Source organism: Dipodomys spectabilis, unplaced genomic scaffold (assembly GCF_019054845.1).
Source record: "Dipodomys spectabilis isolate Male_0828 unplaced genomic scaffold, ASM1905484v1 ptg000246l, whole genome shotgun sequence".
Taxonomy (NCBI): Eukaryota; Metazoa; Chordata; class Mammalia; order Rodentia; family Heteromyidae; genus Dipodomys; species Dipodomys spectabilis.
In genome coordinates this window covers 379,961-668,318 of record NW_024870923.1, presented here as the reverse complement: position 1 = coordinate 668,318, position 288,358 = coordinate 379,961, and the positions used below count along the sequence as shown (strand labels likewise).

The window sequence follows — 288,358 nt, the reverse complement described above, 5'->3', positions numbered from 1 at the left end:
CTTGGAAAATATTATATTAAGAGAAGTAAGCCAGGCCCAAAGAAACATAGGTCCCATGGTTTCCCTTATTTGCAATATCTAGTATAGGTATGAGTCAAGCGGAAAAAATCAGATACTGTGATGTTTGGAAAACGAACCCTCAAATATGTATTTTAATGTTTTTGTTTCTTTCATGCATGTGTTTCTAACGCATTTATAAGATTATTTCTTTGTTGCTTTGTATGTCCCTCCCCCACAGTGTAACCCCTGCTTTCACTATATTTGATGTCAGTATAACATGTGGAGGAGACGGGGACAAACAAGTCGTTTAAGGATTCAGGTGCACCTGTTGCAACAATGAGAAGTACAAAATGTCATGTCAAAACCAGCTTTACAATGTCGGGGGGGAGAGGGGGGGTATGATTGGGTGGGGGGAGGGGGGAGGCTGGGAAGGGAGGTGAAGGGTAAACAAAGGAGGAGGCTGCAATGCTTGGTAAGAAATGTATGCATTATCCTGCCCATGTAATTGTAACCCCTCTGTACAGTATGTTCTCAAATAAAATAAAAAAAAATTAAAAAAAAAATAGAGCCAGGATATGTCTTGTGTATAAAATGCTTGTGTTAGATAAACTTTGTTCATGCATAATTTATTTTATTATTGGCCAATTATTTAATTTAATCAATAAATATATATCAAATAAGATTCCATGATAAAAATGTAAATCAGTTACTTAGCAACTGTTTGAGAAAAAATAGTCATGACTTTTAAGAAACTTAATGTCAGAGACACAGGGGGCTGCTTGCAGATCACCAGGTACCGGATTGCAGAACAGCGGATCGCCAGGAACAGAGAAACCTACCAGCCGGCAGTCTCCAGGAGGATCCCACCCCACCCATCACTCTCCACCGGAGCGGAGAGGCTCCATCCCGCCAAAGACACCCGGCACCAGCAGCGCCACAAAGGGACCTGTCCGCAGACCACCCGCCCAATCGCGATCGCAACGACCCGGCGGGGGGCCGCCCAACCCAGCCCGCAACCACCCCAACTGAACTCGGACTGCAACAACAACTGACGGACTGCAACAACAACTGACGACCTACAGGGTGAGTACCCATCAGGGGACAGGGAATCCATCAAGGGAGACCAGAGCTGGAGGGAATCCCCAGACCCTGACCTAGACTCCCTACCCCAACACCCGGACCACAGGACCCACTAAAACTGGGAACTGTTCGAGAGCCCCACCAGCCGGTGGAGCACACTCTGCTGGCCAGGCCAGAGCAAGAGCGCCCCGGGAAGGGAGCTTAAATGCTCAAGCCAGGAACAGTGCCCCTGGGTCAAGACTACCAACAGTAGAAGAAATTTGAACTGTGTCCTCCAGGCTGCATAACCAAGGTGGTATACACATTAGCACAGGCCTAACGAGCGCGCTCCAGGCTGGGGCCGGAACCAGGCCAGGGGACCGGCGCCTGAACAAAGCAAAAAGGGTCAGAAGTGGGGCTGTGGCTCAAATGGTAGGGTGCCAGCCCTGAGCTGAAGAGCTGAGGGACAGCACCCAAACCTAGAGTTCAAGCCCACAACCAGCCCAAAACAAACAAACAAAAACACATCAGGAGCCCATAGCAGACTCCAGTATTTGGGAGAGTGCATCCAGAGCATCTGATCTTCCCAAGAGCACCCGCAGGAGCAAACACAAGCAGTCTAGGCTGCTCAACCCTTCCAAAAGCGGGAATTGCTACAGCAGAGAGCTGAGAATCCTAAGTGAATAGCAGCTGGAAATAGGCTCCCAACAGAATCCAGATCAGACACAGACTCTCTCTACCAATAGAGAATCAGCAACCAAGCAAAGACAGACACACCAAAACAAGATTGAAGAGCAGTCTCCTGAACCCCCATGCGAAAATCACAGAGAAAAATCACAAGGTTTACCACTACCCAGGACAGCAAGCTCACCTCAAAAGCCAGCAGCCACGCAGGGGAGAGCCCCAGTGGGAGCAAAGCAGGAATGGAAGACAAAAACTACATCCAAGGGTTGCTGGAGGCAATGACTCAAGAAATAAAGCGAGAAATGGATCAGAAATTGAAAGAGCACAAGGATGAACTATCAAAAGATATACAGGATATCAAACAAAAATTGGATGCAAAAATAGAAGCTGCACAAACCTCAGTAAGAAGTGAGATAAACGCCAAATTAGAGGTAATGCATACTGATATCACCTCATTGAGAGGTGAGATCAGTACTCTGAGAACCAACATTGAATCCATAAAGGGATCCATTTCCACCATGCAAACCACAATAGAAGCCACGGTCAACAGAGTGAATGAAATGGAAGGTAGAGTGTCAGATACAGAAGACAGAATACACCAACTGGACCAAAAAGTGACAGATATGGAAAAATCACTCAAATTAAACCAAAGGGAAATTCAAGAGCAAGCAGATAATGCTAAAAAATTTAACCTTCGCATAATCGGAGTGGACGAAGGTGAGGAATTCCAGAGCAAGGGAATGCAACACCTATTTAACAAGATAGTCAATGAAAATTTTCCCCACCTCAAAAACGACCATCTTAACTACATCACAAAAGCTTATCGAACACCCAACAAGCAAGATCCCAGGAGAAACACTTCTAGGCACATAATAGTAACAATGATGGATCTGAATAATAAGGAAACAATCCTGCATGCAGCAAAAATGAAGAAGGAGCTATACTACAACGGGAAAAAAATTAGAATCACTGCAGATCTCTCCACACAAACAATGAATGCAAGAAAAGCCTGGGAAAGCACCATACGAGCCCTGAGAGCCAATAACTGCCAACCCAGACTGATATACCCGGCAAAGCTAGCATTCACATTCGATGGAGAACTGAAAACTTTTAATAGCAAAGAAAAACTAAATGAATACATAAACATTAAGCCAGCATTACAAAGAATTCTAAGAGGGGGGACACAACCTGAAGAAAGCAACCAGGAACTGGGACCTGCCCCAAACAGGCATTACTCAAAGTCTAACTGAGCAAGCACAGGAGGAAAGGAAAGAAGAAAAACTTAGGAAAACGGAATGGCAGGGACAACAATGCATCTCTCTATACTTTCTCTTAATATAAATGGGCTGAATTCGCCAATTAAAAGAAAACGAACTGAGGACTGGATCAGAAAACAAGACCCATCCATCTGTTGCCTTCAGGAGACCCACCTCTCAGCCAAACATATAAACAAACTCAGAGTGAAGGGGTGGAAAAGGATCTACCAATCAAATTCCCCCAATAAGAAAGCAGGTGTAGCTATCCTGATATCTGACAAAATAAACTTTTCATTAAAATCAGTACAGAAAGACAAGGACGGACATTACATATTAATAAAGGGAACAATCCAAGAGGAGGATATAACCATCATCAACTTATATGCCCCAAATATCGGTGCACCCAGATATGTTAAACAAATGCTCTCAAACTTACAGAATAAAATAGATCCCAATACGATAATACTAGGAGACTTTAACACGCCACTCTCACCAAAGGACAGGTCTACCAACCAGAGGATTGGCAAAGAAGCTACCGAATTAAGTGAGGCCATACTTCAAGCGGAATTAACTGACATCTACCGAGTATTTCACCCTAAAACAACACAGTACACATTCTTCTCAGCAGCTCATGGAACTTTCTCCAAAATAGACCATATCATAGTTCATTCAAGGAACTTAAGCAAATACAAAGGGATCGACATAATCCCCTGTATCCTATCTGACCACAGTGGAATCAAGCTAGCTCTCAATAACAAAGCATACCGCAGAAATTTCTCTAATACATGGAAATTGAACAGCACACTCCTTAACAAGGCCTGGGTAACAGAAGAGATCAGAGAAGAAATAAAGCATTTCCTAGAACTCAATGAAAATGAAAACACCTCACAAAGAAACTTGTGGGACACAGCAAAAGCAGTCCTGAGGGGCAAATTTATTGCCCTCAGTGCCCACATCAAGAGAATGGAGACAGACCAAGTAAATAATCTCATGTTGCAACTAAAACAGCTAGAAAAACAAGAAAAAATGGGACCTAAAGCTACTAGACGAAGCCAGATAACCAAATTGAGAGCAGAGATTAACCAATTAGAAAATCAGAAAACCATAACCAAAATAAACCAAACAAAAAGCTGGTTCTTTGAAAAAATAAACAAAATTGATGGCCCGTTGGCAAGATTAATTAAAAAAAGAAGAGAGGAAACCCATATTAATAGGATTAGGGATGCCACGGGAAACATCACAACACGTACCCAAGATATCCAAACAATTCTAACAGACTACTTTCAAAAGCTATACTCTCTAAAGGAAGAAAATCTGGCGGAAATGGATGCATTTTTAGAGAAATACAAGTTACCCAAACTGAGCAAAGAAGAAGTTAACCAATTAAATAAGCCAATATCCTATAATGAGATACAGGAAGCTATCAAAAGTCTTCCAACAAAAAAAAGCCCAGGACCAGATGGATTCACAGCAGAATTCTATAAGACCTTTAAAGAAGAACTAATACCCATACTCCTCAAGCTCTTCAGAGAAACAGAGAAGGAGGGAGCTATCCCAAACTCATTCTACGAAGCCAATATCACACTCATCCCCAAACCAGGCAAAGACCCAACCAAAAAGGAGAATTACAGGCCAATCTCCTTGATGAACACAGATGCAAAGATCCTTAACAAGATTCTAGCTAACAGAATCCAGAAACACATAAAAAAAATAATACACTATGATCAGGTAGGCTTCATCCCAGAGACACAGGGATGGTTTAACATACGTAAGTCAATAAATGTAATCCAGCATATCAACAGAGCCAAGGTCAAGAATCACATGATTATCGCCACAGATGCAGAAAAGGCCTTTGATAAAATTCAACATTCATTCATGCTAAAAGCTCTGGAGAAAATAGGAATAGAAGGAACATTTCTAAAAACAATAAAAGCCATTTATGACAGACCAATAGCCAATATTATACTTAATGGGGAAAAGCTACAACCAATCCTCCTAAAAACAGGAACAAGGCAAGGATGTCCACTGTCTCCACTCCTCTTCAACATAGTCCTAGAACCCTTAGCCAGGGCAATAAGGCAAGAAAAAGACATTAAAGGGATCCGCATAGGGAAAGAAGAAGTGAAACTATCCCTTTTTGCAGACGACATGATACTATACCTCCACGATCCCAAAAACTCCATCCCCAAACTTTTAGAAATCATAAGTCACTTCGGCAAAATAGCAGGATACAAAATAAACCCACAAAAATCAGTTGCCTTCCTATACACTGATAACGCACAGGAAGAGAGGGAAATAAAGGGAGCAACCCCATTCACAATAACCTCCCAAAAAATAAAATATTTAGGAATTAACCTAACCAAAGATGTAAAAGAACTATTTAATGAGAACTATAAAAAGTTAAAGAAAGAAATTGCAGAAGACACTAGGAAATGGAAAGACCTCCCATGCTCCTGGATAGGCCGACTTAATATAGTAAAGATGGTGATACTTCCAAAATTAATATACAAATTCAATGCAATTCCTATTAAAATCCCAATGACGTACATCACTGAAATACAGAAAACAGTCCAAAAATTTATATGGAACAACAAAAGACCTAGAATAGCCAAAACAATTCTAGGGGATAAAGACAATATGGGAGGGCTATCCATGCCGAACTTCAAACTCTACTACAGAGCTATAATCACAAAGACAGCATGGTACTGGCACAAAAACAGACCCGAAGACCAATGGAACAGAATAGAAGATCCAGATATAAATCCACAGGCCTACAGCCAGCTGATATTCGACAAAGGAGCCAAAGACATACAATGGAAGAAACACAGCCTCTTCAACCGCTGGTGCTGGGAAAACTGGGCAGCCACATGCAGAAAACTAAAAGTGGACCCCAGCCTATCACCATGCACCAACATCAACTCAAAATGGATTAAAGACCTTAACATTAAACCTGAATCTCTGAAACTACTGCAGGACAGAGTAGGAGAGACACTTGAACTAATAGGCACAGGAAGGAACTTCCTGAACAGAGTCCCAGGGTCACAACAAGTTGGAGAGAGACTCGACAAATGGGACTACCTTAAAATAAAAAGCTTCTGCACAGCTAAATCTATCGCAACTAAGCTAGAAAGACAACCAACTAATTGGGAAAAAATATTTACCAGCAATATATCAGACAAGGGGTTAACATCCTGTATATACAGGGAACTCAAGAAACTAATCCCTCCCAAACCTAACAAACCAATTACTAAATGGGCAAGGGAACTAAAGAGGGACTTCTCAAATGAAGAAATAAAAATGGCAAAGAAACACATGAGGAAATGTTCATCATCCCTGGTGGTGAAGGAAATGCAAATAAAGACAACCCTGAGATACCACCTTACCCCAGTCAGAATGTCCCACATCCACAAATCAGCCAACGACAAATGCTGGAGGGGATGTGGAGAAAGAGGAACCCTATTACACTGCTGGTGGGAATGTACACTTATACAACCACTTTGGAAAGCAGTCTGGAGGGTCCTTAGAAAGCTAAAGATTGACCTCCCTTACGACCCAGTCATACCACTTCTAGGCATCTACCCTGAACAACAGGAACCAATATACAAGGACACGTGCACCTCCATGTTTATTGCAGCACTGTTCGCAATAGCTAGGATATGGAAACAACCTAGGTGCCCCACGACAGATGAATGGATCCAAAAATTGTGGTATCTATACACAATGGAATATTATGCAGCCATTAGAAATGACAAAATAATGGCATTTGCAGGGAAATGGATGGAGCTAGAAGGAATCATGTTGAGCGAGGTAAGCCAAGAACGAAGAGACAAACGGTACATGGTCTCCCTCATAAGTGGATGCTAAATCCAAAAGGTTAGTGATACGACAAAACTATCAGGACTTAAGAAACAAAGAACTCCCACTCATCTGGTTGAACCACTACTAAATATCCTCATGCTGCTGATCACAAATATGGTATATAACATGTGAACACTGTTATATATTACAGACTGTGGTAGACAATTTGCTCCAGGGAAGTTAGAATGAACTTGTGACTTTGAAATTATGTAATCATTTAATCACAATCAAAAAAAAAAAAAAAAAAAGAACCTCGGGGAAGGGAGGGAGGGAGGGGATGGTAGGGGGAAAACAATGGAGGGGGTAACAATGTTCAAGAGGAAGTGTACTCATAACCTCACTCATGTAACTGTGACCCTCTGTATAGTAGCTTTACAATAAAAAAATAAAATAAAAAAATAAAAAAAAATAAAAAAAAAAAAAAAAAAAAAGAAACTTAATGTCTATTTCCCTACAAAGCACTGCTTTCAGTTTACAAATCTAGTATTTCTACTAAGTTTTGAGATCATAATTGGCATGAAAAACAACTAACTGTACATCTTATTTCTTGAATGAGTGATGTTTTAAATATTATCTTTTATTCAAATGAATACTTCGGTCTACTTTTTCAAAATAAATGCAATTTTATCTCCTTTCAGAACAAGTACTTTCCCTTCAATTAAATGTATTAATATATACAGGTATTTATACGCTAAATCTTCTATGTTTGTTATGTAGATCTACATATTCAGAATGACATGGTTTTTCTATTCACAAATGTCTAACCTGTGGGATATTTGCTTCATTAATATAAATTATCTCAGGTTGTTTGAAGGCTCCAGTAAGCAGTGTGGTCAAAAACATTTCCTGAATTCTAAATATTAAATCTAATCATTTTTAGCCTTTGATTATATCATTCATTTTCTCTTCAGAGCAATTAAACTAAAATAATTACTACTTTTTAAACATTTCACTCATATTGTAAATAATACTAACATAGTTCACACAGAGACTAATTATTTCAAACTCACCAGATTTAATGATCATAGTGTGAAGATATAAAGAGTAGAAGGTCCTTATACTCAATAATATTTATGATTAAATTAAATCAAATCATATATCTGGATTTCTAATTTGGAGGTTAATCATATGGAAACAGGAACATACTAAGAAACATGATTACTTTGAGACCATTTTCTTCTTAAAATTAGGCAGCAAAAATATCTCTAAGAAATATATTTTTAATAAAATGTTTCAACCCTTAGTTAAAGTGCATTATGCTTTCATATAAAGTTTATCTCAAAATAGAAATTCTGCAACTAATCTATGTTTTCATGAACAAAATGCTATGACTTCTAATCTTGTTACGTGATTTAATTATATCTTTGTTGTGACATGATTCCTATTTACACTTAATACTAACTTCATACAAACCATGCCCATGCACACTAACTTACATAAGATAATATTCAAACAAATTGATCTTTCTTCCTATCTCCCACAGGCAAGGGTGAGGTTTTGAAGTATATTAAATGAAATCACTCTAAAAGAGAGTCTTTATAAAATGGAAATTTGTAACGTGAGGTTGCGATCATGAGCTATTTCGACTTGGCTGAACAGGAATTCTCTTTTCTACAGCACTTTCTAACCTTTTAATCACGGAAATCCACACAATTTGAAGTTCATATGAAGGAATTACATTCCTAAAAGAAGTGGCAACCCTGCTCAAAAGTTCGGTCTCATCACTAGTTCTTTGTGTTTGCTGGCTGATCTATTTCTCTATCATATGTTTCATATTATTAAGCATATTAGTAATTCAGCTGTGAGTACATAGCAGGAGACTCCTGAAATAACTGCTATTGCTGGGTAATATTCAGGAGAGAGGAAAAAGATTACATTACTCTCCAATTCCTCCCTTTGGCCTTCAATAAACCAATTAATTGTCAAAACAATCATGTAAGATGTTAGTTTACTTTTCTCTTTTTAAGTAAGATTAAGCAAGTGTTTTTCACAGTAAAAAGTAATGACAGTAGTATCAGAACTCTGATATGAGCACCTTCTGCCTAACAAGTAATGCTCTATGGGCTGTAAATATGGAAGTCACACTTAAATTCTCTCTCTACGAACACTCACACAGACACAGACACAAACAGACAAAAACACAGACACAGACACAGACACAGACACACACACACACACACACACACACACACAAACACACACACACACAGCTGCCACCCAGACACATAAAAGAACAGTTCAATTCCTTGGTAATGATAGTTGATTGATGTTTGCTCCGTTGGTTTTTCTTTTTTTCAGGACCTTGCCTGGACCTGCACCTTTCTCTGAAATCAAGCCCCCTGCTTTTAGAATACTGTGTCTATGTATTCAGAGTATGTACCTGCCTTCTTCAGGCCAATTAATAATACCCAGAATAGAGTATCCTCAAACTTGACATTCAAGTCAAACTCCATGAATTCATACTATTATTCTGAAATACTAAAATTTATTGGATCTAGAAACCAAAAAAAACCCACTTTGTTTTATTAGTAGGAATTGACCTAGTGAAAGTAGAAGACTATTGATCAGGAACTGAGGTAAGAGGACAGGAGTATGTGGGAAAATGTAGAATACTGGATGTGTGTTAGAGATATAAAATCATTGTCTGTTGGATCATTTATTCTAAACTTAGCCTATATTGAAAGCTCAATTTACATATACAGTTTTCCAGCTATTTGTTTACCCATCACTTCTGATCACAAATACTCTTATGAATTTTTATAGTATCTTTGAATAAATCACATAGTTTGCATGTGCTTATCATCTTAATGAAAAACAGTTTGCTCCTACATCTTTCGTCTATGTGACGTACCCTTATTTTTGGTTTCTCTGTTTGCTGAGTAAATGTATTCCTGGAAACAGGATACTGACAACAAATCTGGGTTTAGTTTTCATTTTTTAAATTTGAAATATAATATAAACTTTGTTGTGACTAGTAATTTTCTAAAACTGAGTGATATTCATGAACACTAATATTTTGGTGCCTTTAAGTAAATTGGGACTTGATGTGGTATGGTAATTCTTGTGTCTAATTAACTTAACCATTAGATTATTAATGTATAAACAGGTGCATTGTACTTTTTTATTTTTATATATAAAATAGTCCCCAAGGATTTACTTTAAAGTGATAAGGGGGGGTGGTTGTCTTCATGTTCCATACTTTATATTTATTTCAGTAAAAGTACTAATAATACATGATGTATGGTGGAGCAATATAAAAGATGAGAACATATTTCTAAAGGGAATGGGTTTATTGATTAAAACAGAAAACTTTGAAATAGTCATGTTCCTTGGTTGAAACTGCATACATTTCTTATGAATGTAGCTCCACATGAGAATCAGGGATAAATTCACATTAATATTACTGAGATTTACATCACAATACAAGCAATATAGGTATTTTAAGGAATTGGTCATTCAAAGCACTAGATACCTAATGGATGAGGAATGGAATTGAAAATAGCAGAGGAAAACAATTCAACATGCATATATTATGATTTTATAATACTAATATGGAAGAAATGGAGCTTTTGCCTTTCTGAAGAAGAAAGTTTAGCCAGTAATTTCAATGTAAGACTTCAGTTGTAATGAGTCTAAAGTCTTTTTCTCCAAGATATTCAAGAGTACTATGCTCATCTTCTGAAGAGTAAGTAATTATTTTAATTAATTTGCTTAATATTAATTTACTTGTAGCAAATAGGTTAAAATGTCTCCTCTCTTTCTTTCAATGCAATAACATGCATTTCATATTATTAATGTCTCTTCATACAAGCCTGTAATCACTATTTCAAACTAACACAAACAAAAAAACAAAAATAACCTGATACAACCATCACAAATCCTAAATTATGTGAAAAAAATCAACATTTTGTAAAATATATCTGAGGAATTGTAAAAAAATGACAAAATAACAACAGAAAATTCCCCTAGCTCTCTCTAATGAAACAGAGAATTAGAGTCCTTGCACGTACTCTACTTCTAAAAAGTCACACCCAGTCAGTTCTAACTATATATAGACATACAATTCAAAAGAAGATTTTATACTGTCTTCACAATAAAAACAGAAATATATGAAAAGATGCCCAGCCAGGCAGGTGACTTTTGTGACTGTGTTGGCCAACATATTTAAAAGCACAGATGCAGTGTGGAAATAAAAGGTCCACATGGGAAAAATAGCAGGAACAGAAGTGTACATCAGAGACAGCCACATCCATACTCAGAGACAATTCAAGATACCATTGGGCAGCCCGAACTGTCACTAGAACCACAAGTATTAACATCACAACATCTCACCACAATTGATTTCTACTCCTACACTTAATGGTCTAGACAAAAACCTAATTCCACAAAAACAAATCACAACAGAAGATCCAACCAACATATGGCAAATCAACCAAGAACATAAAGAGTCACCTATTAAGATTATAGAGCCCCCAAAAGACATCCTCCAACTGAACAGAGCAAATCAGAAAAATACAAGAAAAGTGATGTCTAGATTGTATAATTCACACAGTAAATAACCAGGCATTAGTACAGACAATTAGGTACCTAGAAGATAGTTTTCAAAATACATTACAATTACTGCTGAAAATGTGATTAATGAAAAGGTACAAAACCTCTACAAGGAAATTTATTGAACAAGATGAGAACAACCAAAGATTAGCAAAATAACTCATGGAGACTACAAACAGAAAAATAAATTCTGAAAAGGCAAGGGAGTCCAAGGAAAAAATGGATGCCTAATTAAAAGATATGAGAGAAGACACAGCTCAATAAACAACCCTAAAAACCCCACCACCCAAAGAAAATAAGTAAAGAAAGTCCATACAAGACCTAAAACAAAGCTTTATAAAGAGATAGAAGCCCCAAAAAATGACCAATTATAAAACAGAAATAAAAAACAAAGTATAAAGTCTTTACAACAAGTAGATGACATAGAAGATAATCTCAGGGGTCAAAGACCAAGTAGGTATAATAGGAAAGAGGAAATAATCATTTAGAACAAATCCAAGAAATAAGAAATGATCTTGCCAGAACTTCACGATTCAGTTAGAAGATCAAATTGGGGGAGATTGGTCTCAAGAAGGAGAAGAGCAGGAAACTAAATGGATGGGAAACATATTACAGAATTCTAGCAGAGAACATTCCAAACATCCAAAGAGATAAGCACATTCAGAGAAGAGAAGCCTTTAGAACACCAAACAGAATTCTAGAAGAGAACAACCCACCACCACATCATAATCCATTAGAGGATCATTAATGATCAAGGAAATGATTCTTAAAGCTGCCATAGAGAAAAGATTGATTATTTATAAAGTATATACAGTCAGAATAAACACAGATTTCTTAGTTGATATGATAAAAAGAAGAGCCTGGCATGATATATAACAAACATTAAAGGCAAACAACTACCAACAGTGAATATGGTCCTAAGTCAAACTCTCCACCAAATCAGCGGGATAGAAGTTAATCAAATATATCCTACAGAGACAAGATCAAGAAGAACAGGAACTGGTTATATATGATGAGAACTAGGTAAATATATTAAGAGTAGATGAGTCACAGCTCCTAAGAGCTCCTGAGAGAATTCACCCAAATAGTTAAAATTAGAGAAAAATGAGATGTCATAACATAAATTAGCAAAATTGTGAATGTTATAAGAGAGTACTTTGAAAACCATATACCAATCACCTGGAGAATCCTGGAGTAATTGATGCTTTCTTATACTCGAACTGTACCAGGAAGTGATGCATAAGAAGTAATGAAAATGAAATGTCAATAAACAATTTCCCATAACAGAAAAATCTAGGACTCAATAGATTTACCATGAAATTAAGGCCTGCAAAGAACTTACAATACTCTGCTCTAACTCTTCAATGGAATAGAAAGGGAAATGGAATTATCAAACACAATCTATGAAGCTAGAATTAGACTCTTCCCCAAATCATCTAGAGACTCATCAAAGAAAGAGAACTATGAACCCAGCTTTGATAAGCATTGATGCATAACTTCTCAATGCAATTCTTACTAACCAACTTAAACAATTAACAAAAAAACATGCTATGATCAAATACTATTCATCCTAGTATACTGCTGGATTCAATATACTTGTCAATAAACATAACACACATCATCAGCAGAAGCAGGGACAAGAACCACGTGATTGTTTGTATGGATGTAGAAATAGCTTTTAACAAATTCCAATACCCTTTTATGATTGAAAGGTCTGAGAAGCTAGGAACGCATGGAACTTTCCTCAATATAATACATAGTATGTATACGACAAAGAGAAAATAAGCATGTACCTAACGATGGAGGCATGAAGACATTAAAATCAGGAATGAGAAAAGGATGTCCACTCTCTCTACTACTCTTCAATATAGTAGTGGATTTTCTAGCAAGGACAATAGGCAAGAGAAAAATATAAAAGGGATCCAAATATGAAAGGAGTAAAACTATCTCCTTTCACAGATGAAATGATACTTTATATAATGGACCCTATAGCTTCCCCCCAAAAAGTTAGTAAAAGTGATGCTAATCTTCAGCAATGTAGCAGGGTATAAAACCTACAAGAATCAGTAGTTTTCCTGTGTTACCAACAATGGGAAGATCCAGGCTGAAATCCAAAAAACAACCTCATATATATTAGCCTCAAAATCAAATCAAATCTAAGCAAAACAAAACAACAATAAAACTAGGAATTAATTAATTTAACAAAAATGTGAAGAACCTCTATTGTGAAAAATTTGAAATCCTAAAAGCGAAATTGAAGGAGATTCAAGGAAATGGAAAGTCTTTCAATGCTCCTGGTTGGAAGAATTAACATTGTGAAATCTGCAATACTGCCCCCAACAATTGGCAATGCAATACCCATCAAAATCCCTACAATATTCTTCAATGCAATAGAGAAAGCAATCCAAATTTATTATTGAATTACACAATTACAGTTGAAAGAGTAGGCTGGGAAATGAACTCATAGGCCTATAGTCATCTTACACACACACACACACACACACACACACACACACATTGGAATTCTATTCACCCATCAGAAAGGATGACTGTTCACCAGTCTTAAGGAACATCAAAGGCTTGGGAAAATTATACTAAGAGAAAGGAATGCACACTTGAGCAATATAGGTTTCATATATTCATTCATTCATGGAAGCTAGAAGGTACCTACAAATCTACAAGAGAGATTTTTCCTCCAGTTTGAATTGCCATTATCAAGAAAACTGACAATAGCAAATTCTAACGTGGATGTAGCCAAATGGGAACTCTATTACACTGTTCGTGGGAAATTAAATTTGTTCAACCATTCTGAAATGCCGTACGGACATTCTGCGAAAGACTAAACAGATCTCCCTTATGGCCCAGTAATTCCTCTCCTGGGCAGTAATCCAATAAATAAGAAACAAGCTCACATTAAAGCTACCAGTATAACCATGTTCAGAGGCAATCTGGCATCCTTGCAAAGCCAGCAATAATATTCTGCTACCACTTACAGAAATGGTCTATCCAGATGGCTTTTCAAGGTTGACGGTAAAAAATGTTTATTTCTGTGTGGGAGGACCATATAAAAAACAAAAAAAAATCACATCGTACATTATAAATACTTTAGAAACAACAGCAAGAAAATAAAAACACTTGTGTCCCTATCTTGGGGTTCCTTTAGCTTAACATCACCTTATCTATTCATATGCACATAGCTTCTGACCTTTTCTGCTTATCCACAACATATATTAATTATTGCCAATAAGGGATACCACGTGACCGATGTTTCTTTGGACTTGGATTATTTCAGTTAATATAATTTTTCCAAGTCTTTCCATTCCGTAACAAATTGGGCAATGTCATTCTTTCTGATGGACGATAGAATTCCCATACACACACACACACACACAAACACACACACACACACACACACACACACACACACACAAACTCACGTTTTCTTGATCCATTCATCTACTGAGGGCCATCGGGGTTGGTTCCATATCTTAGCTATGGGAAATAATGCTGCAATAAGCATAATTGGATTGGTAATTTTAATATGGTCTTGTTGCTGACTATTTAGGTGTATGCCCAAAAATGGGATTGCTGGGTCATACGGGAGCTCTATGTGGAATCTTTTAAGTAACCTCCATACTGCTTTCCAAGTGGGTGAGCAAGTTTACACTCCCACCAAGAATGAAGTAAGGTTCCCTTCTGGCCACATCCCCTCCAGCATCTGTTATTGTAAAAATGTGGAGCGCTTCACGAATTTGCATGTCATACTTGCACAGGGACCATGCTAATCTTCTCTGTATTGTTCCAATTTTAGTGTATGTGCTGCTGAATTGAGCACAGAATATTTTTTATATATAAAGTGGAATTGATTTTCTTAAGCTAGACAATTCAACAAAAAGTTCAAAAGAATTGTCGTGAAATTTTAGAACCATGTATTTCTTACATAAGCACACATTTAAGACTAAAGTCAAGATTGATATGTCAAAAACAAAATAATTCCAGATATTTGTTGTTCAACAGATGTGTAGGAGGAGGAATTCAATTATTCTATACAAGGCACCTATCATAATGAACACTGCAGCAAGTGTTAAGTTTTTTTTTAAAGTTTTAATGTTTTAAATATGTTTAATTTTAGTAATTTGCTTATATGCCAAAATTAAGATTGTTTGGTAGGTCATATAACTTTTCTATAAAGTATTTAAGATTTATGGTAGCAGACATATACTACTATGTACATTTCAGAGTTTATAGAAACTTTACTAATGAGAAGTTGCAAAGTCTTTGTATGAAGAAACAGCAAAGAGTTAAGACTTTGTTAACTACAGTGTTTCTGTTAAAACTTTAGGGCTTCCTTACTTTATATATTATCGAGGAACAAAAATGATTACATAAACCATATACAGATGATGAGATAAGACATAAATAGTAACCTTAGAGGGTAAATTTAAAGACTACTCATAGCCTATAAAATTCTTGTTGAACATCATAACCTTAGCCAGTTTTAAATGTACAGGAATATGAGAAAATAGTAAAATCTAATATGTAGTACACTTCAAATACTGGAAACAATGGTATTTGGTTTTTATTTTATTAATCATTAATATTTAATTATTGGTTTTCTTTATTTGTAGCATTGTTTTCCTTGTTGTAATATAATACAACTTTTTGTAAGTCATCATTAAGAGGTACTTTGAGAATGTTACTGGGATGGCCACGCCATTTTTTATAGGTGCATGTGAATTTACAAAGAGCAAAATTAAGAACAAAATATTGATTAAAATTTTCTCAAGTAGTTTGAATCAGGAGTGTTGATAAATGTCCACACATAAATCTTAGCCCTAGGCTGAAGCAGTGGTTTTACAGAGTTGAGGCAACAAAATTGGGAGACGGTTTTGTATTTAGTTTTTTGGTTTTGTTTCTGTTGGTTGTGGGGCTTGAACTCTGAGTCTGCTTGAACTCTGTGTACTGCTCCTCAGTTCTTCATATCAAGGCTATTGCTACCACTTGAGCCACAGCACCACTTCCATCTTTTCCTGCTTATGTGGTGCTGAGGAATGTGGTGTTGATGGGTTATCATTCATCAAATACCTTCAAATGTACATGTAGAGTCTAAAGATAGCAGTATGAATATACTTATACAGCTCTTGTTTATCTATTATGCACTTTCAGTATTATGATATTTCTCTCTTTCATTCTCTCTTATTTCCTCTCTTTCTCTTTCATGCTCCATGTCTGCTACTTAGAATTTCTGCTGAGTTACTATTATCCTTCAGGACCCACTGGGATTTTTGGGAACATGATAGGGACCATCAGTTACCCTTGCATTCTTTAAGAGTTATGAGTGATGTGATATTATTCTTTGCCTTTCTAAATGGCAAAACAACAGATCTAGGAATTCCTGTTCACTTTTAGTATTATTACAAATTTTCCTCATAGGAATCATTGGGACGGATAATATACTTTTAACCTGTGTCCTAAAAGATCTTTTCCTTTTACAAGCAACCTTTTTCTTTTATTATCAGTAAGTAACAAAAACAAAGCTATCCTATGGAAAGTAGGCTGAAGTTGTTCACAAGGATGAAAAAGAAGGAAGCGGGGGAAGTGAGCACAGATTCTCAGAGCAGTTTATCATGTACAGTTTGTGAGAATGACAATGTGCTGGGAAGTCTAGATTAAATCACTGAACACCTGATATATAAATATATGCACATATATTTATATATATTTATATATGCATATATGTGTGTATATGCCCTTATATATGTACACATGTATATTGCTCTACATACAAATACACACATACATATACACATGTATACATGCACACATGGAGAAAGACGCATAGATACAGCCAACAAAAGTTTCACTACTTGTTGAATATGCCCTAGACGGAATGCTTGGAACCAAATATGTTGAAGATATATTGTCTCTAAGAGTTCTTTTAGCAGTTTTCTTATCTCTTAAAAATGATAGGTTTTGACAGATTCGACTTGCAAATGCAGTACAAGTGATAGCAAATCACCCAGAAATCTCAGTAAGTACAGGTCATATGGTGCCTCCTTGATCCCTACGGAATGCTTGCTCTTGTAGACACTCTCAACAACTAAAACAGCAGGAGAATATCCTGGTAAAGAATAAAGTTATATGGCATCTTTCCTTGAGCTCTTTTCCAACAGCCAGCATCAATTCATAGTAATGAGTGAGTCTACAGAAGACTGGAGCTCAGGTCAACATTTAACCAACCCATGTGATAAGTATAAAGTGAGAAATGCTGACTGAGGTCTTGCATTACATGGCCATGAAAATAAGAAAAAGTATTTGTAATGTATTAAAATTTGAGAATAATTTGTATCCTATCAATAAATGTGTAGAATACAATTATACCAACTGACAAAAGATGCATTTTATTTGTGTGCTTTTGGACTTGGTGAGTGATTTTAGGTGTGTCTACACAAGTAGAATCAACATAATTCAAGCCAGCATTTCTTCATTTAAGATACAAGGAAAGGATACAGGTTGACCCATTGTAGCAATGAGATGTACAAGACACTACCTGGGGGGACTAAGACCACATCATGAGTTTTTCTACAATCCCCATTCTTCCACCAACCTTACTCCCCTCTCCTCTTCACTCTTCTAAGGGTTAAAATATTTAATTCATATACTAATCCACCTCATCACCAAAATTGATTTAAAGGTTTTCTGCTCTTGTTATCAATGTTGGTTGAAGGGTTGAAATTCTGTTTGTCAAAATTTGCCTTGCATTTTGTTTGGTATTGCCTACTATTCTGACATTGACCACGTGGTTTTATCATATTGGGAAAAAAATATCACTTGTCATTGGAATTCCAAAAAAACGTACGGCCGATTTTCATTTTTTAAAAACCCAAGTGCATCTTAGAAATTTAGTTTAAATGTGTGTGTGTGAAAACATGTTCAACATAATCTCATTATAAAAACTGTGTAACTAGTTATCTTCTTCTATGTCTTGATGGTGATATTTCCTATTAAATGTGCTGTTTGTTAAAAGAAAACCTTTTTTTTTTTCCAAGGGTAGTAGTAAAAGGAATGAGACCCAGCTCAGCTCCTAGCCAGTTGTGATGAAAAGCAAACCAGTAAGGAGGGAAGAATTGTCTTAAAATGTTTGTTCCACATATCTGTTTCTGTCCCCAGAAAGTTCGAGTATAGGAGATGATATGAGTATGCCTTAAAAGACAGCTTGTGAGTAAAGTTGGTAAGTAATTGTTGGCTGTGATTTAACATTAAAACTAGCATGTCATTCTCTATGTCCATCCAAAGTCATTTCTTTAATGTCTGTGTATAATTTTGTTAATAACTAACAAGGAGTTTTGACAATTCATCCAAGAGAGGCAGTCTTGCTCAGATCCTGCCTGGACCATCCTACCTCCACCATGGTACACTGGACTCCTGCCTGACTCCATCACACACAACTGATTCTTGGTAAAAGACTGATTTAGATTTACAAACACTAAGAGTCTTGTGGGACACTCTCTGTAAATATTACTCATCCTGATATGAAAAAGCCAGCTATGTTGTTATACTATTGAAACATGCATAGGCCAGGAGAGCCTCTCATACAATTTAGTTATCAGGTTTTCCAGGCATACAAGCTATACTCAAACTCTCATCCCATCTATTGAATTTTGTCATTGCAGAGTTCTGGCAAGTACTTGTTGATCAATTCTTGGCAGGGTGCACATAAACTCCACTTGTTCTCACTGATCTCCTTGTTGCTTTAATTGGAAATGATAAAAGGTTTTTGTGGCAAAGATTGCAGTTCAAAGCCAGCCCAGGCATACAAATCCCTGAGACTATATCTCCCAACTAATCATCAAAGAGCCAGAGTGGAAACTGGCTCAAAAATTAACCAGCCAAATGCTAAATGTGGCCCTGTGACTCAAAGTGGTAGAATGCTAACTCGAGCAGAATTGCTCAGGGAAAATGCTCAGGCCTTGAGTCCAAAGCCCATATCCCAGCCACAAGCACCTAGATCCCAGGACAAGGTGGAAAAGAATAAGAGGAAAAGATGTTACATCAGCCACTTTGTGCCTGCCCTTTCAAAATTAACCAGATCCAGGAGGTCAACAGAAACAAGTTGAGAAGCTTGTCCATCTAATGTCCATATATGTCTAACTTCTAAATGCACAGGAATTTACATTCTTGCCTTGGTTACCTGCTATTTATAGGAAATGATCAAGGTCTCTCACCACGCCCTTAACTACTCCAATCCAGCCCTAGTTTCTGACTGATTATAGGCTCATGATCCAAATGGAACTTTTCTGGCTTTTATTCTCTGGTTGTGTTTTCTGATGTCACTCATATCAACTAGTCCTGCCACCTTGTCAGCCTTTTGCATGATCTCAGCATTTTCAGGTTTCTCTCTAACAGGATAACAGCCCTCACTCAAACCTGGGACCAAGTCAAGGACATCCTATTACTGCTGACAACCAGAGGCTTTGCTTACACTGCTCTGGACCGAGCACAGACCTGGACCTGAAGACGCCAGCTCCAGTGACTTCTGGACACACTCATAACAGCTGAAAGTAACCAGAAAAGACCACGATGCCCCTCCACCTTTTATACTCCAGGGTTCAAAATGGTGGAAACTGCTTTGTTCTCATAACTGCATGATTCTCCTCTCTCAGCTCAATTTTTTTATGTATCCAAAGATCCTATATGAAGAACTTGCTTCTCTCCACTTGGCCCTATCATTTTATGTATCTACAGATGGAATATGAAGGATTGACCCCCACCCTGCTGTCCCAGGCTCATACACAATACAGGCAAAATCCCAGGTATGTGTGAACTCATTTTAAGTGCAGGCAGGGCAATCCATATAATCCCAGTTGTAAACATCCCATTGTGGGCCCAACTGAAAGGTCCCCGCTTTCCTTGACCTAGGGGCTTTTCATTAACCTCTACCTCCTTGCTCAGTCCTCCTATAAAAACTCAGATCCTGTTTCAGCTCCCTCACACAACCTCCAAACCCTTTTTTTTGACAATAAACAGTCCTGGCCTATTGATGATGAAGTCTGTCCTATTCCTTTTCCATTCTCCTAAATTTTCCTAACAAGGACAGGCTGTATTCTATGACCCAGAGGAGAGAAAATTACTAAGCATTCATTTACAGCCTTCTGAATATTTCTGATTCTGCACACATCAATTATCTATCCATACCTATGTCCGAGTGAGAGGATTTTAAAAGAATTAGGGTTGATTCCCATGCATTATATTAAGATATTTAGAAACAACTGAGAAACCTAAAGGTCTATACGAATTTTTGGTGGGACTGAAGGGATAGTGGAATTTGGTTCTCTATAATTTGAGCAATTTGCAAAAAGAATTGGCAAATTACAATTTACATTTGCAGCAGACTTGACACATTAATTTTTGTGCATTGAAAGGAGCACAAGCCTCAACAATATGTCAATGTTATCCTCTTATTTATCTCTGAAGGTTTATGCTCTGGTCATTTAATATTAAAACTTCAAAAAAATTAATATTTAGCAAGTCGTCAAAGGGGTTTCACTTCATCTTGTCAGTGTTGAAGAATGTGTATGTGCATTTCAATGTACAATACTTCTGGATCATTGTCAATCATTGCACTTTTCTAATTTTTATACATTTTATAGTAAAAATCGTGTACAGAGGGGTTACAGTTACATGAGTAATGTCTTTTGCATCATATTCACACATTTTATGTGAATATCGAGGGTAATTTACCTAGTATTGGAAGTTTAGGAGTGGTCTTCATTTTCTGATGATAGTAGCAGGAGTCAGTTTAATTATGCAGATTCCACTATGGAGTGAGGCCTTTAGTCTTCTAACTTTTCGATAAATTCAGAGTTACTTTTTCTTAATAATTACAAATGTTTTATTTCAGTATTTGAAACGCTGCCCCAATTATTTTAAAACTTTCACATTAAGCTAGACTGACCTTTTTTCTCCCATTTACCCCACTAGCTCAGGTTAAGTATCCTTTGTCTTTATTGTTTGAGAAGCCAAGGGAAGAGGGTAAACAGAAAGATGATTATTAGTCAGATATCTCCTTCCTCTTGTTTTTGCTATTCTTGTTGAGAGGAATACTAGATCAGGAAACAATAGTGATGCTTGACTTCACCATACAAGGGAGCATTTCTGGCATGTCAATTATTGTTTCTCAGAATCACTTAAATTGATTAATCTTTCCTTCTCTGTAACAGTAACCTAACTGTGGCACCCTTGGTGCAGAAGGAAGCACACTAACAGGTTTTTAGCTGTAAAGTGGTATTTTATATCTCAACTTACTACTACCAAAAACATAAAGCTTTGGCTATATAAATGCAAAGGCACTGACTGTACAATAATATCTTATAAACAATTCTACTCAGCTCTCCCCTCCTCTCCTATCCTCCCTTCTCCTCCCCTCACTTACTCTCCCTTCCCTTCTTCATTCCTTTTGTCTGTGTCCTCCGTATTCATCTCTAACTTCTCACTTTCTATCTTCCAGTAGCAAGTGATTTGGTTTATCAGACAACATATAAATCATTGAACAAATATTTTTTTCTCCTTTTTGTGATTATTTATTTTTAAAAGAAGTGAGTTTTAGTAGAGTACCAGTGGCTTCCACCTAGCTACTAGGTAGGTTCAAATTTGACAATTGAAATTCCAAGCTATTCCAAATGAATAAACCTAAAAGATTCTTTTCTCCACTTGTAGTAAAAGGAAGAAGTGAAGGTGTGACTCAGGTGGTACCGTCCAAACATTGAGAAGTAATGCCCAGATAGAGCTCAAAGCCAGTAGTTCAAAACCCAGTAACAACATAATGTTAAAAAAATGTGTCCTTCTATTTTGAATGGGGCTATTTCTCCAAAAATTCATACCCATGACAATTTTCAAGGTCAAAGACTTTTTTAAAGGCTCTTTCAGATCTTAACCTGATTTCTCAGCTTGATTTACTTTATAGGAAATAGAAACCATTTGTTAGGAAATGGAAAGACTTGGTAAATATTATATTAAGTGAAGTAAGCCAGGCCCAAAGAAATATAGGTCCCATGGTTTCCCTTATTTGCAATATCTAGTATATGTCTGAGTCAAGCAGAAAAGGTCAGATAAGTTGATGTTAGGGAAATGAACCCTAAGATATGTATTCAAATGTTTTATTTTTCTTTCATGCGATTGTTTCTAACGCATTTATAAGATTATCTCTTTGTTGCTTTGTATGTCCCTCCCCCACAATACAACCCCTGCTTTCACTATATTTGATGTCAGTATAACTTGTAGAGGAGATGGGGAAAAACAAGTCGCTTAAGGATTCAGGTGGACCTGTTGCAACAATGAGAAGTACAATTTGTCATGTTGAAAACGAGCTTCACAACGTTGGTGCGGGGAGGGGGGGAGGCAGGGAGGATTGGGTGGGGGGGGAGCCTGGGAAGGGATGTGAAGGGTAAATAAAGGAGGAGGCTGCAATGCTTGATAAGAAATGTACGCATCATCCTGCCCATGTAATTGTAACCCCTCTGTACAGTGTGTTCGCAAAAAAAATAAAATAAAATAATAAAAAAAGAAAGATAAAAAAAAGATTTTGTATTAGAAACATCTACTTATTTGGTATGAAACCTACCAAAATGTGATCTTGAAATCACACTCCACAAACTGGACATATACATCAATTTAGCAACTTATAGGTCTCAAACTTTTATTTGAATTCTGTATCTCATATACATTCAGCTTCCCTACAAACATGCATGCATATTCATGTCAACATACATCCCCATACTCACATGACATACTAAATGTAACACTGTAATAAAAATAATTACTGAAGAAGAACACCTTCACAAATGTAATTAAATATCATTTTTTAAATATAATGCATTATTGAAATACTGATGAAAGTGCAGCTGGGAGGATGTTTCAAATAGAGTGCCAACCTAAAAATCACGTTTCTCAATCCAAACATCATTACTTCCAGCCTTCCTTCTCCCATTAAAAAATGAACACATAATTCACCTACATGTTCCTTAATCATTGATTGAATAAAGAAATTGTAATATATATATATATATATATATATATATGCATATATACACAATGATAAATTATTTAGCCCCTCATTGTAATGAAATACCTTCATCTTCAGGAAAATAGAAATGGAATTCTTCATATTAAAGCAATAAGCCATACTGTGTAAGCAAATACTAGGTTTCTCACATGTAGACTCTAGATCCAGAAAATAAAATGAATGACCCACGTATAAAAGATGGAACTGATTGTGTTTGGAAAAAAGTTAATGAGGAGATGAAGAGAAATAGTGTGGAGTAAATATGTTCAAATACTTCATAAGTTAGTATGATCACATAATAAAATTTCAGTATAAAAATAGGATAATGAATTAATAAAAGGAATAAAATTTAATAAGCCACATTATGTGGACATATGTGTATAACACAATAAAATTACTTTGTGAAATTATTATTTCGTAATAAAAAGAAAAATTCATTCCAGTTGTTATAGATTCATATGTTAATTTCCTTTTTTGTCAGTTATTTCTCTGACAAACTAAAAGGAGAAATAGGCTTTGCTCATTTAGAAAGACAATCTTGTCCAATTAGCATTAAACTATTATAGTTAATTAATGTCAATGTGAAATTGTTCAATCAAATTAAGTGTTATATTAGAATATTTCTAATGCATTCTTCAAAATATTCTCTATAGGTATATACTTTTTGCTATTTATTGAATATGTTTTTTTTTTACTTAATTGCAATATACCATTTTATGAATGGAGTTTGGTTTATGCAACTAGGATATATTATACCTGACCAGAAAATCAATTATTCAAAGTTTTTTTTAAATCAAAAATGCTTATTGTGAAATAAAGGGCTAAATCCAAATTATGTTTATTTGAAGACAATACTAGTTTAGTCCTCACATTCCCCATTCCCTTCTTGAGAATAATACATATTGTAAGGAAATGCTTAGAATGTTTTGGAGAAATAGCTTGACTTTAAACCAGTGAGTTACTCTATGCTGCATTTTGTTTACTTTATATCCAGTATAGCTAAATTCTTACCTTATCATTTTCCTTAGGCTTTATACTCAGGTTTAATCTCTGATGGGAGACAGATAAATATATAAACATTTTTTAACAGTGATTAAATTTAGGTACAACGATACTCATGCAGATAGGCCTCATCAGTCATGAGACCATGATATCAAAATGTTAACCTATACTTACTGGTGTCATGTTATGTGATTTTGCGTATTATAAATAGTGGTTATTAGCATTTGTTTTGTAAACAACATCATTTCATGGTTTTGTAAACAACATCATTTCACTTCAGTAATGAAGTGAAACATTATACTCAACAAAATTTCAGGAGGCATCCTAAATTAGTTGCCAAGATATACATCATGTAACACAATGTTTGAAAAATGCAAGCTAAAGGAAATAATTTATGAAAAAACCAACAATTAAAATAAATACAGAATCAGTATGACTGATTTTTCTTTTACCCCAGTTGTAATATGGCTTGTATGATGACTTTTCTGATTTTAGGCTTAGTTAGGTCTTGACATTTAGTTGGAGAACCTATGTTCTTAAATGCATTCATTTGTCAGATCAAAGATGAAATGAATTCCATGCCAGAATCAACATGCATTATAATGCTATAGTTGTATACTTTGTCAAAGTTTCAAAACAGCTCGAGTAGCTTGGGTCTTTTTTGCATCTAACTAAATAGGTATGCAATTTTGTCAGTACTAGAAACATTTTGACCACCAATTATTAAAATAGTATTTTCCATAAACTACTATTCTCTTTTCATGAGATTTTTAATTTCATTTATGTAATGTGCTGAGGTTTTCCTTTAGATAACCCACATTCATTAATCTACAAACAGTGTAATTTGGAGTAGTTTAAAATTATGTACACTCAAGTACACTGCTCAGATTCTATGATTTGTATATTTTGTTCTTGTTAAATCAGTGGTATTTACTTCTCAATATTGATACTATTGGACTTATTGCATTTCTGATTTTTTTTAGTATGTCATGATTTTTGTTGTTTAATACTATAGCATTTTTCCTTTTAAATGTGTGCAGATCTTTCTTAATATACAGTTACATTTGTTTTAAACAATTTGATTCAAAAGATTTGCTATATTAGGTTCAGCCAGATGAATTTAATTACAAATTACCACAACCTTATTTCTGAGACAGCTATAATTATAGCTCTACTCAAATTAACATGTATTTGAGGTTTTGTCCTTAAAAAAAAACTGGGCCCAACATGTTTTTGTTCCTGGAGGAGTTCCATTTCTTGGATTTTTTTCCAGCTGTGGTGACTTTAACGTATGTGTACATTTTATTTCAAGAGTTTTGTGTATATATTTTGTTTCATATAACAGGAAGTACAAAAAGAATCAGTTATTTAGAACTTTCCCAAATAGAATTCTAAGAGAGACACTTGCAAGTGGGAGCAAGCAGGTCTTAGTGAAGGGGATAGCAAAATAACAGAGACATTGATTGATGTGAGTTGAATTATGCTTCCTTTTCCTTACTATTTCCAAAGGTATTACTTCAAAGTCTTTAGTGAAAGGAAAATAATTTTGTCTGTTGGAACTCAGAATTTTTGTTTTAATTGGGACACAATTGGGACACACTACACATTCATATTTTATTTTAACTCTAAAATCTTTTTTTCCCTTAGTGTAAAACCACAAATGTGAATTTATAATGCTAAAATAACACCTAGTAACTTATATGAAATGGTGCAAATTATTTTCACTTTACACTATATGCAATATAGGATGTAATAATAATAGTGTGTAAGATAGTATGTAATTGACTGTGCAAAGTCAATAATAGTGAATTTTTGTGAGATACTGAGTAATAGTAAAAATTATATTTGAATCATTTAAAAAATCCTAGTTACATCTAAAAATAACACATAGTTTTATAAACTAATGCTGAAAAAATAAAATTGTTTATTGGAAAAACCAGAAGTATCAAAGCTTGCTTTTTAAAAATTGACTTGGATCTGGGCTTTGTTGGCTCATTCCTGTAATCCTTGCTACTCTGGAGTCTGAGATCTGAGGATAGTTGTTCAAAGCCAGCCTGGGCAGAAAAGTCTGTGAGACTCTTATCTCCAACAAACCACCTAAAACCAGAAACTGCACTGTGGCTCACGTGGTACAGTGGCAGCTGTGAGCTGAAGAGGTGAGGCAGAGTGTCCAGGCCCAGAGTTCAAGGCCCACAATGGACAAAAAATTGGCATAGAGTTTTACTTTATTAATTCATGATTTTTTATGAGTGGATGTTCAGTGAAAATGTCATTGGTTTTTATATTTTGTATTGACATAAAATGAACCTAGTATTGTCTTAAATTAATCAAAAAAAAACTCTGATTCTATAACAGCATAAATTTTGTGGGTAATGGTTAAGACCAAGTTGCCTTTTTGAGAAAATATATTTATATCACCCCCCCCCCAAAAAAAAGAGGAACAAAATAAAATATATGCCAGAAACTTACTCTGTAAATCTTGATGGACTAATACTTTGTCTGTTTGTTTTAACTTATAATATAAAATTAAAGTAATACTGGATGATATGAACCCATTTACATTTCCTCATCCTTGTCATTGAAGATACTTTAAAAAGAAATTCAACAGGTGACAGTGTTTTTCATTACTTTTCCAAAGAAATGATCATTTCATCATTATAGTGTATAGCACAATATACCCAGAAAGCATTTGTTAAGGAAAAAAATCCATTTATTTGGTTTGCTTCTATAAGTTTTCCTTCAGAAAAGTTTTATGAAATAGAATGCTTTCATTCATAGTGCTTTCCAAAATATATCTCACAAATCCAACAATGCAGCACAACCTGAAACATCTGTGGATTTTTCCAGTTAGGGTGCATAGTAATCACTTTCCATACTCCTTAGGACTAGCTGTTCACAGGCTTTAATTGCTCTGTCACTTCCATGCTTTAGAACAGCAGCATTTGACAATGGCATACATATTAATTTGTTTACCACATCTGGTTTGTTTTCAGCAAGGACTGTCTTCATGGAAGATGGTAATAAATAAGTTTTGCAATTATATAGTTTAATAGGGCTCTAAGTTGTAGATATAGAACATACATTTAAGTGACTAAATATTTAAATTAAATCCAATAAAGTATATTCCTTCAATTTTCTGGGTAAAGTGTTCAACAATCTAGGTATTTTTAAAAGAAATATTGTATGTTGTTTCCTTGGTGACAACGTAATTGGAAGAGTTAAAATTTTCCTATACCATGGCCATCTTAAACGAGGTGGATCTACTTGGGTTGGCATGCAAAACTTTTGGGATAGCATTAATATTTGAATCTTGGATAGGATTTGATTGGGAATTGTGGCAGACTTTCATGGTATGGGAAGAAAAACGAAAGGACATACTAATACTTTTATTCAAACACAAAAATACACACATACAAACACACAGATACCTACATATGTAGTATAAAGACCCAGTCAGTTTGCAAAAAAATATTTTAATAGGAATTCCATAAAATATTTAGTCTGCTGGGCACTGATTAGAATTTATAGAAATATCCAGTTGCTTCCACCCCTGGACAAGTCATTATCATAGGTGAAGATGTTGACATTTGAATTTAGAATGCCCCAGAAAGACCTATATGTTAAAGACTTTCTATTTCCTAGCAGACTGTGGAGAATACCTGAATAGTTCTTATGGAGATTAAATTCTTCCGCGTGAAACCTATGAGACCATAGATACTCATATACATTCTTCTTTTATCTTTTAATCATTCTACGTCAAAAACTTTTCTCTGACATCCTCCCCACCTTGACAGTGTCTTGTCATAGGCCCCCAAAGCAATAAAACCAACTGAACATACACTGAAACCTTCAAACTTGTTAATCTGAGTAAGCTTTTCTGTTTAGTAAATGGACAGTATCACTTACTATGGTAGGTTATAAAGCTAACACAGAAGTCTAGTCTTCCTAACAATGTAGAGTATATAAAATTGTGCTTCATTCTAAAATATCTAACTCCATTTTTTAATTTATGTTTTAGTTTCTGTTGATCCCAGGGCTTAAACTCATGGCCTGGGTTGTGTTCTAGGCCAGTGCTTGACATGCAATCTAAACTGGAACTCCGTTTGCCCTGATGGTTAATTGGAGATAAGAATCTAATGAACTTTCCAACTCAAGCTGGCTTTGAACTGGGATCTGAAGATCTCAGCCTTTTAACTAGCTAAGATTACATCTTTGAACCACCAGTGCCTAGCCAGGTTGCGTATTTTGAGTAATTCCAACATTCAAGATTGTATAGATGCCCCTACTATAATATATATATTAAAAAAAACTTAACCCTGTTTTCACTGTATTTGATGTTGGTATAATTTGTGGAGGGGAAGGGAAAAACCAAATTGTTTAAAAAGAGATACATGTGAACTCATTGCAACAATGAGATGTACAAGATGTTATGTAGGAAAATGAAACTTACAACTTTGGCTCTGAGTGGGGGGGAGGGTCCAGAGGGGGAGATGGGAGGGATGGTAAGGGGAAACAAAGGAGGAGGTAACAATGTTTGATAAGAAATGTACTCATTAACTTGCTAATGCAATTGTAACCAATCTGTATGGTATTTTCACACACACACACACAAAACTTAAACCATACTAAGAATATTTGTAAAGTATATAATGAAAGAAGAATTTTCATCCTTTACAAAATCTAAGCAAAATCACTGCTAATCTATTGATATTTTACTGCAACGTTCCTGCAATCAGTTTGATATAGTTTAATACTTGTCATGCAAAGTTTCTCTATATTCTACTGGAGATTTAATTTTTCATGTATGTATGTATATATATGTATATGTATGCATATCTATCTATATATATTCCAATGTAGATCATCAGACTTGAAAATTTGTTTTGTTTTGCTGTTCAGTAGTTAACCTGGTTGGCTCATTCTGTGACAATATCTGTGCACATTCTTATCATTCCTTTATTTACCACACCATCAGCCTTCTAAAATCAGCTTCATTTCCTGAAGAAGATTACCAATCAGTCCAACCAATATACACCAAGAGGGTTTTAATAAAACAAGCTTTAAGGAAGGAAGATAACATAAAGTGACAGCTACAGAATTTATAGAGACTTGACATCTTTCACATTTCTGCCTTCCTCCTCATACTTAAGCATTGACTAACACTATAAACATACTGCATTTATACCTTAAGGAACTGAGTTTTCTTTCCAACCTGAAGTCTTGTTTTCCATGATTTTTGACATAAACTTTTGGGAGATTTTTTATTGTGATGGGATTCCAGCCAAAACAAAGCCGTGTATATAAAGAAAGTCAATAATTTCAACTCAGTGTACTAAACAAAAGAGGGAGAAAATTAAGGTTAGCTATATATGTTAAGCAGAAATATAGGCAATATCGAGATATTTTGAAATTGTACACTTTTACCAGATAAAGTGGCTCAACCCTGTAATCTTATATACTTGGGTATCAAAAATTAGAGAATTCCAGTTCCAGGCAAGCCCAGACACAAAAAGAAGTTTCAGAGACTCTAACCATTTGCTGGGTGCAAAGTTTTATGCTTGTGTTAGGAGGACCGCAGTCCAAGAAGGCCCAGGCATAATGATACTACCTCAAAATAAGCAATCCAATTATAATCTGCAGATATGGTAGTAGTAGAGATGCTGTTTCACAAGTATAAGGTTTTGGGTTCAATCCTCCAGTACCGCTAGGAATTTAAGTATGTGCCAGGATAAGAATTTGGCACGTCTAAGGTCAAGATTTCAAAATCGTTTTACAAGCTCTATTAAAACATTTACCTCTTTTGCTATTTTTTAAAGTATAACCATAATTACATGCCCCAAACAAATAATTTTCTATTAGAGATTTTCTTCTACACATTAAGTAATATGCTATGTGTTGCATACTGTCCCACTGAAATCATAATAAAGATAAAAACCTCATTGTCTTAGAAAGTGACTGCATATGAAAAAAGAATCTCAAAGGTAGCATTTAAGTTGATGTCTCTTCCAAGAGACGCACAAGGCCTTGAATATGCCAAGGAAAGAGGACTCAGAAGAAGCCAACTCTGATCTTGGAGTTCTAGTTCCACCAACTCAGAGGCAATGTATTTACAGTATTAATGGTACCCAATCTGTGGTCATTTGTTATTACAATTACTAGTAAATATGTGGAATCTCTAAGACATGAAAAGTCATTGATTCTTGGGGTCCATGACTCATCTCTATAATCCTAGTTATTAAGAAGGATGAGACTTGGGGGATAATGGTTTTCCACCTGGTAGGAAAGTTCATGAGGTTCTATGTCCAATTAACTACAAAAATTTCTGGGCTGGAGGCATGGTTCTAATGGTAGACTGACTATCGTTAGCAAACAAACTGAGATCATGAGGTATATTTAAGCCACAAACTGGGAGAAAGAAAAAGTCCTTAGAATACTATGAGAAGAAGCATTATGAATAGGAAAGCAGAAACAAAAGAAATAAACTTATTGATATAGACAAAGCTTCCCAATGTGAAATATGGCACAAACTGTAATATTTAGGTTTTTCCTTCCTATACAGTAGAAATAAATGGTATTTTTACTTGATGAAACTAAAATGTAAAACTATGCAATAAATAGTCACATTACTTTTGTGTTTCCATAATTTAACTTGTTTTGCTACAAATTTCTATAATAGTGTTGCTTTGGAAAATCAATAAATGTTGCATTTACATATAGGATTACCTACCCTTGCAAGTATTGTCTAAAATTGATGTACACTGAAATGATTGCCAAATGATATCTTTCTCAAGATTCCAAATGGTTATAATTTCAGATGACCTTCCACAAAATTCATAAGCCAAACATAAATTTTTAGCTTGTTCATGTAATCATAGGAACATAAACATATGTTTCAAAATGTTAATTACCTTTGTCTGCTGTCAATAATGTAGTATAAGTAATAGAATTAAGTATATACCATGAGAGAAATAAGATATTTACTTCTAAATACAGACTGGCAGGCACACACAAACATAAATACCACTCTGACTCAGGTTAGGTTCCTGACATTGGGTATCAGACAATGATCTAATAATCAAACTTTCCTGCCCAGACAAAAAATACATTCATAATTCCACACATACAAAAACACCAGATCGAGAGAGTTCCGGGAAGATGGCGGAGGAGAAGCTGGAATCTGAACAAGCTCTTGCATAGAAAACAGTTTCAGAGTTCCAGTGAACAGTCCCAAGCCAGAGAATCACACCAAGTGTGCCATCACAGAACAGAGAGTTAGTCAAGAGAGGGGAAGCCAAGCAGACACATCTGAGCAGCTGCCGCTGCGGCGGCAGGGTCGCAGCGGCGACCACCGCCGCGGAGGCATACCTGAGACGCAGTCCGGGACAAAGGAGCCAGACGCAGCGGACGAGCGGATTCTACTCAACACCAGCAAGAACCGACAAGGAGCAGACAACTTCATCCTGCACTTTGCAGACCAGAGACGACCCGGGATCCAAGACTCCCCGTGAGTAGAAGCCCCGCTTCCTCACTCCTTCTCTGGGAGCAGAGGAGGGAAGGCCACCCCTCCCCCCCCCAGCACCGGTGATCTCCATCTTGGATACCGACAAAGCTCGGAGGAGCGGCTAGCTCCAGCTCAGGCCTTGGAATAGAGCTAGTCATTTGGCAGTTCACGGGAACAGACTCAGTTCCATCCAGGGAGGGGTCGCCCAGCTCAGGCACCAGCCATTGGAGTGGCTCTCCTCGCTGGGTGGCCAGAGCCAGAGGCTGCCCCTCCCTCTAGCAGCCACCACAATCAATTGAAAAACAGAAACCCTGAGAATGGCTCCAGGCTGGGTGCTGTGAGGTTTTTTTTTCACAAAATAGCCCCAGGGAAAAGCTACTGTTCCTTGAAAGACCTCAACTCTACCCAGAACCTAGCCTCATCACTGCATCCCCCTCTTTTGTGATTCTCAAAGCAGATCACCCTCCCAGTAAACTAACCTGGGAGGGGGATCTCAAAATCTTGGGTAAAGCAGAGCATTTTTCTGCCTGTTCCAACAAACTGACTTAAGAAACCAATCAAGCCACAGGACCTCAAGCTGACCAGAGACTCCAACCAGACTCTGGTTACAGACAAAAGGGAGATATAGGACTCTTCCCACCCCTCCCAAAAAAAAAAAAAAAATCAAAGAACTTTTTTTTTTTTTCTTCTTCTTCTTTTCTTTTTTTCTTTTTCTTGTTTTGTTTTTTTTTCGTTTATTGTTACCTTATATATATATAAAAACATTTTTTTTTTGCTATTCTAAAACTTTTATTAATCTTTAATTTTTGCCTCTTCTGAAAAAATAATTGTTTTCCATTAATTTTTTTTTTCTCCTCTTATAATTTTTATTTTAGGAATACGTGAATGTGTGTTTTCTTTTCTTTTCTTGTCTTCTTTCTCTTTTTCATTCATTCTTAATTATCTTTTTGTTTTTGTTTTTTTTCTAGCTCTACTGAACTTCTGATCTTTTCTTCTCACTTTCCTATCCTTTCCAACTTTTCCTCTTTGTTCACCTTTATGTGACTTAACTCTTGTCCTGCACATCCTCAGATAAACCCGTAGTTAACCAGTAGACCCTATCCCCCATTGTGTACACACTTAATCCACAAACTTATTACTCAATTCAAAACCTCTGAGACTTAAATTCATTAATAACAGTACTACCTCTTTATACCTATATAATATTTTAAGCATTTTTTAAAAGTTTTTCTCATCTCCTCTATGTCCCTCCCTTTCTCTCAACATATTCATATCCCTCTATAAATAGATGGTCTTTTAATCTCTAAAATAACATTAATTTTTACGTCTCTATTTTTTTTCTGGTCTCTTTTCATTCCCCTTTCCCTTTCTTCCCTTTTCTCTCTCTCTCTACTTACATCCTACCCAACCTATTTCCTGCATTGTGGTTAGGACATAGTTAACTCTCCCTGTGCCTTCCCACACCAATCTATTCCTATTTTTTACCCACATCTCTCCCTAACCCTAATAATTTCTGGTTTTCCAAATTCTTCTCTGCGATTCAAAGTCCTTTAACATATAGTTGTTTGATGTCGAATAGATGTATCTGTTGAACTAGATTGTATCTGTAGACTATTGACTGTACAAATGCAAACTTTGGTTGATGGTTGCCTTAAGATAGTGTTCTAGCACAAAACTGGTGCTATCTTCATCTCAAATGGGCAGAGTAAGCCGGAAAAACACAAGAAAAATGGCAAATTCGGGTATCTCAATTCCCAATCCTGATAATCAGGGGTTAGAACAGATAATGAATAATCCAGAGGAGAGTTCCCAAACAGCTCTACAAACACTGGTGGCAAACATGATAAATGAAAAGTTTGACAACGTACAAAGGACTCTGTATGAGCGTGATAGGGAGAGAGAGGAGGCATCCCAGAAGTTTATACAGGAATATCATAAGCGTGAGGAAGCTACTCAAAAACTGATACAGGATTTGCGTGAACAACTTGAGAATACTCAAAGAGAAAGGGAGGAATGGCGTGAGCAGGCTGAGAACACTCAAAGAGATCTGCAGGAATCCCGCGAACGGGAGGAAGCTAATCAAAGAGTAATACAGGAATTGAGAGACCAGGTAGAGAACACACAAAGATCACTAAAGGCATTCATGGAATCCATTAACAAAGAGATGAAGGAAGTCAGGGAGACCACAAAGGGAATGCTGAAGGGAACCCAACAGAAGGAATGGGAGCCCAAAGAAACCATAACCAATCAACTAAGTGATTTGAGGACAAACACTGAACACCAAATTAAGGAAGTAAAGAAATTCATACAAGACCTAAAACAGAGCTTCAACAAAGAACTTGAAGCCATCAAAGCTGACCAACTAGAAGGAAAAGAGATAAAAAACAAAGTAGAGAGTCTTGACAGCAGGTTAGACCATGCAGAAGATCGAATCTCAGGGATTGAAGACAGCCTAGATATTATAGAGAAAGAACATACAACCATTCAAGACAAGTCCAAGAAATATGATAGATCTATCCAACACCTGGAAGACACCATCAGAAGGCCAAATCTAAGGATAATGGGTGTAGAGGAGCACCTAGAAACAGAAGTTAATGGTCTAGGAAATCTGTTTAACAGGATCCTAGCAGAGAACTTCCCAAACATGCAAAAAGATAGGCCTGTCCAGATACAAGAAGCCTTTAGAACCCCAAATAGACCAGACCAGAATAGGACATCCCACCGTCACATAATAATCCACACAGGATCAACTCAGAACAAGGAAAAGATCCTTAAAGCTGTCAGAGAGAAAAGGGTAATCACTTATAAAGGGAAACCAATTAGAATCACCTCAGATTTCTCAGCAGAGACAATCAAAGCAAGAAGAGCCTGGAATGATGTATGCCATGCCCTAAAAACAAACAACTATCAACCAAGAATACTGTACCCAGCTAAACTCTCCTTCATAACTGAAGGCCAAATAAAAACCTTCCATAGCAAAGAAAAATTGAAACAATACATCTCCACCAAACCAGCCCTACAAAAGATTCTTAAAGATGTCCTACACATAGAAAACCAACAAGACCGCAATAAAGGCCAAGAAACTGCACCCAAACTGAGAATCCAAGAACCATAGGAAGAACCCAGTTTTCGGAGCCCCCAAGAAGGTAGATAACATGGCAGGAACTCCCAAATACCTCTCAGTCCTATCTCTTAATGTTAACGGACTGAACTCTCCAATTAAGCGACATAGACTGTCTAGTTGGATTAAAAAACAAGACCCTTCTATCTGCTGCCTGCAAGAGTCACATCTTGCCCGTAAAAACAAACACATTTTCAATGTTAAAGGCTGGAACAAAATCTACCAAGCAAACGGACCGCATAAACAGGCGGGAGTTGCAATCCTAATATCAGATAAAATAGACTTCAAATTAAAATTCGTGAAAAGAGATAAAGAAGGTCGCTACATACTAATTAAAGGATCTCTCCTTCAGGAGGATATTACAATTCTAAATATCTATTCGCCAAACAATGGAGCACCCAAATTTATCAAAGAAACACTACTTTCCCTCAAATCCCATATAGATCCAAAGACATTAATTGTTGGGGATTTTAACACACCACTCTCCCCACTAGATAGATCAACTCGGCAAAAACTCAACAGAGAAACCGCAGATCTAAACAGCTGCATAGATCAACTAGACTTAACAGACATTTACCGAACATTTCACCCAGCAGCATCAGAATACACGTTTTTCTCAGCAGCACATGGAACGTTTTCTAAAATAGACCACATTTTAGGCCACAAAGCAAACTTGTCTAAATTCAGAAACATTGAAGTTATACCTTGCATTCTCTCTGACCACAAGGGAATAAAGTTAGAACTCAACACCAAAAGCCACCAAAGAAAGTCCGGTATCACATGGAGGCTGAACAACACACTGCTGAATCATGAGTGGGTCATGGAAGAGATTAGAAAGGAAATTCAAATGTTCATGCTATTCAACAAAAATGAACACACAAAATACCAGCTCCTCTGGGACACAGCAAAGGCAGTACTCAGAGGCAAGTTTATAGCTCTGAGCTCCTACATCAACAAATTGGAAAGATCTGAAACTAACAATTTAATGACACATCTACACCTCCTTGAAAAAGAGCAGCAAGATAAACCCCAATCCAGTAGACGGAAAGAAATAATCAAAATTAAATCAGAATTAAATGAATTAGAATCCAAAAAAACTATAGAAAGAATCAACAAAACAAAGAGTTGGTTCTTCGAAAAACTCAACAAAATTGACAGACCCTTAGCAAATCTTATCAGAAAAAGAAGAGAACACACCCAAATTAATAAACTCAGAGATGAGAATGGAAACATCACCACGGAAACAAGCAAGATTCAGAACATTATAAGGGAATACTTCTCAAAACTTTATGCTAATAAGTTTGAGAACTTGACAGAAATGGACCTCTTCCTAGCAAATATTGACATGCCAAAACTAAACCAAGATGAGGTAAACTATCTTAACAGGCCCATATCAAGCATTGAAATAGAAACAGCAATAAGAGACCTCCCAGCTAAGAAAAGTCCAGGACCAGATGGTTTTACAGCGGAATTTTACAAGGCCTTCAAAGCAGAGCTCACACCAATTCTCCTCCAACTCTTCAATGAAATTGAAAGAGAAAGCTCACTACCGAACACATTCTATGAAGCCATCATAACCCTCATCCCAAAACCAGGCAGGGACTCATCAAAGAAAGAGAACTATAGACCCATTTCTTTGATGAACATTGATGCAAAACTTCTCAACAAAATTTTGGCCAATCGACTTCAACAATTCATCCAAAAAATCATACACCACGATCAAACAGGTTTCATTTCAGGGATGCAAAGCTGGTTCAATATACGCAAATCAATTAATATTATTCATCACATCAACAGGAGCAAGAATAAGAACCACATGGTTATCTCAATAGACGCAGAAAAAGCATTCGACAAGATCCAACACCCCTTTATGATGAAGGTTTTGAAAAAATTAGGAATCCATGGAACATTCCTCAATACAATAAAGGCTGTATATGACAAACCTACAGCCAGCATTATACTCAATGGTGAAAAACTAAAGCCATTTCCTCTTAACTCAGGAACAAGACAAGGATGCCCACTCTCTCCACTTCTCTTCAATCTAGTATTAGAATGCCTAGCTACAGCAATAAGACAAGATGCAGACATAAAGGGGATCCAAATAGGGAAAGAAGAAATAAAACTCTCCCTCTTTGCAGATGACATGATCTTGTATTTAAAGAATCCCATAGACTCCACTCCCAAATTACTCAAGCTGATTCAAAACTTTGGCAAAGTAGCAGGTTATAAAATTAACCCCCAAAAATCAATGGCTTTTCTGTATGCCAACAATGAGAAAAGTGTGGCTGAAATTAGGAAAGCAACTCCATTTGTAATAGCCCCACAAAAAATAAAATACCTAGGAATTAACTTAACTAAAGAAGTGAAGGACCTATATGATGAAAACTTTAAAATCTTGAAAAAGGAAATCAACACAGAACTTAAAAAATGGCAAAACCTCCCATGCTCCTGGATTGGAAAGATTAACATCGTGAAAATGGCAATACTTCCCAAGGCTATCTACAAATTCAACGCAATACCTATCAAAATTCCACCCTCATTCTTCAAGGAAATAGAAGAGGCAATCCAAAAATTCATATGGAACAATAAAAGACCCCGAATAGCAAAAACGCTCCTCAACGGAAAGAACACTGCTGGAGGAATATCAGTACCAAATTTCAAACTCTACTATAAAGCCATAGTAATCAAAACAGCTTGGTATTGGCATAAGAACAGACCTCAGGACCAATGGAATAGAATTGAAAACCCAGAAATGAACCTACAGACCTATAGCCATCTAATCTTCGATAAGGGAGCTAAAACAATAGAATGGAAGACAGACAGCCTCTTCAGTAAATGGTGCTGGCAAAACTGGTTAACTACATGTAGAAAACTAAAGCTAGATCCTTATATATCACCCTGCACCAGAATCAACTCCAAATGGATCAAAGACCTTGAAGTCAAAGCAGACACTCTGAAAACATTACAGGATGGAATAGGAGAAACCCTGGGTCTCCTTGGCACAGGCCGAAATTTTCTGAATAAAGACCCGGAAACACAACAAATCAAAGAAAGGCTGGACAAATGGGATTGTATAAGGTTGCAGAGCTTCTGCAGGGCAAATGACATAGCTAGCAAGATCAATAGAAAGCCCACGGACTGGGAGAAGATCTTTACTAGCCATACAACGGACAAGGGTCTCATATCTAAAATATACTTGGAACTCAAAAAATTAAACCACCCAACAACAAATCCTCAAAGAAACAACTGCCCAATAAGTAAGTGGGCGAAAGACTTAAAGAGAAGCTTCTCTGAAGAAGAAAGAAGGATGGCCAATAGACACATGAAGAAATGTTCAACATCCCTAGCCATAAAAGAAATGCAAATCAAAACAACATTGAGATATCACCTCACTCCAGTTAGAACAGCAAAAATCAAGAACTCTAACAACAACAGATGCTGGAGGGGATGTGGACAGAAAGGAACCTTACTTCATTGTTGGTGGGAATGTAAACTTGTTCAACCACTTTGGATAGCAGTATGGAGGTTCCTCAAAAGACTCCACATAGAGCTCCCCAATGACCCAGCAATCCCACTTTTGGGTATTTACCCAAATGATCACAAACAAGGCCACACTAAAGCTACCAGCACAACTATGTTTATTGCAGCATTATTTACCATAGCTAAGACATGGAACCAACCCAGATGCCCCTCAGTAGATGAATGGATCAAGAAGATGTGGTATATATACACAATGGAATTCTATGCCTCCATCAGAAAGAATGACATTTCCCCATTTGTTAGGAAATGGAAAGGCTTGGAAAAAATTATATTAAGTGAAGTAAGCCAGGCCCAAAGAAACATAGGTCCCATGGTTTCCCTTATTTGCAATATCTAGTATAGGTATGAGTCAAGCGGAAAAAGTCAAATAAAGTGATGTTAGGAAAACGAAACCTCAAATATGTATTTTAATGTTTTTGTTTCTTTCATGCATGTGTTTCTAACGCATTTATAAGATTATCTCTTTGTTGCTTTGTATGTCCCTCCCCCACAGTGTAACCCCCGCTTTCACTGTATTTGATGTCAGTATAACATGTGGAGGAGATGAGGACAAACAAGTCTTTTAAGGATTCAGGTGGACCTGTTGCAACAATGAGAAGTACAAAATGTCATGTCAAAACCAGCTTTACAATGTCGGGGGGGGGGGGGAGGGGGGGTATGATTGGGTGGGAGGGAGGGGGGAGGCTGGGAAGGGAGGTGAAGGGTAAACAAAGGAGGAGGCTGCAATGCTTGGTAAGAAATGTATGCATTATCCTGCCCATGTAATTGTAACCCCTCTGTACAGTATGTTCTCAAATAAAATAAAATTAAATTAAAAAAAAAAAATTAAAAAAAAAAAAATATATGAAGTTAGTAACATCACATTTCCTGAACCAACCGAAGAACTATTTCCTTATACAGGAGTTTATAAAGATGAAAATAGTTCAATAAAAATAAAAATAAAAAGAGTATAATGTAAGTACAGCCCTGTCTTAGGTTTGTTAATTATTAAACATAAAAAGGCTGAATAGATGACGCATTCTATTAAACAATAGGCTAGACTTGTTTCGCACCACTTAGCTTAAACAGTTGGTGGGATAGTCATCAATTTTCATGTAATTCATCAATGCTTTGCCTTTAAAAAAAATTGATTACGTGCTTAAATAAACAAAGAATCTATGTCACAATCAAAAAAAAAAAAAAAACACCAGATCATTCAAAATAATGGGAATATTTAACAGAACCAAGCAGCTACTGAGCCATCTATTCCTTGATTTCATTCAATCATGATGATGAAATTTTCATATAAAAATTAAAAATCTTCTTGAGTCTCTGTGATTAGCAGACAAAAATGCTATCATATAATAGAAAATGTAGACAAAATTAATTGTCCCTTGGTAATCTTTTTTCTTTTTTAAATTTTATTTTATTTTATTTGAAAACATACTGTACAGAGGGGTTACAATTACATGGGCAGGATAATGCATACATTTCTTACCAAGCATTGCAGCCTCCTCCTTTGTTTACCCTTCACCTCCTTTCCCAGCCTCCCCCCTCCCCCGCACCCAATCATAACCCCCCTCTCCCCCCACACCGACATTGTAAAGCTGGTTTTGACATGACATTTTGTACTTCTCATTGTTGCAACAGGTCCACCTGAATCCTTAAACGACTTGTTTGTCCCCGTCTCCTCCACATGTTATACTGACATCAAATATAGTGAAAGCGGGGGTTACACTGTGGGGGAGGGACATACAAAGCAACAAAGAAATAATCTTATAAATGCGTTAGAAACACATGCATGAAAGAAACAAAAACATTAAAATACATATTTGAGGGTTCGTTTTCCTAACATCACATTCTCTGACTTTTTCCGCTTGACTCATACCTATACTAGATATTGCAAATAAGGGAAACCATGGGACCTATGTTTCTTTGGGCCTGGCTTACTTCACTTAATATAATTTTTTCCAAGCCTTTCCATTTCCTAACAAATGGGGAAATGTCATTCTTTCTGATGAAGGCATAGAATTCCATTGTGTATATATACCACATTTTCTTGATCCATTCATCTACTGAGGGGCATCTGGGTTGGTTCCATATCTTAGCTATGGTAAATAATGCTGCAATAAACATAGTTGTGCTGGTAGCTTTAGTGTGGTCTTTTTTGTAAACATTAGGGTAAATGCCCAAAAGTGGGATTGCTGGGTCATAGGGGAGCTCTATGTGAAGTCTTTTGAGGAACCTCCATACTGCTTTCCAAAGTGGTTGAACAAGTTTACATTCCCACCAACAATGAAGTAAGATTCCTTTCTCTCCACATCCCCTCCAGCATCTGTTGTTGTTAGAGTTCTTGATTTTTGCTGTTCTAACTGGAGTGAGGTGATATCTCAATGTTGTTTTGATTTGCATTTCTTTTATAGCTAGGGATGTTGAACATTTCTTCATGTGTCTATTGGCCATCCTTCTTTCTTCTTCAGAGAAGCTTCTCTTTAAGTCTTTCGCCCACTTACTTATTAGGCAGTTGTTTCTTTGAGGATTTGTGGTTGGGTGGTTTAATTTTTTGAGTTCCAAGTATATTTTAGATATGAGACCCTTGTTCCCTTGGTAATCTTTAATATATCTTATCAAAGACTTCTGTTTCCTTCTTAAAGAATCTCTTTCTGGCACTTTGCTCTAATTTCTAATATTAAATTATAAAGAACATGCCATATTTCTTAATTCATTTTCCCTAAACTATGGAGTTGAATCTGATTTGTTTGCTGATTCTAAATCAAATTTTCTCAACAACTTGAATTATTGTTTATGTTACTCCTAAGCCATTTGAAATATCAAATAGAATTGGAAATTCCCCTTGGCAATGATTTGTGAATGGCATTAATGGTTGTGGAGGGATGAAGGACTTGAATTATCTAGAGTGCCTGAAAAATGGCACTGTTATTCAAAGGGCTGATCTTTTAGTCAGCTCTTAAAGTGTGGTCTTCTTACTTCATCTAAGAAAATAAAAGTACGCTTTTCATCACATTCTTGCCTGCAAAGCAGTAGAATTATTTCCTTTGTACAGTTGATGTCCAGTTGCAACTATAGTGAAACCTCCAAACAACTGCACAGCTCTGTTAGCTGCTCTAGATTTTGAAATTTCCGTCCAGTAGCCCTAGTGAATTTAGCCCAGATTCATGGGATAGTCACATAATCCACAATTGCAAAGCACCACAATATACAAAGACCATGTGCAAAATGAGGTTCAACGTTTTTCTTTGTTGTTTGATTTTTTTCTTATTGGTTGTCTTTTAAGGAGCAAGAGTCTGTTTATTTCACATTATTGTTGATGTGACTTAAATTTACCAGATTTTTCAAATGAAATGAAAAATATGAAAGAGAAATATTTAGTCACAAAATACAGCTAAACACTTGCGTGATTTTTTTTATTCTAGTCCAGTTCTCAGTTATATTCAAATAATGTTGTGATGAGCCAAGCATATGTGTAAATTGACACATATCAAGCACACAGAACTCTGGAATCTTTGGGCTTTGTTTTCTATATCAAATTCACATAAAAATAAAATTATCACTTGCTTCATATCTTAAGTGATCTACTCAAAACAAGTTTTATTAATTTTATCAATAGATCTTATCATCTATGGAATTGATGCATTGCATAAGTTTTTTATTCCTTATTTCCACTAAATTAATATTATATTTATTTTACTTTTTTTACACATGAAATAATGATATTCTTTAGGATAAAACATGCCTGTTTTTCAATTTGGTTGCCAAAATGGAACTATGAGACATTCTGTAAATTTAACTTTAAGTCTGAGCCTTCAAATTTCACTAGGACTTGAAATGTGCTACTTACAATTTTCATATTAAAATAAAAAGCATTATTAAATAGGAAGCAAAATTATATTATCACACCTTAATCCCTGTATTGGCTTTATGATAAAAACAATTATATTTATACAACAAGATTTACATAACCAAACAAGCCATGAGATATGGAAACAGAAAACTCCTTTTTTGTTTTGTGTTTGTTGTTGTTTTTAGTTTGTGCTGATTCAGTCTTCTTTACCTTATGCCTGGTAAATTCACTGTTGTCTTCAAGAAGGTGAGGGGTGGGCACAGAGTTTTAGGGAAAAGAATAAAAAATTGCAGCAGTGGATTTCATTGAACACTCATGAAAGTGAACTATTTAACACATGGGTGGGGACAAGAGGGTGGGACTGGGAACAAGTGAGGGAACCGAAGACGTTTCACAAAGGAAATGTACTCATTACCTGACTCATGTAATTGTAATCCATCTATAAATCAACTTAGTAAGAACAACAGAGTAAATTTATTTTAAAAAGGCAAACAAAATGTTTTTTCTTAGAATCATAGAAGTTGGTTGAGTCTCTGAAAACAGCTACGTTGACATTCATTGGGCAAATTTGTGAGCTACTAGTAGATAAAAGTCACTTATGATTATCTGTATGGGCTTTTCAGACTCTGATTCATTTATTTCTTTAATCTAATTTGTATTATTTCTGTCTAACTGTTTTTGGTTTGGCTTGTTCCTGTTTTTCAAGGACGTAGTGATGCATCATTAGTGCTGATTCAAGATTGTTCTAATTTGTTGTTGTACATATTCAAAGATATAAATTTTCCTCTGAGTATTGCCTGTGCTGTTTTGTCCCAGATCTGGTAGTATTTTGTGTGTTCACTTCCACTGAATTTCATATATGTTGGAACTTCCCTCCGTATCTCTTCAGTGACTCACTGATTATTTAGCAATGTGTTATTCAGTCTGTGAGTTTCAGAATTTCCTGTGATGCCTTTTGATGTCGAGATCTAATTTGGTCCCATCGTGGTCTTACAGGATACAGGAATAATTTCATTTTTATTTTTGAATTTTGACAGATTTTCCTTGTGATCTAAGATGTCATCTACTTTGGAAACATTCCATGGGCTGCTGAGAGGAATATATATTGTGACATTGTCTGGTGAAATATTCTGTAGATACCTGTTAGGCATAGATTGTCAAAGCAGTTATTTAGCTTTGAAGTTTTATTGCTACGTTTTTACCTGGATGTCCTGTCCAGAGGTACGAATGATATGTCAAAGTATCCAACAATGTATTTGTATGTATGCCTATTTTTAGGATAAGTAATATTTGTCTGATGAATTTGGGAGCTCTAGGATTTAGGGCATTGATATTTAGAATTGTTATATCCCTCTGATGGAGAGATTTCTTTATCAATATTTAATGTCCTTCTTTGTCTCTTTTTACTTTCACACCACTTTTAATTTAAAGCCTATTTTATCTAATATCTGATTATGAGGTTCATTTTTATTTTATAAAGATGATGTACAGAAGGGTTACAATTACATAAGTCAGATAATAGGCACAATTCTTTTTGAACAGTGCCACCTGTTCCCTCATGTTCTCCCAGTTTTTCCATTTAACCAATCTCTCCCATAAGTTGAATAGTTCATTTACAATGTAGTATCTATTGAGTAGCAGTGCTGCATTTGTTAACCCTTTGTCCCAACATTTCTGTGTTCCCCTTTGCCTTTTCCACACTTACACATAAGACCAAACGTGCATAAATTAATAAAAAAGCAGCATCAGAACACAGAAGGAAAAAGCAAAATAATAAAAAAGAAACTCTCATTATCATTTCTTGGAGATCATTTTATATGATAATATTCATATAGCCATTGAGCCTTTGTGATCCTCTCCAAAGGGCATCCTCCTTTGATCTCACGGTATAAATGTTTAGAATCCCATATAATTTATCATGTCAAAGTGTAATGTTTTCTTTGTTACCATCCAAGTGTGTTTACTTGTAGAATTAGAGGTACATTCTAATACAACAAATTAGGGAAATCAGGCAACTTATATTTCTTTGAGTTTGTCTTTCTACACTTAATATAAGTTGGTTCCAAGCCTTTCCATTTCCTTATGAGTGATCTAATATCATTCTTTCTGGATCAATGGAATTGCATCATACTGAAGAGTTTCTTCACAGCAAAGGAAAAAGTTAACAGGATATATAGAATCAGAACAGAATGGAAGAAGATTTTTCTACCTAAGGATCAGACAAGGGTTTTCATAACTAAACCATACTTAGAGATCAAAAAGTTAAATCCAACAAAATAAACCCTCAAATAAACAAGAACCCAATTAATATATGGGATAAAGACTTAACCTCTCAGAAGAAGTAAGAATGATAAATAGACAAAACTCTCTCCATTAAAGAAATGCAAATACAAACAACAGTGAGATTCATCCTACCCCTGTTGAAATATCATGAAAAAACAATCAATCACAGATACTGATAGAGATGTGACCCAAAGGAAACTGTATTACACTGTTGGTGGGAATGTAATCTTGTTCAACCAATCTGGAAAACACCATGGAAATTGCTCACAGAACTGAATGGTGAACTACCTATGATCCAGCAATTTCACTTATGGGCATTTATCGAATAGAGCAAAAACAAGGACACACTGAAGCTACTAGCCCAATCATGTTCATTATTGTATTGTTTTCTGAAACCAACATACAGGATCAGCCCAGATGCCTCTCATTGTAAAAATAGATCAAGAATTTTATATGTATATACAAATTATATATATATATATATATAATTTTATTGATCCCAATTTACAAGTATATATGTATGTATATAATGTATGTATATATGTATATACGTATATATGTATGCATATATGTATGTATGTATATATGTATGTATGTATACATACATACATATACAAAAATATATATACATACATAATAGAATTCTGTTCATCCATCAGAAAGAATAATATTGCGCCATTCTTAAAGAAAATGAAACACTTAGAAATAATATTAAGTGAAAGAAAACAGACCCAGAGAAACTTATCTAGCATGATTTTCCTCATTTTTGGTAGATACAAGGTGCCTATAAATGTGAAAGTAAACACACTAGATGATATGGAAGGAGGAACAAAAGAATTGTCTGAAGTGTCAGAGTCCAGTGAAAATACTATAATTCTCTTAAAAGACTAAGTCAAAACCAAACAAAATAAATATCAGCAAATGTGTAATGAAAGAGAGGTCAGTAGGGCGCAATGTGAGAGGGGTAGGAATTTGACGGGGAAAGTGCAGGCAAGAATCCATTGTATACTTCCCAAAATTGAAACATACAAAGCAAAGGGTAGTGTGAAATTGGGGTGAAGATGTAGAAGCGGTAACACAATTGCAGGTTCATTGCACAATACACTGCTTTGTTAAATGCCAAGGAATTCCCTAACATAATATTGAGATACATAAGGATTGGGAGGGGTGGATGAAAATGTTGAAAGGCGTGACATTGAACAAGATGCTCTGTATCCACACACTGTTTCAGTGAATGGCAACCCCTTCATACAACTAAACATAATAAAAATATTCAAAAAATTAATTATGATAGTTGATTAGAGAGTTGAACCTCAATTCAATTCCCATTTAAAAATATTTTCAACCTGGAGACTTGGAGAATAAAATTAAAATAATAAAATTTTATGAACTTTTTTTATCAGAATTCATGAAATTTAAATATAAACTGCTTTGCTTTTTGTCAGCCTTTGGGCTGTTATAATAGAATATTTCAAAGTAAATGGTTTAAAAATATCAGGAATATATTATCCAATATCTGAGAGCTTAAACATTGATTATAAAAATGGTAATTCAAAGCAATTATTTGTCTTTTTTTGCGGGGAGGGGGGGAAGGGGTCCGGTCCTGGGGCCTGAACTCTGGGCCTGGTTGCTGTCCCTCAGCTCTTCAACTCAAGGCTAGCGATCTACCACTTGAGCCACAGCGCCACATCTGGCTTTTTCTTTTTGTTTATGTGTTGCTGAGGAATCGAACTCAGGGCCTCATGCATGCAAGGCAAGCGCTCTACCACTGATCTACCTTCCCAGCCCAATGCTTTGTCTTATGGAGGTCCACTTTCTGGTTCATTATAATCTATTTGCTGGACCTTCACATGGCAGAGTAATTATATTCGGCTTCTTTTATTAGGACCATTATTGCTGGGTCATCCTTGAAAGGTTCATTCTAAAGTCACCAATCAGAGGACTAGAATTGCAACACATGTATCTGGAAGAAGTTACATCGTCCAATACACTTTGCAACTTTTTCTTTAACTCAGTGTGGTGTATCATTTGGATATTATTTCATAGAAGATAATTACTTAAGGACAATCTTATATCATGTGAATTATGTGAATGATTCTTCTTACAATGGGAATAATTATAGTGATGGCAAAGTGAAGTATGATTGTTTAGTGGCTCTTGAATCACATGATAGGTAACCATGTAAACATAGGACAGCCTTACTAGGGCCCTTCTGATATATTTGAACAATCTCTGATGAGTTAATTGCTTTCAGAATTATTCGTTTGAGCCAACAAATACAGATCTCCTTTGATTTTAATTACAGTCCACTAATAGGACTCCCACAGACACCAAAATCAGAGGGTGCTATTTTCTCTGATGAAATACATAATAAAATTATTACAATTAATATATATGAGAACAGTGATATTAATAGTGCTATAATTACTAGTATTCACATTATATAATATATTGAAATCCTTTGGTTACCTCAATTTTTAGAATATTTATAACTAAATGTAAATTGTTTGCATATAATTATTTGATGATGTATAGAAAATGAGTAAAAGATTTGCGTACATATTTACTGCATTTGCAAACAGATTCATCTGGTTTTATCTGATTCTTCATTTGTTGGTTTCATTCATGCATGGCGAACTTGCAGAGTAATGAAAATTTCAAATTTGCACTTACTAAAAGTATAATTATATGAAGTTTATGTTGGTCTAAAGAGCAGATTTTATAAATTAAATTGCTTTTGTCCCTACCTTCCTCCCTCCCTTCCTTCATTCCTTGGTTCCTTCATTCCTTCTTTTTTTCCTTCCTTCCTTCTTTTCTTCCTTCCTTACTCCCACCTTCCCGCCATCCCTAACTCTCTCTCTCTCCTTTCTTTCTTCCTTCCTTTCTTTCTTTCTTCCTTCCTTCCTTTCTTCCTTCCTTTCTTTCTTTCTTTCTTTCTTCCTTCCTTCCTTCCTTCCTTCCTTTTTTCTTTCTTTCTTTCTTTCCTTTCTTTCATTCTTTTTCTTCCACCATTCTTCCTTCTTTCTTTTACTAACAATGTTTCTTATGCCTATAGAAAAAATACCAACTGTTGTACTCCAAAGTGTTATGAATAATTATAAATACACTATATTAATATTAATTTTAATAACCTATGTTATATCTTAGGACAAATTGTACTAAAAACGACTTCACAGAAATTGTGAGAAATGTAACAAATATTACTTTTGATATTATTTCTTCAAACTAAAATAAAAATTTAGACATAATATTGTTTGTATGTGTTATTCTTGTGATTTGAACTCAAGACCTATCCTTTAGTGAGATTTTCCCCCTCAAGGATATTGCCACATTTGAGCCAAAACTCCACTCTGGATTTGTGTGTGTGTGCGTGTGTGTTGTGATGTGTGTGTGATTAATTGAGATGCGACTCACAAACTTTCTTGACAAGGCTGGCTTTTTTATTTTTTAATTTTTTTATTGTGAAAATACTGTACGGAAAGGTTACAATTACATGAGCAAGGTAATGAGTACATTTATTATCAAGCATTGTTGCCTTCTCCTTTGTTTCTGCTTCCCAACTCTGCCCATCTCTCCCCCCACCCTCTCTGCCCCAACTCCCCAGCCAAAGTTGTAAAGTTCGTTTTTCTACATAACAACTTTTACATCTCACTGTTGCAATGGGTCGACCTGAATCCTTATTTAAACCATATGTTTTTTCTATTCCTCTCCACAAATTATACCAATATCAAACACAATGAAAGCAGGGGTTAAACCATGGGGGTGGGACATTTCTGAGACAAGCAGAAAAGGTCAGATAAGTAGATGTTAGGTGAAATGAACCCCAAGATAAGTATTCAATTTTTTTTCTTTCTTGCAATTGTTTCTAACATATTTATAAGATGATTTCTTTGTTGCCAAGGCAGGCTTTGAACCCCAGCTTCCTGAGTAGTGAGGATTACAAGCTTGAGATACCATATTCAGCACAGATATAATATATCTATGAATAAAACAAATTTATTATTTGAATTCTAGAGGCTCAATTTAACAAATTAACATTTATATATTTATTTAGCAATTAAACCTGAAATTGCTCTGTGAAAAATAGTTTTCATTTTTATGAAAAAATAGACACTCGAAGGTTTAACTGACAGAATCGTTGCACAAATTGAAATATCCTATTATTCAAAAGCAACAAATGGATCATTAATCAAATTTCTCATGTGAGCTAAGAGCAATAGGCTCTGTCAGGGTGAATGAAGCAATTTTTCATTAAATCATTATCTACTGCGGTCACATGATTTTCTCTTCTTTTAAACCTAAACTTTTTGACATAAAGTATAGATTCATACATTTTTTGAGTATATAAAAATCTTAGATACTGGTCATGTATTTCTGAGGTTTTATTACCAAGACATTTCACAGAAATGTGTTTTATGTTTTATGTCAACAGTGATTTTTAGAAATTGAATCAATCTCCATATGAGATAAAGCAAGATATTTCATGACTTATGCCATTATTCCTATAGACTTGAATATAACTTATTTTTGAATGGTAGGAAATTAATATTATACCTACTCTATAGAATAATTAAAAAATAAGTGATTGTGATAGTATTTATTATTCCTTTGACTAGAAAGAAAGAACCTCACTTTAGATGACAAAAACTTGAATGGAAATATCATAAAATTATGAATAATTCAAGTCATTATGAGTTAGATGAAATAGTCAATTTTGAAAATCACAAAATGAAATCTCTTGAAGCTTCCTTATCTGTTAAATAAAATGAATTTGCACTCAGAATAGCTCTCCAGTAATAGTATAACCACCTCCATGTCAAGTAGCTTCTCTGATTAATTCAAGTAAATATCTAGGAACAGAAGTTATCGCAATGTATAGAAATATTTACCCACCACTCAAGAAATTAAATCCTAAATCATAAAGGATAGAGATTAATAATTATCTTTCATTATGTTGCCATAAAAAGGTAAACCCTTTCATGTGGGCATAGTTGTAGAGATTTGGTTACTGAGAACTTGTGATCAAAGAGGATGTTAAAATCAAAGTCCTTTCTTCCTATTCTTTCTTTTTCTTTACGTTCCCTTCTCCTTGTTCTTTTCCTTCTCCCTCTCCATTTTCCCCTCCTCCTCTTTCTCCCTCTCCCACCCCTATTCCTTCTCTTCTTTATTTCCTGGCTTCCATGAATACACATACTCCATCACATGTTCCTGACATGGGGTAATGTGTCACCACCAACTGGAAGCAATGAGGATAAGAAATATAAACTGAGGAGTTCCGGGAAGATGGCAGTGGAGAAGCTGGAGGCAAAACAAGCTCTCACATAGAAAGCAGTTTTAGTGTTCCAATGAACAGTCTTAAGCCAGAGAATCATACAAAGTGTGTCATCACAGGACAGAGAGTTAGGCCAGAGAGGGGAAATCCAGGCAAGGAGACAGATTTGAACACTTGCCAGCAGCCACGGCTACAGTGGCAGTGGCGGCGGCGGCCATAGACGCCATACCTTCTATCTATTGCCTTCAGGAGTCGCACCTTGCCCATAAAAACAAACACATTTTCAATGTGAAAGGCTGGAACAAAATCTACCAAGCAAACAGTCCTCATAAACACGCAAGAGTTGAAATCCTAATATCAGATAAAATAGACTACAAATTAAAATTAATAAGAAGAGATAGAGAACATCATGACAAACTAATTAAGGGATCTCTCCTTCAGGAGGATATTACAATTCTAAATATCTATTCACCAAACAATTGAGAACCCAAATTTATCCAAGAAACACTACTTTCCCTCAAATCCCAGATAAATCCAAAGACATTAGTTGTTGGGTACTTTAACACAACACTTTTCACACTAGATAGATCAACTCTGTAAAAACTCAACAGAGAAACAGCAGATCTAAACAACGGCACAGATCAACTAGAATAAGCAGATATCTATCGAATATTTCACCCAACAGAATCAGAATACACATTTTTCTGAGCAGCACATGGAACATTTTTCAAAATAGACCATATTTTAGGCCACAAAGCAAACTTGTCCAAATTGAAAAACATTAGACGTATACCTTGCATTCTCTCTGACCACACGGGAGTAAAATTAGAAAGCCCCCAAAGAAAGTCCTGTAACCCATGGAGGATGAACAACACAGTGCTGAATCACGAGTAGGTCAGGGAAGAGATTAGAAAGGAAATTCAAATCTTCATGATATTCACCAAAAATGAACATACTACTCCCAGCTAGTCTGGGACACTGCCAAGACAGTACTAAGGGGCAAGTTAATAGCTCTGAGTTCCTACATCAACAAATTGGAGTGATCTGAAACCAAAAATTTGAGGCATATGAGTCTCCTTGCAAAAGAACAGCAAGACAAACCCCAATCCAGTAGATGGAAAGAAATAATTATATTTAAATCAGAATTAAATTAATTACAATGCAAAAAAAACATAGAAAGAATCAATAAAACAAACAATTGGCTCTGTGAAAAAATTAACAAAATTGACAGACCCTTAGCAAATCTTATCAGAAAAAGAAGAGAACACACTTAAATAAATAAATTCAGAGATGAGAATGGAAACGGAATACTTCTCAAAACTTTATGCTACTAAGTTTGAGAACTTGGCAGAAATGGACCTTTTCTTAGCAAATATTGACACACCGAAACTAAACCAAGATGTATTAAATCATCTTAACAGGTCCATAGAAATAGAAATAGAATTAAGAGACCTCTCATCAAAGAAAAGCCCAGGACCAGATGGTTTTACAGCGGAATTTTACAAGGCATTCAAAGTAGAGCTCACACCAATACTCCTCCAACTCTTCAATGAAATTGAAAGAGAAAGTTCACTACTGAACCCATTCTATGAAGCCATCATAACATACATCACATAACCAGGTAGATATTCAAAGTAAGAGAACTATAGACCAAATTCTTTGATGAACATTGATGCAAAATTTCTCAACAAAATTTTGGCAAATCGACTTCCACAATTCATCCAAAATATCATACACCACGATCAAACAGTATTCATTTCAGGGATGCAAATCTGGTCCAATATACGCAAATCAATTAATAGAATTCATCACATCAACAGGAGCAAGGATAAGAATCACATGGTTATCTCAATATATGCAGAAATAGCATTTGACAATATCCAACATCCTTTTATGATGAAGGTACTGGAAAAATTAGGAATCCATGGAACATTCCTCAATATAATAAAGGCTGTATATGACAAATCCACAGCCAGCATTATACTTAATGGTGAAAAACTAAAGGCATTTCCTCTTAACTCAGGAACGAGACAAGGTTGCCCACTGTCCCACTGCTCTTCAATCTAGTATTAGAATGCCTAGCTACAGCAATAAGACAAAATGCAAACATAAAGGGGATCCCAAGAGGGAAAGAATAAATAAATGTCTCCCTCTTTGCAGATGACATGAACATGTATTTAAAGAATCCCACAGACACCACTCCCAAATTACTCAAGTTGATTCAAAACTTTGGCAAAGTAGCAGGATATAAAATTAACCCTCAAAAATCAATGACTTTCAAGCAGAAAAGGTCAGATAAGGTGATGTTAGGGAAATGAACCCTAAGACATGTATTCAAATGTATTTTTCTTTCAAGCGATTGTTTCTAATGCATTTATAAGATTATTTCTTTGTTGCTTTGTATGTCCCTCCCCCACAGTATAAACCCTGTTTTCACTGTATTTGATGTCGGTAAAATTTGTGGAGGGGAAGGGGAAAAACAAGACGTTTAAATAAGGATACAGGTGGACCCGTTGCAACAATGAGAAGTACAAGTTGTTATGTCGAAAACGAATTTTACAACTTTGTTGGGGGGGGGGGGTGGGGAGGATTAGCTGGAGGGACTGCGGGGGGGGGGTGGATGGGAAGGGGAAACAAAGGAGGAGGCAACAACGCTTGATAAGAAATGTACTCATTATCTGGCCTATGTAATTGTAACCCCTCTCTACAGTATTTTCACAATAAAAAAAAATAAAAATTAAAAAAATTAATGACTTTTCTATATGCCAACAATGAGAAAAGTGTCATTGAAATTAGGAAAGCATCTCCATTCGTAATAACCTCACATAAGATAAAATACCTAGGAATTAACTTAACCAAAGAAATGAAGGACCTCTATGATGAAAACTTTAAAAACCTGAAAAAGGAAATCAAAGGGAACTTAGAAAGTGGCAAAAACTCTCATGCTCCTGGATTGGAAAGATCAAAATCGTGAAAACGGCAATACTTCCCAAGGCTATCTACATGTGCAATTGGATACCTAGCAATATTCCATCTTCATTCTTCAAGGAAATAGAAGTGGCAATCCAAAAACTCATATAGAAAAATAAAAGACCGCGAATAGCTAAAACAATCCTCAACAGTAAGAACAGTACTGGAGGAATATCAATACCAAATTTCAAACTCTACTACAAAGCCATAGTAAGCAAAATAGCTTGGTACTGGCACAAGAACAGACCTCAGGACCAATGGAATAGAATACGCAGAAATGGACCTACAGACTTATACACAGCTAATGGAGCTAAAAAAATAGAATGGAAGAAAGACAGCCTCTTCAGTATATGGTGCTGGCAAAATTGTATAACTATTTGCAGAAAATTAAAGCTAGACCTTTATATATCACCCTACACCAGAATGAACTCCAAATGGATCAAAGAACTCGGAGTGAAAGCAAACACCCTGAAAACATTACAAGATGGAACAGGAAAAACCGTAGTTCTCCTTGGCACAGGCAGAAATTTTCTTAATAGAGACCCAGAAACAAAACAAATCAAAGAAAGGTTGGACAAATGACATTGCATGAAATTGCAGAGCTTCTTTATGGCAAAGAACATAGCTAGCAAGATTAATAGAAAGCCTAAGATTGGTAGAAGATCTTCACTAGCCTCACAACAGACAAGAGTCTCATATCTAAAATATACATGGAACTCAAATTAAATCACTCAACAACAAATCTTCAAAGAAACAACAGCCCAATAGATAAGTGGGTAAAGACTTAAAGAGAAACTTCTCTGAAGAGGAAATAACAATGGCCAATAGACACATGAAGAAATGCTCAACCTCTCTAGCCATAAAAGAAATTTAAAACAAAACAAGGTTGAGGTACCATCTCACCTCAGTTAGAATGGCTATAATCAAGAACGCGAATAACAGATGCTGGAGGGGATGTGTTCAGAAGGGAACATTATTGCATTGTTGGTGGGAGTGTAAACTTGTTCAACCACCTTGGAAAGCAGTACATAGAGCTCTCCTATGATCCAGCAATCCCACTTTTGGGCATTTACCCAAATGAGCACAAACAAGGCCACACTAAAGCTATCAGCACGACTATGTTTATTGCAACATTATTTACCATAGATAAGATATGGAACTAACCCTGATGCCCCTCAGTAGATGATTGGATCAAGAAAATGTGTATATATACACAATGGAATTCTATGCCTCCATCAGAAAGAATGAAATTGCCCATTTGTTAGGAAATGGAAAGACTTGGAAAAATTATATTGTGAATTTATCCAGGCCCAAAGAAACATAGGTCCCATTGTTTCCCTTATTTGAAATAACTTCTATATGTCCGAGTCAAGCAGAAAATGTCATATAAGTTGATGTTAGGGAAATGAATCCTAAGATATGTATTCAGATTTTTTTTTCTTTCAGGTGATTGTTTCTAACACATTTATAAGATTATTTCTTTGTGGATTTGTATGTCCTTCCCCCATGGTATAAGCCCTGCTTTCCCTGTATTTGAGGTTGGTATAATTTGTGGAGGGAAAGGGATAAAACAAGTAGTTTAATTATGGATACACGTGGATCCATTGCAACAATGAGATGTACAACTTTGGTGGGGGTGCAACTTTACAACTTTGGTGGGGGTGCAGAATATTGGGTGGGGGGAGGATGCGAAGGTATTAGAAGGGGAAACAAAGGAGGAGGCTACAATGCTTGATAAGAAATGTACTCATTATCTTGTCCATGTAATTTTAACCTCTCTGTACAGTATTTTCACAATAAAAAGAAAAAAAGAGCCGGGCGCTGGTGGCTCACGCCTGTAATCCTAGCTACTCAGGAGGCTGAGATCTGAGGATCACGGTTTAAAGCCAGCCCGGGCAGGAGAGACCATGAGACTCCTATCTCCAATAAACCACCACAAAATCGGAAGTGGCGCTGTAGCTCAAGTGGTAGAGTGCTCGCCTTGAGCTGAAGAGCTGAGGGACAGCGACCAGGCCCAGAGTTCAAGCCCCACGACCGACCAAAAAAAAAAGAAAAAAGAAACATAAACTGAAATGCATAAAATCAGAAGCCAAGATTAATCTTTCCCCCTTTTAAATTAATTTTATAAAGTATTTTGTCATATTAATAGGAGACTGTCACAGTATGCTCTCATTTATTATAAGTGATAAAGTTTACTCTAAAAAAAGTGACCCACATCGCCCTAATGTAATGATTGATTAAATTAATATTATCTTAGGACAAATCTACTTTAAAATACCAGATATATTTCTATAAGAGGCGAAAAATCACCTGTATGGTTTCCTATGAAATAACCTGCAAAATACAATTTGTTCCTCAAGGAAATTGACCTATAATTGGCAGTATTGTCAGTTTCATAATTGATGTAAGAAGACTATAGTACGAATTTCAACTCAAACTAAATGATATAAAATTTACTTTGTCCCATGTATACTATCTATATCTGTTTCCCAAAATGACATGTATTTTATCATATTTTAATTGACTTTAAGTAGTTGTATGGGAGTTTCTGTTTGACAAAACAGTATATGAATAGTTCTTAGTGAGCTTTTTTTTTCTTTTTTCTCTCCTGAGGTTTGAACTCTGGGTCTGGGCACTGTCTCTGAGTGCCTTTGGATGAATGCTAGAGCCCTATCACTTGAGGCATAGTAGCACTTTCAGATTTTTCTGACATTTAATTGGAGATAAGAATTTCACAGACTGGGTTGGCTTCAATCCTCAATGCTCAGCCTCCTGATTATCCAGGATTACAGGCGTGAGCCGCCAGTGCCTGGCTTAATTCAATGCATTATTTTTGGCTAGACCTGGGGCTTGAAATCAGGGCCTTGGCAATATCCTTGAGCTTCTTTTTCCTCACGCTAGCACTCTACGACTTTTGTCATAGTGTCAATTCTAGCTTTTTTTGTTTATGTAGTACTGAGGAATCAAACCCACACATGCAAGGCAAGCAGTCTACCACTAAACCACATTCCATGTCCAATACAATGCAGCTTGATGATCTTTATCCCTCATCTTCTCAATCCTATCTCATCCCTCAATTTGCATAATTTTGTAGAATATTCACTGACTCACAATGTCATGTATAGTCACTCAGAGGATATCACAGATCATATTTTATTAATAGTCTTATTCATCAACATACTAAATTTATACATTATAGAATTCTGTGATTTTAAATTCTAAATTATCACTCAGATTCACCCACTACTATACTAAAATTTTTCCTAAGTTTAATGCAAAAGCACTCTGCAATTCTTTGATAAAGTACAATGATTCTTAGAATGATAAAGAGTTGGAGCAAGAGCATCACCTTCAGTTCTATAACATTTTATCATTATTACCCTCTCAAAATACTGCAGTATTTATTAGTAGGCACTTCCTGTCATCATTTCAACCTACCCTCCCCTTGAGCAGCTATTATTTCATATTCTACCTCTACAGATGGGCCAATTTAAAATAGCACATGTAATTAGAAAATGTAGTCTATATTACCCATTTCTCCCATGTAATATTACTATTTGCAAAGTAAGTCCATGTAAATTTTTCTCATGGATAGAGTATATTGTTTTGTAAGCATATGAATAATTTTATAACATCCTCAATGGGCATTTCAATATTTTATTGTATGTTATTGTAAAAGGTTTTGCTATGTATATTCTTGTATATGTGTCTCATTGACATATGTTAAAATCTATTATTATATAAAATTATGATTCAAAATGCTGGATCATAGAGGCAACACTGTGTGTAATATTTTAAAGATTGCCAGTATGTTTAACTGACTATATCGTTTTAAGTGTATAAGGATTCCAATTTCTAAATAATGGTTGTGCAGGGCTATCTTATTTTTTCTATTATCACTAATTTCTATATGTATGCAATGCCTAGCTATGTTATGATCTTTCCATATGTTCCTTTGTTGTTTATACATTACTATAGAGATACGTTTTTGGATTTTTTATAACTTATTCAGGATGGTTATAGTATTTCCTTGACATTAATAGGCTCTTAATATATTTCTGATTCAAGTCTATTTAAATAAATGCATATGTATGCACACTATGTGTTCATATGTATAGATTCATACTTATATTTGTATAAATACAAATACCTATATATACATATATATGTATATACAGATGTGTACATATATGTATATAGGCATATACGTATAATATTATTTTCATTTGTCTGTAAGTTATCATTTTAAATTATTTGCCAAACATGTACTTTTTTGATTTTACTTTATTTTATTTTATGGTTAAGTTGTTGTACACAGGAGCAGGGCGCCAGTGGCTCACACCTCTAATCCTACGCTGGAGGCTGGGATCTGATGATCGAGTTTCAAAGCCAGCCTGTGCAGGAAAAGTCTATGAGACTCTTATCTCCAATAAATCACCAGAAAACCAGAAATGGCTCTATGGCTCAAGTGGTAGAGCTCTAGCCTTGAGCTGGAGAGCTGAGGGAGAGCACCCAGGCCCAGAGTTCAAGGCCCAAGACCACCACAACCAACAACAACAATAAAAAGGAATACTGACTAAAAAAGCAATAGTATTAAGAAATCGTAAAGATAGACACAAGTCTAACATTTTAGTATTAGATACCAGCAGCCTTCTAGTCCAATGAGCCATGAGCCCTCAGAATGTTGACCAAATTTCGTAGTTTATTTGCACAATCAATATAAGTATGTATTTTCTCATCTATCTTTCATTTCACCACAGAATGTGTATTTATCCTTTATATCATACTTGAATACCAAAGCCTTTGGAAGATATTTATTAATTGGTGTATATTAATTGTACGAAGAAATCTTATTGAAATATTTTACACTCGCACATATTGATGAAGGGCCTGATTAACCGTTTCTCTTTCTCCATTCCTATTGCCTTTTATGTTTCAACAATTTTCTGTGAATTTCTTTGTGCTATCTTCACACATCGTCAAAATGTGTTAAAGTGTGTTCACCCACTGTCATTGAAAATTACACTATACTGAATATAAAAGCAAAAATCTAAATAAATGAAGACATACAATTTTTGTGGATTGGAGGATACATATAAATTGTCTCCTCCCCTTTTTTATCATTATTCTTGGGGCTTGAAATCTGGCCTTGGGGGCTATCCCTCTGCTATTCATTTCAAAGTGAATGCTCTACTCATTGAGCAATTGTGCCACTTCTAGTTTTCTGGTGGTTAATTGGATATAAGAGTCTTACAGACAATCATGTTCCAGCTGGCTTTGAACGGCAATGCTCAGATCTCCGCCTCCTATGCAGCTAGAATTAAAAGCAAGAGCCAAGAGTGGCCAGCTTCACAGTTTTATTTCTGTTTATGACAATTTCTAAAAACACCTGACTAGCAATCTTTGACTCACTGACAAAGAAAGATATATTTCTATGTCAAATTTTAAAGGTGTAAGTTTAAAATTGTTATATTTGTAGAGGAAAGATTATACAGCTCAATGGGTCTGTAGGGTACCAGATTAGATCCACATAAATATTATCAAGGAATATTTAATAAGGGTTAAACGAAATATTTGTGGAATGACATTCTCTTTAATAAGTGGTGACAGATTAGACAGAATTTGGGCAAATTAAAAAGTGAACATTGACTTACACATAACAATTTATTCAATATTAACTTCTAGCAGGATTAAAACGTATATAAAACAAAAAGAATGATGAAAATGAAAAGCAAAGGAAGATGTCTTGATAATTTTGGAGATGAAGTATTCTTAAATTTGGCATTAAAATTATGCAAAATGAAAACGATATATTTGCACTCAATAAAAGTATGGAAGAATTTAGTCTGTGAAAGCTCATATACATGTAGTGAATAGAAGTTGTTAGCAGATGGCTCATGTATCTCATCTAGCTACTTGGGAGGATGTGATTTTAGTATTGCTGTTTGAAGGCAGCCCACAAAATAAAGTCCCTGAGAATCTAATTCTTTTTAATCAGCAAAAAACCAGAAGTGAGGCACGACTCAAATGGTGAATTGTTAACAAATTGCAACAAATACCAGGCACCCTGAGTTCAAGCCCCAGAAACATATGTACATGTACAAAAGTAATAATAGTAATACTAATATGACGATGATGATGATGATGATAATATGATGAAGAGTACACATAGTCAAGGAAAAAATATTTGCAAATCCTGAAGAATGCCTTAAATCTAGATTCTACATAGAACTCTCAAAACCTAATGGTTAAAAGAACATCAATTAGAAACCAGCAAAATACATCTTGTGAAAAATAAGCACAAGAAAAGCATCATCAGTCATCAAATAAATGCACATTAAAACTAAAATGACATCATAAAGCATGTATGAGAATTACTTCATGTAATTCAATAATGACCATAGTAAATGCTATCAAGAAACAGAGAAACTGGATGCTGAGTGGGGTAGTGCATAGTCACAGGCACTGTGACTATTCTTTCACATGTTACCCAAGAGTCAGGTTTCAAAACAAATGACTACAATGAGATTGTGCAAAAGAGATTGCGACTTTTCTCTCTCATGAATCAAAATTCTGTCAAATGATTTCTGTCTTCCAGATATTTACACATTTCTTATGATCTTTTCTAATATTTGGTCTTCATTACTGATGTTCATAATACATTTTTGCTGTTGTCTTTTGTGTATATCTCATTTTTAGGGCTTGAACTCTGTGTTTAATGGTCTCCCTTGTATTTTTTGCTCATGCCTGATGACACTCTATCCTTGAGCCACATCCTCACTTGCTGCTTCTTGCTGCATAATTGGAGATAAGTTTTCATATTTTTGTCTGTTTGGACAGACGTTGAACTAAAATATTCAGGTCTCAGCCTCTTGAGTTCTAGGATTGTACACGTGAATGACTAACACCAATCTTTGCTTTACTGTTATTTTAATTATGTGGTAGAGGAAAGTGGAAGTGTATTTGTGTTAAGTGCAATTTTCAAATACAAGTTTGATTCAACTTGATATAATGTAACTGTTATCAATTTTAACAGTTAAATAAATGAATATTACACATTCCCACAGAAATACAATTGAAAACAAAAGGCATAATTATTTTCTTTTTTTTTTTAATTTTTTTTTGGGTCCGGTCATGGGGCCTGAACTCTGGGCCAGGGCGCTGTCCCTCAGCTCTTCAGCTCAAGGCTAGCGCTCTACCACTTGAGCCACAACACAACTTCCGGCTTTTTTATTTTTGCTTATGTGGTGCTGAGGATTCGAACCCAGGGCCTCAGGCATGCAAAGCAAGCGCTCTACCACTGAGCCATCTTCCCAGCCCGTGAGCCATCTTCCCAGCCCCATAATTATTTTCTTAAAACAAGTAATGGAACCATGAATTTCTTTCACTTTACAATTCATGTTTAATATAACTTTAACTAGCAGACTTCTATGACTAAAAGTAAATATATTAATTGTATACCACAAGAAGCAAAGTGATTACATTATGGATAGATATTTTCTCACAGCTAAAAGATAAGTTTTTGAGCATTCTCACGAAAAGGAAATGTTACATGCAGAAATTAATGGATATGATGTAGCTTGATCATTACACAACATATAAATGAATGGGATTAGCACTCAATACTTCATAAATATGTAAAAATAATTATGTAGCTAAGTGCCAGTGTCTCATACTTGTAACCTTAGCTACTAAGGAGGCTGAGAGTTGAGAATCATGGTTCAAAGCCAGCCTAGGCAAGAGAGTCCATGAGACTCTTATCAACAATGAGCCACTAAAAAACACGCAGTGGCTCAAGTGGTAGATCACTAGTCTTGAGATGAAGAGCTGAGGGACAGTGTCCAGGCCCAGATTTCAAGCCCCATGACTGACAAAAATTAAAAATAAACAGTTACAAATAAACACATATTTTGCCATAAATGTTAAAATATATATTCTAAAATTTTTTAAATCCTCAATAGATATACTAGTTTATATAAATATGGAGAAGTGTGTTCTGGATTTAGTTGTCATTGAATCAATTTTGTAACTCACACATTTCTCACTCAATTCATATTTGTATGTTTATATACTTATATACCTTAAGTATAATTAACTGATACGTGATAGGAAATTCTGTTTTAGGAATCTACCTTGGCTTTCTAACATTAACCCTTCTACCCTAAAATCGATATGCCCTCCAACCTTGTCAGAGGTTTCATCTCATTGGAGCAGAAAAGTATAAGCCAAAACCATTGTTTGGAACAACTGTAGCATTTTACATGTATTTCACTTAGTTTAAGAACCAGAACATTCAATTCATCTTAACCATGCCAGTAACAGCAAAATGTCTTCTGAGCTTTTCAGTCTCTTAAGAGATGAAAATCTTTAATTATACATCTATTTTTTCTGTCAAACATCTTATATCTTAGGAAGATTTTTGGGTAATCCTGTATTCTTGATTAGAAGACAAGAACAAAGGTAATAATGAATATAGCCAAAGAAAATTCTTGAAAACAATTAAAAAACAATCACACTCCTGTTTTCACCGATTTCAATGAGAATATAAGATAAAGTATCACGTTTTTGTTGGATTTAAAGAGCAATAATTAAACTTTTATTATCAGTGAAAAAGGGAACAGACAACTTTGTTTGAAGACAGCTTGACTTTGAGCAATCCAACATAAGCATAATGGATTTAACTTGTTTTTCTATGTATTTGCCAAAATAATTGAAAGCAACAACCAAAGGCAGGAAAACATCTAAGCCAAAGCAGTTAAGTTTTATCTATAAAATAATTTTGAGGGTTTGATTCTTTCAAAGTCATGCTTGCAAAGAGGAAAGTATATTTGCTTTGGTGTGAACAAGAAAAAATATAAAAATCCTTTATTAATGTTTATCATATCTTGACTAGGGCTTCTCATTTTGGAGAAGAGGAAAGGTATGAAAAAGTTCAAGACTGTTTATTCCCCAAGATCATTCTTATTTATCTGTTATAGCGATGGAAGCAGGCTTGGTTACTATTAGTATCATGCTTGTTTACATTTAGAAGCATTGTTTGTTTCTGGGTTATAAGCTACAAATCTTGAGTATTAATAAAGGGTCATTTCCTAAGAGAAGAAAGTTTTTGTAATCAAACCTAAAATATTAAACACAGCATAGTGGATACTATTTTCTAGCTATTTCACAATCTGTAGGTATGTCAGACTTACTGGACTTAGTATTCTTTTCCAGTTTCTTTTATACCACCTGTCCTAAATTATAATACATATTAATGGAATGAAAAAGTAATGCCATCTTAAGAAAGTCCCATTGCAACAAGATGTTATGTCGAAAAACCAACTTTACAACTTTGGCGGGGGTGGGGGGCCGGGGGGCGATTGGTGGGCAGGGATGTTAAGGAGAAACAAAGGGGGAGGCAACAATGTTTGATAAGAAATACATTCATTACCTTACTCATGTAATTGTAACCCCTCTGCAATGTATTTTCACAAAAAAACTTATTAATATTAAAAAAAGAATGTCATTTAGGACTCTGGGAATGTGGCTTCATGGAACAGTTATTGTTTAGCATGCATGAACCTGAGTTCAATTCCTCAGTACCACATAACCAGAAAAAGGTACACTGGAAGGGGTGCTTTGTCTCAAGTGGTAAAGTGCTAGCTTTGATCAAATAAAAAAAAGAGCTCAGGAACAGTTCCCTAACCCTGATTTCAAGCCCCAGGTCTGGCAAAAGAGTCATTTAGCTAGTAAATGCAAAATAAAAAAATCATAATTAGAATATAAAATTGCTCCTTCCAAATGATAACTAATAATAACTGATAACTAACAATAGTCCTTAAATCATGCATGGACTTTACCTATATTAGAATACTGTGTTGAACAAAAAAAAAACCAACAACATTTTTTTAATAGGTCATGGCAATTAATACCAGGAATGAGCTTAGATATCAAGTGAAGATTAATCCAGGAAATTCAAAGATGGCAGGCTTTTGAGTGGTCACTGCTAGTCACAATGAGAAGGGTAGTATAAGTGAGATTTGGAAATCTTTTTGGTAAGTCATGGTACCAAAAAGGCAGAGGTTCATTAATTGTTTTGCCAGAAGAGAAGGAATAACTCCAGATGGAAGGAATAAATGATAATAATAACTAAATTATACCACAAACTGTTCTAGAGAAGCATTTTTGATTATTGAACAACTAGTTATTAACTAGGCTTATTCCTCATTGCCGTTGCAATCTAATCACTTATGCCAGTTCTTAATCTTTGTGTGGTAAGTTGTATATCCTTCTATGCTGCGCTTTCATACCAAATCTCCTTTGCTTTCTAAAAATCTCAGTCTTTCTCTATTTCTCAATGAACAATTTCTGATACTAAGTCCACATATGGAGACAGCAGAGGATGCTAATGTAAGAGTCCCATAGCTCATGGGTCATAATGTAACAACATAGAAAAAGAAGACATATATATTGCTACCTCAAATTTTCTGAAAAGCTGCAATGTCATCATTTGATTCAAATTTCCATTATTTGTGTACAGTGTCATTAAGTGCACATAAATGCAAATATGAGCCGGGTGATGGTGGTTCACCCCTGTAATCTTAGCTACTCAGCAGGTTGAGACCAGACGATTGTATTTCAAACCTCGCCTGGTCAGGAAAGTCCATGAGACATTTATCTTCAATTAGACACCAGAAACCCGGAAGTGGTGCTGTAACTAAACTGGGAGAGCACTCAACTTGAGCCAAAGAGCTGAGGGACAGTGTCCAGGATCAGAGTTCAAGCCCCAATACCCACAGAAAAAGGACAAATATGACTTTAATTTTCCCTAAGAGGAATGACGAAGTCAATAGAAATCTTCACAAGCGGAGAAAATCATTCCTAAATAGTTCAGTGCACCTTTTGCTGAGTCAAGTTATGGCTTCTTTGCTGGACATATTCTCTTCTTTTAAAAATTGTCAAATATTAGCTTTATAATAAACTTCACCAAAAATTTCTTGGTTCAAAAGAGAAGTCCATACAGTTTATGTAACTTGGATTTAAAAATATCACAAAGCCAACACAAACAGGAGAGTCTGTCAAACTCTTATCTGTAATTAAACACCAAAAAAGCCAGAAGTGGAGTTGTGGCTCAAGCAGTAGAGTACTAGTTTTGAGGGCAGGTGGGCAGGAAAGACAATGTTCAGGGACAGGGTCCAGCCTCTGAGTTCAAGCCCCAGAGCCAGCACTATCTAAACAAACAAGCAAACAATAAAAAAAACCCACATATTTCTTTGGGACCATCCTTAAAGCACTGGTTTGAAAAGAGGCTCCTTTTGCTGATCATACTCACTGGATCTTGCTTTTTGGAATCCTTGTAGCTATGGAGAACTCAGGAGCAGATTAAAGAAATGGATAACTGACTCCTGCAACAAAAGAATCATGTCAGGAGTGAAATATCTATGAATAAGGCACTTTTTAAGCTCCATGTCTTTGTTTCTTTTCTGAAGAACACTTTTAAAACAACGTTATTCCCCTAACATCACCTTATCTGACCTTTTCTGCTTGACTCAGACATATACTAGTTGTTTCACATAAGGGAAACCATGGGACCTATGTTTCTTTGGGCCTGGCTTACTTCACTTAACATAATTTTTTCCAATACTTTCCATTTCCTAACAAATGCCATTCTTTCTGATGGAGGCATAGAATTCCATTGTGTATATCTACCACATTTTCTTGATGTGGGATTCTTGATCTTAGGGGAATGAACCCCAAGATAAGTATTCAAATTTTGTTTCCTTTCATGCAATTGTTTCTAACATATTTCTAAGATGCTTTCTTTGTTGCTTTGTATGTCCTTCCCCCACAGTTTAACTAGAGATACAGGTGGACCCATTGCAACAATGAGATGTACAAATTGTTATGCGGAAATATGAACTTTACAACTTTGGTGTGGGGGGGAGGATCAGGTGTGGGGAACGGAGGGAGTATGGGAAGGGATGGGAAGGGGAAACAAAGAGGAGGCAACAATGCTTGATAAGAAATGTACTCGTTATCTTGCCCATGTAATTGTAACTCCTCTATACGGTATTCTCACAATAAAAATAAGAAATAAAAGAAAAAAATAAAACAACGTTATTTCCTTTTCATCTATGCTGGCCTTCAAATGGCATAATTTTTTTCCTTTGGTAATACTCTCAACTAGAAGTTTACAGACAAGTTTTATATGAGTGAAGAACACACTTGAAAAATTCAGGGACAGAGTTTCCTTCAAGCCTTAGATTCTTTTCATGTACAGTAAAAACGAGAGCACAAATTAACTTGAACTTTGTCATTTCTCTATGTTAAATTATCAAAGACTTAGCATAGTAGAAACTATTTTCTAGCAATATCACAATCTTTGGATGTAGATTTTGTTTCCCACTGTTCCATGGGACCCATTTTTCTTAACTTCTTTTTCTCCATCTAGTGATCCTATAACATCCTATACCGTCCTGGGATTGCTGTATCTTTACTGGATTCTCTAATTTCTGTTGGAAAGTTAGGAAGGAGAGAAAATTGAGTTACTCTTTCCGTTTTACCTTATTTTTTATTACCTTAGAAACTGTAAATCAAAATAACATAAACTATCTTTATAATATTAGGAGGATACTATTATGCACTTTTGTTTCTAAAACCACTGAGATCTTCAAATCATGTTTTTAATGCTTGTATATTAGTGGAATTAGAGAACATTTTAATACTGAGACAGCATAAAATCTCAAAGAAATCTGGAGAAATCATTTCAATACTACATCTTGTTCCACGAGGACATGAAACGATTTTATATACAATATTTTATACTAGTAACTTTTTTCCAGAACTGGATGTTGTTAATATATGTGACTATCCACCAGAATAAATGTCTTCATTTATCCACATCTTGTACAGACAGCATAGTCACGCAGATGTGGGAGTTCATCAGTAGCACTTTTTAAAAATGCAAAAAATGTGGACTGGGAGCCAATATGAATATTTTTCTAACATCACCTTCCACATCCTATTTCTTCCTTCTGAGGAAACAACCTAATCAATAAAAAGGCTTAGTTTTTGGCTCTTGAACTTGAAAGTGGAAGCAGAATGTTATGGATGTCAGAGATGACTGTTCATGGTTTTTTACATAATAATGTCACATGCAACAGCCCTATGAGTCCTGCAGGACTTAGCATTGTACTTCCTTAGTGATGTGATAGGAATGTCAGCCTTACAGGACTTAGTATTTTTTTCCATTTCCATTTCTACCACCTAGCCTAAATTATAATATATAGTAATGGAATGAAAAAGTAATGCCATCTTAAGAAAGTCATTTAGGGTTCTGGGAATTTGGCTTCATGGTAGAGTGATTGCTTAGCATGCATGAAACCCTAGGTTCAATTACTCAGTACCACATAAACAGCAAAAGAAATTGTGCTGTGCTTCAAGTGGTAGAGTGCTAGCCTTAAGCAAAAAAAAATCTCAGGAAGAGTTCCCTGGCCCTGAGTTCAAGCCCCAGGACTGGCCAAAAAATTCATTTAGCTAGTAAATGTCAAATAAAGAACGTACACTGAGAATATATAATTGCTCCTTCCAACGATGACCTAACAATAGTTCTTAATTCATGTACTTTACCTATATTAGAAGATTGTTTTGAGGGAAAAAAAGCGTTTTGTTAATAGGTCATGGCAATTAAAATCAGGAATGTGCTTAGATATCAGGTGAAGATTAATCCTGGAAATTCAAAGATGGCAGGCTTTTGAGTGGTCACTGCTAATCACAATGAGAAGGGTAGTATAAGTGAGATTTGGAAAACTTTTTGGTCAGTTGTGGCACCAAAAAGGCACCAGCTAATTAATAGTTGTGATAGAAGTGAAGGAATAAATCCAGAAGGAAGAAATAAATGATAATAATTATTAAATTATACCAGAAACTCTTCTAGGGAACCATATTTGGTTATTGAAGAACTATTTATCAACTAGGCTTATTCTTCATTGCCTTTAGCATTCTAAATCACTTAGGCTAGTTCTTAATCTCTTTGTGATAAGTTGTATCTCATTCTAAGTTGTTCTTTCATATCTGATCTCCTTTGTTTTCTAAAAATCTCAGTCTTTCTCTATTTCTCTACTAACAATTATTTATACTAAATCCACTGCCACAGACATCAGAGGATGGTAAAGTAAGAGTCCAATAGCACATGAGTCATTAATGTAACAACATGGAAAAGGATGACATATTTATTGCTACCTCAAATTTTCTGAAAAGCTGCAATGTCATCATTTGATTCAAATTTCCATTATTTGTGTACAGTGTCGTTAAGTGCACATAAATGCAAATATGAGCCAGGTGATGGTGGTTCTCCCCTGTAATCTTAGCTACTCAGCAGGTTGAGACCAGACGATTGTCTCGCCTGGTCAGGAAAGTCCATGAGACATTTATCTTCAATTAGACACCAGAAACCCGGAAGTGGTGCTGTAACTAAACTGGGAGAGCACTCAACTTGAGCAAAAGAGCTGAGGGACAGTGTCCAGGATCAGAGTTCAAGCCCCAATACCCACAGAAAAAGGACAAATATGACTATAATTTTCCCCAAAAGGTATGATGAAGTCAATAGTAATCTTCACAAGCAGAAAAAAATTTCCAATATGATTCAGTGGACCTACTTTTGCTGAGTTAAGTTATGGCTTCTTTGTTGGACATATTGTCTTCTATAAAAATGTTCATATATTACCTTTATAATAAACTTCACCTTAGATTTCTTGGTTCAAAAGAGAAGTTCATACAGTTGATGTCACTTAGCTTTCTTACTATCTCAGTTCAAATCCAACCCAGGTAGGAGCATCTGTCAATTTCTTATCTCTAATTAAACACCAAAAAATCCAGAAGTGGAGTTTTGCCTCAAGCAGTAGTGTACTAGCTTTGGGGGCATGTGGGCAAGAAAGATACCTGTTCAGGGACAGGGGCCAGCCTCTGAGTTCAAGCCCCAGAAGCGGCACAAATTAAATAAACCAACAAGCAAACAAAAGAAAATGCATATATTTCTTTGGGACCATCTTTAAAACACTGGTTTGAAAAGAGGCTCCTTTTGCTGATCATACTTACTGGATCCTTCTTTTTGGAATCCTTATTGCTATGGCGAACTCAGGACCAGAATAAAGGAATGGATATCTGACTTTTGCAACAAAAGAATCATCTCAGGAGGTAAATATCCATGCATAAGACATTTAAAACTCCATGTCTTTGTGTCTTTGAAGTAGAACACTGTAAAACAATGTTATTTCTTTTTTTCTATGCTGGCCTTCAAATGGCATATTTTTTTTTTCCTTTTGTAATACTCTCAAGTAGAAGTTTACAGAAAAGTTTTATGAGTAAAGATCCCACTCGAAAAAGTCAGGGACAGTTTCCTTCAAGCCTTGGATTATTTTCTTGTACAGTAAAAATGAGAGCAAAAATCAACATGAACTTTGTCTTTTCTCTATGTTCCATTTCTCTCCTGGATTCAGTTTCTACTTCTAGTAAAAGTTCCTTAAAATGAGTGTTTTCTGGCTTCATTGAAATAGCCCAAAGACATCTTTGGACATGAGGTAACACGTGTTTCAGAGACACCTTATTAATGAGAAAATATGGAATTTACATGGCTTATAAAACATTATCCATGTGCATAGGGCCATATAAGACGATGTTAAGTGAAATGAACCCCAAAATAGGAAAACATCTTGTTTTTTCTTTCTCACTATTGTTTTTAATGTATCTAACATGTATTATGTGATTTTTTTGTTTCTCTTCTATTTTCTTTCTCAATGCTATAACCCTTTTCCACTGTATTTGATGTCAGTGACCTGCATCTTGCATATACATTTTTCTAATGTGGGGAGAGGAAGGGAAATAAAATGCTGAAAGAAGTATACGGTATGACCCGTTGTTAAAATGAGAAGAACAAGACACTATGTTGAAAATGAACTTTACATCTTGGGGATGGGAGGAGAGAATTGGAGTGGTGGGGAGAAAAGGGATGGCAGGGGAAAAACAAAAGAGGAGGTAACAATGTTCGTTAGATAATGTACTCATTAAATTACTTATGTAACTCTAACCCCTTTGTCCACCATTTTCACAATAAAAAAACGTGAGAAAAAACATTATCCTTGAGTATATTAAGTTCAAATTTCCTAAGTGTTCTGTGAAGAAGGTTCTCAGAAACATTCTTTGTCAGTGTTTGTGTTGTGCATTATTACCCAAGTGTACATAAGTTAAAAGAAGGTGAAATAATAGGAATAAGAGAAAGAGAAGTTTTGTGTTTAAGTATAATGGTTCAATACACTATAGAAGACTCTGCAAATAAGACAACTTTGAAACAATAAAGCCAAGGCCAGTATGTAGACTTATGGGAGTGATATAGAGAAAGCATTACTCCTAAGTGGAACATGAAGGATGAGGCCACTGTCTTTCTTCTACTAGCTCTAAATCATGGTAGCTAATCATTCAAATTTGTAAAAAGGAGAATGGAAGAATAATTCCAGTTCCAAGCAAGTCAGATATAAGAGCATGGACTTAACTGGAAAAAAGGCCATGTTGAGAAAGCAGGAATTATACAAGCCATGAACTGGTGGCTAAGATCACATTTCTTTTTATTTTTTTCTTTTTTTTTGTTGGTAGTGGGGCCTGAACTCTGGGCCTGGGCACTGTCCCTCTACTCCTCAGCTCAAAGCTTGTATTCTACCTCTTGAGCCACAGCACCACTTCCACTTTCCTGCTCGTTAATTAGAGATAAGTGCCTCAGAAACTTGCCTACTCATGCTGGATTTGAACTGCAATCCTCATATCTCAGCCTCCTGATTAGCTAGGATAATAGGCATGAGCCACTGGCACCCTACTTAGGATTACATTTCTAACAGTGTACACTCAGCATATGTAATGTGTATGTTCATCTATCTTTATATGAACTCAAGTTAAAAATCTGGGCTACAGCTTAGATTTATACTCACAAAAATGTATGCAGTTCAAAAGTTGATACTCCTGTTGAAATAAAAGCTAGGAATGTAAAGGAGTCTTGGAAGTTCAGTTTGTATCCAGCCTGGGCAGAACAGTCTTTGAGACACTATGTATAATTAACCAGCCAAAAGATGCATTGGAAGAATGGCTCAAGTGATGGAATACTAGTTATGAGCAAGATTGCTGAATAAGAGTTTGAGGTTTTTGCATACATATATACATATGAACATGCACATACACACATAGACACTTATATGTTCAAATACACATATGAAACAATTCTCAGATTGTGTAGAAAAATTAGAAAATAATAGGCAATATGTCCTGAGCAAGACTAGAATCAAGTGATAATTTTTAATATTAAAAAGTCCTCAAGTGAAATTTCCCCCAAAAAGCTTGAGAATATTACATAGGTGGGAACAGGGATAGTAAGAAACTCAAGTCATCATTAATGAATTATACTTCAGCAATTCTTGGCACATTCTACTTTGGGCCTTTGTCTTCTTTGCACATTCCTTTTGAGTTCATAGTTACTCGATTTCCATTTTATCTGTAAAAACTGCTAAGAAAATTGTTCAACTTCCACTTCTTCTTTGCACACGCCCAGTCTATGTATGAATGTACATTGTCCATGTTAAGCAATAGGGTAGTACTCACTCTCTGAGGAGAAAAGTTCCACAATTTAATGCTATGCCCACATTAGAGAGTGTAGAATTTAAAGCATTTTGAGACAAACAGTGATATTAGAATTGAAAGAATGTCCTTAGGGACATTTCCTTGGAGCTCATTAGTTTTCCCAGGAGAAATATCAATATCCACAAAATTTGGAGCTAATTAGTTAAGTATCTGAACTAAAACTAGATGTTGTGTTAATACAAGTCACCACTGTACTATTGTTACATCACAATCCTTCACTACTTCACAATATGTATGAGAAAATGAAAGAAAGGCATTAAACACAATATATTGTATTTTTAAGCATTTAATCCAAGTGGTGAAGGTAATGTCTGAACTCTTCCATTCAATAGAAGCTTGAAGATTATTAGAGCACTTCCTACATGTAAGACTTTGTGGCAGGTTGATTGATAGAGTTATTTCAGCATGGAGATATCCCTAAAAAGAACTACACTTAAAAAGAATATGTGGCAGTTATGATGTGTCAATGCCTTTTGAGACATTTTCTATTCTAAAGAAGAATCAATTCGAGGAGTCTTCAGTCACATCCATAAAGCTCTATGTTCAACCTAATACCTGGTGTTACTTGTCCTACATTTATAATGACTAGGTGATAAAATATACAAACATATTTAAAGGTATTTCAATAAAATCCCAACCTGATATAGATTCATTGGTCATTCATTGGAACTGTAGGATACATTAGGCTTGTTTGTGCTGTAATTCAATCTATAGTCTCTTGGTTAAACAAATCTTCAAAAATATGCGCAAGTACCTCTAAGTAAAGTTCATGACAGTTATATCTGTATAACTCTTCTAAGGTTAGGATAAAACGATTTTGTCCCAACATTTAAAAAGAACAGGATCTGTTGAATTCATGGATCCACAATTTTATGGCTTCACATTCATATCTCAAAATTTTATTAATATGACTTTCACCAAAACACTGTTCTTATTGAACTTGTCTATGTCCCTTTAGTTTTCAAATCCAGACAATATATTTCCTACAATATCTTCCTGAAAATTCTTTCCTTCCTTTACTTCTGTAAATCTGTGTTTATTACTTTTTTGTTTCTTATTTATCTCTTTCTTCCATTCTTGTCCACACTGGTGCTCACATTGCTCACACTTGTGTCAGAACTTTCCTTTTCCTCTTCCCTCCAATAATGCCCCCGATATTATTATTCTTTTTCACATTAATGGCAGTGGATATATTGATGATGTCTAAACAGACCTATCTTTGCATCTGTTTAACATAAATTTTAGAACTATCAGAGAATTTTTACCTCTAAATCCATCTTTTTCACCTGTAGTCCTTATCACAAGAATATCACTAACACAGTTGCCAGCCAGAGATGTGGAAGCACTTCAGATTTCTTCTTATCCATCTACTCTCGCCATTAGATAAGATGAATGATCAAGATGTTCTCAGTTTCTGTCACTAATATGATTTCTATGTACTGCTTTTTATGCCGATAACACCAGCCTATTTCAAATATCCATCACTGGTCACCTAGTCCTAAAACAACCATTTACAAAGTATGCTTTTTCCCCATAGTCTTTTCATATGGGTCCTCTCCATCACTAAATTACTGTCCTCGTAAGCACACAGAGTGAAGAGCTCAGACACAAATTCTAGTATCATTATTTACTCACTATATTGACTGTTGGCCTTACATTTCTCATCTATAAATGGATGTAATTTACCAGAAATACTGTTGACTTATAGAGCAGGAAAAAGGAAAAGTGAAATGTCCTTACATTTTCCACCTTAGCTTGCAAATAAGGAAAGAGTCAAATTCAGTTTGTTGGTATAAAGTTACAAATTGTTTCATGCAGAAATAAAAATAAACTTTACCTCCTGGCTCTACGGCCTGCGTCCTTTTAAGACAACTACACGCATATAAGTGCTATTATGTAAATTGCGTCATGTGTTCACAGCTCTATTGAAGATCATAGTCTTAACATATCATTGTTTTTTGAATAGTATCTATATGAGAATGTTATTTGAACTAATCACCATAAGTTGAAAATTATATCTTAGTCCATCAAAATGTGGAAATAAATTATTTGATTTATTAAAAAACAATACCACCAAGCCAAGCGCTGCTGGCTCACAGTGAAGTGCCCAGATTTCGGATGCCCCCCTCTCAGACCACAAGAGACCATGATCAATGCAATCATCAATGAGTTGTTTATTGCAAGCTCGAGCTTGGTCTTCCGCGCACTTGGTAACCAGTGATGCTAAGAGGCCCCAAGCTCAAAATTAGCACAGCTTTTATAGTATCAAACAAACAAGTGTAGGGGGTTTCCACACAAACAAGTTCACAAATTCAGGGAGTTTCCACACAAGTGAGTTCACAAGTTAGGGAGGGGGTTTAAGTCCTCCCTGATCACACTTCCCTTTTTCTGCTGGAACACCTGGGGAACTGTTCTGTTACTTAAGGTTGGGCAGGGTTGTTGGCAACCTGTGGTTTTTCTGAGAACTATTTTTCTCTTTGGCAGCACAGCTCACTTTGGGGGTTACTCTGAGGGCAGCACAGCTCAAGGGGCTTCATATTAAAATGGAGTTACTTTAGCTCTTCACACACGTGTAATCCTAGCTACTCAGGAGGCTGAGATCTGAGGATCCTTGTTGAAAGCCAGGCTGGGCAGGAAAGACCTTGACACTCCTATTTCCAATAAACCACCAGAAAACTGGAAGAGGCGCTGTATTTCAAGTGGTAGAGCGCTCCCTTTAACCTGAAAAGCTAAGAGACAGCGCCTAGGCCCAGAGTTCAAGCCCATGACCGACCAAAAAAAAAAAACAGAAAAAAAAATACTACCAAGAAAAGTGAGTATACAGGAGTATGCAGGAATAACATTAGGAATTCTACTGTCTCTACCTGTTTATGTGATTGTATTTCTTGATATTGAATCTCTCCTCTTGTTACTTATTTTTTTTTTAATTTTCATTTTTATTGTGAAAATACTGTACAGAGGTGTTACAATTACATAGGCAAGATAGTGAGTACATTTCTTATCAAGCATTGTAGCCTCCTCCTTTGTTTACCCTTCCCATCTCTTCCCATCCTCCCTCCTCCCCATCCAATCCTCCTCCCCCCCAAGTTGTAAAGTTCGTTTTCGACATGACAACTTGTACATCTCATTGTTGCAACAGGTCCACTTGTCTCCTTATTTAAACGACTTGTTTTTCCCATTCCCCTCCACAAATTATACCGACATCAAATACACTAAAAGCAGGGGTTATACTTCGGGGGAAGGACATACAAAGCAACAAAGAAATAATCTTATAATTGAGTTAGAAACAAATGCATGAAAGAAAAAAAATTAAAATACATATCTTAGGGTTCATTTTCCTAACATCACCTTTTCTGACCTTTTCTGCTTGACTCATACATATACTAGATATTGCAAATAAGGGAAATCATGGGACCTATGTTTCTTTGGGCTTGGCTTACTTCACCTAATATGTTTTGTTCCAAGTCTTTCCTTTTCCTAACAAATGGGGCAATGTCATTCTTTCTGATGGAGGCATAGAATTCCATTGTGTATATATATAACATTTTCTTTATCCATTCATCTACTGAGGGGCATCTCGGTTGGTTCCATATCTTAGCTATGGAAAATAATACTGCAATAAACACAGTTGTGCTGGCAGCTTTAGTGTGGTCTTGTTTGTAAGCATTTGGGTAAATGCCCAAAAGTGGGACTGCTGGGTCATAGGAGAGCTCTATGTGGAGTTTTGTGAGGAACCTCCATACTACTTTCCAAAGTGCACCAACAATGCAGTAAGGTTCCCTTCTGTCCACATCCCCTCCAGCATCTGTTGTTATTATAGTTCTTGATTTTTGCCATTCTAACTGGGGTGAGGTGGTATCATAATATTGTTTTGCTTTACATTTCTTTTATGGCTAGGGAGGTTGAACATGTCTTCATGTGTCTATTGGCCATCCTTCTTTCTTCTTCAGAGAAGTTTCTCTTTAAGTCATTAGCCCACTGATTTATTGGGCAGTTGTTTCTTTGAGGATTTGTTGTTGGGAGATTTAATTTTTTGAGTTCCAAGTATATTTTAGATATGAGACCCTTGTCCGTTGTATGGCAAGTGAAGATCTTCTCCCAATCCATGGGCTTTCTATTGACCTTGATAGCTATGTCTTTTGCCATGCAGAAGCTCTGCAACTTCATGCAATCCCATTTGTCCAACCTTGCTTCGATTTGTTGTGTTTCCGAGTCTCAATTGAGAAAATTTCGGCCTGCGCCAAGGAGACCTAGGGTTTCTCCTATTCCAACCTGTAAAGTTTTCAGAGTGTCTGCTTTGACTTCGAGGTATTTGATCCATTTGGAGTTGATTCTGGTGCAGGGTATATATAAGGATCTAGCTTTAGTTTTCTACATGTAGTTAACCAATTTTGCCAGCACCATTTACTGAAGAGGCTGTCTTTCTTCCATTCTATTTTTTTTGCTCCCTTATCAAAGATTAGATGGCTATAGGTCTGTAGGTTCATTTCTAGGTTTTCAATTCTACTCCATTGGTCCTGAGGTCTGTTCTTCTGCCAGTACCACGCTGTTTTGATTACTATGGCTTTATAGTAGAGTTTGAAATTTGGTATTGATATTCCTCCAGCAGTGTTCTTTCCGTTGAGTAGCGTTTTTGCTATTCAGGGTCTTTTATTGTTCCATATGAATTTTTGGATTGCCTCTTCTATTACCTTGAAGAATGGGTTTGCAACAATGATAGATGTCGCCTTGAATTTGTAGATAGCTTGGGAAGTATTGCCATTTTCACAATGTCGATCTGTCCAATTCAGGACCATGGAATTTTTTCCCCATTTTCTAAGTTCTGTTTGATTTCCTTTTTCAAGTTTTTAAAGTTTTCATCATAGAGGTCCTTCACTTCTTTGGTTAAATTAATTCCTAGGTATTTTATTTTTTGTGGGGCGATTACAAATGGAGATGCTTTCCTAATTTCAGCCACACTTTTCTCATTGTTGGCATACAGAAAAGCCATTGATTTTTGAGGTTAATTTTATACCCTGCTACTTTGCCAAAGTTTGAATCAGTTTGAGTAATTTTGGAGTGGAGTCTATGGGATTCTTTAAATGCAAGATCATGTCATCTGCAAAGAGGGAGATTTTTATTTCTTTTTTACCTATTTCAATCCTCTTTATGTATGCATTTTCTCTTATTTCTGTAGGTAGGCATTCTAATACTAAATTTAACAGAAGTGGAGAGAGTGGACATCCTTGTCTTGTTCCTGAGTTAAGAGGAAATTGCTTCAGTTTTTAACCATTAAGTATAATGCTGGCTGTAGGTTTGTCATATACAGCCTATATTGTATTGAGGAATAATCCATGGATTCCTAATTTTTCCAAAACTTTCACCATAAAGGGGTATTGGATCTTTTTTTCTGCATCTATTGAGATGACCATGTGGTTCTTATCCTTGATCCTGTTAATGTGATGAATAATATTGATTGATTTGCGTATATTGAACCAGCTTTGCATCCCTGAAATGAATCCTGTTTGATGGTGGTGTAAGATTTTTTGGATGAATTGTTGAAGTCGATTTGCCAAAATTTTGTTGAGAAATTTTGCATCAATGTTCATCAAAGAAATGGGTCTATAGTTCTCTTTCTTTGATGAGTCCCTGCCTGGTTTTGGGATGAGGGTTATGATGGCTTCATAGAATGTGTTCGGTAGTAAACTTTCTCTTTCAATTTCATTGAAGAGTTGGAGGAGTATTGGTGTGAGCTCTCCATTTAAGGCCTTGTAGAATTCCGCTGTAAAACCATCTGGTCCTGGACTTTTCTTAGATGGGAGACCTGTTATGTCTGTTTCTATTTCAATGCTTGATATGGGCCTGTTAAGATGGTTTAACTCATCTTGGTTTAGTTTTGGCATGTCAATATTTGCTAGGAAAAGGTCCATTTCTGCCAAGTTCTTAAACTTATTAGCAAAAAGTTTTGAGAGTTATTCCTTTAAAATGTTCTGAATCTTGTTTGTTTCCGTGGTGATGTTTCCATTCTCATCTCTGAGTTTATTTATTTGGGTGTGTTCTCTTCTTTTTCTGATAAGATTTGCTAAGGGTCTGTCAATTTTGTTAATTTTTTTCGAAGAACCAACTCTTTGTTGATTCTTTCTATAGTTTTTTTTGGATTCTACTTCATTTAATTCTGATTTAATTTCAATTATTTCTTCCCATATACTGGATCGTGGTTTATCTTGCTGCTCCTTTTCAAGGAGGTTCACATGTGTCATTAAATTGTTGGTTTCAGATCTCTCTAATTTGTTGATGTAGGAACTCAGAGCTATAAACATGTCTCTGAATACTGCCTTTACTGTGTCCCAGAGGGACTGGTAATTTGTGTGCTCATTTTGGTTGAATAGCATGAACATTTGAGTTTCCTTTCTAATCTCTTCCTTGACCCACTCACGATTCAGCAGTGTGTTGTTCAGCCTCCATGTGTTACCGGACTTTCTTTCCTGGCTTTTGTTGTTGAGTTCTAATTTTATTCCCTTGTGGTCTGAGAGAATGCAAGTTATAACTTCAATGTTTCTGAATTTGGACAAGTTTGCTTTGTGGCTTAAAATGTGGTCTATATTAGAAAATGTTCCATGTGTTGCTGAGAAAAACGTGTATTCTGATGCTGTTGTGTGAAATATTCGGTAGATGTCTGTTAAAAATAGTAAATCCCTGCAGTTGTTTAAATTTGCGGTTTTGCTGTTGAGTTTTTGCTGAGTTGATCTATCTAGTGGGGAGAGTGGTGTATTAAAATCCCCAACAATTAATGTCTTTGTATCTATGTGGGATTTGAGGGAAAGCAGTGTTTCTTGGATAAATTTGGGTGCGCAATTGTTTGGCGAATAGATATTTAGAATTGTAATATCTTCCTGAAGGAGAGACCCTTAATTAGTATGTAGCGACCTTCTTTATCTCTTCTCACAAATTTTAATTTGAAGTCTATTTTATCTGATATTAGGATTGCAACTCCCGCCTGTTTATTGGGGCGGTTTGCTTGGTAGATTTTGTTCCAGACTTTAACATTGAAAATGTGTTTGTTTTTTCGGGCAAGATGTGACTCCTGAAGGCAGTAGATAGAAGGATCTTGTTTTTTAATCCAACTAGACAGTCTATGTCGCTTAATTGGAGAGTTAAGTCCGTTAATGTTGATAGATAGGACGGAGAGGTATTTGGGAGTTCCTGCCATGTTATCTACCTTCTTGGGGGCTGTGAAAACTGTTTTCTTCCTATGGTTCTTGGATTCTCTGTTTTGGTGCTGTTTCTTGGCCTTTGTTGTGGTCTTGTTGGTTTTCTATGTGTAGGACATCTTTAAGAATCTTTTGTAGGGCTGGTTTGGTGGAGATGTATTGTTTCAATTTTTCTTTGCTATGGAATATTTTTATTTGGCCTTCACTTATGAAGGAGAGTTTAGCTGGGTAGAGTATTCTTGGTTGATAGTTGTTTGTTTTTAGGGCATGGCATACATCATTCCAGGCTCTTCTTGCTTTGATTGTCTCTGATGAGAAATCTGAGGTGATTCTAATTAGTTTCCCTTTATAGGTGATTAATCTTTTCTTCTTGACAGCTTTATGGATCTTTTCCTTGGTCTGAATTGATCCTGTGTGGATTATAATGTGACGGTGGGATGTCTTATTCTGGTCGGTTCTATTTGGAGTTCTAAAAGCTTCTTGTATCTGAATAGGACTATCTTTTTGCATGTTTGGGAAGTTTTCTGCTAGGATCCTGTTAAACAAATTTCCTAGACCATTAACTTCTGTTTCTAGGTGCTCCTCTACACCCATTATCCTTAGATTAGGCCTTCTGATGATGTCTTCCAAGTATTGGATAGATCTCTCATATTTCTTGGATTTGTCTTGGATGGTTGTATATTCTTTCTCTGTCTTCAACCCCCGAGATTCGATCTTCTGCCTGGTCTAACTTGCTGTCGAGACTTTCTATTTTTTTTAAAATTCTTTTTCTTCTAGTTATTCAGGTTTTATGGCTTGAAATTCTTGGTTGAAGCTTTGTTTTACATCTTGTATGAACTTCTTTACTTCCTTAAGTTGATGGTCAATGTTTATTCTCAAATCACTTAGTTGATTGGTTATGGTTTCCTTGGACTCCCATTCTTTCTGTTGGTTTCCATTCAGCATTCCCTTTGTGGTCTCCCAGACTTCCTTCAGCTCTTTGTTAATGGATTCCATGAATGCGTTTAGTGATCTTTGTGTATTCTCATCCTGCTCTCTCAATTGCTGTATTACTCTTTGATTAGCTTCCTCCCGTTCATGGGAATCCTGTAGTTCTCTTTGAGTGTTCTCAGCCTGTTCAGGCCATTCCTGCGTTTGTCTTTGAGTATTCTCAATGTACTCATGCAAATCCTCTATCAGTTTTTGAGTAGCTTCCTCACGCTTATGATATTCCTGTATAAACTTTTGGATTGCCTCCTCTCTCTCCTTATCACGCTCATACAGAGTCCTTTGTATGTTTTCAATTTCTTCACTTATCATGTTTGTGAGCATTGTTTGTAGAGCTATTTGGCGACTCTCCTCTAGATTATTCATTATCTATTCTGTCCCCTGATCATCATGAGTGGGAGTTGAGATACCCCGACTTGCCATTTTCTTTTGATTTTCCAGCTTACTCTGCCCATTTGGGATGAAATTAACACCAGTTTTGTGCTAGAACACTACCTTAAAGCAAGCATCAGCCAAAGTCTGTATTTGCACAGTCAATGTTCTGCAGATACAATCTAGTTCAACAGATACATCTATTCAACATAAAATTACTGTATATTATTGGGCTATGAACCACAAAGAAAAATTTGGTAAACCAGAAATTATTAGGTTTAGGACTAGATGTGGGTAAAAAATAGGAATAGAGTGATGAGGGAAGGCATAGGGAATGTTAACTAAGTCCTAATCTCAAAGCAGGAAGTAGGTTGGACAGGATGAAAGTAGAGAGAGAGAAAAAAAGTAGAAAGAGAAAGGGAACAAAAAGAGACCAGAAAAAATGGAAAGGTAAAAATTAAAAATATTATACAGTCATGAAAACAAACTATTCAGAGAAGAACACGAATATAATGAGAGAAGGGGAGAGATATAAAGGAGATGTGAAAAATTTAAAAATAAAAATACTTAAAATATTATAAAGGTATAAAGAGGTAGTACTGCTATTAAGGAATTTGAATCTAAGAGGCTTTGAATTGTTAACAAATTAGTGGATTTAGTGTGTACACAATGGGGGATAAGGTCTAATAATCGACTCGTGGTTTATCTGCGGATGTGCAGAACAGCAATTAAGTCACATAAAGAATGAAAGAGAAGAAAATGTGAAAAGGATAAGAAAGAAAGAAAAAAGATCAGAAGTTCAGTAGAGCTAACCAAAAACAAAACAAACAAGAAAACAAAAACAAGAAAAAAAAGGAAAGATAGAAAAACGCATATACACTTATACCCCTAAAATAAAATTCTAAGAGGAAAATAAATTACTTGAAAACAATTTTTTTCAAAAAAGGTAAAAATTGAAGATTAAAAAAAAATTTTTTATAAAAGGTACAACAAAAAAAATAGTTCTTTGATTTTTGGGGTATGGGATGGGAAAAATCCTGTGTCTCCCTTGTGTCAGTAACCAGCCTCTTGGAGTCTCTTGTCGGCTTGTGTTCCAGTGGCTTGGTTGGTTACTTAAGTCAGTTTCTTTGAACAGGCAGAAAAATGCTCTGCAATCCTCCTCCCAGATTAGTTCAATGGGAGGGAGTTCTGCTTTGAGTATCACAAAAGAAGGAGATGGATTTTTCCTCGAGTTTGGAGATGCTGTAATGAGGCTAGGTTCTGTGTAGAGTTGAGGCATTTCAGCAAACAGTAGCCTTTCCTGGGGCTTGTTTGTGAGAAACTCACAGAGCCCAGCCTGGAGCCACTCTCAGGGTTTCTCTTTACTGAATTTCAATTGATTGTCAAGGCTGCTAAAGGAAGGGGCAGCCTCTGGCTCTGCTTACCCAGTGAAGAAAGCCACTCCTGGGGTTGGTGCCCGAGCTGGGTGACTTTTCCCTGGGTGGAGCTGAGTCTGGCAGGTCATGCCCTTAAGTTCTTGTGACCTGCTAAATGACTCCTTTTATTCCAAGGCCTGAGTTGGAGCTAGCAGCTCCACTGAGCTTTGTCAGTATCCAAGAAGGAGATCTCTGGTACTGGGGGTGGGGAGGGATGGCCTTCCCTCCTCTGCTCCCTGAGAAGGAGTGAGGATGTCAGGCTTCTACTCATGCCAAGTCTTGGTTCCTGGGTCCTCTCTGGTCTGCGAACTGCAGGATGAAGATGTCTGCTCCTTGTCGGTTCTTGCTGGTGTTGAGTAGAATCTGCTCGCCCACCACGTCTGGCTCCTTCGTCCCGGACTCTGTGATTCAGGTATGGTGGCTGCAGTCACTGCCGCCACTGCGGCAGCTACCGTGGCAGCTGCTGGCAAGTGCTCAGGGCTGTCTACTTGCCTGTATTTTCTCTCTCTGGCCTAACTCTGTCCTGTGAAGGCACACTTGGTGTGATTCTCTGGCTTAGGACTGTTCACTGGAACTCTAAAACTGCTTTCTATGCGAAAACTTGTTTAGCCTCCAACTTCACCTCTGCCATCTTCCCGGAACTCTCTTGTTATTCTTATTGTATGTAATCCAAGGCCTTTTATTACTATGAATTCAGTGTGGGAATGTAGCTTTAAAGATGTCTAAAGTTTCTTCCTTTTCAATCAGAGCATATTCATTATCATGATTCGCTGTGGTCATCATCATCATCTTCATCAAAATTATTATTAGCATCAGAAGTGCTAATTATTGAAAGTCTGTTTTGTGTCTATGATTTTGTTATTTTCTTTTTATTAATAAGTTTAATGTCACCACAGTGAATGCATCCATATTAAAATTTTGAACAAATAAAGAAACAAAACCTAAACCATATCAGATAGCTTGACTATGTGCTTATAACTAATTATGGAATAGATTTTTGAAACATTGCAAATTCCTAACCAATACGAATTAACTTCCTCTCTCCCCAGCACTACACACAAATATTTCAGAGTTTCAACAGAAATTTTTCAAGTGATATACTGTAAGTATTACTACAATATCAAATGCATATCTAAAATTTCCTTGAAAGTAATAAACTCTACTTTCTATTGAGATATTAGTTATTTTATTCTAGCAAACTTTTAGAAAAAGAGACTATATATCTTTAAAATGAAAAAGGTCAAAATAGTAGCATAAAAGTTTTAGAGGGAGTCTGTCCTCTCTGTCTCTCTCTGTCTCTCTGTCTCTCTGTATATATATATATATGTATATATATATATATATATATATATATATACATATATATATATATATATATATACATATATATATATGTATATACATATATACATGTTATGTGCAGAAAGATATATTTTTAGAGATTATTTGTCAGAAATATATACATATATCTAAATTTATGTGTAGAATGATATACATCACAGTGAAAAAAATATTAAAACAATCAATTTTTTTAATTCATCAAACCAAGTGCCGGTAACTCACGCTTATAATTCAAGCTATTCTTATGCTGAGATCTTAGAATTATATTTGAAACTAGTCTAGACAGAAAATTATTTTTTAGATTCTTATCTCCAATTAACCACTAAAAACAGAAATGAGCTCTGTGCCTCCAGTTGTAGAGTGCTTTCCTTAAGCATAAAAAGGCTTAGGGACAATGCCCAGGCCTTGCAAACAACCACAACAAGAAAATGTATCACATTAATTTCACAAAAGCATCTTTTAACTGCTGTGAACATTTCTTAGAAACATGAATACATGCCCTTGGAAAATGTTAAGTTAAAATGTATACAATATTTATGTCTATGTTAAAGACATGACTATTTAGATTAAGATATTTATGTAATGATTAGGAATTAAGAATAATGATGGGTAGGCAAAATATTTGGACTGGTCTTTTATTCTATTTTATGATAGTAATAAAATGATATTTTTAATTATTATATAAAATTACTCTTGCTTGTTACTTGAATTATAATAAGTGATAAATGTTTTTAAAAGAAATTCCAATGCAAAGGAGTATCAATTTTTTGTAATTTCAAAACAATTAAGAAAATGACTGCAAGGCTGGCTCACTCTAAGACTATATTTGTTTTCTTGTTCTAGTTTTTATATGTTTGCAGAAATTCCAAAAATTCAATAGATGTTGGCATTCAGGAATCGCTTCATTGATACTAATATTGGAGCCCCTTAAGAGGAATTGTTTTATTTCATTTGTTATTTTCACAAATAAATCAAGATGATTGTGTATTTTGTTTCTTTTCACTGCTTTTGGCTCTTGTCTTGAGAATAATTTGGTTTCCTAGCAAAGTAGAGAAAAGCAACTGGATTGAGCAAGTAATGTATGGCTTTCATAAAATGCAGATGCATAGATTTGTGTCTTCAGTCATTTGCTAAAAGTTTCTTCCAGAAAAGTTTATAGATTACTTATAAGTGATGCATCATTCCTTTTCAAAATTTGTTTTTGGGGATTATTTCCAGGGTCTCACACATAATATTCAAGTGCACTGTCAATGAACTACAATTCTCTGTCCAAACATGTTTCTTACTTCTCTTTAATACATTCATAGAAGTGTAATGAATGGATCCTATACAATTCTCTTTGACCTTTTGAAGACTTGAAAACTTGCTTGCTAAAATGATTGCAGTATTATACAAATAAAATCACTATGGAGTATATCAATTTCTCCACAAATGCATTACTATATTTTCTATCATCTTTTTATATTAGGGTCATGCTAGTGAGTTTTCTTTTTCTTTTTTCTTAGATACTAAAGAGGAGCTTATTTCATATGCTCCTCCTCTTGACTATTAATTTACATATGTTCTTTAGAGAAATATCCTATTCAGGCAAAACTTTATATAGAATTAGAAGATATAAAAATGCTTAAGGTTCAGAATCATTGTAGCATTAACATTATAGCATTAACAAATATGTTTCCTCCATCTGTTGGATGTTTTAACTTTGGTTATAATGTCCTTTGAATTATGAAATATTATCACTTGATATAATCCAGTTCATTCTTGCTTTTCTTTAGCCACTAATGCCTTCCACTTCAAATTTTTAGAAACCTTTACTGATCCAATGTCATGAATTTTTACATTTATGTTTTATAAGATTTTACACCTCACATTCAGTTTGATAATCATTTTCTATTTTAAATTTTTGTATAAGGATTGAGGTAGGCCCGGTGCCTGTGGCTTATGCCTGTAATCCTAGCTACTCAGGAGTCGAAGATCTGAGTGCTGTGGTTCAAAACGAGCTGGCCAGGAAAGTCCATGAGACTCTTATCTCCAGTAAACCCCTAGAAAACCAGTAGTGGTACGGTGGCTCAAGCGGTAGGGCTCTGGCGTTGAGCTGAAGAGCCCCATGAGTGACAAAAAACAAAACAAAACAAAAAAAAAAAAAGATTGAGGCAGTAGTCTAAGATCATTCTTTAAATCTCGAGAGAAAATAGTGCCAATACACCAATTTAAGATTCTATTTTTATTTCATAAAGTCATGGGATACTTTTCAAAATCTATTCACCATAAAACTAAGAATTTATTTTTGACAAATCTGTTACATTCTTCTATGTGTCTGCTTTTATTGTAGAACTATGTTTCCTTCACTACTAAACATGCTAATAAGATTCAAAGCTAGTATGAAAGCTCAAGCTACACCATTTTATAAGGTTGTTCTGACTGACCTGTATTCCTTGAATTTACATACGATTATATTGAGCAGGGGAACCAATATTCTGCAGAGATATCTAGATATTTGATAGTCACTCATATTTTGTAACTTGTGAAAACACAAGACCTCAGATATTATATATAGAGATATGTCTTTAGAGAATACTTGAAACAACTAAAATTAATTTAAGAATGAGTTAAGATTTAGATAACGCTGTAGCATAATAAAGCTGAATGATAAAAAGTTGAGCTGTACAACAGAGGAGAATGAGAGTGGAAAGAATAATGGACCACATAGGAGCTATATATCATTGCTCTTATGTTTCAAAAAACAGAAAGACTTCAGAGAAGAGAAGGAGAAAAATAAAGTGTCCTGAGTCAAGTTTCTTTTTACCCATCTAATAGTTTGGAATAAAAGACATTGAAAATGGGAAAAAATAAAATAGAAAATAAAGCATTGTATATACCTGTTACAGTGTAAAGAAATTGTAATAAGAATATGATAATTCCCAAAGACATAAGAGAAAGAACAGGTAATCTCCAAAGGGCAAAAGAAATAAAAGAGAAAAGAAGCAAAGTAAAACCTTTATCAATAACAAACACAAGACTTTGGAAGTGGAAAGGCAGTGGAAATATTCAAAATAACAATAAAATTTGCTTGCGTGGATAGACTATGGATCACATTTTATCATATATAATTTTGAAAAAGCATACTAGGAATGAAAGTTTAAAAGTCATGATTTAAAACATTATTTGGATTATAACTAGACAGTATAGCTCAGTGGTCAAACATTGGCCTAGCATATGTGAGGCAATGGTGTGATCTTGCAAGCATTACAAAGTACACACAAAGCACACACACACAGAAACCACATTAACATGCACATACACACACCACATACACACATTTTGAATGTTGATATTATCATATTAAACAGAGGAAAGTATCACAAATAGTAAAGGTGTGTTAATATATGAAATCATTATATTGCTCGTACTATTTAAAAGTTTAGTAGAAATAAAATAGTCACAATATACTTGGATTTTACTAGATTAAGTAAATTGAAATTAATAGAAGACATGAGAATCTTTGCAAATAAGTTTTAAACAATAAATATTTTGAAACATGTGTCCTTTTACTTTGACAAAAGATTGATGTTACTGGTGTTTTAACTCAAGATTTAGAATATGATAGCGAGGTGCTCTATATAACGCTATGGATGGCTTATCTATAATCATTTCACTCTGAATAGTTTTATAATAAGGTCTTGTAGTTTCTGTCACTCTTGACTTACAAACCTATTCACACTTCCCACAATAGCTAGAAAATGGATGCCACAAATCACCATGCTGAGCTCAATTTTTTTTTTAATTCAAGTACAAATATTTCCAAAATGTGACCAGGTAATGAAGCCTTTCTTAATAAAGTATGTGCTTCTTGAAAATACAGTAAATATTTGCTACCTGGACAAATATATTCATAACTATAAGAAAATAAATTTATTTAAAACTACTAGCCATATAAAAATTAAGAAAATAATTTTTAAATAGTCACATGTTAAATATTTTAAAAGCAAAATATATGTATCCGAATAATTTATATGTGTAAAAATCATGCAAAATTAAATTAAATAATCCTACAACTCTGCAAAAAGAATTACCCTAAAGAAACAAAAGAAAACATTTAAGTTCAAATTTGAAATTTAGAAAATAAAGTGAAGTGTACTCTTTAGTTGACTTAATTAATGTAAACCCTCTGTATATCAATTTTATAATAAAAAAATCCATAAACAAAGAAAGCACAAGTACCCATTGATCAATAGCAACAGCAAAAGCATCAGTAGTTCTTGTTTTGCGTGTACAAAAAAATCAATGGAAGAGATAACAATGTTCCTTCCTTAAGAAATGTACTCATTACCGTATTTATGTAACTGTAACCCCTGTGTAATTTTTATTACAATAAATTAAATTTAAATTAAAAATAAACCAAACAATATACCAATTAAGAATTCTTAGAAGCCATTGGTTGAAAATTTTGTAAAAAAAACTGCCCTAAGTACCCAAGGAATACACTTTAATGATACTATTTAAATATTTCAACTTCAGCAGAGAAGCAAAAAGTTTAAAAACTGTTACAATGTAAAGCAATAAATCAGAATATGTTACTATTAATAATAATCATAAGATGAATTTATAGTGCTAGTCCAATATGTAAGAAATGAGGCAATTTGCCATTCGTTTGCACTTATTAAATGAGAAAGAATGTTCTATGTCTTTTTAAATTATCATAAGTTTAATGAAGAAACTATTCTGTCACATCATATGATAATCAGATAAAGCTGATATTAGAGCAAAGAACTGATTTTACTAAGTTTTTGGGGGTTATTGTATATTCTTATTTTGGTTGTGGGAAATTATGGGGATTTCAACTTGGGGTATATTGTTCTTGCTAGGCTGGCGTCTTATCTGTGGTTAATTTTAGGAGAGGGGTTCGCTTTACAAAAGAACATGCACCTGATCTGCCCTTTTAACCATCCCTTCATCAATGGCATCAGAGTTGCACACCAACTTGTCTAGCTTGCTACCTTGACTGGTCTGGATCCGCAGTCTTTCCAAACTTAGGCTCTAGATTGTGCAGGATGGTGGAAATGATCCAATGCACCCAGCTACAGACTGAGAAGTAACTTCACTAAACTTTCGGCTTGGGTTCTGTTCTAAAGCCTCCTATGTAGTTAAGAGTACACATGGGAGCCCCTGATGCCAAGCAGTAAGAGTATTTTTTTAAAGCAACTAGACATATATGACTTAGGATTGTGAATACCTCAAGAAAAGAATAAAAGAGCAGTGAAGCATAGAGGTCAGGCAGAATTTTAACTAGCTACTCAGAGGCTGAATAATTTTAGCTAGCTACTCAGAAGTCTGAGATCTGAAGACCACGGTTCAAAGCCTGTCCAATCATGAAAATACAAGCAATTATCTAAAAAACAACCCTTAAGTGTTGCAGTGGCTGAAGTGGTAGACCACTATCCTTGGGCACAGAAGTTTAGGAATAGTTCCCAGATACTATCAAGCCTCAAGAATGATGAATGCGTGCATGAGCATATTCACATGTGCGTGTGCACATTCACTCGTGCATGCACGCAGACACAAATGTGTATTTCCATGTGACATTCTTTAATTTTTTTCCTTGCTGTAATTTATTCCCCTGTATTACTTCGCAAATTAACAAAACCAGCTAAGGACCTATTTACATAAAATTCATCATGTTTCTCTAAAATCTACTCTCTTTTTGGAAGCCTGCTTTTATTTGACCCAAAAGTAAATTATTGAGGAAGTCAATTCATCACACTTAAGTCTGTATTATTAGATGATTTTTTAGGTTCTTCCTACCAATATGATTTTATGAAATCCTGCATCAAGCAATATATTTCTTTCACTAGAAGGGAATCCTCTGTCAAACAATTAATTATAGGTTTTTCTCCTCCTGGCATGCATCTATAGTTTTATTATCTTCATATATTTCATAATCTGTCAGTGTATGCCAAAGGCTGCAGTGAAAATAAAAACACCCTTCTCAGCGCTTAGCATTTGTATACCATTCATAGATATGAAGGTGTTTAAATGTACTGAAATTGCTTTGAAATAAATAATGTTCACCCTGACTATCTTGAGAAAGAAGAATCGGTTTCCCAACACTTTAGATAAGAACTTGAGGGAAAGAAACAAAAGGAAAAGTGAGGAACTCAACACATAAATTCAAATGAAACAAAACAACCCAAGAAAACACAAATTAATTCAGTACTCAAGAACCTGCAGGAAATGCAAAGAGTTAAAAATAATCAGCTATGAAAAGCTTATGAAAATCCTGACTACATGGGAGTTCACTGTTGTGAGGACAGTGGCTAAAGCCCAGACTGGACAGAAAGATCTGTACACAATGCCATGCACCTGTTTTTCTGAATTCCAGGATGAATAACATGAAGTGGACTGAGGCCAAGATCATACACAAGTAGGAAGCCAGTTTCTATCTCAAAAATAATCAGGATAATTTAGGGCTGGGCACATGACAAAGTGGTAAGAACACCCATTTAGGGAGCACAAGACACTGAATTCAAACTCTTATATTAGGGGTATTAAAGAAAAAAAGCTATGATTTTAAATACTTGGAATAATTGTAACACATGAATATTAGAGTGGAGAAAAATCCATGAGAGAGATAGAATGAACCCACGTTCCAATGCTTTCTACTTAAGTTATAATATTTATTGGTACTTCAGACAAAGCAGAGTTACCTTGCAAATGAGCATGAATGTGCATTTGGGTGATGGAAATACTCTACTTACACAGGTGTAAATTAAATAGATTTTCTTTGGTAGATTGTAGTTCTTAAATTAAGAGCCTGGGTGATGTCCTAAGCTTTTTCTCTCAAGGCTACCACTCTACTACTTTGAGCCACAGTTCCAATTCTGATTTTCTGTTGGTTATTTGGAGATAAGAGGCTCATGGACTTTCCGCCCAGAATGGCTTCAAAACATGATCGTCAGATCAAAGCCTCCCGAGTAACCAGGATTCCAGGCATGAGCCATCGATGTTTTTAATAATTTAGTAAATTGTACAGTTACAGAAGTTATAAATTATCATTGTAACCTGTGTAATGTATATGTGTATGTATGTATCAATGCATTCGGATAGAAATATTTTAACATATTTTTGTATCTACAGTATCTACAGTAGATTTATGAAATCATCCTTCATTATAAATTAAAATGGAAACAAAAGTTAATAAAGTGCAAAACAAAGGGAATCGTTACACGTTTCTTTTTGTTGAATGGAATATGAATTGTGAGAATCAGTTTGAGAAAATCATCTCTACTTTACCAAAATGGATAATTGCTATTAATTCCAATCCATCTATTTGCCTATATTGTGCATCCTCACACATGAATGTCAAAATCAAACCACACTTTTTGCCTTTGTATTTAACTCACCTGTTATAATTTAGGACATAATCAAATAAAGATTAAAATAATAGTAAGTGAGGCTATTAGTTAGAGCTTAACAAGACTTTAAATATGATAATAGCTAATTAAATTGCATATTTCTTACTTTTACTCTGTTGTTATGTCCCTCATTCCCACATTAGTAAAGTACATAGAAGGTTCTCACTAAATTATATGTACAATTATTTAAAAGGTATTGAAAGTATATGGGCACAGTGTGGTTTTAGCTTATTGAGACCTGTATGGGGTAGTGTGTTTTTGAGAACTTGCAATAAGTTGTGATGGAGATGAAGGGAAGGATGTGCTTATTCTGGAAAACAGGTTAGAGGATTGCTCCCAGAAAGATAGTGATGAATTCTTGAAAAGGTTACAGTAAAAACACTTTCACAACCATATTCACTACTGCACTATTCACCATAGCCAAGTTATGGGAACAGAAGGATGGTTGGAGAATGTGTGTCATATATATACAATTGGATTGCACCTATCAATTATGAAGATTGTTACATTATTTGCAAAGTAATAGATCTAAAAATATGTTAAGTAAACTAGGTCAGAACCAGACACACAAAGGACCCATGTTCTGTCTCATATTTGGAAGCTAGAGCTTTATACAAGTTTACACAACAACATTAACCAAAACATGCTATTTGCAGAGGAGTATTTAAAAGGTGTAATTTTTTATACAATTGAACTTTTAATCCAACAAAATGAATACCAGGAAATTATCACTTGGAAGATAGGGGAAATCAAAGGGAAAGAATAAAGAGAGTTATGGAGGAAGAGAGTGAAGACAGTATATTCAATGCAGATAGTATGAAACTAATAAAAATGAAGGTGGGGTGAGGTTTGGAAGGGTAGGGAAAAGTTATATAAAGATCCAGTATACTTAAAAAATGATTTATTGAATGGAAATTCCTTGTACAACTAGTTAAGATAATAAAAATATATTTAAAAGCAATGGAGATATCTTAAACTGCATTCTCTTAAACCATGAGTCAATATAATAGTTTCCTCCTCAGAAATTTTCTTTGCAGAGCTGGGAAGGTGGCTCAGTGGTGGAGCACTTGCCTTGCATATATGAGGCTCTGGGTTCAATTCCTCAGCCCCACATAAGCAGAAAAAAAAGCCAGAAGTGCCTCTGTGGCTCAAGTGGTAGAGCGCTAGCCTTGAGCTGAAGAGCTGAGGGACAGCGCCCCGGCCCAGAGTTCAGGCCCACGACCAGACACAAAAAGAAAAAAAAAAGAAATTTTCTTTGCAGATATTTTCCTCATAGTGACAGAAAAAAGATCAATGCAATGAATATCAATACATCACATTGCACATCATAAAGAGACACAATATAGAATCACGGTAAAAATCTTAGAATTCATCAAATGATAAAATAACAGGTAGAATGTGCCAAGTGTAATTGATTGTTTTTCCACGTACTTTAACTATGGTATCTAATTTAATCCTCACAATAATTCCATAAAGTGGAACTATTTACATTATTAATTCTCAGATGATGATACTGAAGTCTTCAGAGTTGTAATTCCTAGTACAACATTGCACACATGGTAAGTGTTATCCTGAGATCCATCTCCCACTGTATCAATTAACCTCATTCTATTTTATGAGTAAAATACCAGCACTTAGTCTACAAATTCTAGGAGAAATTCTCAGAATTATTGTGTACACTCATAACATTTCACTTTATCTTTGTTAGAAAATAGGTAATGGTAATATGAAAACTCAAAATTCATAAGCAATGCATACCTCTCTGGTGAAAGGAACTACTAAAGTATAACATTCTTGATTTCTAGATCAAAATAGTAGAAATCATATTGTATCCCTTCACTCAACACTGCACTGCCTGGGGACCCTATCACTGTTTAACAAAGTCTTACTGAAAGAATGACCTCCCCAATTCCTTATGGAAACACACTGCAGGTCTTATGGACCAATCATTTCCACATTGTAGCTCACCTAATTTGTTTACCATTAGAAGTATTTTGATTTCTTTTTATACCCAATATTTTGAGAGAAAAGTACTACTTTAAAATGCCATTAAAGCAAGACACATAAAAATCACCTTTGACCTCAGAAAAATATGTTACCTTTCATATACCCAAAATGCTGTCTGACCTATCATTAATGTTAGGAAGGAGAGGTTAAAAATCATAGACACCAAGAACTAAGCATAAATTAAGGATTCTCCAACTCGTGAATACAATTTGTTTAAAAAGACATAAAGGGCTGGGAAGGGGCTCAGTGGTAGAGTGCTTGCCTTGCATGCATGAGGCCCTGGGTTCGATTCCTCAGCACCACATAAACAAAAAGAAAAAACCTGCAAATGGTGCTGTGGCTTAAGTTGTAAAGCTCTACCCTTGAGCTGAAGAGCTGAGGGACAGCGCCTCGGCCCAGAGTTCAGGCCCCACTACCAGACCCACCTCCAAAAAATGACATCAATACTACTACATCTTTTCAAAATTTCTTATGATACTGAAGATTCAGTCATAAACTATTAACACTTGAAAATAACTCATTTTCATGGGAGTAGGACACAAAACACAAGATTAATCCAAATCATTTTCAAAGACCTTTATTTATATTACAAATTCACTCTTATAACTACAAACATTCTAAAAATAACTGAAGCACATTGACACAAAGGACATAATTTAACGGCATCAGCTACATTCAAAGGACTATGCTAATAGAAAACAAAGTTATACTAATAATTAGCTTACCCAATTCACTTACATTCTTTTATTCTATTCCTTTCAGTTTAATAAAAACTGGCTGTTCATAAAATGATGCATAAAAAGCCTATATACCCACTTACTTTTTCAGATTTTAACAATGTTTATTGCAGAAATGTCTTTAGCTCTATAGTCATGAACTGAAATAATACTAAAATATTCAAAGGGTTTTCAGAAATTGCAAGACTCATTCTGAGATGTTATTTATATTCGAAAAGATATTCAAAAAGCCTTATTTGTTAAATTTGTGAAAATTACTCCCACAAAAGAACAATTAATGAAGAAATCTTTGTATGTACAAAACAACTTCAAGTGCATCCACAATCTGGAGATGACACGTGCTTTTTTTTTTTTATCGGTCGCGGGGCTTGAACTCTAGGCCTGGGCGCTCTCCCGGGGCTCTTCAGCTCAAGGCAAGCGCCCTACCACTTGAGCTACAGCGCCACTTGACACATGCTTTTTGTTTCTTAATTTTTGAAATGTGTATCTAACAAGCATATCCACAAAATTGATTTTCAGCCAATATGATGGGATAATCAAATCTAAAAAATACGGGGTTTATTATGTTAGTGGTAACAAGCATATCCACAAAATTGATTTTCAGCGAATATGATGGGATAATCAAATCTAAAAAATACGGGGTTTATTATATTAGTGGGAATAGATACGATCTTACAAAAAACGTTATTTTCAACAGAAATCCGTAAGGAGTTTATCCACCTTGTGTTTCACAGGAATAACCAGAAAGTAATACCTGTTTGGTCAAGTCACTCAAAATCACTCCATGAGTATATCTCAAAATTATAACCAAATTAAGAGGTCAAATACATATTTTGTACTGACAGTCATCTTACAGCAATAACTTACTACCTAATTATATGTGTATCTTCTTACCTAACATATACTAAGAGCTGAAAGTGATCTCTTTTATCTAACTTAATGGTGTAAATGCTTTGATAATGATATTGTTATCATTTGACAAATAAAATGTACAGAAGGGTGGCTCAACTGAAATGACAGAAAGGAACACTGATAAATAAAAACATAACAAAACAGCTCTTTTCAGCCTCACCCTGTCCACATTGGCAAGCAACATTGCAACAGTAAAAAGCACACATATACACATACACACAGGTGTGCACATGCACACACACACATTTACATGCATGCCAAATTCAAGGTTTATTCTACCAAAAAGTTCAAATAAAATGTTACTGATTAGGACAAATGATAATTTGCCTTATTACAAAATAATATATAAGCCAGTCACCATGGTTGTTACATTTTACCTTCCACTGCACATGTGACCACTTAATTTATTTTTAGTTAATTAATTAATTAGTTTGTTGCTAATACTAGAGCTTGAACTCAGGACCTGGCTCTCTCCAAGAATTGTTATTTTTTGTTTTAGTTTTCTCAAGGCTAGCATTTTACTGCTTGTACCACAGCTCCATTTCTAGCTTTTGCTGGTTACTTTCAAATAAAAATCTAATAGGCTTTTTTTTCTTGGTCTGATTTCAAACCACAATCATCAGATTTCGTCTTTCTGATTAGCTAGGATTAAAGACATGAGCCACCAGTGTGGATCCTACTATTTCCTGTACTAATCTAATGCACATACTTAGATAGTAATCTAAAACTGAGAGCATAGAAGCAAGATGTACAATGATGATATTGTCCTGTCAGAAATTCAAGTTAGTAATGTAAATTTCTTCTTAAGAACATACACGAAAAATACTTAAGAAGAAATCTGATGATGTGTGTGTATATGTGTGTATATATGTGTGTGTGTGTGTGCTGTTGCAATATGTTCCACACATAAACACTATGCAGGGTGTCCAGCCATTCACAGTTATTGCAAGAATATGTGCCTTGACTACCAACTCATGGACAATGTCTAAGTGTCCGCTCTAGGCTTCCCTATGAAGAGGGATATACTCATCCTCATCCCTAGTATTCATATGAGTGGAATTTTTGGAAAGTAGTCTCTGCACTTTAGTAAGCTGCAAGACAAGCACTATACCATGAGGCACCTTCCCAGCCCAAGAATTAAGATTCTTGTCTCTAATTTAGTCAAAGGTACGTCTTTTATGTAGGCTACTAAAAATGTGTTTACTAATTTGAAGTAAATACATAAATTCTATTTCCATCTTTTTAAAAAATTGTTCTGTAAATTGATCAGAAGCAAGGATTTTGTGGCTAGATATGTCATTGCACATCTGTATCTTTCTTCCTCTCTCTCTTTCATGTTTCTGATAGATAATATGATTGCTCCGTAATTATCCTAATTTGTTTTGCTTTTATATTTTCGGTTGTATCATTTCACGTTCTGCCCTGCCATTTCCTAAATCAGCACCACATAAACAGAAAAATCTGGAAGTGGTGCTGTGGCTAAAGTGGTAGAGCACTTGCCTTGATTTGAAGAGCTCAAAGACAGTGTCCAGGCCCAGAGTACAGGCCCCACAACTAATTTAAAAAAAATCTAAATCCTTTATAATTCTAGTAACAGATCTGACTAAAATCAGTGGAATCACACTTTTCCTATACAATGAAGGAATGGGTCCAGGCTAGGAAAGCAACTAGAGAAGGCAGGCTGATTGTATCTGTGACAAATCTTTTTGGAAAATGGTATCGAGTATTACTTACTGGTGATCCACTTGTGCTGGAAGCATGATTCTGAACTATTGCATGCTGATTCTGAACTATTGCTTTGATCATTATATTCTCCAAGAAGAATAGTGAAATTTAATTGATAGCAAAGGACTACTAATACATTTTGACTTCTCATTAAGCATCTTCAATCATCAAAATCACCTAAAGACAATAAACAGGCCTACTTTTTTAGATGAAAACAAGTGTCTTTTAAAAAAAACAAGGAATTTAAGTAGTTATGCAAAGGACTTCTATTTTACTACTGCATTATACATTTTTTTCTAATTTGAGTACCAATAAATTATGGATCTATTAGAAAGCTCTTAAAGCTCATATGTTGAATAGTGAGTTCTCTTACACTATATCATGGTATTTCCCAAATCATTTACATAGAAGGTATTGTTTCCTATTTTCTCATTCCTAGAATAAGCTGCACATGAAGATACCACTGGCCCTCATTTTCAGTCTGAACCTTTGAATAAGGAGGAAAATCTTTCTCTGTTCTCTATAAATCCCTACTCTCCAGGTAGAATAATTTAGAATAGTAAAAATGGAAAAAGAGAAAATAAATCACGGTGAAAAAACATATACCGAAAATTCTCCGGATTTTTCTGACCAGTTCAACCAACGTGAACTATACGGGAAATTCATTGACACCTCATTTCCCACTGGTACTCAAAGTCTCTGGTTAGGAAATTCTGATGAAGAGAAGGAACAAGATGAAAAAGTGAGAAATGGTATCAATTACAAGACAAAAATAGAGAAGGATCCAAGTAAATTTCTTCTTTGGGATGCTGAAATTAATCGGCTTACTACAGTGTGGAGAGTACTTTCCAAAAAGGCCACTCATATGAATACTAGGGGTGAGGATGAGTATACCCCTCTTCATCGAGAAGCCTACAGTGGACACTTAGATATTGTCTATGAGTTGGTAGCTCAAGGCAGATAGTCATGCAATAACTGTGAATAGCTGGACACCTCTGCACAGTGCTTATATGTGGAATAATACCAGAGTGGTTTCTTTCTTACTTCATCATGATGCAGATACAAATGCCCAAACTAAAGTCCTCTTGATCACCTTGCATCTTGCTGCTGGGAATAGAAATAGCAAAGATATGCTGTATCTACTTCTGTTGAACCATTATATCAAACCAGGTCTGAAGAACAACTTGGAAGAAACTGCATTTGATATTGCAAAATGGATAAGTATGTATCACTACCTCTTTAAAGTTGTGAAAGGCTTTACAAATTGTTCTCCTAAATCGTAATGGTTTGGTTAAGTTCCTTAAATTTCAAAATGCCAGTTCATCCTTTGTGTCCGTACAAAAGTCGTAATGGTTTGGTTAAGTTTCTTAAATTTCAAAACTGCCAGTTCATCCTTCATGTCCCTACAAAATATTTTCACAATGCAAAGCAACAGCAATATCTTACTTTAAAAAATCATGATTTCCATGTTATTCTTCCAAGTGAATTGCCTGACATTGATGTCAAAATGTATTCAAGAGTTGTTTGTATACATCTATAATGTTTTCTGCAGAGTTTGTGATTTTTTTTAATCAGAAATAATTTTAACTTATCTGTGGAAATGAATAGTATAGAAACTAAAGGTATTCCTGGTGCTTGTCTGAAAAAAGTATATCTATGTTTGTATAATGTCCTTAATCTATTTCCTTCTCTCCTAGATATAATATTTTGAATTCTGCATTGTTTTATAATATATAGGTTAATTAATAAATGTGTCCATTCAAATTGCATTCCATATAGAAAAAGTTTCAGATTCCTTTTTTTCCTAGGTCTTTATAGTATTTTATTTCTTTGGGATAAGATGACAATATTATCTAATTTCAAGTTTTGTAAATGTTATGCTATGTAAAGGCCTTTCTAAGGTGAAGATTTAAACACTGATGTCAAACTAACCTTTAATTCTATGAATTATATATGTTGTTCCACTTGTATTTTATAATCAACTTTTTAATAACTGTTTTTCATTTCTTGCATCTGAAAAATGAAAAATATGGAATACTTCACAAATTTTTATATGATCCTTATGCAAGTGCCATGTTAATCTCTGTATTGTTGTCATTTGGGTAGACCTGCTGCTGAAGCATGTAGTATCCTCTAAATTTAAGTAGTTAATGATGCAATCTTTATACAGGCATATATCCTTGGTTGCCTATTTGTAACAATGAACCCTTATTGTTCCTAAAGATGTTATTGATTTTATTTCTCTAAATTTCTGTGTATAGTGGAAAAAAAACTTATATAGTGTTGGGTGGATTGCTCACATTTGTAATTTTTCTGTCAATGACTATTTTGTCTTTTTTATTTTAAATTTGATCATATTTTGAAGCCTTTATAACTAAGTCCAAAGGTGATGGCTTTTCAAGTACTTACTTATCAACTGAGTTAGCTTTGTGGAGCTAATGTATTCAAAGTATGCCTTATTAAAAGCTACTTCTAAACTTCTGCAGCTTAAAATTTCCCAAATAAGTTCTCAATGGCACAAATGTCTACCTGACCCTTTACCCTCCTTCCATGAAGGAAGAGACCAATCAGAATATCTTACCGTGACAGCATAGATTGTCTAACTGGAACAAAAGTAATCTTAGTTACAAGGGATCATAGAGAGATGAACAGTTGAGAACGAATAGAATGTATTTTATAAAAATAGGCATGAGGATGAGTATACTCCTCTTCATCAGGAAGCCTACAGTGGACACTTAGACCTTGTCCATGAGTTGGTAGCTAAAGGAAGATACTCAAAGTATTTTATTAAAATACCTTTGTTTATTATACAAAACATTTCAAAAGTAGCTAAAGCCAAGAAGGTGAAAATATTGTTCATATGCATGATTACCTAATGTCCTAGCCTGTCTACAATCCAACCAGGCAGGAACTTACACTACTGACATTCTATTAACAAATATTTCCATAGCTCCTGGACAAGTTCATATGTTTCTCCTCAATATTTGACCTTAAATTGATAAGGTTTTAATCACAGTGTTTCCTCTTGCCTCTAGGCTGTAAATCTTGAAATGGTAAAGCTTTAGATCTAACTCTACCAAAAACTGAAGTAGAGATAATGGAACAATACTTTAAAACGGAGTTGCCTTTGATACCTTAACCACAACAGAACAATGGAAAATAATTTCTTATATTATATATACTTATATTTTTTTATTTACATGTGCTGATCTTAAATTTCACAGTGAAACTTACTAGAATTAGATGATAATTTGACAACTAAATTGATATTTATTCCCATAAATAGTTTGGAATATAAATAATTAGGATTAGAATATTAGAATATAAAAAGTATCAATGCAATGTCTTCGGTATAAACTTATGATACCTTCTAAGTGTTCTTGGTCTTTTGAATTCACATGGTAAAAAAATAGTACTGTTTTCCTCTAATCTATAAAGGATTTTACTATGCTGCTCTGTTTATTGTTTTAAGTCGCTGGTCCCAAATTGTTTTTCTCCATATTTCTGAAGCATTCTTACTGATTATACCAAAATTTTGCTGATACGATGTCTAAAAGCTATTTTTCTTCTGCAGGATCCACGGGTCCTAGGATACCAGGTCCCAATTATCTGCATCATCAGATAACAAGAGCAAGACTTCTCACCTAGGCCCATGCAACATGCCAACATAAAGTAATTGAAGACCCCTCTCAATTTTCTCATTTCCTATAATATTTCAGGTCCTTAATTCCTTGGAGGATTTAGCAATAAGCTATTATGAAATGCAAGTCAACTTAAAATGAAAGATGAGGTAATAAAATATGAGAGAAAGTACTGTAATTCAAACTTTCAAATTACAGATGACAAGCCCATTTGTGTGAACAATATCACAAATGTCACAAGATTATTTCTAATACCCCTTTCCTAATGATTAATGAAAGATTTCAGCCCAGCATAAGTAGGTCAAAAAATACTTCCTGGAATGGTAGATCCATAACTGGTCTACCAAAGCTAGGAAGTCTTGACTTAGAGGTCAAATATAATTTAGAAAAACTTTAATTGAGAAGATCCTTAGTGCTTCAAAAAACTGTTACTTCAGTAAAACTTGGTTGTTTAGTATAAAAATGTCATTCTCAAACCAATGATAACCTACATTTAATCTCCTGAATGTATATTCCTTTTCAAATAAACTTTTTGAAATCACATTCACCAGAATAATACTTGACAAGTAGATGATAGTGACATTACAAGTTTTTCAATATAGGGGGCAAGTTACAATAGAATTGATTTATTTACCCAGCACTAATTCCAAACAAGTTCAACCATTCATTAAAGTGTAGAAATATTACCCTCCACACCATTGTCGTTGTTCAGTAGGTGCCTTCCCGAAATGTGTTAAACAGAACAGCATCCCATATTTCAAACCCAAAAATTAGCTAATAAAGTAAATTTCATCACATAAGAAGGTATATTATAAAAAGTCACTAATACTTACCTTATCATGTGTTGTTTTATGTTTTCCCTGTCTAACATAGTAAGAAGACTTTAAGTCTTCAATATGGGTACTCATCAGAGATGTGACAAACATAATATCTGTCTTCTATTTCTATCATATTCCTCTATAGTAGTAAATCTTAGTTTTCTTCTTTTTCCAAAACTTATAGGTAGTATAAAATATTATCCCATGTAAAATAAAATAATCACACCATTTTACAAAGCCATTTATAAAAACTGGTAGGAATAAATTCTAAGCCATTTTTAAACTTTCTTGTTGACTAAAGATTAATCTTCCAAATGGATGAGAATAAAATCATGTCTAGGTGCTTCACATCTCCAGTCTTGCAAATGAATTATGGAAATATAAGCTGACATCAGTTCATGTATATGCGGGATTGAAACTGCATGGGATGTATATAAACCTTTCAAAATATTAACAGACAGTTTAACAGAATGACTATCAGGAAATTGAAACCTGAGAGGAATAATAGTAAAGACACAGAATGAATGAAAAATGGAACAAGGGGTAAGTATATCTAGAATACTCAATATACACATGTAATAAATGAAGTGGTAAATCTGAAATAAATCTCGGAGAAGGAGTTGGTTGAGAATGATTGAAGGAGTGACTCTGATCCTGGAGCATTAGACAATTAGATGGACATATTTAATTGTAACATACTTGCACAACCTTTTGAAATTCAGTTAAAAAGCAAAACAAACAAAAAACACAAAAATCACAACCAAACAGCAATCTCTAGAGAGTATGAATATGACCTATCAAAATTTTAAGCAGTTAATGAAGGGGAGTCTTGGGAAAAGCAAACAAAGCTGTTCAAAGAGGGCAGTTTGGGGTAGGGGAGAATTTAGAACAGATTAAGTACATTGTCAAAGGTTATAAATCACCTACACTTACTGCAAATATTTTCATCTGTGAGTGCTCTTTGTCTGAACTGGACACTCCAGTCATGAGGCACACTTGATAGCTTGTGAAGATAGAATGGAAGAAACAAGATCAAGAACGCATTACTCCTCTGGAGAGAAAACATTTCTCGCTGTTTCTTCTCATCTGTCTTCATTACTCTTTTTTCATACTTTTAATAAACTCAAATGATTTTGTATTATATCTTCCCTTCTTTGTTCTGGCAAAGTAATTGTTCAAAATATTTCACTAAATTTTATTTCCCATTATTTTCTATTATACTGTTTACTTTTCCAAGTGAATCCATTAAACTTCCCCTTTGCATTTGGTTGCCACGAAAACTCAACATCTATGTTAATGAGGATAAACTGTAATGCAAAACTTTGTCTCCAAAATACCAGTCCAAGAACCTTTAATCACAAATATTTAGCTATAATTTTTTTTCTTTTTCCTTGAAAATCTTCTCGTGTCTAAAGTGCCCTCAAAAATAAATACTCTACCTTGAGAGCATTGACACCCACCCCTGAGTATTTAGACAGGGAACAGACCTAAGAAAGGAGACCTCCAGTTTCAAAGGTGAATCATTTGGGGTTGAGGAACATCAGAGAACTCTTCATTTGTTTGTTTAGCTTTACTTGATAATGTAACCCAGTTCTTGAACAGTAGTATATTAGAATAAATTTATGGCATTAAATATTAAAAATAAAACAAAAATAAATAAATACTCCACCATTTTTTGCTTCAATCACTTCTAACCTCAAAGATATATTTTGCTAACAAGATGCTTAGAAGAAAACGAAGGATACTCTACTTTAATCTTCTCTCTTAAGACTCTTCTTAGATACCATATCGAGAAAAGTGAAGTTATTCTTTGCAGAATTACTTCAATAGATTATTTTTCTCATGGTCTTGCATTTGCTCAACAAGATGTATGGAGAAGAATAGAGTTAAATCACCCATTCCTTGGATTACAGTGTCTGTTACAAAGGCAATACTTCTATGTCTTACTTCTCTGTTCTCCTCTTAGCTCTTGACTGATTTCCAATTAATCACAGCTTCTTGGCTTCAGGTCTAGTAAAGCTGAAGGACTATAAGGCCTCCAGCACTGCTATATCTTCATGGTTTTTCTTTCAAAACTCTTTTATTTGGATGTGGAATTTACTTTCATGTCTTCCACTTGTTCTGCAATACATGGAGCCCAATAGACTCTGTAAAATTACTTTAGGTAGCAAAAACATTAAAACAATCTATATCAAAAATTTTGGCCTCCCTCCACTGCAGAAGCCAATACCCTAAGCTAGGGCTTCTAAGAACGCGTTTTTTATACCTTTTCAATTTTCTCAATTCTTTTCTGATCCCAAAAGTTTTTGGCTTATGTAATAAGAGAAGTCTTCACTATCTCATGTTAATAAGGATATTATATTTTTGAGCTACTTAGAAATGTGAAATCATTGGTTTGAAGTATCCTATCAGATTTTTTTCTGTGTTTCACTGCTTCACGTGGAAAGACATTGTGGAAAGTATTACAAACAGAAAAGTGTAAACCCAATACCTTCTTTCATTGTGGAGGACACTCTCTCCCTAAATAATTTGAACCAAATTATCTTTTTCAGAAAATTACTGTTTAGTAATTAAAGAAATTCACAAATTTTCATTTCTTATTTTTTTAAAAAAACTTTGAGTTTAAATTCCACTACAACCTTGTTTTCACACAGTAAGAGTATTTTTCCTGGTTAAGGACAATTCTCAAGGGAACCTACATCATTTACAGCAAGGTTTGTGAGGTTTGTTCCTTTGGTGTGAAAAAGAGCCATCTTCATCCACATTGTTCCCTCTCAGCTAAGTCTCTATGGATTTCTTTACATGAAAGCCTATTTTCCCAGATAATTTAAAATTTTCTTATAGGCTAAGTTGTGAGAAAGTTTGAACAATTAAAATTTACCTGTCATAAATTTTTAAACTTTTTTGAAATTCCTTTATCAGAATCGCGAATTCACCAATACTAATTCCACCTTTAACATAAAAACAGTTAATATGTTTTTTCCTGATATACTGTCCATGAAACTATTATTTTTCAGTGGCTTTGTTATGCATGTATATGATCATATGAGCGGATGCTGAGCAAAATGAACTCCAAGCTATGGAAACAGAGATATTTATTTGCAGTTGTTGTTTGTAATGTACAATGTGATTTCTATTTTGGGGGGGGATTTTCCTCTATGGTTTATCCCCTGCTGTATTTGATTTTGGTACCCTGTGTATTGTGCATACATTTACCTTAATTAGGGAAGGGAAGAGGAACCACAAAATGGAGAGACAGAGGACAAAGGGCAAACCAATGCAATAGCAATACTCACAAGACAATAAGTTGGAAATGTACATTACAATTTGTGAGGCGTATTGGGGTGAAGTAACACTGTGAGAAAAATGAGAGAGGGGGTAACAAGTTTGAAAAGTTGTGTATTCACTAGCTTACAATTGCTGTAAACCCACTACACATCACTTTGACATTAAAATTAAATTTATAAAATAAGCTGCATGAAATAAAATTTCACTGTATTGGTATAGTAAATATTATTCTTTATGTAGTAACTTTTTAAAAATCAGTACTATTTGGCATCTAATTTGAATTAATTACCCATTTTTAATCAAAGGGCCATCAACTTGAATGTTATCCAACCAGACAATATTTTCACAATATACTTGCCAATATTTTGAAAAAAGAATAAATTTAGTACTTTCTCATACTAAAACAGAAAACACTTTAATTCTATGGAAACCCAGAATGTTTAAAAGTAAATAAGTTGTTAAGAGGACAGAATATATGTGTTCTTCAAAATTCCTATGACTACTAACTACTTATTTTGAAATAATGAATATTCCATACCTAAGAAATTCAAAACATTACTTGTTTGCATGTTATGAAATTGTGCAATAGAGGCATTTTCCAATGGGGTGTTACAGATAGAGAAGTGAACAGAAAAATAGCCACATTCTGGTATAGTATAAAACTATGAAACATGAGTTATAATTAATTTTTCAAGAGTAAGCAATTGTTTATCAGATTAAGCTATTATTTCTATGACCATCAATCCCAAGGTTTATGCAATAAAGTCATCCTAGACCAACAGTTTCCAACTTGTAGGGTGCACCTCAAAATTCCCTTAATTAACATCACGAATAGCTTATCTTCATTGTGAAAAAATACTACATCTTTGCTAATGTGATGCCCTCCGAGTTCTGGACAAAGCACCACAATAAACTGGGTTGCATCATTTTTCCTCCACTGGTATTCTTGTAAATATTATTTATATTTATAGTTTTTTAACTATCATAGATAAACAGAATGCTAATATCAGAAGATTACATTTCAAAGCCCACCCAGGCAGGAAGGTTCCCTAGATTCTTATCTCCAATAAACTTCTCAGCAAAAGCCAGACACAGTGGTGCTGAGGTTGAAGTGGTAGGGCAAAAGCCTTGAGCATAAACAGCCTCAGAGACAGTGTCCAGGCCCAGAGTTCAACCCCTAGGACAAACTAATAAAACAAAAACAAAAACAAACCCCAAACCTAGCATTTTTCTCATTGTATACAGAGACATGTAATTAAGGAAATTGCTTCCTATGTTACATACAAGTAGAATTAAGAAGAACTCACACAAATATTCTCTTCATACAATGTTATACCAAAGCCTCAAAAAATTGCTCTTTTCCTAAATTTATAAATTAATATCATCCATTGTTGGCAACTCTGTCTACATTATACACATTATCATTTTATACATAAACTGTTTGAAATATCTATTAACAGAGTTCTAATTATAACTGTCTTGAAAGTATATTCTAGGCAAATAGAATGCAAGAAACATGTATAAATTTGTCAATTAAACCCTCTACTTAAAAAGAATTTTGTAGTATCCTTTAGAATATGAAATTACAAACAAAACCAAAATATATATTTTAAATCTAAACTCTAATTTAGCAAGATCTATAAAGTCCTACATTAGACGAACTTTGCTATATCTCCAGGCTTAACCTTTTGTAATCCTTCATCCTTTCCTTGGAATCTAACATCATGAAGATTACTTACTTTTTCCAATTTGGGATGGGAATCATGAGCCATTTTGCATCTAGGAATTTTCTGTAATGAAGAGAGCATTTAAAAGCACAACTGAGAATTATATATGAGTTGCATTTCAATAGGAAACGACTTCTCAAAACATAATGACAAAATTAGCCCGAACTTCCAACTGCATATTCCTTTCTTGTTTGGTTTCTTTTATTAAGACAAAATTATACTACCTGGTGCAGGGAAGGTATCACTATGTAATTCCATTTCTAATCTCCTGTCAGTCTGAGTGCTAGAATTCTAAGCTTGTATCACATTGACCCGCCATAGTTTCTTGTTTTATTTAATCTAGATACAGACTAGCAATTCTGAACTTTTACAGTGATATCATCCACTAGACTGCTCAGACAGTTCATGTACTATTTTAAAAGATGTTCTGACATTTCACAGAGGATATGATCATTTTCAGATACACCTGTGGGATCTCTAATTCATTCCTCCATGGATCCGATCCCTTTCATAACGATTACTTGACTCTCTTACTATCTCTGGTCCCTATCTATGTAATATTCTTAAACTTTTTTGAAGAAACTTCACTTGAGGACTTTCTAACAATAAAATTATCACTTGATTCTAGTCTTACTGAGGACATATTATGTATTCTTTCGTAACATTTCTACATATTCTGAGAATTGCTTCATTTGTGTATTTGTGTATGTACATAATTGCCTCTGTGTTTATGTGTATGTTTGTATGTATGTATGCAAAAGCCTCAAGCTCTTTTCAGCAATCTTGCTTATGACTGGTATTCCATCACTTGAGTCATTCTTTTAATACAGCTTTTGGCTGGTTAATTATAAATAGTGTCTCAAAGACTGTTCTGCCCAGGCTGGATGCTAACCTGAGCTGAATAACAGAGGGACAGCACCCAGGACCAGAGTTCAAGTGCCAAGATCACCGCCAACAAAAAATATATAAGTAAAGGAAAGAAAAAAATGTGATCTTATCCACCAGTTCATAGCTAGTATAATCCCTACTCTCTCAAGATTGACTCTTTTTTCCAGTTAAGTCCATGCTCTTATATCTGACTTGCATTCTAAACAGAATTATTCTTCCATTCTACTTTCTACAAATTTGCATGATTAACAAGCGTGATTTAGAAAGGGAGTGGCCTCATACCTCGTGTTCCACGTAGGAGTAATGCTTTCCCTATATCACTCTCATAAATCTACATACTGGAATTGGCTTTATTGTTTCAATGTTGTCTTATTTGTAGAGTCTTCAATAGTGTAATGAACCCTATACTTAAACACAGAACTTGTCTTTCTCCTATTATTGCTATTGTTCCCTTACTGTTAACTCATCTACACTTGGGAAATAATGTGCAGCACATACACTCATAGAAAAATGATCTGAGAACCTTCTTCCCATTTAAAATTTGCCTTAATTTACAGAGCACTTACAAAGTTTGAACTCAATATACTCATGGATAATGTATTTATAAGCAATATAAATGGTATTTTCTCTTTACTAAGTTGTCTCTGAAACATGTGTTACCTCAGGTCCAAAGGTGTCCTTGTGTTATTTCAGTGAAACCAGAAAACTTTCATTATACCTCAAACAGCACCATCGATTGTTCCTAGAAGTAACTGTTACTGGATGTGGAAACTGATCCTAGGAGAGGAATGGAACACAGAGGATTGACAAAGTTCAAGTTAACTTGTGTTTTCCTGTATATGTAAAGGACAAAGATTGCGACAAGGCAATAGGGAAACACCAAAGCTCTCCACAACCAAGAAGAGAGTTCGAGTTCCAACGCTTAATCTCCCCAACAACAACAAAAAGACGGACACTCAGAGAAAAACAGGAGGTGGAAAATAACAAAAAAGAAAGAGAGGAAAAGAAGAATTTCAGAACAGAGAAGAGCGAAGACCCCTCCCCCAACACTCACTGGCCACACGGCAGCGGGCCAAGCTGTGGCCAGCCAGCCTGGCGGGGGCTGCCGGAGTCCCAGAGACACTGGGGGTTGCCTGCAGATCACCCGGGCAGAAGCCGCCTGAGGTACCAGTTTACAGACCTGCTGATTGCCACAAATAGAGAAACCTACCAGCTGGGAGTCTCTGCGAAGATCCCACCCCCACCCCTCACTCTCCATCCAAGAAGAGAGGTTCCATCCCACCAAAGCCGACCAGCACCGGCAGCACAACAAAGGGAACTGTCTGCAGATAGCACAGAAGCCACCTGAGGTACTGGTGTCAGACCCGCTGACTGGGACAACTTGGCGGGGGCTGCCAGGGTCCCAAAGCACAGGGAGCTGCATGCACATAACTCGTGCAGAAGCTGCCTGAGCGTGGACACTGTGGACCCAACAGCTTTGACAGAGGCAGAGACAGAAAAGAATCACACAGAGCCACCACTGCCCAGCCCAGCCTGCAACCACCCCAACTGAACTCGAATTGCAACAGCAACTGACAACCTACACCACACAAAAACAACTAGCTCCAGGGTGAATACTCCACAGGAGACAGTGTATCCCTCAAGGGAGACCAGAGCTGGAGGGAATCCCCAGACCCTGACCCAGACTCCCTACCCCAACACCCTGACCACAGGACCTGCTAAAACTGGGAACTTGTTCGAGAGCTCCACTGGCCCTTGGAGCACACTCTGCTGGCCAGGATAGAGCAAGAGCGCCCCTGGAAGGGAGCTTAAACACCCAAGCCAGGAACAGCGCCCCTGGGACAAGACAACCAGCAGTAGAAGAAATGTAAACTGTGTACCCCAGGCTGCATAACCTAGGTGGTATACACAGGAGCACAGGCCTAACCAGCGTGCCCCAGGTGGGGGACCAGAACCAGGCCTGGTGATCTGGTGCCTGAACAATACAACCAATTCCTTCCAACTGAGCATACGCCTGAGCAGAGGGATGAAAAACAGGGAACTGCACTCTTGGGAAGCACACCTGTGACAACAAAAGACCTGGAGGCTCAGGACAAGAGAAGCCCAAACCCCACCAAAACCCGACCCATATACTCTAGGCTGGGATTGAGCAACACAGGCCACCAGCACCTGATAGTAGGCAGGAGCTCAGGCTGGTAAGGTGGCTCAGCAGTAGAGTCTTGGGTCCATGAGGCCCTGGATCTGATTCCTCAGCATCACATGAGCAGAAAGGGTCAGAAGTGTTGCTGTGGCTCAAATGGTAGGGTGCCAGCCTTGAGCTGAAGAGCTGAAGGACAGCACCCAAACCTAGATTTCAAGCCGACAACCGCCCCCCAAAAAACAAACAAACAAACAAACAAAAACATCAGGAGCCCATAGCCGACTCCAGCATCTGGGAGTGTGCATCCAGAGCATCCGATCTTGCCAAGAGAACCCGTAGGAGCACACAAGCAGTCTAGCGTGCACAACCCTTCCAAAGGTAGGAATTTCCAGCGATCTACAGCAAAAAGCCGAGAATCCTATGTAGGTCAGACCAGAAGCTGGAGGTATGCCCCCAACAGAACCCAGATCAGGCATAGACTCTCTCTACCAATACAGAATCAGCAACCAAGCAAAGACAGACACACCAAAACAAAATTGCAGATTAGTCTCCAATAATCACTGAACCCCCATGAGAAAATCACAGAGAAAAATTACAAGGTTTATCACTACCCAGGATAGTAAGCTATCCTCAAAAGCCAGCAGACACACAGGGGAGAGCCCCAGTGGGAGCAAAACAGGAATGGAAAACAAAAACTACATCCAAGGATTGCTGGAGGCAATGACCAAGAAATAAAGCAAGAAATAGATCAGAAATTGAAAGAGCACAAGGATGAGCTATCAAAAGAGATACAAGATATCAAACAGGAGATGCATGCAAAAATGGAGGCTGCACAAACCTCAGTAAGAAGTGAGATAAATGCCAAATTAGAGGTAGTGCATACCTCATTAAGAGGTGAGATCAATAGTTTGAGAACCAACATCGAATCCACAAAGGAATCCATTTCCTCCATGCAAACCACAATAGAAACCATGGTCAACAGAGTGAACGAAATGGAATGCAGAGTTACAGATACAGAAGACAGAATACAACAACTGGATCAAAAAGTGACAGATATGGAAAAATCACTCAAATTAAGCCAAAGGGAAATTCAAGAGAAAGATAATGCCAAGAAATTTAACATTCATATAATTGGAGTGGACGAAGCTGATGAATTTCAGAGCAAGGGAATGCAGCACCTATTCAACAAGATAATCGGTGAAAAATTTCCCCACCTCAAAAAAGAACATCTTACCTACATAACAGAAGCATATAGAACACCCAACAAGCAAGATCCCAGACACATTATAGTAAAAATGAGAGATCTGAATAATAAGGAAACAATCTTGCATGCAGCAAAAATGAAGAAGGAGCTATACAACAATGTGAAAAAAATTAGAATCCCTGCAGATCTCTCCACACAAACACTGAATGCAAGAAAGGCCTGGGAAAGTACCATATGAGCCCTGAGAGCCAATAACTGCCAACCCATACTGATATATCTGGCAAAGCTAGCATTCACATTCGATGGAGAACTGAAAATTTTTAATAGCAAAGAAAAACTAAATGAATACATAAACATTAAGCCAGCATTACAAAGACTACTAAGAGTGGGGACACAACCTGAAGAAAGCAACAAGGAACTGGGGCCTGCACCCAGACAGGCATTAATCAAAATCTAACTGAGCAAGCACAGGAGGAAAGGAAAGAAGAAAAACTCAGGAAAACGGAATGACAGGGACAACAATGCATCTCTTTATACTTTCTCTTAATATTAATGGGCTTAATTCGCCAATCAAAAGAAAAAGAACTGCAGATTGGATCAGAAAACATGACCCATCCATCTGTTGCCTTCAGGAGACCCACCTCTCAGCCAAACATACAAACAAATTCAGAGTAAAAGGTTGGAATAGGATCTACCAATCAAATGCCCCCAGTAAGAAAGCAGGTGTAGCTATCCTGATATCTGACAAAATAAACTTTTCATTAAAATCAGTGCAGAAAGACAAGGACGGACACTCCATATTAATACAGGGAACAATCCAAGAGGAGGTATTACCATCATCAACTTATATGTCCCAAATATTGGTGCACCCAGATATGTTAAGCAAACACTCTCAAACTTACAGATTAAATAGATCCCAATACGATAATACTAGAAGACTTTAACACACCACTGTCACCAAAGGACAGGTCTACCAACCAGAGGATTGGCAAAAAAGCTACCCAATTAATTGAGGCCATACTTCAAGCAGAATTAACTGACATCTACTGAGAATTTCACCCTAAAAAAAACAGTACACATTCTTCTCAGCAGCTCATGGAACTTTCTTCAAAATAGACCATATCATAGTTCATGCAAGGAACTTAATCAAATACAAATGGATCGACACAATCCCCTGTATCCTATCAGACCACAGTGAAATCAAGCTAGTTCTCAATAACAAAGCATACCACAAAAATTTCTCTAATACATGGAAACTGAACAGCACACTCCTTAGCAATGTCGGGCAATGGAAGAGATCAGAGAAGAAATAAAACATTTCCTACAACTCAATGAAAATGAAAGCAATTCGCAAAGAAACTTGTGGGACACAGCAAAAGCACTGCTGAGGGGCAAATTTATTGCCCTCAGTGCCCACATCAAGAGAATGGAGACAGAATAAGTAAATAATCTCATGTTGCAATTAAAACAGCTAGAAAAACAAGAAAAAATGGAACGTAAAGTTACTAGAGGGAGCCAGATAACCAAATTAAGAGCAGAGATTAACCAATTACAAAATCAGAAAATTATAGCCAAAATTAACCAAAAAAGCTGGTTCTTTGAAAAAATAAACAAAATTGATGGACCGTTGGCAAGATTAATTAAAAAAGAAGAGAGGAAACACATTAACAGGATTAGGGATGACAGGGGAAAATCACAACACGTAACCAAGATATCCAAACAATCCGAACGGACTACTTTCAAAAGTTATAATCTCTAAAGGAAGAATACCTGGCAGAAATGGATGCATTTTTAGAGAAATACAAGGTGCCCAAACTGAGCAAAGAAGAAATAAACCAATTAAATAAGCCAATATCCTACAAGATACAGGAAGCTATCATAAGTCTTCCAACAAAAAAAAAGGCCAGGACCAGATGGATTCACAGCAATATTCTATAAGACCTTTAAAGAAGAACTAATACCCATACTCCTCAAGCTCTTCAGAGAAACAGAGAAGGAGGAAGCTGTCCAAAACTCATTCTATGAAGCCAATATCACACTCATCCCCAAACCAGGCAAAGACCCAACCAAAAATGAGAATTTCAGGCCAATTTCCTTGATGAACACAGATGCAAAGATCCTTAACAAGATTCTAGCTAACAGAATCCAAAAACATATAAAAAAAATCATACACTATGACCAGGTAGGCTTCATCCCAGAAATACAGGGATGGTTTAACATAGGTAAGTCAATAAATGTAATACAACACATCAACAGAGCCAAGGTCAAGAATCACATGATTATCGCCAAAGATGCAGAAAAAGCCTTTGATAAAATTCAACATTCATTCATGCTAAAAGCTCTGGAGAAAATAGGAATAGAAGAAACATTTCTTAAAACAATAAAAGCCATTTATGACAGACCAATAACCAATATTATACTTAATGGGAAAAAGCTACAACCAATTCTCCTAAAATCAGGAACAAGGCAAGGATGCCCACTGTCTCCATGCCTCTTCAATATAGTCCTGGAACCCTTAGCCAGGGCAATAAGGCAAGAAAAAGACATTAAAGGGATCCGCATAGGGAAAGAAGTTAAACGATCCCTTTTTGCAGACGACATGATACTATACCTTCACGATCCCAAAAACTCCATCCCCAAATTCTTAGAAATCATAAATCTCTTCAGCAAAATAGAACGATAAAAAATAAACCCACAAAAATCAGTTGCCTTCGTGTACATTGACAATGTACAAGAAGAGAGGGAAATAAAGAGAGCAATCCCATTCACAATAACCTCCCCAAATATAAAATATTTAGGAATTAACCTAACCAAAGATGTAAAAGAACTATTTAATGAAAACTATAAAAAGTTAAAGAAAAAAATTACAGAAGACACTAGGAAATGGAAAGACCTCCCATGCTCTTGTATAGGCAGACAATATTGTGAATATGGCAATACTGCCCAAATTAATATACAAATTCAATGTAATTTCTATGAAAATCCCAATGATGTACATCTCTGAAATACAGAAAACAGTCCAAAAATTCATATGGAACCACAAAATACATAGAATAGCCAAAACAATTCTAGGGAATAAAGACAACATGGGAGGGATGTCCATGCCGCACTTCAAAATCTACTATAGAGCCATAATAACAAAGACAGCATTGGTACTGGCACAAAAACAGACCCGAAGACCAATAGAATAGAATAGAAGATCCAGAAATAAATCCACATGCCTACAGTCAGCTGACATTTTACAAAGGAACCAGAGACATACAATGGAAGAAACACAGCCTCTTCAACCATTGGTGCTGGGCAAACTGGGCGGCCACATGCAGAAAACTAAAAGTGGACTCCAGCCTATAACCATGCACCAACATCAACTCAAAAAAGATTAAAGACCTTAACATTAAACCTGAATCTCTGAAACCACTGCAGGACAGAGTAGGAGAGACACTTGAACTAATAGGCACAGGAAGGAACTTCCTGAACAGAGTCCCAGGGACATAACAAATTGGAGAGAGACTCGACAAATGGGACTACCTTAAAATAAAAAGCTTCTGCACAGCTAAATCTATCACAACCAAGCTAGAAAGACAATCAACTAATTGGAGAAAAATATTTACCAGCAATGTATCAGACAAGGGGTTAACATACAGTATATACAGGGAACACAAGAAAATAATCCCTCCCAAGCCTAACAAACCAATTACTAAATGGGCAAGGGAACTAAAGAGAGACGTCTCAGATGAAGAAATAAAAATGGCAAAGAAACACATGAGGAAATGTTCATCATCCCTGGTGGTGAAGGAAATGCAAATAAAGACAAGCCTTAGATACCACCTTACCCCAGTCAGAATGTCTCACATCTACAAATCAGCCAACGACAAATGCTGGAGGGGATGTGGAGAAAGAGGAACCCTATTACACTGCTGGTGGGAATGTACACTTATACAACCATTTTGGAAAGCAGTCTGGAGGGTCCATAGAAAACTAAACTTGGACCTCCCTTAAGACCCAGTCATACCTCTTCTAGGCATCTACCCTGAACAACAGGAACAAATATACAAGGACACATGCACTTCCATGTTCATTGCAGCACTGTTCTCAATAGCTAGGATATGGAAACAACCCAGATGCCCCACCACGGATGAATGGATCCAAAAATTGTGGTATCTATAAACAATGGAATATTATGAAACCATTAGAAATGACAAAATAATGGCATTTGCAGGGAAATGGATGGAGCTAGAAGGAATCATGTTGAGCGAGGTAAGCCAAGAGTAAAGAGACAAACGGTATATTGTCTCCCTGATAAGTGAATACTAAATCCAAAATGTTAGGTGATACGACAAAACTAACAGGACTTAAGAAACAAAGAACTCCCACTCATCTGGTCGAACCACTACTAAATATCCCGATGCTGCTGATCAGATGTATGTTGTATTGTGTACATCATTATATGTTATAGACTGTGATAGACAATTTGCTCCAGGAAAATTAGAATGAACTTGTGACTTTAAATGAGCATCATTATTCCACAATACTGTGAAATTTGGGAAATTATGTAATCACTTAACCACAATTTAAAAAAAATAACCTCAGGGAAGGTAGGAGTGATGGGATGGTAGGGGGAAAACAATGGAGGGGGTATCAATACTCAATAGGAAGTGTTCTTAATACCTTGCTCATGTAACTGTAGCCCTCTTTATAGTATCTTTACAATAAAATTTTTTTTTAAAAAAAAGAATCCGAAGGCTTGAAGGAAACGCTGTCCCTGACTTTTTCGAGTTTGTTTTTACTCATACATAACTTTTCTGTAAACTTCTAGTTGAGAGTATTACAGAAAGAAATAATTTGCTGGGAAGTTCCGGGAAGATGGCGGAGGAGAAGCTGGAGGCTAAACAAGCTCTCACATACAAAGCAGTTTTAGAGTTCCAGTGAACAGTCCTAAGCCAGAGAATCACACCAAGTGTGCCATCACAGGACAAAGAGTTAAGCCAGAGAGGGAAAATCCAGGCAAGGAGACAGATCAGAGCACTTGCCAGGAGACGCCACTGCTGCGGTAGCTGTGGTGGTAGCAGCTGTACCCACCATACCTTAAACAGAGAGAGTCCGGGAAAAAGGAACCAGACGTGGCGGGCGAGCCGATTCTACTCAACACCAGCAAGAACTGACAAGGAGCAGACACTTTCATCCTGTAATTCGCAGACCAGAGACGACCCAGGTACCAAGGCGTGGCATGAGTTGAGGCCTAACGTCCTCACTCCTTCTCAGGGAGCAGAGGAGGGAAGGCCACCCCCCCAGTACCGAAGATCTCCATCTTGGATACTGACAAAGCTCGGTGGAGCTGCTAGCTCCAACTCAGGCATTGGAACAAAACTAGAATCATTTTAGCAGGTCACAAGAACCCTAAACTGACCTGCCAGACTCAGCTCCACCCAGGGAAAAGTCACCCAGCTCAGGAGCCAGCCCCAGGAATGGCTTTCTTCACTGGGTAATCAGAGCCAGAGGTTGCCCCTCCCTTTAGCAGCCTTGACAATCAATTGAAATTCAGTAAACAGAAACCCTGAGAGTGGCTCCCGGCTAGGCTCTGCGAGTTTCTCACAAACTAACCCCCAGGACAAGCTACTGTTTGCTGCAAGGCCTCAACTCTACCCAGAATCTAGCCTCATCACAGTATCTCCAAACTTCAGGAAAAAGCCATCTCCCTCTTTTGTGACACTCAAAGCAGATCTTCCTCCCATTGAACTAGCTTGGGAAGAAGATCACAAAATCCTGGGTTAAGCAGAGCATTTTTCTGCCTGTTCAAACACACTAACTTCAGAAACCAACCAAGCCACAGGAAAGTCAAAAACCACAAGCAGACCAGAGACTCCAACATGAGGCTGGTTATGGACACAAGGGAGATACAGGATTTTTCCCACCCCTCCCAAGAAAAAATCAAAAAACTTTTTTTCATTTTTTTTGCAGCTTTTATAATTTTTTTTCTCCTTCATATCAGAGCTCACACCAATACTCCTCCAAATCTTCAATGAAATTGAAAGAGAAAGTTCACTACTGAACACATTCTATGAAGCCATCATAACCCTCATCCCAAAACCAGGCAGGGACTCATCAAAGAAGGAAAACTGTGAACCCATTTCTTTGATGAACATTGATGCAAAGCTTCTCAACAAAATTTTTGCCAATAGACATCAACAATTCACCCAAAAAATCATACACAACGATTAAACAGGATTTATTTCAGGGATGCAGAGCTGGTTCAATATACGCAAATCAATTAATATTATTCATCACATCAACAGGAGCAAGAGTAAGAATCACATGGTTATCTCAATAGATGCAGAAAAAGCATTCGACAAGATCCAGCACCCCTTTATGATGAAGGTTTTGGAAAAATTAGGAATCCATGGAACTTTCCTCAATACAATAAAAGCTGTATTTGACAAACCTACAGACAGCATTATACTTAATGGTGAAAAACGAAAGCCATTTCCTCTTAAGTCAGGAACAAGACAAGGATGTCCACTCTCTCCACTTCTCCTGAATCTAGTATTAGAATGGCTAGCTACAGCAATAAGACAAAATGCAAACATAAAGTAGATCCAAATAAGGAAAGAAGAAATAAAACTCCCCCTCTTTGCAGATGACATGATCTTGTATTTAACGAATCCCATAGACTCCACTCCAAAATTACTCAAGCTGATTCAAAACTGGCAAAGTAGCAGGGTATAAAATTAGCCCTCAAAAATCAATGGCTTTTCTGTATGCCAACAATGAGAAAGTGTGGCTGAAATTAGGAAAGCAACTCCATTTGTAATAGCCCCACGAAAAATAAAATACCTAGGAATTAACTTAACCAAAGAAGTGAAGGACCTCTATGATGAAGACTTAAAAAACTTGAAAAAGGAAATCAAAACAGAACTTAGAAAATGGGAAAAACTCCCATGCTCCTGGATTGGAAAGATTAACATCGTGAAAATGGCAATACTTCCCAAGACTATCTACAAATTCAATGTGATACCTATCAAAATTTCAACCTCATTTTTCAAGGAAATAGAAGAGGCAATCCCAAAATTCATACGGAACAATAAAAGACCCCGAATAGCAACTACGCTCCTCAACGGAAAGAACGCTGCTGGAGGAATATCAATACCAAATTTCAAACTCTACTATAAAGCCATATTAATCAAAACACCTTGGTACTGGCACAAGAACAGACCTCAGGACCAAAGGAATAGAATTCAAAACCCAGAAATGAACCTACAAACCTATAGCCATCTAATCTTCGATAAGGGAGCTAAAAAAAATAGAATGGAAGAAAGAAAGCCTCTTCAATAAATGGTGCTGGCAAAATTGGTTCACTACTTGTAGAAAACTAAAGCTAGATCTTTATATATCACCCTGCACCAGAATCAACTCCAAATGGATCAAAGACCTCGGAACTTTGAAAACATTACAGAATGGAATAGGGGAAACCCTAAGTCTCCTTGGCGTAAGCTGAAATATTCTTAATAGAGACCCGGAAACACAACAAATCAAAGATGGGTTGGACAAATGGGATTGCAAGATGTTGCACAGCTTCTGCATGGCAAAGGACATAGCTAGCAACATCAATAGAAAGCCCACGGATTGAGAGAAGATCTTCACTAGCCATATAACGGACAAGGGTCTCATGTCTAAAATATACTTGGAACTCAAAAAATTAAATCTCCAACAACAAATCCTCAAAGAAACAACTGCCCTATAAATAAGTGGGCCAAAGGTTTAAACAGAAACTTCTCTGAAGAAGAAAGGATGACCAATACACACATGAAGAAATGCTCAACCTCCCTAGCCATAAAAGAAATGCAAATCAAAACAACATTGAGATACCACCTCACTCCAGTTAGAATGGCAAAAATAAAGAACTCTAATAACAACAGATGCTGGAGGGGATGTGGAGAGATGGGAGTGTAAACTTGTTCAACCACTTTGGAAAGCAGTATGGTGGTTCCTCAAAAGACTCCACATAGAGCTTCCCTATGACCCATCAATCCCACTTTTGAACATTTACCCAAATATTTACAAACAAGACCACACTAAATCTACCAGCACAACTATGTTTATTGCAGCATTATTTACCATAGCCAAGATATGGAACCCACCCAGGTGCCCCTCAGTAGATGAATGGATCAAGAAAATGTGGTATATATACACAATGGAATTCTATGCCTCCATCAGAAAGAATGACATTACCCCATTTGTTAGGAAATAGAAAGACTTGGAAAAAAATATATTAAGTGAAGTAAGCCAAGCCCAAAGAAATATAGGTCCCATGGTTTCCCTTATTTGCAGCATCTAGTATATGTATGAGCCAAGCAGAAAAGGTCAGATAATGTGATGTTAGGAAAATGAACCATAAGATATGTATTTAAATGTTTTTTTTTATTTTATGCATTTGTTTCTAATGCATTTAGAAGATTATTCCTTTGTTGCTTTGTATGTCTCTCCCCCACTGTATAAATCCTGCTTTCACTGTAATTGATGTCGGTATAATTTGTGGAGGGGAAAGGGGAAAAAAGTCGTTTAAATAAGGATACAGGTGGACCCATTGCAACAATGAGAAGTAGGAGTTGTCATGTGGGAAACGAACTTTACAACTTTCGTTCGGAAGGGGGGGAGGATTAGGTGGGGGGGGTTGGGGAAGGCTGGGAAGGGATGGGAAGGGGAAACAAAGGAGGAGGCTACAAAGCTTGATAAGAAATGTACTCATTATCTTGCCCATGTAATTTTTACCACTCTGTACATTATTTTCACAATAAAGAATAAACTTTTTAAAAAAAGAAATAATGTGTCATTTGAAGGCCATCATAGAAAAAGAGGAAATAATGTTGTTTTAAACGTGTTCTACTCCAGGGACTGGGAAGGTGGCTCAGTGTTAGAGCTCTTGCCTTGCATGCATGTGGCCCGGGTTCTATTTCTCAGCACCACATAAGCAAAAAATAAGCCAGAAGTGGTGCTGTAGCTCAATTGTTAGAGGACTAGCCTTGAGTTGAAGAGCTGAGTGACAGCGCCCAGGCCCAGAATTCAGGCCCATGACTGAACGCCCCCCCTCAACAAAAAAAAGTTCTACTGCAAAGAAACAAAGACATGGAGGTTTTAAAGTGTCTTATCCATGTATATTTCACCCCTGAGATGATTCTCTTGTTGCAGGAGTCAGTTATCAATTCCTTTAATTTAGTCCTGAGTTCTCCAGAGCAAGAAGGATTCCACAGATGTATCCAGTGAGTATGATCAGGAAAAGGAGCCTCTTCTCAGAACAGTCCTCCTTTTAGGAGGGTCCCAATGAAATATCTGGGTTTTTTTATTTGCTTTTTTGTTATGTTTGTGTTGGTTCAGGGGCTTGGACCCTGAAGCTGTCCCTGAACAGTTTTCTGTCTTGCCTCCAGGCCCCAAATCTAATATTCTACTGCTTGACCCAAAACTCCACTTCTGTCTTTTTTGCTGTGTAATTACAGATAAGAATTTGACAGACCCTCCTGCCTGGGTTGGCTTTGAAGTAAGATAATAAGAAAGCCAAGTGACATCAGCTGTATAGACTTCTCTATTAAAACATGAAATATTAGATGAAGTTTATTTTAAAGCTAATATTTGACAATTTTTTTTCTTTTATTTGTTGTGAGAATACCGTACAGAGGAGTTACAATTACATTGGCAAGATAAGTACATTTCTAATCAAGCATTGTTTCCTCCTCTTTGGTTCCCATCCCATCCCTTCCCGTAGTACCTCCCGCCCCCTTCCCGGCCCTCCCCCCCCCCACCAAAGTTGTAAAGTTCTTTTTTCGACGTTACGACTTGTACATCTCATTGTTGCAATGGGTCCACCTGTATCCCTAGTTAAACGATTTGTTTTTAGAGAATATGTCCAGCAAATAAACCATAACATTACTCAGCAAAATTAGGTGCACTAAATCATTTTGGAATTATTTGTATTGCTTGGGAAGATTATTGATCTTTTTGTTCCTTTTGGGGAAACAAAGTCATATTTCACCTTTTTTGTTGGTTGTAGGTCTTGAACTCTGATCCTGGGCGCTGTCCCTCAGCTCTTCAGTTCAACTTGAGTGCACTACTACTTTAGTTACAGCACCACTTCTGGGTTTCTGGTGGTAAACTGAAGATTAGTGTCTCATGGACTTTCCTGAGCAGGCTGACTTTGAACCACAATCCTCTGGTCTCAACCTCCTGAGTGGCTAGGATTACAGGTGTAAACAACCAGCACCTGGCTCATATTTGCATTTATGTTCACTGAATGACACTGTGTTGACAAAGAATGGAAATTTTAACCAAATGATGACATTGTAGCTTTTCAGAAAAATTGAGATAGCAATAAATTTGTCCTCCATTTCCATTTTGTTACATTAATGACTCATGAGCTATGGGACCCTTACATTAGCATCCTCTGACATCTGTATAGGTGAATTTAGTATCAGGAAATGTTCATAGAGAAATATAGAAAGACTGTGATTTTTAGAAAGCAAAGGAGATCACCTATGAAAGAATAGCATAGAAGGAGATACATTTATCACACAGAGATTAAGAACTAGCCTAAGAGATTTAGATTGCTAAAGACAATGAGGAAAAGCCTAGTTGACAAGTTCTTTAATAACCAAAAATGGTTCTCTAGAACAGTTTCCGGTATACCTTAGTTACTATCATTTATTCCTTATATCTGCAGTTATTCTTTATCTTCTGTCACAACACTTAATTAGCCTCTGCCTTTTTGGTGCCATAACTGACCAAAAGGTTTCAAAATCACACTTAGACTACCCTTCTCTTTGTGATTACCAGTGACGACACAAAATCCTGGAATCGTTGAATTTCTAGAATTAATCTTCACCTGACATCTAAGCACATTCCTGGCATTAATAGCTGTGACTTAATGAACAAAACTTTTTTCAACACAGTATCCTGATATAAGTACATGAATTAGGGACTATTGTCAAGTGTCAGTATGGAAGGAGCAATTATATATTACAAGTATGGATTCTTTATTTTGCATTTACTAACTAAATGTTTTTGTTTTGTTTTGTTTTGTTTTTGTTTTGCCAGTCCAGGGGCTTAAATTCAGGGGTATGAAATTATTCCTGAGTTTTTTTTCTTTTTTGTTTTTGCTCAAAGCTAGCACTCTACCACTTGAGGCACAGCACCACTTCCAGAATTTTTCTTTTTATGTGTTCCTGAGGAATTGAAACCAGGGTTTCATGCATGATAGGCAATCACCGTACAATGAAGCCACATTCCCAGAGCCCTAAATGACTTTCTTAAGATGGCATTAAATTTTTATTCAGTAACTATGTATCATAATTTTGGCCAGGTGCTAGAAATGATGTCTAAAGCAATACAATACAATAAGTCCAGTAAGGCTGGATGGACAATGAAGAACTCTCATGGTCTAGCCGGGGCACAGAGGGGCTTATCTCATGGAGCTGTTTCAACAGGCTGAGCAAGACAGCACCTGACCCACAGCCCACCTCCAGAATGAGAGGGCCACCTTGGGTTCTAGCCACATGTGGAAACCGAACCCCCTCCTCCAGCACCCATTCAACCAGTTCTTGTGAAAGAGGGAGAGAAAAAAGTCGCAATTACAATTAAGAAGGTTGCTGGTGGCTTAGAACTCTAATCCTAACTACACAGGAGGCTGAGATACGAGGATCATAGTTCACAGCCAGCCCCGGCAGGAACATCTGTGAGACTCTTATATCCAAAGAACCACCAGAAAACCGGAAATGGTGCTGCGGGATCAAGTGGTAGAGGGCTAGCCTTTTGCTGAGGAGCTCGGGAACAGTGCCCAGACACAGAGTTCAAGCCCCACGACTGACAAGAAGTGGACTTCCTACCACCAGAAGTGTACTGAATAACAATCATTGTTTTAGGGAGAATGGTAGCGAAGTCAGGCTGAGCTTCCTGTGAAGTTGAAGTCATAAGTAGGTCACCTGGCTTCTCTGTGCCTCAGTTTCCCCAGCTGCAAAACTGCACAGAATGAAGGATCCCCTTCCATATGGGGATAGGGTAATGATGAAAGAGAGCCATGTTTTTTTCAGAATCCCAAATCCCAAATAATAAAAGGCCCCATCTGAGCCCTTTCCGGGTATCTTCTTGTCATTTGCTCACAGACTGCAGAGAACCTTATCTGAGGGTTGCTCCTTCTGTGCCTAGCCATGTTCCAGAGATCCTTCTGCATAAATCCCTTGTTTCCTAACAACTGTCCTGTGAGGAAAATGAGGTCTGATGGTTACGGCCCTACCCAGAGCTTCACCTATGGTCAAGAATCAGCTGCTGTGGACTAAAAGTTGGGGATAGTCCATCTAAATTGATGACTGTGTATGTTGCTACATGTCTACCATCCCAACTACAGAGGACCAGGCCTGGAGGAGCATACCTGTCACAGATAGGAGGACCTTGATCCAGCCCAGCGAGAGCATATATTGAGTCTCTGTTTCAGAAATGCCCAAGACAGAAAGTTGGCTCCTCAGAGCCAGGGAAAGAAAACAAGCAGGGGTCATGATGCCCCCGGGGGGGGGGGGGGTCTGACCTCGGTAGGGGTGTTTGGAGGCAACCAGTCATCTGTGCTGCTGGGAAAAGCTGCTGGAGGCTGATCCAGGTGGGGCGAGCAGTGATGGCAGTGGTATTGTGGACAAATGGGCCCAAAGTAGAGAACCAGGTCCAGGGATCAGGTTGGGGCTTTAATCGGGCTGGCAACTCGCCATTGCCTGATATTTGAAATCTCGAAACCTGGGAAAGTGGGAAAGCGGCTGGGGCACGGGCAGGCTTCTCAATTTCCTACTATACTCCAAAGTGGCCTTGAGTCTCTTCCTCACCACTCAAACACCTCACCTTCCTCAACTGCTGGTAGTGGTGTAAACTAACAGTGGGAATCCAGGTGCTACCAGGCAACATGGAATGTAGGCGTGGCCACCATTCTTGTATCCCATTGGTCAGGAAGAACCATGAAAGAGTGGGGGTGTGGCCGGAATCCTGTGATGCAAGCAGCATGGGCAGAGTCAAGAAGTTATCTCCCCAGCCCTTTTCCCAGGGAAGAATGTCAATTCAGTTGGAGACAAGAGGGTGACCAGTTTTAACTGGATGGCTGCACAGATTATTGTGTATGTCTGTTTGTTGCCAGTCCTGGGCCTTGAACTCAGGATCTGGGCACAGTCTGTGAACTACTTTTGTTCAAGACTGGCCCTCCAAACGAGCCACAGCGCTTCTGGCTTTGTTGTCACTGAAGTTGGAAAGGGGTCAAGGACTTTCCTGCCTAGGATGACTTCAACCATGATCCTCCAATCACAGCCTAGTAAGTATCAAGGAGGACTGCTGAAAACCACTGGTGCCTGCTTAATCATTGGTCTTGCTGATGTTCTTAGACAAATAAGTGAGTTCCCTATCCTTGGGTTTAAGTTGTGGGAGCTGTAGTCCACAGTTCGAATCCTGGTCCTGCCACCACCAAGTGGCAGGAGATCCAAAAAACTTACTCCTATCCATATGATTACCAACAGAATGTGATGTGTGTCATGATTGAATGAGCAGTTCTTGAATGATTCCAGTATAAAATTATGCACAATTATATTATAGACACTGATCGATGTTAGTTAATATTTTATTGAGCATTTAAACAATAGCATTAATAAAATGGAGGCATAATGAAGTAACTAAGAATTGGGTCTCACATATTATAAAGGTGCCATTTTTCTGCCAGGACTGGTTTTGGAACTCATGGTCTTGGTAACTCTGATGCACTATGTGGGAAGGAAAAGCTGGTTTCCTTGAAGTCAAGAAATTCAAGTCTGTTCCTTAGGCCTGAAATAGATCCCCACCACTAGAAAACATCCTATTCATGTACAATTTACATATATGATTTATATTTATATACATATGTTGACTATATTTCATTCAGTTCAGTTATTTAATTTTTTGTTTTATTCATGCATTGAACATTTATTTTATTGACTATTATGTCACATAAAACATTGATTACATGGGCCTGGGAAGGTAGCTCAGTGGTAGAACGCTTGTCTTGCATGCATGAGGCCCTGGGTTCGATTACTCATAAGAAAAAAGAAAAAAGGCAGAAGTGGCGCTCTGGCTCAAGTGGTAGAGTGCTAGCCTTGAGCTGAAGAGCTGAGGGACAGCGCCCAGGCCCAGAGTGCAGGCCCCACGACCAGACCCCCCCCCCAAAAAAAGCATTTATTACATTAATTTCATAGGATATATGTCTGCATATGTATTCAACTTCATACCTGACACCCAGGACTTCCACAGAAAAGGAAAATATATGTCACCATCAGCTTCTTACACCACAATTCATTTTTTGGCAGTGCTGGCATCTGAACTCATGGCCTACAAGCCTACAAGGCCCAATTCATGAATGGGTGAGTGTCAGCACTCCATCCTGGGGCAAATTGAGCTGACAGGATGTACCTGTCAGGACCTGATATCAATCCCCAGTCGTTAACAAAATAATAACATTGATATGCAGATGGCAGTACGTTAATATATGTATTTTTTTTAATCGAGTGTAAGAGATACCTATACATTATTCAGTTATATAGATCACATTCCTACCAATTCCTGGGTTTTAATTATGCATCCATGTAGTTAATATTACTGTTTTCATCCTTAATAAAATCAGTGTCCTGAAATTATTGTGTTCCTGTAAGTAATAATATTCTTTTAATGCTTCATAAATATTAAAGTCTATTAGCCTACTGAAATGATGCTGTCTAATTTTATAGGAGCATCATTCACTGTCAACTCATTCAACCGTGACATTGAAAACATTCCATTGTTATTCCTGTGGATGGGGAACCATTTTCTTAGTATCTCCTGCCATTGGTTGGAGTCAGGACAGGGACTCAAAATCAGGGACTATGTTGCCACATGGGTCTATGGCCTCCCCGATAGTCTGGCAGCCTTCAGCAATGCAAGATGAAGTACCCTTTGCAACAATGTCATTCAAATCCATGAGGGTCACCGTGCAAAGGAAGAAAACATAAGAAGACCACATTTTTTCTGTGCATTGCTTTCCCTGCAAGGCCTGGGGGTCTAGGATCCCAGGAGCAGCTACAGGTCTAGTGGCTGCACCCCAGCCTAGGGTGATTGAAGCTGAGGCAGAGTTGCTACAACCTGAGTTCAAGCCCCATATTGAGAAAAGTAAAATTTAAAAAAAAAGTTCCCTGGCTTGCAATTCATGCCGTTTACTCTTCTAGGCTTTGGATTTGAACTCAGGATGTGGGTAAATCTGCAGCAATGTGGATGAAGGGGAAGATCACCCTACTTGAAGATAAGAAAATCAGGCCTGTTCACTAGTCCTGAATTCAAGCCCAGGCCTTGGAAAACATACTAATTATATACATTGTAAAGATAAGATTTATACTTACCTATAGATGTTCAGTCCATACATGTTTGGTGAGGTTGTTCCTTATATTTTGTGTTTTATTCATTTATTTACCATTGATTGTACTATGATGAAACCCATTCTGTTTATTTCATTGATGACATCCTATCACAGAGCATCTAGCTTTGTAGAAATGTTCTCCACCATGTCAGGATTCTCAGGATCACCCAGGATATTCAGAGAAAAGGAAAACAAGTTTCACACTTTGCTTCTTACTCCACGATCGACTTGTTGTTAGAGCTGGGATCTGAACTCAGGGCCTAGTAGGACCAATTGGCCAATAAATCAAGGTTAACACAACAACCTGTGAGCAACTAAGGATCTAAGCCAGTCCCAGGATCTGACATTGATCCCCAAGGTGGTCCACTATAGTCATAAATTCATAATTTAAACATACAATCTATATTGACATACATGTGTCAACAGCATATTGTGTTTAGTGAACTTCTTCTTATTTTGTATCTACGTCATGGAGGTATTGTGTATTTTACTAAGTATGGTGACAGGTATAACTGTGCTGACATGGATGACACAAGGTTCCCATGGTTATAGGGTTGTCTATGAATTCCCCTTCCTAGTTGATACTCAGGACTTTCACAGGAGAGGAAAATGTGTGCAACAACTGGCTTCTGACATCAGGATGAATCTGTTGTCAGTACTAAGACTTGAACTCAGGTGTGGGTAGCTCTGTTGCACTGTGGGGGAAGGGGAAGCTCACCTTGAAGACTAGAATGTCAGACCTGGTCCAGAGCCTGATTTGAAGCCCAGCACTGGACAAAATAGCAAGCCCACCTTTTTTAAATGTAGGACCTCTCCTTACCTACAGGTATGCACCTTGCATTCAGTGTAGTTATTCTTTTTATTTTGTGTCTTATTCATTGATGTATTGTGCATTTTATTGAGTATGGTGACAGATATAACTGTGCTGACATGGATGACAACCTATTCCCATGGCTATAGATTGCCTATATAGCATTCTCCATCCTCAATGACACCCAGCACATGCACAGAACACGAAAACATGTGCAACCCTAGACTTTTCACATCAGAATGAATCTTTTGGCAGTGCTGGAATTTGAACTCAAGGCCTAGCAGGCCCAATTGGTGAATGCGTCATGGTAAGCACACCAGCCTGTGAGCCTCTAAGGAGCTAGGCCATTCCCGGGACCTGGGATTGATCCCTGGTGGGGGCCAATATAGTCATAAATTCATAATTAAGCAGAGGATCTGTATTTCCAAACATGAGTGGGTGGCATCTTGTGCTTGGTGTAGTCATTCTCTTTGTGTCTTATTCATTGATGTATTGTGTATGTTCTTAAGTATAAGTTGACAGATATAATTGTGGTGAACTGGATGACAACCTATTCCCATGAGTATAGAGTTGCCTATACCTTCTCCATCTAGCAGAGACCCAGAATTTGTGTAGCACAGGAAAACAGGAACAACAACTGTCTTCTCACATCAGGGTGAATTTTTGGCAGTGCTGGGACTCGAACTTGGGGCTTAAGAAGCCCAACTGCACAGTGGGTCCACGTGATCACACCATACTGTGAGCCAGTAAGGAGCTGGGTTGTTCCCAAGAACTGAGATCGAGCCCTAGGGAGGCCAAAATAGTCCTCAATGCATCATTGAAACATGGGATGTATATTCACATCTGTGTGTGGACTGCATCATGCATTGAGTGTACTTATTGTCTTTATTTTGTATGCTATTCATGAATGTATTGCGTATTTTCTTGAGTATATGATGACAGGTATAACTGGGCTGACATGGATAACAACTTATTCCCATGACCACAGGGTGGCCCATGCATTCGCCATCCTAGCTGGGACCCAGTACTTGCACAGGAAATGAAACAGGTGCAATGATTGGCTTCTGGCATCAAGATGAATCTTTTGGCAAGGCTGGGATCTGAACTCAGGCCTAGCAGGTACCATTGGTGAATGGTTCCACATGAGCACACCAGCCTGTTAGCAATGAAGGAGCTAGGCCTTCCCAGTACCAGAGTTTGAGCCCCGCTGGGGGGAGAATGGCGAGCACAATAGTCACCCATTCATAAGCTGAAGGTAGTATGCAAATAAGTATATATGTGTATAGAGTAGGATTGATGGTGACCTGTGATGGAATCCAATCTGTTTGACTACTGATTCTTGGATCTTTCCTGATGCCTCCATTTCATGACTGTGCTTATTATTGTCACACTTCATCAACTCTCCTTTACAAATAATCTATACCCCATGAGTCTTGCCTATCATTTCCTACTTGCATCATGCACTAAATACTCATTCAAGGATGAGGTCGATTGCAATCCATGACTCTTCCTAGTTCCAGAAATGAGTATCTCAGGATCTCCCGCCATTCCCTCTTCGTAGAGAGGCTGAATTCAAGCCTCATGCCTGGAAAAGATATTCCTTATATACATTTTAATGATGGGATTTATACTTCCATACAGATGTTCAGTCCATATTGTGTTTGTTGTGGTTATTCATTTTATTTCTTGTTTTATTCATTTATTTACCATTTATTTTATTGCCTCTGATGACACCTATACCATTTATTACATTGCTTACATCCTATCACATAGAATCTAGATTTTAGATTTGTTCTCCATCATGTCTGGCAGTGTGAGGATCTGAACTCGGTGTCTAGCAGGCCCAATTCATGAGTGGGTGAGTTTCAGCATGGCAGCGTCTAGACAATGAAGCTGTCAGGTGTTTGCCCAGCACTGAGATCAACCCCTACGTTTGGCCAAAACAGCAATACATGGATAGGCAGACTGTGGTATACAAATAAATATATATTGGTAGAGTGCCAGAGCCGTCAATCTATGATTGAATGACAACTACTACGTTCCTACCAATTCTTAGGTATTTATTACCCACCATTGAAGGAATATTATTCTTTTCATGCTTAATAACAGTAAGACCAATCAGCATTCTAGGATTATTGCGTTCAATTTTAGACAAGACCGATGCATGAACTACTCTTTTAATCAGTATTCCTATGCATAGGAATGAGTCTCTTGTGATATCCTGCCATTGGTATCAGGACTGGGATTTGAACCCAAGGGATATGGTGACAGGTTGGCCTATGGCTTCACTGATAGCCCACCAGCCATCAGCAAGGGCAGGGCAGGTCCACCTTGCAGCCATGTCATTCACACCCAGGATGGTTACCATCTAAAGAAAAAATCATAAAACCCCAGCCCTCTACAGCTTGCCACTTTTTGTGCTTTCCAGGTTTTTTTTTCCTACCTGCAAGAACTCTGGGCCTAGGACCTCAGGGTCAGCTATGGGAGATCCGAGCTGAGGCAGAGTTTAAACGAACTGAGTTCAAGCCCCATGGTTGTAAAAAAAAAAAAAAGAAGAATGAAAAAACATTATTTAAGTAAATTAAAAAAAATAAAGCTCCCTGGTTTGGAATTTCTGCCAGTTTTCTTTCCTAGCCTGGGATTTGAACTCAAGGTCTTGGTAAACTTGTAGCAATGTGAGGGAAAAGTTGCCACAGCTTGAGTTCAAACCCAGTGCCAATCAAAAATGAAAAACTAAGTCACTGAACTCGGCAGGGTGATGTAGTTGTGGAGATGGGAGGCAAGGGATGGTAAGGAGAAAATAAAGGAGGAGTCAACAATGCTCAATTGGAAACGTACTCTTTACCTTGCTCCTGTAACTGTAACCCCTCTGTAAAACATTTTACAATAAAAAAGTACAAAAAAGAGAAACAATATAGTTCTCAGAGAAGCACTTTAGAGGTAAGGAAAGTATGTCTGAATAGCTGTACAAAATTCTACACTGCTTTTTTTTAATGTTCAGTATGGAACTGAGTAAACATGATTGCTTCCATTTAAAAAAAGTAAGTCACTGTCGAAACTGGGGCCAGTATTTCTGCCATTGCTAGGATTTGAGCTCACCATCCAGGTAACTCTTACACCATGGGTGAAGGCGAAGCTGACTGTCTTTGAGGAAAAGAAATTCAGGGCCTGAATGAAGGCTGTGCAATTGAAAAACTATTTCTATACATGTGTAATATATGATATACACTTATGTATGTTAATTTCATATTATGATTTTATTATTGATTTTGTATTTTCTTTTTTTAATTTTTCTTATTTTTATTTTGCTTTATTTTTATTTTTAATTGATTGATTATTGTATTTAGGATATTATACACATAATATTTATTACATTTTGCACACCTATAATAAAATTCTATGCAACAATTTAGGACATTGACTCATTTTTCATTAATATTTTATTAAGTGTTGAAACATAATACATAAGTAAATGGATATATTTGTCACAATCTTCACATGTTTAGAGTCTCTTCCAAGTATGAGCTTTGTCCAATCTTTGGACTTCTTCCTATTGGATGATTTATAGTCAGAAACCTTTTCCTGAGGATAGGCAAGTGAGGGATAAAATTGAAAGGATGGAGCTAGAAATGTGGCTTAGTGGTAAAGAGCTTGCATAGCATGCATGAATGCCAGGGTTTGAATCCTCAGTGCCACCTACTCAGAAAAAGGTAGAAACTGTGGAGTGGCTCAAGTGGCTAGCCTTGAGAAAAAGGAGCTCAGAGACAGTACCTAGGCCCTAAGATAAAGCCTCAGGACTGTCAAATACAATAGACTAGATGCCAGTGTCTCACATATGGAACTCTAGCTTCTCAGGAGGCTGAGAGCTGAGGACCACAGTTCAAAGACAGCTTTGGCAAGGAAAGCCTGTTAGACTTTTATCTCCAGTGAACCACCCAAAGACCCCATGTGGTGCTGTTACTCAAGTGGTAGAGTGTTTGTCTTGACCTGAGGGGCTAAGGGACAGTGCCCAGGCTTGAGTTCAAGACACACTATTGGGAAGAAAGTGAGAAAAAAGTGAGGGTTAATCCAGTACTTTTCCTATTTGCTAACTATGAGATCATTCTTTGGAAAATGAACACTGATGTATACCAGAATTGGAGTCAGAGCTTAAGGTTCAAGTGTAACACATTCATATGCCTAGCCTCTCAGACTCTAGCATTGTAATCTTGTGTCCTACAGGGTTCTGAAAGGTCCAATGTTGAAAGGCTTAATATGCTTCCCAAGCGCATTGTGATAGCAGTTGACTTGTACTGTCAAGGTCATTACAGCTCTGAGCCTAGCAGAGCACCAGTAGTTCAGGCCTGTCACCCTAGCTCAGAAGACTGAGGTTTGAGGATCACAAGGTGAAGCCAGCCAGGGCAGGAAAGTCTATGAGACTCTGACTTCCACTTCTGAAAGGTCAGATGTTCAAGAGCTTCCTGTGTTTCCCTTGGTGATGAGAAGTACTTGAACTCTAAATGTTCTTAGAATTCTTGAGCTATAGAAGCAGGAAAGAAACATTGACCCATCTTGGGTTCACATGAAGTTCTCAGGCTCCAAACCCTAGCCCCGTTATCAAAAAGAACTTCAGTGTAACACTGTAATTGAAGGACAGAAAACATTTTCAAAAGCCAGGCTAGGTGCAGAGACCAGGCCTACAGGATTCGGAGGCAGAATGTACACATTCAACAGATAAGTGAGCAGCAAAACCACTTCATATATTCCAGGCAATGCAAGCAATGGGAGGAAACCTAAAACACTTGTTAGAGTTACACCAGGGTCAGGCTTTTCTCAGCCTCTTCAAACAATGACTAATTAACATTCTTCCCACAAGTGAAGGGAGAATCAGGCTATCTTAGGCTACCAATAGAGCCAGTTTAGTCGGGGAGAGGGGAGGAACAGAGTAGAAAAACCCTGCTCTCTGGTCTTAGGGAGTGGGTTTTTGATTCTCCATCTGTCAGATTTGAAGGCCCTTCTTCTACCTCTGCCAGTCCTTTCTCCTTCCTTCATTCTCCACATAATTAATTCAAATCCCCAGACCAACTAGAGTCAGGGTTGTTTCTCTTCTTTCTCCAAGCATCTGAGTTAGAACCTGGCTCTGCCCAATTGGCTCTGGTGCCCTTGGTTGCCTGAGAAGTGGGAAAGAGACAGTCTTCTTGCTCTCTGGTTGTGTGAAGGCAATGCTGGTGTCCTGGCACACTGCAGAAGGCCTAATGACTAGAAATTGTTCCCTTCTTTCCTCCTGAAATCCAAGACCAGATTCATCTATCATCTTCCTATCTATCTATCTATCTATCTATCTATCTATCTATCTATCTATCTATCTATCTATCTATCTATCTACCTATCTACCTTTCTTTCTTTCTTTCTTTCTTTCTTTCTTTCTTTCTTTCTTTCTTTCTTTCTTTCTTTCTTTCTTTCTTTCTTTCGTTCTTTCTTTCTTTCTTTCTTTTTTCTTTCTTTCTTTCTTTCTTTCTTTCTTTCTTTCTTTCTTTCTTTCTTTCTTTCTTTCTTTCTTTCTTTCTTTCTTTCTTTCTTTCTTTCTATCTGTCTATCTATCTATCTACCTACCTACCATTCTACCTAGATATCTCTTTGCCAGTTCTTGGGTTGAACTCAAGGCCTGAGCACTGTCTATAGCACTCTACTTGAGCACTCTACTTGAGCCACAGACCCAATTGTGGATTATTCTGTGTATGTGCTACCGAGGAATCATATCCAGGGCTTCTTGCATGCTAGACAAGCACTCTCTCAGTAATCCACATTCCAAGCTCCCTCATCTTTTCCTTAATGGTAGTTTTTATAGGAAAGTATGTTGCCATTTTACCTCCCCAAGTTTAAGTTTCTGAATACTGGATACTTCTATGAAACCTGGTCTTCTTTTTCCCTGCCTAGTTTGTTATGGTTCCTGCATTGGCCTCATAACAAAATGTAAATAAAGGCTCCTGAGAGCGTCAGTGTATCATATAAGGACACAGGCCTGGAACCCTGGAAGAGAAAAGCCATGGGCCTGAAATGAAGAGAATGATGCAGTATATGAAAGGAGCATATCTGAAATATAAATCAGTAAATAAAAGGAGAAGCACTGCAAAGGTCTGTTTGCATTCAGGGAGGTAATATACAGACATAAGTAGGTAGGGCACTGATACATAAAATTGGCCATCTCTTTTTGAATTTTTATTGTGGACATCCCAGGGCTTAACCTCAGGGCCCAATGCATTCCTCCGCTGTTTTTCCCAAAGCTGAGGCTTTACCACTGCCACAGCTCCACTTTCAGCCATCTGGTCATTAATTCGACATACGCGCCTCCCAGGCTTTCCTGCCTGGTCTGGCCTGTGTCTCCTTCTTGACTTTCTCTCTCAAAGCTGGAACTCTGTCCTCTGGACCACTGTTCCACTTCTGGTGTTCTGGTGGTTTATTGGAGATAAGATTTTCACAGAATTCTTGCTCAGGCTGAATTTGAACGGCGATCTCCCAAACAGGATTTAAGCGGCTTTCCTCAGGGATACACCAAGGAGTCCCTCCACACAAACCCTTAGTCTAAATCTCGAGAGGCACTAGAGAAAAAGAGATACATGAAGATGCTTCTAGTGGGTTCTAGATACTTAAGTTTGTAGACACATAACACTCATAATTACTAGATCATTTTATAGACAAAAGGAGTAATGCAGACAGTATGAGGATCGCTCCAGCTTTTGGTCTTCTCATCTTGAGACAACAAGTTCACTGCAGCTCAATGCTAAGTGACAGAATTGTCATGTCCTGTGGACATTTGATCCCAAATCCTGTGACACTCATTTCTCACTTTTGGCTTCAAACATGTGACCCAGAGGAGAAGATGAGGAGAGAAAATCCTTCTCAGGTAAAGCAGTTCTAAAGAACATTGGGTAGTTAATTTATAAATTCAAACCATTGCAATGACCCTGCTAAGAAGTCAGATTGTCCAGATTAAAAATGAAGAAGAAAAGAAAGAAGGTGCCAGTGGCTTCCCACTGTAATCCCAGCTCCTCAGAGGGTGAGATGTAGAGAATCTGAATTTGATTCCAGCCAGATTAGGAAAGTCCATGACACTTATTTCTAAGACATCACAGAAAAACCCAGAAGGGGGGTTGTGACTCAAGCTTAATGCAACTCTTGAGCAAAATGAGCTCAGTGACAAGTTCTAGGCTCATAGTTCCACCCCAAGACCTGCCCCCTCAAAAAGAGCCTGTACATCCATGTCTTTGGGTATGTATGGATGTATTCCTATAGGTGAAGTTTCAGAGTAGCTATGATGAATGGCACCAAACTAGGTAATGTGTATTCAATAAAATGATTTCACAACAGAGACTTGTTTTCATGATAGTGCATGATCCGGGGCTCCCCTCACTGTTCCCAGTGTAACCTGAGGGTTTCTCTGCATCCCAGGCCTGTTGGAAGAAGTCTCTCTCATTGTCTGGACAGGCAGACAAAAGGCCTCAGTCCTGTACAACTGTGTAGCAAACAACTCTGTCCGGGTCAGATAGTGAGGATGAGTGTGGGTGGGCTCTGAAGTTCAGGAGAAAAAGGTCTCTTTGTACCCCAAACTATCTATTTCCCCAGTGCTCTGGTTTGACAGGAAGCCTTCATATGTGCCACCTTCTGTGACAGGCCATGTCCTGTGCACTTATCCTGTTTTTGTGAGACTATATTCCAGTGTTCAGATACAGTGCTCAATATAATTCAAGAGTCCTTCGGGCGGACAAATAGGGCACTGAACCTAATGAAATGTTTCATTGCCTGTGATGATGGGCCTATGATGCCTCTCCTAGGTTTCAGGAAGTTTGGGAAATCCAAGCACATATCTGGTATCACAAAGCTTCCTGTCATCTAGGGCTGGTGAACCTCATCAGGTTGTGAAACATTTGACCTCTACTAGTTGGGCCCTGAGTGGCTAGGTTTTGGGGTTGATCACAGGGCCTGGGTGCTGACCATGAGCTCAGTGCTGAAGCCCGGTGCTTTACCATTTTGTGTAACAGCATCACTTCTTGTCTGTGTATGTGTGAGTGTGTGTGTGTGTGCGCACACGTGGGAGAGGGTGCATAGGCAAATACACGATTCTTGGACGTTGAACTCTGGACCTGAGCACTGCACCTAGTTTCTCTTGTATAAGTATAGCCCTCTCCTACTTGAGCCACAGAGCCACTTCAGGCTTTTTTTAGAGTTGTAGTCCTGAGAAATCAAATGCAGGGTTTCATATTTGCAAAGTACTATACCCCTAAGGCACATTCCCAGCCCTCTACTTCAGGTTTGTTTGTTTGTTTCTGTCTTTTTTTTATTGTTGTAGAAGATGATGTCTGGGCCTGTGTGCTGTCCTTGAGCTCTTCAGCTCAAGTCTTGTGCTATACCACTTGAGCCAAACGGCACTTCAGCTTTTCTGGTGGTCCATTGGAGCTAAGTGTCTCAAGGACTTTCCTGCCCATGCTGGCTTTGAACCATGATCCTCAGATCTCATCCTCCTGAATAGCTTGGATGGCAGACATGAGTGACAAGCACCTAGCTTCCACTTCAGGTTTCTTAGTGATGAATTGGAGATAATAGGCTCATGAGACCTTTTGTGTCTGCGATAGTTTGGAACCCAGGTCCTCAGATCTCAGCTTCCTGAGAAAGCAGGATGAGAGACCTCAGCTATAGACCCCTAGGGCTGTTGCCTCTCCATGTAATTAATATTATTGTTTTCATCCTTAATAAATTATGAATTAAATCAACCATTGTTCTGAAAATATTGCGTCCATGTAATTAATACTATTATTTGAATATGTCAAAAATATTCATTAAAATCCATTGGCCTCCTAAAATCACTCTATTTATATAGTAGTATTCAGAAACAACTTATTCAACCTTGCCATTCATAATCTTCCATCGGTATTCCTATGAATAGGAAGGAGACACTTAGGATCTCCCGCCTTTGGTAGGGGTCATGACTGGGATTCAAACACAGGGCCTATGTTGCCATGTTGGCCTATGGCTTCCTTGGTAGCCCGCCAGCCTTCAGCAATGCCAGGTTACCAACATTTTTCAACAGTGTCATTCAGACAGGATGGTCACCTTGCAAAGAAAAAAAATGTAATACCGGCAGCCATCTGTAAGTTGCCAGTTTGTTTTGTGTGTGTGTGTGTGTGTGTGTGTGTGTGTGTCGCATTATTTTTTTTTCTTGTCAGACTTTGGGGCCCAGGAACCTAGGTTCGGCTGTGGGTCCAGTGGCTACACCCCAGCCTAGAGTGATCAAAGCTGAGGCAGAATTGCCACAACATGAGTTCAAGCCCTGTGCCTGACAAAATAAAAATACATACATACATACATACACAAACACATACATACATACATACATACATACACTAAAATATTTTTAAAATTATCAGGCTCCTTGGCTTGGAATTCACACCATTTTTTCTGCCAGGCCTGGGAATTGAACTCAGGGTCTGGGTAAATCTGCAGCACTGTGGGGGATGGGGAAGATCACCCTTCTGGAAGACATGAAATTCAGGCCTGTTCCTAGAGCCTGAATTCAAGTCCTAGCACTCGAAAAATTAATATTCGTATATATTTTAAATAAATGATTTATATTTACCTACACATGTTTATTGCATATTGTGGTTAGTGTATTCATTTTATTTTGTGTTTTATTTATTTCTTATGTACTTTAGTGAGTATGACTACACTTATAATATTTTTTGCATCCTATTACATAAGACATAGATGTGCCTATGTATTCTACATCATTCCTGAGTCCCAGAAATTTCAACGATAAGGAAATCAAGTGGGACAATTGGCTCTCCACCAGGATTTAAGTTTTTGGCAGTTTTGTGACTTACACTCAGGGCCTAGCAGGCCCACTTCATGAATGAGTAAATGTTAGCAATAAAAACCAGTCTAATGCAAGAGAAGTTGGCGGGCAAATATGAGGACCTGAGATCAAGCCCTAGGAATGGCCAATATAAAAACAGATAGATGTTTAGATTGCAGTGTGTGTGTGTGTGTGTGTGTGTGTGTATTTACAAATGTGTATGCATCTATAAATGTATACAGAGAGAGACAGATAGACATTTATGTAGACTCTAGTGTATAACCCTATATAAAGGGTGATGTCTATATCTTATTTCTATATATTATATTACTACCAATTATTTAGTATAAAATTATGCCTCCATTAATCAATTATAGAAGACTTATAAAGTATTAATCAATGACCTATATTTATTGAATACAATCTTAAACTGGAATGACTACCTAATTAGTAATTCAGTTAGTACATTTCAAACATTCTAGTAGTGTTCCTATAGATAGGATTAAGTTTCCTAGGATCTTCAGCCATGTGTAGGTGGCAATCCCAGGATTGAACTCCCAGGATTGAACTCAGGGCCTAGGTGTCTAGGTTGGGCTCAGGCTTCACAGAAAGCACTCAGCCTTCATCCATGCAAGCTCACGTACAATTTTCAAGCTGAGTCATTGAGACCCAGGAGGGTCACAGTGCTAAGGAAACAAAGATAAAACTGTTGTGTAAAACTTCCTGATTTTTCCTCCTCCATTTTGGTTGGTTTGTTGCATTTTTGCTAGCGCTGGGAGTTGAACTTGGGTCTTAGGATCCCTGGATTATCTGTGGGTGTAAAAGCTGCACCCCAGCCTAGGGTAATCATGGTTTAAGACACAATAAAATGCTTCCTTGAGCAAAAGGAGCTCAGTGAAAATGTCTAGGCTCACAGTTCAAGTCTCAGGACATGCCACAAAAAAAGAGCCAGTAACTCCATGTGTCTGTGTATATATGCATATATTTGTATCAGTGAACATCCGAGTGTCTATGAAGAAATGTACCCAGCTAGGAAATTTGCTTTGAATAGAATGATTTCATAGCACAGCGAGTACTTTCAAGAAAGTGCATGTTCTGGGGCTCCCCTTACTGTTCCCAGTGTACCCTGAGGGGTTCTCCATACCCCAGCTGCTGGAGGAAGTCTGCCTCATTGTTGGAACAGGCAGACAAAAAGCCTCACTCCTGTATTGCTGTGTAACAAACAATTCACCCCAGCCAATTATTGAGGATGTGTGCGGGCAGGCTGTGAAGGTCAGGAGAAAAAGGCCTCTTTGTACCACAAGCTATCTCTCTCCCCAGTGCTCTGTTTTTTGTTTGTTTGTTTTTGTTTTTTGATCGGTCAAGGGGCTTGAACTCTGGGCTTGGGCACTGTCCCTGCACTCTTCAGCTCAAGGCGAGCGCTCTACCACGTGAGCTACAGAGCCACTTCCGGTTTTCTAGTGGTTTATTGGAGATAGGAGTCTGACAGCCTTTCCTGTCCAAACTGGCTTTGAACCGTGATCCTCAGATCTCAGCCTCCTGAATAGCTAGGATTAGAAGCATGAGCCACCAGTGCCCAGCCCAGTGCTCGGTTTTGACAGGAAGCCTTCATTTGTACAACCTCCCATGGCAGGCCAAGTTCCTGCACTCATCCTGTCATTGTAAGATTGTGTTTCAGTGTTAAACCAAACTGCTAACATTAATTCAAGAGTCCTTCTGGCAGATAATTAGGGAGCTGAACCTAATGAAATGATTCATTATTGGCAATGGTGCCTCCGTGTGTGTGTGTGTGTGTGTGTGTGTGTGTGTGTGTGTGTGTGTGTTTGTGTGTGTGTGTGCATACACTATTACTGGTGCTTGAACTCAGGACCTAACCACTGTACCTGAGTTTCTCCTGTACAAGGACAGCACTCTACCACTTGAGTAACAGCAACTTCATCCTTTTTTTCTAGGGATGTGGATCAAACCCAGGGTTTCACACATGTATAGCAGTCTACCCCTAAGAAACAATCCCAGCTCTCCACTTCAGGTTTCTTTCTTTTCTTATAAGTTGAAGGAGTTCAATCTGGGCCTGGGTATTGTCTCTGAGCTCTTCAGCTCAAGTCTAGTGCACTGCAACTTGAGTTACAGCACCCATTTAGGCTTTCTGATGGTTTATTGGATATAACCATCTCAAGGAATTTCCTGCCCAGGCTGGCATTTGTCAGTGATCAGGGATAATTTTTTTAACTCCATAATTTAGTGACTTTAATTTCGAGAGCAGAAATTAACAAACTTTTTGAAAATTACATTAGAATATTTTAAAATCACTTTCAAAAGTATTTTTAAAAGGTATTTTAAAAGTCCTTGGATAGAGATGTGCTCATTTCCAGATACAAACATCTCTCTGGCATCATTACATCAAGACAAAAGCAACATCACAGCCACTCAACCACCAAGGGGAAAAGGTACCAAGATCCTCAGCTTCCTGAGCAGGCAGGATGATAGATCTCAGCTAAAGAGACCTAAGCTGTGACACTTTGCTGCAAGGGGGTCCTTGGCTCCACATAGTAGAACGTTAGCCATGAACCCAAGAAGAAAGTCAACACCTAGGCTCTGAGTTCAAGGTTCATGATATAGAAAACTAAACCAAAACAATTGCCTACAGGAGACAAGTCACTAGAGCTCAGTATATACATAAATTTGGCCCTGCCTTGGGGACATATCTGAGCCTCAACTTTCTCATCTGCACAATCATCTTACTTATGTAGATCTTATAAGGACCGGATGAAAGAATACAACTCGTGAAGGACTCAGGACATAGTACCCTGTGAATGACTCAGCACACAATACCCCATGAACAACTCAGTACCCTGTGAAGGACTCAACACCCAACACCCAAGGAAGGACTCATCACCTAGCTGTATCCCACAAACTGTCATTAGAATTAGGGTGCTTATCACCATTCTTTCAGATACAGGTCACAAACTGCACAAGTTCATATCTAACAGTTTAGAGGGGTGTTTTTTTTTGTGGGGAGGGCCATCAGCCTAGGAGATTTCTCTCATAGGTTGGAGGTACTCTCCTAAGACCTTTTCCTCAAGGCTAGAGATCTACCACTGTGAGGCACAGCTCAGAGTCTAGCAGATTTCCTGGTAGGGCTGATTTTTCAACCCACCAGCGTCTGATCTCACCCTCTGAGCAGCTAGGGGTGAGCCAGCAGTGTCTGGTTCCATGATGCTGGGTTGCAGCTGTTGACCTCTGGCTAAGTCAATTTAGATGGCAGCCATCAGCTTCAGACTACCAGCTTGATCTGTGAGGAGGTATTTGAAATCCTGGACTTCTATTCTTGCAGTTAGAACATTCTAACATGTTTCTGGTGCCAGTCCTGGGTCTTGAGTAAGGGCCTAGACACAGTCCCTAAGCTTTCATACTCAAAGCCAGTGCCCAACTGGTTGAGTAACAGCACTACTTCTGGCTATTTTTGTGCATGTGATAGTGTGGAATCAAACCCAGGGCTTCATACATACTAGGCGAGCACTCTACTACTGAGCCCCAGGAATGACAAGTGTAGAAATATATATGTAGATTGTTACATATATATATATGTATATATGTATGTATGTATATATGTATGTATGTATGTCTGTATAAAACAAAACAGAGATGTCTGTATATTATTTAATTATATATACGCTATTACTACCAATTATTGATAAATTATCCCTTATTTTATTTAAGTATTATGGTTGAATACCTAACAAAGTATTAATTGTAAATTAGTTAATGTACTATAATCATTGTGTATAATTTTATAATGTAATCATACACTACTAATGTAATTTTTACTTTACAACATTCCATTCATATGGATGTATATCAGAATGTGTTTCTTAGGATCTTCCGCCGTGATAGGTGGCAGTCCTGGGATTCGCACGCCGGGCCTAGGTTGCTGGTTTTGGCTATGGCTTCCCTGATAGCCCACCAAAGTTCAACAGTGCAAGGTCATGTACACTTTATGGTCCCTGATATTTAGACCAGGATGGTTGTAAAGGAAAAAACAATGTAAAACCGCCTTCTGGAACTTCCCAGTTTTATTCTTCTCCTTTTTTTTTTTCCCGGCACTATTTTTTTCTTTCTTTTTTGTCGGTTTGGGGCCAGAACTCTGGGTCTGGGTGCTGTCCCCCAACTCTTCAGCTCAAGGCTATCGCTCTATCACTTGAGCCATAACATTACTTCCTGCTTTTTTCTGCTTATGTGGTGTTGAGGAATCGAACCCAGTGTCTTATGCATGCAAGGCAAGCAATCTATACCTGAGCTACCTTCCCAGCATTTCTCCAGTTTTTTTTATTTTGCCAGTCCCAAGATTTGAACTCGGGTCCTGGGATCTCAGGATGGGCTGTGTGTCCAGAGGCTGCACCCCAGCCTAGGATGATCGAAGCTGAGGCAGAGTTGTCACGAGCTGAGTTCAAGCCCTAATCCTGGCCAAAAGAAATTAAGGCCCTTGCTTGGAATTTTCATCATTTTTCTGGCAGGCCTGGGATTTGAATTCAGGGTCTAGGTAACTCAGTGACACTGTGGGGCAGAGGAAGCTCACCGTCATTGAAGACAAGAATTTCAGCCCAGTTTCCAGGGCCCAAATTCAAGCTCCAGCACTGATAAAAATAATATTTATATATGAGATCTATTTACATACTTGGGGTTATGCCATGTGACATTTATTACCCTTATGTTTTATTTTAGTTTATTACATATATACCATTTATTATATTAATCACATATTATCACATGGTTATATTTGCATGTGGATTATACGTCATACTAAGACCCAGGACTTTCACAGAGAAGGAAAAAATATGTGTCAAATTGGCTTCTGACTCCACATATAAAATTTTGGCCAGCCTGGAATTTGAACTCACAGCCCACAATGCCAAACTTATCAAGGGGTCAGTTGTAGAACAAAAGCCTTTGGCAAACTGAGCTACCAGCTAGTTCTGAGAACCTGGGAACAATCCATAATTGTGACTGATATATATAGATATAGATATAGATGTACATGTAGGTATAGATATAGATGGTTAGATAAATAGATAAATAGATGTGTAGTTTGCAGTATATATAAGAGAGAGACAATGTGAGGATATTAAATTATATATATTGTGAATTATTATTAAATTATGCCTCCATTTAATGAAGCATCATGGTTGAATATTTATTAAAATATTAATATAAACGTAGTCAGTATTCTTTAATTGGGATAATCATACCATGGTGCTAGAATGGAAGACATAATCCATTACTTATTTATATATCCATATGAATGGAATGTTTTAAGTAGTAGTAATATTGTATATATAATTAAATAATATACATGAACTAACTGAAAATTTAATTGTTATTTTTATAACATTCCATTAAGCATCCACATGAATAGGAAAGATTTTCTCCTGATCTCCCTCCATGTGTAGGTGGGAGTCCTGGCATTTGAACTCCAGGCCTGGGTAGTTTACTTCGAAATGCAAACCATTAGAATGACACTGAAGATTTCATTTTGTCACAATGAAAAAAAAAAGAACAAGAAGAAAAGAAAGCCAGGTGTCAGAGGTTCCTGCCTATAATCCTAGTTCTTCAGGAGTCGGAGAGGTAGAGAATGCCAGTTTGAATTCAGCCGGGACAGGAAAGTTTACAGCACTCTTACTTCTGAGGGATCATAGGAATAAAAGATTGCTATGAATGGGGTTGTGGCTAAAGGGCAGAGGGCTACCCTTGATCAAAATGAGCTCAGAGACAGTGCTTAAGCTCATAATACAACCCCCGGACTTGCCAAAAAAAAAAAAAAACAACACAAGTAACTCCATGTCTCCCCTTGTATGTATGCATGCATTTCTATCTGTGAATGTCCAGAGTCCCTATGATGAAAAGGACCCAGCTAGGAAATTTGCTTTAAATAGAATGATTTCATAGCACAGAGAGTGTTTACAAGACAGTGCATGTTCCGGGGCTCTCCTCACTGATTCCAGAGTAGCCAGAGGTTTTCTCCACACCCCAGGCTGCTGGAGAAAGTCTGATTCATTGTTGGAACAGGCAGACAAAAGGCCTCACTCCTGTACAGCTGTGTAACAAACAACTCAATCCAGGACAATTAGTGAGGAGGAGTGTGGGCAGGCTCTGAAGGCTAGGAGAAAAAGTCCTCTTTGTACCCCAAGCTATCACTCTCCCCAGTGCTTTGTTTTGACAGGAAGCCTTCATTTGTGCCACCTCCGTGGCAGGCCAACTTCTCTTTACTTATCCTGTCTTTGTTATACTACGTTCCAGTGTTGAAATAACCTACTACAATTAATTCAAGGGTCCTTCTGGCAGACAATAAGGGAGCTGAACCTAATACAATGATTCATTATTGGCAACAGTGCCTTCCTAGATTTCTGGAAGCTTGCTAAATCCAAGCATATGTCTAATATCACAATGCTTCCTGTTATTTAAGGCTGTTGAAGCTCATCAGGTTTTGAAACCTTTGACCTCTCCTAAATGGGCCCTGGGTGGCTAGGTTTTGTGGTTGAACATGGGGCCTGGGTGCTGACCATGAGCTCAAAATTTTACCATTTGGTATCACAGCTTCAATTCTGGTATCTGTGTGTGTGTGTGTGTGTGTGTGTGTGTGTGTGTGTGTGTGTGTGTGTGTGTGCGTGCATGCGCGCGTGTGTGTGTGCATGTGTGTGTGTGCATACACTTGTCCTGGAGTTTGAACTCAGGACCTGAACACTGTACCTGAGTTTCTCCTGTGCAAGTATAGCACTCTACCACTTGAGCCACACAGCTACTTCAGGCTTTTTTCTAGTGATGTTGTACTAAGGAATCAAACCCAGGTATTCATATCTGCAAAGCACTCTACCCATAAGACACAGTCCCAGCACTGCACTTCAAGTTTCTTTCTTTCTTTTCTTGAAAGTTGGAGGAATTGAAGTCTAGGCCTGGGAGCTGTCTTGAGCTCTTCAGTTAAAGCCAAGCACCCTACCACTTGAGCTACAGCACCCCTGCAGGATTTTGGTAGTTCACTGGAGAGAAGCCTCTCAAGGAATTTCCTCCCAGCCTGGCTGTGGACTGTGATCCTCAGCTCTCAGTCTCCTGAGTGGCTAGGATGACAGGTGCAAGACACCAGCGCACAGCTTCCACTTCAAATTTCTAAGTGGTGAATAGGAGACAATAGACTTATGTGACTTTTTGTGCCTGGGATAGTTTGGAACAGAGATCATTATATCTAAGCTTCCTGAGTAGGAAGGATGACAGACCTCAGCTATAGATACCTAGACTGTAACACTCTGTTGCAAGGCGGTTCTTGGCTCCACGTGGTAAGGTGCTAGCCATGAGCCCAACAGGGAATGGTCAGTGACTAGGCCCTGAGTTCTAGGTTAATGACTGAGAAAAATAAACCAAAACAATTATCTGCAGGAGACAACTCACTATAGTTAGGTACATACATAATTTTGGCCCTGACATGGGGACATATCTGAGCCTCAAGTTTCTCATCTACACAATCATCTTACTTGTGGAGCTCTTATAATAAACAGATGAAAAAATGCATCCTATGAAGGACTCAGGACACAACACCTCCTGAAGGACTCATCACATAGCTGTATCCCACATACTGTCATTAGAATTAGGGTGTTTTCATCAGTATTATCATTCTTTCAGAAACACATCCCAAGCCACACAAAGTTCACATCTAATGATTTAGAGGGGTGGCTTTTTTTTGGGGGGGGGAGGTGGAGTCAGACACGGGGATTGCACTGAAAGGTTGGGGTTACTGTCCTAAGATAGTTTGCTCAAGGTTAGAGCTCTACCACTTTGAGCCATGGCTCAGAGTTTCGCAGACTTTCTGCCAGGGCGGGTTTTAAACCCACCATTGTCAGATCTTAGTCTCCAAGTATATTGGATGACAGGGGTGAGCAAGCCAGCAGCATCTGGTTCTGTGGAGCTGGGTAGCAGCAGTTTACTTCTGGTTAAGTCAGGTTAGATGGCAGCTGTCAGCACCAGACTCAAGGCTTGCTCTGTGATGAGGTATTTGCAGTGCTATCCTTATATAGTTGCAGTCAGAACATTCCATCTTTTTCCGGTACCATTCCTGGGTCTTGAGTAAGAGACTAGACACAGTCCCTAAGCTTTCATGCTCAAAGCTAGTGCTGGCTGCTTGAACGACAGCACAACTTCTGGATTTCTGTGTGCACATGGTAGTGAGGAATCCAGGGCTTTGTACATACTAGGCGAGCACTCTACAACTGAGCCCCAGGAGTGACAAATGTATAAACAGATAAATGTGTAGATTCGTAGACAGACAGACAGACAGACAGACAGACAGACAGACAGACAGACAGACAGACAGACAGATAGATAGATAGATAGATAGATAGATAGATAGATAGATAGATAGATAGATAGATAGATAGATAGATAGATGTAGATGCATAAAACAAGAGAGAGATGTCTGTATACTCTGAAATTGCATATACCATATTACTCACCATTATTGGCAAATAATTATTCCTTCGTTTTCAAAGTATCATGATTGAATACATAATAAAGAACTAATTGAAAATTAGTCAATGTAGTACAAATGTTGTGTATAATTTTATAATATAATCATGCACTACTAATTTAATTGTTACATTTATAACATTCCATTTGTATGGATTTACATGGGAATGGGTTTCTTAGAATCTCGCAATTCATTAGAGGCAATCCCAGGATTCGACCTCCATACCTAAGTTGCCAGTTTTGGCTATGGCTTCCTTAATAGCCCACCATACATCAGCAATGCTAGGTTATATTCACTTTCTGGGCCTTGTCATTTCCACTCAGGAAGGTCACAATACAAAGGAAAATAAAGGAAAACCACCTTCTTGAACTTCTCAGTTTTATGCTTCTACTTTTAATATTTTTCCCAGGCCCAAGATTTGAACTCGGGTCCTGGGATATAAGGGTCGGCTGTGGCAAAGATGCCAAGACTGGAGTGCAAGCCCTGTGCTCGGCTAATAATAATAATAATAATAATAATAATAATAATAATATGGCCCTGGTTTGGAATTTGCACCATTTTTCAGGAAGCCTTGTATTTGAACTCAGGGTCTGGATAACTCTGTGGCACTGTGGGTGAAGGGGAAATGATCAACATCCTTGATTACAAGATATTCAGATTGGTTCCCAGGGCTTGAATTGAAGCCCCAGCTCTGGAAAAAGTAATATTAATATATAAGATCTATTTACATACATAGGTATAATGCACATGTTGTTTATTACTCTTATATATTTAGTATTATTACATATATATGTTTCTTTTATTACATCATATCACATACGATATATTTGCATATGGATTATACATCATACTGAGACCCAGGACTTTCACAGAGAAGGAAAAAAAATGTGTCAAGATTGGCTTCTGACTCCAGGAATAAAGTTTTGGCCATGCTGGGATTTGAACTCACGGCCTACAATTGCCAATCCAAAAATGGGGTAACAAACTTAGCACACCAGCCTCCGGCAAACTGAGCTGCCAGGAAGTTCTGAGTACCTGTGATCAATCCACAGGTGTTCCCAATAGTATATACATGCATAAAGAAACAGGGAATGTGAGGATATTAAATTGTATACACACACACACACATACACACACACACACACACACACACACACACATATATATATATATAAAACCAATTATTAGTTATTAAATTATGCCTCCATGTAATAGTTAGAAAAGCATTAATTAAAAATTAGTCAATATCTTTCCATTAGGGTAATCATACCATAAAGCTAGAATGGAAGAAAGAAATCCAATAATTTTTGTGTGGCATTCTAAAATAGAATCATGAATTAACTGAAAATTTATTTATTACTTATATAACATTCCATTAGCATTCACATGAATAGGAATGAGTTTGTCAGAATCTCCTTCCATTTGTGGGTGGCAGTCCTGGCATTTGAACTCCAGGCCTGGGTAGTTTACTTTGGATTCAAACCATTGGAATGACACCGTGAAGATTTCAGATTGTTACAATTACAAAAAAGAACAACAAGAAATAACAAAACCCAGGAGCTAGGGGCTCTTGCCTGTAATCCTAGCTCCTCAGGAGGCTGAAATGTAGAGAATGCCAATTTGAATTCAGCCAAGGCAGGAAAGTCCGTGACACTCTTATTTCTAAGAGATCACAGGAAGGGAAAACATGAATGGGGCTGTGGCTCAAGGGCAGAGTGCTACACTTGAGCAAAAGGAGCTCAGGGACAGGGCCTAAGCTCATAGTACAAACCCAGAACTGCCCCCTCCCCCCAAAAAGGATGCAATAACTCCATGTTTCTGTGTATGGATGATGATGTATGGATGATGGATATTCAGCAGGTTGCCCATGCCCAGCCCCTCAACCTGGGCAAGCAGGGAAAAGCCCTCAGAGGTACTAAGTCTGAGCCAGCAGCTTGAACAAAGCATCCTTCTCTGCCATTTAATAACTGAAGTCTTATGTTCTGGCTCAGGTGTCCCATCGGGACACATAGCAGACAGTCACTGCCTCCAAGGAGACCACAGTTCCTAGATTGTAGGAGTTGTCGAAGGTTCTGGCTCCATATTCTCTATCCCTCTGTAGGATGTGAGCCTAGACCTCTGGGGTCTGGTGGCTATCACTAATAAATCATTCCTCATTGCTAAGTCATAGGCTGGTCCCAAATCTTGGCAAAGATATGAAATAGTAAGCTATTTCTATGCCAAAAGAGGTATGTCAATAAATCCTACTCTCATAGAAGTGGGATTTGGGCTGTGAATATGGCTAAGTGGTAGAGTGCTTACCTAGTATGCACTAAGTCCTGGGTTCGATTCCTCAGTACTACAGAAAGAGAAAAAGCCAAAAGTGGCACTGTGGCTTAATTGATAGAGTGCTAGCCTTGAGAAAATAAGCTCAGGAACATGCACAGAACCTGAGTTCAAGCTCCAAGAGTGTCAAAATAATGAGCCTGGTGAGACATATTTTTCTTGGACTCAGAGGAGGGCCGAGGATATAGGTAAGCAGTAGGGTAGAGGGCAGGTGCTGGTGGCTCACCCCTGTAAGCTACTCAGGAGGCCCAGGCCTACTGCATGCAGATTGAGTTGAAAAACCTGGCGGAACAACTTCACATCCAGGTACAGGAAAACCAGAGGCTCGGTCTCCAGAATGTGGAGCAGCGGGAGCAACTATGGAGACTGGATGAGAAGGCCCAGGATTAGCAGTAGATCCCTGAGACCCCACGATGTGCATGTGTGTGACCCATAGATAGAGCTGGCCCTGCTGTGGGATGTTCTCCACAAGGTGAGCTATGAGAAGGAGGAGCTCACCAGCATTCTGGAGCTCAGAGCCACCTGTGAGCATCACATTGCCTCCAATGAGCAGCTGAACTCCAAGAAGGAGGCCCTGCAGCAGCACTTGCAGAGGCAGACCCAGCTGCTAGAGCAGCTGAAGCAAGTGCAGGGCCGACCAACTGGGGGGAGCAGATGGTGCCCCCAAAGTGGCAGGATACTCCCAAGTGTCTAGATGTGACCAGACCACAGGAGGAGCGCCTGCAGGCCCAGCTGAGCCTGGCTTTCACTGGGGAGGGGAAGTTGTGAGTCCTGGAGAAGCAAAAGTTGAGGAAGTGACTCCACAAAGTGAGCATCGCAGAGGATCGAGACATGCCCCTGACCTACAAGGATGTGGCTCTGCAAGCGCTCTCAGAGGCTGAGATCCACAGTGGGAAACTCCTGCTGCAGTAGCAGTGACCCCAGTGCAGTTGCATGGCCAACCCGGCAGCTCAGTGTCAGACAGAGCTGGAGACACAAGCACCCTCGCCCCATGAACTGCCACCACAGCTGGCTTGAGGATGGGAATTGGGACACGTGGGTGTCCGAGAAGAAAATCTGCTTCATCCATGACTTGTATGATGAAGTGGACATCCATAGTCCAGCGGATGAGCTCCATAATCGATGCAGCCAGCTGTTGGCACACATCCACAAATGTCAAAGATTCCCTTGTGGCATGTAAGTAGCAAATGTTCGTCCTGGATGAGCTGTGTCAAGAGAAAGCCAAGCGTGTGTGCCGGCTCACCCAGGAGAAGATGGAGAAGAAGAGAGAGCTGCAGGAGTTGCTGTTACTCCTCGCAGGGGAAGGAGTGGACAGCAGACTCCAGATGCCGGCACAGACTGATCCCCCCGCCCCGCCCACTGCTCCAGATGCCTCAGGCTCCAGTGTGGGCGAAATGAGTGAGTAACACAAAGGTTTTGAAGAGTTGCAACTTTAAGACAACTTGGACACTGCCAGAGTAGTGGTCGGTGTTCACGACCTCGTAGATGACTCCCCCACGGAGCACGTTCTACAGCAGATGACCCACACCCAGAGCAGCCTAGAGCTTGTGGACTTGGGCAAGGAGCGCTCCCTCCCATTCTTTGTAGACTGATGTGGTTGATGACTCTCTATGTGAAATACTGACTCTAAAAAGCCAAGGCAGCCACCAGAAGTGGGTGGCCAGGTGGCCTTCTCTCAGGCCTCCATCTGCTGTGAGATGGGAAGAGAAAACTTCGGGTCAGGTAGGGCAGAGGCTGCCGCGAAGCAGCCCAAATTCAAGGGAAATCTAATGGCCCATTGGTGGCCAGGGAAGAGACCCATGTTATGCTTATCCCAAACAATAAATTGTTTTCAACGGGAAGAAAAGTCTACAACAAAGATTTGTTCTTCCAGTCCTGGGGCTTGAACTCAGGTCCTGGCTACTCTCCCTGAGCTCTTTTTGATCAAAGCTGGCACTCTACCCGTTGAGCTCCACCTCCCCTTCCAGCTTTTTCTGTGTGGAATTGAACCCAGGGTGTCAGGCATGCTAGGCGACCACTCTACCACTGAGCCACATTCTCAGCTAGGATGATTCTCCCCCCTCCCAAACCCATATGGCCATTCCTCAGATAAATAGGAAGTAGAGGCTAGGATGAATATGAAGCACAAGTATGGTTCACAGAGAAATACTTCCCTGCCCCCTTTTTGACCCCCTTAGTTGAAGTTCCTCTTCTACCATTTAAGGATGAGAGAGGGAGAGGAAGCCCTGAGAGAGGAGTACCAAGAAGAATAGTCCCCTGAGCCCCACAGCCTACCCCACACAAGTGGTCCTCTAGACTCCAATATTACCTGATTCAATGTGGCATCTACACTGTCTCCCTATCACTTCAATACTCAGTATGAAATAAAGGTCAGCCTTGTCCTTAGCCCACATACAGGGTAGAAGCTCCTAGTCCCAGACCGACTTCCACCTCTGACTGCTCCGAGTTAGGCTGGACCCACCACTCACCACAATGGTGGCGGTGATGACCTCACGCACGCATAGATTCCAGGAAGAAGGTCTATGGCAAAGGGCAAAAGCAGCAGGGTGAGCAGGGGAAGGAGCTGGGGCAATTGCTCTGGGATCTTCCTCCTTGGAGCCCTCCCATCAAGCCAAAGCCATGCTGACCCAAAGCAGGGCCAAGTCCAGAGTGTGAGACAAGATGGAGGAGCATGGTATTAAAGGAGCTACTGCTTTGTCTTGGAGCACTTGAAAATTCCAATTGTATTTGGCCCATGCCAATCCCAAAGCCAACATGCAATGCCTCTCCTTGTTGTTGTTGTCCCTGAGCGCTGTCCCTGAGCTCTTTTTCTCCAGGCTGGCACTCTATCACTTCAGCACAGGGAGTCTTCTTGTTTTCTGATGATTCATCAAGGGTAAGAGTCTCACACACTTTCCTGCCCAGGCTGTCTTGGCACCATGATCCTCCAGATCTCAGCTTCCTGAGTATCTCAGATGACAGGTATGAGCCTCCATTGCCCAGCATGTGATGCCCTTTGAAGGCATCTTGGCAAGTCTGTAAAAGGAGCCAAAAAGGGCCTGGATAGACCATGACCAAATCTAGGAGCTGGGATGGGGGAAGATTGACCTTCTAGCCATCCTGTTCCCCAAAATTAAAGATCCCAGGTGGTGTTGGATGCATCAAACACCTAGGCCAACAGCCATCAGGCTTAGTGGGGAAAAGGTAGAGAATATCCAAAGATAGCAGTGTCGAAATCTCTGATTTTGCATGCATGTGGTACGTGCGTGAGTGTGTGTGTGTGTGTGTGTGTGTGTGTGTCTGTGTGTGTGTGTCTGTGTGTGTGTGTGTGTCTGTGTGTGTGAACTCAGGGCCTAGGCTCTATCCCTGAGTTTTCTTGCTCAAGGCTAGTGCTCTGCCACTTGAGGCACAGCCCCACTTGCTTTTTGATGGTTAATTGTAAGTAAGAGTCTCAAGGACTTTCCTGTCCAGGGTGGCTTTGAAGCATGATGGTGGCCCCAGGGAAGCAAGAGTAAACAAAACTTGCAGGGACAATCACTATGGAGGGAGACTCCTGCTTCCTGGTGGCCAGATGGGGGACATGCGGCCCCTTGCCATAATCCTCTAGAGTTCAATTGGGGAAGTGACCATGGCTAAGCTGACTTTTGCTCACCCTGATTGCTGATGCCAGAGCAGATCTGTTCCACCCTAGGCCAAGAGCGGGCATTACCTGGTGTGACATGTTGTAGCTCTTGCCACTCCTGCCCCAGAACCATGGTCTGAGATGTCGATTTACTACTGCTCAGATCCATATTGCACCCATGACATGCCATTTTGATGTTCTCCATGCCCCAAAACTTGACCCTTCTCTGGTACTGTGGCCCGCTCTGTAGGCAATGGCCTCCAAACAGACTGCTCTCAAGATTTGTATGACACCTAGACATTGGGAGACCCTCAAGGGCCCACTGGAAAGTACTCTGCCTAGAGCCTCAGAGTGAGGTCCAAGCAGGCCAAGGGTTGGTCATGGGGCTTGAACTCTGAGCCTGGACGCTATCCCCCAGCTCTTCAGCTTACCACTTGAGCTACAGAGCCCTTCTGGTTTTCTGGAGGTTCCTTGGAGGTCAGAGTCTCCAAGACTTTCCTCCCTGGGCTTGCTTGGAACTGCAATCCTCACATCTCAGCCTCTTAAGGAGCTAGGAAGACAGGCATAAGTCATCAGTGCCCTGCTGATCTGGCCTTTCACCACAGTGTACTAGGAGCTCCTGAAAGCTTGTCTTTATTTTTTCATGCCAGTACTGGGGCTTGAACTCAGAGTCTGGGCTCTGGGCTCTTAACTTTTTCTCTCAAAGTTAGCACTCGACCACTTGACCCACAGCTCCACTTCTGGCTTTTGCTAGTAAATCAGCAAGAAGAGTTTCACTAACTTTCCTCCCCTGAGCTGGCTTGACCCATGATCTCTGATTTCAGTTTCCTGAGTAGCTAGGATTTACAGGGGTTGAGCCACTGCTTGCATTGGGCTAGAATCTTTACTTAAGCAATGGTCCTTCCCTGCGTTTGCCCTGACTCCTCCATGCAAAGGAGGTCTGAGGGTCAGGAGCTGTAAAAAATAGGCTTTCATCCACAGGAAATGGCTGGGGTCCATGGTGAAAAGTCAAGTTGATCTTCCCCCTGGGCCTAATTCTGGGACCCCACCCTCTGCCCTGTGACTCAAGTACAAATGTTGACCTAGCATTGAACGTCCTGCCAGACTTTTCTGTAGCCACAGAGCCTTCATTCCACCCAAACCACCTTCTCTACAGCATACCTCAGGACCTTTGCCCATGCTGTAACTTCTGCCTAAGGCTCTCTGTTCTGTATCCACATCTTAGAAGTCCTGTGGAATTTTGGCCCTGGTTATATCACTTCCTGGAGCAAGTCTTTCCTTCCCTTCTCCCTCTTTTTAAATATTGAGTTGTTAGAAAAGGAACTTGTGCAGGCTGACTGGCAAATCTCTATCACGGTGTGTGTGTGTGTGTGTGTGTGTGTGTGTGTGTGTGTGTGTGTGTGTGTGTGTGTGTGTGTGCCAGTCCTGGGGTTTGAATTCATGGCCTGGATGCTATCCTATCCCTGAGCTTTTGTGCTCAAGTCTAGCCCTCTACTACTTGAACCACAGCTCTACTTCTGGCTTCTTGGGTTTTTAATTGGAGAATAGTGTCTCGTATAGACTTTCCTGCTTGCAATGGGGATCGGCCTGAGATGGTCCTGCGGAGGGCCGAGGCTCTGCCAGCGTCCTTCTCAGTTCCTCCAGCTCATTCTCTAGGGCCAGCACCTGCCTCGCCCTTTGCTCCTTCTCCTGTCAGTTCGTTCACCTGCTTGGTCAGCCACTGAGCCTCCTTCCATGTGGACCTCTCAATGCTTAGGCTCTCCATCAAGGTGTCTCTTTCCAGAATTGCTGAGCTCACCATCCATCTCAGGTTTTCCAGTAGTCTGTTTACCTCATGCCCTACCAGCACTTCTTGAAACTTGCAGATTCTGTTTTTGCTGTTGCTCTTCTTTGTCCAGATCGATTCCAGCTTCTCCTGCAACTCTGTGTTCACTTGCTCCAGGTCATTGAAGCTTCTGGTCTTTTCCTCGAGCTGAAGTGTCACATCATTCAGCTGTTGGAAGAACATTTCGGTTTCCTTCTGTGCAGCAGTGACTGCTATCTCCAGCTCCAACACGTTACACCCTGTGGCCTGCAGGTGGCTGGTGAGAGCTTCTTGCTCCATTTCTCTGTCATTGGCCTCCTGCTTCACTAGCCCAGTTCAAATTGTAAATTGCTTTCTGCCAAAACCAACCTCTGTGTGGGTGGCTTGTGGATGTCTAGCTCTGTTTTTGGTGTTTTGTGCACCTGGGCTACCTTCTCCCTCTCTTTCTCCCGTCGATTCTGCAGGTCTGTCTTTTCCAGCTTCAGTGGTTGGATCTTGGCACAGCGTACCTGGTTTCTTCTTTTGCTGTGGTCCAGGGCAGGCACCATGTGTCGGTAGCACCTCTAAAGATCCTTGGTGGTATAGGGACCCTTGACACTCTGGACCCTCGTGACTGTGACTGTGTCCAAAGGCAAGGGAGGCCCGTGTTCAGCATCACCTTTGGCTGGACCCTCTGGTGAATCACCTTCCCCACTGGTGTTTGTCTTAAAGGCCCCTCCTTTTTTCGTGTTCTTTGTTTTCTTGAATGTTGCAGGTCTGATGGGAAAATTATTCTGCCGGTGTTCTGGCAGTAGTTTCTTGCCCACAGCTCTCACGGAGTCTTGTTGTTTCAGACATCTGAGCTCTGGGATGGGAAAGATGGGCTGGCCACGTTCCCAGGTTCTGGGAAATGCTCTATTCTCCCACTCACTGACTAGGACGTCAATTTCGACTCTACTCCAAAGTGGACTCGAGCTCTTGCTCACCACTCAGTCACCTCTACTTTCCTCAACTGTTGGTGGTGGTATCAACCAACAGAGGGAATCCTGGTGCTGGACAGCATGGAATGTGGGCATAGCAACAATTGTTGTAACCCCTTGCTCAGAAAGAACCATGAAAGCATGGGGGTGTGGTCGGAATCCTGTGATGCAGGCAAAATGGGTGGAGTCAAGATGACAGCGGCTCCCCCAGCCCTTTTCCCAGGGAACTCTGTCCAATTCAGTTGAGGACAAGAGGGTGACCTGGGGATAAGAGGGTGGCTGCACAGATTGTTGTGTATATCTGTTTGTTGCCAGTCCCAGATCTTGAACTCAGGATCTGTGCAGTCTGTGAACTGCTTTTGATCAAGGCTAGCCCTCTACCACTGGAGCCACAGGGCTCTACTTCTGGCTTTGTTGGCACTGAAGTAGGACAGGGGTCTCAAGGACTTTCCTGCCTAAAGTGACTTTGACCATGATCCTCCTATCACAGCCTTGTAAGCATCAATAAGGACTGCTGAGAGCCACTGGTGCCTGCCTAATCATTGGTCTTTCTGTTCTTAGACAGAATGACCTTGGGATTAAGTGGTGGGAGCTGGAGCCCACAGTTGGAATCCTGGTCCTGCCACCTGCAAATGGAAAGACATCCTTAGTAACTCATTCCTATCTATATGAATACCAGTGGAATGTGATGTATGTTATGATTGAATGGACAGTTCTTAAATAATTCTAGGATAAATTTAAACACAATTATATTAGAGAACACTGATCTATTTTATTCAATAATTTATAAAGCATTTAAACAATCACATTCATTAATTGGAGGCATAATGAAATACCTAAGAATTGGGTGTCACATAGTATAAAGGTGCCATTTTTTCTGCCAGGACTGGGAGCGGAACTCATGGTCTGGGTAACTCTGTTGCACTGTGTGGAAAGGGGAAGCTAGCCTTCTTGAAGTCAAGAAATTCATGTCTGTTCCTTAGGTCTGAAATCGATCCCCAGCACTAGAATACATCCTATTTGTGTACATTTTAAATATATAATTTATATTTACATTCATAGGTTGACTCCATATTGTGTTCACTGTAGTTATTCATTTTATTTTTTGTTTGATTCATGTATTTGTGGGGCACATGGGCAGAAAAGATGGCAGTGAGAGGAAGTTGAGTGGTCAGAGCCTGAGATGTTTACCTTAAAATCTGATTGGATAAAGCTTAGTTTCATGATAGTGTGTGACCTTTACAGTGATTGGTTGGTTCCTTTCCCTCCCCTTCCATGCCACACGGGGGGAGGGGGGAGGCTGGGAAGGGATGTGAAGGGTAAACAAAGGAGGAGGCTGCAATGCTTGGTAAGAAATGTACGCATTATCCTGCCCATGTAACTGTAACTCCTCTGTACAGTATGTTCACAAATAAAATAAAATTAAATTAAAAAAAATAAAAATAAAAAAATAAAATATGCTTTTTGAGTGGTAATAAACGAGTTCTTGTTTGACTTGACTCCCCGCTTTGTCTGAATGCCTCCTGGGCTAAGGGGGGGTGTGGACCGGCAAGCAAGTGCACTTATATTTCCTTGGACCCCATCCATCTTTCTTAGGGCAGAGGATGATCCGACATGTATTCACTATTTAATTGGCTAATATGGCACATAGAACATTGATTACATTGATTAAATAGAATATAGGTCTGCATATGTATTCCACTTATACCTGACACCCCAGACTTTCACAGAATAAAAAACGTGTCACCATCAGTTTCTTACTTCATGATTCATTGTTTGGGCATGCTGGCATCTGAACTCACGGTCTACAGGGACAAATTTATGAAAGAGTGTGTGTCAGCATGCCATCCTGGGGCAAATTGAGCTGATAGGCAGTTCCCAAGATCTGAGATCGAGAAAAAGGGGTTGACAAAACAAGTACAGATTGACACGCAGAGTGTAGTATGCTAATAAATATATATCTTTATAGAGTGCCAGAGATGTCTATCCATTGTTCATTTATATAGACTACATTCCTACAAATTCTTGGGTATTTATTATGCCTCCATGTAATTTATGTTATTATTTTCATCTTTAATAAACTATTAAGTAAATCAGTGTCCTGAAATTATTGTGTCCTTCTGAGAAATAATATTCTTTTAATGCTTCATAAGATATTAAATAAAATCAATCAACCGACTGAAATCATGATGTCTAAATGTATACAAGTATCATTCATGAGCATCCCATTCAGCTTTGACATTGATAATATTCCATCGTTATTCCTGTGGATAGGAACGAACCTCTTAGGATCTCCCACCATCCAGAAGTGGCATGACTGGTATTCGAAAAATAGGCCTATGTTGCTTGGCGGGACTATGGCTTCTCCAATGGCCTGCAATTAAAAAAACATATTTAGCTCCCTAGTTTACAATTCATGCCATTTTTTCTGCCAGGCCTGGGATTTGAACTCAAGGTCTGGGTAAATATGCAGCACTGTGACAGAAGGGAATCTATCTGAACATGCTTGAAGACAAAAAAGGCAGACCTGTTCCCTAGGCCTGAATTCAAGCCTCAGGCCTAGAAAACATACTCCTTATATCCATTTTAAAGACAGGATTTATACTTCCATACAGATATTCCATATTTTGTTGGGTGTGGTTATTCATTTTATTTCTTGTTTTATTCATTTATTTACCATTTATTTTATTAACTCTGATGACCCCTCTACCATTAATTACATTGTTTACATCTTATATCACAGCATCCAGATTTGTCTATACGTTCTCCATCATGCCTGACACCGAGGAATCTCGCAGAAAAGGAAAACATGTGTCATAATTGGCTTCTTACTCCAAGATTAAATTTTGGCAGTGCTGGGATATGATTCAGGGATTAGCAAGCCCAATTCATGAATGGATGAGTGTGAGCACGGCAGCCTCTAATCAATGAAGCTGTCAGGTGGTCCCAGGTGCTGAGAACCAGTCCCAGGTTTGGCCAAAACAGTGATACATGGATAAGCAGAGGGTGGTATACAAATAAATATGTATTGGTAAAGAGCACGAGAGCCATCTATCTATGATTGAAGGACACTTACTATGTTCCTACCAACTGTTAGGCATTTATTATACCACCATTGAAGGAATATTATTCTTTTCATGCATAATAATCTATTAATTAAGATCAATCAGCGTCCTAGGATTATTGCATCCAATTTTAGACTAGACCAAACATGAACTACTCTCAATTGGTATTCCTATGCATAGGAATGAGTCTTTTGTGGTCTCCTGCCATTGGTAGGTGTCAGGAACGGGATTTGAACCCAGGGCCTATGTTGAAAGTTTGGCCTATGGATTCCCTGATAGCACACCAGCATTCAGATATGGCAGGTCAGGTTCACTTTGCAGCCATGTCAGTCAGAACCAGGATGGTCACCCTGCAAATAAAAAAACGTAAAACACCCAGCCCTCTGCAGCTCACCACTTTTTATGCTATGTTACTTATTTTTCTTCCTGCAAGCCCTCTGGACCTAGGATCCCTGGATTGTCTATGGGTCCGAGGGTGCACCCCACCCTAGGGCAATTGAAGCTGAGGCAGAGTTGCCACTACCTGAGCTCAAACCCCATGTCGGCAAAATAAAGAATAAATAAAAAAAACAATCATTTAAATTAAAAAAGAAACAAAGCTCGCTGGTTTGGAATTTCTACCAGTTTTCTTTCCTAGCCTGGGATTTGAACTCAGGGTCTTGGTAAATATGTAGCTATGTGAGGGAAAGTGCAGAGTTGCCACTATTTGAGTTCAAACCCCATACAAATCCAAAAATAAAAATTAAGTCACTGAGCTCGGCAGAGGGACTAGTTATGGAGATGGAAGGGAAGGGATGGTAGGGGGAAAACAAAGGAGGAGGCAACAATGCTCAATAGGAAATGTACTCATTACCATGCTCATTTAACTGTAAACTGTCTGTACAACATTTTACAACAAAAAAATGAAGAAAAGTAGTGCTCAAAAGAAGCATTTTTGGGGTAAGAGAAAGATGTCTGAATAAATGTACAAAATTCTACACTGCTTTTTTAAAAATGTTCAGTATGTCACTGAATAAACATAACTGCTTCCATTAAAAAAATTGTCACTGGGCTGGGAAGGTGGCTCAGTGGTAGAGCGCTTGCCTTGCATGCATGAGGCCCTGAGTTCGATTCCTCAGCACCACATAAGCAAAAAGAAAAAAAAGCCAGAAGTGGCGCTGTGGCTCAAACGGTGGAGCGCTAGCCTTGAGCTGAATTGCTGAGGGACAGTGCCCAGGCCCAGAGTTCAGGCCCCACCACTGGACCCCCCCCCCAAAAAATTGTCACTATCTTGTAACTTGGGCCAGTATTTCCATCATTGCTGGGATTTGATCCCACCATCCGGGTAACTCTTTTGCACCATGGGTGAAGACAAAGCTTACTGTCCTTGAGGAAAAGAAATTCAGGCTAGAGTTACAAGGGTCTGAATGAAGGCCCTGCAATGGAAAAAAATATTTCTATATATGGGTAATATATGATATATATTTACATATGTATGTGTATTACATATTATGATTTTTATTATTGATTTTTGTATTTATTTTATTTTTTAATTGATTCATTTATTTATTGTATATATTGTATTTAGCATTATTATACACATAATAATTAGTACATGTTGTACATCTATTATAAATTTATACACAATAATTTAGGACATTGACTCGTTTTTCATTAATATTTTATTAAGTGTTGAAACATGATACATAATTAAATGGAAGCATTTGTCACAGTCTTCACATGTTTAGAGTCTCTCTCAAGTCTGAGTTTTGTGTTCTTTATCTTTGGAATCTGCCTATAGGAATTTCTTTAGATGATTTTTACTCAGAAGCCTTTTCTTGGGGATAGGCAAGTTGAGGGATAAAATTGTAAGGGTGGGGCTAGAAATGTGGCTTAGTGGTAGAGAGCTGGCTCAGGATGCATGAATGCTAGGGTTTGAATCCTCAGTGCCACATAATCAGAGTGGCTCAAGTAGCACAGCCCTAGGCTTGAGAAAAAGGAGCTCAGAAACAGTACTCAGGGCCTAAGATCAAGCGCCTGGACTGTCAAAAACAATAGGCCAGATGGCTGTGGTTCACAACTGGAACCATAACTTCTCAGGAGGCTGAGATCTGAAGACCACAGTTCAAAGACAGCCTAGGCAAGGAAAACCTGTTAGGCTCTTATCTCCAATGAACCACAAAAAGACCACATTTGGTGCTGTGGGGCAAGTGGTAGAGAGTTCATCTTGAGCTGAATGGCTCAGGGACAGTGCCCAGGCATGAGTTTGAGACACAAAAGTGGAAAAAAGTGAGGGTTAAGCGAAGTACTTTTGCTATTTGCTAATTAGGATAACATTCTCTGGAAAATGAATGCTCATGTACACCAGAATTGGAGTCATAGCTCAAGGTTCAAGTGTAGCCCATCCATATACATAGCCTCTCAGACTCTTGCATTATAACCTTGTGTCCTACAGGGTTCTGAAAGGTCCATTGTTGAAAGGCTTAATATGCTGCCCAAGCCCTTTGTGATAAGCAGTTGACTTGTAATTCCAATGTAATTACAGCTCTAAACCTAGCAGAGCACCAGTAACTAACGCCTGTCACCCTAGCTCAGGAGGCTGAGGTTTGAGGATCACAGGGTGAAGCCAGCCAGGGTAGGAAAGTCTGAAACTCTGAATTCCACTTCTGAAAGTTCAGATGTTCAAGAGCTTCCTGTGTTTCCCTTGGTGATGAGAAGTTACTCGTACCCTAAAGATTCTTATAGTTCTTGAGCTATAGAAGCAGGAAAGAAACATTATTGACCCATCCTGGGTTCAAATGAAGTTCTCAGCATCCAAGCACTAGCTCTGTTTGCAGGAAGAACTCCAATGTAACAATATTTGAATGGAGAAAACAGTTACAAAAGCCAGGCTAGGTGAAGAGAAAAAGGCATGCAGGGTTAGGAGGCAGAATGTACACACTCAACATTCCAGGCATGGCCAGCAATGAGGGGAAACATGAAACATTTGTCAGAGTTACAGAAGGGTCAGGCTTTTCTCAGCCTCTTCAAACAATGACAAACCTTCCCCCTCAGGTGAAGGGAGCCTCAGGCTATCTTTAAGTTAACAATAGAGAGCCAATTTATTGGGGGAGAGAGCAGGAACAGAGTAGAAAACCTTGCTCTTTCGTCTTAGGGAGTCGGTCTTTGACTCTCCATCTGTCAGATTTGAAGGCCCTTCTTCTACCTCTGCCAGTCCATTCTCCTTCCTTCATTCTCCACATCATTAATGCAAATCCCCCGTCCAAGAAGAGGCAAGGCCTTTTCTCTTCTGTCTCCAAGCACCTCAGTTAGAACTTGGCTCTGCCCTCTTGACTCTGGGGCGCTTGGCTACCTGAGAAGTGGAAAGAGACAGTCTTCCTGTTCTCTGGTTGTGTGAAGGCCATGTTGGTGTTTTGGCACACTGCAGAAGGCCTAATGACTGGGAAGTCTTCCTTACTTTCCTCCTGACATCCAAGTCCAGCTTCATCTATCATGTTTCTATCTATCTATCTATCTATCTATCTATCTATCTATCTATCTATCTATCTATCTATCTATCTATCTATATCTATCTGTCTGTCTGTCTGTCCATCTGTCCGTCTGTCTGTCCATCTGTCCATCTGTCTGTCTGTCTGCCTGTCTATCTATCTACCTATCTATCATCTATCTATCTATCTATCTATCTATCTATCTATCTATCTATCTATCTATCTATCTATCTATCTATCTATCTATCTATCTATCTATCTATCTATCTATCTATCTATCTACCTACCTACCTAAGTAGCAATTTCTTTGCCAGTTCTTGGGTTGAATGCAAGGCCTGGCACTGTCTCTAGCATGCTACCACTTGAGCCACAGCACCAATTCTGGTTTTTTTTTTGAATGTGCTACTGAGGAATTGAACCCAGGGCTTCTTGCATGCTAGGCAAGCATTCTCCCAATAATCCACATTCCCAGCCCCTTCATCTTTTTCTTAATGTTAGTTTTTACATAAGTATGCTACCATTTTATGTCCCCAAGTTTAATTTTCTGAATACCAGTTAATTCTAAGAAACCTGATCTTCTCTTCCCCTGCCTGATTTGTGATTCTTCCTGCGATGGCCTCATAATAAAATGTAAATAAAGGCTGTTGAGGGTGACCTGCTTTAAGTGGATGGCTGCACAGATTGTAGTGTATGTCTGTTTGTTGCCAATCCTGGACCTTGAATTCAGGAACTGGGCACAGTCCGTGAGCTGCTTTTACTTAAGGAGGGCCCTCTAACACTGGAGCCATACGACAATACTTCTGGCTTTGTTGGCACTGAAGTTGGACAGGGCTCTCAAGGACTTTCCTCCCTAGGGTGACTTCAACCATGATCCTCCTATCACAGCCTTTTAAGTATCAAGGAGGACTGCTGAGAGCCACTGGTGCCTGCCTAATCATTGGTCTTGCTGATGTTCTTGGACAGACAGGTGAGTTCCCGATCCTCGGTTTTAAGTGGTGGGAGCTGAAGCCCACAGTTTGAGTCCTGGTCCTGCCACCTCCAAATGACAGGAGATCCTAAGAAACTCATTCTTATCCATATGAATACCAAATGAATTTGATATATGTCTTGATTGAATGGGCAGTTCATGAATAATTCTAGGAAAAAATTATCCACAATTATATTACAGTACACTGATGGATTTTAATTAAAACTTTATGAAGCATTTAAACAATCACATTCATTAACTGGAGATATAATACCTAAGAATTGAGCATCACATAATAAAGAGATGCCATTTTTTCTGCCAGGACTTTCTTAAGTTAATTTCTTTATTGCATATTCTGAATGTAGTTTGGTATATGAAAGTAGGATATATTATATCTGACCAGAAAATCAATTATTCAGTTTTTATCAGAAATGTTTATAGCGAAATTTAGAGATAAGCCCAAATTATATATATTTGAAGACAATGCTTGGTTTGTCCTCTTCTCAAATTCCGCATTCCCTTCATGAGAATAATGCACATTGTAAGGTAATGCTTAGAAGGTTTTGGTGAAATAGGTTGACTTTAAACCAGTGAGTTACTCTATGCTACATTTTGTTTACTTTATATCCAGAAAAGCTAAATTCTTACTTTATCGTTTTCCTTAGGCTTTATACTCAGATTTAATCTCTGATGGGTGACAAATAAAGATATAAACATTTTTTAACAGTGGCTAAATTTAGGCTGAGGAGTCTCGGCACAACGATACTCATCCAGATAGGCCTTATAAGTCATGGGACCCTGATATCAAAATGAAAACCAGTGCTTACTGGTGTCATGCTTATACAGTGGTTATTAGAATGATTTTGGAATCAACATAATTTCATGGGTTAGGACCTGAAGTGAGACATTTTACTCAGAACAAAATTTAAGGAGGCATCCAAAATTAGTTACCAAGATATACATCATGTAAAACAATGTTTTGAAAATGCAAACTAAAGGAAATAATTTATGAAAAACATCAACATATACAATAAATACAGAATCACTATGACAGATTTTTCTTTTACCCCAGTTGCAATATGGCTTACTTGATGACTTTTCTGGTGATATGTTTAGTTATGTCTTGATATTTAGTTAGAGAATTTATGTTCTTTCATATATTCATTTGTCAGATCAAAGAGGAAATGAATTCCATGCCAGAGTAAACATCCATAATAATGTTACAGATGTATCCTGCTACTTTGCTAAAGTTTCAAATCAGCTCGAAAAACTTGGTTCCTCTTTTGGATCTAAATAAATAGGTATGCAATTTTGTCAGTACTAGAAATATTTTGACCACCATTTGTTAAACTATTATTTTCCAGAAACTCCTTCTCTCTTTTCATGAGATTTTTAATTTCATTTATGTCATGTGTTGATGTTTTCCCTAAGATAAGCCACATTCAGTCTTCTACAAAGTGTAATTTGGAGTAGTTTAAAATTATGGACACTCATGTATACTGCTCAGATTCTATTATTTGCATATTTTTTCTTATTATACCAGTAGGCATTAGTTCTCAGTATGGATGCTATTGGACATATTCATTACATTTCTGAATTTTTTACGTACGTTATGATTCTGTTATTTTATTCTTTTAAATGTGTGCAGATCTCACTACACATAGAGTCACATTTGTTTTAAAAAATTTGATCCATTCAAGTGATTTGCAATATTAGGTTCATCTAGAAGAATTTAATTACAAATTAACACAACTGTATTTATGAGACACAGTTATCTTTATGGCTCTACTCCAAGTTAATATGTATTTGAGGATTTTGTGCTTAAAAAAATGGTCAAAACGTTTTTGTTCCTGGGGGGTTCTACTTTGTTGGTTGTTTTTCCAGTTGTAGTGACTTCAACTTATGTGCGCATTTTATTACAGAAATTGCAGAAAGAATCAGTGATTTAGAACTTTTCCAAATAGAATTTTAAGAGAGACACTTGAAATTTTGTGACATCTGGGAATGGGCAGGTTTTCATAGTGGAGGGGATAGCAGAATAACAGACATTGTTTGACGTAATTTTAATTCTTCTTCCTCTTGCATCACTATTTCCAATGGTATTACTTCAAAGTCTTTAGTGGAAAGAAAGTATATTTGTCTGTATAAACTCAGAATTTTTGGTTTAATTGGGACACATTACACATTCATATTTCATTTTAACTCGAAAATCTTCTTTCCTTCATTTAAAATCACAGATGTGAATTTATAATGCTAAAGTAGCAACTACTAATTTATACGAAATGGTCCAAATTATTTTCACTTCACATTATATGTAATATAGAGTGTAATAATAATAATGAGGAATAGAGTATGTAACAATTGACTTTGGGGAAAGTAAATTACAGTGGATTTTTTTGAGATACTGAGTAATAATAAAACTTATATTTGGTTCTATAAAGAATTCCAAGTTACATCTAAAAATAACTTATAGTTATAAACTAATGCTGAAAATATAATATTGTATATTAGAAAAAGCCAGAAGTTTCCATAAGTTTGCTTTTTAAAAATTGTCTTGAATCTGGGCTTTGGTGGCTCATGCCTGTAATCCTAGCTACCCAAAACTCTGAGATCTGAGGATAGTGGTTCAAAGCCAGAATGGGCAGAAAAGTCTGTGAGACTTTTATCTCCAATATATCTCTTGAAAACTAGAAACGGCACTGTGTCTCAAGTGTTACAGTGCTATCTCTGAGCTGAAGAGCTGGGGGAAAATGCCCAGGCCCAGCATTCAAGCCCCACGACAGACAAAATAAATTGGCATGGATTTTTACTTTATTATTTCATGATTTTTTAATGTGAATATACAGAGGGTTTTAAAATTACATGAAGAAAATAATGAGCACATTTCTTATCAAGCATTATTGCCTCCTCGCATGTTTCCCCTTTCCATCCCATTTCCCTTTATGCCCCCCGCAAATCGCTCCCCCGCCCCGCCAAAGTTGTAAATTTGATTTTCGACATATAGTATTGTACACGTCATTGTTGCAATGGGTCCACCTGTATCCCAATTTGTTTTTCTGTTCCCCTCCCCAAATTATGCCAACATCAAATACAGTGAAAATAGAGGTTAAACCATGGGGGAAGGACAGACAAAGCAACAAAGAAATCATCTTGTAAATATGCTAGAAACAATAGCAAGAAAGAAAAACCATTTGAGTCCTTATCTTGGTGTTCATTTCACCTAATATCAGACAGTTTGTGTTTATATCAGACATATACTAGGTGTTGCAAATAAAGGAAACCATGGAACCTATGTTTCTTTGGGCATGGATTACTTCACTTAATACAATTTTTTCCATGGCTTTCCATTTCCTAACAAGCGGTGCAATGCCATTTTTTCTGATGAAGGCATAGAATTCCTTTTTGTATATATACCATATTTTCTTGATCCATTCATCTACTGAGGGGCATCTGGGTTGGTTCCATATCTGAGCTATGGTAAATAATGCTGCAATAAACTTCGTTATGCTGGTAGATTTAGTATGGTCCGTTTTGTGATCATTTGGATAAAAGCTCAAAAGTGGGATTGCTGTGTCATAGGGGAACTCTATGTGGAGTCTTTTGAGGAAGCTCCACACCACTTTCCAACATGGTTATACAAGATTACAGTCCCAACAACATCCTGTCCAGCTTCTGTTATATTACTGTTCGACACTATAGCCATTCTAAGGTGGTATTTCAGTGTAGTTTAGATTTGCATTTCTTTTATTGCTAAGGAGGTTGAGCATTTCTTCATGTGTCTATTGGCCATCCTTCTTTGCTCTTCAGAGAGGTTTCTTTTTAGTCTTTAGCCCACTTATTTATTGGGCAGTTGTTTCTTTGAGGATTTGTTGTTGGGGGATTTAATTTTTTTGAGTTCCAGATATATTTTAGATATGAGACCTATATCTGTTGTATGGCTAGTGAAGATCTTCTCCCAATCCATGGGCTTTCTATTGATCTTGCTAGCTATGTCCTTTGCCATGCAGAAGCTTTGCAATTTCATGCAATCCCATTTGTTCAACCTTTCTTTGATTTGTTGTGTTTCTGGGTTTCTATTAAGAAAATTTCGGCCTGCGCAAAGGAGACCTAGGGTTTCTCCTATTCCATCCTGTAATGTTTTCAGAGTGTCTGCTTTGACTCCAAGGCCTTTGATCCATTTGGAGTTGATTTTTGTGCAGTGTGATATATATGGATCTAGCTTTAGTTTTCTACAAGTGATTAACCAATTTTGCCAGCAACATATACTGAAGAGGCTGTCTTTCTTCCATTCTATTTTTTTAGCTCCCTTATCGAAGATTAGGTGGCTATAGGTCTGTTGGTTCATTTCTGGCTTTTCAATTCTATTCCATTAGACCTGAGGTCTGTTCTTGTGCCAATCCCTAGCTGTTTTGATTACTATGGCTTTGTAGTAGAGTTTGAAATTTGGTATTGATATTCCTGCAGCACTGTTCTTCCTGTTAAGGATCATTTTTGCTATCGGGGGTCTTTTATTCTGCAATATAAATTTTTAGATTGCCTATTCTATTTTCTTGAGGAATGAGTTTGTAATATTGATAAGTATTGCATTGAATTTTTAGATAGCCTAGGGAAGTATTGTCATTTTCATGATGTTGATTCTTCCAATCCACGAGCATGGGAAGTTTTTCCACTTTGTAAGTTCCGTTTTGATTTCCTTTTTCAGGCTTTTAAAGTTTTCATCATAAATATCCTTCACTTGTTTGATTAATTCCTAGGTATTGTATTTTTTGTGGGGCTATAATGAATGGTGTTGCTTTCCTGAATTCAGCCATGCTTTTCTCATTGTTGGCATACAGAAAAGCCATTGATTTTTGAGAGTTAATTTTTCCCCTGCTACTTTGCCAACGTTTTGAATCAGCATGAATAATTTGAGAGTTGAATCGGTGTGATTATTTAAATACAACATCATGTCATCTGCAAATAGGGAGAGTTTTATATCATCTTTCCCTATTTGGATCCCTTTTATGTTGGCATCCTGTCTTATTGCTGTAGCTAGGCATTCTAATACTAAATTGAAGAGAAGTGGAGAGTTTGGACATCCTTGTCTTGTTCCTGAGTTAAGAAGAAATGGCATTATTTTTCCACCATTAAGTATGATGATGTCTGTAGATTTGTCATATACAGGCTTTATTGTATTGAGGAATGTTCCCTGGATTCATAGGTTTTCCAAAGCCTTCACCATAAAGGGGTGTTGGATCTTGTCAAAGGGTTTTTCTGCATCTATTGAGATAACCATGTTCTTATTCTTGCTCTTGTTGATGTGATGAATTATATTAATTGATTTGCAAATATTGAACTAGACTTGCATCCCGGAAATAAATCCTGTATGATTTTTTCTAGGAATTGTCAAAGGTGATTGGCCAAAATTTTGTTGAGAAGTTTTTGATCAATGTTCATCAAAGAAATGGGTCTATAATTCTTTCTCTGATGAGTCCTTGCTTGCTTTTGGGATGAGGGTTATGATGGCTTCATAGAATGAATTTGGTAGTGAACTTTCCCTTTCAATTTCATTGCAGAGTTGGAGGAGTATTGGTGTAAGCTCTGCTTTGAGTGCCCTGTAAAGTTCTGCTGTAAATCCATCTGGTCCTGGGCTTTTCTTAGATGGGAGGTCTCTTATTGCTGTTTCTATTGCTATGCTTGATACGGGCATGTTAAGTTGATTTAACTCATCTTGATTGAGTTTTGGCATGGAAACTCAACGGCATGGAAACGGCTAGGAAAAGGTCCATTTCTGCCAGGTTCTTAAACTTATTAGCATAAATGTTTGAGAAGTATTCCCTTATAATGTTCTGAATCTTGGTTGCTTCTCATTCCCATTCTCATCTCTGAGTTTGTTTATTTGGTATGTTCTCTTCTTTTTGAAACTATTTGCTAAGAGAATGTCAATTTTGTTATTTTTTTCGAAGAAACAACTTTTGTTTTGTTGATTTTTATGGTGTTTTTGGGTTCTAATTCATTTACTTCTGATATAATTTTAATTATTTCTTTCCATCTACTTGATTGGAGTTTATCTTGTTGCTCTTTTCCAAGGAGGTTCAGATGTCTTATTAAATTGTTGGTTTCAGATCTCTCTAATTTGTTGTTGTAGGACCTCAGAACTATAAACTTGCCTCTGAGTACTGCCTTTGCTGTGTCCCAGAAAAGCTAGTAATTTGTGTGTTCATTATTTTTGAATATCATGAACATTTGCATTTCCTTTCTAATCTCTTCCATGACCCACTGATGATTCAACAGTTGTTCAGCCTCCATGTTGTACAGGACTTTCTTTGTTGGCTTTTGGTGTTGAGTTCTAATTTTATTCCCTTGGATGCTGTTTCTTGGCTCTTACTGTGTTCTTGATGGTTTTCTATGTGTAGGATAACTATAATGTCTTTTATAGGGCTTCATTGGTGGAGATGTACTCTTTTAATTTTTCTTTGCTATCGACAGTTTTTATTTGACCTTAGGTTATGAAGGAGAGTTTAGCTGGGTTTGGTATTCTTGAGTGATAATTGATTGTCTTTACTGCATGGCATCTCCCATTCCAGGCTCTTCTTGCTTTAATTGTGTCTGCTGAGAAATCTGAAGTGATTCTAATTGGTTTGTGTTTTTGGGTGATTGTTCTTTTCTGCTTGAGAAATTTAAGGATCCTTTCCTTGGTCTAAATTGATCCTTTGTAGATTATGTGACTGGTGGGATATCCTGTTCTGGTCTAGTGGATGTGTGGTTCTATAAGCTTCTTATATCTGAATAGAACTATCTTTTTGCATGTTTGGGAAGTTATCTGCGAGGATTCTGTTAAATAAATTTCCTAGACCATTAATTTCTTTCTCTAGGTGCTCCTCTACAGCCATTATCCTCAGATTATTATTTCTGATGATGTCTTCCAAGTGTTAAATAGATCTGTCATATTTCTTGGATTTGTGTTGGATATTTGTATGTTCTTTCTCTATAATATCTAGGCTGTCTGCAATCCCCGAGATTCAATCTTCTGCATGGCTTAACCTACTGTCAAGACTTTCTACTTTTTTTTTTATTTCTTTTCCTTCTAATTATTCGGCTTGGATGGCTTCAAATTCTTTGGTGGAGCTTTGTTTTAGATTTTGTATGAACTTTACTTCCTTAATTTGATGTTCAGTGTTTATTCTCAAATCACATAGTTGACCGGTTATGGTTTCCCTGGACACCCATTCTTTCTGTCGGGCTCCATTCAGCATTCCATTTGTGGTCTACCTGAATTGTTTCAGCTGTCTATTTATGGATTCCATGAATGCCCCTATTGATCTTTGTCTATTCTCATCCCACTCTCTCAATCCCTGTATTACTCTTTGATTAGCTTCGTCACATTCACGCAATTCCTGTAAATCTCTAGACTGTGCTCAGCCTGCTCACGCATTTCCTGTATTTCTCTTTTACTCTTCTCAACATGCTTATGTAATTCCTGCATTAATCTTTAAGTAGCTTCCTAAATTAAATCCCCCAACTACAAATCCTCAAAGAAACAACTGCCCAATAAATAAGTGGGCTAATGACTTAAAGAGAAACTTCTCTGAAGAAGAAAGAAGGATGGCCAATAGACACATGAAGAAATGCTCAACCTCCCTAGCCATAAAAGAAATGCAAATCAAAACAACATTGAGATACCACCTCACCCCAGTTAGAATGGCAAAAATCAAGAACTCTAATAACAAGAAATGCTGGAGGGGTTCTGGACAGAAGGGAACCTTACTTCATTGTTGGTTGGAATGTAAACTTGTTCAAGCACTTTGGAAAGTATTATGGAGGTTCCTCAAAAGACTCCACATAGAGCTCCCTTATGACCCAGCAATTCCACTTTTGGAATTTGGCCATTTACCCAAATGTTTACAAACAAGACTACACAAAAGCTACCAGCACAACTATGTTTATTGCAGCATTATTTACCATAGCTAAGATCTGGAACCAACCCAAATGCCCCTCAGTAGATGAATGGATCAAGAAAATGTGGTATATTTACACAATGGAATTCTATGCCTCCATCAGAAAGAATGACATTTCCCCATTTGTTAGGAAATGGAAAGACTTGGAAAAAATTATATTAAGTGAAGTAAGCCAAGCCCAAAGAAAAATAGGTCCCATTATTTCCCTTATTTGCAATATCTAGTATATGTATGAGTCAAGCAGAAAAGGTCAGATAAGGTAATGTTAGGAAAATGAACCCTAAGATATGTATTTAAATGATTTTTTTCTTTCAGGCATTTGTTTCTAACACAATTGTAAGATTATTTCTTTGTTGCTTTGTATGTCCCTCCCCCACAGAATAACCCCTGCTTTCACTGTATTTGATGTCTGTATAATTTGTGGAGGGGAAGCTGAAAAACAAATCGTTTAAATAAGGATACAGGAGGACTTGTTGCAACAACGAGAAGTACAAGTTGTCATGTCGAAAACGAACTTTACAACTTGATGGGGAGGATTGGGTGGGAGGGCAGGGAGGATGGGAAGGAATGGGAAGGGTAAACACAGGAGGAGGCTACAATGCTTGATAAGAAATGTGATCACTATCTTGCCCATGTAATTGTAACCCCACTGTACAGTATTTTCACACACAAAAAAATTAAAAGCCGAAAAAAAATAAGAAAAAAGTATTTAAGTAGCTTCCTAATGCTCACCTCACAAGATTCCTGTATTAATCTTTGGTTTGACTCCTCTTGCTCCCTAGGATGCTCACACTGAGTCCTTTGAAAGTTTTCAATCATTTCATTCACCATGTTTACCAGTAGTGTTTGTACAGCTTTTTGGGAACTCCTCTGGATTATTCATTAACTATTCTGTCACCTGATTATCATGAGTGGGATGTCAGATACCTGGACTTGCCTTTTTCTTGTGCTTTTCGGCTTGTTCTGCCCATTTGGTATGAAAGAAACACCAATTTTTTACTAGAACACTATTTTAAGGCAAGCATCAACCAGAGACCTATCGTTGCATATCAAAATGGCTGCAGATACAATCTAGTTCAACAGATACAATCTATTCAGCATCAAACAACTATGGATTAATGGGCTACAAACAACAAAAAAGGATTTGGCAAACCAGAAATTATTAGCTTTAGGAAGAAATGTGGGACAAATAGGACTAGAGGGATGTGGAGAAGTAAAAGGAGAGTAAATTTAACCAAGTCCTAATCTGAGAGAAGGAACTGGATTGGACAGAATGATAAGAGAGATATTAAAAAATAAATAAGTAAATTGGAAAAACAAAAATTAAATTTAAGAAGTGAAACACTTAAAAATTATCTAAGTTTAAAGAAATGATATCGAGAGAAGAACAGGATAGGATGAGAGGTGAGACGTGATAGAAAGGAAACATGAAAATTTTAAAAAATTAAATTAGTTATTTGATAATTATGTAGGTATAAAGAGATAATACTGCTCTTAAAGAAGTTAAGCCTAAGAAGTTGTGAATTGAGTAATAAATTTCTGGATTAAGTATGTACACAATGGGTGATAAGGTCTAATAATTGATGACAGGTATATGTCTGGGGATGAGCAAAACAGGAATTAAGTCATGCAAAGAAAAAGAAAGAGAAAAAATGAAAACAATAAAAAGGACCAAAAGGTCAAAAGAGATTAAACACACACACACATTCACACACACACATTCACCAAAAATAAAAATTATGAAAAAAAAGATCAACAGAAAAATAAAAATTATGAGAAAAAAAAGATCTACAGAAAACACTTTAAAAAATAAAAGTTTAAGAAAAGTTTCAAAAAAGAGTTCCTTGATTTTTTTTTGGTGTGTGTGTGTGGGGGGGGGTGAATGAGAAGACCTGTATTTCCCCTGTATCCATAACCAGTTTCTTGGTGGAGTCTCTGGTCTGCTTGTGATGTTCGGTTTTCCTATGGCTTGATTGGTTTCTTAAGTCTGTTTGGGCAGGCAGAAACTGCTCTGTGTTAGGCATGATTTTGTGATCCTCCTCCCAGGCTAGTTCAGTTGGAGGGAGAATTGTTTTGACTATCACAAAAGAGGGAGAAGTCTCTTTCCTCTAGTATGTGATGAGGCTAGGTTCTGGGTAGGGTTGAGGCCTTTCAGCAAACATTAGCTTTTCCCTGAGGAGCTAGCTACTGAGACACTCACAAAGCCCAGCTTGGATCCTTTCTTGGGGTTTATGTTTGCTGAATTTCAATTGTTTGTCTAAGCTGCTGTAGGGATTGGCAGCCTCTGGCTGACACCATAAACCTATTGTGACCTATTGTGTCATCCTAAACCTATTGTGACCTCATCACCATTATGGCATCACCAACTAATTATACCATCAAAATATTATTATAACTTGATATTGTGATGCCATATTGCCATTGTAATATCACTGTCCCATTGGGTTTTTCAAACCTATTATGACTTTATAACATTTTACAAAACTCGTGGCCTTTGAGACTATTAACTTGTGAACTTGTATACTTATGATGCATAAAACACAAGACAATCCAATGAGGCACATTGAAGATAACTTTATTTACACTAGAAATGGGCCTGCATTTACCTTGTCCTGGGCTGGTCACTCTGTGACAGGCCAGCCCAACCACCAAATCTCAGACTTCCAATAGGCATAGTTAATTGGTTTGCAAAACACCAACCCCCCAAATTATCATCTCCACGCTCCAAACTTCAATAGGAAGCCTTTTTCCTTTTCCTTTTCCCCCTCCTTCTTTATAGACCTTTCCTTCATTTCCCTTTTTTCCTTCCATCACTCCCTTCTTCTCTTTAGGCCTCTCCACTATCCACAGGTCTCCACTTCTGTGGCCTGGTGGCCAATCGGCATCCTTCCCTTCCTGCTCTCCCTCAAATTCTTCTTCTCCCACGTCTTTCCCCTCCTGCTGTCTCACCACTTCCTTCCAGGTCTTCCCTTGACTTTCTTCAATTCCATTGCTCTGACCATACAGCCTATATATAGGTTGAACCCTTCCATCACTCAAGTGGGTCACCTTCCTAACTGTTTTGAACCATCACTTCACAAACTGCCCGTTCCCCAATCACTTCTTCACAGCTCATCATGTGAGGATGACATCCTACTCCCTCCAACAGCATGCCCTGCCCACTTGGGTGGCATACCCCATGCACTCCAGTGGGCTAGGTCATGGGGCCACATTGATTATTGGGACCTGCTCATTATTAGGACCATGCTGCTTTATAGATCAACCACTGGTTTTCATGTCCAATCAATTCCTTGATTTCTTCTTACCAAATCCTAAAAATTCCCTTCTCTCCACCAAATGAACAGGCTTAAAAGGTAAATTTAATAGAAAACAAGTAAATTATAGAAAGAAACTAGTTAGCACTAATTAACACTTAGTAAGTCTTATTCTTAAGGGATCCTCTGTCTCTGAACAGTCCATGTTGCAGCCTTCTCTGTATAGTGGTCCACTACCTATTCCACTTGAGACTGATGGATCCAATGCTGTTTTCCTGCTAATTTAATAGCTGACAGTGAAGATAGCACTACCAAGTAAGATGCTTGCCACTTCGGTTCCAATTTAGGACCATGATGCATTTTTACCTACACCAGCGGTCCAGGCAATAAAGAGTGAGTGGAGTTTCTTTTTTTTTTCTTTTTTCAACTCCATTTCTTAGTTTATTTCACTTACGTGGGGTCTAGTTTTTTAATTTATTTCTGAAGTGAGACTTGCTATAGAATAAGCTAAATTAATCTCCCATAGGAAATTTTCCTTCCAACTGGATTTAATTTCTTAATTGATATTTGAAATTTTTATTTTCATCCTGTTTATTTTTAAACATTTTTTATTATTATTATCTTTAAGTAGTTGTACAAAGAAGTTCCCATTCTACAAAACAGTACACGAATACAAGGGGTCTGACAATGTTATCAAACATCCCTCGTAACCTTTCCCTTCTCACACCGTTTTTGTAAAAATTGATATAGGTGATTACATATATTTCACATATTTCACAGTATTTTGGAATTGTGATACTTAGTTAAAGTCACAAACACATTTTAACTTTGACAAGGCACATTATTGTTATCATGGTCTAAAGTTTGTTAATTCTTTGAGCTTTGACAATCCAAATTATTTTTCCCACCTCAGGTGATGTTTACACTTTTTTTCCTTTTGCTTAATGTAGGCTATTCCCTCTTGCCCCGTTCCCCTCTCATTCATCTCTTCCCATCACTGTGTTTGGGTTGCTTGGTTATTTTTCTTCTATGTCCAGTGCAGCTGATGGGCCCCTTTGTTGTATGTTGTTCCATTTCCCATTTATTGTGTTCCTCCTCCTGGCTTCCCTCCATTGCGTGCATATTTCTTCCATCTACATGGTCAAGAACATGGAGTCATTAATGGTGATATAACAAAATCAGTGACTGTCCTTTGTTTCTCGAGTCCTGTTTACTTTGTCATGCCTTCTTGCATTTTGGCTTTAACATCCACGTATCAGGTAGACCCTGTGCCGTTTGTCTTGTTGTTCTTGGCTTACCTCACTTAAATAATTTGGTCTAGTTCTATCCATTTCCCTGCAAATACCATCATTTTGTCCTTTCTAATGACTTCATGGTATTCCGTTGGATAGAGTTCCCACAATTTTTGGATCCGCTAATCACTTATGGCTCATCTGGGTTGTTTCCCAATATGGGCTATTGTGAACAGTGCTGCAATAATCATAGATGTGTGTGTGTCTTTGTATACTGGTTCCTGTTGTTCAGAGTAGATGCCTAGGAGTAGTATGGCCAGTTCATTGGAGAAGTCAATATTTAGCTTTCGTAGGTACCTTCAGACTGCTTTCCAAAGTGGTTGTATTAGTATACATTCCCACTAGCAATGCAGTAATGTTTCTTTCTTTGTATCCCTTCCAGCATTTGTCATTGGCTGAATTTAGAATGTGGGCCATTCTGACTGGGATAAGGTGCTATCTCAGAGTTGTTTTTATTTGCATTTCCTTTACAACCAGGGATAATGAACATTTCCTCATGGCTTCTTTGCCATTTTTATATCTTCTTCTGAGAAGTCTCTCTTTAGCTCCCTTGACCATTTCAAGATTGGTTTGTTAGGTTTGTGAAGGGTTAGTTTCTTGAGTTCACCATATGTAATGGATATTAGACCCTTGTCTGATATATTGCTGGTAAATATTTTTTCCCATTTCCTGGTAATCTCTATGATTCCTTTTTTTAGTCTTTTATAGTTTTCATGAAATAGACCCTTTACATCTTTGTTTAGGTTAATTCCTAGATACTTATTTTTTAGTTTATTGCGAATGGAGTTGTTTCCTTGATTTCCCTTTCTACTTGTACATTGTTGACATACAGAAAGGCGACTGATTTTTGTGGGCTAATTTTGTATCCTGCTACTTTACCAAATTGGTTTATAAGCTCTAAGAGTTTGGGGATGGAGGTTTAGGGATCGTTATTTTATTAAATATTGCCATCTACACAAAGAGATAGTTGATCTTCTTCCTGTCCTATGTGGATCCATTTAATGTCTTTTTCTTGCCTTATTGCTCTGGCTAAGAATTTCAGAACTATATTGAAGAGGAGGGGATGAAGGTGATATTGGCTTCTTAGAATGAGTTTGGGATTACTCTCTCTGTTTCTATTTCTCTGAAGAGCTTGAGGGTTGTGGGTATTAGTTTCTCTTTAAAGGCCTTTGACAATTCTGTAGTGAATTTATCAGATCCTGGGCTTTTCTTGTTGGAAGATTTCTGATTATTTCTACTATCTCATCATATGTTATAGAAATGTTTAATGGATTTATTTCTTCTTAGTTCTGTTTAGGCAATTTGTATTTCTTTGTTTCTCAGGCAGGAAAATAAATTAATTTATTGAACTGCTGCCCATACCATGCATGGTGGAGACACATGGCTGAAAAGGAAGGGGGCAACCCACCTCTGGGCCAGGACTTATCTAGGCCAGGGACAGGAAGAGATGTGGCCAGGTGGGGAAAAGGTGTGCACACTGGATCTGAATTTGACTTCAGGGTCTGGGACCCTCCTAAGTTCAGATGGGACTCTGGTGACCAGAGGTGGCCCAGGATGTGACCTAGCAGGAGGGGAAGGTAACGGCTTCTAGGTCTGCCAGTTACCTATGGAACAGATATAGGGTGGAAACTTAGCCAAGAAGTGTGGAGGTGTCCCTGTTCAAACCTTACATTCCAGCCTTTTGATAATTATGAAAAAGGTCGAAGATTCTCTCCAGCTACTTCCTTTTTGCAAGGGGTGTCAACAGTAGGTGTAAAAGGCTGAGATGTGATCCCCTCTGGGACAAGGCAGCAGGCAACATCTGTCATTTGGGCAATGAGTCCTTAAATGAAGTCTGGAGGAGGCAAGTCTCTTGGACGAAGTATGGTGACGTCTCATGAGGCATTGAGGGACTGAAAAAAATACTATAGAGAAAATAAATGGCAAGAGGAAGGTCTTGGGTTTGGAAATGTTGGTAGAAATTTCCCTAGCTACTTCTTACATCCGGCGACTAGTTAGAGAAGAAGTCAAGCGACAAAGGCAAGAAGATGTCCAGGTGAAAGGTAGAGAGTTATGAACATTAGATGGGCATTCTTCTTTCTTCTCTTGACCTCCTGGCTCTGGTTTGTCTTGAAAGGGGAGGCACAAAATGGCTCATGTGATATCATCTCCTCTTACTCCTCTTCATGTTCCCTGAGTCTAGTTGCTCATTGCTGGGATGGTTTGTCCCAGTTGGTATTCAAGGAGGTTTGAACTCAAGGCCTGGGCACTGTCCCTGAGCACTTCTGCTGAAGGCTAGCACTCTACCATTTTGAGTTATAGAAACACTTGCAGTGTTTTCTGGTTAGACGTAAGAGGCTCGAGCCATGCTTCCAGACTGGCTCTTTGCAGGTTAGTTGTGAGATGGATTCTTAGGGATTTTTCAGCCCAGGCTGGCTTTGAATTGCAATTTTTGCCACAAAAGCCCTTTGTTATTTCCCATTATAGCAACAAGGAGATCAAATAGAATAAGTAGAGCTTACCTGGTCCTGATCAAGAACTGACCAAAAAATATTCTGCAATGACAAAATTGTTAGATGGGAGAATCTTAGCACACATATACTAATATACTTGCTTTGCATGCATGACGCCCTGAGTTCTATTCCTCAGCACCACATAAGCAAAAATAAAAAAAGCCAGAAATGGCCCTGTGGCTCAAGTGATAGAGCACTAGCCTTGAGCTTAAGAGTTGAGGGACAGCACTTAGGCCCAGAGTTCAGGCCCCACAACCAGACCCCTCCCCCCAAAAAAGACTCATGTAGTCAGTTCTAGATTACACAACAAAAAACCAAAATGGCAAAACTCAAAACCTAAAATTTTTGATAACAATGTTTAGACATCTTTGCTAACAAAGCTCATCAGACGGTTGGGCGTCAGTTACCAGGGTCTGTGAAAAGAGCAACTTGTTAGCAGGACACATTTGAATAGATGGATGGAGGAGAAGTAAGCTTGGTGGAAGGGTCAGGATTGGAGGGGGCCAAACGCTTAACCCACCATTTGGACAAGATGGCGAACTCAAGATGGCAAATTTCCAAAAAAAATGCAAAGAAAGCCTGAACAAAAAATCAAGCCTAGTTTGGCTAGCCTTTTAGAGGGAATCTAGAGGGGATTCCTTGAACCTAGCCCATGTCACACTCTTCAGGGCACAATACAAATAATTGTAGAAAAGAAAGCAAGAGATATAAAAAGTTGGACATGAATAGCAGAGAGCAAAGAGAGCCTGATAGTAAGCAGACTTCCGACCATGTACCATTGCAAAGGCAAAAATTGTCTAAATCTGACAACAACATAAAAATATTAGGTGCTCTGCCACCCAGGAAGCACAAGAGGCATTTCAGAGGGGTTTCACAGCTCAGGCATGACTCACAACACCCCATTAAATGTGTAAGATAGTCAGTCTGGTGAGTGAAGGAGAGATGACGAGGCAGAAGCAGTGTCCCGACTTCTTCCATAGCCTGCTAGAGAGTAATGGCCATGCCCCTAAAACCAAGTATCCTCGGCTTCGGATGTGACCAGCCATTCGGCTAAAGGTCATAGGAGCACTCTGGTGTGGTGCCACATCTGAACAGAGATTGAGCAACATAGAGCTATAGAGAGTAGTTTCACTCACTGGAGTAGAGAAGTGGTGTGGGCATTGATGTGAAGGCCAGCAATGGTATTGGTGAAAAGTCTCGTGTAGTGTCTCAAGGCAGTTTGGTTCGCAGAAAAGGGGTGGTTAGGAAATTCTAACATTTCCAAATCAAAAACCCTATCCAAGTCATGGCCCCATATGTAAGATATATTAAAAAGGTAGGTTTCATTCGGTAGCCTATGAAGAGAATGCCACACACTATTAAGGTAGGAAAAGACGTTTATTTACCGAACTGCTGCCCCCACCATACATGGTGGAGAAGCATGGCTGAAAAGGAAATGGGGGATAGCAATTTCTATTTCTGTAGAAATTCATCCATCTCTGCTAGGTTTTCTTTCCTTTGTGAGTAGAGTCTGGAATTATTTCGTTATGATTGTTTGAATGTCTTGGATGTTTGTTGTAATTTTCCCTGTGGTATCTCTGATATTTTTGATATGGGTCTCCTCTCTTATTTTGTTAGTTACTCTTGCCAGTGGTCCGTCAGGTTAATTGATTTTTTTCTTAAAAACAGCTTTTTAAAATTAATTTTATTTATACTTTTCTCAGTCTCTATCTCATTCATTTCAGCTCTTATTTCGATTATCTCTTTCTGCCGAGCAACTTTAGGTTCAATTTTTTTCTTGTTTCTCTAGCAGTTATGGTTGCTTCATAAGATTGTTTACTTGGTCTCTGTTTTCTTGATATGTGCACTGAGAACAATAAATTTGCCCCTCAGGACTGCCTTCGCTGCGTCCCATAGGTTTCTTTGTGATGTTTCTTCATTTTCACTGAATTGTAGGAACTTTTTAATTTCTTCTTTAATTTATCTATAACCCATGTATTGTTCAACTGAGTGCTGTTTAATTTCCATGTGTTTAAGTTTTTTCCTATTTTATGCCTTGTTATTGAGAACTAGTTTGATTCCACTATGGTCAGATTGAAAACAGGGTATTATGTCGATCCTCTTGTATTTGCTTAAATTCCTTGTATTAACTAAGAAATTATCTATTGTAGAAAAAGTTAGGGGTTTGGCAAGAGTAATACCCTGCTGGTGTGAATGTCTGTAATTCTAGCTACTCAGGAGGCTCAGATCTGTGTATTCAGGTTCAAAGCCAGCCCAGGCAGGAAAGTTCATGAGGCTTTTTCTGGGGTTGTTCAGCACCAAACCCTGCCACATGTCTGGGTTTGTTCACCACCTTTGCCACCATGGGCTGGGCTTGGCTGCTTATGCAAGCTGGTATGGAGAGGTCCTCCACCTCACCAGGAGTCAGGTGTTAACCAGTGATGTTGCCTCAGCCTGGGCTGGGCTGCTTATGTGGGCCAGCATGGAGATGCACAAAGCTCCATGGGTCTGGAGTTGTTCACTGCAACTATCCCTGCCCCAGCTACCGCTGCCGCCCCGGGGTGGTCTGGGCTGTTCCTGTGAGCTAGAGTCAAGAAGCATTGTGCCTAGAGTCTGAGTGCTTTGCCACTACTTCCAGCTGCTGCTGCTGCCGCTCCAGGTTAGGTTAGGCTGTATACACCAGCAGGACAGAGGTGCACGCTGTGAGTATAAGGTCGTTTGCCACTGCTGACAGCTGCTGCTGCTCCAGACTGGGTGGTGCTGCTTGCACCAGCCAGTCAGAGGCGCCATGCCAGGGCGGTTGAGGGGAGTCTTCATGCCAGCTCTGCCTTCTGAGATTTGTTTGTATTTTCTGGGTTGGCACCAGCTCGTGGGAGTCTTCTGGGAGTCTTGGAATGCTTGTGGGTATGTGGGCCTCTGAGGGTCCAAAGCCAGGCCACTTAAGCAGCCTGGCAAGAAGCTCCACCCCTTAAGCTGCACAGCATGGAGCCCCATCACCAACAAGGGGTGGCTGAAGGTTATTTCCACTTTACTGTCTGTGTAGGTTTTTCCCTTTTATGTTTTTCACCTACTGTACCTCTCTGAGTAATCTCCTTTTTTTGTGGGTCACTTGGAGAAACCGAGCATTGAAATTCAAACTGTATTTGGTTGGGGAGAGCTTTGGTGTATACCTGCTGTTCCATCACCATCTTGGCCTCTCCCCTTCAGGTGGAGTTTTTCTTAGGTGGATGGTGGGCCTTAGTTACCAAAGGATAGGTACATAAAATAATATGTTGTAAAGCCTGTAGATTGTAGTTACACATTTCTGTTAATATAGCCTTCCCAAATTTAGGAACCAAAGAGGTTGGTCTACCCTAAAGTATTTCAAAGGGATTAAATCCTTTAACATAAGGGCTACATCTTGCTCGAAGGAGAGCAAAGTGGAGGAGGCTCACCTAGCCATGGACAGTCTCTGTATTTAATTTAGTCTCTGTATTTAATTTAATTTAATTTAACTAAATTAAATTCTTTCAAATGCCTTGAACTCTGAGTTCTATAAATGGATTGTAACTTCCAATTTATTCCTAGAGCGTTAGTTAATAATTGAGAACTTGGGCCATGAATGCAGGGCCATCTTTGGACCCCACAAATAAGGGTAAGCCAAATCAAGAAATTATTACATGCCTCAGCTCAGCCTGAAAATCTGTCCACTATTACTAACAGATACGAATACCCATACTTTCCAAGCTTTGCTTCTGTGAATTCCACTTTCCCATATTCACCATCTGAGGTTCCTCACATATGAATTCTTTCCATATGTTCCAGCTTTTTAGCATTTACCTGTTTGGAAATTACATACACACATTACAAAGGATTGTCAGCCTGAGACCCCACTGGTTTTCGAACAGTTTTAGGCAGTTGCCTGGAGCAATTTACCAGGGTGCAAATATCTACACGTAAACTGAAAGAAAGCTTGAGCCTGTTTACATTTTTCACAAGTCCATTGTCAACATTTGCCCACATATTACCACTGTTTTTGTTTCTTTCCTTAGTATTAACGACTAGTAACTCTAAAGACCACACGGGTTTTAGAGTGGTCTCCCAAGCTACCTGATCAACTCAGATGTTTCCCTGTATCTTACGGTCTCTAGGTTCTTTAACTCCTGTATAGTACTCTGAACCTTGGAGACTTATTACATATTATTCTCCTTTTCTCTCAAACTTGCTTTCATGATCCCACTCTCCTTCTCAATGAGCTCCTTAACCTGCAATTGTTTTCACAGGGTCACATGAGAGTTCCTTTGACTGGCCAACTGATGCTTCTTCTCAAAACACCTTTGCTTGCTCTACAGCTCCTCCGTTAAGTTCACAAAGGTGCTATTGAGAGGTATTTTTTCCACCTCTTGCTGTTCCATTGGGACAAGATGTTTCTGCATTACATTTATGGTGAAGATCTCAGCAGTCTTTTTAGCCTCTTACTCTATTAGTTTCCCTTTCTAGTTTTCGACTTCAGTGTATTTTTGCGACAGATCTTTCAACTGTTTGTTTAGCTCTTCTTCCTAATGCTCTTTCCTTTTGCCTGGCATTCTCTATCAGAGCATGTGGTCCTATAACTCTTTCTGAAGAGTAACAATCTCTTTCTTGAGCCTGATATTTTCCTTTTCACTTTTCTTGGCCTCATCTTCTATGACACAGCACTTCCCCGTCTTCTCTGCTAGCTACTTTTTCCTTCTTTCTCTGTTGCTTTGAATTTCTGGTGACACTCTTCAAAGCTTATAATACACATGTACTTCACCCTAATACATTCTTATATTAGGTCTGGCTCCATTTTCATGGCAACAATTTCTTAATGCAGCATCAGGATCTCTTCTTGTCGTCACTTGTTGTTAGCTAGGATGGCAACATTGCTGTCTTGTGCTTTTGTCGGCCTCTGACCTGTGGTCCCCTAATTTACCTCATGCTCACCCAGGCTAATGTACTTGAATTTCATTTGATTTTGTGTGTTTTCTAGGTTCCTTTTGAGGATTTTCTTCTCATTTTTGACTCTCACAAGTTTATATCTTCAAATCTTTTCTTCACGTCAAATTATTCTACTTGTTTTCTCCAGTGTCCAGTGCTTTTAAACTCTTGGTGGGTTTGGACTGGCACATATTGGAGATCCAGTCTTTTATAAGCCTGTGTTTTGAGATAGAAGTGTGTGAATTTTTCCTTGCCTCATTTCTTCTTAAGTTCAGAGGGCTGATTTTAAATTGGACACAATTGGAATTCAGAGCCCCAAGCTCCTTTGCATGTTACTCCCAAGATATGAACACATTTTCCAGGTGGTTAATGTGATTACATAACCTGTTATTTTCTGTCTTTCTCCTCCTTGGACATTCCTTTTCCCAATGTCCATTTTGCTTGCAATAAGGACACTGATCTAGCCCTAGAGATTCCTTACCGCCATTTGCAAATGTATTGTACTGTCTTTGCCAAGGGTTTCTGGATCCCTATTCTGGTGCTCCTATCAAAACTCAACCCCCTTTCTTAGAGGCTTTTTTTTCCAGGGTATCTCTGTTATCAAACACCTACTGGGCAACCACTTTCAACTTAGAATACACCTTTCTTTCAAAACCTTCTAACTTGTGAAGCTTTCTTCTAATATCTGGGGCTGACTGGGTAACAAAGGCCATATTTAGGGCTCTTTGATTCTCCAGGGCTTCAAGATCTATAGGCCTATAAGTCATATAGACTTCTGGGAGAAATTTCAGAAGAGCATTTGGGTACTCACTGGGGAACTGTAATCATCTCAATCACCTTAGATTGATGACTTCGCATTCTAGCCACTGTGGTATCCCTGCCAATCGAACCTGTCAATAATAGGTAAGCACTTCCATACCTCAATCACCGTTAGTCTCTGCTTGGGTAAGTATGTGGAAGGACTTGCTCCAAATGGTCTGGCTCAATAGTGGGGATACTGTCTGGTCCAAGTCACCGAGCAGGATTCACTCCCTTTTCTACCAGGTGAAAAGCACTGGTAAAATTTGCTGACACTCATCCCAGATGTGCTTGTGTGTGAAAATTACTGTCTCTAATGAAGTAATGAGCCCCTGTTTTTTTTCTGAAAATGATACAGTTTTCTGTTTCCAGTTATACAGGTCACTAGTTGTACAGGGAACATATATTGAAAAGGGGGCCTGACCACCATCTCCTCCATGCCCCTATCTCAAGGGTAATAAGGGTAACTTACCACATTGTACCACCTCAGGCTGGTACAAGTAACCACTTTTGGTATGGGAGGACTTAACATTAGAGGTGCTGATGGCAAAGAACAGGAGAGAGAGTACATCAATGAATCTTCCTCTGAGGGACTCTATATGCCTGGGGGAGAATATTTTTTGGATATGGTAAGTTTAGGCCTTGTTCCCCCATCCTGAGAAAAAGAGTAAACTGAGGTGCATACAGGACACAGCTAAAACTATCAGCATACACACACAGACCAATGGTCACAGACACTTAACATACATATCCCACACCTCTCAATGTTGACCTCTACAGGAGGTCCAAGATGAAGAGAGAATGTCCCTGATTGCCTCTTGAGAAGGCCGCAGATGTCCTCTGGTGGATGTCACATATGTCCTCTGTAGGCGGCTCGAGATAACCTCTCATGGAAGTTCAAAATTGCTCCTGAAGATAGTGTCCGATGACTTCCAAAGGAAGTCCTAGATGTCCTCTCAAGGAAGCTGAGATTACCTCTCAAGTAGCTCCCAATTGGCCACTCAAGGAGGCAACATATAAACTCCAGAGTAGGTTCCAGATAACTCTCTTGAGAAAGGCACAGATGACCTCCAGAGATGATCCTATGTGGCTTCTCAAGGAAGTCCCACATGGTGTCCGAAGATGGTCATACATTTCTCATCAAGGTAACCCGAGATGACCTCCCAAAGAAGTTCCAGATGACCTCAGGAGGTGGTCCTAGATTGCCTCATAAGGAAGCCCCAATGACTATTTTTGAAGAGGTCTCAGGAGGCTTCCTGAGGAAGCACCAGATGACCTCTGGATAAAGTCCAATATGGCCCCTGGAGAAGGCCCCAAATGACCTTCAGGGTAGGTCTCAGATGGCTTCTCAACGAATTCGCAGATGTACTCTTGATAATGCTCCAAATGGCTTCCCAAAGAAACCCTACAGGAACTCTCAAGGAGTTCCAAGATGGCTTCCCATGGATGCCATAAATGACCTCCAGAAGGGGTCCCCAAAACCGGCTGGCAAGCTTGTTGTTCCTCCGGAGACAAAAACTCGAGGTAGACTCTCAACTCAGAGGGTTGACACTCTCACCTATGGGGATTTTCCCCTGGGCCTGATGCCATCCAAATGGATGATCTCAATGAGGTCTCTGAAAATTAGAAACTCTAAAGTTGAAGAGAATCCATTGAGACACATATAATAAATGTTCTCCAAACCACCAACCCCCAAAATTATGATATCCAAAGCACCAAACATCAAAGGGCAAGCCTTTTTTTCCCCTTCCCTTGGTCTCTCCTTCGCTACAGGACTATACTTCCTTCGAGGTCTTTCCATTTTTCCCTTCTAACAGTTCCTTCTTCTCTTTAGTCCTCTCCACTCTCCAAAGGCCTGAACTGCTTTGCCTGGGTCATCAGTTGCTATCCTTCACCTCCTGCCCCCTCTCAACTTCCTCTCCTCCCAGGTTTTTTCCCTTGTGCTATCATACCACTTCCTTCCTTCCAGGACTTTTCCCTTTTTCTCTTTCCTTCGATTGCTCTGAACAATTATCCTGTAAAAAATCTGTACACCTCCTCCACTCCAACTGCCTAACAGTTTTCAACTGTCACATCAGAAACAACAGCTCAATAGGTGGGGATTAATGCACCAGCCCCTCCCACAGAATGCCCCACCTTCTTTGGTGGCATACTTTGTCCTCTCCAGCTGGCCAGGAGATGGTGCCTGGCTGATTATTGGACCCTATAGATTATCATGGCCCTGATGATTATTACAGTATCCTCCTTGTGAATTAGTTGCAATTGAAATTGGAAATTTGATTGTGATGTTACAAACTCGTTATGACATCACAAACCCATTTTGACATAATCATAGCATGACATCACAAACCCATTGTGACAATATTTTCATTGTGACATCATGATTCCATTGTGACATCTAAAATCTATTATGACCTCTTAGCTCCTTTGAAAAATCACATGCCTTTTCAACATCATAGTCCCTTTGTGTACCCATATCCTTGTTGTTAACCAATGATAATTGAGATTAGACAAGCCATTATAACATCAAAAAGTATTTCTGACATACTCAACAGTGTGACATCACATTTTCATTATGAGAGCATCAGCTCATTGTGACATCACCAAACTCATTGACATAATCGCATTATGACAACAATTCTCATTGTGACATCAAAGACACATTGTGAATGCCTATTCTGTGATTTCATTGTATTTCAAATATGGCATGAGAGTTGATATCAGAAACACATGTTTGTGCTTACACAATCATTTTGACATCATAATCACTTTGTGATATCGCAGTGCCATTGTGATATCACTAACACAATGTGACATCACAAAACTCTCCTGTCCTCATAACTTTTTGACATGCTAACATTGTGATATCTCAGACCTTTTTGCCCTCATAATTTGTTTTCAACCTCATATTTCATGTATGACATGAGATACCAGAAATCCACTAACATTATGACCATGTGACATCACACTGACAGATGTCATGATCATCGTGTCACGTGACATCACAAAAGGTTTTGATGTCACAATTAGTTGGTGATGCCATACAGGTAAGAGGTCACAGTAGGTCTATGATGTCACAATTTGTTGGTGATATCCAAATGGCAAAAAGGATCTCATTTGTCATGAAATCACAGAGAATATGAGTTCACAAATGGACTGTGGTATCTTCAAAGGCATGCGTTGTCACAAATGTGATGAAGTCCTAGGAGGAATATGATATCACAGTGTGACACAATGTGCATATCTGTCAGTATGATGTCACAATTGTCATGATGTCACAGTGGATTTCTGATATCACATATTATAACAAATATTATAAGGTTGAAAACAGATTATGAGCTCATAAAGGGCCTAAGACATCACAATTGCAGCACATCACAAGACTTATGAGGACAGGGAAGGTTTGTGATATCACAGTGTGTTAATGATATCACCATGGCACTGTGATTTCACAAAGTGATTGTGATGCCATATATTTATGAGATCATAATGGTTTTCTCATACAAACCTACATGCCACATTTGAAATAGAATGAACTAAGAGAATAGGCATTTACAATGTGTCTATAACATAGCAATGGCAATATAATGTCATAATGCTATGAGGTCATTATAAATTGGTGATGTTGCAAAGACATAATGGTGTCATAATGAATATTTGTTGTCTCGCTTGTGATGGGGTCACAAATGGTGATGTTATAATGGCATATATGAATTCCATTGTCATGTGTTCACAATGAGGGCATACAAAGGGACTGTGATGTCACAAATGCCATGTGTATTTTCAAAGGTACTTCAGGGTCATGATAGCTTTATGATACACTGTTGTGATGAGGTCACCAAAGGTTTTTGATGTCATAATGATTTTGTAATATCTCAAACACAGGTCCAAATTCAATTGCTAGTATTTCACAATATGCATACAAGTTCACAGAAGGATCTTGATGTCCTAATGGACATGAATTTTTTTTTAAATTATGAGGTCATATTAGGTTTGTGAAGACACAATGGGACAGATATCATCATGGCAATGTCAACTCACTACATCATGTCAAAATATTGTGTTGTTGTCATATTTGGTGATGAGGTCACAAAAGATTGGTGATGTCACAATGTGTTGGGCATGTCACAATGACATGATGGTTCCCAATTGTCTTTAACTTACAATAAGTATAGGAGTTCATAAAGGGACTGTGGTTTCTCCAAAAGTATGTGTTGTCACAAATATATTGAAATCCTAAAATGTTTGTGATGTTAAAATTTGACACAATGGTTATGAAATTGGCAGTGTGATATCACCATGGTCATGATGTCACTGGGAATTTGTGATATCAAGTGTCATATGTGAAATCTAATGAGGTTGACAACAGATTATGAGGACAAAAAAGCCAAAGGTATTAGAATTGCAGCATGTCACAAAAGTTATGATGACAGGATGGGTTTGTGATGTCACAGTGTGTTAGAGATATCACAATGGAAAAGTGATGTACAAAGGGATTTTGATGTCACAATGGTTAGGAGTTCTTTTTTTTTTTTTTTTTTTTTTTTTTAAATTTTATTTTATTTTATTTGAGAACATACTGTACAGAGGGGTTACAATTACATGGGCAGGATAATGCATACATTTCTTACCAAGCATTGCATCCTCCTCCTTTGTTTACCCTTCACCTCCCTTCCCAGCCTCCCCCCTCCCTCCCATCCAATCATACCCCCCCTCCCCCCCCCCCACCGACATTGTAAAGCTGGTTTTGACATGACATTTTGTACTTCTCATTGTTGCAACAGGTCCACCTGAATCCTTAAACGACTTGTTTGTCCCCGTCTCCTCCACATGTTATACTGACATCAAATATAGTGAAAGCAGGGGTTACACTGTGGGGGAGGGACATACAAAGCAACAAAGAAATAATCTTATAAATGCATTAGAAACACATGCATGAAAGAAACAAAAACATTAAAATACATATTTGAGGTTTTGTTTTCCTAATGGTTAGGAGTTCTTGATTTGCTCATGATATCAACCTACAGGGCACATTATAAATAGAATGAAATCACAGAAAAGGCATTCATAATGTGTCTATGATGTCACATGACAATGTGAAGTTATAAATCTACCATATTTTAGTTTTGTGATTTTACAATGAGCAGATGCTGTCAAAATGACAATGTGATGTCACAATTGTGATAAACTCACAAACTGTTTTTGATGTTAAAATGTCATGTGTGATTCTCAATTGTCAATATTTCACAGTCGGGATTTGAGTACTCAAAGGGAATGTGATGTCACAAAGCTATGTATTTTTTGAAAATGTATAAGAGATCGTAATAGATTTGGGATGTAACAATGTGATCCTGGTGTTAAAAATATCAATGTGATGTCACAATGGGTTTGTGATGTCACAGTGGTGATGAGGTCACAATTGGTTAGTTATTTCACGAGTTTGGAATATGACAATTATTTGTCCAATTTCAATTGCTCCTAGTTCACCATGAAGACACTGCCATAACCATCAGTGCCCGTATAATCCACGGGAACAGATAGTCATCATGGCCTCTTGATCTGGACCACCAGAGAGAGGGGTGTGTGCCGCTGAAAGGGGCAAGACATGCTGTTGAAGGAGATAGGATGTCAAGCCCGACATGGTGAGCTGCCAAGAAATGATTGGGTATGGACATTTGGGAAGTGATGATTGAAAACTGTTATGTAGGAATCATATTGCAGTGGGGGAAGGGTACGGCCTATATATAGGCTGCATGTTCAGAGCAACAGAAGGGGACAGAAAAAGGGGAAAGACCTGGAAGGAAAGAAGTGATGAGACTGCAAGAGGGTAAAGACCTCGGAGGAGAGGAAATAGAGGGAGAGCAGGAGCTGAAGGATGGCACTTGGCCACCTGGATAGGACAGGGCAGGCCTGTCAAGAGTAGAACAGCCTGAAGAGAAGAAGGGAATGGTGGAAGGAAAAAAATAAGACCTGAAATGTAGGACAGGTCTGTAGTGGAGGAGGATGAAGAGATAAGAAAAAGCCTTGTCCTTTGAAATGTAGAGCTTTGGAGATCATTATTTTAGGGGTTGTTGTTTGAAGACCAGTTAACAAATGGCTGGGCTGCTCTGTGGAGTTCTGAGGGTTCATGGTTGAGGCTGCATTTAGCTCTGGGCATCCAGGCCAGGTCAAGGTATTCGTTTGTTACAAAATTTATGAGGACAAGACAAATTTGTGATGTTACATTGCATTAATGATATCACAATGTCAATATGAGGTCACAAAGGGATTGTAATGTCATAATGGTGATGTGGTCACAATGGGTTTCTGAAATCAAATTATATGCCACATTTGAGATAGAATGAAATCACAGAATAAGCAATCACATTGTCTCTAGGACCTCACAATGAATATGTGATGTCATAATGCTATGATGTCATTGTCATTTTGGGATATCACAATGGGCTGATGGTATCCTAACAACAATGTGATCTCACTCTGGAGATGATGTCACAAAGTGTTTGTAATGGTATAATGGCATGTCTGATGTCAGTTGTCCTTTTTGAAAGGTCCTAAGAGGTCACAACAGATTTGGGATATCACAAGGTGATCATGATATCACTGTGGAAATGTGATGTCACAAAGGGTTTGTGATGTCACAGTTGTGATAAAGTCACACTTGGATAGTGATGTCACAATGAATTTGTAATATCACCATTACATATCTAATTTCATTCTACTAGATCACAATGAAGAGTACGAGTTTACATAAGAAGCTAGAAGTCAGAAAGGCTATGGGTTTTGTAAAATGTTATGCAGACATAATAGATTGGTGAAAATGCAATGGGACAGAGACATCCCATTGGCAATGTGATGTTACCATTACATGAGATAGTATTGTTTTGAAGTCACAAATAGTTGGTAATGCCATACAGCTGATGAAATCACAAAGATTTGTGATTTCACAATGGGATGTTGATGTCACAATCTCATGCCAGGTCTCTAATTAACAATAAATATATAAGTTCACAAGGGATAATGTATCCAAAGGCATATGTTGGCACAAGTGGAATGAGTATTAACAGGTTTGTGATGTCACAATGTGACTCAGTGGTCATGACATCTGGCAGTGTGATGTCACAGTGGTCATGATGTCACAGTGGATTTCTGATATCATATGTCATACCTGAAGTATTATGAGTTAAACAATTTATGAGCTTAGAGAGGCCAGAGATCACACTGGCAGCATGTCAAAACATATATGAGGATAGGAGAGACAGTGGGTTAGTGATATCATAATGGCAATGTGGTGTCATCAAGGTATTGTGATGCCATAATGGTTATGTGTTCACAATCTATTTCTGATATCAACACACCTGCGACATTTGAAATAGGATGAAATCACAGAATAGACATTCCCTTGTATCTGTGACATCACAATGACCATGTGATGTCATAATTCTATGATGTCATTGTTGTTTTATGATGTTACAATGGGCTGATGTTGTCATAATGACAATGTGATGTTACACTGGTGATGATGTCACAAAGGTTTTGAGATGTTAAAATGGCATGTCTGATCTCAATTGTCATTAGCTCAAAATGAGGATTTGGGTACACAAAGGTCCTGTGATGACACAAAGGCCATGCTTTCTTTCAAACCTTCTGAGGTCATAATAGGATTGGGACGTCACAATGTGAGCATGGTGACACAATGGCAATGTGATATCACAATGAGTTTGTGATTTCACCAGGGTGATGAGGTCAAAATGGGTTAGTGATGTCTCATCAAGTAATATATCAATGTCATATACAATTTCAATTTCTTCTAATTCACTATGAGGATACTGTAATAGCCAGTGAGGTCAGAATTATCTATGGGAGCCAATAATCATTGTAAGTGCTTGGTCTGGCCCAGCGGAGAGTGAGGGGAATACCGCCAAAGGTGGAGGTGTCAAGCCTCACATGGTGAGCTGTCAAGAAGTAATTGAACATTGGGCAGTTTGGGAAATGACGGTTGAAAACTTAGGCAGAAGACACATTGGAGTGAGGAGGGATACAACCTATATATAAGTTGCATTTTCAGAGCATTGGAAGGAGATATAAAAATGAGAGCTACCCAGATGGAAGAAAGTGGTGAGACAGCAGAAAGGGAAAAACTTGAGAAGAGAGGAAGTTGAGGGAGAGCCGAAGGTTGGCAAGTGGTCACTGGAGCAGAGTAGGGCAGGCCTGTGGAGACTGGAGAGGCCTGAAGGAAGTGGTGGAAGGGAAATAGGGAAAGACCAGGAAGGAAGGACAAGTCTGTAGCGAAGGAGCTAGGAATGGAAAAGTAAAAAGCCTTGCCCATTGAGGTTTGGAGCTTTGGAGATCATAATTTTTTGGCTGGTGGTTTGAAGAACAATTAAGAAAGGGTGGGGTTGCCCATTGAAGGTCTGAGGTTTGGTGGTCAAGGCTGCTCTTGGACCTGGGTATCCAGTCCAGGATAAGGTAATCACCCCTTCTAGTGTAAATTGGTTTATTATATTAAATGTGACTTGATGGTTTGTCTCTTGGCCTTAGAAGTTATAAGTACACGAGTTCACAGAAAGAGCTTGAAGCCTCAAAGGCCATGAATTTTCTAAGATGTGATGTGGCCATATAGGTTTGTAAAAACACAATGGGACAATGATATCACAATGGCAATACCACAATATCATTTCAAAATAATGCTTTGATACCACAATCAGTTGTTGATGCCATTCTCGTGATGAGGTCACAATAAGTTTTTGATGTCACAAAGGGTTCATGATGTCAGAGTGGCATGGCAGATCTCAACTGTCATTAATTGGCAATGAATATATGATTTCAAAATGGGACTGTAATATCTCCAAAGGCATGTGTTGTCACAAATGTGATGCCGTTCTAACAGGTTTGTGATGTCACAATGTGACACAATACTCATGATATCTGGTAGTATGATGTCACAGGGGATTTCTGATATCACATGTCATACCAGAAATATGAGATTGAAAACAGATTATGAGCTCACAAAGGGATTAACATATGACAATAGCAGCATGTCACAAAACTTATAAGGACTGGTTTGTTATGGCACAGCAGATTAATGATGTCACAAAAGATTGTGATATCACAATGGTTATATGGTCAAATGGATTTCTGAAATAGAATGAATTCACAGAATAGGCCTTCACACTGTTATGACTATGATGTAACAATGTCATTGTGATTTATCATGCTATGATGCCATTTTGGTTTGGTGATGTCACAATGAGCTGAAGGTGTCATAATGACAATTTGATGTCACTGCTTATTTATGGTGTTACAATGGTTATGAGGTCACATTATGTTTCTGATATCAACACACATGTCAAATTTGAAAAAGAATGAAAAAGCCGGGCGCCAGTGGCTCACGACTGTAATGCAAGCTACTCAGGAGGCTGAGATAGAAGGATTGCACTTCAAAGCCACCTCAGGCAGGAAAATCCATGAGACTATCTCCAATAAAACCATTAGAAAACCAGAAGTGGTGTTGTGGCTGAAGCGATAGAGTGCTTGCCTTGAGCTGAAGAGCAGGGACAGAACCCAAGCCCAGAGTTCAAGCTCGACGACCGACAAAAATAAAATTAAAACCAGGCACTCACAATCTGTCTATAACATCACAATGACAATGTGATCTCATAATGCTATCTTGTCATAGTTTTGTGATGTCAAAAGTAGTTGATCCTGTCATAATGAGAATGTTATGTCACACTGGTGATGTCACAAAGAGTTCATAATCAGGGTATAGTTACACAAAGGGACTGTGATGTCACAAAGGCCATGTGTTTTTTCAAATGTGCTGAGAGGTCCAAATAGGTTTGGGATGTCACAATGTGATAGTGATATCAAATGGCAATGAAAGCTTACAAGGGTTTGTGATGTCACATTGGTGATGAAATCAACGTTTTGTGAAGTAACATCTCATACTCACATGTCCAATTTCAATTACTACTATTTCACCATGAGGATATGAGTTCACAGAAGAAGACTGAAATATAAAAGGCCATGAATTTTCTAAAATGCTATGAGGACATTCTAGGTTTTTGAAAAAACATTGGAACAGTGATATCACTATGGCAATGGGATGTTGGAATATGATGACTTAATAAAGTTTTGTTACCACAATTGGTGATGCCATACTGGTGATGAGTTTACAAGAGGTGTGTGATGTTACAATGGGTTAGTGACATCAAAATGACACATATGATCTCAATTGTCCACTCACAATGAGTCCACTCACAAAGGGACTATGATGTCTCCAAAGGAATGTGTTTTCTCAAAAATGATGAAGTCCTAACAGAAGTGTGTTGTCAGAATGTTACAAAATGCTCATAACATCTATCAGTGTGATGTCACCATGATCTAGATGTCACACTGGATTCGGGTATGAGAGGATTGGAATTTCACAGTGGGTTAGTGATATCACTTTGGAAGTGTGGAGTCACAAAGGGATTGTGCTAACACAATGGCTAATAGATCACAATGTGTTTCTACTATAATAGGTTTATGCTGTCACAATTGGTTGGAAATGTCACAATGGCATGCCGATTCTCAAATGTCTTTAATTCACAATGAAGATATGAGTTTACAAAAGGATTGTGTTGTCTCCAAAGTCATGTGTTGAGACAAATGTGATGAAGTCCTAACAGATTTGTGAGTTCACAATGTGACACCATGTTCTTGATGTCTATCAATGTGATGTCACAATGTTCATATTGTCAGAGTCAATTTCTGATATCAGATGCCATGCCTGAATTATGAGTTTGAAAACAGAATATAAGCTTACTAAAGGCCTAAAATATCCTAATGGCAGCATATCACACGTTATGACTAAAAGTTCATGGTCTTTGGTACTTCAGATTCTTTCTTTGAAATTGTATCCTCATTTTGAACTAGTAGAAATTGAAATTGGACATGTCATTGTAGTAATACAAACTCATAGTGACATCACAAACTCATTGTGACCTCATCATCACTGTGACATCACAAACCCATTGTGATATCACATTGCCGTTGTGCCTTCACAATCACATTGTGACATCACAAAGCAATTGTGAACTCTTAGCACCTTTAAAATACACATGACCTCTGTGTCATCACAGACCCTTTGTGTAGCCATATCCTCATAGTAAACTAATGAAAATTGTGATCACACATAGCATTGTAGGGTCACAAATACGTTGTGCAATAATCATGACTGTGAAATCACATTGTCATCATGACACCATCATCTCATTGTGACAACACCAAACCGCAATGACACCATACCATTTTTTCTCCTTTTTTCTTCTGTACGTTTTTTATTGTAAGTGTAGTGTACAGAGGGATTACAGTTACCTTACATGAGTAAGGTAATGGGTACATATCCTATCAAACATTGCTGCCTTGACATCACGTTGTCACTTTAATGTGGTAGACCCATTGTGAATGCCAATTCTTTGATTTCATTCTATTTCAAATGTGCCATGTGGGTTGATATAAGGAAACCATTGTGAACTCACAACTTTTGTGACATCTAAATCTCTTTGTCACAGCACTTTTCCTTTGTTATATCATTAACCCACTGTGACATCAAATACCTCTCCTGTCCTCATAACTTTTGTGAAATGCCATTGTGATATCTTAGGCCCTTTGTGAGTTGAAAATCTGTGTTCGACTTCATATTTCAAATACGATATGAGATATCTAAAATTCAAAGTAACATCATGATATCACACCGCTGGACATCATAACCATTGGGTCACTTTGTGACATCTCAGACCTGTTAGTTCTTCACCTTCTTGACTACATATATTTTGGTGACATCAGAATCCCTTCCCAAATTCATATACTCATGGTGAGTTAATGACAATTGAGATCCCACATGCCATTGTGACATCACCAACCCCTTGGTACATCTCAAATCTATTGAGACCTCCTCATCAGTATGGCGTCACCAATTGTGACATCAAAACATTATTATAACATGTTGTCGAGACATCAAATTGTCATTGTGAAATCACTGTTCCATTGGGTTTTCACATAGTATGACCACATACTATGAAGCTTCTTCTATCACCCAGTGTCCTCATATTGAATTATGAGTAATTGAAATTGGATGTATCATTCTGATATTACAAACTGTGACATCACAAAACCATTGTGACCTCATCACCATTGTGACATCAAAAACCCAATGGGACATCTCATTTTCATTGTGACATTATGGATCACATTGTGCCCTTTGAAACCTATTATGACCTCTTACCACTTTGAAAACACACATGGCCTCTGTGACGTCACAGAAGATTTTTGTGTCCATATGCTCATGGGGAACTAATGACAACTGACATCAGACATACCATTTAAACATAAAAGAATCCTTTCTGACATTATCATAATTGTGACATCATGTTGCCATTATGACACCATCAGCTCATTTTGACATGTAAAAAACTACAATGACATCATAGCATTGTATCATCTCATTGTCATTCTGATATCATAGACATGTTGTGTTTGCCTATTATGTTATTTGATTCTATTTCTAATGTGGCATGTCAGTTGATATCAGAGTTCATGACCATTGTGATATCATGGTGCCTTAGTAGCATCATATTGGTATTGTGATGTCACATTGCAAAATAGATGTCACAAAGGGATTCTGATATGACAATGTTTATGACATCACGAAGAGTTTCTGATATCAACCCCCATGCCACATTTCAAATACAATGAAATCACAGATTTGGCATTCATAATATGACTATGATGTCACAATGACATAATGGCAAATGCTATAATGTCATTCTCATTTTGTGTTGTCACCATAAGCTAAGGATGTGATAACAACAATATGGTGTCACAATGGTTATGACGTCCCACAGGGTTTATAATGTTACAGTGGTTTTGAGGTCACAATGTATTTCTGATATCAACTGATATGCCACATTTGAAATAGAATGAAATCACAGGATATACATTCACAATGTGTCTATGACAGCAAAATGGCAATGCGATGTCATAATGCTATGATGTCACTGTAGCTAGGTGATGTCACAATGAGCTGATGATATCATAACGACAGTCTGATGATGTCACAAAGGGTTTGCGATGTCACAATGGCATGTCATATCTTAACTGCCATTAGTTTATAATGGGGATATGAGAATGAAGTCACAATGACATACACAAATGAACTGTGATGACACAAAGGCCATGTTTTTTGTCAAAAGTGCTAAGGTTCCTAACTGGTTTCATTTGTCAAAGTGTTAATGATATAAAAATGCGTAAGTGATGTCAAACTAGTTTGTAATATCAAACCTTATTTCAAATTTCAATTGCTACAAGTTCATAATGATACAAGTTCAGAAAAGGAGCTTGATGTCCCAAAGGCCGTGCATTTTCTAAGATGTGATGAGGTCATAATAGGTTTGTGAAAGCATGATGGTACAGTGATATCACAATTGCAATATGATGTCAAATTATAATGTCATAAGAGTGTTGTTATAATCACAATTAGTTGGTGATGCCATAATAGTGATGAGTTCAAAATAGTTTTGTGATGTCGCAGTAGATTGGTGATGTAACAATGGCATTCGACAACTCAATTGTCAATAACTCACAATGAGTATATGAGTTTAGAATGAGATTGTGAGGATTCCAAAGGCATATGTTGGCACAAATGTGATGAAGTCGAATAGATTTGTGATGTGACAATGTGACACAATGGTCATTACATCTAGCAGTGTGATGTCACAATACTCATGATGTCACAGTATATTATTAATATTTAATGTCATACCTGAAATAATATGAGGTCAAAAATAGAATGAGCTCTCAATGGGCCTAACATAACACAGTGGCAACATGTCACAAAACTTACGAGGACAGGATATGTTTGAATTGTCACAGTTGTTTAAAGATATCAGAATGGCAATGTTTTGTCAAAAAGGGATTGTGATGTCACAATGGTTATGAAGTCAAAATGTGTTTTTGATATGAACCCACATGCCACATTTGAAATATAATGAAATCACATAATAGGCATCCCTAATGTTAATATGATGTCACAATGACAATGTGATGTCATAATGGTATGATGTCATTATTGATTTGGGATATCATAATGACCTGATATTGTCATAATGACAATGTGATGTCACACCTATGATTATATTGTAAATGATTTGTGATATGACAATGGCATATCTGATTTCAATTGACATTTCACAATGGATACACAAAGGGACTGTGGTGTCACAAAGGCCATGTGTTTTTTTAATGGTGCTAAAGATGTCATAATGGGTTTGGGAAGTCTCAGGGTGATTGTAATGTCACAATAGAAATGTGATAACACAATGTCTTTGTGATGTCACATTGGTGAGGAGGTCACAATGGACAGGACAGGTTTGTGATGTCACAACAGGTTAATGATATCACAATGGCACTGTGATATCACAAAAGGATTTTCATGTCACAATGGCTTTGAGGTTACAATGGATTTCTGATATCCACCAATATTGCTTGCTTGAAATAGAATGAAATCACAAAATAGGCATTCACAATATGTCTATAATTTCACTATGACATATGCTGTCATAATTCTATGATATTTAAGCTTGGTGATGTCATAATGGCATGTCTAATTTTATTGGTCATTAGATTACCATGAGGATCCCAAAGGTTGTTATGTGCTGAGTCCTTCAAAATGTGCATTGTGCTGAGTCCATTACACAGGTTTCTTTGTGCTATATTTTTTAAAGTATGCTGTGTGCTGTCATCCAAAAGGGTGCTATGTTCTGAGTCCTTGAGAGGTAGGTATCCCTGAAATCACACAGACGCACACACACAAACACACACTAAGAGAGGGTAACCGTGCACCTGTTTAGTGTGTAGGGTGGGTGGAGAAGAGTCTCTCCCTGCCGTTGGGCTGAGGGAGGGGTTCGATGCCATGGGCACCTGCTGGGGTTGGGAGGAAGCCCTGAACTGAGGTGAGGCTGCTTCTTCCATGGCCTGTTAGCCTTAGGGCAGTCAGGGCACCACAAGGTCAGGGATGGGGGGCATGATCGAGTGGGGAGGGGGCGTGACTGAGGAGAGGACAGGACGTGGCCGAGGGAGCACATATCTGCTGCAGTCAGAGGCACATGGGGGCTGGCTCACTTGTGCAGCATGGGTGGAGCAGCCCGGGAGAGAAGTGGGGGGCAGAAAGAGACAGCAGAGAAAAGAGCAGTCACAAGCATCAGGGGAGGCGGCATCAATGGCTGGTTTCTGCTGCTGTAGGATCACGGGTCTGGGCCAGGAGCACAGAGCACACAAAGCCAGCACAGCTGGCACATCCCTCCCACAGGCACTGAGAGGCTCAGAGGCCAAGTAGGCCCTGAGTCTGAGATTCCAATGCCAGGAGCTCAACTGGGCCTGGGGCGGGCTAAGCCCTGCCACCCACTTGCCCCTGTCCTGGCCCCTTTTCCTGCCTTCCCCATGGCATCACGTTTCAAACATGGGCTGCTGGCTCAGGCCTGCAGCGCCTCTCAGAGTCATCCAGTGACGTGCCCCCAGCCAGCTTGTGACCCTGACCACGTCCTGGCCCCCCCATCCTCTGCTCTGGGCCTGAGCATCTGCCATGATGCTGCCATTGCTGCCCGCTGCACCCAGAATGGCAGCCTATAGCATCTCCCAGCAGCACACATGAGTGGCCGTCCCATGGGCCTGCACCTCGTGACCTCTCCCAACCCCCCTTCCCCACCCCAACTCAGACCCGCGACTCCTGCTTCCTTTGTCACATCCCAACCTTGCCTCACAAGTGCCAGGGGCCAGCCCTGGCTCTGCCACAAATGCTCCCCAGGAGAAGGGGGTGGGGGAGTGGGTGTCGACCCAAGGATCCCAACCTTATCCCTAGTGTCAATGTCCCAGGAATTGGGGAGATGCAGGGTTGGGTGAGAAGGGGGCATCACCAAGCCCCTGGCCTGGAGCAGTGGGAACCACACAGCCCCACATCTTCACCCTTCCTCACCTAGGTGGGAACTTGGTTGCTTTGTAAAGAGGTGGGGAGCAGCAACTCCACACCTGCCTTCTCGGGTCTTTTCCTTTTTTCTGGGGGTGGGGGGTGTTGGATGCAGAAGATAGGGACCCCTTGCTGTGTGAGTCCTTGGCCTCTGTTCTCAGTCACCCTCTCACCTAAGGAGGGTATTTGAAAATCCCACTAGGGAGGTGAGAGCACTGGGGGTCAGATGAAAGGTGAATATCTGGGAGGAACACACTCCCTCTGACACACATACACCTGGCCTGTCCCCCCCCACCCCAGCTGTCAACAGTACTCACAGCTTGATCACATTTCCCAGCTCTGCCAGCATCTGCTGGTGCTCCTGGTCCATCTGTTCTCCTTGTCCCTCCAAGAATCCACCCAGTCACCCAGAAGCATCTAGTCTGGAAGTAGGGAGTCTCTCCATGTATGTAGCCTTTAGAACCCCATCCATTTCCTCAACACCATGCCCATGACAGGTCAGACACCTCGTTGGGGACCCCATGACCCCCTGCTTGTTTTCAGTCCTGGCTCTGAGGAGCCACCTGTCTGAGGATTCCTTCACCCAGCGTCCTGGCTTAGGGTTTTGTTAAATGGGGATTTAAGGCTGGTTGTTCCCAAGGGGAAGGGTTTGGCCCTGGGGAAGGTGAGAGGCAGGGTGGTGCTGTGTCATTACAATGGTGCTCCCCTTGGGTGGGAACCCTTGGTTCTGAAAAGGGAATGGGACATGCTCCAGCTGTACATTGTCCCAGATGAGTAACCAAAAAACTTAAGAGAGGCACTACTCTGAGTCTGTGTGTATGTATGTGTATGTGTGTGTGTGTATGAGAGAGAGAGAGAGAGAGAAAGAGAGAGAGAGAGAGAGAGAGAGAGATCATCTTTCTCCTTGTACATCCTGATTGTGCTCAGGTGAGTGATCATTTGGCAAATTGCAAGTGCTGCATGGAAGACACTTCTGTCACTGTTCTGGATTTGTGTGTGTGTGTGTGTGTGTGTGTGTGTGTGTGTGTGTGTGTGTGTGTGTGACCATGTCTAAAAACAGCAAAAGCACTTTATTTCTCTTTGTGTATGTACTTGTTGTTGTTCTTTTTTCATCAGTACCAAGTATGAGCCCAGCCACAATATTTGATTTCTGCTTCACAGTTTCATGGCTCCTTTATGGAATATTTCAGTGGACATTCCTTTCCTCCCCTGTCCACCTCTCTTTTCTCCCTTTCCTGTAGCACACAGTAGCTGCTGAGTCTGCGTGGCCCTCCCCTAGGAGACCTGTGTGAACTCGAGTGGACACCTGTCCTTCTATCCCAGGCCAGAAGTTTGGTGAGGCGAGTGTGTCCACAGCCACACTCTTCTAGACAGACACTCTGCTCTCAGTGTATAGTTGGCGCTAATTCAAGAGTTGGGAACGTGCCTGACAAACATAATTAGGGAAGGAGATGGGGAAAAGGGTAGGGCAGGGGCTATGAAGCTATGAGGTTTTGGGGGCTGGCTTACAGTGTGATATGGCAGATGTTTCACCATGACCGAGGATGAGAGGGGAACCTTACCTAGGACGTTTATGGTCTCTGTGGGCATCCAGGCCCAGGGCTCCAGGGCCCCACTGGTGGCGTGGATTCTCTCCCGGGGAAGTGCACCAGTGGTCAATCCTCCCTGGAGTCCTGCAGACTCCAGTCTGTGTCCTGTCTAGGACGTTTCAAGCTGGACAGTGGTAGGCAAGTCCATTCCCCCTGCTGGAGGCCGCTTGGTTATCAGGACATGGCAGTTAGATAGGGATCGATGAATGCCAGTTTCTGTAACCTGCTGTAGGCTGTCTGGAAGCAAAAGGGGACCACTGATTTTGGAACCTTTAAGTTTGATTGGGACAATTTAAATGCTACATTTTCCAGGTTTTTTTATTTAAGCTGGCAATTTCCACTAATGCCTTGGATGGACGATTTCAGCTGCCAAACAATGACGTTCAAAGCGGCACAGGCAGAGTTCCCAAGCCAGATTATTTCTTGATTTGAATGCTGTGCCTTGACTGCCTTTCTCTGGCAGCTGCTGAATCTCCTCCAGTTCTCTCTAGGGTGACCACCTCAATCGGGGACGTCCTGGGGAGCAGAGATTGTGACCTTGCCATCCTCAGCCTGACAGCTCTGAGCAGATACGATTCCCAGCAACTGCACTAGATTCTGGGAGATTCAGAGACCCCAGGCTGCCTCAAAGATCCTTTGTCTGCAACATGAAACTTGGGGGCTGGATGTGGTAGACCATCCTAGCTGGCCCCAAGGGAGGAGAGGAGGCCTCTTGAACCATTCGTTCAGCTCATGGCAACCTCGTTCATACCTGAGTGAGGAATTGAGTGCCACAGAGCTGGTCAGCCGCTGGACAGAGATCTTTGAGAAGATAGGCATTCTAGAGGCCCTGGAATCCAGTGAGTACATCATGGCTCATATCCTAGGAGTCAAAACAGTTAAGTGTGGTGCCACCAGGAGGGCGTGAAGAGGGAGGAGAGAGAACTGTGGGAGAGCTACATCAGGCTTCGGCAGAGGAATAATTACAGGGGATACTTACCTGAATCAGATGGGACTTTTCTGTAGTATTGTCATAGACAGATGCTCATTTATTTATCCAACAAACCTATACAGTGTGCACCATGCTCTGGGAGGTCTTAGACAATGAAAGGTTCCAGGACTGTTTCCACAGAACATGAAGAAACCTTGGTTTGAGCTGGATGGTGGTGCTTCAGGCCTGTCATCCTAGTTACTTAGGAAGCTGAGATCCAAGGATGGAGGCTTTTGGCCGGCGCAGGAAATCCTGTAATACTCTTGTCTTCAATTAACTACCAAAAACAAAATACCAGAAATGGATGTATGGCTCAAGCCATAGACTGCTAGCCTTGAGTAAAAAGGCTCAGGGATAGCACCTAGACTCTGAGTTCAAGGCCCATGATTGACACAAAGAAAGGAAAGACAGAGACAGCGAGAGAAAGAGAGAGACATAGACAGAGACAGAGAGAGACAGAGAGAGAGTAGGGAAAGACAGAGGGAGAAAAAGAGGAAAGGAAGGAAGAAGGGAGAACATGCAACACTTGGTTTGGAGTCCCTGGATCAAGGGAGCCAACCATTCACAATCTTTGTGGGGACAGTTCCAGAGATTAAAGTCATTATGTAGGATAAAGCCACTGACCCCTCAGCAAGTTCATGACATCTAGGAGCTGTGTGCTCAACCGACTGCAGAGGAAAGCAGCCTCAGTAGACCCTAGAGATCAGGGTGGGTCACCAGGTTTCAATCATCCCTGGCCCCAACGAGTTTATTTTCTGGTCAGATAAGAAGAAAGTATCCAAGGGCTAGGGATGTATTGGGGTGAGGGAGTGTGAAGGGGGGAGGCAAGTGATAATTAGGAAGATGAAGAAGGAGGATGATCCCAAGTCAGGTATGTCAGGACATTTTAGCCATGATCTCTCCTGACAACCTAGAGTACCAGTAATAGAGCCTTTGATCCAGCCATGCTGCTATTAAATGTCCTAGCACCTTGGTTTCACCGTTGACAACTTGGCTGTCATTCACTGCAGGATGCCTGTGCAGTACATCCTTGGGGGCGGGGACTTTCGAGTGCTCAATCGGGCTCAATTTGAAGATGACACCCCTGGTGTTCATTCCTCCACGAGAGACAGAGGTAAGCATGTCACTGGCACAGGACAGCTTGGGAATGAGCGCGGGAGTTGGGAACCATGTTGCTCCAAGACTTCATCTAGAGGGTGCTAGGGCCCCGTGACTGCCATTCTCAGTGGCAGACGGGGGTCTCTTTGCTGACTCAGTCTTTAATCTAGATGGCAGATTTGGGATTCAGAGAGGGCAGGCTGAAGGTGGGGCAGGGCTGGGTAGAGACTGGTGGGAAAACCAGAGGCACTGGGCTCTGAGCAGGGTTGCTCTTTTGATAATACTCAAACACAGGAACATTCCTGGGATAGATCAGCCCTTTTCACCTTCGCAAGAGAGAGGGAGCTAGAGCCCCTCAGTCTCAGTCCTTTGACTAAGAAACCTTTGGTTCCGTATCGTGTGTTTGGATAACTATATCTCACCTTACTATCCAGTGTTGAGGCAGGACTCTGAGAGTTCCTGAGTCTTTGATAATTTCAGGGGATCCTCAGTATGAGATCGTACTTGAACGTCCTAATTTGTTGCATGGTCAGTCCCATCTAAGACTGCCAAGGTGTAGGACAAATTATCTACAGAATCATAGCAGGGTGGGATCTGTTCTGAGAGTCTTGATTATTATGTGTGAGCTTTGAGCACCCGTGTGCCCACCTGCTTCCCTTTCTTGGGTGGATCTTTGCTAGGAAATGCTTAAAATTAGGGGGTGTCTTGTCTTTTATGCTCCAAGATAGGACTCTAACATTTGAAGCAGAGCTTTACTTCTAGCTCTTTTGGGTTTAATTGGAGATAAAGAGTTCTCATGGACTTGTTGCCAAGGGTGTCATCCAACTGCAGTTCTCAGATCTTAGTCTCCTAAGGGGATAAGATGACAAGCATGGAAAAGTATCTTTGGCCGGGTGCCAGTAGCTCAGGACTGTCATCCTCGGTACTCAGGAGGTGAGATCTCAGGATCACAGTTCAAAGCCAGCCTGGGTAGGAAAGACCCTGAGACTCTTATCTCCAACAAACCACCACAAAACCAGAAGGGGTGCTGTGGCTCAAGCCTTGAGCTGAAGAGCTCAGGGATAGCACCCAGGCCCAGAGTTCAAGCCCCACAACCAAAAAAAGAAAGTAAAACATCTTTGCCTGCAAAAATGTGGAGGTGTGTGTGTGGTTGAGAGACCAGGTGCTGGCCTCACTGTATAGACATTTCTAAGAACTCCCCAAGTTTTCCCCAGTTTGAAGCCACAGTAGGATGGGCGGTGCCTTACCAAGAACTCAAGAGGACGAGGCCTTTGGCAGGCAGTGAGTGGGTGAATGGGTGCAGAGATCGGATTGTTGTGCCTGTATTCTCTCCATTAAAGGATGGATTTGGATGCTGAGTGTCAAAGTTTGAAGTCAAGGGTTGCAAGAAGTTCGTGGCCTGACAAATTGGGTTTCCTCTGGGTATATGAATGTGGCTAAAGCAGGGCGCTGCTGGTGGCTCACAACTGTCATCCTAGCTACTCATAAAGCTGAGATGTAAAGACCACGGTTCAAGGCCAACTTGGTGATACTTCATATCCAATGAGCCACCTGAAAACAGGAACTGGCGCTGCGGCTCAAGTGGTAGAGTGATCATCTTCAGCTAAAGAGCTGAAAGTCAATGCCCTGACCCAGAGTTCAAACCCCATGACCAGCAATAAACAAAGAGGTGGCTGAGTTTTCCACATATCAGTGTGTATGGTAGGAAATTCCATGCTGGGTTATGAGACATTCCAGATACGTTTGAGGCTCAATGTTGTGTCTACAGTTGGACTGAGTACGATAGTGCCATCTTCTCACAGGTCAGATATGATCCGAATGGAGGGAGTTCGTGGTTCTGTTCTCAGGAACCACTGAGGCCTTGGAATGTCTGTGAGTGTGTGTGTGTGTGTGTGTGTGTGTGTGTGTGTGTGTGTGTGTGTGTGTATGTGTGTGTAATTTTCCCTCATCCTTCTCTGTCCCCTTCTTAGGTGACTGTCCTCCTATTTCTGACTTCAGATGGTGCCCTTCCTCCACATCGACCTTGCCTTTAGCTCCTTATCAGGGTCTACAATGAGTCCTAAATTGCCAGTGGCCTGTGTTCCATATTTTCTCTGGGGCACAAGTCTGGCTGTCCAAATATTTGGCCGCCTCCAGCGGATTCTGGTACAGCAGTGCCAGCTGGCATAGGGTCTCCCATGCCTCAGAGGGAGGGCCTCAGTCACACGATGTCCTGTCCTTTTCCTCAGCTGGGCCTCTGACATCCCTCTCAACAGGCTGGCAGTGGAGTGGGGAATGGGGGGTTGCTGGTGGATCTGGCCAACTCAAGCTTGACAGCTGACTGAAGGCCACCTGAGCAAGGAGGATCCAGGGCTACATGGGAGGTGAGACCAAGGTGACTTGGAAATATTGGTCGGTGTCTAGGAAATGTAAATGTACTTTATCACAGGAAAGTCTATCTTCTGGCCCCAGCTGGGACTTCTAGACAATTCTGGATGCCCAGAATTCAGAGGCACAGACTTTAGACTCCAGGACCAGGGAGCTGTGGGATGAGAGACTGGTATGACCAATAACTCAATGTTCTGGGGTATTAGTCTTGACCTGGTTATGCCCCTCACCCCTTGTGTACGTCCACTTCTTAACCCAGTGTTGGCCACACACTGGCCACTTGTGGCAGTACTGTGGAATTGGCAGAAGTGGAGGTGAGACCTATGATGACCAAAATCTGGATTTATGGCCTGCGGGGCTGGCAATGAGTGTCTTAAAAAAATCTTTGAGCTGTAACTCAAGGCCTAGGCACTGTCCCTGAGCTTCCTTTGCTCAAAGCTAACATTCTACCACTTGACCCACAGCTCAACTTTCATCTTTTTTAGTAATTGAGTGGAGATAAGTGTCTCATGGTCTTTTCATGCCTGTGCTGGCTTCAAGCTTCCATCCTAAGAGCTCAGCCTCTTGAGTAGCTAGGATTGCTGGCACCTGCTAATGATGTTAGTGTGTGTGTGTGTGTGTGTGTGTGCTTACCGGGACAAGAACTCAGAGCCTAGATGTTATGCTTTAGCTTGTTTGCACTAGGTTCGTGCTGTACCACTTGAACTATCGTAGCTCAACTTCCCAGCTTTTTGGTGATTCATTGGCTAGCTTTGAATCTTGATTGATCCTCAGGTCTCAGCCTTGAGTAGCTAGGATGACAGGCATGAGCCACCTTCGCCCAGCTGATAATGGCCTTTCTCCACAGAGGACTTGGAGCTTCTGAAATCTTCTTTATTTTTTCTGTGCCTGTACTGGGGCTTAAACTCAGGGTCTGCGCTCAGGTCTCAACATTTTCCCTCAAGGGTGGTACTCTACAACTTGAGCCACAGATCCATTTCTGGCTTTTGGTAGTTCATTGGGAAGAAGAGTCTCAATAACTTTCTTCCCCTGAGCTGGCTTTGACCCACGATCTCTGATTTCGGTCTCGTGATTAGCTAGGATTTACAGGGGTTGAGCCACTGGTGGCATTGGGTAGAAGCTTTTCTTAAGCAAGGGTTCTTCCCTGCATTTGCCCTGACTCCTCCATGCAAAGGAGGCCTTAGGGTCAGGAGCTGTGAAAAATAGGCTTTCAGCCAGAGGAAATGGCTGGGGTCCATGGTGAAAAGCCAAGCTAATCTTCCCCTGGGCCCCATTCTGGACTCTACCGTCTGCCCTACCTGTGATTCAAGTACAAACCTTGACCCAGTCTTGAATGTTCAGCCAGACTTGTCTGAAGACACAGAACCTTCATTCCCCCACACCACCTGCTCTACACCACACCTCTGGACCTTTGCCCATACTGTGTACGTTCTGCCTGAGGCTATCTGTCCTGTTCCACATGATAGAAATCCTGTGGAATTTTGGCACTGGTTAAATCACCTCCTGGAGCAAGTCCTTCCTTCCATTTTCCCTCTTTTTTAAAAAAATATTGAGTTCCTAGAGATGGAACTTGGTAGGCTGACTGGCAAATGCTCTATATTGGTGTGTGTGTGTGTGTGTGTGTGTGTGTGTGTGTGTGTGTGTGTTTGTGTTTCTGTGTGTGTGTGTGTGTGTGTGTGTGTGTGTGTGTTTGTGTGCCAATCATGGGGTTTAAATTCATGGCCTGGATGCTATGCCTGAGTTTTTATGCTCAAGGCTAGCACTCTACTACTTGGAACACAGCTCTACTTCTGGCTTTTTGGGTGTTTAATTGGAGAAAAGAGTATCATATAGACTTTCTTGCCTGCACTGTCTTGCAATTATGATACTCAGATTTCAGCCTCCAGAGTAGCTAAGAGTATAGGGGTGAGCCACCAGCACCTGCCATCTCCCTCTTACCTATATCCTTGGCCCTCCTCTGTGTCGCAGAAGAGTATGTCTCACCAAGCTCACATTTTTTTTTGCTAGTCTTGGGCTTGAACTAAGGGTATGGGCATGTTCCTGAGTTGCTTTTCCTCAAGGCTACATTATATCACTTAAGCCACAGTGTCAGTTTTGGCTTTTTCTGTTTATATAGTACTGAGGAATCGAACTTCAGGCTTCATGCTCTCTAGGTAAGCACTCTACCAGAAAGCCACATTCGCAGCCCAAGGCTCACTTCTAACAGGATCTATGAGGGTGGGATTTCAGCACAGAAATCGCTGGCCATTTTATATGCTTGCCAGGATTTGGGACCAGCCTGAGACTCGGCAATGAGGAATGATGAATGAATGATATCCACCAGGCCCCAGAGATCTAGGATCACATCCTACAGAGGGATAGGATATATGGAGCCAGAAGCTTCCACAACTGCTACAGACTAAGAACTGTGGTCTCCCTGGAGGCAGTGTCTGGCTGCTAGATATCCCAATGAGACACCTCAGCCAGAATGTAATGCACCCTTTGCATACACCAGCCCAGGCAAGCCTTCGGTGTTTCACTTATTAAATGGCAAAGAAGGATGCTTTGTTCAAGCTACTGGCTCATACTTAGTACTCTCTGAGGGCATTTCCCAGCTTGCCCAGGTTGGGGGTCTGGGCATAGGCAACCTGCTGAAAGCCCATTGTCCATACATCATCCATCTATACACAGAGACATGGAGTTACTGAATTCTTTTATTTCTTTGGCAGGTCCGAGGTTGAAGTATGAGACTAGGCCCTATCCCTGATCTCCTTTTGCTCAAGGGTAGAGCTCTGCCCTTGAGGCACAAGCCCAACCCATGGGCATATTTTCCTGTGATCTCTTAGAAATAAGAGTGTCTAGGACTTTCCTGCCCTGGCTGAATTCAAATTGGCATTCTCTACACCTCAGCCTCTTGAGGAGCTAGCATTAAAGACAGGAGCCACTGACATCTGACTTTCTTTTCTTCTCGTTGTCCATTTTATAATCATGACAATCTGAAATCTTCACAGTGTCATTCCAATTGTTTACATTTGAAATAAATCATCTAGGCCTGGAGTTAGAATGCCAGGACTGCCACCCACAAATGGAGGGAGATCCTGACAAACTCATTACTATTTATGTGAATGCTAATGGAATGTTATACAAGTAATCAAAGTAATAAATAAATTTGCAGTTAATTCATGATTCTATTTTAGAATGCCACAGAAAAATTATTGAACTTTTATCTTCCATTCTAGCACCATGGTGTGATTCCTCTAATGGAAGGATATTGACTAATTTTTAATTAATGCTTTTATAAGTATTCAGCCATGATACTTCATTAAATGGAGATATAACTTAAAGTAATAATTGGTAACTGTATATATATATATATATATATATATAATTTAATGATATCCTCACATTCTCTCTCTAAGTGTGTATATCTATCTATCTATCTATCTATCTATATATATATATATACAGCAATCTACACATCTATCAATATATATGTTGGGCACTATTGTGGCTTGATCACAGTTCCTCAGAATTTCCTGACAGCTCAGTTTGCCAGAAAATGGTGAGCTAAGACTGTGACCCCATTTATGGTTTGGGCATTCTAGGCAATGAGTTGAAATCCCAGCATGGCCAAAAATTTATTCATGGAGTAAGAAGCCACTTTTGACACATTTTTTTCCTGAAAATTATCCTGGGTCTCAGTCTGATATATAATCCATATGCAAGTATATCCTGTGTGATAGGATGTAATAAATGAAATGTTATGCGTGTAATAATACTAAATAAATAAGTGTAATAAACATCATACTCACTAAACCCATGCATGTAAATAAATCTCATATATGAATATTATTTTTTTCAGTTCTGGGGCTTCTATTCAGGCCCTGGGAACTGGTCTAAAATTTCTTGTCTTCAAGGACGGTGAGCTTCCCCTTCAACCACAGTGCCACAGTGTTACCCAGACCCTGAGTTCAAATCGTAGGCCTGCCAGAAAAGTGGTGCAAATTCCCAGCCAGGCCTTTTTTTTCCTTTGGCCTAGCACAGGGCTTGAACTCAGGTCTTGGAATCTCTGCCACAGTTGACCCTTGGATCCTTGGATCCAAGTTCAAATCTCGGGGTAGGCTAAAAATAAAAAATAAAAAGGAGAAGGATAAAACAGAGAAGTTCAAGAAGGTGGTTTTACATTTTTTCGCCTTTGCATTCTGACCATCCTAGGCCTAAATGAAAAGGCCCAGAAAGTGTACATGACCTTGCGTGCTGATGTTTGTCTGGCTATTAGGAAAGCCATAACCGAAACTTCAACTTAGGACTGGGGGTCGAATCCTGGGACTGCCACTGATTGTTGGGAGATTCTAAGAAATGCATGCCAATATACATCCATACAAATGGAATGTTATAAAAGTAACAATTAAATTAATAGTGTATGAGTATACTATAAAATTATACACAATAATTTACTACTTTGACTAATTTTCAATTAATACTTTGTTATATATTCAACCATGATACTTAAAACTTGAAGGAATAATTTGTCAATAATTACTACTAATATATGTAATTTCATAATATACAGACAACTTTCTCTTGTTTTATACATATGTATACATATATATGTATATATAGATGTCAATCTACATATTTATCTGTTTATACACTTGTCACTCCTGGGGCTCAGTTGTATAGTGATGGCTTGTACATACAAAGCCCTGGATTCGATTCCTCACTACCACATGCACATAAAAATCTGGAAGTTGTGCTGTCACTCAACAGTAGAGCACTAGCTTTGAGCGTAAAAGCATAGGGACTGTGTCTAGACTCTTACTCAAGACCCAGTACTGGCACCAAAATAAGATTGAATGTTGTGACTGCCACTCTATAAGTATAGAACTTCAAATACCTCATCACAGAGCAAGCCATGAATCTGGTGCTGACAGCTGCCATTTAACCTGACTTAGCCAGAGGTATGCCACTGCAACCCAGCTCCACAGGACCACATGCTGCTGGCTCGCTCATCCCTGTCATCCAAGATATTCGGGGGCTGAGATCTGACACTGATGGGTTTAAAACCCAGCCCTGGCAGGATGTCTGTGAAACTCTGTGCTGTGGTTCAAGCAAAAGTTCTTAGGACAGTACCCCCAACATTTTAGTGCAATCCCTATGGCTGAATACCCCACCCCGCAAAAAAAAAAAACCACCAATCTCAATCATTAGGTGTAAACTTTGTGCAGTTTGTGATGTGTTTCTGAAAGAATGGTGATACTGATGAAAGCACCCTAATACTAATGACAGCTTGTGGGAAACAGCTATGTGATGAGTCCTTCCTGAGGTGCTGGTTCATTCATGCTGTGCTGTGTGCTGAGTCCTGCTCAGGATGCCATGTACTGAGTCATTCACAGGGTGCAGTGTTCTGAATCCTGCATTGGGTGCTGGGTGCTGAGTCTTTCACTGGATGCTGTGTGCTGAATCCTGTAAAGAGTGTTATGTGTTTTGTCCTTCAAAGGGTACATTCTTTCATCTTCCCCTTGTAATAGCTCCACAACTTGGATGATTATGCAGACAAGAATATTGAGGCTCAGATATGTCCCCATGGCAGGGACAAAATTATGTATTACTGAAGAGTAGTGAGTTGTCTACTGCAGACAATTGCTTTGTTTTGTTTTTTTCTCAGTCATGAACCTTGAACTCAGGGTCTTGGTGCTGATCCTTACCTCTTGGACTCATGGCCAGCACTCCACCATGTGGAGCCAAGGACCCCCTTGCAGCAGACTGCCACAGCCAAGGGTTGTATAGCCAACGACTGTCATCCTGGCTTCTCAGGAAGCTGAGATCAGAGTATCTGGATTCCAAACTATCCCAGACACAAAAGGTCTCATGACACTATTATCTCCAATTCATCACTAAGAAATGTGAAGTGGAAGCTGGGTGCTTGTGGCTCATGCTGGTCAACCTAACTACTCAGTAGGATGAGATCTGAGAATCATGATTCAAAGTTAGCCTGGGCAGAAAAGTCCATGAGACACTTAGCTCCAATGAACCACCAGAAAACCGGTGGCTCAAGTGGTAGAGCACAAGATTAGAGCTGAATTGCTCAGGGATAGCACCCAGAACCAGACTTCAACTCATACAACTGACAACAACAAAAAAGACATAAGCAAACTAACAAACCTGAAGTAGAGGGCTGGGAATGTGCCTTAGGGGTAGAGTGCTTTGCATACATGAAACCCTAGGCTTGATTACTCTGGACCACATCACTAGAAAAAAGCCTGAAGTGGCTCTGTGGTTCAAGTAGGAGAGGGCAATCCTTGTACAAGAGAAACTAGATACAGTGCTCATGTCCTGTGTTCAAGCTCCAGGACTAGTGTATGCACATAAACACTCACACGCACGCTCGCTCACTCACACACACACACACACACACACACACACACACACAGAGAAAGAAGAAGTGAAGGTGTGACACAAAATGGGAAAGCAGTAGACTTCTGCTCTGACATCATGGTCAGCACCCACGCCCTGTGTTTAACCCCAAAACTTAGCCTCTAAGGGCCCAACTAGGAGAGGTCAAAGGTTTCAAAACCTGATGAGCTTCACCAGCCCCACATGACAGGAAACTTTGTGATATCTGACATGTTCTTGGATTTCCCAAGGTTCTGGAAACCTAGCAGAGGCATCATAGGCCCATCATCGTAGGTAATTAAACATTTAATTAGGTTCAGTGCCCTAGTTGTCTGCCAGAAGGACTCCTGAATTATATTGAGCCCTGTATCTGAACATCAGACTATAGTCTCACAAAGGCAGGAGAAGTGCACAGAACTTGGCCTTCCACGGGAGGTGACACAAATGAAGGCTTCCTGTCAAAATAGAGCACTGGGGAGAGAGATTGCTTGGCTTTCAGAGACTGCCCACACTCCTCCTCACTAAGTGGCCCAGATGGAGTTGCTTGTTACACAGCTGTACAGGATTGAGGCCTTTTGTCTGCCTGTCCAGACAATGAGAGAGACTTCTTCCAGCAGGACTGGGGTGCAGAGCAACCTTCAGGCTATACTGCGAGCAGTAAGGGGAGCCCTGGAACATGCAATGTCATAAAAGCATTCTCTGTGTTATGAACTCATAGTATTGAATACAAATTTCCTAGCTTGGTGCCATTCATCATAGCTACTCTGCTCTGGAGCTTCATCTGTAGGAATACATCCATACATAGACAAAGACGTGAAAATACAGGCTCTTTTTGAGGGGGCAGGTCCTGGGGTTGAACTATGAGCCTGTGCGCTGTCCCTGAGCTCTTTTTACTCAAGGGTAGTGCATTAAGCTTGAATCAAAGCCCACTTCTGGGTTTTTCTGTGATCTCTTAGAAATAACAGTGTCAAGGACTTTCTTACACTGGCTGGATTCAAATTCAGATTCTCTACATCTCAGCCTCCTGAGGATCTTTGATTACAGTCAGCAGCCACTGCACCATCTTTCTTTTCTTAATTTTTTCATCTGGACAATCTGACTTTTTAGCGGGTCATTCCAATGGTTTGAACTTATAAGAGACAACCCAATGTTCTTTATAGCTGCTTTCTCAGAGAATGATTTTCTCTCCTCATCTTCCACTCTGGTCACAGGTTTGAAGCCAATAGTGAGAAATGAGTGTCACAGGATTGAGGAGCAAATGTCCACAGGACATGCCAGTTCTGTCACTTAGCATTGAGCTGCAGTGAATTTACTGTCTCAGGATGAGAGGACCAAAAGCTGGAGCGATCTTGATACTGTCTGCATTGCTCCTTTTGCCTATAAAATGATCTAATAATTTTAAGTGTTGTGTGTCTCCAACCTTAACTATCTAGGACACACTAGAAGTATCTGCACATTTCTATTTTTATCTAGTACCTCGTGAGATTTAGATTAAAGGTTTGTGTGGAGCAGCTCCTTGCCAAATCCCTGAGGAAAGCTGCTTGAAGCCTCTTCTGGAGATCGCCTTCCAAAGCCAGCCCAAGCAGGAAGTCTGTGAGACTCCTATTGCCAATAAAGTACCAGAAAACCAGAAGTGGAGCAGTGGCCTAGAGGGTAGAGCTCCAGTTTTGGGAGAGAAAGCCTAGCAGGAGATACAGGCCAGACCAGGCAGGAAAGTAAGGGAGGTGCTTATGTCCAATTAACGACCAGATGGCTGGAAGTGGAGCTATGGAAGTAGTAGAAGCTCAGCCTTGAGCAAAACAGCTGAGGAACACATTGTACCCTGAGTTTAAGCCCTGAGATGTCCAAAAAATAAAATTCAAAAAGAGAAGGCCTACTTTATATATCAGTGCCCTACTTACTTACTTGGGTATATTACTTCCTTGAGTGCAAACAGACCGTATGCAAAGCTTCTGCTTTCATATACTTATTTATTTTACAGATATGCTTGTTACGCATACTGCATCATTCTCTTTATTTCAGCCCCATTGCCTTGCTCTTCCAGGGTTCCAGGCTTCTGTCCTTATACGATGAACATTGCAGCTCTCAGTAGCCTATAGTTACATTTTATTATGAGGCCAATCCAGGAACAGTCACAAATAAGGCAGGGGAAGAGAAGATCAGGGTTTATAGAAATAACCTGTATTCAGAAAATTACACTTGAGGATACAATCTGTAGCATACTTATGTAAAAACTACCATTAAGAACAAAAGATGAAGGGGCAGGGAATGTGGATTAGTGAGAGAGTGCTTGCCTAGCATGCAAGAAGCCCTGGGTTCTATTCTTCACTAGTATATACAGAGAAAATCCAGAATTGGTGCTGTGGCTCAAGTAGTAGAGTACTAGAGCTAGTGCCCTGGCTTTGAGTTCAACCCAAGAAATGTCAAAAAAGATATATAGGTAGGTAGGGAGGGAGGGAGGGAGAGAGGGAGATGATAGATAGATAGATAGATAGATAGATAGATAGATAGATAGATAGATAGATAGATAGATAGATAGATAGATAGATAGATAGATAGATAGATAGATAGATAGATAGATAGATAGAAAAATGATACATGAATCTGGTCTTGGATGTCAGGAGGAAATAAGGGAACAATTCCTAGTCATGAGGCCTTCTGCAGTGTGCCAGGACACCAGCATCACCTTCACACAACCACAGAACAGGAACACTGTCTCTTTCCCACTTCTCTGGCAGATGAAGGCCCCAGAGCCAAGAAGGCAAAGCCAGGTTCTAACTCAGGTGCTTGGAAACAGAAGAGAAACGGCCCTCCCTGTCCTTGGACTGGGGATTTGCATTAATGATATGGACAATGAAGGAAGGAGAATGGACTGGCAGAGGTAGAAGAAGGGCCTTCAAATCTGACAGATGTAGTCAAAAATCCACTCCCTACGAACAGAGAGCAGCGTTTTTCTACTCTGTTCCTGCCCTCTCTCTCACTAAACTGACTCTCGATTGGTAACCTAAAGATAGCCTGAGGCTCCCTTCACCTAAAGGAGGAAGGTTATTCATTGTTTGAAGAGGCTGAGAAAGCCTGACAATGGTGTAACTCTAACAAATGTTTCAGGTTTCCCATCATTGCTGGGTGTGCCTGGAATGAATGAATGAAGTGGTTTGCAGCTCACTTCCCAGTTGAGTGTGTATCTTCTGCCTCTTTATCCTACAAGCCTAGCTCTCTCCACCTAGCCTAGCTTTTGATACTGTTTTCTGTCCTTCAAATACAGTGTTACACTGGAGTTCTTCCTGCTAACAGGGCTAGGGTTTAAATCCTGAGAACTTCATTTGAACCTTGCATGGGTCAATGATGTTTCTTTCCTTCTTCTATACCACAAGAATTCTAATAACATTTAGAGTTCAAGTAACTTCTCATCACCAAGGGAAACACAAGAAGCTGTTGAACATCTGACCTTACAGAAGTGGAAGTCAGAGTATCATAGACTTTCCTGTCCTGGTTGGCTTCACCCTGTAATCCTGAGACCTCAGCCTCCTTAGCTAGGTTGATGAGTGTGAGCTACTGGTGTTCTGCTAGGTTCAGGACTGTAATGACATTGACAATACAAGTCAACTGCTTATCACAAAAGGCTTGGGAAGCATATTAAGCCTTTCAACATTGGACCATTCAGATCCCTTTAGCACACAAGGTTATAATGCTAGAATCTGAGAGGCTGGGCAAGTGGATCTGCTACACTTGAGCCTTAAGCTCTGACTCCAATTCTGGTTTACATCAGTGTTTATTTTCCAGGGAATGTTCTCCTAATTAGCAGATAGGAAAAGTACTTTGATTAACCCTTACTTTTTTCCTGTTGTGTGTCTTGTATCAAGCCTGGGCCCTGTCCTTGATCAATTCAGCTCAAGGCTAACACTCTACCACTTGAGCCACAGCGCCACTAGGCTTTCTTTTTTTGGTGGTACATGGGACATAAGTCTAACAGGCTTTCCTTGCCTAGGCTGTCTTTGAACGGTGATCTTCAAATCTCAGCATCCTGAGAAGCTGAGGTTCCAGGTATGAGCCACCTGCATCTGGCCAATTGTTTTTGACAGTCCTGGGGCTTATTTTTTTTCAAGGCTAGCACTCTGTCATTTGAGACACTCCATTGCTTCTAGCTTTTTCTGAGTATGTGGCACTGAATATTCAAACCCTGGTATTCATGCATGTTGAGCCAGCTGTTTACCACTAAGCCACATTTCTAGGCTCGCCCTTACAATCTTATCCCACAACTTGCCTGTCCTGAAAAAAAAAAGGCTTCTGAGTATAAATCAGCAAAGAAATTCCTAAAGGAAGGTGTTCAAAGATAAATAAGACAAAATTCATACTTGAGACACAGACTCTAAACATGTGAAAACTATTACAAATGCCTCCATTTAATTATGTATCATGTTTCAACACAAAATGTTTTAATGAAAAATGAATCAATGTCCTAAATTACTGTGTATAATTTTATAAAAGATGTGCAAAATCCAATAAATATGTGTTTGATAACACTAACTACAATATACAATAAATGAATGAATCAAATAAAAAATAAAATAAATACAAAATCAATAATAAAAATCATAATATGTAATAAACATAATTATGTAAATATATATCCTATATTACACATGTGTAGAAATACCTTTTCCATTGCAGGGCCTCCATTCAGGCCATGGGAACTCTAGCCTGAATTTCATTTCGTCAAGGACAGTAAATTTCGCCTTCACCCATGGTTCAAAGGAGTTACTTGGATGGTGAGATCAAATCCCAGCAATGGTAAAAATATTGGCCCAGTTCCAAGATAGTGACTTAATTTTTTAATGAAAGCAGTTATGTTTATTCAGTTACATACTTAACATTAAAAAAAGCAGTGTAGAATTTTGTACAGCTATTCAGACGTCCTTCCCTTACTCCCAAAGTGCTTCTCTGAACACTACATTGTTTTTTTTTTGTATGTTTTTTTTATTGTAAAAATGTTGTACGGCGGGGTCACAGTTACTTGAGCAAGGTCATGAGTATATTTCCTATTGAGCATTTTTGCCTCCTCCTTTGTTTACCCCTTACCATCCCTTCCCTCCCATCTCCAAAACTACTCTCCCTGCCAAGCTGAGTGACTTATTTTTAGTTTTGGCTTTACATGGGGTTTGAACTCCAGTAGTGGCAAATCTGCACTTTCCCTCACATTGCTACAGATTTACCAAGATCCTGAAGTCCAATCCCAGGCTAGGAAAGAAAACTGACAGAAATTCCAAATCAGGGAGCTTTATTTTTTTTTTAATTTAGTTAATTAATTAATTAATTAATTTTTTTCTTTTCTTTTCTTTCTTTCTTTTTTTTGCCAACCATGGGGCTTGAACTGAGGTCGTGGCAACTCTGCCTCAGCTTGGATCATCCTAGGCTAGGTGCTGCTCGGGACCCATACCCAATCCTGGAATCCTAGGCCCAGAGGGCTTGCAAGATGAAAAAACAGTGAGATAGAACAAAAAGTGGAGAGCTGCAAAGGGCTGGGGGTTTTATGTTTTTTTCTTTGCACAGTGCCCATCCTGGGTCTGAATCAGATGGCTGCAAAGTGGATCTGACCTGCCATATCTGAAGGCTGACGTACTATCAAGGAAATTATAGGACAACCTGTCAATATAGACCCTGGCTTCAAATCCATGTCATGACACCTACCAATGACAGGAGATCACAAGAGACTCATTCCTATGCATAGGAATACTGATTGAAGGAGAAGTTTGTGCATCGGTCGAGTCTAAAATTGGATGCAATAATCCTAGGACACTGATCGATCTCAATTAATACTTTATTAATCATGAAAAGAATACTATTCCTTTAATGGTGATATAATAAATACCTACCACTTGATAGGAACATAGTATATGTCATTCAATCATAGATAGGCGGCTATGGCTCTTTTTACCAATATATATTTATTTGTATACCACTGTCTGCCTATCCATGTATTACATAACAGGGCTGGGGATTGAATTCAGGCCTAGGGAACAGGCCTGAATTGCTTGTATTCAAAGAGGGTGAGTTTCCCCATTCTCCACAGTGCATTAGAGAGTCCAGATTCTGAGTTCATATGCCAGGCCTGGCAGAAAAAAACGGACACGAATTCCAAGCCAGGGAGCTCCATTTTGTAAACTTGTTCAACCACTTTGAAAAGTAGCATGGAGGTTCCTCAAAAGACTCCACATAGAGCTACCCTATAGCCCAGCAGTCCCACTTTTGGGCATTTACCCAAATGTTTACAAACAAGACCACACTAAAGCTACCAGCACAACTATGTTTATTGCAGCATTATTTACCATAGCTAAGATATGGAACCAACCCAGATGCCCCTCAGTAGATGAATGGATCAAGAAAATGTGGTATATATACACAACAGAATTCTATGCCTCCATCAGAAAGAATGACATTGCCCCATTTGTTAGGAAATGGAAAGACTTGGAAAAAATTATATTAAGTAAAGTAAGACAAAGACAAAGAAACTTATGTCCCATGATTTCCCTTATTTGCAATATCTAGTATATGTATGAGTCAAGCAGAAAAGGTCAGATAAAGTGATGTTAGGAAAATGAACCCTAAGATATGTATTTTAAATGTTTTTTTCTTTCATGCATTTGTTTCTAATGCAATTATAAGATTATTTCTTTGTTGCTTTGTATGTCCCTCCCCCACAGTATAACCACTGCTTTCACTGTATTTGATGTCGGTGTTATTTGTGGAGGAGAAGGGGAAAAACAAGTTATTTAAATAAGGATACAGGTGGACCTGTTGCAACAATGAGAAGTGTAAGTTGTCATGTCAAAAATGAACTTTACAACTTCGAGGGGGGTGGATTAGGTGGGGGGCAGAGAGGATGGGAAGGGATGTGAAGGGTAAAAAAAGGAGGAGGCTACAATGCTTGATAAGAAATGTACTCACTATCTTGCCCATGTAATTGTAACCCCTCTGTACAGTATTTTCACAATAAAAAATAACAATAAAAAATAAAAAAAATATTTTATGTTTATATACTTTATTAAATTTTATTTTATTTTATTTATTAATTCATTTATTTTGCCAGGCACGGGGCTTGGACTTAGGTTGTAGCAACTCTGCCTCAGGCTCCATCACCCTAAGCTGGGATGGTGCAGCTTCTGGGACCACAGCCCATCCTAGGAATCGAGGCTTCAAGGGCTGACAGGAAAACAAATTGAAAACAGTACTGAAAAATAGCCTCGAATTGCAGACAGTCCGAGGTTTCTCGGTTTTCCTTCCTTGCATGGTGACCACCCCGGGTCCAAATGACACCAGCTACAACCTGTAGGTCACCTGGCATTGCTGAAGGCTGGCAGGCTGGCAGTGAACCCACAGCCCAATCTGGACACCTAGGTGTTTGAATCCCTGTCATGGCACTTAGAAAAGGCTGGAGAGCCTAATAAACTATTGCCTGTTCATAGGAATACCAGAGGAATGTGATCATGTCATGGTTGGTTGAGTAGTTTGTCAATCATTCTAACATAAAATTAAACCCAATATTTACAAGATGTCGATTGATTTTAATTTATAGTGTATTACGCATTAAAAGAATACGTGTGTGTGTGTGTGTGTGTGTGTGTGTGTGTGTGTGTGTGTGTTTTGTCGGTAGTGGGGCCTGAACTCTGGTCCTGGGAACTCTCCATCAGCTTTTCAGCTCAGGGCTAGTGCTGTACCATTTGAGACACAGCACCATTCCTGGCTTTTTCTAATTATGTGGTGCTGAGGAATCAAACCCAGGGCTCATGCATGCAAGACAAGCACTCTCCCAGTGAGCCACTTTCCCAGCCCCTAAAAGAATACTATTGATTAAATAGAATTCTCACTACATACCTGTGAATCACTAAGAAGTTAGTATATGTCATTGAATACTACTAGATAGACATCACTGAAAGTATCTAAATTTCTAAATATATATTTATTTTTATACCACCGTCTGCATAGAAAAGTATTGCTATTTTGGCCAAACCTGAGTCTCGATCCCAGGTCCTGGGATCCACCTGGCATCTGAATGTGATAGAGGCTGCCATGATGACACTCACCCATTCACGAATTGGGCCTCCTAGGGCCTCACTTCAGGCCCCAGCATTGCTAAAAATGTCTTCCTGGAGAAAGATTCCAAGTGTGATACCTGTTTTCCTTTTCTGTGCAAGTGCTGGGTGTCAGGTATGATGTATATAATATGTCTGCAAAGCTCCATGCTATGGAATAGATTTCAATGAATGTGATAAATGTTATAGGTGCACTCACAGTCAGTATATAAATAAATGGTAAGTAAATAAATAAATAATAAAATATAATGAATCATTTCAACAAACACGATATAAACTGAATATATGGATGTAAGTATAAATCATATAATAAACATGTCTATAAATGTTATGTTCTCCAGGACTGGGGCTTGAATTCAGTCCTAGGGAACAGGCCTGAATTGCTTGTCTTCAATGGAGTAGATCTTTCTTTTCCTCCACCCCCCTCAGTGCATCAGAGTTACCCAGATCCCAAGATGCATCCCTGCCTGGCAAACAACAAAATGGCACAAAATTCAAGACAGGGAGCTTTAGTAATATTATTAATTAATTTATTTATTTTTTGCCATGCACGGGGCTTTAACTCAGGTCGTGGCAATTCTGCCTCAGTTTCCATCACGCTAGCCTGGGATGGTGCAGCCTATGGACCCACAGTCCATCCTGGATCCTAGGCCTCGGGGACTAACAGGAAAACAAAATGAAAACACCACCAAAAAAAAAGCATCAAACTACAGAATGTCAGCAGTTTCTATTTTTCTTCCTTGCAGGGTCACCATCCTGAGTCTGAATGACATGGCTGCAACCTGTAGTTCACCTGGCATTGCTGAAGGTTGGTGGGCTGTCAGTGAAGCTGTAGGTCAGTGGACGCTAGGTCCTGAGTTTGAATCCTGATCATGCCACTTAAAAGGGCTTGGAGAGTCTAAGAAACTATTGCCTGTCCATAGGAACACCAGAGAAATGTGATCAATGTCATGGTTGGATGAGTAGTCCCTCAAAATGAGTCTAGCATAAAATTAGACCCAATAATCACAGGACACAGATTGATTTTAATTCATAGTTTATTACGCATTTAAAGAATATTATTGATTAAATGGAATCTTCACTAAATACATGAGAATCGGTAGGAACGTAGTATATGTCATTGAATACTAGATAGACACCTCTGGCAGTACCTAAATATCTAAATTTATATTTATGTACCACCATCGTCATAGAAAGTTACTGTGATTTTGGCCAAATTTAGATATTTATATTTATTTATGCACCACCATCGTCACAGAAAGTTACTGCGATTTTGGCCAAACAGGGGCTTGATTCCAGGTCTTGGGATCGACTTGGCAGCTGAATGGACTAGAGGCTATGGTGCTGACACTCACCCATTCAAGAATTGGGCCTCTCAGGCTTTCAGATCACGTCCCATCATTGCCAAAAATTTTTTCCTGGTGTAAGATTTCAAGTGTGGCACCTGTTTTCCTTTTCTGTGCAAGTTCATAACATGTCTACAAAGTTACATGCTATGGAATAGATTGGAATAAATGTAATAAATATTATGGGTGCACTCACAGTTCATAAAATAAATGCTAAATCAATAATAAAACATAATGAATCACTACCACAAACACAATATAGACTTAATATATAGATGTAAGTATAAATCGTATATTTGACATGTCTATAAATGTTATGAGGTGCTTGAATTGAGTCCTAGGGAAGAGTTTAGTTCATTCATGATTCTCATAGGAAATGATAGGCAAGACGTATGGCACAACAATAATTTTTAATTAAGAGTTCATGAAGTGTGACAATAAGAATCACATTCAGAAATTGGAGTACTGATCCAAGAATCAGTACTCACATGATGTAGAGCACATGGGCAGCAAAGATGGCACTGATAGGGAGTTGAGTGGGCAGAGCCTGATTTGCTTTATGTTCAGTTCATAACTAGACATGGAATCTTAGGTGCATGATAGGGTGTGACCTTGACAGTGATTGTTTCCTCTCTTCCTCCCCTCCCATGCCACCCACTCTTTTTTGCTTTAAAAATGGCTTGCTCTATGTTAATAAATGAGTTTTCCTGCTTGAGTTGACTCCCCGCTGCGTCTGATTGTCTCCTGGACTGAGGGAGGCTGGGGAACGGGCGAGCTGCCGCACTTAGCTTTCCTTGGACCCTGTCTGTCTTTCGTGTGATGGAAGAAGACCCAACATCTGGCTCCCAACATGGGGCATGAAAGGAAAAATACTGACAGAGGCTAAGCAGTCTGTCAGGGTAAGTGTAACCCTTAGTATGGGTAATGCTATCTCACAGAAGAAGGAAGAGGAGGCAACATTAGGCCTAGAAGGAGTAAAGGAGGACTTGGGAAGTGAGAAGGAAAAGGAATGGGTCAAATTTGACCTAGAACACACTGAAACATGCACCATGGAAGTCAAAACGAGGGGCAAAGTTAGTTCCTCTCATTCAGATGCCCCTGGTGGTCATAGGTCCCTTTTTTATTCCCCCAATTGGAGGGGAGGTATGGAACCCTATGCGATCTGTGAGAGATACCTGCAAGACGCGGACACCTACAAACCATCCACAGAGGGGCGGAGTGCTGGGGAAGTAACCTACTAGGAGGTCTACCCTGGAAGGGAAGGGCCACCTGAGAGCATGGACCCTAGGCCACAGGATTTGCTTCCCCAAGCGTATCCGGTCAATCTGGCACCAGGAGCAAACAGGCCCTTGGAATGGTTTCCATGGGAAGCTAAGGATCTTAAAGAGCTCTGCAACAAGGTGGTGGAAGATGGCCCAAACTCTCCTTGGGCCCAGAGCTTATTACAGGACATTGCTTACCACCCAGATGTCCCTAAAGCCTGGCTAGATGTGGCTAAAGCCGTCCTCACCAGTTCTCAGTTTATTAAATGTGTGCTTTCTTTAAGGAGGAATGCAGAGGGCAAGTAGAAAATAATTGTCAGGCTCAATCCACGATACCTATTACTTATGCCATGTTAACAGGGACGGGGAAGGGCACTCCACTGGTGTCAAACAGGCGGCAATACCTGGCCCGTACCATGACCAGGTGAGGCAAGCAGGACTGGCCGCGTGGTACAAACTGGATGATGGCCCTACTGAGTCCTCCATAGCAGGAGTGAGGCAAAAACCTGGTGAGCCTCCAGCTGAGTTTGTAGACTGAGTCCAACAGAGCATTCACCACAAGCTGCCAGCAGGGAACCTCTGAGATCAGTTTGTAAAGCTACTGGTCTGGGAAGGGATGAATTCAGACCACTACATGGCCTTTGCGGGATTGAGAGAGCATTCACTGAGCAGATGGTTGGTGACCTCACAGGTTGTGGGAATGCAACAGCACCAGTCCCAATCACTAGCTTTAGCTTTACAGGCTCAGACATCTGCAATGACTGAGGCTATTGCCCAGGCGCTGGCAGCCCAGGGCCGAGGAACCCCAAGATCATGGGGGAGAGGGACTTGCAGGGTCTAGGGGGTAATTTCCCACCCCCCCAGCCGTTTGGCAGGGGGATTGTTGTAAGCAGTCCTTCTTAAAATGTCTCTCTTGCAAGTCCCTCTCTCTGATGATCAACCCCAACAGGTGACCTGGACAATGCAGAAATCATCAATAGACCACAAGAGAAGATGTACCTTTGACCTGGAGGCCTGACCTTCATTTTGATCACCACCCTATGTCATTATGTATGGACCATTTAATATTTCTGTAGGAGCAACTTATTTTATGTTACTTGCTCTAATTGTTCTTTTACTACTTGATTGTACAGCCACCTTTTGTTATGCTTTCCTGTAAACATGTCTAAAATCTGCTCCAGAACAACCCCCACCTCTGGCAAAGACTGCTCTCCCATCCTTGGCTAATGCTAAAGGACTGCTAATGACATTGCTTGGCCTGGGAACGCTTTTGCTAATTGTTTTCTATGCCTTACTTGCTTTATACGTGCACTGCAAAACTCTTATGAGCTTAGCCAGCCAGTTACATAAGATCAAGCTCCAAGTGAATAAATTTCCCCCGAGAGGAATCGCAGCCAGAGATGGATAAGAGGGGGTGTCAGTCTGGCCAACCTAAGACAGGGCCTTCAGCTTCGCTCTGAAGAAGTTCCCGATGACAGATCAGGCAGACAAGGCGATCCACCCAACCTAAGATAGGCGGGTTCACTTCCTTAAACAAAGACAGAGGAGATGCTGGGAGCCATTTGGAGCTTAAAGTAAAGCTCAAAGTCATCTTGACCCCTGTGCTCACTTAAAGGCACGTACAAGGAACTGGCTTACTTAAAAGACACCAGGTGCCCAGTATTGCTCTGCTATGTCTGCAGTTGGTTTTAAATTTTCCTTATTTTTCTGCACTATAGTAGAATGGCAGTGTGGGCACCCACGAGAGTGCACCATGCTGCATGTGTGGAACTCCCAATACCCAGGGTTCTCCCAGGTTCTGAAGAGGATGACCTTACGAGATACTGACTTTTATATATGCCCAGGAATTAATTGAACTGCTTTGGACATTTCTAACTGTCGTGGGATTGATGTTTATTATTGTCCTAGATGGGGATGTGAGGTAACTGGGACGGCCTCTTGGCTCATGCACAAGGGCCCTCCTTATCCTTGTCTGGCGAATCTCAACACCCAGACTTGCCACAAACCCCCTGCATGGCCAATGCTATCCTTACCAATGGAATCCTTTTAAAATAACCTTTACAGCGGAGGGGAAAAGATAACTAACTTGGAGGTGGGTCTGCCATTAAAACAAAAAAGAGGGAATCTATAGAGCACATGGGCAGCAAAGATGACACTGAAGGGGAGTGGAGTGGGCAGAGCCCGATTTGCTTTACAGTAAGTAACCAGACCATGGAAGCTTAGGTGCATGATAGGGTGTGACCTTGACAATGATTGGTTCCTCTTCCTCCCCTCCCATGCCACCCACTCTTTGTTGCTTTAAAAACGGCTTGCTCTGTGTTAATAAACGAGTTTCCCTGCTTGAGTTGACTCCCTGCTGCATCTGATTGTCTCCCAGGATGAGGGAGGCTGGGGAACGGGCGAGTGGCTGCACTTACCTTTCCTAGGACCCTGTCCATCTTTTGTGGGATGAATGAAGACCCGACAACATGGTAGGTGGGATTCTAACACAGCTAGCCACAACTCCTACTCTATCCAAATAGGTATTCAGCTTATGAATGGATGAATATTGTGTCCCACCCCCACCCCGGGGCTCAATCTCAAGTCCCGGGAACCCCCTAGCTCCTTAGTTGCTCACAGGCTGGTATCCTCACCTAGACCCTTTCGCCAATTGGGCCTGCTAAGCTCTGATGAAACCTAATGTGAGAAGCCCATCGATCCACCTGTTTTCCTGTCCTGTGAAAGTCATGGGTCTCAGGGAGGATGGAGAATTCTATATATTCTATATATGGTTATATTCTATAACCATAGGAAAAATTTGTTATCTGTGTCAGCCCAGTTATGTCTGTCATCATACTCAATAAAACACAAATGCATCCATGACTAAGACACACAATAAAAAGAGTAACTACACTGAACTCATGATGCATTCCATACATATATGTAAATAGAGATCCTATGTGTAAAATAGGTGGGTACATTATTTTTTCCAGTGCTGGGGCTTCAATTCAGGACCTGTGACCTGGCCTGATATTGTAGTCTTCAAGGATGGTGAGCTTCCATTTCCCCCAGAGTGTTATAGATTTACCCAGACCTGAGTTGGAATCCCAGCTGTGGCAGAAAAATGGTGCGAGTTCTGAGCCAGGTTTTATTATTATTATTATTATTATTGCCAAGGAAAGGATTTGAACTCAGTTTGTGGTAACTCTGCCTCAGCTTCAATCACCTCAGGGTGGTGGGCTGCCATGGGCCCATTGCTGATCATGGGATACTAGGCCCTGAAGTCTTGCAGGAAAACACACACACACACACACAAACACACACACACACACACAGAGTATGATATATATATATATATATATGTGTGTATGTATATATATATGTATATATATATATATATATATATATATATGGAGAGAGAGAGAGAGAGAGAGAGAGAGAGAGGAAAGCCGCGGGATGAATTTTTACATTTTGTTCCTTTCCAAGGTGACCATCCTGGGTCTTAATAACATGCCTACAAAGAGTACTTCACCTTGCATTGGTGAAGGATAGTGGGCTATTGGGGAAGCTATAGGCCCATGCAGCAATGTAGGCCCTGAGTTCGAGTCCTGGTCCTGACACCTACCAATATGTGGAATTCCCAAATACTCGTTCTTATGCATCGAAATACCAATGGAACGTGAGCAAACTCATGATTGAATGAGAAGTTTCTGAGTGCATCAATAAGTCTAGTCTAAAATTAGATGCAATGATCCTAGGACCCTGATTGATCTTAATTAATAGCCTATTAAGCATGAAAAGAATCCTACTCCTTCAGTGGTGGCATAATAACTACCTAAGAGTTGGTAGGAAAGTAGTTGATATACTTGAATCCTAGGCAGATGTCTCTGGTACTCTATACAAATATATATTTATTGCTATACTACCAGCTGCCTATCCATGTATGGCTATTTTGTCCAGTGCTGTGGCTCAATTACATGGTCTGGGAACTGCCTGGCAGCTTCGTGGGCTAGAGGTTGCCATGTTGACACACCCATTCATGAATTGGGTCTGCTAGGCCCTGAGTTCAGGTCCCAGCACTGCCAACAACTGGATCGTGGAGTAAGAAGTGGAGTGTAACACCTGTTTTCTTTTTCTCTGAGTGTCCTGGGTATAATACATGAAGGAGAACATGCATACAAATCTAGATATATGTGATATAATGTCATCAATATAATAAATGGAATGTCTGTTATCACAGTCAATAAAATAAGTGGTAAATAAATGAATAAAACAGAAATACAATAAATAACCACAACAAACAAGATATGGACTGAACATCTATAGGTAGGTACAAATCCTATCTTTACAATGTATATAAATAGTGTGTTTCCCAGGGCTGGGTCATGAATTCAGGCCTAGGGAGCAGACCTGACTTTCTTGTCCTCAAGCATGGTGAGCTTCCCTTTCATCCACAGTGCTGCAGAGTTACCCAGACCCTAAATTCAAATCCAAAGCCTTACAGATAAAACGGCACCAATTGCAAGCCAGGGAGTTTTTTTTGTTGTTGTTGTTTTTGTTTTTTCCCAAGCAAGGTCTTGAACTCAAATCATGGCAACTCTGCCTCAGCTTCCATCACCCTAGGCTGGGGTGCAGCCACTGGAACAACAGACAATCCTGGGATCCTAGACCTCCAGGCCTTGCGGGGGGGGGGGAGGGGATGCACAGAAAATAAGTGGTGGGATGGCCTTTTTAGATTTTGCACCATGACCATCTGGGTCGGAATGACACAGCTCCAAAGGGTACTTCAACTTACATTGCTGAAGGCTGGTGGGCTATTGAGCTATTGGACCATAGTCCTGCAGGGCAATATAGGGCTAGAGTCGATTCCAAGTCATGTCACTTCTGGATGATGGGAGATCCTAAGAGACTCGTTCCAATTTATAAGAATAACGATGGAATGTTTTAAATGTCATAGTTAAATGAGTTGCTCGTGAATGATACTCGTATAAAATTAGACATCATGTTTCAGTCGTCCGGTTGATTTTATATAATATGAAACATTAAAAGAATACTCTTTTTTTTTTTTTTTGGTCGGTCGTGGGGCTTGAACTCTGGGCCTGGGCACTGTCCCTCAGCTCTTCAGCTCAAGGCGAGGGCTCTACCACTTGAGCTACAGCGCTACTTCTGGTTTTCTGGTGATTTATTGGAGATAGGAGTCTCACAGTCTTTCCTGCCCGGGGTTGGCTTTGAACTGTGATCATCAGATCTCAGCCTCTTGAGTAGCTAGGATTACAGGCGTGAGCCACCAGCGCCCGGCTAGAATACTCTTTCTTACAGGGATGCAATGATTTCAGGACACCGATTTTCTTAAGACTTTATTTATTTATTTTTTTATTGTGAAAATACTGTACAGACTGGTTACAATTACACGGGAAAGATAATGAGTACATTTCTTATCAAGCATTGTAGCCTCTTCTTTTGTTTCCCCTTCCATTTCATTCCCATCCTTCTCCCGTCTCCCCACTCAATCCTCCCCACCCCCCTTCTCCACCTCACCCCCTCAACAAAGTTGTAAAATTAGTTTTCAACATAACGACTTGTACATCTCATTGAGGATGAAAACAATAACATTAATTACATGGAGGTATAATAATACCCAAGAATTGTTAGGAATGTAGTCTATATAACTGAATAATGGATAGACATCTCTGGCACTCTATAAAGATATATATTTATTAGCGTACTACCATCTGAGTGTCAATCTGTTCTTATTTTGTCAACCGCTGGGGCTCTATCTCAGGCCCTGGGAACTTCCTGTCAGCTCAATTTGCCCCAGGATGGCATGTTGACACTGACCCATTCATGAATTTGGTTCTGTAGGCCATGAGTTCAGATGCCAGAACTCCCAAACAATGAATCGTGGAGTAAAAAGCTGATGGTGACACATGTTTTTCTTTTCTGTGAAAGTCCTGGGTGTCAGATATGAAGTAGGATACATATGCACACCTATATCCTATGTAATCAACGTAATCAATGTTCTATGTGCCATAATAGACAATAAAATAAACAGTCAATACATGAACAAACAAAAAATAAAATGAATAAATATACTGAACTCAATATGTACATACATATGTCTGTAAATATAAATCATATATTTAAAATGTACGTGAATAGGATTTTATCTAGTGCAGAGGCTCGATTTCAGGCCTAAGGAACAGACTTGAATTTCTTGACTTCAAGGAGGCAAGCCTCTCCTTCCCACACAGTGAAACAGAGTTACCAAGAACATGAGTTCAAATCCCAGTCCTGGCAGAAAAATGGCATCTCTATGCAATATGACACCTAATTCTTAGGTATTTCATTCTGCCTCCATTTAATGAATGTGATTGTTTAAATGCTTAATAAAGTATTAACTAAAATCGATCAGTTTTGTATAATATAATTGTGTATAATTTAATACTGGAATCATTCAAGAACTGCCAATTAAATCATGACATACATCATATTCCATTGGTATTCATATGGATGAAATGAGTTTTTAGGATCTCCTGCCATCTGGAAGTGGCAGGACCAAGATTCAAACTGTGGGCACCAGCTCCCACCACTTAAAGCTGTGGATTGGGAACTCACTGGTCTGTCTAAGAACATCAGCAAGACCAATGATTAGCCAGGCACTACTGGCTGTCAGCAGTCCTCCTTGATACTTACAAGGCTGTGAAAGGAGGGTCATGTTCAAAGTCACCGTAGGCAGGAAAGTCCTTGAGACCACTGTCCAACTTAAGTGGCAACAAAGCCACAAGAAGAGACCTGTGTCTCACACTAGCCTTGATCAAATGCAGCTCACAGACTGTGCCCAGATCCTGAGTTTAAGGTCCAAGACTGGCAACAAACAGACATACACAACAATTTGTGCAGCCATCCAGATAAAGCAGGTCACCCTTTTGTCCCCAACTGAATTGGACAGAGTTCCCTGGGAAAGGGTCTGGCGAAGCCGCTGTTATCTTTACTCCTCCCATGCTGCCTGCATCACAGGATTCCAGCCACAACCCCATTCTTTCATGGTTCTTTCTGACCAATGGGATTCAAGAATGCTGGCCACGCCCACATTCCATGCTGCCCTGTAGCACCAGAATTCCTTCTGTTGGTTGACACCACTACCGGCCATTGAGGAAAGTAGAGGTAGCTGAGTGGTGAGCAAGAGATTCGAGGAAACTTTGGAGTAGGTTAGGGTATTGATGCCTAGTCACTGAGTGAGAGAAGAAAGGATTTGCCAGAGCCTGGGAATGTGGCCATCCCATCTTTCCCATCACAGCTCTCAGATGTCTGATACAACAAGATTCCGTGAGAGAGCTGAGGACAAGAACAACTACAAGAACACCAGCAGAAGAATACTCCCATCAGATCTGCAACATTCAACAAAACAAAGAACACGAAAAAGGGAGGGATGCTTAAGACAAACATCATCTTATAAATATGATAGAAACAATTGAATAAAAGGAAAAAAAACAAAAAAAATTTGAATACTTATCTTGGGGTTCATTCCACTAATATCAACTTATCTGAACTTTTCTGCTTGACTCAGACATATACTAGATATTGCAAATAAGGGAAACCATGGGACCTATGTTTTTTTGGGTCTGGCTTACTTCACTTAATATAATTTTTTCCAAGTCTTTCCATTTTCTAACAAATGTGGCAATGTCATTCTTTCTGATGGAGGCATAGAATTCCATTGGGTATGTATACCACATTGTCTTGATCCATTCATCTACTGAGGGGCATCTGGGTTGGTTCCAGATCTTAGCTATGGTAAAAAATGCTGAAATAAAAATAGTCGTGTTGGAAACTTTAGTTTGGTCTTGTTTGTGATCATTTGGGTAAATGCCCAAAAGTGGGATTGCCGGGTCATAAGGGAACTCTATGTGGAGTCTTTTGAGGAACCTCCATACTACTTTCCAAAGTGGTTGAACAAGTTTACACTCCCACCAACAATGCAGTAAGGTTGCCTTCTGTCCGTATTCCTCCAGCAGCTGTTGTTATTAGAATTCTTGTTTATAACCATTTTAACTGGGATGAGGTGGTATATCATTGTTGTTTTGATTTGCATTTCTTTTATGGCTAGAGAGCTTGAGCATATTTTCATGTGTCTATTGGCCATCCTTCTTTCTTCTTCAGAGAAGTTTCTCTTTAAGTCTTTAGCACAGTTATTTATTGGGCAATTGTTTGTTTGAAGATTTGTTTTGTGGGGATTTAAAATTTTAAGTTCCAGGTATATTTTAGATATGAGACCCTTGTCTGTTGTATGACTAGTGAAAAATCTTCTCCCAATCCGTGGGCTTTCTATTGATTTTGCTAGCTTTATCCTTTGCCATGCAGAAGCTCTGAAATTTCATGCAATGTCAATTTTCCACCCTTTCTTTCATTTGTTGTGTTTGTGGGTCTCTATTAAAAAAATTTCGGCCTGCACCAAGAAGGCTTAGGGTTTCTCCTACTCCATTCTATAATGTTTTCAGAGTATCTGCTTTGACTCTGAGGTCTTTGATCCATTTATAGTTGATTCTGGTGCAAGTTGATATATAATGATCTAGCTTTAGTTTTCCACAAGTAGTTAACCAATTTTACCAGCACAATTTACTGAAGACACTGTCTTTCTTCCATTCTATTTTTGTTAGCTCTCTTATTGAAGATTAGATGGCTACAGGTCTTTAGGTTCATTTCTGGGTTTTCAAGTCTATTCAATTGGTCCTGCGGTCTGCTCTTGTGCCAGTACCACTGTTCTTTCTGTTAAAGATTGTTATTGTTATTCGGGGTCTTTTATTGTTCTATATGAATTTTTGGATTGAGTCTTCTATTTCCCTGAAGAATGAAATTGGAATGTTGATAGGTATCGCATTGAATTTGTAGATAGCCTTGGGAAGTATTGCCATTTTCACGATGTTGATTTGTCCAATCCAGGAGCATCAGAGTTTTTGCCACATTCTAAGTTCTGTTTTGATTTCGTTTTTCAGGTTTTTAAAGTTTTCATCATAGATGTCCTTCACTTGTTTGGTTAATTCCTAGGTATTTTATTTTTTGTGGAGCTATTACGAATGGAGTTGCTTTCCTGATTTCAGCTACACTTTTCTCATTGTTGGCATATAGAAAAGCCATTGATTTTTGAAGGCTAATTTTGTACCCTGATACTTTACGAAAGTTTTGAATCACCTTGAAGAATTTGAGAGCAGAATCCATGGGATTCTTTAAATGCAAGATCATGTCATCTGCAAAGAGGAAAAGTTTTACTTTCTTTTTCCCTATTTGGAACCCCTTGATGTTTGCATCTTTTATTATTGCTGTAGTTAGGCATTCCAATACTGGATTGAAGAGCAATGAAGTGAGTAGGCATCCTTGTCTCGTTCCTGAGTTTAGAAGACATGGCGTTAATTTTTCAACATTGAGCATAATACTGGCTAGAGGTTTTAATATACAGTCTTTATTTTATTGTGGAAGGTTCCATGGATTCCTAGTCTTTGCAGAACCTTCATCACAAAGGGGTGTTGGATCTTGTCAAATGTTTTCTCTGCATCTATTGAGATAATGATGTGGTTCTTATTCTTGCTTTTGTTGATGTGATGAATTATGTTATTTGATTTGCGTATTTCGAACCAGCATTTCATCCCTGAAATGAATCCTGTTTGATTGTGGCATATGATTTTTTGGATGAATTGTTGAAGTTGATTGGCCAAAATTTTGTTGAGAAGTTTTGCATCAATGTTCATCAAAGAAGTGGGTCTATAGTTCTCTTTCTTTGATGAGTCCCTGCCTGATTTTGGGATGAGGGTTATTATAGCTTCATAGGATGAATTTGGTATTGAACTTTCTCTTTCAATTCCATTTAAAATTTGAAAGAGTATTGGTGTGTGTTCTGCTTTGAAGGCCTTGTAGAACTCTGCTGTAAAACCATGCGGTCCTGGGCTTTTCTTAGATGGGAGGTCTCATTGCTGTTTCTATTTCAATGCTTGATATGGGCTAGTTAAGATGGTTTAACTCATCTTGATTTAGTTTTGGCATGTTGATATTTACTAGGAAAAGGTCCATTTCTGCCAACTTCTCAGACATATTAGCATAAATGTTTGAGAAGTATTCTCTTATAATGTTCTGAATCTTGTTTGTTTCTGTGGTGATATTTCCATTCTCACCTCTGAGTTTATTTATTAGGGTGTATTCTCTTCTTTTTCTGATAAGATTTGCTGGGGGTCTATCTATTTTGTTGATTTTTTAGAAGAACCATCTCTTTGTTTTGTTGATTGTTTCTATTTTTTATTCTAATTCATTTAATTCTGATTTAATTTTAATTATTTCTTTCCTTCTACAAGATTGGGGTTCATCTTGCTCTTTTTCAAGGAGACTCAGCTGTCTCATTAAATTGTTAGTTTTGGATCTTTCGAATTTATTGATGTAAGAACTCAAAGATATAACTTGCCTGTGAGTACTGCCTTTGCTGTGTCCCAGAAGAGCTAGTAGTTTGTGTGCTCATTTATGTTGAATACCTTGAGCACATGAATTTCGTTTCTAATCTCTTCCATGACCTACTGGTGGTTCAACAGTGTGTTGTTCAGCCTCCATATGTTACAGGACTTTCTTTGGTGGCTTTTGGTGTTGAGTTCTAATTTTTTTCCCTTGTGATCTGAGAGAATGCAAGGTTTTACTACAGTGTTCCTGAATTTGGAAAAGTTTGCTTTGGGACCTAAAATGTAATCTATTTTGGAAAATGTTCCATGTGCTGCTGTGAAGAACGTGTATTCTGATGATGCTGGGTGAAATATTTGGTAGGTGTCTGTTAAATGTAGTTGCTCTATGCAGTTGTTTATATCTCCGGTTTCTCTGTTGAGTTTTTGCCAAGTTGATCAATCTAGTGGGGATAGTCGTGTATTAAAGTCCCCGACAATTAATGTATTTGGATCTAAATGAGATTTGAGAGAAAGTAGTGTTTTTTGCATAAATTTGGATGATCCATTGTTTGGCGAATAGAGATTTAGAGTTGTAATAACCTCCTGAAGTAGAGATCCCTTAATTAGTATTGAGAGACCTTCTTTATCTCCTCTAACTAATTTTAATTTGAAGTCTATTTTATCTGATATTCGTATTGCAACTCCTGCCTGTTTATAGGGAGCTGTTTGCTTGGTAGATTTTGTTCCAGCCTTTCACATTCAAAATGTGTTGTTTTTATGGACAAGGTGGGATTCCTGAAGGCAATAGGTAGAAGGATCTTCCTTTTTAATCCAACTAGTCTACGTGGCTTAATTGGAGAGTTAAGCCCATTAATGTTAAGAGATAGGACTTAGAGGTATTTGGGAGTTCCTGCCATTTTATTCACCTTCTTTAAGGCTGCCGCAACTGAGTACTTCCTATGGTTCTTGGATTCTCACCTTGGGTGCGGTTTCTTGGTGTTTATTGTGGTCTTGTAGGTTTTCTATGTGTAGGACATCTTTAGGTGTCTTTGTAGAGCTGGTTTGGTGGAGATATATTGTTTCAAGTTTTTTTTACTATGGAAGTTTTTTATTTGACCTTCGGATATGAAGGAGAGTTTAACTGTGTACAGTATTCTTGGTTGATAGTTGCTTGTCTTTAGGGGATGGTATACATCATTCCAGGCTTTTCTTGCTTTAATTGTCTCTGCTGAGAAATCTGAGGTGATTCTCATTGGTTTCCCTTTATAGGTTATTGATCTTTTCTCCTTGACAGCTTTAAAGATTTTTTTCTTGGTCTGAATTGATCCTGTGCGGATAATAATTTGACGGTAGGATGTCCTGTTCTGGTCTGGTCTATTTGGAGTTCTAAAAGCTTCTTGTATTTGAATAGCCCTGTCTTTTTACATGGTTGGGAAGTTCTCTGCTAGGATCCTGTTAAACAAATTTCCTAGACCATTAACTTCTGTCTCTAGGTGTTCCTCTACACCCATTATCCTCAGATTAGGCCTTCTGATGGTGTTTTCCAAATAGATTTGAGTAGATATATCATATTTCTAGGATTTGTCTTGGATGGTTTTATGTTCTTTCTCTATAATATCTAGGCTGTATTCAATCCCTGAGATTCGATCTTCTGCATGGTCTAACCTACTGTCAAAACTTTCTACTTCGTTTTTTATTATTTCTTCTAATTGGTTGACTTTGATGACTTCAAATTCTTTGTTGAAACTTTGTTTTAGATCTTGTAAGAACTTCTTTACTTCCTTACTTTGGTGCTCAGTGTTTATTCTCAAATCACTTAGTTGATTGGTTATGGTTTCCTAAGACTCCCATTCCTTCTGTTGCTTTCCAATGAGCATTCCCTTTGCCGTCTCACTGATTTCTTTCTGCTCTCTGTTTCTGTATTCCACTAATGCCTCCATTGATCTTTGTCCGTTCTCATCCCGATCTCTCAGTTCCTGTATTTCTCTTTGATTAGCATCCCCACGTTTACACATTTCCTGAATTTCTCTTTGAGTGTTCTCAGCCTGTTCACGCCATTCCTGACTTTCTCTTTGTCTGTGCTCAGCCAGCTCACGTAATTGCTGTCTATCTCTTTGACTGATCTCAACCTGCTCACACAATTCCTTTATTTCTCTTTGAGTGTTCTCAATCTGCTCATGAAATTCGTGTATCAATCTTTGAGTAGCTTCCTCAAGCTAATGCTTCTCTTGTATTGATCTTTGGTTTGCCTCCTCTTTCTCCCTATCATGCTCACATTGAGACTTTTGCAGGTTTTAACTCTTTTCATTTACCATGTTTACCTGTAGTGTTTGTAGAGCTTTTTGAGAACTCTCCTCTGGATTATTCATTATCTCTTTTCTCCCCTGATTGTCATGAATGGGAGTTGAGAACCCCTGGCTTGCCATTTTTCTTGTGTTTTTCTGGCTTGTTCTGCCCATTTGGGATGAGAATAACACGTTTTTTGCTAGAACACTATTTTAAGGTAAGCATAAACCAAAGTCCATAGTTGCACAGTCAAAAGTCTGCAGATACAATCTGGTTCAAGAGATACAATCTATTGAACATCAAACAACTACGTCTTTATGGCCTAAGAACAGCAAAGGAGAATTTGGCAACCAGAAATTATTAGGTTTAGGTAAAATTTGGGGAACAATAGGATTGGAGGGATGTGGGAAGGTGAGGGAGAGTGGAATTAACCATATCCTCATCTCAAAGAGGGAAATTGATTGGAGAGAATGATAGCAGCTAGAGAAAAAATAGTAAGAAAAAAAAAGAAAAAGGAAAAAAGACAAGAAAAAATGGAAAAACACAAATTTAATATTAAAAAATGAAACCCTTAAAAACTGCGAGTTTGAAGAAGTAGTATTCAGAGAAGAATGGGGATGGGATGAAAGGAGGGGAGGCATAGAAAGGAGACATGAAAAACTAGAAAAATAAAAATGTTTTAAAATATTATATGGGTATAAATAGGTAATACTGCTATTAAAGAATTTATCTCTAAGAGGTTTTGAATTGAGTAATAAATTTCTGGATTAAGTATGTACACAATGTAGGATAAGATCTAATAATCGATGACGGGTATATTTGAGGTTGACCACAACAGCAATTAATTCATGCAGAAACGAATAAAAGAGAAGTGAAAAGAATGAGAACAGAAAGAAAGAAAGAAAAAAGAAAGAAAGAAAGAAAGAAAGAAAGAAAGAAAGAAAGAAAGAAAGAAAGAAAGAGAGAAAGAAAGAAAGAGAGAAAGAAAGAAAGAAAGGGAACAAAAGTTCAGTAGAGATTAAAAAATAAGCACACACACACATATTCACCTAAAATAAAAATTATATGAGGAAGAAAACAATAAACAATAAAAAGAAAAATTAAAAAAACAAAAAATTAAAAATAACGTACAAAAACAAAAAGAAAGTTCTTTCATTTTTTTTTGTGGGCTGAGGGATAGGAAGATTCTGTATTTCCCTTGTGTCAGTAACCAGACTCTTGGTGGAGTCCCTGGTCGGCTTGTGGTGTTTGGTTTTCCTGTGGCTTGATTTGTTATTTAAGGCAGTGTGTTTGGGCAAGCTGAAAAATGCTCTGCTTTGTGATCCTCCTCTCAGGCTAGTTCAGTGGGAGAGGGATCTGTTCTGAGTATTGCAAAAGAGGGAGATATCTGTTTTCTCTTGTTTGGAGATGCTTTGATGAGGTTAGGTTCTGGGTAGAGTTGAGGCCTTTCAGCAAACAGTAGCTTTTCCCTGAGTGGCTAGCTTCTGAGACACTCACAGAGCACAGCCTGCAGCCTTTCTCAGAGTTTATGTTTACTGAATTTCAATAGAATGTCTAAGCTGCTTTAGGGAGGCACAGGCTCTGGTTCTGTTTACCCAGTGAAGAAAGCCACTCCCAGGGGGCAGATTTACTCTGCCTGGGGTGGGTGACTTTTTCCTGGGTGGAGTTGAACCTGGCAGGTCTGGGCAGGTTCATGTGACCTGTCTTGTTTTCTCCCAAGGCCTGAATTGGAACTGGCAACTCAGCCAAGCCTTTGTCAGTATCAAAGATGGAGATCTCCAGTAATGGGGTGGGGCATGAATGCCTTCCCTCCTCTGATCCCTAAAAGGAGTGAGGATGTCAGGCTTCTACTCCATGCTGCCGGAGTCTTGGTTCCTGGGTGGTCTCTGGTCTGCGATCTGCAGTGTGAAGATATCTGCTCCTTGTCAGTTCTTGCTGGTGTTGAGTAGAATCAGCTTGCCCGCTGCATCTGGTGCCTTTGTCCCAGACCCTCTGTGTTGCAGGTATGACAGCTACGGGCACCGCCGCTGCTGCCGCTGCCACAAGGCAAAGAGACAGATCTGAGCACTTGCCAGGAGCGGCAAGTGCTCAGATCTGTCTCTTTGCCTTGATTTTCCCTCTCTGGCAAAACTCTCTGTACTGTGATGGCACACTTGGTGTAATTCTCTGGCCTAGTACTGTTCACTGGAACACTAAAACTGCTTTTTTATGCTAGAGCTTGTTTAGCCTCCAGCTTCTCCTCCGCCATCTTCCTGACCTTATCTTGAGGCTTATTTTATATTCCTGACATTTTTTCTGCAGTTGTAGTTAATTTTTCATGATGGGCTAAGTGTATTATATTGATATACGAAAGTAAACTGAATGCTTATCCCATTAATCCTTTGCCACTTGTCTAATACCAATATAAATTATCCATGTGTTTGATTTAATGAAAAAAACAACAGATATAAGCAAGATAAACCAGTCTGTTGTAGACAAGTATTTTCACCTTTATTTTGAAAGTTGGTCCTTTTTTTCACTACAGAATATTCTTGATAAAATGTGCTCCAGGCTCTACAACTGAAGAATATTATGGTTTGATCTATTATAAGAGAAGGAAGGAAGGGGAACCTTCCTTCCAAATGTTTGATCCCAGGAATGTGATATGCTTTATGGTGCCTGCTTGGAAATGAACAATTTTCACAGTCAACCTTGGAACGCCATCTTGATAGACAACTTCTGTAAGTGGTTACAAAGCATTATTGATGGCTTTGCAAGGATGCCTGATTGCCTCATTGTGGGACAATTAAAACAGGAATTTAGTAAGCTGCTCTTTGTATCTTTAGAAAAACCCATCGACTCTAGGCCAGGGGATCACAGGGGCCAAGAGAAACTACTACCTTGAATAGTAATCCTAGACCTCTAAAACAAAACACACACACACACACACATGCACACACACACACACACACACACACACACACACACACACACACACACACACTAACAAATACACAAAAAGCACTCCAGTAAGCACAGCCAGGCAGGGTTGCTATCACAGCCTAAATGAAATCAGGCAAAAAACAGAAGCTGAGAGTCATTTAGCTGATAACTAAAATATTTTTTATGAGGCAAACTCAAATGTGACTCCAGAGAGAGAGTCAGAAAGACTGATCAGAGACACTAAAATTGGTCACACAAAGATTGGAAAGTAGAATGCCTTGTAGAACAAATAAATCATAGAAAGCCTTTGCATGTAATAACAAGACAGCAGATCATATTCCAGAAATGCACATTTTCTTAGTAGTCAGCTTAATCAACTATCAATACAAATCTTTGAATTCTTAAATATTTGACCATATGTGGGAGAAGGCTGAAGAGAAAGAAAATGTCATCATTCTCTTAGGAGGTCCAATATCACATTAATAAGTAATCTAGCAGAGATTTGTAATAAAAAGAAAACACAATTCTTCCAAATGAGGGTATTATTTCTTTTGATGTAAAAGTTCTTAAATTAGGTGCTAGCAATTACCATACAATTGATCCAGTCCCTCAGCTGAGTTGATATTGACTGCAGTATTCCCACATGAAGGAAAAGAGAAAATTTACAAATGTCTGATGAAATGAGTTAAAGGTGAAGTGTTCTAATAATAGTATCTGTGGTTTAGACACAGGTGAAGAGGGCGATTTTCTTTTCTAATAATCACCCATTTTTACCTGGTGCCAGTGGCTCACAGCTATAATCCTAGCTACTCAGGAAGCTGAGATCTGAGGACTTCATTTCAAAGACAGCCTGGGCAAGAAAGCCCTGAAACTCTTATTTCCATTTAACCCCCAGAAAACCAGAAGAGGCACTTTCACTCAAGAGGTAGAGCACTCACCTTGAGTTGAAGAGTTCAGGGACAGTTCCCAAGCCCAGACTTCAAGCACCTCGAACAACAACAAATCCCCATTTCATGGACTGCCTACATCTTCTCCTAACATTCAACAAAGGAGCCATTTTATCCCCCACTACCTTTAAGTCCTAAACTAGCTACTGGAAATAGATTGATTTGGTATCTTATATCAAACTGTTCTTATTTGCGGAAACAAACACCAGCAGTGGTAAATTTTTTCCAGTCCTTCAACTCTGGGCCTGGGCCCTGAACATGGATATACTGGTAGCTTTCATTTGAGGCTGTTTGTTATTGATTGGATTACTGCCCCTGAGGGAAATTACTGGGTCTTAAGGGAGATATAGGTTTAGCCTTTTCAGGAAACTCCGTACTGCATTCCACAATAGTTGAACGAGTTTAATTTCCCACCAACAGTGTAATAGAGTTCCCAATTGTCCAGCATTTGCTAGTCTTAGTTTTCTTGGTAATGGCCATATTAACTGGGATGAGGTAGAATCTGTCTTGTTTACTTATAGATTTGTATGCACCTTCTAGTTTCAATAAATGAATGAATCCATGAAATCTATATTGCTCTGTGTCTGCATTCCTTTCTCTTTTCTATTAATATAATTTTCCCAAACTTTTTATTTTCCTTACCACTGGTGAAAAGTCATCTTTCTGATGGGTGAATATAATCCCATTGTGTGTGTGTGTGTGTTGTGTGTTTGTGTGTGTGTGTGTGTGTGTGTAAGATGACTATAGGCACATGAATTCATTTCTAAGCATTCTGTATCATCTGAAATTTTGTAATTCCATATTAAAGTTGGATTGCTTTCTCTACTGCATGGAAGAATAATGTTAGGATTTTGATGAGTATTGCATTGCAAAATTGGGGGAAATATTGCAATGTTTAAAATGTTAATTCTTCTAACCAGGAACATTGAAAGACTTTCTATTTCCTTGAATCTCCTTCAATTTCCCTTTGTATATTTTTAAAGTTTTCACATATAGGTCCTTCACAATTTTAATTTAATTAATTACTAGTTTTGTTGTTGTTGTTTTGTTCTGTGTAGATTTAATTTGTTTTTGAGGCTAATACATATAGGTTGTATTTTGAATTTCAGCGTGGATCTTCCCGTTGTTGGTAACAGAAAAACTACTGATTCTTGTGGTTTTTATACCCAGCTACATTGCTGAAGGTTAGCATCACCTGTACTAACTTGAGGGAGGAAGCCACAGGGTCTTTTAAATACAGGGACATTTCATCTGTAAAAAGGGATAGTTTTACTTCTTCCATATTTGGATCTGCTTGATGTTTTTCTCTTGTCTATTGTTCTTACAAGAAATTCCACTACCATATTGAAGAGTAGTAGAGAGAGTGGACATCTTGTCTCATTCCTGATGTTAATGTCTTCAGGCTTCCACCGAGGTAAATGCTAATTATCTGTGTCATATACATACTCAGGATTATATTGAGGAATGTTCCATGCATTCTTAGCTTCTCAGACCTTTTACTCATAAAGCGGTATTGGAGCTTGTTAAAAGCTATTTCTACATCCCTATAGACGATCATGTGTTTCTTGACCCTGCTTCTGCTGATAGTTTGTATTATGTTTATTCACAAGAATATTAAATTGACTTTTATCCAAGTTGAATCCTATTTGATCATACCATATGATTTTTTTGTTAGTTGCTGAAATTGGTTAGTGAGAATTTTATTAAGAAGTTCTTCTTTAATGCTAATCAAAGAATTGAGTCCATAGTTCTCTTTCTTTGGTGAGTCCCTACGTGATTTGGGGAAGAGTCTAATTCTAGCTTCACAGAATGTGTTTGATAATGTGTCTCTCATAGATACTAGATGGATGCATCTTGTTTTTAAATGCTATCTAATCTATGTCTTCTATTTGGAAATTTAAGTCCATTGCTATTGAGAGTTAAGGCAGAAATATCTGATAAGTCCTGCTATGTTATACACCTGTTGTTAGGAGCTGTGCCTGATGTACTCTTAATAAATTTACCTTGAACTATTGTAGGGAACATTTTATATAACCAGTTCCTGTTATTCTTGATCTTCTCTATGTAGGATATATTTGATTAAATTCTATCATGCTGATTTGATGGAAATACGTTGTTTCATGTTGTCTTTGTCATGAAATATGTTTATTTATCCTTTAAATGTAAAGGAAAGTTTGGCTTGGGACCGTATTCACGGTTGGTAGTTGTTTACCTTTAGTGTTTGTCATACATCATTCCAGGCTCTCCTTTTTACCATATCAGCTAAGAAATCTGTTTTTATTCTGACTGTATATCCTTTATAAATAATCAATCTTTTCTCTACGGCAGCTTTAAGAATCCTCTAATGGATTATGATGTCATGGTGGATTGTTCAGTTCTAGAATTCTGTGTTTGTTTAAAGGCTTCTCTTCTCTGAATGAGCCTATCTCTTTGGATGTTTGGCATGTTCTCTGCTAGAATTCTGTAATATGTTTCCCATCCATTTAGTTTCCTGCTCTTCTCCTTCTTGATACCTATCTCCTCAAAATTTGATCTTCTAACTGAGTCTTGACGTTCTGGCAAGATCATTTCTTATTTCTTGGATTTGTTCTAAATGATTGTTTCCTCTTCCCTATTAGAGCTATTTTGTATTTGGCCCTGAGATTATCTTCTATGTCATCTATTTGCTGTGGAGACTTTCTACTTTGTTTTTGATTTTCCCATCTTCTAGTTGGTAATTTTTTAGGGGTTCTGTCTCTCTATTAAACCTTTGTTTTAGGTCTTTTATGGACTTTATGTACATTTTTTTTGGAGCCAGTCATGGGGACTTAACTCTGGGCCTGGGCACTGTCCCTCAGCTCTTCAGCTCAAGGCTAGCGCTCGACCACTTGAGCCACAGTGCCACTTCCTGGTTTTTTCTTTTCCTTTTTTTTTTTTTTTTTTTTTTTGCTTATGTGGTGCTGATGAATTGGACCCAGGTCCTCAGGCATGCAAGACAAGTGCTCTACCACTGAGCCACCTTCCCAGCCCTCTGTACATTTTTTCTTTGGGTGGGGGAGTTGCAAGCGTTGTTTTCTTAGCTGTGTCTTCTCTCATATCTTTTAACTAGGCATCCATTTTTTCTTGGACTCCCTTGACTTCTCAGAATTTATTTATCTTTCTGTTTGTAGTCTTCATGAATTATTTTGCTAATCTTTGGTTGGTCTCATTTGTTCACAAATTTCCTTGTAGAGGTTTTCTATCTTTCCATTAATCACATTTTTCAGCAGTATCTGTAATAGGTTTGATAACTCTCTTCTAGGTCCTTGATTGTCTGTTTTAATTCCTGGTTATTTACTGTGTGAATTATACTACCTTGAGGTCACTTTTCTTGTATTTTTCTGATTTGTTTTGTCCATTTGAAGGTTTTCTTTGGAGGATCTATGACCTTAATAGGTGACTCTCTATGTTCTTAGTTGATTTGCCAGGTCTTTGTTTGGTCTCCTGTTATGATTTGTTTTTCTGGAATTGCATTCTTGTCAGGTCCATTAAGTGTAGTAATAGAAATCAGTTGTGGTGAGATGTTGTGATGTTAATATTTGTGGTTCCAGTGACAGTTCGGAATGTCCAGTGGTATGGTGAATTGTCTATGTGTACAGATGTGGCTTTCTCTGATGTATGCTTCTGTTCCTGCTTTTTTCCATGTTGCCTATTTATTTCCAGACTGCAGATGTGCTTTTGAATGTGTTGGCCAACACAGTCATAGCAGTGAACTACCTGGCTGGCACCTTTTCATAGAATTCTGTTTTCTTGTGAAGACAGTATAAAATCTTCTTATGAATTATATGTTTATAGTTATGTCAATTTTTATAGCTGCATATCTATAATTATAGCTGATTTGATGTGACCCTCTAGAAGTGGAGTATCTGCTAGGACTATAAACCTCTGTTTCATTAGAGATTGCTAGGATAATTTTCTGTTGTTATTCTGTCATTGTTTTTCCTCTTTCTCAGATTTATTTTTTATATTGTGTATGTTTTCACATAATTTAGGATTTGTAATTGTTGTATCAGGTTATTTTTGTTTTTCTGCTTATATTACATTGAAGTAGTGATTTCAGGCTTGTATGAAGAAACAGAAAGAGACAGAATGTATCTTATTACATTGAGAGAAAGAAGACATTTTAACCTATTTACTACAAATAAATTCATATTAAGCAAAGCTAATGAAAATAATTACTTTTTTACTCTTCAAAGGATGAGTATAGTATTCTTGGATATCTTGGAAGAAAAGACTTTAGACTCATTGCACTTGCTAACTTACATTCAAATTACTGCCTAAACGTTCTTCTTCAGAAAGGCAAAAGCTCCATTGCTTTCATATTAGTATTATAAAATCATAATAGATGCATGTTGAATTGTTTTCCTCTGCTTTTTTTCAATTCCATTCTTCATCCATTAGGTATCTAGGGCTTTGAATAACCAATTCCTTAAAATACGTATATTTCTTATATTGTGACGTAAATCTCAGTAATATAAATATGAATTTATCTTTGATTCTTATCTTGAGCTACATTCATATGAAATTTATGGAGTCTCAAACAAGAAACCTGACTATTTTACTCTATTCTATGTTTTAATCAATCAATCCATTCTCTTTAGAAATATGTTCTCATCTTTTATATTGCTCCAGTAAACAGAATGTGTTTCTAGTAGTTTTACTGACGTAAATATAAAGTTTGGAACAAGAAGACAACCTCCCCCCATTATCGCTTTAAAGAAAACCCTTGGGGATTATTTTATATATAAAAATAAAAAAGTGCAATGCAATGTTTATACATGAATAACATAATGGTTAAGTCAATTAGACATAAGAACTACCACAGCAATTCTCAATTGACTTAAAGGCACCAAAATATTGTGTTCATGAATATCAGTCATTTAAAAAAATAACTAGTCAATACAAAGTTTATATTATATTTGAAATTTATAAAATGAAAATTACACTCAGATTTGTTGTCAATTCCTGTTTCCAGGAATACATTTATTCAGCAAACAGGGAAACAAAAAATAAGGGTTTGTCACATATAATGAAAAACCTAGAAGCAGACTGTCTTTCCTTAAGATGATAAATACCTGCAAATTGTGTGATTTATTCAAAGATAATATAAACATTCATAAGAGGATTTGTGATCAGAAGTGATAGGTAAGCAAAGTAACTGGAATACTGTATGCTTAAATTGAACTTTCAATATAGGATGACAAATTTTCAATAAATGAGCCTATTATTCTGTATCTCTAACACACATACAGTATTCTACATTTTCCCACATACTCCCATTCTCTTACCTCGGTTCCTGATTAATATTCTTCTTTTTCATGATGTCAATTCCTTCTAAAATAACAAGGTGGGCATTTTGTCCCTAGATCCAATACATTTTAGTATTTTAGAATAGTAATATGAATTCATGGAGTTTGACTTGAATGTCAAGTTTGAAGATGTTGTATTCAAGGTACTGTTAATTGACCTGAAACATACAAAGATACACGGTATACAAAGAAGGAACTTGATCTCGGGGAAACATACAGGTCCAAGTAAGATCCTGAATCAAAGAAAAGCAAGGGAACAAACATCAATCAACTGTAATTACAGAGGAATGGAACTGATCTCCGATGTGTGTGTGTGTGTGTGTGTGTGTAGAGAGAGAAAGAGAGAGAGAGAATTTATTGTGGCGTCCATATTTACACTTCATAGAGCATTACTTGTTAGGGAGGAGGTGCCCATATCAGAGCTGTGATACTACTGTCATCACTTTACTGCAAAAACACTTGCTTAATCTCTAATTAAATTTGGAAAATAGACTAACATCTTATGTGATTGTTTTGACAATTAATTACTATATTGAAGGCCAAAGGGAGCAATTGGAGATCAATATAATCTTTTTCTTCTCTTCTAACTATTACACTGCAATAGATGTGATTTCAGGAGTCTTCTGCCATGTACTGCCAGTTCAATGACTAATATGCTTAATAATATGTAAATATGATAGGGAAACTGTTCAGCCAGCAAGCACGAAGAACTAGTGATAAAATTGAGCTTTTGAGCAGGGTTGACACAACTTTTAGGAATGTAATTCTTTCATATGAACTTCAAATTTTGTGGCTTTCCCTGTGTGACTAAATGCCAAGAAAGTACTGTAGAAACAAGAATTCTTGTTCAGCCAAGTAGAAAGTCCTCATGTTCCCATCCTCACGTTGCAAATTTCCTTTCCCTATAGACTCTCTGTTAGAGTGCTTCTATTTAGTATATTTCAGCACTTCATCCTTCCCTGTGGGAGACAAGAAAAAAGATACATTTGTTTGTGTATTAAATTACGTAAATTAGCATGTACAGGCATGATTTGTATAATTGCAGAAGTTTGTAATAAATATAAGTAGGGATCATTTCACAATAAAAATATAATTAATATCACATAATAAGACTAGAAGTCACAGAATTTTGTGCATGCAAACGTACATTAGATTAGATGCAGAATTTCTATTTTGAGATAAACTTTATATTGAAGTATAATGCACTTTAAGAATGGAAACATTTTATTGTTTTGTTAATGGTTATTCATTTTCAGAAGTGGCAGTTTAATTTTGCTCTTTCAATAATATATTAAAATATTTGATTTTACTCCCTCTATTTCCTTTTTGTTACTCCTTTCTCCAAAGATCTTCTGTTTTTCACATAAAATTACATCTTTTTATATGCACATATAAAGTAATTTGGAAGATTTAAGCTAAACTGCAATTTAATCCAAGACGTACAGTGGATTATCAGGTTGAACAAAAAGGGGTATTTTCTGTTAACTTCTGAATTGAGTTATCATTATTATTATCGTTAGGGTTAGGATACCAGACAGAATTAGAATTAGGGTTAGAGAAATAGAAAATTTAGGCTCAACACAGGATGACCTATTGCAACAATAATACTCATAGCACACTGTACTGAAAATAAACTTTACACCATGGGGAGAGAAGAGTAATGGAGGTTGGAGAGGGAAGGGATAGTGGGACAACAACAAAGAAGGGGGTAACAATGCTCAACAAGAAATGTACTCATTACCTTACACCTGTAACTGTAATCCCTATGTAAGCCTCATTACAATAAAATAAAATTAAAAAGAAATGAAAAATAAAACTTGACAGGAAATAGAAAAACACTGTTAAAAATTTAGGGTCAAAATGCAAATAAAATTTAGACCTACACGCTGAGCAAGAGATAGCATAATTGTGAAATAGACGCTTGCTATTAACATTATGATTCGGTTATATGTAGGTTTAGGATTAGGCAAGGTGTTCCAGTTAGAGCTGGGTTTAGGATGAGAAAAAAAAGTAAGATATTGTGTAAAACTGCCACATATTTTAAGAAGAATGAATAACATCAAAGTTAGAATGAATGAAAACAAGCGTGGGTGTTATTTTAAACATTCATATATAATTTCGTTTAAAGTGTTACTGTTTTAGTTCTTGTTAGGATTAGGGAAGGATAAGCTTTAGGGTAAAATTTAGTTTTCCACTAAGAAGTAGAAGCAAAAAAATGTGTGATTGAATAGAATCCAGACAATTTTCCTTACATTAACCATTTGGTGTTAATTCAGGTTGTGATTAGGATTAGGTTTCTGGTTAAAGGAGGTTAAGGATTGAGTAAAGAAATATATTAAACTGGTGGCTCACGTCCATTATCCTACCTATTCAGGAAGCTGATTTCTGAGGATCGCATTTCAAAGCCAGCCCTGGCAGGAAAGTCTGTGAGAATTTTATCTCCAATTAACCACCAGAAAACCAGAAAGTGGTGCTGTGGCTCATGTGGTAAAGTGCACACCTTGAGCTAAAGAACTCAGGGATCATGCCCATGCCTAGAACTCAGGGATTAAGCCCAGACCCAGAGATGAAACCCCACAACCAACAAAAAGAAAAAAAAAGGAATGGGATAAATGTTAATTAAATCTGAACTTATTTTAGGTTCTAGGAATTCAGGAAAAGCTGGGATAATGGACGTATAATGTATTTCATAATATCAGGATTTGAGATCAATTGGTTTAATGATTCCTCTTATGGAACAGGATAGGTTCAGAAATAAGAGTGAGAAAATCTGTAGGGTTTAGGAAGACTTGCAATTTATTTCAAGAATTACAAGTGGAATTTCAGTTAGGATTGCACAAAACCAGTATTTTTTCATAAATTTTAGAATTGCGATACCATTTGTGTTAAGGTTATGGTTAGGATTCCAGCCACGTTTAGGGTTAGAGTGAAGGAGAAAAAAAAATGAAGCTCAACTTGATGGTAAATTTTGGAATAAGTCTGGTAAGAATTAGAATGAATTTGAATTAGAGTACTGCTATTGATATTAGAATCTACTTGCAATTAGGCTTATATTTATTCTCAATATTCCAGTTAAGATTAAGTTTAGGGTTAGAAAGTGACTAAGATATTGGAAAAAAATTGAAACCTATGTTTGGAAGGCATATTTGAATCAAGTTAGGATGAATGAAAACTAGGGTAATACGAACTAGTAAGTGTTAGTATTGACATAAAATTTGGATTAAAATCAGTGTCAGTATTTTGTTCTGATTATGATTAGTGTTATGAATAGGAAAGTTTTAGTAAAAATTGAGTTTTCACTATCAAGTAAAAACAAAAATGTGAGACTGAATAGTAACTAGAACATTATCATTATATATATATATATATATATATATATATATATATATATATATATATATATATATATATATATTTCTCAGTGATCATTCTTGTAATGATTAATGAGAGTTTTCCAGCCAGGATAAGTAAATATGAAATTGGTTTAGGATACAGTGGTTCAGGAAAAGGTAGGATCAATGGAAACTACAGTGTTTTTCCTGATAAGAGAATTTGATGACAAGTAATATAATGGTTCATGTTAGGGAACAAGATAACTTCAGAGACAGAGTCAGGAAATTTGTTGGAATTAGGGCAAATTGAAACTCCTTTCCAGAGTGAAAACTGGAATATTCATTCCAATGAATAAAAACTAGAGTATTTTTTAATATTAATTTTGGACTATTATTAGGTTGAAAGTTAGGTTTCAGTTCCAGCTAGGCTTAGTGTTAGCATTAGGGAAATGGAAAATTTAGGGTCAAACTGAAAGTAAATCTTCGAATAACAAGTCAAGATAGAATTAGGATGAATATGAAATACAAAACTGCTAATAATATTAGGATTGGGATATGATTAGTGTGAGGATTAGCCTGAATGTTCCAGTTAGGGTTCGTGTTAGAAAAATGACAAGATATTGAATAAAACTAGAAACTATTTTAAGAAAGATGAGTTGAATCAAAGATAGGATGTATAAATTTAATATATTTGTGTGGCTTTTTGAATGCAAAGGCAAGTGGTTCTAGGGTTAGGGTTACTTTTTTTAATTTATGAACTAATGAATTAAAGGCACAATTCTTTCTTTCTTATAAACTAAGACAGTCACGATTTGGGGAAAAATTCAATTTTCTACATGAAAATGTGTCTTAAAATATTTTCCAACCAGCATTAAATAATAGTGAGCAGGATGTCATTTATTAAAATTAGGTAAGTTGATGATACAGCTTTCAAAAATATCCAAACACATAGGATTGGAACTCAGATATATCATTGGGAAAACAGATCTTGTACTTGCTCTAGCTGGGAAATTGTGTGTGTGTGTGTGTGTGTGTGTGTGGCGGGGGGGGCCTGTCGTCAGCTTATTCTGTGGAAGTATGGCATTATACCACGTAGTCACAAGTTTTCTTCTTGCTTTTTAATAGTTAATTTCAGATGCATATCTCATGGATTTTCCTGTCTGGGCTTAATCTTCTGATCCCCAGCAATCCTTGGGTTAGTATTACTGTGGGTGCTACCACAAAGTGACAGTTCATTAAAGTGGGAGCAATATGGAAGTACTTGTGCAAGATACAAAGTAACCAGTTCATTAATGTGGGAGTAACAGGATCACATTAGCTTGCCTTCAACATTGTTTCTGATGAGTTTAACTGAAGCCCAAAGTATAATCCAAACCTATTAGCCACACTGTATGAAGTAGCACATATTCATGATGTAGAATATGTACAATGAATCAAATCCTTAATCAAAACACTTTGTTGGGTTTGTAGCAAAGAAATAGAGTGTCATTGAAATGAAGTCCAGACAGGAAGCCGTAGCTAGCAGCAGAGCATTTGCTTAGTGTGTGTCCAACCCCCAGGACCATAAAGATGTAGAAGAAAGTGAAAGTGTAGGAGAAAGAGGAAAGGAAAGGAGGAGGAAGGGGTAAGAGAGGAGAAAGGGCATAGCACGAGAGAGAAGAGGAGGGGACAGGGAGAAAATAGAGGTAGGAGAGAAGGAAGAGGGAAACAGGAACCTAGGGATGAGGAGCAGGAGAGGAGGCAGGAAGAGGAAGATAAATGTAAGATAACAACAAGAGCTGTTGGAAAATATTTTGCATAAGCGATCTACATGTGCAGGCAGGATTATTTTCTAATCAGAGAAATAGCTAGATAGGTGACAATATGGGTGATACCTGTTGCTTGGTCATTTTATTCTCTTTCTTCAGTGAGGTATTCAGAAGAAATATTGAGTTTGGTGTTTTACAGATACACTTCAGGATTTCTTTACATGAATCAAACATAGGAAAGGACTAAATGCAACTTCTCTTAATTAAAAATAATAGAAGCTATATGTATTGGTGTTACTATGCATGAAGAAATCCTGGAGATTTCTGGTTAATTCAGAGGTCCCCATGGAAAAATATAGGACAAGAGGAAAGCAAAACTGTTTTTAAAGTGTAATAGGTTATCATTAATGAATAGTTTTCCTGGACATTTTTCGTTTTTCTTTTTTTTTTGCCAATTGTTCATTGCTCCAAGGCTGTGCCCTGGAGCCCTTTCCAAGTCATTACGTGAAACTCCATTTCTGTAGTCCCTGTGGGTGTGGGTGCCTTCTTAGGTCACCCGTTGAAATGTGGGGCCAACTCCCTTACGGTGGATGTGCTGTGAGTGGATGTGTGTGCATGCTCCCCAGTATTGCTAGATGAACCCCGCCCACACTTCCCACTTAACATCCCAGTCTCAGTTGCTCCATTTCACCCAGCAGCTGGCAGCTATGGGGCTAGAGTTGAGGCCACTGCTGCCCTCTCCTCCTCCAGTTGTGCTAGTTCTGGTCTTCTGTGCTCCTGAGTGCGTGGCCCATCCTCGGGAGACTCTGTTCTGGAGTCACTGCCTGTCCCCATGAGTGCGGGGTGGGGGAAACCATGTTTGTACACTGCACAGTCCATGGGTAAAGGAAGGCTGAGCATGCAGTCTGCCTCCTTGGGGCCAGGTAGCCCAACCTTGGTTCACCTCATCAGGCTTTAAGGGGGTCTGGGACTGGAGCCATGTGCTGGCCCCTCTGCCAGCCGGCTTGTGACAGCTGCAGCAGCTCAGCAATTTCGAGCCCCTTCAGCATCTCTGTGGACCTCCATTTTCTGGTCCCTGTGGAGTTGGATACAGGTCCAACCCTACATATGCCCATCCATGCCAGAGGAGCCTAGATTTGCAGCACACCAGCTGCAGCACCGAGGGACTGAAGCCCCTTTGGCTTTGCTGTGTAGTCTCCTCCGTCAACCTTCTGGCCCATATGGGCCCAGCTCTGGGTACCATTCCAGGGATACTCCATTTGGAGCCAATGGGCTCACCCCCTACCATCATTGTTCTCCAAAGCAGGGGAATGGGCCTGGCCTTGGCAGTGTAGTCTGCACAGATGGAAGGCAGGACTTGGCGTCTGCCCTGCCTTCTCCCTTGGCTTTGACATCTGAGTCTGGGTTGCTTGGTTTGGTCACTAATGGAGACTTGTTGGTTACAGCCCACCGCAAAAAGTGCTATACTTGCTGCAGCAGCAATGCAGTGTCCTGGGCCCCCTTAGGGTCACCACATGGACCTCTGATGGGTCTACATGGGCTGGGTGTGGGTTTCATCCCAGGACTCCCAATAGGAAGTGCCACTCCCCTTCGTGGTACTGCAAGCAAGAGGTGGCACATATAATATCTACTTTCTAACACTTTCCTTTATTGAGAAAAACAGAACTGGGAGATACAAATAAGTTTTATAAAAACAAAATATATAAACTATATCACTTCCACCTGTTAAACCATTGTAATATTTTTTAATCCAGTATGAATTCTGTCTGTAATTACTTACTTTACACTTGAATGTAAATAATGTAATATATTTTGTGTGTATTTTACTATTCTAGTATAACTTTATTTGTACTACTTACATAAAATTTTTTTTTCAAATTCTGAGATTTAATCACTTGTTTACGGGTAAGAGTTTTGTTGTACTTTTATTTCAGTTTTCCATTATGGCTTTATGAATACAAACAATAAAATCCATTCTTGCTAGCAAAAAGTTCAATGATTTTGAACTAGAGACTCAAGGATAGAGCATTACATATCATACAGTAGTATGTATCACTTTGTTTAATACTGCTCCATAAACTAATTAGTAATTCAGGCGGCAGCCACTTCATCTGGCATGCTGGTCTGTCTGGTGAAGTAGGATCCTAGTTGCAGCATCTTCATATGGGACCCTTGTGTGCACCTCTCCTGGGACTGTAGGAGAAGATCAGGGTGCACCTGCTGTCAGACTAGGGCAGCAACCCGGCAGTTGCTGCGTGAATGACAAAATGCCACTGACTCACATCTAGCACATGCCTGCCACCTGGGCCTGGGCCTTGAGGATCAGCCCCTGGGAGCACACATACACCACAGGGCAGGGGCCGCCCACCTAGGAAGGAGTACAGATTGAACAGAAGCCAGTCTGTGGATCAGCTTGTACAATATTTATCCTTCGTGGAGCACAGGACTATTCTGCTCTGCTGTGGAGAGAAGACAAGAAAGACAGGCCCAGGAGGGGTGATGCCAACTTTTGTACTCAGGCTGACAAGGAAACTTTCTTCCATGCTCTCTCGAGCAGGCTCAGGAAGCCCTTCCATGCTCCTTGTCCATGGAGTAGCTGCCAGAGACACTCACATCTTGTATTCCTGGCTGCTTTTTGGAGTTTGCTTGTTAATTTATTCAGAGAGCCCCTCCCTCAGACAGCAGAGTTATATTCTGGGTTTTGTAAAAACTTTCAGCATCTGAGCATTCCCAGGGTTTTTTTTTTTATTGTTTCTTGTAAATGCGTTGTGAAATTTGTGTTTTAGGTGTTGAGGTGCGGGAGGAGGAGCCAGATTATGCACATAGTTTCCTACAAGCCTTTCATCTAAAAATGAAAATAGATTCTCTCTAAAAATGCCTTTCAGGAAATAAATTTGAGATGGAGAAAAGGTTGTTTTCGCATGAGATGAAAATGTGCTATTTTTATATGCATGTTTTATGCATTCAAATTACACTTGAGTAATTCACTATCTAGGAACAATCCTCCAGACCTAAGAATTAAGTGTTTTGTGAGCTATAGGCAGGGTTATCACAAAAGACCTCTTTGCTATTCGGGGTCTTTTACTGTTCCATCTGACTTTTTGGATTACTTCTTCTATTTCATTGAAGAGTGAGATTGGGATATTGATAAGGATCACATTGAATTTGGATATAGCCTTTGGCAGTATTGCCATTTTCAGGATGTTAATCCTCCCAATCCATGAGCATGGGAGGTTGCCCACTTCCTGAGTTATGCTTTCATTTTCTTTTTCAGGTTTTTAAATTTCCATCATAGAGGTCTTTCACCTCTTAAGTTAACTCCTAGGTATTTTATTTTTTGTGTGGGTATTAAAACGGGGTTGCTTTCTTAATTTCAGCCACACTCATATTGTTATTGGAATACAGGAAAGCCATTGATTTCTGAGGGTGAATTTTATACTCGGCTAGTTTGCCAAAGTTTCTGATCAGCTCAAGTAACTTGGGAGTGGAGTACATGGGGTTGTTTGAATCCAAGACCAGCTCATCTGCAAAGATGGAGAGTTTTACTTCATCTTTCTCTATTTGGATCCCATGTAAGTTAGCATCTTGTCTTATTGCCCCATCTAGCATTCTAATACTAATTTGAAGAGTAGTGGAGAGAGCAGACATCCTTATCTCATTGCTGAATTTATAAGAAATGTCCTTAACTTTTCACCATTAAGTATAATGATGGCTTTAGGTTTGTCAATCCTTAGAAGAAAGAACAGCACTAGCGCAATATCAGTTCCAAATTTCAAACTCTACTAAAAAGCAATAAGTAATAAGAAAATCAAAAAGTAATAAGAACAGATTGGTTCTGGCACAAGAACAGACCTGAGGACCAATGGAGTAGGACTGAAGACTCAGAAATGAACCCCTGACCTATAGCCACTGAATGTTTGACAAGGGAGCAAAAAAATAGAATGGAAGAAAGACAGCCTTTTGAGTAAATGATGTTGGCACAGTTGGTTAAACACCTGTAGAAAACTAAAGCTAGATCCATATATATCACCCTGCACTAGAATCAACTCCAAATGTATCAAAGACCTCAAAATAAAAGAAGACACCATGAAAACATTGCATGAAGGAATAGGATAAACTCTAGAGCTTTTTAGTACAGGCTGAAATTTTCTTTATAGAGAGCCAGAAACAAAGAGTAAAGAAAGATAAATTAAGAAATTCATTTTTTAATTCATCTCTTTATGAAACTAGTAATTTGCTATTACAAGATGCGATGGAATTATAAATTCCAAGTGCTAATGGAGTCTGTATACAATAAACATATTATAATAGTCAAAAAACAGAAATCAAAGAAATTTTGGACAAATGGGATTACATGAAACATCAGAGCTTCTGCAAAGCAAAGGTCATAGTTAGCAAAATCAATAGAAAGCCCACGTTCTGGGAGAAGATCTTCATGAGACATAAAACGGACAAGGTCTCACATCTAAAATATACTTAGGACTCAAAAAATTAAATTCTCCAACAGCAAATCCTCAAAGAAACAACTGCTCGATAACTAAGTGGGCTAAAGACTTAAAGAGAGAGTTCTCTGAAGAGGAAATAAAAATGGCCATTAGGCACATGAAGAAATGCTCAACTATTCTAGCTACAAAAGAATGCAAATCAAGACAACATTGAGATTGCACCTTACTCTAGTTAGAATGGCTATAATCAAGAAATATAATAGCAACAGATGTTGGAGGGGATGTGGCTAAAAGGACTCATATTGCATTGTTGGTGAGAGTGTAAACTTGTTTAAACACTTTGTAAAGCAGTATGGAAGTTCTTGAAAAGACTCCAGGTAAAGCTCCCCTATGACCCAGCAATCCCTCTTTTGGGCATTTAGGCATTTACCCAAATGATCACAAACAAGGTCATACCAAAGTTGCAAGCGCAACCATGTTTACTGCAGCATTATTCCACGTAACTATGATATGGACTCAACCTTGATGCTCCTCAGTACATGAATGGATCAAAAAAATGTGATACACACACAAACACACACACACACACACACACACACACACACACACACACACACACACACACACACACACACAATTGAATTCTATGCCTCCATTAGAAAGAATGAAATTGCCGCAATTTTTAGGAAATGGAAAGACTTGGTAAGTATTATATTAAGTGAAGTAAGGCTAGGCCCAAAGAAACATAGGTCCCATGTTTTCCCTTGTTTGGAAGGACTAGTACATGTCTAGAACAAACACAGAAGATCAAAGGCTATGTACATATGACCATATAAGATGATGTTAAGCGAAATATACCCCAAATCAGAGACACAAGTGGATTTATCTTTCTTGCCTTTTGTTTTTAATATACTTATAATGCACTATGTGCTTCTTTTGTAGGTTCATACCCCCATGGTATAATTCCTGTTTTCACTGTATTTGATTCTAGTGTTCTGCATCTTTTATATACATTTTTGTAATATGGGGAGTGGAAAGGTTATAGCAGAATGCTGAAATGGGGATGCAGGTTGACTCATTGTGACGATGAGTTGTACAGGACACTGTGTCGAAAATGAATTTATAATGTCGGGCAGGAGTCAAGGAGGAAGGAGTTGGAGAGGTGGGGAGGGAAGTAGTAGGGGAAAAACAAAGGAGGAGGTAACAATGCTCAATAGGAAATGTAATCATTACCTTACTCATGTAACTGTAAACACTCTGTATTGCATTTTTACAATAAAAAAAATATAAAAAAATCTTTTCCTGGTGTAGGTTTCCAGTGCTGTCCTGGGCATTGCATTTTTTTGCCTTTTCTGGCTGTGGTTAGGTCCACCTGTCCAGTGGATCAGTAGTCTTCACAGCTTCTTGGGCCTGAAGTGGTACTTGGACTATACAGTGGTTGTTGGAACCAGGCCAAGGACAGGATAAAAACACTTCCAGGGCATGGCTTCTTCATTCCCCATGCAACTAGGATTGCAAGCAGAATTTCTCTGAATTTACTCCAGAAAACAATCACTGCACCAAAAGGCAAGGTCACCAAACACCTCCCCTCTCCCCACATTCCCTACTTGCTCCCTCCTTCGGAAAGTACAAAAGAATTTTGCAGGTTTTGGTAAACACACAATTGTCCACTACCTCCCCTGGTAAACTAGGCTTAAAGTCACTAAGTCATGTAAACGGATAATGCCTCCCTCATTATTCTGGACAAGAACTTCAGGTTGTTTGATCCTTTAATTTGTTGTTGTTGGTGGTGGTGGTAGGAGGGCCTGAACTCTGGGTCTGAGCACTGTCCCCGATGAGCTTTTCATCTCCAGCTAGTGCTCTACCATTTGAGCCACAAAGCCATTTCCACTTTTTCTTCTTATGTGGTGCGGAGGAATTGAACCCAGGACTTCATGAATGCAAGACAAGCACTCTACCACTGAGTCTCCTTCCCAGCCCTAATGCTTTAATTCTTCAAATTGTATTTTTGTCGGTCCTGGAGTTTAATTTCAGGACCTGAGTGTTAACATATCACTGAGTTCTTCAGCTCAAGGGGAGCCTTCTACCACTTGTGCCACAGTCCCACTTCTTGTCCTCATAATGATGAGGAGAATATTTGAAATTGAATATGTGATTACAGAGGTGTGCTTTCTTGAGGTATATGTTCTTAGCATAGTTTATATACTGTTGAAAATGAGACAGTTAAGATAGGGTTGTTGACATTCCTTGTATCCTTAACAGTATAATAATAAAACCAGTTTTATAATATATTATTTATAGTAATTATAGAATATCCCTAATTATGCATATATTATAAATATATCATTTATATTTTATGTAATATAGTATTTTACGTATATTATGCATACATAATTTAATTTCTCTGCTCATCTGTCCAGGAATTAAATTAGAAATGTCTTTGAAAATTGATAGTAAAGTAGGGTCCTTACAAGTTCGATTGCAACATAGCGTTTTACCCAATAAGTAGTTATTTATTCAGAATTGGTTTAGAAATGGAATATCATAACATAATTGAACATTCAGAAATAATTATGTAGGAACATGCCAAGGATGAAATTCAAAAAATATAACATGAGGACCTGTTGCAACAATGAGAAGTACAAGTTGTCATGTCAAAAACGAACTTTACAACTTGGGAGGTGAAGGATTGGGTGTGGGGGGAGGGAGGATGGGAAGGGATGGGAAGGGTAAACAAATGAGGAGGCTACAATGCTTGATAAGAAATGTACTCACTATCTTGCCCATGTAATTGTAACCCCTCTGTAAAGTATTTTCACAATAAAAAATATATAACATGATTCATATGTGTAATCCCAGCTACTTAGGGGCTGAGATCTGAAGATAGCTATATAAAGCCAGTCTAAATGAAATGGCTCAGGGACAAGACCCAGACCATAGTTCAAGTATCAGTACTGGCACAAAAATAAATTATGTGATTAAAACATACGAATATATTTAGTTAAATAAAGTTGTCATTCCTTGTATCCTTCACAGTATAATACTAAAACCAGTTTTATACATATATTATTCATAATATTTATAGAATATTTATAGAATATTATTTATAGAATATCAATAATGATACATGTATTATAAATATATCATTTATATGTTATGTAATAGAATACATTACATATATTATGCACACCTAATTTATACTGATAAAACTAATATCCATTAAATTGATATAAGTTTTAGAATAGGGAATAGATTTTCTTTAGTACAACAAGAAAGTAACTAGTCACAAAAATTATTTCTTTTGGATTATATATCCATAAAAACTATTCCCTGTGTATTCAAGGTACTTAATGATTAAAAACCTGTGATCATCAGAAAAAGTGGATTTGTTCTCCTTAAGGAATTACTCCAGGAATAATAAACAGTGGACGGTTAGTGATGTTCATTCAGGTATTTTTGTAGAAATTAAACCGATCTTTACTTGGTATAAAGATCACTTACACTCTCATTATCCACACCCTTTTCATTTAAAATTGCTTATATTCTGTAGCATTGTTATTGCCCTTATAACCATAATTAGGAAGATAATGTGAGTTCATCTGCTCCATAACTCTTTAAAGATAATGAATGTTACAGAGAATAGCCTCAGATATGCCTGGTGGAAACCTGGATTTGAATTACAGGTCTACAACTGATCAGTCTTAGGTACTTGGGAAATTTGTTTGGCCTTCTTGCCTACTTCTGTTTTTAATAAAATACTTAATTCATTTCCTAACTTGAAGAACACACATGAGCACTAAAATTACCCTAATGCAAGTGCAGTGCTTGGAATGGTGTCTGCCCATTGTGAAGTAGGTCTCAAAGAAGTCAGTTTCCACCAACATGGTCACAGCATCCTTCCTGAAGGCCTTAAGAAATATATACCCAATTGATATTAATATCTGTGAAAATTTGTCTTTACTACCAAAAAAGTTCTTTTCTTCATATGAACAATGAAAGTAATGTTGGGGTTGTCCTGTGGCTTTTACTCTGAAGGAATTTTGCCTAAATTTCATTCTTACTCTATTAGTGGTAGCAGTAGCATTCTTTAGGGCTACCCTTCATGTTTCTAGTTCTGTTTTCCATTTGGAATACTATTGTAACTTAGTGTATAAACTTTGTTATCAGAGTAAATAAAATACAACTGCTGAAGTTTTCAACAATGTCAATGCATTACATTTTATGTGCTTACTATTTTCCTAAAATTATTCTTTTTGGATTATATATCCCTAACAAACTATTTTTTATGATTTCTGATATGATTTATATACATTTCTTATGTGTTTCTTATATGATTTTTAGAGATCCATAAATAAAACAGCAAAGAACAGGAAAAATGTAGGAAAGAAGTCATAAACAATACTATTATGGTGGTCTCAATGGCTAAGTCTAAAGAATATGTATGAAAACAGTTGGAAGATTCATTTTCTCTTTTCGCTGTTCTCTCCCCCTTCTTTGTAGAAAGGTTCTGACTATGAAGCGCTAAGTGGTCTGGACCTTTCAAGCATTATCTCAGTGACAGAAGTGATGGGATTAGGGACATGTGTTCCCATGGATGGCTTTTAGGAAGTTCACAATATAGCAATACCAATACACATAAAAAACTTTTGTGAGTCATGTATATTCACTTCCTCATTTGCCAAAATTAAATTCATAAGTCAAAACATCAAATTACTTACATTATAATATATGCAGTTCAACTGGCACCACTAGCACCTCCATAAATCAAATGCAAACTAAAAGCTCTACTTAAAAATCCAACATCTAAAGCAGTGTTGGAAATACAAGAAGATACACAATAAATCTGAAGGAGTGAGATCTTTAACACTGGCAATGAGCAGTGATAGATGAATATTTAACCACGCTTGAAAAGTTCAGGTGTTCACTAACTATGTGATTAGAGTTGCAGATTTGACCTTGGTATCAATATTGGAGATAAAATTCAAAGGCAGCTAAGGTTGCTGCAGTATTGTAGCTCAATCCAGTGTGACCCTGCCTGATAATGGTAAAGCCCAGAATAGATGCTAAGTCAGTAAAATGTATACGAAGGATTCTCCACTGAGAATCATTGCAGTGGGTGATCATCACTCTTGCGTTGAAAATGTATAGCCCATCATTCTACTTTAAGCTTTAGCATATTTCTGATCTGAAGACCATTATAACACACCAATGTGCCATGAATGCTGAGCAGTGTAGGCATATATTACTCTAATATATGTAAAATCCTTACAGGTATGGAATGGCCTGACCCTGACACTTCATTTTGTGTCTTGAGTTTCATGGAGAAATCCTCATAATTAGGCAATTCACACTCATCTAATTCTGAATCAGGAAACTGATATAAGGTATTAGGGTCATCACTCCAGTCACATGGCCTGTGACCTATGAAATAAATGACATTGTTTCACAATGTATATGTGTTTCTGAAAATGTATGCAATACCAAATACCAAAAGGGACAATTATCTATCTCATATTATCAGAAGTAAAGATACTCCTGAATTGTACTTTCTTGCTAGAGGATCATAGGGTGACTGCTGATGTTTGGTATCTTTCCAGGTGCTCCTATACATTTGCCAATGTTCTTTGAGGAAGTGTTTTTCATGGTTTGTTTTGAAGTGTTCAGAATATCAGTACTGTCACTAACTGCAACCATGCGACAACCAAGATGATGGGATACCTGGACAAAGAAGTAAGAAATCACAGGAAGTGAGAGGAAAGAAATCACCAGAGGACCCAAAGTGTCATTGCCAACTTCTGGATCCCTAAATCCTGCTTGACGGGGGCGGGGGGGGGGGTGGTCAGTGGCTGCAGGTATGTCCACAAACAAAGACATCAATATAGCTTGTGGTTACAACTATTAACGTGAAGTATTGTTTGTAGACATAGTGACAATTGAATCCCTTATTGTTAGGGAGCAGAAGGGAATAATAGTCATTCCAACCATAACACAGACATCCATCTTGTCTCCGAAGTCTTAATATTTTAGTGTCCAACAGCTCGAACTTAAAAACTCTTGAGGTAATAAATCATACCCCTGTCTTCCCTTGACTGCTTGGCCTTTCAAGAGCACAGCTCTCAGCCTTTCGATTGCTGTTTGAGATGGCTTCTCAATCTATCCTTTTCCAAGTCTAACAGCCTGACTTTTAGAATCACTCACAAAGTCTGTGACAGATGTATTATTTTGAAAACAATATTTTTTCTAGGATATGCTCAATTTTAAAATTTTATTTTATTTCAAAAATACTGGACAGAGTAGTTACAGTTACATGAGTCAGTTGCATTCCTTATTGAATATTATTACCCACTCCATTGTTGTTCTCCTATCCCTTCCCACCACCTATACCTCCCACCCACTCCAAAGTTGTAAAGTGCATTTCCGTTATATAGTATCTTGTGAATATCATTGTTGCAATGAGTTACTCTTTTTAATTCTTTCATCATTATATTTTTCCCTTTCCTTCTCCAAATCAGGTAAATGTATATACAAGATGGAAGGAACCAGAATCAAGACAGAGATTGCCAGGGATAAACCAATGGTAAAAGACAAATGAAATAAAATAAGATCTAGATACTCTACCGACATCAAGGTTGACATCTGAAAAAAGACGGTTTTTTCCATGTTTTGGAGTACATTTCAATTAGCTTCATTTTGTAAGGTCAAATATACGTACCTCTGGATCCAGTAATCCCACTCCTGGGCATTTGTCGATATGATCTCAAGCTAAAACCCATTAAATCTACAACTATGTTTTTGGGAGCAATATTGGAACCAATCAAGATGCCCCTGGAGAGATGAATGGATCAGGAAAATGTGGTATATATAAACAATGTAATTTTATGCTTCTATCAGAAATAATGACACAGCCCCTTTCATAATAAAATGGAAAGTCTTAGAAGCCAATCATATTATGTGAAGGAAGCCAGACTCAAAGAAACCTAGTTTCCATGGTTTCCCTCATTTTTTATTAATTAATATATGCTTAGGATAGTGCTTAAACTCTTAATATTCCCTGTTTTCTCTCCTTTTTCCTCTCTTATTCCATTTGTGTGTGTGCACACACACACACGCCCACACACGTACACTAATGAAACTTGACTCAGAGCCTCAAACTCTTGCTTGGTTTTTTTCACTCATGATTGACTGAGTCTGTAGTATTTGAACCAAGGTTTAACTCTATCTTTGATTGAATAATTGAACATAAATGTCTCATGGATTGCTACCCCAGCCATCTGTGATCCATGATATTCCAATCTCAGGCTCGTGACTATCTAGGAATAGGGAGGAAGCACTGGCATCCAGCTCTATTGTCAATTGTCTTTTCTTTGTTTTGTTTTTGTTTTTTGTTGGTTTTGTACATCCAAAATGTGTAAGGAAAACAAATCTTTTGTAATAAGGACTACTCCCATAAAATGTGTGTGGTTTAACGGTTACCTTAATAATGTTATGCTTTTGCATCCACATTATATGATTTGATTTTTTGAACTCTATAGTTGTGAACAGTCAAGTTACTTATATACAATTTGAATCTTCTGGTCTTGGTTTTATAGTTTGTTAGGTGTTTCCAAACAGAATTTATCAAGGTTTAACTCTGTACTACTGAAGCAAGACTTTTATGATTATTCAATGTCTTGTAAATCATAAGTTCTTCACTGCTTGTGGCACCATATGAGCACAAGTAGTTTCCTATAAAACCTCCACATAGTGTAGACCTCAATGCCACGCACTCTTCTGCCAAATATGCAAGGGCATCCTTTGTAATTTTCCATTCATTTTCACTGTTCTTCACTCTACTCTCCAGTGTTAAATCCTGTGATGGTCATGTTGATTTTCTCCCCTGTTATATTAATTATTGCATCTTGGTAATGTACTTCTGTCCATTCCCCTTGTGCTTTGGCTTGTATCCCTCTCATCTTGAAGAGCCAGAAATTGAGGATGTGTTCTTCACTCTTTATTTCAGACATCTATCTTTACTTTCTAGCAATACTTTCATCGAATTTTTTTGTAAAGTATAAGGCCTTGAAAATAATTATTGCATTTTCATGGCTTTATTATTTGGCATTAGGGAAGAACATAGGTCAGTAATTGTAACTTAAATAAAAGAAGATTGCAATCATGCCTCAATAGATATTGTTCATTGGATAATGTTTACTTCAAGGTCTACCTACCTGCTTCCTTTTCGTTGTTTTGTTTATTTTTCAATGCAGCCTTTTCTTCTGGAAAATAATTTTGGGCCTAGAGAAAATTCTTAGATATGTTTTAACAGCGATGCATCCAAAGATACATACACATTGTTTAAGTCACCATTTTGATGACTGGAAAAAAACCATGCTGCAATCTCACTATATGGCAATTTTATTGTTTTAAATTCTTTTAGATTAAAGTTGATGCTGGAGAACGAACAATCTGTGTACAATTTTATATTTTCCTATTAATTTTAGTATACCTTCCAATATTATAAAAAGTTAAAACATTATTACTACTTATATAGTTTTAGGATTTCTAAAATGGTTAGAGTAAAAGTTTCATTCATTCACAATTTTAAGACAATAGAGTGTCCATTATTACTAAGTGAGACATTTAAAAATTTTTATTTCTGGTTCTTAAAAGTTGTTCTGGGGAATCAAGTCCAGTGCTTCATGCGTCTTAGTCTACTGTGTGCCTCTGAGCCTGATGTGACCTATGGTTTTGTTTTCGCTCAACTGGAATAAAGAAACTTTTCACTAGGAAGGAATTATTACTTGGTTACTTTCTCCAATATCTCTCGCATACATAAAAGTAATACAATTCTATACTGACAGAAAATGGTGTTCCTATTTGGAGTAACTGTTTATTTTTTGTCGTCCAACTCTTCACTAAGTCTTGCCACTTTCCTATCCCCCTTCCCATAAAACATGACTGGATCCACTGGAAACCCACTTCCAGTCAGCCTCCTCATTCAAAAGTCCAACCTTAACTAACCTACCCACTGGTAGTCCTGCTGTAAACTTTCAAAGGACTGACTGCAACCAGACTACTTCCTGAAAGCCCTCCTCTGCTACAGGGAAAGCCTTCTTCAACTCCACCCTTTCCTGGAATCCCTGCTCTGTACCACCAGAAACCAGGCCACATCCATATCTCCTCCTTCTATGTCTCTCCTTGCTCCACCAAGAATCCAGCCTACATCGGGCTTCTCCCTCGAATCCTCACTTCATCCGCCAGATACCCAGCCCCTAACTACACTATTTCCTCATAAACCCATTGATCCCATATCTTAGTACCTCCAAACTCCTCCCTTGTCTTCAATACCCCACCCCCCAACCAGACTTCTCCCTCCAGTCCCTTCTGGTTTCATCAGAAACTCTGCCCCTCTCTGTCTGCTTCTAAGTGGCCTAACTTGTCAAACACAGCCCCGAATTCTTCCCACAAAGCCAATTATGCTACACAAAAATCCTCCACCTCCGTATAACTGCCCTTGAAGCCCAGCCTTGGTTGGAGAGAAGCTTCTCATATAGCCCATCTCCTGCCTGGAAAGCCAGCTCTGCTTCACAAGTCTCTCCACCTCCCATACCTACTCTCTCAATGCCTTGGATTGCTCCCCAGGTAAATCCAACCCTATTGGATCCTCCCTCAGATCCACAACGTACTCCAACAGATACCCTGCCCATAATTATCCGGCACCTTTGTAGACCTTCCACTCCTTCTCAAAGTCCTTCCTCCAATTAGCCCCATGGCTCTAAGCCCTGACTTTCTCTACAAAACCCCCACTAAAAAACCCCCACCACACTATCCCATCTCTCGACACCCACATTGCTTAACTGGAAACCACTGCACCAGTTGGCCTCTTCTGGAAGCCTCACCATGCTCAACTCTAAATCCCTGTCCCTGCGTAGTCCCTTTTTGAAGGTTGCCTTGCACTACTGGAAACCCTGTCCAAAGTCCTTGTCCTGCCTTGTAACACTGAAATCCCCACCCAACCTTACTCCTCTTTTTGAAGTGGTGACTGGCTACACCAGAAAGCCGTCTTAACTAATCTGAAACCCCACCTCCTCCCTAACACACTTCCCAAAGGCCTGCCATTCTCCACCAGAAACCATGCTTCTTACTTGCCCACTTCTTCCTAGCACTGCCCTGCCATCTTAAAGCCAGACCCTGAAAAGCCTCTCCCTCATAGATTCGTATTCCTGAACCAGAAACCCACCTTCTGTCAGCCTCTTGCCTCCATTCCGTTCCCTGCCTTATGGGAAACTCCACCCTACATATCCTACTAGAACTCACAGTGCTCCACCAGAACCCCTCCTCTAAGTAACCTCCTCCTTTGTAGCCTTGTTCTTCCTTCTCAAAGCTCTTCCCCAAACAGCCTCCTCCCCAGGGACCCAGTCTTCTTCCACTGAAAACCTGTCTACCTGCCAGCCTCCATCCTAAAGTCCCAGCTATTCCACAAGTCTAGTCCTTCCTGTCCCCTCCCTACTATCTCAAAGTCCTACACAGACTGGCCTTCATCTCAAAGCCCCGCCCTGCTCCACCACAGGGACTGTGCCAATACCAACTCCTCCTTTGAACCAGACAGGGCTCCACCAGAAACCCCACACCACCTCATAAATTTTATTAGATGCCTTAGTCTAGTCGTAGGTTCTGTTATCAAGCAGATACACATTGTGTGAAAATGTATGAAGATGATTCCTCTAATTGGAAAACATTCTTTGAAGTATTAGTAAGATTTCATGAGTGATCATTATATTTCTGGAAAATTCATGCACATTTATGCCCATTAACTTAAAAAATATTAGTTATTTTAAATCCTCTGGCTTTTTTGAGGAAAGAGTTAGTGTGTATAAAGATGACTTTCAACTCATCTCTCTAATGAATAATTTTGGAGTTGCTTCCCTTACAATGTACTGGAGTTTTTAGTAACAGAAATTGTCTACCGGAATCAATGATTTTCCTCCTTCCACTAAAGTGCCCTTTGGAAAAGACTGAAGTGAGATTACTCAGGTAAAATGCTAGAAATAAAGACGCATTTTGAGATCAGAACACAATTATTATGAAGACCCCACCCACTAGACTTACATTCCTATTGGTCCAACATTGTAAGCCAGACCAGTATTTTACCAAAGCTTTGTATGTGGCATGCTATGTCTTATTCAGGCTTGATACAAAATGTCTCAGCCCAGAATTAAATGATGACATTTATAGCTAAAATTACTTAAAGTCATTATTAACATCTAACGCATGGTGAGGTTTTTGTTTATACTACTCTTTTTCCCTTTCTTTATTCCTCCTCCTTTCTTTTATTTATTCCTTACTTTCTTCATTTTTCTTTCCTCTTTTAGGAAATGAGTATGAATTTTGATATTGTATTTGCTGAACAAGTATACTACCATTAGAACATTCTTTTTTGATTTAGTTACTTTGCTCATAGGTTATCAATTTTGCTGAGGGCCAAACAGAGGTTAAGTTCCCCATTTCTGTCTGCCAAGTAGCTGGGATTACAAATGCATTCCAACATGCCAGGATTTAGGATGATATGAGACTCTTATTACTTTCCTTGTGCACTGGTTCTGAGCTGTGATGCTCTCAAGTTTTAGCTCTTCAATTAGTGATGTGAGTTCCAGTAGCCTGCCCTAAGTATAGATTGTCTAAATGAATGATTAAAGGCAATTTCACTTTAATCTCTTTTTCTTTGCCAGTCCATGGACTGTTATAGTTTTCTTTCTAGAAAATTTTTGTGTATATGTTATATGTGCACATTAATTGTAAAATGTTACTTTTTCCTCTTTTTTGCTTTTTTTATTTTTCTTGGTCATGGGGCTTGAATTTTGGGTCTGGGCATTGTCCCTGGGCTCAGTGCCACTTCCAGTTTTCTGGTGGTTAATTGGAGGTAAGAGTGTCAGAGGTTTCCTGCCAGGGATAGCTTTGAACTACCATCCTCAAATCTCAGCTCCTGAGTAGCTAGGATTACAAGAATGAGCCACTGGCACACAGCTAAAATGGTACTTATTTTAAGTTATATGATATAGTTGACGGAGTAGCATGAGTGTGTGGAAAGGTAACTTTCAATTCATCTCTCTAAATAACTTTTTTCATTTTCATAATATTTATTTCAGTGATTAATAATCGAAGCTCCCAAAGTAACAGTATGATCCTTCATTTTCTCCTTCCCATAGATACTATTGGAAGAAAATGAATGAGATTTAAGTCTAAGACAATACGTACTTGAAATTATCAAAAAATATTTTGATGCTACATAAAGAGCCACATAACACAACGTGCTTTTCATTTTCTAAAGAAAGGAATGTCATACAAGTATGTTTATTGGCAGGCTCTTTTCATCTGAAAATCAAAGAAAAATCAATATCCTAAAAAAGCTGAAAGCGATCAGCAACCATGTAAATGTGATATAGCATTGGAGACTTGAAGACATGAATTGGTTCAGATAAAATAATTCTTTGAGAAAGGTATCTGTTCAATTAATTTATTCATTACAAATTTTTTATTTTTATTTACATGTTAATATATAAATACATACAAGTGTGTGTGTGTGTGTGTGTGTGTGTGTGTGTGTGTGTGTGTGTGTGTGTGTATCAGCAGTATCTGTCCAGTAAACTGTCTGGTTATGTATGGTTAGGTAATTTCATCATGTCAAGTTCATCAAAAGGATGGACTTCCATAAACCTTAACAACCCTGCAACACCACTGCACATGCAAACTTAAGTGTTCATCATTGTAAGCTAGACCTGTGTTTTACCAAAGCTTTATATATAGTGTCCTATTTTTCCATTTAGGCTTGACACAAAATATGTTTGGCACTAGAAATAAATGATGGCATTTATTACTATGATAATTTAGTGTAAATCTTTATATTGAACACATGGTCAGTATTGTTGTTTTTTCTTTCTTTTTCTTATTTTATCTTTAGGAAGTTGATTTGAGTTTTGATGTTTTGTTTGCCAGACAGGTACTCCACCACTGGAGCCACTCCATCAATCCTTTCTCATTTAAGTTACTTTACTCCTAGAGTAGCAATTTTTGCACCCATCCCAGAAAGCAGGGATTATGATTGCATTCCAATATCCCTACCTAGTAGGTTGATATGAGTGTTTCTTTTCCTTCCTAGACTGATTCAGAACTGTGATCTTCTCAAATTCTACCATTTTATTTTATGGTGTAAGCTCCAGTTCTGCCTACTTCTAAACGATATGACAGAAATAAATGATTACAGGTAATTTGAGTTAATCATTGATTAATATAGGTAATTTGATATAAAAATGTAGAGTAACTTTGAAAGTATAATCACAGTAGTCAGATATTTTGTTAAGTAATTTTGTTTCACATTAAAAACACATCTCGACCAAAATTAAGGGCTTACTTTTGCTGTCTGTCAACTTGTATGTCATTTGGGAAAATAAACTTCATGTCTTCCATGTGTGATAAAGGACTTTGAGTGGTCTGATGTGTTAGTTCACATCTATAATCTTGGTTAGAAATCAGAAATAAATAGATCACCATTTGAACATAGGCTAACCAAAAAATTAGGAAGTCCCAATCTCAACAAATTAGTGGATCATGTTGAAGCATGCCATTAATTTCAGCACAACAAGAGACTAAGTCTCTGCCAAGTACCTGTGCCACTTAGGTAACTGGCTCACATGGAGCCAGTCAACTGTCCTGATGCAGAAACTGGGCTGAGATTGCCCAAGAGGAGGGAGGAGTCTGCCACACTTTCCTAGGTTGGACCTCACAGAATGCAGTGAGCTTGCTTGCTTTACTCCCCTAAATGCCTTAATATGCCATGCTGCTGAGTGTTCATTATTTGATTCCAGTGATCTGTGGTAGAGGTATAAGGGAACATTAAATTAAAGTTCACATTCACTAATTGAGCTGCTCTTCCCAGCCTGTGAGTTCAACTCAGCAAGTGTTCATTATTTGAGAGTTGAGAATACTGAAGTAGGGGAGAGAGAGAGGGTGAGTGAAAAAAAGGAGAGAAAGAGAGAGAGAGAGAGTGAGAGAGAGAAAGAGAGAGAGAGAGAGGGAAGGAAGGAAGGAAGGAAGAAAAAAGAAAGAAAAAGAAAGAGAGAAAGAAAATGTTTGAGAATGAATTTTTTTAAGTCTGGAGTCACATGGCAGTACTACATGTATTTAATATTAGGTCTGCCCCAGGCCATGGAGACCCTATGCAGATGCCTTTTCACTTCTTGGCTAAGTTTCCACCCTTTATGTGTTATCTAGGTATCTGGCACACCTGGAGGCAGCCACCTCCTCCTCCCACTAAGTCACGACCTGGTCAGCCTCTGATCACACTTTCCATCTGACTGGAGGTGAGTCCCAGGCCCTGAAGTCACATCCAGATGCAGTATTGTTAGTGTTTCCCCCTACCTGGCCACACCTCATCCGATCCTTTGCCTAGATACATCCAGGCCCGACGTTGGGTCGCCCTATTTTTTGTACATGCCTTCCCACCATGTATGGCATGGGCAGCACTTCAGTAAATAAATAACTTTACCTGGCTTAATACCGTGTTGTGTTCTCGTCATTGGTTACCTAATGAACTTCAACTAATTAGTATGCTTTACACTTCAGAATTTCTAGTTATGAATCCATGGATATTTTTGTGACATATGGGAGTTCAGTATCTAGAAAACACATGCATTAACTCATAATTTAACATTATAATTCTGGCAGGAATCTTTAATAACAGCTTAATTAACCATAACATCTATTTTGCTTACTTTCCTTTGTTTTTTTTTCAGCTTAAAATAATAAGAGTTGTCGGGACAATATGAAAGGATCTCTGGTTTCATATTTTCTAATCACCCTGGGCTACAACCTGTGTGCTGCCAGCTCAGATGATGGTACTTTAAAATCCTAGAAAGAAGATGCACATCATAAGGGCCAATGGCTACGGGATTTCTCAGATTTTTTAAAAATGTAATTGTTACTAATTGTACAGTGAGGTTACCATTTCTCAATTCATATAATGTGTACATTTGTCTTGTTGACAAGGCCATCCTTTCCTGAGCTTTCTCCCAGTTTGTGTTTTTTTGTGTGTGTTGATTGTTTTTGTTTTTGTGCCTGACCTTCTGCTTGAACGCAGGATTGGGTGCTGCCTCTGATTTTTTTGGGGGGGGTCCGTTCATGGGGCCTGAACTCTGGGCCTGGGCACTGTCTCTCACTCTTCAGCTCAAAGCTAGTGCTCTACCACTTGAGCCACAGCACCACTTATGGTTTCTTCTTTTTGCTTATGAGGTGCTGAGGAATCGAACCCAGGGTATCATGCATGCATGGCAAGCACTCTACCACTGAGCCATCTTCCCAGCCCCTGCCTCTGACTTTTTGTAAGCAAGGCTACTCTACCTCTGAAGCCCCAGCTCCATTTATGGTTGTTGGTTGTTAATTGGAGAGAAGAGTCTCACAGATTTTCTCACTCCAGCTGGCTTTGAACAGTGATCATCAGCCTACTGAGTAGCTAGGATTAGGCCTGAGTCCCCAGTGTCCAGCTAATAAATTGTTGGTTTCATGCTTTCCTGGTTGTGTTACAATTTTCCTCACCTCTTAGCACTAATACTACATATTGCCTGGCTCAAATCTGAATTGGTGGAACATGCTTGTATTTGAGGAAGGCAGGAATAGGAAACTATAGGTCATAGGGACATATAAGCTAAACAAATCATTTGGAATATCGCATAAAGACAAATAAGTTTACTGCAAGTTTACTGTGTTCTGTCTTTACTGTTAATTCTGCATGGCCTATGAATGATGTCATACATATCCAAATAGCCATTGGTAGAAATAAGGTTTCTCATCCTGTCCTAAAAACAAAACAAAAACCAACCAAAAATATTATGTATGAGCCCAGCAATTTCCTCTAATTAGAGACCAATCTGCCTTAGTTTATGAAAAAATGTCCTTTATTCAAGTGCTGCTACTTTTTCTGACCACAAATATAATGAAATTTGTAGTAGACTGTAGAATTGTATACCAGAGATGTCATTTTAATTCTCAAGAAATTCAGACATTTATATGTTTTTATTTGTCAGTTGTGGCGCTTGAATTCAGAGCCTGGGCACTGACTCTGAGACTCCGTGCTCAAATTAGTTAGCACTGGGTCAATTGAGCCATGGAGCCACTTCAAGCTTTTGAGTTGTTAATTGGAGACTAGAGTCTTATGGGGACTTTTCTTCTTGGGCTGGCTTTGAACGCTATCCTCAGGTCTCAGCCTCATGTGTAGCCGGGATTACACGCATGAGCCACTGGCACCTGGCTTCACATAGACATTTTTTTTTATTGTGAAAATAACATACAGAGGAGTTACAATTAAATGGACAGGTTATTGAATAAATTTCTTATCAAGCATTGTTGCTCTGTCCTTTGTTTCCCCTTCCCATACCTTCTTATCTCCACCACACACCTTCCCATCCCACCCCCACTACTCACCCCTCCTGGTCAAAGTTGTAAAGTTCGTTTTTCGACATATTGGCTTGTACATCTCATTGCGGCAATGGGTCCACCTGTATCCTTTCTTAAAAATGTGTTTTTTCCTTCCCCTCCACAAATTATACCAACATCAAATACAGTGAAAGCAGTGGATATACTGTGTGGAAAGGACATACAAAACAACAAAAAAATCATCTTATGAATATCTTTGAAACAATCGCAAGAATGAAAAAAAATATTTCAATCTTTCTCTTGGGGTATATCTCAGCCAACATCAACTTATCTGACCTTTTCTGCATGTCTCGGACATATACTAGTTATTGCAAATAAGGGAAAACAAGGGACTTATGTTTCTTTGGGCCTGGATTACTTCACGTAATATAATTTTTTCCAAGTCTTTCCATTTCCTAACAAATGGGGAAATGTCATTCTTTCTGATAGAGGCATAGAATTCCATTGTGTATATAGACCACATTTTCTTGATCCATTCATCTACTCAGGGGCATCTGGGTTGGTTCCATATCTTAGCTATGGTAAATAATGTTGTAATGAACATAGTTGTGCTGGTAGCTTTGGTATGGTCTTGTGATCATTTGGGTAAATTCCCCAAACTGGTATTGCTGGGTCATAGGGGAGCTCTATGTGGTGTCTTTTGATGAACCTCCATACTACTTTCCAAAGTGGTTAAACAAGTTTACAGACCCACCAACAATGCAGTAGGGTTCCCTTCTGTCCATATCCCCTCCAGCATCTGTTGTTGTTAGAGTTCTTGATTATAGCCATTCTATCTGGGGTAAGGTGGTACCTCAATGTTGTTTTGATTGGCATTTCTTTCATGGCCAGGGAGGTTGAGCATTTCTTCATGTGTTTATTGGCCATCCTTCTTTCCTCTTCAGAGAAGTTTGTCTTTAAGGCTTTAGCCCACTAATTTATTGGGCAGTTGTTTCCTTGAGGATTTGTTGTTGAGGGATTTAATTTTTTGAGTTCCAGGCATATTTTAGATAGGAGACCCTTGTCCGTTGTGTGGTTAGTTAAGAGCTTCTCCTAATCTGTGGTTGATCTATTGATCTTGCTAGCTATGTCCTTTGCCATGCAGAAGCTCTGCAATTTCATGCAATCCTATTTGTCTAACTTTTCTTTGATTCATTGTGTTTTAAGAAAGTTTTGGCGTGTGCAAAGGAGACCTAGGTAGTCTCTTATTCACGGACTCCACTCCCAAATTACTCACGGTGATTCAAACCTTTGGTAAAGCAGCAGGGTATAAAATTAACCCTCAAAAATCAATGGCTTTTCTGTATTCCAATAATGAGAAAAGCATGGCTGAAATTAGGATAGCAACTCCATTCTTAATAGCACCACAAAAAATAAAATACCTCGGGATTCACTTAACCAAAGAAGTAAAGGAACTCTATGGTGAAAACTTTAAAAACCTGTTAATGGAAATCAAAACAGAATGTAAAAAGTGGAAAAACCTCCCATTCTCCTGAATTGGAAGGATCAACATCATGAAAATGGCAATATTTCCCAAGGCTATCTATAACTTCAATGCGGTACCAATCAGTATTCTAACCTCATTCTTCAAGGAAATAGATGAAGTAATCCAAAAATTCATATGGAACAATAAAAGACCCCAAATAGCAAAAATTATCCTTAACAGAAAGAACAGTGCTGGAGGAATATCAATACCAAATTTCAAACTCTACTACAAAGCCATAGTAATCCAAACAGCTTGGTACTAGCAAAAGAACAGACCACAGGACCAATGGAATAGAACTGAAATCCCCGAAATGAACCTACAGACATATAGCCATCTAAACTTCGATAAGGTAGCTTAAAAAAGAATGGAAGAAAGACAGCCTCTTCAGTAAATGGTGCTGGCAAAATTGTGTTACTACTTGTAAAAAAATAAAGCTAGATCCTTATATATCACCCTGCACCACAATCAACTCCAAATGCATCAAAGACCTTGGAGTCAAAGCAGACACTCAAATAGTCATTTTATAATGATGAACTGCTTAGTGTCTCTGGCTCACATATATAATCCAAGCTATAGTTAGGAATAAAAGTATGAGAAACAAACACTGAATGTGTGTTGTTCATGATGCTTCTGCATTGGCATGATTTAATATTGTTTGCTTCTTATACTACAATGCTCTTATTTTTATTTTTACCTAGGTAGGGGAGATAAGTGCTAGCCAGGGTTGAACCTTCTTTGGTTGAGAGGGATCCATGTCGTAGTTCTTGCTTTGTATGGCATGTAATTGAAATCCGCCTGCTTTCACCTCCCCATGGACCAGGATGATAGAAGTATTCTATCATGCAAAGCCACGGGTTGGGGATCATTGCAGGTAAAACTTCACTGGTCTTGAAACGATGTCCCAAATAGCTAGCTTTACAGGCATATGCCTTCAAAACCTTGTTGTATTCTGTTTCACTTTGAAGTAGTGTTTGTAGTGTTTGTACACACTTAGAGATAAAATGATAACACACTACATGTTTAATATATAGAATAGTCAATATAATTAGCAAGTTTATCTCCTAAAACATTGCAGCTAATGTATTTTGGTAACTTCCTGACTCTGCTAGTCATATTTTTCGAATATACCATAAACATGAATACATCAATAATGTGCACTAGAAGATTGGATGTTGATAGATATAGACAAGTTAGATTTTGTGTAGTAAATATATATTTATCTATTGCTGCTCTGAGGAACATTATCATATATTCACCATAACAATACCACCATATATTCACCATGACAATAATTTTCCTGCAGTGTAGAATTTTCCATTTCATAATCTGCCATATTTTTATCTTTTTACATTCTCATAAGTATGAATTTTTTCTTGTTTCTTCTAATGTTTTGAAATTATTAAGATGGAATTAAAAAAATCATAGAGTCTCCTAAAATTAGCTCATTTTGTTTGGTTTGTGCTAAATCATTAAAACCAAGGTTTCCTGAAAGTTATGCTAGCAGACTATATCACTAAATTGTACTGTAATTACATCTTATTATTGTATTTTGATATAGGATTTTGCTGTTGCTGTTTTATGATATAGTGTCCTGAAGCCGGACTGAAACTTGCAACCCCACTGCCTCCATTAACAATGCTTTATCACCAGGTTTTGGAGGCTCACAATTATAACTCTAGCTAATCAGGAGGTTGATACCTGATATTTAGGTCAGACAGCCTAAGCAGGAAATTTTATGAGTCTCTCTTCTCTAGTTCACTAAAAAAGCTTGCAGCTGAACTGTAGTACAATTGGTAGAGCACTAAGGTCAAGGGAAAGAAGCTTGGGATTGTCATATAGCCCCCAAGTTCAAGCCCTAAGACACAAATATGCACAGACACACATTCATACAAACACACACACATACACACACACACACACACACACTCCCACACACTTGTACACACACAAAGTACCAGGCAAACTTGTTCCTTAAATACTTATCCAGAGATTGGACAGCAGCCTACTTATTTGTGAAGGTTTTTCCTTGATTATTTTGATGGAGGAGGATAGTTCATGGGGCACAGATGACAAGACTTTAGTGTGAAATACTTTATAAACAACTAGCTTATAAAAAGAACAGGAGCACAGTTTTTATCTTTAAATCTTACATTCTTTCAACTATACTATTTTTAAAAAATAATCATTGAATTATGAGAAAACAATGCACCTCTTCCCTTCTCCCCTTCCCCTCTGTCATAAAATATGAGAAAAGATTCAAAAATACTCTTTTATCTTACAAGAATGTACACCTGTAAAAATGTCTGACTATATGTGTAACAATACATGTGTTTTCCAAAACTTGTTTGATTTTCCCGTTGCTAAGAATTTGACTTTTTTCCAGATGAAAGCACACTGGGGCTTCAAGGGCAAACAAGATTAGGAAACAAAAACCTAATAATGTCTTAGGAAGTAGATGTCAAAAATAGATGCAAGAAGCACATGGCAGGCCGAGGGGGCCCTGAGAGGCAAAATGATTTGTGCAGGATGAGAGGAATAGTGACAAATAAGGCCTGGATCTGACCTAGGAAGGGCTCTTTGAGGCTGAGACATGCCTGTATCTAGGCCTAGCTGAGGCTATTGGCTTTTGACAATGTCCACATGTGTATAAAGTGATGTAGGAGGGGAGATTTCAGCCTCCAGTTTGTCTTTGGGATGGTCTTATGTGAGCAAGCAGCTTAGATCATTGGGCTCTGAGAGATGACACTACTTCCCTCACAATGGAATAGAATATAGAACTCTGAGAGCCACGCAACTGTAACCTACAGTTAGCTCAAGCCAGCTCACTTGGCCTGTGGCTCAGGAACAAGAAAGATGTTCCTGTACTGTTTTCAGAGTCAAGAGACTCAGTTCTCAAGCATGAGATGTGTGAGTGCCTCACTCAATGCTGCAGACATTCGATCAGAGCCCAACCACGAATCCAATGTTTCAGGACTTTTTATAAGAAGAAACCAAGGAAATCACAAGGAAATTCAGGCAAGTTATAACTATGACAGTAAACCTATTTAATCTCATCCTAGCCCACAGTAGAAACTTCTTCTTATGTGCTTTTATATGTGTACATAGAAAATAGTTGCTGTGCACTTTTCAATCCACTCTAATACAATTACTCAGTTTGAAGTGTACTCCCATTTCCGTGTTTCATAGGTCCATTCTTTTTTACCACCTCAGTGTGACAATGAGTCCGTCCAAACCCTGAATGTGCCTTATAATATATGGAGCCTGGACTCAGGCTTTCTGGAAATTCTGGTAATGGACCTGGTCCCTGCCTACCAGAAAGGTGATCCCTTCTATGTGGGAAACTTTTTCCACCACTACACAGAGCATAGGACAATGGAGCAGTTGCTGGATATTCTGTTTAAAAAGGGAGTGTTCCTGGGCTGGGAAGGTGGCTCAGTGGTAGAGAGCTTGCCTTGTATGCATGATGACCTGGGTTCGATTCCTGACCAAGTCATAAGCAGAAAACAAGCCAGAAGTGGTGCTGTGGCTCAAGTGGTAGAGTGCTAGCATTGAGCTGAAGAGCTGAGGGACAGGGCCCAGGCCCAGAGTTCAAGCCCCATGACAAACAAAAAAAGTGAGTGTTCCTAAGCCAGGCACCAGTAACTCACACCTGTAATCCTAGATACTCAGGAGGCAGAGATCTGAGGTTCACGGTTCAAAGCCAGCCCTGGCAGGAAAGTCCATGATACTCCTCTCCAATAAAACACTAGAGAACCAGAATTGGTGCTGTGGCTCAAGCGGTAGAGTGCTCCCCTTGAGCTGAAGGTCTGAGGGATAGTACCCAAGCCCAGAGTTCAAGCCCCATGACAAACAAAAGAAGTTAGTGTTCCTCCTTCAAACCCAGGGCTGAAGAGACCCCCTGGCAGAATATTGGAATACTTGGTACATCTCTGAGGCAGTTTCACTGGGGTCTTGTCAAAGGAGCTTGGCTTGAGACAAAGAAGTGCAGTCCTTGGCTAGTTCCTTAGGACTGGGCTGCCAGAATATTTCATGTGCCTCATAAGCTAGTGGAGCCTTAGTAATTTGCTTGCTGAGAGACTAGGATTTAAGGAAGGAGCAAGTGGCACCCAACGTCCACGCTTAACTAGGAAATCACTAACTTGGAGGCCTTTGAAGGAATATAGATGGAAGAAAGGAGGGAACTTTTACTTTAATTGGGGGCTTGAGTGCTGTCCCATTTCTAACACACTAGCAATTGAGCCCCAGGTCCAATTCTGGCCTTTGGCTAGTTAACTGAAGATAAGTGTATTTAGATTTTTACAAACTAGACTGGGTTCAAACTGTGATTCTCAGATCTCACCCGCCTGATTAGTAGGATTAGAGGCATGAGCCATTGTGCATTTATATGGACAGATGCACATAAGCATCTTCACAGAATTACCATGAAATTGTATAGACATATCTCCAATTTTGTCTGTCATGTTTACATTACCATGTGGGACTTAGCGAGTCCTATGTGTGTCCTGTTAGTTCAGAAAAGGAGAAGCATAGATTTAACTTCCTTCTCTCCTCCCATTGGTACAGATCCTTCTACCATAACTGGGAAGAAGATGAACAAGTGAAGAAGTAAGTGGACGCTGGCACAAAGAGAAGTTCTATCATTGAAAACTTGGTATCTTTGAGGTTTCTGAATCAAACTCAACTTTCATCTTTGCACACCAGTTGGGATTTTCACCAGGAGGTTGAGGCTTGGCACTTCAGTGGATAGCAGATTATACAGTTGTTGTGGTTGTGCTTTTGGACTCTCATGGATGACAGGGAGGGCTGTGTGTAGCAAGTCAGATCCAGTGGGGAAACAAATTTCTCTTCCTATTACAGGGAGAATTTTAGAGGATTATATCTGAGAAATTACTAGAAGTGGGTTGTGAGGAGCATCCTGCTTGCAGGAGTCTCTTTCCACCTCCCAACAATCAATCTGCCCACAGCGTTGTTTGTTTCATCTTCCCTATGTGGATGGACTTCTACCCTGATTTCTATGAGCCCAAGAACAATGACACCCTGAAAGAACTTACACAATATGTCAAGCTCAACATGCCCTCTTCAGACCTGCTCTTCCACTTACAAATTTTCTGGACCAGCTGGAGGAACCCATGAGACCAAGGAAAAGAGGAAGAAGTCCTTGTTTAGATGCCTCAGAGCTTGTGAGTAGATGGAACCTGAATCTCTAGGGATGTGCCTGATTGGCCAAGAGCCCTTAGTACTCCCCAGCTTGGCAAAATTTCCTTTCATGGATATTCTTTGCAAGGTAATGTCTGTTCTCCTTTTGAAAGAACTGGGAAGTAGCCACTCGTTAGAAACAGCCTACCTCCTCATCAGTGTTCAGTCCCAACTCAAATCCTATTTATCCTCCCATTAGATCCTCTTGGAAGTTTAGTGACACCTTAACGTCTAAGGTCTACTCTAAGATTCTTGTACCTATTTCCATTCTCAGGTTTGCATCACCGTAGAGAAGCTCCTGCAGAACTCCAGATAAAGAACCCATCAATGATGTCGTCTATGGTGACTGATGGAGATCGAAGCCATCGCTGATCTCCAGAAATCCTGTGAAGGTAGAGGGCTTTTTTTCAATTTGTAGAAAGGCCAAAGTAGGTTTTGAGTCCTGTGGAAATCCCACTGATTCTGAACCCCATATGTGATGCAGGTGTATCTACACATACCACCAAGGAAGAAGACATACAGAATGTCTTCCACTGATGTTCACAATCCAGCTAGATCAGCTCTAAATCAGTCAAAAAAAAAAAAACCACGTCTCGTCTTGGTGTGCAGGGTAAATGTGTGCTAATGGAAAATGACCCCAGTCTATGTTTAGGAAAACTAATAAGTGAGGTCCAAAATCTAGATTCAGTTGAGGAAAGGGAATCTTTCCTCACAGAATACCCAGACCAATCTCTCGTCTTGCAAGGGATCCAATTTCCAATTGATAAATTAGAATCTGTCCCTCACTAGACTCAGGAAGAAAATCCTGTCTTTAATGAGGAAGTAGATCCCTTTGAAGACTCTGAGGCAAAATTTCTGCCTGAAGGCAATTTAGAGGCCAGTCTAGATTTTGAGATTCCTTCTCCCCTTCCTAAGAAAATCCTTATTTTTCTTTTTCTCCTGATTTTTGTAAAAGGTTCATTCTATTTATTTTTCTAACTTTATTAAAATGTCAATGTTTTTGACATATTCTAGAATTCATGAATCCTAAATATATTTCTTTTTAAACGTACAATCTGAAGAATCGTGCATACCTGTTCTGGAGGTGGGGAAGCAGAGTGACAGGGGGCTGTAGAAGAGAGCCTACTGGATATAATGGGAGCTGTTAAATGCAAAAAGAGTGACAAGGAAGCCAGGCCATGCCTGTATGGGGTGATAAGGTGGCTACAAAAGGTCTAGGACATAGCAGATCAGATGTCCTAGAAAGTTATTCTGTCAATTGGGACAAATGCCACAATACTTATAGCGGTAAGTGGGACTCTCTTCCAACAATGAGTTCAAATCTGTATACATTTTCATTGTATTCATTTGCCTTGAGCAAATATGGAAGGAAAATTTGGCTCCAATAATATAAAAAGTCTACTTTGGGCTGAAAATATTTGACAAAATATATAGGTGATGTGTATACTGGAAAGTAAAAGCCATCATCAATAGAAGAAATAAGGCTTACATAGATGAACAAACACAAAATCAAGAAAAATTTCCACAATTAAATCAGTTATATGTAAATACATGTTATATTCTTTATGTTATATATAGCATATTATATAATATATAAGATTCAATATTACTTTTCAAACTAAAAAGGCATTTAAACTTTCAGAATTGAGTGTTTTTTTGCACAAAACATTAGTGTAAATGTTATTGGAGAAAGTAGTGATATAATTTGATTATAATTATATGAATATATATTGGTGTGTTTCTAGATATAACACTGATTTTAAATAAATATTGTATACATATATTTGTATGTATCTGTCTATGAAGTGAATATAATGAAAGTGAATATAATGAAACTGAGTATAGTATGTATAAAAAAGTTGAGTCCATGAGACTCAGACCTGTAATCCTACTGATGTAGGAAGCTGGGTTTTGAGTTTTAGTATCTCTTATCCCTAAGCCTTAGATTTTTCAGAGGAGGCATGGGCCCTCCAGTGTAGAAAACAGACACATATACCATGGGATCACACTCCCTGACCCCAGAGGAAAGTCAGTAGAAATCAGGACAAGCCTCTTATCTTGACTGTGTACTCAGTTCCTGTACCAAGAAGGCCATCTTTAGAACAGCAGATGGAAAGTTGGCATTCCCTCCAAAGGTTCTAAAAAGATCCTTCTGAACGATAGTCTGACTATATTGAATTAAATCTTTTTTCCCTTCGCAAGCTGCAAACACATAGAAATATGACAAGAGCTCAAGAAAGATGGTTAAAGACTTACAAATACATAAAATTGTATACTCTCAGTAATTCAATGACAAATCATCAAAGGCATGGCAAATTTTTTTAAAGGAAATAGAAACATACTCTGAGTTTCACTGGGTGATATTTTGGTTGCTGAATTGTTGAATGCACTTCTGGGCAAAGGAGACAATACCTTGGGGAAATTGTGTGGGGTTGGGTGTCCTCACACGGCTTCACAATTAAATGGCCATAACATCTAGGATGTAACAGCCAAATTTGCCATGGCAGCAAGTAGGTGTCAGGCACTGATTTTGCCCTGAAGTGGACTCAACAACACCAACAGGCACAAAGAATGAGAAGGAATTACTATTAGCCACCAAACTTCAGCTTGAAGAGCTGTCCTGACCAAGACTAGGATAAATTGAGCTGGAGAAGGCTGATCTCCATGTAAGGCTCCTGAGCACTATGGACTAGTGTGTGTGTGTGTGTGTGTGTGTGTGTGTGTGAATGTGTGAATACTGGGGCTTGAACTCAGGGAGATGACCTTTAGCTTTTTTTAATCAAGGGTAACAGTCTATGACTTGAACCAAATTTCCATGTCTTGATTTTGAATGGTTAATTGGAGATCAAAGTTTCAGTGTTTCACATGTTCATTCTTTGTCCCTCCTTTTCAATGACACCTCTAACTTCTTTTTTTGGGGGGGGGGTTTAGACGTGGGGCCTGAACTCTGGGCCTGGGTGCTGACCCTCAGCTCTTCAGCTCAAGGCTAGCGCTCTACCGCTTTTGCCACAGCGCCACTTCCGGCTTTTTTCTTTTTGCTTATGTGGTGCTGAAGAATCGAACCCAGGGCATCGAGCATGCAAGGCAAGTGCTCTACCATTGAGCCACCTTCCCAGACCCCCCATTTAACTTCTGAAAGAGAGATAAATGTAAAAAAATGAAAAAAATTAAAGAAAATAAATATCATCTTGTTTCTGTTTCTTGGTCACTGATTATTTTTGAGATAGTGCTTCTTACTAATAAGAATTACTGGTAGAATCTGAAAACCTATTTGAGTAATAAATAGACTAGGAAAAATGTTGTCTCCTATTTTTTATCACTACATTTCTTTTTGTCTAAGTATAAATGCCAGACTTACCCTAAGGGTCTACAATAAGCAAAATGGCTTATAGAGTTCAGATCATATCTTTCCAATGAAGATGATAGCCCCAGAAGAAAAACATGCCCACAACTTGCACAAGAAAGAGAGAGTTTGATGTCTCCTTAAATCTTAGGATCGTACTCATGAGGAGCCCTGGGGACTGATGACAGCTTAAGGACCTAACATTTCCTGTGTTGTTCCACCATAGGAACAGTCACCAGTCTCCCATCACACTGTAGGTGCCATGCCTGACTGGTGACCTTGGCTGTGTCATGAGAACGTGCAGCAGGGCTCTGTCATGGTCATTGGAGAGTCAGGATTGCACACTAAGAGGACATTCATGAAGGTGGTAACAAGGCCTGAATCAGGGTTTTTTCAGATCTAGATGATTTGTAACAGGCACTGCTGTATTCTGGCTAAGAATGTGGATATATCATCGGGGTCTTGCACACAAATTTATCAAGTGTTAGCTTGCAACATTTCTGCATGAAAGCCAACAAAAGGTCATCAATGCCCTCTGAACATATTCTCATCAATATTTAGTAAGTAAAAAGCTATAAAATCAAGTTCATCATGAGGAAAAATCCGATATGAAAACCAAATTGCAGGAGCATTTACAAAAAAAGTTTTTCTGTATGTATCAAATGTGACAAAATATTAAAAGTTAATGAAGCTGGGAAAGTTAAATTGATTTCTTTTTTTACTATGGTTGCAACTATCTTTTACACTTCAACTACTTAACAAAAAGAAGGTAGGCCAAGCACCACCGGTGGCTCACACCTGTAATTCTAGCTATTTAGAAACCTGAGATCTGAGGAAAGTGAATTGAAGTTAGACTAGTTAGGAAAGACCAGTGAAACTTTGATCTCTAATTAACCATTCAAAATCAAGACATGGAAGTTTGGTTCAAGTCGTAGACTGTCACCCTTGATTAAAAAAGCTAAAGGTCAGCTCCCTGAATTCAAGTCCCAGTATTCACACACACACACACACACACACACACACACACACACACACACACACACACAATCTCAAAAATAACCAGTGACCAGGAAACAGAAACAAGATGATACATATTTTCTATCATTTTTGTCATTTTTTTACATTTATCTCTCTTTCAGAAGTTAAAGGGGTCATAGAAAAGGAGGGACAAAGAATGAACACGTGCAACACTGGTATTCAATTGGTACTATGTTGAAAATGACCTATGCAATTTGTTTTGGGGGAAGAACGGGAAAACAGAAAAAGAGATAAAGTGAAAGAGTAACATTGTCCAAAAAAAATGCACTCAGGGAATCAGAGCTGTGGCTCAATATGAGTGCCATTATTCAGCAAAAGATCTCAGAGAGAGTGTCCAGGCCCTGTATTCAAGCCTCATTACTGACAAAAACAAAAAAAAAGAAAAAAGAAATGTAATCATTACCAAACGATTGTAACTAAAACCTCTACAGCACAATAATAATAATAATAACAATGATAATAATGATAATAGAAGATGATGATGAAGAAGAACAAGAGGGAAGTTAAAAAAAAACAAACCAGTGAGAAAAATTGAGAGAGCAAGGGAAGTACTGATCTTTCAAAAAGAAATATATCCATACCTGACTTATATAACTGTAACCTCTGTGTAATTCACATTTATAATAACAATACAAAAGAAAAAACAGAAATGGAGTGCTGGAGCCATAACTCAAATGGGAGGTCAGACTAATATGTATGTGATACCAAAGTCGACCCCCTTATCAATTTCTCCTTCAAAAATGGCTCTTCTCATCACTTGTGCTTTCCCTAGCTTATGAAAGGGGGTGCAGTTAAAGAAAGAGAAAGGTAATCTGTCAGGCACAGAACTGTACTTGCAAAGAGCAGTATTCACTAGAACACATGTTTACTAGACCACATGATGACTCCATGTTTTCTGAAATAAACAGAACTAGTTGGACTTGAATACATGCTCCACTGTATACTAGATGGGGACTCAAAATTAATGAAACTCTCTGGATCTCAAATTCTTTACAGGTAAAATGAGCATAACAATACGTATCGCACAGCATTATGAGATCTGGTTGTCATCAAACATGGAGCGGTTTTATCTTAGGTGTGTGTGCAACACTCAAACACTGCTGGAAAGAGTATAAACTGGCATGATGTTGACTATATTACTTAACAGTAATACAACATGCCTGTAATCCTACTTACAAAAGAGGCTGAGAAAAGAGGATCAAGACAGGAAACTGGATCAGACTCATCTCCAATGATCTCTAAAAAAGCTTGAAGTGGAGTTTGGTTCAAGTGGTAGAGTGCTAGACTGGAGCATAAGCCTCAGGAACAGTGCCCAGGCACTGAGTTCAAGCCCTAGGACAAGCACAAGCACACACACGCACTAAATTTTTTTTGTGTTTCTATCAACCTGCTTAACAATATATTCCCTCTTCCAAGCTCACCTGATATTTTTTGTTTTAAAAGGGACTTCCTGTGTAGCACAGGCTGCTCCTAAACTTACAATCCTCCTGGGTACTGGTAGTACAGGCATGCCTACTATAATTGGCTTCACTCAGTAATTCTATTTATAACATATTAGCAAGAAATTCATTCATACTCATGAAGATATTTGGCTTAAAGCTGTTCACAGTAATATTCTACTGTACAAAATGTAAATAATATAACTGGATTTGGTACTATCCTACCACATGGTAATACCAGCCAATTAAGAAACCAAAATCCAGAAGTGGACATGTGGCTCAAGTGGTAGAGTGTCAGCTTTGAACAAAAAGAACAAGCAAGAATAATAGGTTAAATTCTAACTCCAATATTACTCATGAAAAACACACGGACACAGACAGACAGACAGACAGACAGACAGACAGACAGACAGACAGACAGACAGACAGACACACACACACACACACACACACACACACACACACACATATATAATCTACATTTTCCTCGACTCCCCTTCCTGAGCAGTGAGTGACTGGAGATAGTAATTAACATTTAACAGAATTTAAAACATACATAGCTGAGAATTGCAAGTAGCTGAGAACAGAATGGAAAAAATCAAAATTACCTATGACAGTTTTCAGTCTGTGCACAGAAATAATTACATTGTTGGGAGCCCAAGGCCATCAGATAGCTGAGCTCCAGCTGGCTGCTATGCTCATGAGGCCAGCTGGTGCTATTCACAAGAATGTGATGTTGTTGGATGGTAGGGATCAGCTTCAAGTTAAGAACCTGAAATATTTCTATTGATCTAGAAGGGGAAAAATACCAGGACAAGAAATGTGATGAAAATTGCTGAATGCAAAAACCATCCAGTCAAAGGAAGACAGAATAACTCTTTCTATATCTGAAAAGAGTATTCTCTCACAAAGAGTCATGAGCTGAATATGGTGGTCAATGTTTGTAATTTCTGAAATTGGGAGGCTGATTTAGAAGTTAGCTTGAGGCCAACTTAAGTTTTAGGCAATCAGACGGACATATAGTAAAATGCTATCTTAAAACAACAACAACAACAAAAGACCCAGTGACTGGGAATATGTTTAGTGGTAGAGTGCTGGCCTTACATGCAAGAAGCACTTGATTTGATTCCTCAGTATGACTTAAGCAGAAAACCTGGAAGTGGTGCTGTGGCTCAATTGGTAGTGTGCTAGCCTTGAGCAAAAGAAATTCAGGGAGAGTGCACAGGCCCTGATTTCAAGCCCCATCTCTGGCAAAATTTAAAAAAAAAGTGCAAAATGCTGTTTGTTGAAATAAATATGTTGAAGAATTTTTATACTCACTAGAAAATTGTGCTGTTGGGAATTCATAATGAACTTTGTTAGGAAAAATTAAAATAAATTAATGAAATATTATCTAGCATTGGAAAGGACATAGTGAGATGTAAAAATAATTGATGCCTATGGTTAATTGATACAACAATGTTATAGATACACTTGCCAGATTGTGATTTTTTTAAAGTATATAATCGTGGGTTTTTTCTTTTTCAAAATAATTTCACTGCCAGGCGTAGCTACTAAGGAGACTGAGAACTATTCAAATCCAGCCAGAGCAGGAAAGTCTGTGAGACCTTTATATCCAACTAAAGGTTCAGAAAATGTGAACTGGCACTGTTGCTTAAGTGGTAGATTGCTAGTCTTGAGCTGAAGAGTTGAGGTACAATGCCCAGACCTAGAGTTCAAGCCCCACAAGTGACAAAAAATAGTAATAATATTAATTTTATTGTTACTATTAAGTTGTTATATATAAAGGCTACCAATTCATAAGTTTTTTCTTTCCTAAAAGAAATACATATCCATCTTCATTGCCAACAACCAGGATTTGGCCATCTGCTTTCCAGCTGATCTCTGGGTAAATAATTTTTCTCTGCACATCTTAAAAATCAATGCTGACAACATGAAATAAAAAAATCCCTAAGTTTAAAACATTCTTCTAAAAAAGTTAAAGAAATCCTGACAACAAGTATTTTAAGAATAATTTCAGAGGGATTGGGAAGATGGTTCAGTGGTAGAGCGCTTGCCTTGCATGCCTGAGGCCCTGGGTTCGATTCCTCAGCACCACATAAAGCAAAAAGAAAAGAGCCAGAAGTGGCGCTGTGGCTCAAGTGGTAGAGCGCTAGCCTTGAGCTGAAGAGCTGAGGGACAGCGCCCAGGCCCAGAGTTCAGGCCCCATGACTGGACCCAAAAAAAAAAAAAAAAAAAGAATAATTTCAGAGAGCTTGAACTCAGGGCCTGGGTTCTTGCTCTGAAATTTGCTACTCAAAATTGGGTTGCCACTTTGATCCACAGTGCCACTTCCAGTTTTCTCGTGGTTAGTTGAACAGAAAAGTCTCACCAACTTTCCTCTCCAACCTGGCTTTGAACTTGGATCTAGAGATCTCAGCCCTCTGAGTAGCTAGGATTATAGCCATGAGCCCCTGGCACCTGGCTTTTTGCTTACCTGAGACAGAGGCCAGTTAATATTAAATGTCAATCATGTTTATCTTTGTAAACTGAAGTTAACTGAAATGCCTTCCACTAGAAATAAGGAATCAAATGAGTAGGTAGGTTAAATCGTTCTTACCAAAAGTTACATATTTTCCTTGTTTTTTTTTTCTTCCAAAATTGTGTGCTTTCCAGAATCATACCTTATCTTTCCTTGCTGGTTTCTTTGGTTTATTTCATAATTGTCCACAGCTTCTTCAGCCATCATTTACTTATGTGAAGAGCTTTCAAACATATATTTTCAGCCCAAATTCCTTGTATACACCTCTCATCCATATATTCAAATGACATAAAAACTTGTGAAACAGTAATCATCTCTTATCATTATTGGATATTAATGTGTAAGTAAAATTTAAGAAAATAACATCAATAATTATAACATGATTTTAATAGTAATGCTAAACATAAATACAACGTTGATTATATTCTGAGCAATTTAATAAAAACCTCAAGGAAAAGAAATCACTTTTTTTAGTGCTGATATTATGGTTTAAACTCAGGACCTTACCTTCTCACTTAAGCTTTTTCCCTCAAGGGTGGTGCTCTGTATTTCAACCACAGCTCCCCTTCAAATTTTATTTGGGGGATAATATAGAAATAAGAATCTCATGGAATAAAAAAATCATTTGTGTCCCCATCTTGGGGTTCATTTCACATAACATTCTCTTATAAGGTTATATGGTACCATGTGCTACTTACTGAAAGTGAGGTTAACCATGGGACCTATGGTTATTTCACTTAATAAAATTGTTTCCCATTCTTTCCATTTCCTAGCAAATGTGGCGATTTCATTCTCTCAGATGGAGACATAGAATTCCAGTGTGTGTGTGTGTGTGTGTGTGTGTGTGTGTGTGTGTGTGTTTGTATGTTTGTGTGTGTGTATGTGTGTATAACATTTTCTTGATCCATTCATCTACTGAGAGGCATCTGGGTTGGTTCCATATCTTAGCTATGGTAAAAAATGCTGCAATAAACATAGTTGTGCCGGTAGCTTAGTATGGTCTTGTGTGTTATCATTTGGTAAATGCCCAAAAGTGGGATTGCTGGGTTATAGGGGAGCTCTAAGTGGAGTCTTGGAAAAAATTATATTAAGTAAAGTAAGTCAGACAAAAGAAACATAGGTCCTATGGTTTACCTTATTTGGAATAACTAGTGTATATCTGCGACAAGCATAAGAGTTCAAAAGCTATGTACATACCACCAGATAAGATGATGTTAAGCGAAGTGAATCCCAAGATAGGGTTTATAATTTACCATGTGACTTTTTTTTGTTTTTGTTTTTGTATTTTCCTCCACCAAGGTTTATTCACTGTTTATAAATTGGTGCCCAGCATCTTGTATACACCGTTTCTCTGGCTTGGGGAGGGCAAGGGAGAAAACAAAATGTTTAAATAAGGCAGGCTGACCCGTTGTAACAATGAGATGCACAAGACACTATGTTGAAAAAGAATCTTTACAATATGGTCAGGGAAGCAGGGAAGGGAGGAGAGGGGGAGTATAGTTGTGGGAGGTGGGAGGTAGGGGAAAAACAAAGGAGGAGGTAACAATGTCTCATAGAACATGTACTCATTACCTTGCTCATGTAACTATAACCCCTCTATAACATATTTTTTCAGTAAAAACCTCTTTTATAAAACAGAAGGTGTCATGTACAGCAAGTATACCAGCTCACATATGTAATTCCAGCTGATTGGGAAGCAGAGATGACAAGGATCATGGTCTGAGGCCAGGCCAGAGAAAAAACTGCCAAGACAGCCATCTCAACGAATGAGCTTTCCATAGTGCTTCACATCTGTAATCCTAGCTAATTATGTGGGAGGCATAGGTAGCAAAACCTCAGTCAATCTAAGATCATACCCGGGCAAAAAGTTCAAGAACTCAAGTAATTAAATGGACAAGAAGTATGGTAAAAGTAGTTGAGCTTCTTGATGCTATACAACCAGAGTATGTCTAGCAAGCAGGGAACCCCTGAATAGAACCCTTCCACCAAAAAGCCTAAATAATTTTAGCCTATTTGAACATCTAATTTCAAGGAGCCTGACAGATCAGAGATGATGACATTCTCTTTAAAATTAGGTATTCAAAAGAGACAAAGTTATTTAGGTTTTGAAAGAATTGAAAAGGAAAATGCATGTGATTTTTGTTAGCTCTGTAATTCTTGAAAACATGAAATGTACTCAAGTATTTAATATATATCCATATGTGTGCATATGTCCATGTATATATGTATATCCATGTATGTATGTATATATATGTATATATACATATGTATATGTATATGTATATATATGTATCTATATATATATACATACATACATACAAGTGGTTCATCTCTTTTCTGTGTAGCAAATGGTAAAAATGAATCTGTATAATCACTACTCAAGTGCATGAATAGACAAAGAGAATGAGCAGAGAACTCATATTCAGGAAATTATGGCTAGCCCATAACCCTGAAAATCTTTTACATCAGTTTGCATGTTTCAGTTACTGCAGTACAGGGACAGTATGACAACAGTGGGATACTAGGCAGATGAAATGAGAAATGACAGCTACAAATGTTAAAATATTCTTTCTGATGGTTAAGTAGAATTTCCTGTGTGTGTGTGTGTGTGTGTGTATTACATTTTCTTGATTATTTTTTCTCTTGAAGGTTATCTGGGCAGATTCAATAAGAATGGTCTGGCTGAAACCTTTACTATATCCTAGTTTGTGATCTCTCAAGTAAATGCCTGGAGTAGAGTTGCTGGATCATATGGAAGTGGGTAGTCAAATGAGGGGTGAAGGGTTAAAAGATAGAATATTGAACAGGAGAAAAGGGGGAAAATGCAGAGAGGAATCCAATAAACATCCTACAATATTAAGACGAGTGAAGGAAGAAAAGGGATGGATGAGAATATTGAAAGGGTTGGCATTGATCAAGGTATATTGTATGCATAAAATGCTTTGTTTAATGATAATTTCTATCCTACTTAAAATAATAATTAAAAAATCATGTCCCTAAACTGTTATGCAATTAGAAGCAAAGAATGAGAATTTGCTCAGATCAACTCCAGGGTCTATAAGTCTTTTTTGTTAGGATAAGTTTTAGAACAACACTAATGATACATATCACCTGAAGAAAATTGAATGATTTTCAGGTATTTAAAATAATCATTTTGGAGATATGGCTCAAGTGGCAGAGTGCTACTTAGTGAGCAAAGCTGTCAGATAATGAATTCAAGTCTTAATCTCGAACAAAAGTGCAAACAATCAGTAAAATTCAGGCACTTTCCTGGGCACTGGTAGCTCATGCCTTTAATCCTACCTTTAATTAGAAGGCAGAGATCTGGAGATGTCAGTTCAATGTCAGCTTAGATAGGAACGTCTGTGATTCTCTCATCTCCAATTCACTGCCAAAGAAAGCTGGAAGTGGACTCATGGTTCAAGTGGTAGAATGCTAGCCTACAACAAAAAGCTCAGGGGCAGAACCCAATCCTAAAGTTCAAGCATTAGAATAGTGCATTTACATACACAGGGGAAGTAAGTCACTCAAGTTCTCAATCTTCCATTTCCCTAATCCTAACTCAAATCTTGGACAGAACCCTTAGAGTAACCTTGATGATAATAGTAACCCAATCTTAAAATTAATGGAAAATATATCCTAACAGATACTCATTGTCTTTGAAATGATTTGCACTTTGCTCCAAATACTACAGATTCCCTGACTTGGACTCTGAAATCGTTCCCTATTATGAATCATTAACCTCAAATCTTCATATCATGAAAACTTCCGTAGTTTCCACTGATCTTAACTTTTACTGAACTCCTCTATCTCCAAAAAGAAGTTGCAGGTTTACTTAAAATCTACTCTAGTTCCTAACACTAACTATATATCTAAACCTTACTAGAAACCTAACTCTAAATTTAATCCTATTGAACCCTGGATAGGAAACTTAAGAAAACTCTGTAGTTTTTGTTAAATTTCACACTTATTTTACTTGAAAGTGTTAGCAGAAAACTCAGTTTTACCTTAAAGCTTACCCTTCCCTAAGCCTAAGTCTAACCTGAACTAGAAAAGCAACCTTAGCCCTAGAACTAATAGCCTTTGGATTCTAAAGGTCATAAAAATACATTAGTTTTTATTCATCCTAAATTTGATTTAACTCATCTCTCTAAAAATAGTTTGTAGTTTTATTCATTATCTTGCCATTTTTGTAACCCTAACCTAACTGGAATATTGAGGCTAACCCTCACACTAACCATACCCTAATCTTAATATTATTAGCAGTTTCTTATTTCACATTCATCCTAATTCTAATTAGACTTGTTATTCGAAGATTTACTTTCAGTTTGACCCTAAACTTTCCATTTCCCTAATGCTAACACTAACTCCAGCTGGAACTGAAACCTAACTTTCACCCTAATGATAGTCCAATTCTAATGTTTAAGAAAAATACTCTGTTTTTATTCATTCTAATGAATACTCCAGTTTGCACTCTGGAAATGAGTTTCAGTTTGCCCTAATTCCCATAAATTTTCTGACTCTTCCTCTGAAGTTATCTTGTTCCCTAATATGAACCATTATATTATTTGTCCTCACATTCTCTTATCAGGAAAAATACTGCAGTTTCCAATGATCCCACCTTTTCCTGAACCCCTGTGCCCTAAAACAATATCAGATTTACTTACCATCTAGTCCATTAATTAACTCTAACTCTCAACCTAAACCTGGCTGGAAAACTCTCATTAATCATTATAAGAATGATCACTGAGAAATAAATATAATGATAATGGTCTAGTTACTGTTCAATCTCATATTTTTGCTTCCACTTGTTAGTGAAAACTGAATATTATACTAAAACTTTCCTATTCATAACACTGTTCATACTGACCCTAATGTTAATCCAAATTATATGTCAACACTAACACAAGTACACTAGTTTTCACTCATCCTAACTTGATTCAAATAAGCCTTCCAAAAATAGGTTTCCATTTTTTTTCCAATATCTTAGTCATTTTCTAACCCTAAACTTAATCTTAACTGGAACATTGAGAATAACCATAACCCTAATTGCAAGTAGATTCTAATATTAATAGCAATACTCTAGTTCACATTCATTCTAATTCCTGCCAGGCTTATTCTAAAATTTACCTTCAATTTGACTCTCATTTTTTTCCTCCCTCACTCTAAACCCAATCATGGCTAGAATCGTAACCATATCCTTGACACTAACGGTATCTCACTTCTAAAATTTATGAAAAATGCTTGTTTTGTGTCATCATTACTGAAATTCCACCTGTAATTCTTGAAATAAATTGCAGGTTTTCCTAAACCCTATAGATTTTCTCACTCTTAACTCTGAATCTATCTTGTTCCTTAACAGGAATCATTATATCCATTGATCTCAAATCCTGATATTATGAAATACATTATACTTCCAATATCCAAGCTTTTTCTGAAATCCTAGAACCTAAAATAAGTTCAGATTTACTTAACATTTAACACATTTCTTTTCTTTTTCTTTTTGTCCAACGTGGGGCTTGAACTCTGGGCCTGGGCATGATCCCTGAACTCTAGGTCATGATCCCTCAGTTCTTTAGCTCTAGGTGTGCACTTTACCACTTGAGCCACAGCACCACTTTTGGGTTTTCTGGTGGTTAATTGGAGATAAATGTCTCATGGACTTTCTGCCATGGCAGGCTTTGAACTGCGATCCTCAGAAATCAGCTTCCTGACTAGCTAGGATAGTAGGCACGAGAAACTAGTTTAACCAATTTATTTATCCTATTCTCAACCCCCTTTAACCAAAAACCTAATCCTAATCATAATCTGACTTAACACCAAATAGTTACTGTAAGGAAAATTGTCTAGATCCTATTCAATCACACATTTTTTTGTTTCTACTTCTTATTGGAAAACTAAATTTTAGACTAAAGCTTATCCTTGCCTAAACCTAATGAGAACAAAATGTAATTCACCCTTTAAGCCAAATTATGTCTGAATGTTTAAAATAACACAGACACTGGTTTTTATTCATTCTAAACTTGATGCCATTCATTCCTCTTAAAATATGATGCAGTTTTGCACCCTTTTATATCTTACATCTTTTTCTCATGTTAACCGCAGCTCTAACTGGAACACCTTGCCTAATCCTAAATCTACATATACCCGAATCATAATGTTAATAGCAAGCCTCTATTGCACTTGTATTCTCTTGCTCAGCGTGTAGTTCTAAATTTTACTTGCATTTTGAGCCTACATTTTTTAAGTGTTTTTCTATTTCCTGTCAGGTTTTCTTTTTCTTTTTTTTTTCTTTCTTTTTTTTTTTTGGGTCGGTCATGGGGCCTAAATTCTGGCATTAGACGTTGTCCCCCACTCTTCAGATCAAGGCGAGTGCTCTACCACTTAAGCCACAGCGCCACTTATGGTTTTCTAGTGGTTTATTGGAGATATGAGACTCACAGACTTTCCTGCCTGGGCTGCTTGGAACTCCGATCCTCAGACAT

At 38.5% G+C, this 288,358-nt stretch overlaps 1 non-coding gene and 1 pseudogene across 1 annotated transcript; both read right to left on the bottom strand.

Moving 5' to 3' along the window:
- Positions 1-15,136: 15,136 nt before the first annotated feature.
- On the bottom strand, positions 15,137-15,243 carry LOC122124782. Its single transcript, XR_006150652.1, has one exon. It is a non-coding gene; the product is annotated as a U6 spliceosomal RNA (small nuclear RNA).
- An 81,535-nt stretch (positions 15,244-96,778) lies between these two features.
- LOC122124783 lies at positions 96,779-96,878 on the bottom strand (annotated as a pseudogene).
- Between the last annotated feature and the right edge of the window lie 191,480 nt (positions 96,879-288,358).